This window comes from Cynocephalus volans, chromosome 8, assembly GCF_027409185.1.
Source record: "Cynocephalus volans isolate mCynVol1 chromosome 8, mCynVol1.pri, whole genome shotgun sequence".
Classification (NCBI taxonomy): Eukaryota; Metazoa; Chordata; class Mammalia; order Dermoptera; family Cynocephalidae; genus Cynocephalus; species Cynocephalus volans.
Genome location: NC_084467.1, coordinates 135,161,741 through 135,436,342, shown reverse-complemented (window position 1 = coordinate 135,436,342; position 274,602 = coordinate 135,161,741). Strand labels below are relative to the sequence as shown.

Below are 274,602 nucleotides of genomic sequence, written 5' to 3'. Positions count from 1 at the left end.
CATGCAATAATCAGGTTTAGAGAGTAAAAAATTATTTAAATTACTTTATTACTAAACTTTGAATTATTTTATTCCCAATGGCTTGACCCGGAACACACAGAAGAAAGTAGTGGCATAGTTTTTCCAGACCCACTTGAGTTACCTCAGGTCCTCATTATTTAATAAGATTTTTGAGAGGTAGAAAAACAAAAAACTATCACTGTGTGAACTTAACACATATTGAAAAATTAAAACTAAGTTAATATTATTTCTATCATCATGTGATCTGAGCTATTTGAGTAGAATCATAAATCTTGTTTGAAGGGTTATCTTGACCAACTTCCCATTCAGTGAGAAAAAAATTAACAGGAGTAAAAGAGTAATAAATCTACTCAATGTTTCAAATTCCTCAGAAGCTGGTGGGCCAGCTCCCTAGTCTGCTTCTGGATCCAGCCTGGCCGGTGAACCTTGAAAAAGCTCCAGCCTTCATCAAGGAAGAATGGGAACAGGGTGTATGGCAGGCACAAAAGTGTCTTTTTCCTAAAAATAGAAGTTAAACCAGAACCCTTCCATTCTATGATTCTTTTTTTTTTTTTTTTTTTTGTCTTTTTCGTGACCCGCACTCAGCCAGTGAGTGCACCGGCCATTCCTATATAGGATCTGAACCCGCGGCAGGAGCGTCGCACTCTCCCGAGTGCGCCACGGGCTCGGTCCCCATTCTATGATTCTTCAAGAAGCATTTCATCATCAACGGCTTAAGCATTAATAAAAACAAAGAAACCTGAATAGTAACGGTGGAGTTTTTTTCTCCCCTTTAAAAATATTAATATCAGCCAACGTCATTATTATTTAATGTCTTAGCAGAAACCCCATAGGGCCAGAATATGAAGAAATAATTAGGGAGAGGGGAAAGGCATCCCTGAGAAAACTCCAAGGGGGGCAGGGAGGGCTGCAGGAAAAGCTTCTACCTTAAAGTTACCCTAATTCTATGACCTTTTGCATCCCCTTAAGCTCTCTAGCGTTACACTAGGACCACATACTCTATTTCCTACAATTTTTACAAATCACAAAGCAAAGCGCCATCACCCGGCAGCGATGTGCGGGCCTCCGTGGTATTTCAGGCAAGCGAGCTTTCTCTACAGCTCAGATTTTCACTTACAGACCACTTTTAAACGCCAAGCCCTGGCACACGGGCTCTCCCACCAAACTCTCGTTGCGTGAGCGTCGCACCCAGTCTTGGGGGTTGGCGGGCACTGTCGTCAGCTCCCCTGAGAAACAGCTGTCCAGTTTCACGGTGAGCAGAGCCACTGCCCAGGGGCCCCGCCCCGCCCCCGCCCCGCCCCGCCCCTAACGGTTCTTCTGCCCCCCACCCCCACCCCCCGGGGCGCGCCTCTCAGACGCGAGGGCGACTCTGCAGGGCCCGCGCTTGCTGCTCCGGCTGCCCGGGAGTTCGGAGGATGGAGGGGAGGGCCCGGAGCTCCTCGGCCCACGGGCGAGGCGGCGGGTCCCCCCACAAGCAGAACAAGCGGGCGAAGGCCGAGAGGGGCGGCGGAGGCCGCGGGAGCCGGGGTGCTGGGCCCGAGCGGTCGGGCTCCGGGCGGGCAGCGAGCCCGGGGGAGCCCCGAGCGCCTGCCGCCACCGTGGTGGACGTGGATGAGGTCCGGGGCTCCGGCGAGGACGGCACCGACGTGGTGGCGCTGCTGGAGAGCGAGCGGCCGGAGGAAGGTACTCAAGGGATGTCAGATAAAGTGGAATGTGTCATCCCACCGAGATCCACCCAAGCCAGAGCAGATTGCCAGAGCAGAAATGACAGGCACGAGTTAGGAACCCAGCAGTCCCCGAGTGAGGTAGACCAAAGAGCATCGAAAGAAATACAGATAACAACGTCAACTAAATACCTTTGGTCTCAGGGGCCAGACATGTATGGGAGTGGGAGAGGGTGTGGCCCAAGATGGGGACCAATTGACATGGCAAAGGAACCATGAAGTTGGTTTTTGTGTCTGGAAGGGCATATGGGCACCTAATTTAAGTAACGACGAGCATGAGCTGGTGGCTCTGGGCAACCATGTGTCTTATTCTTCTCCCCTCATCCCCACCTCTCAGCCTTCCCTAAAGGCATTTTAAATTTTCTTTGGGGTAATCATTCTTTCTAAAAAGCCCAAGTTTAAATCTAGGCTCAGCAACTTTCTAGCCATGGGATCATAGGAATGGCCTTAACTGCCTATGAAATAACAGCAGTACCTGCCTCAGAGGATAGTTGTGAGGATAAAACGAGGTAAGGCACCCAAAACACTGCACAAAGCCTGGAGCAAAGAACTGATCAATTATAGCAGAATCCTTGCAAGCTGAAAGGGAGGAAAGTTAGATCAAAAGACGGAATGCAAAGAAAGGTGTCTCTTTTGCTTCTGTAGGTGAAGCAACTCTTAGGAACAAATTTACCTATCTCCAGTCTTTCTTATAATGAATGGGGGAAAAATTTCATTACACCTTGAGTAGCAAGACGAGATGTTTAAAGGAAAATAAATAAGGAATAGCATGTTATTGTATTGCTTTCTGCTGGCTAAGTTTTAAAATTTCCTGGTTACCAGCAATGCAGTACATGCTGGACCATTGAAAGTTACAATTTGAAGAAGATTCCTGCAGTTGGGATGTAGCCAGAAGTGGAGAAGCCAGATTTCCAGAGTAAGACAGTCTGACTGAGGTGCCCACCCTTGCATGGTGCTGGCCCTTAATTTCTGGTCATGGTCCCAGCCCTACTACCAAATTTAGCTGTGGCCTTGGGCAAGTAGCTTCATCTTTGTGGGCCTTAGTCTGACCAGCTACAAAGTGACTAGAACAGGAGACCCTGAGCAATGGGTGAGAAGTCCCACTAAGAATGAGGTGGTGTCTGCTGAGCCCTTGTCTGGGAGGTTTCTATGGCTCCCAGAGAACAAGGAGCAACATCTCTTCCTCTTTTTCACTTAGCATCACACTCCCAAAGGCAGGCTACTTAAGATGGGAAACAAAAGGAGCTGCACGTTACCAAAATGTAGGGTATTCTCGAATAATGTCTAAAGGCCCTTCCTGCCTTAACATTTTTCACTATTCACTTAAACCAAACAAATTGGATATTCAAGAAACTCATTCTAAGAGAATAATATTTTGTGAGTAAAACTTCAAGTTAGGTTTGAGTATAGAAATTAGTTTTTTATTCTTATCTCTATGGTATGAAGGAATTTTTGAAGCATTTCTTCACTTATAAAATGTAATTTTGTCTGTACGTGCACTTATTTATTTTTACTTGCCATGGCTAACACTGGCAACTGAAATACATTTATAAACTGGTTAAAAATGGCACTGATACTGTTAAGTCATTGCCCTTGAAGAAGAATATTATAAAAATTGACATGATGTTCATAGAGCAGCATTTCCCAAAGTAGGTTCCATGAGAAACAAGTTCCATAGAACATCAATGAGTGTTCCCTGGACAAAACATCACCTGGTCAAATGTTTGGAAAACACTAGTGTAAAACAAAGTTAAGAATGCTTCTTTACTTCAGGATTCTCATAGCTTCAATATGCTGGTGGACATTGGGAACTCCTGGAATAGGATAAAGTGACCAGTATTTTCTAAACTCGTTTGTCCAGGGAACTCTTCTTTTGTGGAGCACCCTATGGAATTAGTATTCTGTGGGACAGCCTTTGGGAACTGCCATAATATGGCATTTAGTGATGGTTTTGGTTTGTGCTGGTGCAACTTGCATATCTGTCCTTTTCAAGTGATCTGAACATCAATATGGCAATGACCTTTCCAGGCATAATAATCAAATTTTCAGGCCTACCAATTAGTCGTTCTCTTCCTTCCCATCCCTTAAAAATAGGCTTTTTACCATTTCCTAATCTTAGTCACTTTCTAGTTTGCTATGAGATTTTTAAACCGGCACATAGTATCCCTTTGGCCAGTTTTCTAGTACCTGGAGATTAAAATTATTGAGATGTTGGGCCGGCCCGTGGCTCACTCGGGAGAGTGCGGTGCTCATAACACCAAGGCCCCGGGTTCGGATCCCATATACGGATGGCCAGTTCGCTCACTGGCTGAGCGTGGTGCTGACAACACCAAGTCAAGGGTTAAGATCCCCTTACCGGTCATCTTTTAAAAAAATAAAAATAAATAAAATAAAATAAAATTATTGAGATGTCCATAACTATTAAATTTAAATCATTTTCACTATCCAATTTGTCCTTCCTACATTCAACATTCTTCAGGTTGACTTTCCTTGATACTATTTCATTTATCCCCAAGCGTCCTGGATGTTCTGCATCCCAGTTCCTTATCACTTTTTTATGGACAGTAGTAGGTTAATATTACCCCATATAGGTGATTTTCAAAGAGTGGGGCTCTAATGGAGGAATTTCAGATGTTAGGGCAGGTAGTGAATGGGGAAGTTTTTTCACGGAAGATGAGCCTCTGGAAACCTGTGGTTCAAATCACTTCAAATAGTGAAACCTGACATATGTAAAGCACAGTTCAGTGTTTTTATATGTGTATATGTCATTTCATGCTTATGCGAGAAATAGGATATATCCCACGAGCTAGTTATTATGAGATAGTTACGAGATAGTTAGTATTCCCATTAAATAGATGAGGAAACTGAGGTTTGAAGACATCATGTGCCTTGCTCAAGGTCATCTGAACATAAAATGGTGGAGCCAGAACTGGAACCCAGACCTCCCTCCCAGATTCTGTGGCTGGTCCAGCATACCCCACTGTCTTTCCAGGAGTCTCCACCTTTGATAGCTCCACACAACTCTTTACACAGGCAACACTCCAGGCCTCATGAACTCTGACTCCTCTGACGTCTGGCTCATTCTAATAGATCCAAGAAAGTCTCCAAGCTGTTCTGACCCCAGTACCAAGGACTGGGGGTCAATAAGTGCTAGTCAGTGAATATGATGAAGTTTCAAGATAATTATTCTTTTGCTTTTTTTTTTTTTTTTTAGGTAACAAGTCCTCTGGTTTAGGGGTCTGTGAGTGGCTTCTTGTCCTCACTTCCCTGGTCTTTATCATCGTGACCTTCCCTTTTTCCATCTGGTTCTGCATAAAGGTGAGATTCCATGATCCAATAGGTAATTTCCTGGTGCCTCTCACCAACCATACCATACCCACTCTCACCTCTGTATTTTGGTATGTGCTGTTGCTCTATGTGGAATGCTCTCACCCCCAACTCACCTTCCAGGAGAGCTCTTAGTCCTTCAAGATCTTGCTCAGAGGTAAATGTGAAGCCTACCCTGACTTCCCCAGACTGTCATTCCTTTCCCTATGCTCTTGTGTCACTCCACTTTCATTTTGTTCTAGCACTTACCACACATATAATATTTGTGGACACCCTATCTCTCTCATTAAACTGAGACCTTTCAGGGCAAGAGCTACATCTACTTATCTGCACTCTGTGACACAAAGACCAACCCAGAGTAGATCACAACAATCACTCCTGACACTTCCAGGAAACTTCTCAGGCAACTTCTATAGACCATGAGTGACAATTATCTTTGGCCTGCAGATGGTTACACATGCCTGTACCTGAAATAAATAAAAAACCTGTGTCAGTTCAGAAAGCACTTGCCAAGATGGAATTAGAAGTACAAGGAATTTATTGGGAGGCACTGCCTGTGGAGATTAAAGAGAGAGAGAACAAGAGTAGGCAGGGGAAGCCTTCAGACAATGATGCAGGTATGACACTTGTGATATGAAAAGGGGAAGAAAAGATTGGGTAGAAAGAGTAGAAAGAACCTCAGACTGTGGTACAGCTCTGAGAAAGTCTTGGCCAGCATGAAAGGGAACTCCAGAGCAAAGTTTGCTTCATAGGAGTCCCATGATGGGCAGAAATGGCCAGGCTGTAGTATCCATCCCATTCTTAGCCATTGGCATATCCTTGGCTAGAACACTACAGATGCTCTAGGGCTGTGGTTGGTCGTGCTCCTCACAGCAGGCAGTGGCTTCTTCTCCTTCCCCTTCTCTGCGCCACCCCTCCCAACTCCTCTTCCTTCTCTTCCTCCATGAAAGGGTGTTGGATTTTGTCAACTGCATTTTCTGCATCTTTCAGGATGATCCCATGGTATTTGGCCTTTATTCTATTGATATGGTATATTATTACATTCATTGATTTTAGGATGTTAAAATCCCACTTGTTCATGGCGTATGACCTTTTTTAACTTGATTCCAGTTGCTAATAGTTTGTTGAGGATTTTTGCAGCTATATCCATAAGGTATTGGTCTATAGTTTTCTTTTTTTTTTTTTTTAAAGATGACTGGTAAGGGGATCTTAACCCTTGACTTGGTGTTGTCAGCACCACGCTCTCCCATGGGCCGGCCCCTATAGTTTTCTTTGCTTGTGATGTTTCTGTCTTGCTTTGGTATCAGGGTATTACTTGCCTCAGAGAATGTGTTGGAAAGATTTCTGTCATGTTCTCTTTTTTGGGAGAATATGTGAAACATTGGTATTAATTCCTCATTAAGTGCTGGGCAGAATTCACCAGTGAAGCCATCTGGTCTTGGACTTTTCTTTGTAAAAAGTTTTAATTTTTTTTAATTAAAATTTTTTCTACCTTTATTGAGGGATACTTGACAAATAAAAATTGTATATATTTAAGGCGTACAACGTAATGTTTTGATATACATATATATTGTGAAATGATTATCACAATGAGCTAATTAGCATATAAATCATTTCATGTAGTTATGATTTGTGTGTGTGTGTGTGTGTGTTGAGAATAGTTAAGAGCAACTCTCTTAACAAATTTCAGGAATATAATATAGTATTAACTATAGTCACCATGCTGTACATTAGATCTCCAGAACTTACTCATCCCACATAACTGAACCTTTACTCTTTGACCAATATCTTCCATTTCCCCGTTTCCCAGCCCCTGGTAACTACCATTCTATTCTTTGCTTCTATGAGTTCAACTTTTTTAGATCTACATACAAGTGAGATCATGTGGTATTTGTCTTTCTGTGTCTGGCTTATTTAACTTAGCATAATGTCCTCCAGATTCATCCATGTTTTTGCAAAAGGCAAGAGTTCCTCTTTTTAGGGCTGAATAATTTTCTACTGTATATAGATGCCACATTTTCTTTATCTATTCGTCTGTTGATGGACACTTAAGTTATTTCTATATCTTGCTATTGTGAATAATGCAGTAATGAACATGGGGCTGTACAATGATACTTCAAAAAGTTTGTGAAAAAATAAGATTGAAAGATGATACAAATCTTTCTGTGAACTTATTAAAGTACCCTCATATATCTGTTCTAAATACTGATTTAATTTCTTTCTTTCTTTTTTTTTTTTTTTTGGTGGTTGGCTGGTACAGGGATCTGAACCCATGACCTTGGTGTTATAAGGCTGCATTCTAACCAACTGAGCTAACCAGCCAGCCCTATTTCCTTTGGATGTATACCCAGAAGTGAGATTTCTGGATCATGTAGTAGTTCTATTTTTAATTTTTTTTTTTTTTTTTTGTCATTTTTTTTTTTTTCGTGACCGGCACTCAGCCAGTGAGTGCACTGGTCAGTCCTATATAGGATCCGAACCCACGGCGGGAGCGTCGCCGCGCTCCCAGCGCAGCACTCTACCGAGTGTGCCACGGGCTCGGCCCCTATTTTTAATTTTTTGAGGAACCTCCATACTGTTTTTCATACAAGTGGCTGCGTCAATTTACATTCTCTCCAACAGTGTACAAGGGTTTCCTTTTCTCCACATTGTGGGCAGTTTTAAAACTACTAATTCAATCTTTTACTTATAGTTCTTTTCGGTTTCTCTTTTTCTTCTTGAGTCAGTTTTGGTAGTTTTTGTCTCTCTAGGAATTTTTCCATTTCATCTGAGCTATCTGATTTGTTGGCATGGAATTGTTCATAGTATTTTCTCATACAATCTTTTTTTTATCTCTGTAAAGATGGTAGTGATGATCTCCTCTTTCTTTCCTGGTTTTGGTCATTTGAGTCTTCTCTTTCTTTTCTTCACCTGTCTAGCGAAATATTTGTCAATTTTGTTTATCTTTTCAAAGAACCAACTTTGGTTCTGTTGATTTTCTCTATTGTTTTCCTATTCTCCATTGCATTTATCTCCACTGTAATCTTCATTATTTTTTTCTTTTTGCTTGCTTTAGGTTGAGTTTGCTCTCTTATTTCCAATGTCTTAAGATGAAAGACTAGGATATTATCTTGAGATGTTTCTTCTTTTTTATTATAGGCTATAAATTTTCCTCTAAGCACTGATTTAGTTGCATCCCATACACTTTGGTATCTTGTTTTTGTTTTCATTTATCTCAAAATATTTTCTAATTTCCCTTGTGATTTCTTATTTAAGTCATTGGTTAGAGAGTGTTGTTTAATTTCTACATATTTGTAAACCTCCCAAACTTTCTTGTTACTGATTTATGATTTAATTACATTGTAATCTGAGAATATTCTTTATATGATTTCAATTCTTTTAAATTTGTTGAGGTTTGTTTTATGGCCTAGCATATTCTCTATCCTGGAGACGTTTCATGTATGCATGAGAAAAATGTGTATTCTCCTGTTGGGTGGAATTATGTGTAGATGTCTGTTAAGTCTACTTGTTTACAATGTTGTTCAAGTCTTTTGTTTCCTTGTAGACATTTTGTCTAGTTGTTCAAGCCATTGTTGAAAGTGTGATATAGAAGTCTCCAACTGTTATTATTGAATTGTCTTTTTATTTTCAGTTCCTTTGGTTTTTGCTTCATGTATTTTGGAGTTCTGTTTTAGGTGTTTATATGCTTATCATTGTTATACTTTCCTAATGCATTGAGCCTTTTATCATTATACAATGTCCTCCTTTATTGCTAGTAACATGTTCACTTATTCATTTTAAAGTCCATTTTGTTTGATATTAGAATAGCCATTCCTGCTCTCCCTTAGTTACTGGTTGTGTAGTCTATCTTTTTATATTCTTTTACTTTCAATCTATTCATAGCTTTGAATATAAAGTGTGTCTCCTATAGACAACATATAGTTAGCATCAGGCTCTTCCTGAAGGGTGATCTGAGCACCTGCATGACTGCCACAAGGTCCAACACTGACTCAGCCATGATTTGTGGAAAAGGCTCTCAGTTCTGGTCACTTAAAATGGTAAACCCTAAAAAGCCAATAAGGTAGAGGACACAAAAGCAGAACCAGGCAGTTACATTTGAGTAAGGAGTAAAACTCCCATTTATCTCTGGGAATAATTTGTTTCTTCGAATAAAAGTAAAAGGAAACTAGTAATGCTAGGTAACCACGCAATTGGGAGTTGCTGGGACATGCTAAAGCAACCAAGCCTAGTCATTTGTTCTCATTCATTGTTTCAACAAGCAAGGCAATGTTTAGCCACTGGAGTTATAAACCTCATAAAGGAACAAGACAAGGTTCCTGATCTCAGGAGACTTACAGTGGTATAGTAGCGCTTGTTACCTTAATAAGCACACTTCAAAATGTGGGGGGTTTGGCATCTTCATTACATTTTTATATTTGGCTAATCATTATTCAATGGATCTTTTTCATTATTTTTATTTATTTTTAATTATTTTTTTTATTGAAACATAATTGATTGTACATATTTGTGGGGTACAGAGTTGAATATAAATACCTGTGTGCAACATGTGATGCTCAAATCAGGATAATTAGTAGATTTGCTGCTATAAAATGTAATCACTTTTTGTGTCCATTAACCACTTTCTTGCTAACCTCCCTCAATGGAGCTTTTTAAAGTGGAGGGAGGATGAGGAAGGAAAACAGATTTGTCTTTAGTCACAAATCATTCCCTCATTCATTCAATAAATAATTATTGAATACTTACTATATGTCAGGCATATTTTAGGCACTGAGAAAAAAGATTAATTCCATCCAATCGAGGAGTTCACAGTCTAGTGGGGCATATATATAAATAAACAGACCAACTAAGTTAATAATAAGCCACAGAACTCAGATTCTGATACTGAGCCAGAAAGTGAAATTTATTTTTAAAGCAGTGTGCAGTAACCTTCCTGTTTCTATTCTAATGGACAGTTCTACACAAAGAATCTCCTTTTTTGTCACTTAAAAATATCTCTACACATTTTCAGGGCACACTCAGTTTTTCTAGATCCATCACAAATGAGAGTTGACAAATTAAAATCCAATTGAATCATTTCTAAGCAGCCTCAGAAGAAATTTCAGTTTGAAACAAAATATCACAAGTGGTACTAAAATATACTCCCTCTTTCTGTTAAATAGCTAATGACTGATACACATAAAAGCTAATAATGCAGAAGTCACAGAAAAATCCAAGATTAAATGTGCTCTGATAAAATTTCTTTGATTTAGGGAATGTTGAACATAGTGGAAGCACTGTTTTTTAGATAATCATGATTCTTTAATCAAAATTCTGTCCAAGGGCTCAAAAATTAACATGGCCAATATACTTTTTCATTGGTTTCTGTAATTCTATACTTACTGAGTGTAGATTTTGAAAACTTAAGTATTAATATAAATTTTTTCTTGGTTATCAAAATGAAATATTTCTGATACCTAGGATCACTCTCATGCCAAGGCCTTTGAAGACTTTTTCTTTCTTGGAGTGATTCGAAAGTATTAAATTTGCCTTTAGGTTGTACAAGAGTATGAGAGAGTAATTATATTCCGACTGGGACATCTGCTTCCTGGAAGAGCCAAAGGCCCTGGTAAGAAACGCTGCTTTTTACTACCACCACCTCCTGATTTGCCAGTTTTTTCAATACATGCATATGTGTAATATGGACCTTAGATTACATGAAGTAACTTGATTCATGATTTCTGCATTTTCCAATCTGTTACTTATAAGACAGATTAAGAAATTCTTCAGAGAGCATTACTACCAGGTCGAAGGTGGCCAAGCAAGAAGATGGGTGCAGAGAGCCCACATGCCAGGGCCGTGCTGGCTGGAATAGCAAGTCAGATTAGGACCCATGACTGTGGCCTGGTTTGAGTACAACATGTGTATGATCAGAGTCCTGTGAATTCTCAAAGAAAAGCTGAGCTAGTTCAGAGTCCATGGGCTCAGATCAAATCATAGGAGACAGGCAAAGATCAACAAATCCATCTTTTGTTGGTGGAATTTAAGAAGCAAAGATTGAGCACTTCCTTTGTTTCAGACACTGTGCTAACTTACCAGAGACATGAACATGGATGAGTAAGACAAGGTCTCTGATCTCCTGGACCTTAAGGTCTAGTGGAGTTGATATCCAGAGGTCCAAGCTGATCATGGGACACAGAACGAAGCACAATTTGTCTGAAAAGTCTAATAGTTGGAGTTTGGATAGCCAAACCAGCCAGAAGGCATGAAAAGGAGCAAAATGCTGCTGTGCATATGTTGGAGAAGGTCTGAGTTCCAAGCCTGGCCTGCAAAAACAGGTAAAAGGCAGACTAGGAGATACAAATCAGAGTTTGATGATTCAGCAACAAAAGATGGGTTTGCATAAAAGTAGAACCACATCTTATAGTTCCAGAACAAGGACCATCTTGCTCTGGCCCTGGTTTTCAAGAACCTTTGTTACTGAGGCCAAGAAGGATTAATAGCTGGGCTGCTCCCCAGATAGATTGTGGGCTCTGTAAGGTGCTGCTGGTTTCAACAAAGCTTTGGCTCTTGCAGGAGCCCATAGCATCCAATGGACTCTCAGAAAATCTCAATAAATTAATCTACAAATGTTTATTGTACATTGAGCCTATGTATTATATTGGGTAGGTAAGGAATAATTAGTCAACCAGAAGGCTGGTATCATGATATTGCTACTCTACATTTCAAGAAATACCAACCATGGAGGTTGCTGGCTGTAAAGTTTGACACCTGTGTACAATCATGGATTCAAAAACAATTTTACAGAGCACCTAAAAGGCACTGAGTCAGACACTAAGGCTAACAATAGTGCATGTAACACTCTATTTAGGGAGCTCAATTCTAGTGAAGGAACAGATGTGTAATTGAGATCTGGAGGGGTCAGCACCATGACTGAAGTGACCATATAGCCCAGTTTGCTGGAGATAATCCCTGTCTACACCTCTTGTCCTGGAGTAAGTTGTAATAGTGCTCTCCTTTTACCCTCAAAAGTGTCCCAGATTGAACAACAAATTTTATTATAACCTTAGCTACAACAGAGACACTATAGGGGTAGTAGGGGGATTGCCCAGTGGTCTGTGTGTAGCTGGAGGCTAAGAGAAGCAATATGTTGTGCAACCTGACCCCCCAAAAAGGTGAACCCCAAACAGCCTCCATGCTACCTATTCACCTGTCACTTTCCTCTTCCCCTCTTCTAGGCCTTTTCTTCTTTTTGCCCTGCCTAGATACCTACCACAAGGTTGACCTTCGTCTCCAGACCTTGGAGATACCCTTTCATGAGGTAAGCCAAATTGTGGTTTTTGCTTTCTCTCTACATTTTCTGTAGTATAGCTACCAACTCAGGCCCAAAGCAAAATGACTATTTATGCTCAAAAGTAGGAAAGAAAAGTAGAGATATAGACTACATCAGAGTTAAATACTTTTTTGCATTAAAGGGCACAATCAACAGAGTGAAAAGGCAACCTATAGAATGGGAGAAAACACTTGTAAATCATATATTTTATAAGGGGTTAATATCCAGGATATATAAAGAACTCATTTCTCAACAACAAAAAAGCAAACAACCCAATTAAAATTTTGACAAAGGACTTTGTGATGGTTAATCTTATATGTCACCTTGGCTAGGCTGTAGTCATTTGGCCTATATTTGGTCAAACACATCTGGATGTTATTGTGAAGGTATTTTTTAGATGAGATTAACTTTTAAATCAGTGGATTTTGAGTAATGCAGATTACTCTCCATATCATGGGTAGGCCTCATCAAATCAGTTGAAGGCCTCAATAAAAAGGCTGACCTCCCTTTGTGGAGGAAATTCTTCCAGTAGACAACATCAACTCCCTGCTTCTTCAGCCTGAAGATTTTTTTCTTTTTTTTCTTTTTTGGTGGCTGGCAGTACAGGGATCCTTGGTATTATAAGGCTGCGTTCTAACCAGCTGAGTTAACTGGCCAGCCCCAGCCTGAAGATTTTAGACTTGTGAGCCTCCACAATCACATAAGCCAATTCCTTAAAATAAATCTCTCTCTCTCTCTCCCTCTCTCTCTCTCTCTCTCTCTCTCTCTGTACACACACACACACACACACACACACACACACACACACACACACACACACACTATTGGTTCTATTTCTCTGGAGAACCCTAACTAATACAGACTTGAATAGACATTTGTCAAAAGAAGACACACAAAGAACATGAAGACATACAAATGGCTAACACATGAAAAGATACTCAACATCACTAATCATTAGAGAAATGCAAATTAAAACTGCAATAAGATACCTCTTCACACCCATTAAGATAGGCTATATTTATACTAAATATAGTATAACTATATCCTATATTTTAAAAAAATCCCACAGAAAATAACAAGTGTTGAAGAGATATAGAGATATTGGGATTGGGAGCATAAAATGATATAGACACTGTAGAAAACAATGTGGAAGCAATTCCAAAAATTAAAAATAGTATGATTATATGATCCAGCAATTGCACTTCTGTGTATATCTAAAAGAATTGAAAGCAGGGTCTTAAAAAAATATTTTTACATCTGTGTTCCTAGGAGCGTTATTCACAATATCCAAAAGGTGGAAGCAACTCAAGTGTCAAGTGATGGCTGGAGAGATAAACAAAATGTGTTATATAACCTACAATAAAATGTTATTCAGCCTTAAAAAGGAAGGAAATTCTGACATATTCTACACCATGGATGAACCTTGAGGACATTATGCTAAATGAAATAAGCCAGTCACACACACACAGAACAAATACTGTATGATTCCACTTATATGAGGTATTTAGAGTAGTCAAATTTATAGAGACAGAAAGAATGGTGGATACCAGGGGCTTGGGGAAATGGGGATCGGGAATTGCTGTCTACGGGTTTCAGTATTGCAAGATGAAAAAGAGTTCTGGAGATTGGTTACACAACAATGTGAATGTACTGAATTGCATGCTTAAGATGGCAGATTTTATGTTATATGTATTTTACCACAATTAAAACTTTTTCAAAAAGAAAACTAGAGATAACATCCAGGTTTTTCTATCAGTGATTCATATTTATGAGCCTTTCCTAAATTGTCTCCCATTTTCAGCCTGGGGTTCTTATTCTTTCTTTTGATAAATAGAAATTATATTTTTTAAAAAAAGGTTTATTTTGGATAATAAAATTAAGCAAAAGGAAGAAATAAAACTTACCTATAATCTCAAAGAGATATTTGTATGCCGATCTTCATAGCAGCATTATTCATGATAGCTAAGACACGGAAGCAACCCAAGTGATCATCGAGGGATAAGTGGATGAACAAAATGTCATTTATACATACAATGGAATATTTTTCAGCCTTGAAAAGGAGATTCTGACATATGCTACAACATGGTTGAACCTTGAGGACATTATGCTAAGTGAAATAAGCAGTCACACACAAAAAAATACTGTATGATTCTGCTTATATGAGGTACTTAGAGTAGAATGAAAGGTGTTTGCCATTGGAGAGGGGAAGATGGGGAGTTATTGTGTGAAGGGTATAGAGTTTCAGTTTTACAAGATGAAAAGAGTTATGGAGATAGATGGTGGTGATAGTTGTACATTACGAATGTGTTCAATACCACTGAACTGTACACTTAAAAATGGTTGAGATGGCAAGTTTTATGTTACATGTATTTTAACACAATAAAAAAAATTGGAGAAAAAAATGTACCCCTAATCCTGCTACTATTATGTATTGAAATGTATCCCCCCAAAATTTCATATGCGGAGGCTTGGTCTCCATTCTGACAATATTGAGGATGGGAAATCCTGTTAAGGTAGTTGAAAGGGGGAGCCTCAAAGAGGTGATTCGATTGTAAAGAACCTGCCCTGGTAAACGGATTAATCCATTGATGGTTTAATGGTGATCACGGGCGTGGTTCTGTTGGCTTTAAAAGGAGGGCAGATGAGAGTCTCTCTCTCTCTCTCTGCGCCGTCATTCTCGCCATGTGACACCCTGCATTGCTGTAGAGTTACCTTACCAGATGTGTTCCCTGGACTTTGGACTTCCCCGCCTCCAAAACTGTAAGCAGTAAATATTCTATTTCTTTATAAATTACCCAGTTCCAGGTATTTTGTTACAAGCAACAGAGATGGACTAATACAAAATTTTGTAGTGTATCCTTTCAGACTTTTCTATATGTGGTTATATTTACAGACAGGTATATATATCATACCATATATACTATTTTATAACATGCTTTTTTTTTTTACCCAAAAGTATATTGTGATCAATTTTTAATACAGTAGTTCTTCTGTATCTGCAGGTTCTTCATCTGTGGATTCAACTAACCATTGATCAAAAATATTCAGGAAAAAAAAAAAAAGAAAAAAATCCAGTACAACAGTAAAAAATACAAATTAAGGAAAATACAATTAACAACTATTTACATACATAGCATTTATATTGTATTAGGTATTTTAAGTAATCTAGAGATGACTTAAAGTATATGGGATGACATGTGTAGGTTATATGCAAATACTATGCCATTTTATATAAAGGACCTGAGCATCTGTGGATTTTGGTATCTGTGGGGAGTTCTGGAACCAATCCTCCATAGATACCAAGGGATGACTGTATTAACTATGCTTCTACCCCTTTATTTTAAATGGATACATAGCATTTCATTGTGTGGCTATACCACAATTAACTCAACCAGTTCCCTATTATTGATGTTAAATTGTCTCCAATTTTTAATTCAAATAAGCAATACTGCAAATAACATCCTTAGAGCAAAATCCTTAAAATATTAAGGATTTTTTAAGGATTAGACATCCTCCTGATAAGCATCTAAAAATGGAAATGTTGAGAACATGCATCTTTTTAGGGCTTTTGATGTGTATCACCAAATTGCCCTCTAATGTACACTCCAGCAAGTAATATGTATGTCAGAATTCTTCTTTCCTGGAACATGCTTCTCTTTTAGCAGATTTTTTGGCATCAATTTAGAAACACCTAGATATAGAATCAACTGAATGTTTTCATACGAGAAAATTATTCCTGATTTTTTTTTACAAAAGTGTTTACAAGAGGATTTCTTTAAATTGTAAGTTCTTTAGTGTATTTAATAAAAATTCCATAATTTTCAAAAACATGTCTATGAGTGGCAAACTACTTTTTCTTTTTTTCTTTCTATAATCTTACTCTAAGAAAATTCTCTTTGAATATATTTAGTTCCTCTATCCTCACGTGGGAAAGGACTCTAAGAATCAAGCCTGTCATCAAAGCTTTTTTCTGCCTAGGTTGTGACCAAAGACATGTTTGTAATGGAGATAGATGCCATCTGCTACTACCGAATGGAAAACGCCTCTCTTCTCCTAAGCAGTCTTGCTCATGTGTCCAAAGCTGTCCAATTCCTTGTGCAGACCACCATGAAGCGTCTCCTAGCACATCGATCACTCACTGAAATTCTTTTAGAGAGGAAGAGCATTGCACAAGATGTAAAGGTAATTAGATAAATTTAATGGTGAATATGTCAAAATATCTCTTTTATTCATTTATTCATTGGCCATTTGTTAAATTTTCCATGTGCCAGGCATTCACTGTTCAAGGTGCCATCCCTAGGGAACTTATAGCTAGTTATGAGGTTACCAAATTGATCCTGAGTCAATTTATAGTCACCAGTATGGTGCTGGTTAGTCAGTCGTTGTCATAGTTTTTGCTCTTAAGACTACCTTGGTGACTAAATTTATTGTGAGGTACTCACGTAGTACAAAGTGTTGGGAGTGGTTGTTGGAAGGAGTGGTAGGAGTGAACAGGAGGGGCTGGTGGTATGCAGAGATGATAAGGCATTGTTCCTGGGAGCTTACAGTCTAGCTGGGGAAATAAGCATTGTATATGCAAAGTTAAATAACAAGTTCAAATAAGACTTTAAGATAAAAAGAGGTAAGATGTCACAGACCCTTACATTATTAATAACCCAATCAATTGTTCAGATTTAATTAATCTGGAATTAAAGGAGGGAGAAGAGAAAGAACTGCCTCACGAGCAGCCTCATCTAGCCCACAGGCAGCAAGCTCAGCAGTCTCATCTATGGACAGGGTAGGCATCTTTGATTCTTACGAGGACAAGTTGGCAAAAGGTATCAAGAAGAGAGGTGAGAACAAAGCAGGATTCCATGTAGCTGGCCAGTCAAGTGGTAACTGCCACCAGCTACAGAGTCTATCATTGAAGCCATGGGGGCACCCAGGTCTAGAACTGGGTTAGGAGGTTGTGAATCATGTCTAGCTGGAAGGAAGACTTCAAATAGAGGGACCCTACGAATCAAAGACATTGATAAAGATTGTGATCATGGGATCTGAGCAGTCACTGAAAAAACAAAGTATCCAAATGTTTTTGACTTTTCTAACTTGTTACTGATAAAACTGGGATAAGTATCCTCATGGAAAAGAGGAGAAATCAGGAAATAAGAAAAGATGGAAAGAGCAAAAGTTAGAACAAGAGGGACATATGGGTGTTGTTGCTTTGGAATTTAAAAGCCACTCAAGTATGCTCCCCGACTGCCCCCCTTTTGCCTCTCTTCCTAGTTCTTCCCTCTCCTCTAAAGGATAAAGGATATAGTCCAGACTCTTGATATGCGAGCTCACCCTTGTAACACTGAATATCATTTATTTATTTACACATTTGTCTTCCCAGATTATGAACTCCATAATGGCAGGGGCCATGTTTTATTCATCTCTTTGGCTTGTCACACAGCAGATAATGTTTTTTGAATGAATGAGTAAATGACTCAAGTTGTAGCCTCATCTCTTGCCATCCTTTCCCCACTGAATCTTACTCCAGCATTCAGCATTTATGCTTCCGTGCTTCCTCTTGAGCAGTTTCTTCTCCATGGAATACTTCTCTTTTCTCCACAGGTAAAATCTTATTTGTTCTTTAAGATGCCACCTCCTCTGTGATGTCTTTATCAATATTCCTTACTCTCATCAACCCCCTCATATTGGTCAGTCTTCTCGGGGTTCTCAATGCACTAAGTTTACTTTTTATCTAGCCAATAAGAAATCATCAGAAAACAAGTTTAAAAAAGGAAAGAGTATAGACCAACACAGTGAGTTCTATGCCTGGCCCCTCCTTTCCAGAGCCCATGGTTCATTTTCTTCCCCCTCCCATTTCCAACTTCAATCACGGAGGGTGGGAAGGACTGGGAAACAGAGGGAAACCGACGCTATCAGTGGTAAAAAAGAGAAAGCACCCTATAAATGAAAGCCACTTGGATGAGAGACTAGAGGTTCTGGGTCTCTAACAAACACAAATTTAAGACAAATTTAATAAATATACCATCTATATTCATTTCCTATTGCTTCTGTAACAAATTACTACAAACTTGGTGGCTTAAAACAACAAATATGTATTCTCTCACAATTTTGAAGACGAGAGTCCAAAATCAGTTTCACTGGGCTAAAGTCAAGGTGTCAAGCAGGGGTGATTCCATTTGAAGGCTCTGAGGGGAGAATCTGCTTCCTTTTCTTTTTCAGCATCTAGTGGCTCCCTGCATTCCTCAGCTTGTGGCCCCTTCCTCCATCTTCAAAGTACATCACTCCAATATATGCTTCCATCATTACATCACCTTCTCCTCTTCTGTAGTCATACCTCCCTTTGCCTCCCTCTTATAAGAACACTTATAATTACATTTAGGGCCCACCTGAGTAATCCAGGATAATCTCCCCATCTCAAGATCCTTTAACTTCATCAATCTCGCAAAGTCCCTCTTGCGGTAACATTTACAGGTTCCAAAGATCAGGACATGGACATCTTTGAAGGCCATTATTCAGCCTACCACTACGTCTTCAATTCCATAAATATTTATTGAGAGGCACTGTGCAAGTTAACTATTTGCAAGGCACTGTGAAGTTAAGCAAAACAAAACAGGCAAGTAATGCCTTTTCAAAGGAAATGTTCTTTCTTTGTACAGAACAGTGGCCATCAGTGCATAGGTGTGCTCCACTCCCACCTGGAAGTTCTCACTGACATCTCAACTCTTCCCTCCACAGGTCGCCTTGGATTCAGTGACCTGTATTTGGGGAATCAAAGTGGAGAGAACAGAAATGTGGGTAGGAAATTATCTGGGAAAAACAATATGATAAAGGGAAATATTTTGGTTTCATTTTAAAATTTTCATTTGAAAAGTATTTTCATTGAGAACTATAACTACATTAGTATAAATTTGGTAAAAAAAAAAAAAAAAAAAATTACCTAATATCTCATAGCTATGAAACAACCACTGTAACATTTGGGCAAGTTACTCTCTCAGTTTTTTCTCTATGTGTTAAAAAAATTTTTTAGATAAAATTCTCATAAAATTTACCATGTTAACCATTTTTAAAGGTACAATTTATTGATTTTAGTATATTTACAAAGGGGTGCAACCATCACTACTAATTTCAGAACACTTCCATTCCCCCCAAAAGGAAACCTGCATTCATCAAGCAGGAAGTCCTCATCCCCGCCCACCACACCCCTCAGCCCCTGGCAACCACTAATTCACTTTCTGTCTCAGTGGATTTGCCCATTCTGGGTATTTCACATAAATGGAATCATACAATATGTGGCCTTTCATGTCAGGCTTGTTTTCACATAGCATCATATTTTCAGCCATGGTTCATCCATGGTGCAGCACATATCACTACTTTATTCCTTTTTATGGTCGAATAATATTCTATTATATGGCTATCCACATTTTATTTATCCATTAGTTGATGGGCATTTGGCTATCATGAATAATGCTACAATGAACATTTATTTGCAAGTTTTTGTGTAAATATGTTTTCTGTTCTCCACCTAGGAGTGGAATTATTGAGTCATATGGTTAACTCTATGTTTAACTTTTTGAGAAACTGCTAAACTTTTTTCCATATATGCATTTTTTATAATTATAATCAGGGTAAAAAGACAGTTTTGTATCTTTTATGCAAATACATTAAGTATCGTTCTTATTTGGTCAGTTCTATCCTTTTCAAAATCAATTCTTCTCTTTCATAAACTTAGATGAAGTCCCCTTATCTTTGTTATTAATAGTATGGTTCTTCAAGGCTGTTTTTAATAGTTGGGGAGTTAGATTACATTTTAAGTGGGAAAAATGATCACAACCTGTCAAAACAAAATTTGCTGTGATGTTAAGAGAAAACCATAGCTCCACTGTAGCATCAGTAATAATGCAAATCTGCATTTGAGGCACCGACCTTTGAGATGCTCTTCTTTGCCTACTTTCCACCTCAGAGGTCTTGGGACAGCACACTCTGTTAAAAGCAGAATCTGCTACCCACCATGAAACAGCAGTAGAGAAGGGTGAAAGTCTATATGAAAGCCCTGGCTATTAAAATCACTGCTGCACACCTATGTGCCCACATTCTTTCTTTTTCAGTAAGGATGTGAGGTTGCCAGCCGGGCTTCAGCACTCACTAGCTGTGGAAGCCGAAGCACAAAGACAGGCCAAAGTGCGGGTGAGCCAGCATTGAGCACTCCATCCTCCCACCGACACTGCTCTTTGAGGAGCACTGGAGAATCCCAAAGAAGGCTTGCTCGTGGAGAACATTTCTCCTTTGCTTCCTTACCTTCCATTCATCCTGGTGCTGGGCAGAATCTGGCTGGTGCCCTTACCACTCTATTAAAATTGTTCTCTTAAAGTATGCTTATAGCCTCCTGATTCATGCAACATCTCTCCCTCTCTCTGAAGCCACTGGTAACAATGACCCCCACCTTCTTGAGTCCTGCTTTCTCTCTCTCCTTAAAGGCATCTCCTCCCTGCATATCATCCTTCTTCTCTCGCGCTGGCATCTTTCCGTGGATAATCTCAGTCACCTGTCACCGCTAGGTTAATGACCCCTAGGTTATCCCAGACCTGTATCCCTAGCTCTGCACAAGTTTTAGAGGAACAACCATGATCAGGGCCCAATTCCCTCAATACCAGAGCTAAGAGAAGGCTGTGCTACTCATAGCCTCTAGTCAAGCATGTCAGTGAGAAGCAAAGATCTGGCTGCAGGGCCGGCCTGTGGCTCACTTGGGAGAGTGCGGTGCTGATAACACCAGGGCCACGGGTTCGGATCCTATATAGGGATGGCCGGTTAGCTCACTGGGTGAGCGTGGTGCTGACAACACCAAGTCAAGGGTTAAGATCCCCTTACCAGTCATCTTTTAAAAAAAAAAAAGATCTGGCTGCAGAGTTTCTGAAGATTGAGGCATGATCTGGGTAAGGCGTTGGGAAGAGGAAAATGGGAAGTGAAGATAGGCAGATTTCTCTCAAAGAACAGGCAGTAGGTGAAGAAAAAACCCTAACCACATAACAGGAACCATAACTGGAGTGCTGAGGGGAAGTAGGGAGGCAGAAGGGGAGAAAGGTGGCCCTGTGGGGAGAATTTCTTCTAGATCTCTGAGCCTCGTCCTCTTTGCCCACTTTCAGGTGGCATTTGGGTGAGCTTGGTGCTTTCTCTTCTGAAAAAAGCCCATTCATTTTGCTTGAGTTGGGAGTTACCCTTTCATAATTCTATGCTTTTTTCTGGGACACTGGCCAACCTTTTTTCTATATAGCAAAATCCTATTAATCTTTCATGGCCCACCAAACATTAACAACTCCCCTAATACTTCACTTATACTTGTCACAGCCCTTAACAAATTCTACCTTAAATTACAATTAGTAGTTGTATTACTCTGTTTCTGTTGCTTATAACAAAATACCCCAAACTGAGTGATTTATAAAGAAAATTAAATTTATTGCTTACAGTTTCAGAGGCTGGGAAGTCCAAAGTCCAGGCAACACTTATCATGAGGGCCTTCTTTGGTGGTGACTTCAGTGATGACAGGGTATCACGTTGCAAAATGAAGGAGCAAAGACAGACTAACCTCTCATGTGCTCTTCTTTTAAAGCCCTTAGAACCATACCCATGATCACCATTATTAATCCATTCACTATGGCATGATCCTACAACCTAATCACCTCTTCAAGGCCCCACCTTTCGATTACTGTAATAAGATTTCTCACCCTCTTTACACCATCACAGTGGGGACTAAGTTTGGTGGGGATATTCAATCCAAGGCAGTAGTTTAATCTGTCTCCCTTAGCTCAAGATCCTTCAGAAAAAAGACTGAATCTGTTCTCCTGTGCTTAACAGTACTTGCCATGTAGGAGATGCTCAGTTCTTATTTGCTGAGTCACACTGAATAGTGATTAAAACCTTCATGGAATGAAGAACAATCACATTGCTTTCTCCACATCTGCTTTCTAGATGATCGCTGCGGAAGGGGAAAAGGCTGCCTCGGAGTCCCTGAGGATGGCAGCTGAAATTCTGTCAGGCACTCCAGCTGCTGTTCAGCTTCGATACCTCCACACCCTTCAGTCTTTGTCCACAGAGAAACCTTCCACTGTGGTTTTACCTTTGCCATTTGACCTGCTAAATTTCCTGTCTTCTCCCAGCAATAGAACTCAGGGAAGCATCCCCTTCCCAAATCCTTCCAAACCTGTTGAGCCACTAAATCCTAATAAGAAAGACTCTCCCATGTTATAAGGTAGATGGAGCAAAGATAGTGTGACCATAACGGGGCCTGCCATATAAAAGCCACATCCCTGAGTGAAGCACTCTGTCCTCATTTCCCACCCTTCCTTTGGTTGCCACATGGAATGCCCTTGGAATGCATGATGTCACATTGCAGCAACATACATAAGAAAACAGTGAAATGATATGATGACAGAGAAGGCATATAACAAGTTTAGGTGGATCATCTAATCAGAATAATTATAGGAAAGAGCTTTAGCCAACATATTTTGGAAACAATTTTGAGTCTAGATGTGGTTAAATTTTGACTTCTGAAGACTCAGTTCAAATGAGTCTTTTTACCGTATGTCCTCTGGCCCCTTGGCAAGGTCTTTGCAGCTCCCGCAGCTCCCATAGCTCCCTTCCTGTGCACCCCTATCATTGTGCTTGTCACATTCTATTGGAATCCTGTACTTAAGATACAGGCTTCTCTCCAACTATACTACCAGTTCTCCAAAGGCACGTCTCCATCATTATCCCCCTACCACACTCGATCTTTTTGCTCCACCCCATAGTTCCTCAAACCTAACCCTGATAGTTGCACCATAGTAACACTTAAATATTCCTGAGTGAATGGAAGAAAAAGAGATGTAATTGGTTTGGATATAAAATTTACATCTAATTAAAGAATTTAAAAGGAATTCTTTTTATGGATAGTCATTCTTTTAAATAGAGAAATAAATAAGAGGACAAAAACATTTATCTGATACATGTTGCTTAAAATCTGAAGAAGAATCACTATAAATAGGGGGCTCAGAATAATGTGTTTTCAGTATAGAATTTACTGTCTTACTAATGGATTCTGGATGAGACCAGTGCCATTGTGCACACAATGAGCACAGGATGGCCATCGGCCTTGTCTTCCACTCCAGCACCCGGCTCCTCCCCGCTTCCTTTTACAAGAAGGCTGAAGCCTCCTGACTTAAACAGAAACATCTTTTGCTTCCGCAAGGACACAGTTCTCCATTCTGATCCACATTAGCATAATGCCCCTCCTTGATGGTATCAGCCAGCCCTTGGCGCACTATGTAAGTTCTACCACCCCCACACCTGGTGCTGTCCCCTATTTTCAGGGCAGCCCTGGGCTGCCTGCCACTTTGAGCACAGCCCGGCAGATTGCTTTCTTTAATAAAGCTTGAATAGTACCTGGCATCACGGCTCAATTTCTTTCACTTACTTAATTCTTCAAACAGTAATAATATAATGTGATCTATACATGCCCTGAAGTATTCTTTTCTTGTACAGATATTTCTTATTTTTTTATTTATTTACTTATTTTATTTTTTTAAATTTTATTTTGTCGATATATATTGTGGCTGATTATTGCTCCCCATCACCAAAACCTCCCTCCCTTCTCCCTCCCCCCTCCCCCCCAACACTGTCCTTTCTGTTTGCTTGTCATATCAACTTCAAGTAATTGTGGTTGTTATATCTTCTTCGCCCCCCCGTTTTTTTTTTTTTTGTGTGTGTGTGTGTGTGTGTGTGTGAATTTATATATTAATTTTTAGCTCCCACCAATAAGTGAGAACATGTGGTATTTCTCTTTCTGTGCCTGACTTATTTCACTTAATATAATTCTCTCAAGGTCCATCCATGTTGTTGCAAATGGCAGTATTTCATTCGTTTTTATAGCTGAGTAGTATTCCATTGTGTAGATGTACCACATTTTCCGTATCCACTCATCTGATGATGGACATTTGGGCTGGTTCCAACTCTTGGCTATTGTAAAGAGTGCTGCGATGAACATTGGGGAACAGGTATACCTTCGACTTGATGATTTCCATTCCTCTGGGTATATTCCCAACAGTTGGATAGCTGGGTCATATGGTAGATCTATCTGCAATTGTTTGAGGAACCTCCATACCATTTTCCATAGAGGCTGCACCATTTTGCAGTCCCACCAACAATGTATGAGAGTTCCTTTTTCTCCGCAACCTCACCAGCATTTATCGTTCAGAGTCTTTTGGATTTTAGCCATCCTAACTGGGATAAGATGGTATCTCAATGTGGTTTTGATTTGCATTTCCCGGATGCTGAGTGATGTTGAGCATTTTTTCATATGTCTGTTGGCCATTTGTATATCTTCCTTAGAGAAATGCCTACTTAGCTCTTTTGCCCATTTTTTAATTGGGTTGCTTGTTTTCTTCTTGTAAAGTTTTTTGAGTTCCTTATATATTCTGGATATTAATCCTTTGTCAGATGTATATTTTGCAAATATTTTCTCCCACTCTGTTGGTTGTCTTTTAACTCTGTTAATTGTTTCTTTTGCTGTGCAGAAGCTTTTTAGTTTGATATAATCCCATTTGTTTACTTTTCCTTTGGTTGCCCGTGCTTTTGGGGTCGTATTCATGAAGTCTGTGCCCAGTCCTATTTCCTAAAGTGTTTCTCCTATGTTTTCTTTAAGAAGTTTTATTGTTTCAGGGTGTATATTTAAATCCTTAATCCATTTTGAGTTGATTTTAGTATACAGTGAGAGGTATGGGTCTAGTTTCATTCTCCTGCATATGGATATCCAGTTATCCCAGCACCATTTGCTGAAGAGGCAGGCCCTTCCCCAGTGAATAGGCTTGGTGCCTTTGTCAAAGATCAGATGGAAGTAAGTGTGTGGGTTGATTTCTGGATTCTCTATTCTATTCCATTGGTCAGTGTGTCTGTTTTTATGCCAGTACCATACTGTTTTGGTTATTATAGCTTTGTAGTATATAGCTTGAAGTCAGGTAGTGTTATGCCTCCAGCTTTATTTTTTTTGCTCAGCATTGCTTTGGCTATGCGTGGTCTTTTATTGTTCCATATAAATGTCTGGATAGTTTTTTCCATTTCTGAGAAAAATGTCTTTGGAATTTTGATGGGGATTGCATTGAATTTGTATATCACTTTGGGTAGTATGGACATTTTCACTATGTTGATTCTTCCAATCCAAGAGCATGGGATATCTTTCCATCTTCTTGTATCCTCTCTAATTTCTCTCAGAGGTGGTTTGTAGTTCTCATTATAGAGATTTTTCACCTCCTTGGTTAACTCAATTCCTAAGTATTTTATTTTTTTGGTGGCTATTGTAAATGGGCAGGCTTTCTTGATTTCTCGTTCTGCATGTTCACTATTGGAGAAAAGAAATGCTACTGATTTTTGTGTGTTGATTTTGTATCCTGCTACTGTGCTGAAATCATTTATTAACTCCAAGAGTTTTTTTGTAGAGGCTTTAGGCTGTTCAATATATAGGATCATGTCATCTGCAAACAGGGACAGTTTGACTTCATCTTTTCCGATCTGGATGCCCTTTATTTCCTTCTCTTCTCTGATTGCTCTGGCTAGTACTTCCAACACTATGTTGAATAGGAGTGGTGAGAGTGGGCATCCTTGTCTAGTTCCTGTTCTTAAAGGAAAAGCTTTCAGCTTTTCCCCATTCAGGATGATATTGGCAGTGGGTTTGGCATATATGGCTTTAATTATGTTGAGATACTTTCCCTCTATACCTAACTTATAGAGGGTCTTTGTCATGAATGAGTGCTGAACTTTATCAAATGCTTTTTCAGCATCTATAGAGATGATCATATGGTCCTTGTGTTTGAGTTTGTTAATATGGTGTATCACATTTATTGATTTGCGTATGTTGAACCAACCTTGCATCCCTGGGATGAATCCCACTTGATCGTGATGAATAATTTTACGTATGTGTTGCTGTATTCTGTTTGCTAGTATTTTAGTGAGGATTTTTGCATCTATATTCATCAAGGATATCGGCCTGTAGTTTTCTTTTTTGGTTATATCTTTACCTGGTTTTGGTATCAGGATGATGTTTGCATCATAGAATGAGTTTGGGAGATTTGTGTCCATTTCAATCTTTTGGAATAGTTTGTAAAGAATTGGTGTCAATTCCTCTTTGAATGTTTGGTAAAATTCTGCTGTGAATCCATGTGGTCCTGGGCTTTTCTTTGTTGGGAGCCTTCTGATAACAGCTTCAATCTCCTTTATTGTTATTGGTCTGTTCAAATTTTCTACGTCTTCTTGGTTCAGTTTTGGGAGCTTGTGTGTGTCCAGAAATTTATCCATTTCCTCCAGATTTTCAAATTTGTTGGCGTATAGTTGTTTATAGTAGTCTCGAATGATTCCTTGTATTTCAGATGAATCAGTTGTAATATCGCCTTTTTCATTTCTAATTTTTGTTATTTGAGTCTTCTCTCTTCTTTTTTTTGTTAGCCATGCTAATGGTTTGTCAATTTTATTTATCTTTTCAAAAAACCAACTTTTTGATTCGTTGATCTTTTGAATTGTTTTTTGGTTTTCAATTTCATTCAGTTCTGCTCTAATCTTAATGATTTCTTTCTGTCTGCTAACTTTAGGTTTGGATTGTTCTTGTTTTTCTAGTTCTTTAAGGTGAAGTGTTAGGTTGTTCACTTGCCATCTTTCCATTCTTCTGAAGTGAGCGTTTAATGCAATAAATTTTCCCCTCAATACTGCTTTTGCAGTATCCCACAGGTTTTGGTATGATGTATCATTGTTTTCATTAGTTTCAATAAACTTTTTGATTTCCTGCTTGATTTCTTCTTGGACCCATATGTCATTAAGTAGAATGCTGTTTAATTTCCATGTGTTTGTATAGTTTCCAGAGTTTCATTTGTTATTAATTTCTAGTTTTAATCCATTGTGGTCTGAGAAGATACATGGGATAATTCCAATTTTTTTGAATTTATTGAGACTTGATTTGTGACTTAATATGTGATTTATCCTGGAGAATGATCCATGTGCTGATGAGAAGAATGAATATTCTGAGGTTGTTGGGTGGAATGTTCTGTAGATATCTGCCAATTCCAATTGGTCTAGAGTCTTGTTTAGATCTTGTGTTTCTCTACTGATTCTTTGCCTAGATGATCTGTCTAATATTGACAGTGGGGTGTTCAGGTCCCCTGCTATTATGGTATTAGTGTCTATTTCCTTCTTTAGGTCTAATAGAGTTTGTTTTATAAATCTGGCTGCTCCAACATTGGGTGCGTACATATTTATGATTGTTATGTCTTCTTGATGGATCAGTCCTTTTTTCATTAAGTAGTGTCCCTCATTGTCTCTTTTAATGGTTTTTAGTTTAAAGTCTATTTTGTCAGATATAAGAATAGCTACTCCAGCTCGTTTTTCTTTTCTGTTTGCATGGTAAATCTTTTTCCATCCTTTCACTCTTAGTCTATGTGAATCTTTATGGGTGAGGTGGGTCTCTTGTAGGCAGCATATAGTTGGGTCCTCCTTTTTGATCCAGTCAGCCAGTCTGTGTCTTTTGATTGGCGAATTTAAGCCTTTTACATTAAGAGTTGTTATTGAAAGGTGTTGATTTATTCCTAGCATTTTATTGGTTGTTTGGTTGTCTTAGGTGTCTTTTGTTCCTTGCTTTCTGATTTACTGTTTGGTTTCTGTGTTTGTTGGTTCCTTAGGTTGTAGATAGCATTTTTGTTTGCTTGTTTTCTCTTCATGAATGCCATTTTTAATATACTAGTGAGTATTGGTTTTTGTTGGGTTTTTATGGCAGTGGTAGTTATTTTTCAGGAACCAAACCCAGTACTCCCTTGAGGATTTCCTGTAAGGGTGGTCGTGCGGTAGTGAACTCCCACAGTTTTTGTTTGTCTGAGAAATATACTATTTGCCCTTCATTTCGGAAGGATAGACTTGCAGGGTAGAGTATTCTTGGCTGGCAATCTGTGTCTTTTAGTATTTTGAAAATATCATCCCATTCCTTTCTAGCTTTTAGGGTTTGTGATGAAAAGTCTGATGTTAGCCTGATTGGGGCTCCCTTATAGGTGATTTTACACTTCTCTCTTGCAGCTTTTAAGATTCTCTCTTTGTCTCTGAGTTTTGCCAATTTGACTATGACATGTCTTGGAGAAGGCCTTTTTGGGTTGAATACATTTGGAGATCGTTGAGCTTCCTGGATCTGAAGATCTGTGATTTTTCCTATACCTGGGAAGTTTTCTGCCACTATTTTGTTGAATATGTTTTCAATGGAATCTCCATTTTCCTCCCCTTCTGGAATACCCATGACTCGGATATTTGAGCGCTTGAGGTTGTCTGATATCTCTCTCAGATTTTCTTCAATGTCCTTGATTCTTTTTTTTTTCCTTTTGTCTGCTGTGTTATTTCAAACAGCCCATCTTCAAGTTCAGAGGTTCTCTCTTCAACTTCGACAAGCCTGCTGGTTAAACTCTCCATTGTGTTTTTTATTTCGCTGAATAACTTCTTCAGTTCAGCAAGTTCTGCTACATTTTTTTTCAGGACATTGATTTCCTTGTACATTTCCTCTTTCAGATCCTGTATACTTTTCCTCATTTCATCATGATGTCTAGCTGAGTTTTCTTGTATCTCATTCAGTTTCCTTAGAATTATCACTTGAAATTCCTTGTCAGTTATTTCAAGGGCTTCTTGTTCTATAGGATCTAGAGTTTGAGATTTATTAACTTTTGGTGGTGTACTTTCTTGATTTTTTGTATTTCTGGTATCTTTTTTTTTGGTGTTTATTCATTGTGGCAGGGGGTTTCACAGTCCACAGGTTTGAGACTAATGACTAACTAGGATGTTGCTGTGGTTGCCAATTTCGTATGGCTCCCTCCGTGACTGCTCAGTTGGCCTCTAGTGCCTTGTGTGTGTGGTTGCCTTGGGTCTTTGGCTTCTCCAGGGAGCCACTTTTCTGTTCAGCTTGGACTCTGCTGGGCTGGTGGATCACGTACCACAGGGTGTGTGATCTCTGTTGAGCTTTCACTTCCTGTGCAGGACTTCTCCCTGTTCCGTGTGCTCTGGCCCAGGCTGTTGGATCGTGCAGTGGCGACCCCACCGGGTGTGTGGTTTCTGTCAAGTCTCTGCCTCCCTGGCCGCACGTCTCCCCACTCTGTGCACACTGTGCTGGGCTGGGGCGTGTCTTCTGCACCCCTCGTCTATCAGCTGGGCCTTCAAGTCCCTGCTCGACACCGCCTCGCCCAGGAAGTCTACCAGGTTTCTGCTAGGCACAGACGACCGGTCTCTCTGGGTGCCTTTGTAGCACTGTGTAGATCTTTCTCGGGTCTTGTTCACCTTTGTATCCCCCCGGCATAGACCAAATCTAGCGCCCACCTGCAGCCTCCTCTCCGGCAGGTTCAAGTGGACCTGGGAACTCTCCTACCACACTATTCCCAACCAGAAATTGGTTAGGCTTTTTTCCGAACTGGTGGCTGCAGAGATGGTATCTGCCTCCCAGTAACAGGAAGTTTACCAGGGGCCGGAGTCCAGGGTGTGGTGGAGTGACAGTCAGCCCGCCTGTACTTCCTTGCCCTCCCTACTCTGGCTGGGGACACCCCATGCCCTCAGCCCCGCCAGAGAACCGTGGAGGGAGTGGGAGGGGAGGCTGGCCCGCAGGCTCCGAAAAGCCCCGCGCCAGGCCAAGCAAGTGGGAAGGCTCAGTGACGGCCAAGCCGGGCGGAGCTGCCAGCACCTGGGCAAATGGAGGCAGCCCCGGGGCGGCGAGTGTACCGGTGATGCAGGTGGGAGCCGGGTGGGCGTCAGCCCCCCAAACAGAGCTGGGCCAGGGGTCACTCACAGGGCTGTGCCAGGTCGGGTGCTCACTCTCTGCCTCTGGTTTGTTGCCTGCCCCGTTCTCGGCCGCTGCCGCCTCGGGCTGTTCAGTTCCGGCGCGGCTCGGGCGCTCCCAGGAATCTTCTTTAATGCTGGCCTGAAACCTCGAATCCTGAATAGGGCAGCTGGCCGCCTTCAGCGCGGCCCCGGCCTCCGGGATCCTGTCTGCATCCACAGCAGCCCTGGCGCCGTGTTCCCTGTTTCGAGTCTCGCTTTTGCAGCTAAGAAACAGTTCTTTACCTGCTCCACACTTCAAAGCTGTTGCCTGTAAATGAGGCAGCCTCTCCTGCCGGGGGCAAAGTGGCGGTCAGCCCCCACGACCGGCCAGCAGCTGCAGTCCTCCCTTAAGAGATGGCAAGAGGAAGGTCCACAAGTTTCCCGGCTGCCTGAGGCCCAGTGGCCGCCTTTTCCACCTCAGCTACTCCGCGCCAACCGCCGCAGCCACCGCCATCTTGAAAACCCCTTAGTTATTTCTTAATATAAACACATTCCTATAATGTCTTATTTTCCATTAATTTACCTTATACAATCAGAAATGTATATCTACAGGAGAAAAAAATCAGCCAAGAAAGAAAGCATACTTAAGTACAATGCAAATTCTCTATCAAATTTTTTAAAAAATTATAAAACATTACTAACGTTACTGTTAGCATTATATGCCTAAAATAATATTAGTAAAATGCTATTTATAATGGGAATTTCCATGTTGCTGACACAAAGAGAGGCGGTGGTAATTATCCCAAGTGCCTTACTATTTAGTTCTCTCCCCTTCATACTGCCTCTTTATTCTTCGGGTTATCTGATGTTGTTATTTTATCCTGGAGATATGTTCCTGCTATCCCCAGGGATAAACTTAAAATATTTTGCATAAAAACACCCATTAAGGGTTTTTGTTTATGAATGTTAACCCATAAAACCCTGGATATTATTTCAGTAAGAAAATGCATCTGAGCTAACAATAGACCTAGAAACTATTGTAGCATTTCGTCTGTTGGAGACGGTTTTCTACTATGTTTAAGTAACAGAAACAAGGCCCAAGGTAAGGACGCTTTGCCTGTGCTATTCTCTCTCAACCCCCTTGACATTCCTTCCCTCAATGCCATATCCTCTTCCCTCCCTCTAAAAAAAAAAGAATGAAAATCCCTAGCAGTATCTTGTGAAATGATGGCAATCTCAGGGTCATCTCTGTCATATGTCTCTAAGCCAACTCCTTATGTCCACTCACAACTGGGAAAACCACACATTCTAGTCTGCCTCTGGAAGCTGTTCTTAGCCCAAACTTGTATGTGCTGGGAATTTAGCCATGCAGTGCATCTTCCCAAGATTATGCGGGACTATCAGATAATTTCAAAACCTACACTTTCATATAACCATGCCAAATTCACTTAGTAACCTGCTAAGATTACTATGTACTGAGATGATAACTTTCAATTTTGTTTCAAAAGGCTATTTCATCCAGTCCTGAAAAATATTTTCATATCTTATGAAAAGTCTTCCCAGTTCCTATTCTTAAGGACCATACTTGATTGTGGGGGTGTGGGAATGCTGAAAACCACAGATTGAGTAGTCTATGTTGGAGGCAGTGGAAGATTCTGAAGCCAAAGGAAGCAGGGAAAGCTCTTAACTGTGCAGAAGCTCCAAAATACAAAATGGGGAATTCAAAAGGCCGTCACATCCAAGTAAGCCAAAGGCAGGTAACAAAACCTGCCAGAGCCAGGAGTATGGTGTCAGAAAGAGGAAATCAAGCAGTGATGAGGCAGGAATAGATAGGATGTGGGCTGGGGAACTCCTGGGTGATTTCCTAGAATGTCTGATCTGTTAGGGTTTGCAGCTTGCTTTTGTGGACTAGCCAGAGCACGGTTGTAGATGGTTCAGCCCATTTAAAGGCAATTAGAGCATTTCTAAAGTGGGAAATGTTTCTCATTACCACTGTGTTGGCCCATACCCATCCCAGTGTATTGGTTATTGGAGTTAAGATGGCACCAAGGGTTGTTGGTCACTTTTCACCCCATATGTAATGGTTTCTTATTCCAGGTTAGCAAATTTTGGCATGACTAATTAATAAGGAGGTAGGATCATGCTGGGTCAGGCATAACAGAAGCCAGAAACAGACATAGAACAATTGGAAGTGAATGCCAGGGTAATAATGGCTTTTAGGACTCTGTGTTTCCTTATTGCCCTGTTCTTTTTGTTAAAGGCAGATTTTGCTTATATATCTGGGGAGTGTCTATGGCACCTCCCACTCATTGGTCTCCTCTGATGTCTAGCACTGGTCAACATTTAAATTCCTCATTGGCATACTCAGGGCACCTTTCAGGTTTGCTTGAGTGGCCTGTGGTGTATTTCAAGTTAATGAGATGTTAGGGTAGGTGGGTATGATGGGAGGGAAATAATGGGGATAAGTTGCTATGAAACTCTGTCCTGGGTGAAAAGGTATAATGAATAGTCAAAGGCAAATTCTTCACAGACTAGATAGGTGAGCTGATAGTGCTCATGCAAGGTCTCAGCAGCACAAGTCTTTTAAGACCCAGGTGCTGCATTCCAGCTGGTTACTAATCTTGAAATGATGGGTGGAGGACAAGCTGGACAATACAATTCAAAATTATTATGTTCTGGGGAACACTTTTTCTCTGGGAATTTAATATTAATAGAGTGGTAGTAAGCTGGTAAAAGAGGATAAGATGTTCCAATTTGATGTTGGAGTCTACCATGACCAAAAAGACATGGCCATGAGAGTGGGACAAGTCTATGGCACACTCTATGACAATGGTGTTCCAGGGCATTTGGGGATTAACAGTGATGTGGTAACTCATTGGTCTGTCTAGACCTGTATTTATTGTGCAGGCAGGTGGCTTAAGGGCTGGTGTATTGCAGGTTGTTAGGCTTGAAATCTCCAGAAAATTACCATAAGGAGGCTTTGAAGGCCCTCCTTAGAATTTTGAGGGCTGCCCTGGCTTACCAGTAGCATCAGGGTAGAGCTGGGGCTTTTCGATTTGGACTCCCCTGTTTGAAGGCCTCAGCAGGCCATTCTGCCAATGCTTCTGCATTCCACATCCATGAGGGTCTGTCTGGATTGCTCTAAATCTGCGCCTCTTTGCTAGATTGCTCCTGGCCACTACAATGTTCTTTGGCAGAGGGTCTACTGGGACTGTGAGGGCTCCTCTAGAATTCTGACTTGTGTGTCAGTGCATTTGCTAAGTAATTGGGCATTAAGTAGAGGATGTGGAAGTCAAATCCTTTGAAAAACGGATCATTAATTATACTAGATTTTTCTGAGCTTGGAGAGGCATTATAGCACTATACCTGAGAGTTTGGGCTCTGCTGTCAGACATACTGTATTTGATTCGGGCTCTATCACAAAATAGCTGTTTAACCTTGGGCGTGCTACTTATCTTGAGTATGAATTGGGATAAAAGTAGAACCCACCTCACAGAATTGTGATTAAACGAGATAATGTGTGTGAAATGCTTAGCACAATGCTTGCACAAGGTAAATGCTCAATAAATAATGACTGTTACTATTATTCTATTTTTACCCCAGTAATCATAAATGACAGCAATCAGGCTATATCCAAATAGGAGCCTGGCCCCCTTCCACATGCTGCCTCCTTGCTTTAAAGGTAGTCCTGATGGCCAGTAGTGTCTGCTCCCAGGGTGGTTCTTCTAGAACAAAACACACTTCAGAACTTGCACGTGTTGTCTCCTGTGTTTGAATCCCACCATGATATTTATAGGAATTTGTTTCAAAGTGCACAACTGTTCAGGATCATAGGAGAACAAAAGCAGGACAGAAGAAAAGAGAGTTTCTCCTCTTGGTGGACCATAGTTTGAGCTACAAATCAGACAATCTCCTTCTCTTGTTTCCTACCAGGATTCACTATTTGGATGGCCAGAGTGGAAAATGGGAGACAGTGTTTTAGTCTGTTTTGTGTTGCTATAACAGAAATACCTGAGACTGGGTAATTTATAAGGAAAAGAGGTTTAATTGGCTTATGATTCTGGGACAGCTGCCTCTGGCATGGGCCTCAGACTGCTTCTTCTCATGGAGAAAAGTGGCAGGCAGATGGCAGGTACAAGCAGATCACATGGCGAGAGGAAGCAAGAGAGAGAAGGTGCCAGGGTCTTTTTAAGCAACGAGCTCTCTCGCAGGAACTAATAGAGTGAGAGCTCACTCATTAATCCCCCCTCCCCCAGGGAGAGCATTAATCCATTCATGAGGGATCCGCCCCCATGACTCAGTCAGTTTCCAACACTGCCACATTGGAGATCAAATGTCCACATGAGTTTTGGAGGGGACAACACATCCAAACTCCATCAGACAGATTACCAGTAGTACCTGTGAACTCCATAATCTGTTGGACATCTGCTTTGAGGGTGGAGGTGGGGATATCTTGCCTGCCAAAAAGCAGTTTGCCTTAGCAAGACAGATCATGGGAACTGTTAATCTTATCTTCAAACTTTTGAAAGTATTTCTCACTACTGGCTACAGGAAGTCTGAAGTATGCCTCTGCCAGATCAGACTCATGGGAGCAAAGACAAGAGAGTACCCTAGAAACAGAAGCCACTGCAGACATGCAGGAGCCCCTTTGTCAGCTATTCAAGAACAGAAGCACTGTTCAGGCCAAATGGCACTTCTGTACACTGGGATTGTTTAGGGAGCCTCTGGAATGCTGCCTTCCATTGGTCATATTCTTAGACATACCATTTTAAACAAGATGCACTTCTTGAAAATCTGCACTCTGCAGAGTTAATCTTTGAAGACAGGGGGATTAGTGGACTTGCTTAGCAATCCTGAATGGGAGATTGTCTTGAAGCTGTAGCAGACCTGGATAGAATGAGCTCTCCACTTTTCTGAGGCAGAGATGCAAGTCCTGATGAACTCTAGGCACTGCTTCATATCAATATAGCTACAGAGGGCCTCAGCCTCAGGCTCAGATTGAAAGCACTTTTGCAGGCATGCATGCCCTTGGCAGCAGGGCAGCAGGTATGTTCCTAATTTTAGAAAAATCCTCTGCTTTCTGTGGGAAAATACTTGATGGCAGGTAGGACACTTATGTGGGACCCCAGAAATGAGCAGACAGTACTCTAGAGCTTTGGAGCCAGCAAGCAGAATTTCCAGCAGTCTCTGAATGTGAAATTCAAGATGTAGGTTTCCCAGGTAATATTTGGGTCATCAATCGCCAGCTAGGAAAGGCCAAGAACAAGGGGAAAGTGCAGTCAGTGTGTGCTACGAAGTATACCAGACAAGTAACCTGACCATGGTCAAGTCAGTGAGACCAATGTGTGAGTAGGACCAGATCTCTCAGGGAGAATTGCATGGTGCCTATGTGCATGGGAGTAGGTGTGGGTGTGGGGTGAGGAGCCAGGCCTGTTGAATGAAGGGCTTGCTCACTAAACTTTCTAAGGTCCCTACGTACACAATGGTATGCACTATCAAACACTACCACCTCAGCTCCACAGGGACATAGAACATGTAGCCACTGAATTTGGGGGCTGTGATGAGGCCCCCAATTACAGAGGAGTGTGATGAGACCAACCAATTACTTTTCCACTGGAGGACCAGGTAAGTTTTCCAGAGATGCGTTCGGCATGGTTGTCTGGACATCTGAGTATAGAGTTTACAGTAACAGAAGCACAACAGCTTCATCTGACAGCCTGACTGCCAGGGACGAGCAGCAAGAGTTCCTCCCTCCACTCTGCTTGGGAGACCACCTCAAGGTCACCCTGAGAAGGTGTGGCAGGGTCTCAAGGACTATCTAAAAATTCCCACAAATCAGTTATTTGGGAGAGTAGAACTGCCCTGGCTAACTTGCAGAGAGCAGCAGTGCAGATGCCTTCCCTGTAGCACACTTTTAACCACTAACATTCGTTATGCCTTCCTAACACTACCCTCATTTGGAGGGGGCAGCATTTACTTTCCCCATATTGTATTCCATGTTAGTAGACCAGTACAGCAAGATGTCCTTCCTTCCCCTTAAGAAAGTTAGGGAGATCTCTGAAGTCTTCTCACCATCCATGGTACATCCGTGGGTGTCTTGTGACCACAAGGTGGCCTTTCTTTCTCTTGAGACATTGAGACTTTGGAAGAATAATGAAACAATGGAAGAAATTACTGTAGTTTGTTTGGTGGTAGCACTGGAGTGAGATGGTGAAGCAATTACTGCCCCTGAAATCTTCTAAAACTATTCAGTTCCTGTCTGTTCCCAGCCCAGTTCTTCAAGACTTCCCTTCAATCTTCTGAGCTCACCAACATTCTTTCAATAGATTATCCTTTTACTTGGGTTTGCAAAAATGGGTTTCAGTGGCTCCCAACGAAACACCACCAACTAACATAGGCCTATGATGCCAAGCATCTCATTCTAATTGTGGTGGCAGCAGATACAGTTAGAGACTGAGCCTTCCACCTGATGGAGCTGATATACTGTGGGACACATTTTGAGGGAAAAGGCTCTCATTTTCAGGGATGGGGGCTACTTATTTGTATAGAAATGACCACTCATTTCTGCAAAGTAGGAAATTAATAAAAATTATTCTGCAACCTCACCCCCCAAAAAGCCCCTAAATTTGCTAGAATCATCCAGAAATCTCTTTGGGAAGAAGCAAAGGTAGGGCTGGCTATGCTCCATTAAGTGTGGGCATGAGCCAATAGCTTCAGCTTTGGCTGTCGGTTGGGCCATGAGTATACCTGAATTTCAAGTTTTATTCTCCCAGAGGTAAAGAGTGGAATTGACCAGACTTCATCTGGTAGGCTTAAGTATATCCTAAGCAATGTTGAAACCCATCCCTCACACACTTTAATGATGGCCAGGGCAGGCCTGGTCAGGGGTTCACTTAAATAAGGCTATGGGCTCTGGAGTCAAAAGGTTTCTGAGGCTGAAAGAGCAGGCAAAGGTCTAAAATTCCAGGAGATAAATCCAAAGGAACAGCAAATATGTGGAGCCCCAGTAAGTGCAGAAATCTCACCACAGGTGTTTGGAGACAGAGAGATAACAGCAAATGCAAGTGAGCCAGGAGCAATGAAATAGAAGGAAGCCCTTGCTGAGTGACTGCCCAGAACATCCATTTGTTATTTACAACTTATTTTTGCAGGTTAGTCCATCTCTCATGCCTAGATGGATTCAGGGTCATAAACACAGCAAACAAATGAGGCAATAAATGAAAAAATGGAGGTTCTGGGTGAATCTTTAGCAACACAGGGCCCTGTGAAGGAAACCATCTGAGCAATGGCCTGCTGCCCTTTGTCATTGACAAACGGTCTAGACACAAGTCCAGAGAGTTGGGGGCTTGACACTGATCAGCTGTGTGACCTCAGAAGTCTTATAATCATTCTAGACCTCAGTTTCATCTTCTGAGAAAAGGGGATAACAATATCTCCCACACATATTTTGTAGGTTTACTGTGAAGATCAAATAAATCCTAAGTGCCTGAAATAGTAAGAAATCTGAAAATGCTGCAGAAATCTAAGGCTGTTATTAGGAACCTTTTTTCTAAATTGAAAAAATAATGTTTTTTATTTGCCAATCTCTCTGCAGAGTTCAAAGTCTTCAAAAAGCATTGTTTCTTGACAGAAACTGACACTTTTCACAGACTTCCTTTAGGAAATCAATTGAAGAGGCCAGCAAACTTTTGCACAAGCTGTTTTTAATCTAGGAAGTAAGCTAATGCACTGACTCCCTACAGCCATCACTGTGACTTTTAAAGAGAAAATGCTCTTGGGTTGTATGTTGTGGCTTTTCTAGTAGCTGTTGCAAAGGGAGTCCTTCCATTTGAGCCATGTTGTCACTTCTATTGCACAGAGATATCTGGGGTGTTCTCAGTTGATGTAGCCACTGTGAACCCCAGTGCTCTATGGATGCTACTTGCGTTTCATCTTGTGACTGGATTTAGTCTGGATTCTGGATTTAACGTTGAGAGCACTCTCCTTGCGTGGTATCACTAAAAAGACAAAAACAATTAGAATATCGTAGTAATATCTGATATTTATTAAGTGCTTTTAACTTTACAAAGAACTTTTAAAATTCCATTCTGCCTGAGCTACAAACAAGCTATGTGCCAGAAATTTGAGTCTAAATTGTTAATTGGGATTCAGAATACTTTTCCTGGAGTTTAAGTGTGGTCAGTTAACAGCCTGAGTTCTGAGTCATGGAGCAGGGGACTATGCAGTCAAGGAGCAAAAAGAGAAAGAGGAAGGACATTTCCTCTTTCCTTCTTATACATATCCCAAGCTTGGTAGAAAAAAAAATTCAAATAGAGTTAGTCTTCGGAATCCTCCTTTATCCATTCCTACACCCCTCTGCTATCTCCAAGTCCCTCTCTCTCCCATCTCCTGTGTACAGACCCTACAGAAGCCTCACCTCTGGAATGGGTACAGGCGGCCTCTGGCCATTAAGCTCGCTCTCTCTGGCATGCCCATGAAAAGTGGCTCCATGACACCCAGCTTCCCAATTTAAATCCTTCAGATAGGCCTCTGTCACCTCCATCCCACATTTGGTTGCCTTTGTTCAAACCCTGTGTTGCTTTTAGTGTACCTTCCCCACACCCAATTGTGGGCCCCACTGAGATTCGAGACCAATCCATATTTGTCTTTGTAAACTTCCCTCTCTATTTCTTTCTTCACTTACAGCTCAGAGCATAGTGATTTGCTAATTATTTAAAATACTGACATAAAAACAAAAATAAATATGTCCCCCTACTCTGTCTAGGTCTTCTCTTTATTAAACATTCAAAAGCCTCCTTCCTTTGCCATAATATAATTTTCCATTCCTTCACTGTACAACTCTCAGAAAAAAAGTGATTTCTCTGCACTAAATCATACAAGTACAGAAGTGTCAGATTGTGCCATAAGTTTTCTGTATTTTTCTCAAGGGGCTACCTGCTAACCCTATGGGATGTCTAACTTATAGATTTTCTGGAGACTCTGTTCAGGTCACCTGCAAGGCATGTGGATTGCCTTGCTTGGGAGCCAGCTCTCCTAAGCTTTTCAAAAATCTTCTATTTTTGAGCCTTCTGGCAATGAATTTGATGGTGGTGTCTGGAGGGAGGGGGAAGAGTGGCTACGTGTTTGTGTAGGTTGGTGTTGACAGGTTGGGGATAACAACATATAGTTATGGGCCGAGCCCGTGGCGCACTCGGGTGAGTGCGGCGCTGGGAGTGCGGCGACGCTCCTGCTGCGGGTTCGGATCCTATATAGGAATGGCCGGTGCACTCACTGGCTGAGTGCCGGTCATGAAAAAGACAAAAAAAAAAAACAAAAAAAAAACATATAGTTATTCTTTACCTTAAATCATTAAAACTTCTCAGTTATGGATTACTCCTAATCCTCAAGACCTTTATAGGAATGGACAAACCTAAAGTCCCTCATTCCACATTGAGGTAATCTCTCCAGGTTAACATGTAGACCTTTTGCATGATTCCCATAATTATCATTCTAAATCTGGAAAAGGTCTAGTTTTCAAATTATCAGGATAAAACTGCATCCAGACTATGAGAGGATAAATTTTTTAAAAATTCATGGCAACTATCTCACATATATTCAAACATAAAACTAAAGAACTGTTACACTTAGTATAAATAACATTTTCACCAGTTCAGAGTTAAAAGAAGTTGAGAAAATGAGCTCAGACTCTTCCTCCAAACAGTGTTGATGCCCCTATACCTGAGGCTGGGGTCTGTGAGGGGTTGGCTAACCTCACTGCTGTCACTGGAGGAGAAGCAGATATAGGGTGACAGAGGAAAACAGAAAGTAGGTCTCTTCCCAATACTATCCCCTGCACCAGGAGTTGTCCTAAGAACAGACCACAGGTTGGAGATGAAAGTGAACATCAAAAAATAGCCTCCAATATTGGGCCGACCCCATGGCTCACTCAGGAGAGTGCGGCGCTGGGAGCGCAGCAGCGCTCCTGCTGTGGGTTCGGATCCTATATAGGAAAGGCCAGTTCGCTCACTGGCTGAGTGCGGTCACAAAACAGGACAAAAAAAATAAAAATAAAAGAAGTAGCCTCCAATATTGGGAATATTGAGAACTGCTTGTGGGCAGATAGCACTAGTTAGAGATAAGAAAATGAAAAGTTAAATTACTTTTCCTATAGAATAACGTAGATTTTTTAAATCATAGAAAATACAACAGCTCTTTCTCTGCTCTGCAATTTTTGCAATGTGATACCCTGCATTGCTGAAATCACCACCAAGGAAAATCCTCACCAGATGTGTTCCCTGGACTTTGGGCTTCCCTGTCTCCAAAACTTGGCTCTGGTGACTAAAGAATGCACAGAGAGGAAAAACTGTACTGAATCTCAGAAAAATGACACTCAGTGGGAAATGAACCTGAGTATATTTGAGGATCCAACAGAGACAGAGGGGTTTCTAAGGCACTGGTGGTACTCAGGACAGAAAACAGATGGCCAAAGTGGACTAGTGATTTGCTCAAAGTCCCACAGCTTTTGGAGGAGCCTGGGGCAGCCCTTCCTCCCAGAAGCAGGCAAGAGAGCATGCCTAGGGTCCTAGGCAGGAGCCAAGGGCTGCCTCCTCCACCAGGAAGCAGAAAAGAGAGCACACCTGGGGTCCTAGGCAGGAGCCAAGGGCAGCCCACTCTGCCCAGAAGCAGGCAAGAGAGCATGCCTGGGGTCCTAAGAAGGAGCCAAGGTCAGCACCCCCTCCCAGGAGCAGGCAAGAAAGCAGGCCAAAAACACCACTTCCATGTCAGTGGCTGACCACAGACACCACCACAGCCATAGCTGCTGCAAAAGTGGCTGGATGCCACATCAGTAGCCACGGCCACCACGCAGGTGGCCCACCAGACATTCAACTGCATTGACACAAGTAGAGTCACCAGAGGAGACCGGAAAAAAAAGAGAACTTCTCTATCCTCAAAGCCTAGTACAGTCTTCCAGTCAAGATGGAGGAATAGATGGTCCCCAGAGACACTCTATCCTACAAATCAACCAATTTACAACTATAAAAAAAAAAAAAATGACAGCCAAGCTGGGGCCACTAGAGCTCAGGGGAAGAGGAGGAGAGACCAACAGAGTGCATGAAGGCAGGAGAAGCCAGGATGAGAGAAAGAAAAAAACCACTCTGACCATTTCGAGTCCCGGCTGCTTCCAGGCTGGAGCTGCTGAGTGCACAGAGCAGGAGCTGGCAAAAGCCACAGCTGTACCTTTCGGATGAAATTGCTTGGAGGCAGCAGGGGGGAAGAGGGCCATGGTGGGCCCCAGGCCAGCAAGACCACTAATAGGGTTCCCTTGGACCCATATAGGACTGAGGAGCCACAACAACTAAAACAAGGAGCCACTCAGATACCAGTGAGTCATTGCAAGGGACCAGTGCATGGCCCATCTCATGGGAAGTGTTTGCAGCACAGGTGGTGAGGGAGATGGGCCCACCAGGAGAACACTGGGGCACAGCAAGGACAGCTGAACTACAACCCAATCAGCATAGCACAACTCAGAGGAGACTGGTCAGGAATACAGAATTGCATGGGGTGCAGTTTGATGAAAAGACTCAGGCCCAGAACAGAGTTTCTACACAATCCAGGTGCACCGGGTTTCACTAGACCCAGAAGTACCTGTAAAGTCAACCATTAAAAACTGAGCTGCACAAAAAGCCTTCCCTAGGGAATCAGCAGCAAAGCAGAAATTTAGCCCAACCACACAGTTCAAGTACTGGTCCCCACAGGAATTTCCCACATTTTAGAAGTAAGCAAAGGACAAAAAGTTAGTTCCAAAGCAGAGTTTAAGTGATAGGAACAGCAAATAATCAAACACAGAACTGAAAGAAAAAACAAAGTACACACAACCAGAGACAAAATTTGATATCAACTAGTAAAAGCCTCATTTTACCAAAGAACACCTATAATACCTAGAAGGACCAGAAGTCCCCTGGGCTACCAAGCCAGATGGGGGGAGGGTTGGGGCCCTCAGCAATGCCCCCCGACACCCACAACCAGTCCCCAAGGGTGGGGGATGAGGGTCTTGGCCACACACCCCCAACATGTGCAACCACCTCAGCTATGACCACCGAGCCACTGCAGGAAGCTCCCTGGGCTCTCCTGAGCTGGGGCAGTGGGGGGCCTCAGGCCTCAGCCACAACCCCCTGACATGTCCAACCAGCCCAGTGATGACCACCGAGCCACAGCAAGAAAGGCCCTGTGTTCCTGAGCTGGGGTGCTGGGGGGCAAGGGCTTTTACCATGCCCCCTGACATCTGTATCCAGCCTGGCAATGACCAAGCCACGACTGGAATCCCCTGGTCTCCCCTGTGGGAATAAGGGGGGTTCCACAGGCTTCAATCCTGCCCCTCTTTCCTCCTTCTTCAATCACATTTCCTTCCCATTTCCCCTCACCCCACCCTCCTAATTGCTCTACAACATCCTAGAACATAAAAAAAAATATATTAATAAAATTACATTTTCAAAAAAAAAAAAAAAGGAGAAACCCCAGTGAAAAATACCAGTTTTGCAAGTGCTGCTGAAAATGTGCTCTTTTTTCTACACAAGTTAATTCTTACTGCCATGTGGGTTGAGATGGGATATTTTTGTTGCACATTTAGAGAATGTTACTCTAACCTTTCTGCTCAGTATGACTGAAAGACACTTAGTATGTAAAATGTATCAGAAGGTTAAAGTCACGGCTTCAATTTCAAAAACAAGACACTTGTACATTAAGAGGCATCGCTGTTTTCTTAATGGATTAATCAGGTGAATATAAAATAGATAAAGCATCAAGTTGTTTTTGCATTAGTTGGTTGTAGAAATAAAATAAATTGCTGCATTAAAAAATTTTAAAAACAAGCTCAGTCCAGAGTAATAGAAGAAGCAACTGCTCTACCAGATGACCAGACATCAATGTAGAGATACTGGAAATACAAAAACCCAAGAAAATATGACACCACCAAAACAATACAGTAATTCTGAAACACCAGACTATATAGAGCAGGAAACCCTTGAAATGACCAAAAAGGAATTCCAAGCAACAATCTTAAGTAAACTCACTGAGATACAAGGATACTCAGACAACATAATGAAACGAGAAAAAAAAGTCTTGGATATGAAGGAGGAATTTACATAGAGATTAATATCTTTTTAAAAATGTAGCTGAACTCATGGAACTGAAAGATTCACTCAACAAAATAAAAAAACACAACCAATAGCTTAAGCAGCAGGCTAGAACAAGCAGAAGGAAGAATTTCTGATCTTGAAGATAGTCTTTTCAAAATACCTAGGTGGACCAAAAAAAAAAAAAAAAGGAAAAAAAATTTTTTTAATGAAGAAAATCTAAAAGAACTAGCAGACAACCTTAAGTGCACAAACATTTGAATCATGGGTGTTCCAGAAGGGGAGAAGAAAAGAAAAGGCATGGAAAACCTATTCAATTAAATAACAATGGAAAACTTCCCAGGCATAGGGAGATGCATGGAACTTCGGATCCAGGAAGCTCAAAGATCCCCAAACAGATTCAACCCAAAAAGATCCTCTCCAAGACACATTATAGTCAATTTGGAAAAGCCCAAAGACAAAGACAGAATCTTAAAAGAAGCAAAAGAAAAGTGTCAAGTCACCTATAAGGGAGCCTCTATCAGACTAACAGCAGACTTCTCAACAGAAACTCTACAGACCAGAAGAAAATGGGATAATATACTAGAAATACTGAAAGAAAAAAACTGCCAGCCAAGAATACCCAACAAGGATATCCTTCAGAAATGAGGGAGAAATTGTGTATTTTCCAGACAAATAAAAACTGCAGGAGTTCATCACCACACAACCAACCCTACAAGAAATCCTTGAGGAAGTCCTGCATCTGGAATTTGAAAAATGATAATCACTGCCATGAATACACAAAAAAGAACAAAACCCACTGATAGAACAAAAATGCAAATGAGAAAGAGAAAGAAACTAAGTCTTACTACCACAAAAAGCCATAGTAACAATGTAACAATGCCCCTACTTTATTTCTGATTTTAGTAATTTCAGTCCTCTCTTTTTTTCTTCTCTTTTCTTTTCAGTCAGTCTAGATAAAGGTTTGCAAATTTTGTTGATCTTTTTATTTTATTTATTTTTATTGGTTATGAATACTTATGGATACAAAGCAAATTGTCACCATTCATGCCTAAGAAGTGATGGCCAGATCCATACTGGCAGCATGCCCATTACCACAAACTGTGATTATATCCCGTGTCCCACACCCAATTATCCCCCCAAATATCCCTGACCTCCCTCCTCATCCCCCATTACCCACTCCCCTTTTATCCCTAGGTATATTCTCTCCCTCTGCAAGTCCAATGCACCACTGTGGTCTTTCTTTCCTTCCTTCTTTCTCTCAGCTCCCACTTATGAGTGATTACACACAGTACTTATCCCTCTATGATTTGCTTATTTAATTCAAAATAAGTTTCTCCAAGCTCATCCATGTTGTTGCAAATGGGAGAATTTCATTCTTTTTTTTTTTTTTTTTTTTTGTGGCAGAGTAGTTTTCCCCATGGTGTATACATACTACTCTTCCTTATCCAATCGTCCATCAATGGACATTGAGGTTGGTTCCATATCTTGGCTATTGCGAACAGAGCTGCAATGAACATGGGAGTGCAGGTATCCCTTCAATATGATGATTTCCATTCCTTTGGGTCTATACCCAGAAGTGGGATTTCTGGATCATATGGAGGATCTATCTGTAGTTGTTTGATGAACCTCCATACTGTTTTCCACAGTGGTTGTACTAATTTACAGTCCCACCAACAGTGTAGGAGCATTCCCTTCTCTCCACATCCTTGCTAGCATTTGTTATTTTCATTCTTTTTGATTATAACCAGTCTAACTGGAGTGAGATAATATCTCGATGTGGTTTTAATTTGCATTTCCCTGATGACTAGTGATGTTGAGCATTTTTTCATGTACATGTTAGCCATTTGTATGTCTTCCTTTGAAAAATGTCTATTCAGTTCCTTTGCCCATTTTTTAATTGGGTTATTTGTTTTCTTGCTGTGTAATTGCTTGAATTCCTTGTATATTATGGATATTAATCCCTTGCTTGATGCATAGTTAGCAAAAATTTTCTACCACTCTGTCGGTTGTTGTTTCACTATGTCAATTGTTTTCTTTGCTGTGCAGAAGCTTTTTAGTTTGATATAGTCCCATTTGTTTATTTTTTCTTTTGTTGCTTCTGCTTTCAGGTTCATGTTCATAAAGTCTGTGCCCAGACCTAGTTCCTGAAGTATTTCACCTATATTTTCCCTTAGTAATATTAGTTTCAGGTCTTATACTTAAGTCTTTAATCCATTTTGAGTTGATTTTAGTATATGGTGAGAGATGCATGTCTAGTTTCATTCTTCTGCATATGGATATCCAATTTTCCCAGCACCACTTATTGAAGAGGCAGTCTTTTCCCCAGCTATGCTTTTGTTCCCTTTGTCAAATATCAGATGGCTGTAAGCCTGAGAGGTGATTTCTGGCTTCTCTATTCTACTCCACTAGTCCGAGTGTCTATTTTTATGCCAGTGACATGCTGTTTTGGTTACTATAGCTTTGTAGTATAATTTGAAGTCACGTAGTGTTATGCCTCCAGCTTTATTATTATTATTATTATTATTTGCTCAGAATTGCTTTGGCTATTTGGGGTCTTTTGTTGTTCCATATGAATGTTGAGATTGTTTTTCCGATTTCTGTGAAAAAAGTCATTGGTATTTTGATAAGGATTGCTTTGAATCTGTAGATTGCTTTGGGTAGTATAGACATTTTCACAATGTTAATTCTTCCAATCCAGGAACATGGAATGTCTTTTCATCTTTTTGTTGCTTCTTTAATTTCTTTCAATAGTGGTTTGTAGTTCTCATTGTAGAGTTCTTTCACCTCCTTGGTTAAATAAATTCATAGGTATTTTGTGTGTGTGTGTGTGACTGTTGTAAATGGGCTTACTTTCTTGATTTCTCTTTCTGTTAGCTCATTACTGGAGAATAAAAATGGGACTGATTTTTGGCATTTGTTTTGTATCCTGCAATGTTACTGAAATTATTAACCAGCTCTAGGAGTTTTTTGATAGAGTCTTTAGGTTTTTCTATATAGTATCATGTCATCTGCAAATAGGGACAGTTTGACTTCATATTTTCCAAACTGGATGCCCTTTATTTCTTTCTCTTGCTTGATTGCTCTGTCTAGTACCTCCAGTACTATGTTGAATAGAAGTGGTGAGAGTGGGTGTCCTTGTCTTGTTTCTGTTCTTAAAGGAAAAGCCTTCAGTTTTTCCCCATTCAGAATGATACTGATGGTGGACATGTCATAGATAGCTTTTATTGTGTTGAGATACTTTCCTTCTATACCTAATTTGTTGAGAGTCTTTATCATGAAGAGATGGTGAATTTTGTCAAATGTTTTTTCAGCATCTATTTAGATAATCATATGGTTTTTTCTTTGAGTTTATTGATGTGATGTATCACATTTATTGACTTTTGTATGTTGAACCATCCTTGCATCCTGGGATGAATCCCGCTTGATCATGGTTAATAATTTTTTTGATGTGTTGTTATGTTCTAATTGCTCATATTTTGTTGAGGATTTCTGCATCTATGTTCATCAAGGATACTGGCCTGTAATTTTCTTTTTTTGTTGTATCTTTATCTGGTTTTGTTATCAGAGTTATGTTGGCTTCATAGAATGAGTTTGGAAGAATGGCTTGTGTTTCAATTTTTTGGAACAGTTTGAGGAGAACTGGTATTAATTCCTCTTCAAAGGTTTGGTAGAAATCAGCTGTAAAGTCATCCAGAGGGCTTTTCTTTGTTGGAAGATTGCTGATTACTGCTTCAATCTCATTGCTTGTTATTGATCTATTCAGGTTTTCTATCTCCTCTTGGTTCAGTCTGGGTAGTTTGTATGTGTCCAGAAACTTATCCATGTTTTCCAGGTTTTCATATTTGTTGTCAGACAGTTGTTTATAATAGTCTCTAATAATGCTTCATATTTCTGTGGTATCAGTTGTAATGTCTCCCTTTTCATTTCTGATTTTTATTTGGGTCTTTTCTCTTCTTCTCCTTCTTTTTTTTTTTTTTTTTGTTAACCTAGCTAATGGTTTGTCTATTTTATTTATCTTCTCAAAAAAAAAACCTTTTGTTTCATTGACCTTTTCTATTGTTTTTTGGGTCTCTATTTCATTTAGTTCTGCTCTAATCTTAATTATTTCTTTCCATCTACTACCTTTAGGATTGGATTGTTGCTGTTTTTCAAGTTCTTTGAGGCATAGTGTTAGGTCGTTTATTTGAAGTCTTTCCATTCTTTTGATGTAAGCATTTATTGCAATAAATTTGTCTCTTAGTACTGCTTTTGTAGTATCATGCAGGTTTGGGTATGAGGTATCTTTATTTTCATCAGTTTCAAAAATTTTTTGATTTTCTGTTTAATTTCTTCTTGGACCCATAGGTCATTCAGGGGCCTATTGTTTAGTTTCCATGTATTTGTATAGTTTCCAGGGTTTTGCTTCTTATTGATTTACAGTTTTAGTCCATTGTGGCCTAAAAAGATACTTGGAATGATTTCAATTTTTTAAAATTTGCTGAGACTAGATTTGTGACCTAATATGTGGTCTATCCTGGAGAATGTTCCATGTGCTGATGAGAAGAAAGTACATTCTTCAGTTATTGGGTGAAATGTTCTGTATATATCTGCCAGGTCCAGTTGGTCTAAGGTGTAGATTAAATCCTGTGCCTCTTGGTTGATTTGTTGCCTGGAAGTCCTGTCCCATACTGAGAGAGGGGTGTTCAGATCACCCACTATTAATGTATTAGGGCCTATTACTTTCTTTAAGTCTAAGAATATTTGCTTTATATATCTGGGTGCTCCAGTATTGGGTGTATACATATTTATGATTATTATGTCTTCTAGCTGGATAAATCCTTTTATTATTATGCAGTAGCCTTCTTTGTCTCTTTTTATTTTATTTTATTTTATTTTTGGTTTAAAGTCTATTTTATCTGATATAAGAATAGCTACTCCTGCTCGTTTGGGGTTTCCATTTGCATGGTATATCTTTTTCCATCCCTTCACTTTTAGTCTATGTGTGTCTCTATAGGTGAGATGGGTCTCTTGAAGACAGCATATACTCAGGTCTAGCTTTTTAGTCCAATCAGTCAATCTGTGCCTTTTGAATGAGGCATTTAATCCATTCACATTTAGGGTAGTTGTTGACAGGTATTCCTGTCATTTAATTGCTTTTTGTTTAGATGTTTTAGGTATATTTTGATCATTACTTCCCCTTTTATTTCTCTTCTTCAACATTAGTTGGAAATTTCAGGTGGTATGATTTAGCTTCTTACTCTTTCACACTGGCATTTTTGCTTTAACAGTAGGTTTTGCTCTTTCTTGTGTATCCATGATAGTGATCATCATTATCCAGGATGCAGGACTCCCTTGAGAATTTCTTGCAGGGCTGGTTGTGTGGTGGTGAACTCCCACAACTTTTATTTGTCTGGGAAATACACTATTTCTCTCTCATTTCTGAAGGAGAGCCTTGCTGGGTAAAGAATTCTTGGCTGGCAATTTTTTTCTTTTAGTGTTTTGAATATATCATTCCAGTTTCTTCTGGACCATACGGTTTCAGTTGAGAAGTCTGCATTAGTCTGATGGGGGTTCCCTTATAGGTGACTTGACGCTTTTCTCTTGCTGCTTTTAGAATTCTCTCTTTGTCTTTGTGCTTTGCAAATTTAACTATAATGTTATTCAGTCTTTTTGGATTGAATCTCTTTGGGGACCTGTGAGCTTCCTGGATATGAAGATCTGCATCTCTCTGCACACCTGGGAAGTTTTCTGTTATTATTTCCTTGAATAGGTTTTTCAATATCTTTTCCTTTCTCCTTCCCTTCTGTAATATCCACAATTTGGATGTTAGAGTGCTTGAGGTTGTATGCTATCTCTTAGATTTCTTCATTATTTTTAATTCTTTTTTCTGTCTGCCTGGGTTATTTCACAAAGACCATCTTCAAGATCTGAAATTCTTTCTTCTGCTTGCCCTAGTCTGCTGCTCAAACTCTCTGTTGTGTTTTTTATTTCATTGAGTGAATCTTTCATTTCTAGGGGTTCTGCTACACTTTTTTAAGGTATTAATCTCTTTGTAAATTTCCTCCTTCATATTCTGGATATTTTTTTCCTGTTTCCTTGTGTTCTCTAATTGAGTCTTCTTTTATTTCTTCAAGCCTTCTTAAGATCATTGCTCAGAATTCCTTTTCAGACATTTCAAGGATTCCTTGTTCTATGGGGTCTGGAATTTGAGCATTACTGTATTCCTTTGGTGGTGTCATATTTTCTTGTTTGTTTGTAGTTCTATTATTTTTTCATTGATGTTTAGTCATCTGGTAGAGGATTTGCTGCTTCTGTTACTCTGGGGATGGCTATGAGGATAAAGATTTCCTCCTCTATTTGCAGGATCTACTGGTGACTCTTCTTATATCAATGTAGTCAAGTAAGTGGAAGGTTGCCTGTGGTGTGGCCCTGGCTGCTACTGTGGTGGTCAACTGTCCTTGTGGTGACAGAAGGTGTGGTGGTATCTATATTACACTACCTTGGCTCCTGTTCCAGCTTTCCATGGCCGTAGACTGAGCCCCTGGTGCTGTGCAGGTCTCAGCTCACCTCAGCAGCTGCTGGGCAGTGTGCACTTCCCTTCCTCCTGGGGCCTTAGACTGGGCTCTGGTGCAGTGCCACAAGGGTCTTGGCTCACCTTGGCAACTGCTGGGCTGTGGGCACTTCTCTCCGGGCCTTAGACTGAGCCCTGGTGCCACGCGGGTCTCAGCTCACCTCCTGTTGATCTTTTTAAAGAATCAACTTTTGGTTTTGTTGATTTTCTCTATGTTTTTTTAATATCCTATTTCGTATATTTCTGGTATAATCTTTATTATTTCCTACTTATATTTGCTGTTGGTTTAGTTTGCTCATTTTTCTATTTTCTTAAGGTAGAAGTTTACATTACTGATTTGAGATTTTTCTTACTCTTAATATAGGTGTTTACAAGTATAAATTTTCCTCTCAGCACTGCATGAGCCCTGTCTCCTATACATTTTGATATGGTGCACTTTGATTGTTATCTCAAAGTACTCTCTAATTTCTCCATGGTTTTTCTTTTTACTCACTGTTTATTTAGGAGAGTGGTGTATAATTTACACACATTTGTGAATTTTCTAAATTTCCTTCTGTTATTGTAGTCAGAGAACATATGTCTATGATCTTAGTCTTTTTAAATGTATTAAGGCTTGTTTTGTGGCAAGAGAGAGAGAGAGAGAAATAGAGAGCAGAATAGTGTTTGCCAGAGATTGAGAAGGGGAGGAGGAAGGAGAAGGGAGAGAGAAAATTGAGTCACTGGGTTGGACAATCACCTAAGAGGTTGGTTAATGGGTACAAAGTCACAGTTAGATAGGAAGAATAAGTTGAGTAAGTTCTGGTACTCTAGGCCAACTGACTATAGCTAATAATATTGTATTGTATATTTCAAGATAGGCAGAAAAGAGGATCTTGAATGTAATAATTACAACGAAATGATAAATGTTTATGTGATAGATATACTAACTATTCTCATTGGATCATATACAATATATGCATGTATTGAAACACCAATTGTACCCCATAAAGATGTAAAATTAAAATAAATAAATTTTTAAAAAAGAAAATACAACAAATACCAAAAACTAAAATAAAGACAAAATTCTCTACATACCTCCATCACCCAGAGATGATGTCTGTCAAATATTTGGGCATATTTCTTTCTGGTCTTTTTTCTAACTTAAAAAAAATTGTGTCATATCCTGTTTCTTGCATTTGATATTTTAAATTTGATATTTTAAGTTGTACAATATTCAGATATATTAATACAGCATAATTCATTTAATCTTTCTTCCATGACTGAACAGACAGTTTGTTTCTACTTTTTCTGTTATATACAGTGATACACCAAATATCTTTGTGCATTAACTTTTTTCTGGTATTTGGGATTATTTCTCAGATTCTCATGAGTGAAATTATTAGGTCAAAGTATACGCATATTTTTAAGGAATATCCACAATACTATTAAATTATTTTCTAAAAAGGTTATATCTTTAGTCTCCCCTTAAGTTACTATCTGTAAAACTAACTACATTGCCACCTCTGATTGGCATTGTGTTTTCTTTCATTTTAAAATATCTTTGCCAGTATTGTAAGCAAAAATTGTATCTAATGTTAGTTCATTAGTCCACAATTGTTGGTCACTTGGCTTTCCTTTTTGTTAGTTGTCTAAATAAGATAGTTATATCATTAAATGTATGTTCATTCCTATGAGAAGTATAAATTAGTAGGTCAGCATTTAAGATATTGTTGCTCTTCTAAAATATTTCTGGCCCAGTCAAGTTTTCTTTCATAAATATAACCTAAATAAAGCAAAATGAGACAGCAAGCCTTACCTTTCCTTAGAGATTTTGAGGAACTTTCTGCTGGCCTTACTTCTTCCTCTCTTTCCTCTTCTTCCTCTTCTTTTTTTCCTTCTTCTCTTTCATTTTCTTCTACTTCTCTTTCAGAATCCTCCTTTATAGACGTCATGTGTATTACCTCTAGTTCCTTTTCCAGATCTTTATTTTTTATAAGAGTATAATGAAGTTTCTCATTTACATCCTCAAACTTCTCCTCTGCCTCTCTGGCTCTGCTTTCAACCTCTCTGATATGGACAAAGTCCAGAGAAACACAACAAAATGGAAAGGTCAAAAAAGTATCTTTGCTGTAGTAACACGTTATCTTAAAAGGGCAGTGGGATTAAATGAATGTGTCTGAAGTGAACAAACAAGGGAAGCAGTAGCACCAATGTTTAGTTAACCAAGAATTGGGGACCTAGGAATTACTCTGGATGCAAATGTCAGAGTAGCAGTCATGCTGTGATTTAAAAACACAACACATTTATCAAAGTGAAATCTGACTTTTGGGTATTTGGAATTCTCCATCAATAGCTAGGACCCCCCACCCAACCCCTACCCCACCAGGAGTTAATTTTGGCTTCCTTTAATTGATGTGATTCAACAAACTAAATCCAGTTGTATTCCTCCTTTTCTTGCACCTCTAAAATCAGATTTTACAATCAAGAAAACTAGTCTGCGATGTGCTTCTTGATTACTAGAGTACACATTATATGTTTATATGGTGCTTTTCTCTTGGCATCCTCAGCCACCTTAACTATATTGCCCTTCCTACTCTTCAGGTTATGTAACATTCCTTCTCAAACACAATAGTTTCTTCCAGTTCCATTAATTTCCCTAACTTACCTCTTAGTAACATACTGAATTGGATCACCCCTTGTGCCCTCTTCTTCCACATATGCTTTGTTTTCCTTCATTTCTACTGTAGGTAAGGGTGAATGTTCCTACTACAGTAGTGTAGTTCACTGCCTCTAGCAGAAGATTTGTAAATACCCATCCCCCTCATGAGGAAAAAAGAAAGCAAGAGAGCCAGAGGTAAGACAAGAAGTGTGCATTTCTCAGCCAAACCTCCTGGCCAGCAATCTTCATTTTCTTACCATGTGGTGCTTCATACTTACATTAACTTCTGCTGCATATGTTCAATTACAGCCATTGCTTCAAGACACTTTGGGGCCATTGTACCTTGGCTAGCTAATTCTCTCTGACAAAGAAAATATGCAATATGAATGAACTGAGAGTCTTAACAGTTAATACTCTGCTTCTTCAGGATGTTCTGAGTCAAGACTTCCAGAATATTCTTTTTTTTTTTTTACTATCTATATTTATCTAGTAGATGATTAAGCACTCCTTTAACACCAAAAAAGAACAGGGATTGCTTGTGGCCAAACAGCACAGTAGCTTTCAAATGATTCATGCTACAAATGGACATGAATTTGATTAAGAGCCATAAAGAAGAGGCAGGGAAAACAATAACAGAAAGAAACAGAAAAAGAAAAAAAGATTTAAAAAATAAGAAGGGTCAACATATTTTCCCAATAAAGTTAAATATCAAGGAAATTAACAATATCCATGTTATAATAATTTACTTCATTAAGCATACAAACCCAATGATATTTAAATTCCTTAGAAAGCTTCATAAATATCAGTTAAAGGTACAAATTTCACCAGGAAGAGAAAACATGAAAAAAACCAAAAAACAAAAACCTCTTTAATTTATTTTGAATCTAGATATTGATAACCAAAAGAATCTGCTTTGACCAAGTCAGCTAAATTATAGTGCTTTGGAAGATCTGGGATAAGTCAGTAATCACGTCCACCTGTCCTGGAAAACATTATCATAAGACCATTTTACTTAGAAGTAGCCATAATTGTGCCAGAAAGCCATAAAATAACCTAAGATGCTTCTTTCAAACCTTACCCTAAATCTCTGCATGTAGGATGTAACCTAGTTACAATCCTGAATCTATACATCATGTACAACCAACAGAAAACCTGATGAAGTAATTAGGCAGAGCTGTCTCTCTCTCCTTCCTTTGGTCCTTCCCCCTTCTTGTGATTATAAAATGCTAAGCTCTGCTGGCCTTCTTCAGAATATATTAACAAATTTTTCAGGGCAACCTGATCTATGTGTCTCCCTGGTTGCAATTGTCATATTGGCTCAATAAACCCTTGTTATATGTATTTGGCCTCAGTTTCTTTTTTACGTCAACAATATATTCTTGAAAACAAAATAAGAGGAAGGTGAGAGAGGAAATTTAGAGGATAAAAATTGTAAGCATATTTTTAAATGAACATTGTATTTTCCCAGAACTGTGCACTTTAAAAAATCTCATTTATCTGTGTTTCCCAACCAGAGGCAAGTAAAAGGTAAAACCTACATTGTAGATGGAAAAGGAGATCTAAGATGGTAGGCAGCTTGCTATAATCACAGCATGACCTAGTGGGCTAAAGCAAAATCCTCTGTTAGGCCTTTCATCCTCAATCACATATTCCATCATACTGTGCTACCTTTTTCTAAAAGAAAACCAGAGAAAAGAAGCTGTGTTAAACTTTTTCACTTTTATTCTAGGTACTTTCCTTATTTTCTCTGTCACATATTTTTCTCTTTCTGTTTTACTGTCCCTTCTTGGGTAATTTGTTTGGAAAGCAAACACTATCATTTTTATCTTGAAGTAGCAGCATGTAATATGGCTGTTCCTAAACAGCACATGCTACTAACTTATTTGTTCTTTAACAAAAGAAAGGTTTTTCATAGCAGTGGCTTCTAGAATTGAAATTCCATGCATGGTTTACAGCCCTATGAAACAACTATAACTATGAGTGGAACCTAAGATAAACCAGGATTGTACACTGTTAATTGTGTAAATTTGAGCCTTCTGACTCACTCCTCATTCAGTCAACAGATAAATATTTTGTTACAATGAGCCAGGAATACGTCCCTCTGTTTTGAAGTCGCAAGTATAGATGAACGTTCTGTGGTTAGTTTCAAATCCTTCAATTGGAAATGTGGTCTGAAATGTGGGACACTGGGCTGCTTGCATGCTCTGTGTATACCAAGTGGCAATCACCCACACATCACCCGTATACTGATACAGATGCCTCAAGGCTAATCACAGTTACTATCCTGGGCTCACTTCTCATATTCCTAACCTTCCTCTGGCTTTTATGCTCTTTAACCTGCTGTATGACAGAGACAGAGACAGCATGGTTCTTGGAATCAACTGCATTAGACTTTCCTTGCTTGTATTTACCTGCTGTAACTTCAAGCTAGTTTCCATCTGATTCTAATTCTGCCTTTGGTCTTTTTGGCTTGGTCTTCCTGGGGGTTGACTCTACTAATGGGTGTTGGATTAGACTAACCTTCTGGCTTTGGAGTGCCTCACAGAAGATCTGGCTCCAGACCCAGCTCCTTGGAATCCAGTTCTCAGCACTGAACTCCTAGGTGGACTTAGTGTCCCTATCAGCTTTGGACATATTTTCTGGAGCCACCAATTTCAAGGGCCCTTTCCCGTTACTGTTATAAAATGGGTAAATTAATCATGTCTCTTAATATCTGTGCTTGGGGTCCATGGTATTGTGGTAGGAAAGCACAGACTCTAAGGGCCTCCTTCAGCCCAAATGGCAGAGGTAAGGGAGAATGCTTAATCTTGTGTTGAAAATACTGCTGATCTTCCAAGTCCGGCCCCTGTTCACCCTTCCAAAGTAGTTCATAGGTGATCCAGCAAAATCCCCTATCTCCCTCATACAATTACAACTCTTTTTGGACAGCCAGGACCCATGGTTTTAAGATGAGCTTAAAAGAGATTATTTCCAACGTCTTGCTTGTTAGGGTAGCTAAGCTATAGGTAACCCTAGTGACACAGTCAAGCACCCGTACTTAGGGTCCATTATAGCTCTAAGAATCTTTGGTAAAAATTGGAATTATCCCATGTATCTTCTCAGACCACAATGGATTAAAACTAGAAATTAATAACAAACGAAACTCTGGAAACTATACAAACACATGGAAATTAAACAGCATTCTACTTAATGACATATGGGTCCAAGAAGAAATCAAGCAGGAAATCAAAAAATTTATTGAAACTAATGAAAACCATGATACATCATACCAAAACCTGTGGGATACTGCAAAAGCAGTATTGAGGGGGAAATTTATTGCATTAAACGCTCACTTCAGAAGAATGGAAAGATGGCAAGTGAACAACCTAACACTTCACCTTAAAGAACTAGAAAAACAAGAACAATCCAAACCTAAAGTTAGCAGACAGAAAGAAATCATTAAAATCAGAGCAGAAGCGAATGAAATTGAAAACCAAAAAACAATTCAAAAGAACAACAAATCAAAAAGTTGGTTTTTTGAAAAGATAAATAAAATTGACAAACCATTAGCATGGCTAACAAAAAAAAGAAGAGAGAAGACTCAAATAACAAAAATTAGAAATGAAAAAGGCAATATTACAACTGATTCATCTGAAATACAAGGAATCACTCGAGACTACTATAAACAACTATACGCCAACAAATTTGAAAATCTGGAGGAAATGGATAAATTTCTGGACACACACAAGCTCCCAAAACTGAACCAAGAAGACGTAGAAAATTTGAACAGACCAATAACAATAAAGGAGATTGAAGCTGCTATCAGAAGGCTCCCAACAAAGAAAAGCCCAGGACCACATGGATTCACAGCAGAATTTTACCAAACATTCAAAGAGGAATTGACACCGATTCTTTACAAACTATTCCAAAAGATTGAAACGGATGCAAATCTCCCAAACTCATTCTATGATGCAAACATCATCCTGATACCAAAACCAGGTAAAGATATAACCAAAAAAGAAAACTACAGGCCGATATCCTTGATGAATATAGATGCAAAAATCCTCACTAAAATACTAGCAAACAGAATACAGCAACACATACGTAAAATTATTCATCACGATCAAGTGGGATTCATCCCAGGGATGCAAGGTTGGTTCAACATACGCAAATCAATAAATGTGATACACCATATTAACAAACTCAAACACAAGGACCATATGATCATCTCTATAGATGCTGAAAAAGCATTTGATAAAGTTCAGCACTCATTCATGACAAAGACCCTCTATAAGTTAGGTATAGAGGGAAAGTATCTCAACATAATTAAAGCCATATATGCCAAACCCACTGCCAATATCATCCTGAATGGGGAAAAGCTGAAAGCTTTTCCTTTAAGAACAGGAACTAGACAAGGATGCCCACTCTCACCACTCCTATTCAACATAGTGTTGGAAGTACTAGCCAGAGCAATCAGAGAAGAGAAGGAAATAAAGGGCATCCAGATCGGAAAAGATGAAGTCAAACTGTCCCTGTTTGCAGATGACATGATCCTATATATCGAACAGCCTAAAACCTCTACAAAAAAAACTGTTGGAATTGATAAATGATTTCAGCACAGTAGCAGGATACAAAATCAACACACAAAAATCAGTAGCATTTCTTTTCTCCAATAGTGAACATGCAGAAGGAGAAATCAAGAAAGCCTGCCCATTTACAATAGCCACCAAAAAAATAAAATACTTAGGAATGGAGTTAACCAAGGAGGTGAAAAATCTCTATAATGAGAACTACAAACCACTGCTGAGAGAAATTAGAGAGGATACAAGAAGATGGAAAGATATCCCATGTTCTTGGATTGGAAGAATCAACATAGTGAAAATGTCCATACTACCCAAAGTGATATACAAATTCAATGCAATCCCCATCAAAATTCCAAAGACATTTTTCTCAGAAATGGAAAAAACTATTCAGACATTTATATGGAACAATAAAAGACCACGCATAGCCAAAGCAATGCTGAGCAAAAAAATAAAGCTGGAGGCATAACACTACCTGACTTCAAGTTATACTACAAAGCTATAATAACCAAAACAGTATGGTACTGGCATAAAAACAGACACACTGACCAATGGAATAGAATAGAGAATCCAGAAATCAACCCACACACTTACTGCCATCTGATCTTTGACAAAGGCACCAAGCCTATTCACTGGGGAAGGGACTGCCTCTTCAGCAAATGGTGCTGGGATAACTGGATATCCATATGCAGGAGAATGAAACTAGATCCATACCTCTCACTGTATACTAAAATCAACTCAAAATGGATTAAGGATTTAAATATACACCCTGAAACAATAAAACTTCTTAAAGAAAACATAGGAGAAACACTTCAGGAAATAGAACTGGGCACAGACTTCATGAATACGACCCCAAAAGCACGGGCAACCAAAGGAAAAGTAAACAAATGGGATTATATCAAACTAAAAAGCTTCTGCACAGCAAAAGAAACAATTAACAGAGTTAAAAGACAACCAACAGAGTGGGAGAAAATATTTGCAAAATATACATCTGACAAAGGATTAATATCCAGAATATATAAGGAACTCAAAAAACTTTACAAGAAGAAAACAAGCAACCCAATTAAAAAATGGGCAAAAGAGCTAAGTAGGCATTTCTCTAAGGAAGATATACAAATGGCCAACAGACATATGAAAAAATGCTCAACATCACTCAGCATCCGGGAAATGCAAATCAAAACCACATTGAGATACCATCTTATCCCAGTTAGGATGGCTAAAATCCAAAAGACTCTGAACGATAAATGCTGGTGAGGTTGCGGAGAAAAAGGAACTCTCATACATTGTTGGTGGGACTGCAAAATGGTGCAGCCTCTATGGAAAATGGTATGGAGGTTCCTCAAACAATTGCAGATAGATCTGCCATACGACCCAGCTATCCAACTGTTGGGAATATACCCAGAGGAATGGAAATCATCAAGTCGAAGGTATACCTGTTCCCCAATGTTCATCGCAGCCCTCTTTACAATAGCCAAGAGTTGGAACCAGCCCAAATGTCCATCATCAGATGAGTGGATACGGAAAATGTGGTACATCTACACAATGGAATACTACTCAGCTATAAAAACGAATGAAATACTGCCATTTGCAACAACATGGATGGACCTTGAGAGAATTATATTAAGTGAAACAAATCAGGCACAGAAAGAGAAATACCACATGTTCTCACTTATTGGTGGGAGCTAAAAATTAATATATAAATTCACACACACACACACACACACACACACACAAAAAAGAAAAAAACGGGGGGGGGGAAGAAGATATAACAACCACAATTACTTGAAGTTGATACGACAAGCAAACAGAAAGGACATTGTTGGGGGGGAGGGGGGGAGGGAGAAGGGAGGGAGGTTTTGGTGATGGGGAGCAATAATCAGCCACAATGTATATCGACAAAATAAAATTAAATAAATAAATAAATAAATAAAGTAGGGGAGATTAAAAAAAAGAATCTTTGGTAGCCTCTGGGAGAGCTTGCTGCATTTAGTCATCCCATATCTCCATCAGTCAACTGAAATGTTACAGAATTCAGGCTGGTTGCTCAACACTGATAAAGCTGGAATGATTCTGAGTCAGAGAGGGCCACAGTGTTGCTTGGCAACAAGTTCTGAGAACTGATTAAACTTAACCACACCAGAAGGTAGGGCAGAGGCAAAGTCAATACTGCTTAATGGGATCATTTGGTTCACCAGTGAATCAGGCACAATGACAAATTGGGTAGCTATGCTTGTATACAGCAGGGTAGGCCATGTTTTTGTACATGGATGCCTGCTTTGAATACAATTCCTAGGAATTCCCACAGAGCCCTATCTCCCATCTAACTGAGGAGAGTTTTGAGTAATGGATTGTTCAGACCCTTGCTATGGTGGACACTTGGACAACAAGTAACAATATGAATAAGGCCCTGGTTTATTAGGCCAAGCAATTGGCGTCCCCAACCTGGTGGTGACTTACCACCATTCCTATTCAGATGTCATTCATATCTTAACCCCTAGAAAATCCTACACTGTAGTCATTTGCAGTAGGGGACATTAGGAGTAACTGATATTCTCCATGTCCTGGTCCCCAGCTTCCCAGTGGTCTGGATCCACTTCTCACTAGAAACCCTACACCGATATCAATATCAACCTTGTCCCCATTAGCCTCGCATAGTTAGACCTCTTCTGTTTGAGCACGTGGTGATTCTTTTCTACCCATACAGTGCCCCAGCCACCACTCCACAGGATGAATGTGATTCTTCTTGACTTCCAGGAACTTAGAAGTAATTGTACATCTGGATGGAATTTTGGTCTACTCTCTAGACCTTTTGGTCTATGAGAACCTAGACAGCTTGGTCTTCAGTAGTAGTACAGCAGCAACTTTTCAAAAGCCTGGAGATGGACTTTCTGGGTGATGTCCACCTCAGCTGAGCTGTCCACATGGCACCACATTGTACCACACAGAATGGTGGCATCTGGGAACAGTGAGCCCCACACCATCAAAGACATGCAGTGTCCCTCAGTTTTGCTCCAGGCTCCAGGCTCCTGGTTTCCTGTCTACTTCCTGCCTGATACATAGTTGGGATGGTACAGCAGGGTTCTTGCTTCAGGGGAGCAAGTCTGAGGCAGGAGGGTTTGGGCTGAAATTGATGGGGGTAGCAGATAAAAAGATGCTATCCTTTGTCTCCCTTTTTTGGCATTTTATTCACACTGCTTCCTCCTACATCTTTGCCTCAAAGTCTTAATGACTGACTTATTAATTTTTTTTTTAATTCGTTGAAAGGCACCACTTTGGGAGAATATGCTTGTAACCCCACCATGCACCACCCTCACCCCAATTTTGCCAGCTCCCACATGACTCTCCATATGGTTTCTCCCAGTTCTTCCAATCAGAATTGGATCCTATTTCCTACAACCTCCCCAGATGGCCTCCAACTTAGATGGTTCAATTCATGCATTTTTCGACTTTACGATGGTGGGAAACTGATGTGCATTCAGTGGAAATGGTACTTTGGATTTTTAATTTTGATCTTTTCCTGGGCTAGGGATATGTGGTAAGATATTCTCTGGGCGTTGCAGCTCCCAGTCAGCCACATAATCATAAGGATAAACAACTGATACTTTATAGTGTATTGTGCTGCCAGCACTTTTTGGAAATAATTTGCCCAACTATAGACTAACGAAAGTGTTCTAAGCATATTTAAGGTAGCTTAGGCTAAGGTATGATGTTCCATAGATAAGGTGTACTAAATGCATTTTTGACTTACAATATTTTCAACTTAGGATGGGTTTATTGGGATGCAATCTCATCTTAAGTTGAGGGGCATCTATACATCCCTGCAATTTACCTATACTTTGGGCCATGCCTCTGCCCTAGTGACCTAGCTGCCATCTAGATCTACCTCACCACAGCTCCCCACCACAATACGCACAACTGCTTACTCAGATAGATCAGATCCCTAACAATAAAACAGTTCTTAACTTTAGTGTTGAGAAACTTGATGAAATCTACTGACTTCCCCCAACCCAAGAAAATGCACAATATGAACATACACACACCAAGGGATTAACGGGATTAAGCCCATCCATAGATGCCTGAAGTCACGGTGTTCTGTAGAGAGTGAAATACCAATCTAAAGCTGACTTACATATACCATGGTCCTAGAATGAAATTTCTGTGGAGAAATTTAAAATTTGCTTTCCTGTTGAGTTTCCATAGCCACTGTCTCTTAAATTTCCACTTTTCCAAAAGTTCTATGGTTGAAGTTACGTAGTGCTTATCACAGCTCTCAATAAAGTCCACTGAATAAATGTTTTAAAATTGGTCAATTATTGACCAAGAAATTGTTAAACTAAGGAAAAGGATGAAATACTGATATTAAAATGAGGTTTTAAAGATAAGAATGAGAAGTTTTTGAAAAATTTAGGTGAAAAAAATGAGAGTTTTCCAGGAATTATGCTGGAAGAAAAAAAAAATCTGTAAAATACATTACTTAGAAGCCCCTCCTCTTGGAGGAGCTAAAAGTTATGTTAGAGCCATATCATTTTCACATAATGTTAAATAGTTTTGAATTTCCTAGTTGGGTTTCAGATACATACCCAGGAAGACAATACATCTGTTTCGTATAGAGGTTTAGAATGAACATTTTCATCTTTTCCAATGAATCGAATGAGTTTTTCCTTCTCTGTAGGTGTTGAAGGTTTCTGGAGCACAGAAACACCAAAGACCTGTAAGTGAGCTGGTGTGTAACACAGTGGCACATCAAGTTACCTGGTGCTATGTTGGAAGCTTTAGTTTCCCATTTGCTTTAGTCACTCAACAAGCATTTTTGAAGACTTGTGCTCAGCGAACACTGTGAGAAATTGGTGGGATGGGGGACAAAAGAAGGTAGCTATAGGAAAAACAAAAAGAATTTCTTCCAGACCTCAGGAACTCACAGCATAGTAGGAAAGATAGATAACAGAATGAATAATTATGGTACAACATAATTACTGCATAAGGGTGTGTTGCAAGGGCTGTGCGCACCCAAAGAAGAGCCCTACATTCTGCCTAGAAACTCTGGGAAGTGTTCACAGAGAAAATGATATTTGAAGGCTGATTAGGTGTTTTTAAATTAGAGAAGAAAGGGCATGTACTAAGGCCATAGATGATAATAAGAAGAAAAGTAATAATTACTGTTATGATTCCATTTATTCTGTGCCTTCTATATGCTAGCCTCTTTACCAGAAATAAAATAGAAAATGCTAGTCAAAAGGGGCTTGAGTGTTGTACAATATTTTTGTTCTGTTGTCCTGCCTGTATGGTGAGTAGAAGGCCTAAGACAAAGCCTCAGTCATTTCAACATTTAAACTATATGCAGAGAAGAAACATCAGGGAAGTAAATCAAGACACTGTAGAGAGTGTTAGGAGATCATGAGATCTGGAAGCCAAAGACAGTAGTAGTCAATCTAGGAATTGGCAAGGGCTCTTATACCAGACTCATCTCGGTTTGAATGTTGGTTCTGCCAATTATAGCTATATGATTTTAAACCAGTCAACCTTTCTGAGCTTCAGTTTTCTTATCTGTAAAATGGGGACAATAATACATACCTTGAAATTGTGTTGTGTAGACAAGAGATAACACGTGCAAACTATATAGCTCATGATAGGTACTCAATTATTGGTAGTTATCATTATATTATTATTATTATTATTATTATTATTATTATTATTACAAATGCCCCAGCAGAGCTAGAGACAGGGTAAATATGGGGAGGACAGGTTTGCAGATGGGCCTGAGAGAAGCGGGAAAAGGTAGTTCTGAATAGGAGCTGAAGAAGTGGAGATATGGAGTTTTAACTACTATTTGAAAAATCTGGCAATAAAGGTATAAAGAAATAGCACCAGGGCCGACCCTGTGGCTCACTCGGGAGAGTGTAGCACTGGGAGCGCAGCAGCGCTCCCGCCGCAGGTTCGGATCCTATATAGGGATGGCCGGTGCGCTCACTGGCTGAGCGCGGTGTGGGTGACACCAAGCCAAGGGTTGCGTTCCCCTTACCGGTCACAAAAAAAAGAAAAAAAAAAAGAAAGAAATAGCACCAGAGTGAGAGGCAGATTATATAGTTAATAGGAGTACAGGTATATATAAGGCTAATGGGAAATGGCTCAATTTAGAAAGGAAAAGGGACACCCCTTCCTTGAATATAAAGTGACAAAGATAAGTAGGTCTGCAGGTATAGTTAAATTTATGGGAGGAAAGAAAGGAATTTGAACAGTTCACTCCAGATGAACTACTTCTACTTTCCACACTACCTATACATGTACTATATATGTACCTATATAGGTACTTTCCACAGTACCTATATATGAGTACATGTTGTACATGTTCTTTCTTTCTTTTTTCCTTCCTTCCTTCCTTCTTTATCTCTTTATTTATTTTTTGGCAGCTGGCCAGTATGGGGATCTGAACCCTTGAACTTGTTGTTATAATAAGTACCTATTCTTTAAAAAGATAAAGGCAAAAAATAATGCTAAATAATTATACCTCTTCTGCTTTTTCCTCTTCCTTTTCCTCTTGATATTTCTTATCCTCCTTACTTTCTTCTTCATCATCTTTGAAAGGCTCATCTATTTCAGGCTCAGTGAATTCTCTGTCAGCTTCCTGTGAGATGAAACAATTTTATAATTATAGCTTAGTGTATATAAATATTAGCAATTATTTGTTCAAAAATACTTAATGAGCACTAAACCTACAACTGGGATCTGTGCTAGTGATAAGGCTAAAAAGATTGCTAAGAATGGTCCCTGCCCTTAAGAAGCTTACAATTTCATGGACAAGAAAATGCTATGTATGGATATAGTCATATAGCAGTAACACCTAACCTAGACCAGGTAGTGAACAGGGGTGAAAGAGGGGGTTCGTCAGGAAGGTTTCTTGAAGGAGATAATGTCTGAGCTTCTTTCTTAAAAGATGAGGAAGGGAAAGAAGAAAGCACAAAGGAGTCCTAGGCAGAGGATGTTGTATGTGCACTATTGCCTCTGAGAACAGAAGTACTTCAACAGGACAGATACTTAGAGGAAAATGGACAAGCACAATCATAGAAGGGCTAAGCTGCTATGCCAGGGAGATTGAATTTCATCCTTAAGGCAATGAGGCACAAATAAATGGATTGATCTGCTTTGCATTTTGTTTGTTTGTTTGTTTATTTAGACGCATAATTGATTATACATATTTTGTGGGTTGATCAAATCAATATATTAGCATATACATTATTACAATTGTACTTATTCTTTATGCCCCCTATCAAATCTCTCCTCATCTCCCTCTTCCTCCCCCCTCCTGCCTCGTTAATCCTAGATTTCTTCTTTCCTTCTGAAAGAGTAATGGTTACTCTGTTGATTTGTTGCCTAGATGATCTGTCCAATGCTGAGACAGGTGTGTTCAGTTCCCCCACTATTATCATAGAACGGATGCTTCTCCTATCACTCTGGAATGGGCTTTGTGGAGAGAGACATCCTCTTCTTTGGTCTCTGCTGGTGACTCTCCTTGTGTCGATGCACTCAAGTGGCTGGCGGGCCATCTGCACTGTGGTGGATGTGATGGGCCACTCACAAGGAAGTGGTATTTTTGGAGTGCTCCTTGCCCAGATGTGGGAGGAGGGGCTGGTCCCTGGCTCTATACCTCAGGACCCCGGGACGGCCCCATGGCAGCAGCAGCCTGCCTAGTTGTGGGAGGAGGGGTCAGTCCCTGGCTCTGTTTTTACATTCTAAGATGTTGTTGTGGAGCATTTGGGTAGGAGGGGGACAGGGAAAAGGGGAAGGAAATAGGGTGGGAGAAGGCGGGGGGGTAGATGAGAGGGAGGGGGGATGGATGAGACCTGTGGCATTCCCCTCATTCCTGCAGGGGAGACCAGGGGGCTTCCAGTGGTGGCTTGGTCATTGCTAAGGTGAATGCAGATGTCAGATGTATGAAGCCCTCAGCCCCCCACTGCCCTGGTTCAGGAGCCTGGGGTGCTTCCTGCAGTGGCTCAGTGGTCATCACTGGGCTGGTTGTGGGTATTGGGGGGCATGGCTGAGGCTCCCAGCCCTCCCACCTCCTTGGCTTGGGGGTCAAGGGGGCTTCCAGTCCTAGGTTTTATAGGTGCTCTTTGGTGAAGTGAGACCTTTGCTGGTTAATACCAAACTGTGTCTCTTATCTGTGGGTATTTTGTTTTTTCAGTTCTGTGTTGGATTATTCACTGTTTCCACCACATAAACTCTGCACTGGAACTAATTTGTTGTCTTTTGCCTACTTTTAAAATGCAGGAACTTCCTGTGGGGACCAGCACTCAAGCCCTGTGGTTGAGCTAAATTGCTGCTTTGCTGCTGATTCCCTGGGGAAGGCTTTTTGTGCAGCTCAGGTTTTAATGGTTGACTTTGTAGGTACTTCCAAGTCTCATGAGATCTGGTATACCTGGTTTGTGTAGAAACTCTGGCCCAGACCTGAGTCTTTTCAGCAAACTGCACCCCATGCAGTTCTATATTCCTGACCAGTCTACACAGAGTGGGCCTGTGCTGATTGGAGGACAGATCAGCTGTTCTTGCTGTGCCCCAGTGTTCCCCAGGTGGGCCAGTCTCCCCCACCCCCTGCACTCCAAACACTTCCCATGGTACGGGCCATGTGCCAGTGCCATGCAATGACTCACTGGCCTCTGAGTGGCTTCTTTTTTCAGTTTTTGTGGCTCCTTACTCCTATGTGGGTCCACAGGAACCCTATTAGTGGTCTTGTTGGCCTGGAGGCCACCAAGGCCCTCTTCTCCCCTGCCGCCTCCAAGCAACTTCATAGAAAGGGCACAGCTGTGACTTTTGCCAGCTCTTGCTCTGTGTGCTCACCAGAGCCAGACTTGAAGTGGCCTGGGCTCAAAATGGTGAGAGAAATCCTTTCATTCTCTCATCATGGCTTCTCCTGCCTTCATGCACACCTTAGGTCTCTCCTCTTCCCCTGAGCTCTAGCAGGCCCCAGCTTGGCTGTTGTTGCTTTTTAATAGTTGTAAATTGGTTGATTTGTGGGAGAGAATGACACTGGGGACTGTTTATTCCACCATCTTGACTGGAAGCCTGCTTTGCATTTTAGAACAATCACTCCTGCAACAGGAGAGTAGACTTAAAGAAGAAGAGGGAAGGGAGAAAGGAAGAAGAGAGGGAAAAAAGAAAAGTACAGGAATAGGAAATGAACAACACAGTGGTCACAGGGATGAAGAAGATGAGCGTTCAAGAGATATTTAAGAGGTTAACTCAGAAATCAATCGGATGGGATGGTTGGTGAAAGAGTGCATCTTGAACAATACCTGGTTTATGGTTTAGGCCACTATGTAGATGATGATGACATTAGAGATAATGAACAAAGTTGGATAAGCAGGTCTTGGGAGAGAGATGAGTTCAGATTAGGTTGTGTGAGTTTGAGATACCTCTAAGATATCCAACTGGAAATATCCAGTAAGTAGCTGAATATATGGATCTGGAGTTTAGATGGAAGAATCTGGGCTAAAGAGAGAGATTTCAAAGATAAAGATTTTACAGTTACCTGTATTTAGTTTAAGCCAACAAAGTAAATTATATCCCAAAGGTGAACTTGTGAAGTGGCAAGAGGATGAGGCCTTAGGACAGGAACCTAGTCACTTAAAGCACTAGGGAAGAAAGAGGAGCTTGCAAAGTAAGCCAAAAGAAGCCGTGGAATTATGAAAGGGCCAACAAAAACGACAAATTAGAAGAGCTGCCAGTGTTCTTGGTCAGAACCTAAATTCTCTTCTGATAAAATGAATGAATAAGGATTCAGAACATTCAATGGAGAAAGCAGCTGAACATTATCTATTGAAATACAGGAAGAACCTGAATAATGACAAGAGCCAGCTTGTGCAAAATACCTCCTCTCCAAGTAGATGTTCTATTTCTTTGTATGCCAATAACTTCATTTCTCTGCCTTTGATATCAGAAAGGAGGTGAGAACATGTGTTGATCCACTCATAACATTCTCTCTGAGAAGAGATAAAAGATAATTAATAAGTGGAAAAAATAAGATTACACCGACTCATTCATTCACTCACTCCTATTGAGGACCTGCTAAGACAGGTCCTCTAAATATAATTCCACTCAATTACTTTGTACCAGTTCAGTTCAAAGATTTGTGCAGAAGTGACTTACTATGAACATCAACCTATATCATATTATATCTTATTGGCAGGGTTTGGGATCTGGGTTGTAATGAGACAAGGAATAATTAAGTGCCATAAAACCAGGTGAAGAAAGATTGTTGGGTTTACTAACACCTAAGTGATCATGGTTTGTCTTAATAAATTTTATGGAAATGACCAGGTCACCTGTGATTGCATAATCATAACTATAGAAATACCAAATGCTTACATGTTACTTGATTATATGCCAGACTCTATTCTAAGCATTGTGCATATATTAACTCATTTCATCCTCAATATGAGATATGAACTATTATCCTCATTTTTTTTAGATGAGGAAACTGAGGAATAGAGAAGTTAAATATCTTCCTCAAGGTCATATATATGTAGAGAGAGCATGATGTCTGGATTTTAGTCCAGGTGGTCTATGCTCTTATCACTACAGAAATAGTACTCCCTCCACTCCCAAAAAAGTGAATGAATAAAGATTTGAACACTGTTTTGGAAAAAGTGTTCACCCTTCATTTATTGAGAAACAGGAAGGGTCTACAGCAGGCCTTATCCACCTAAGTAAATAGTAAAACTATATTTAATTTACCAAGAGCTCCTAACAGCTAACAACTGGTCTCGATATTTAAAAGGTAAATTATTCCTTATTAGCAAGTAAAAACAGAATTAGGAAACACTATCTTCTCAGAGAAAGGATATCTGGTCACTCTATCAAAAAACAGTACCATGTGTGAAATAGTGACCCATGTTAAACTCCTGAAATCAACCATAAAGAGTAGTAACATACCTTACATTTCTCTCATTATGAGACTTATTTTTAATTGTGGAATTATTATGAAGTGTCAGAGCCAAAAACTTTTATAAGCCAAATCTAAACCCTTATGTTATAGACAAACTATATAAATAAACTTATATAAACCGAAGCGTATAGCAGTAAAGTAAGTTTACCACAGCCCCATTAGTGTCACTTATGTTTAAATTCTAGATTCAGACAGGATGATGTTTTATTGCACATCAGAAAGAGGACTGGACAAGGCAGATGAAAGTACTGGGTTTTAGTCCTAACTCGCCTAATTAGTTGTAGGTTCTTTTATTTTTTTTATTGGTTATGAATATTCATGAGATACAAAGCTGATTGTCACCCCTCGTGCCCATGATGTGGGGGCCAGATTCATACTGGCTGTATACCCATTACCGCAAATTGCATTTGTACCCCATGTCCCCCACCCAATTATCCCCAACCCCCCTCTCCTTTTCCCCCCACTTCACTTTGTAGCCCAAGGAATGTTCTCTCCCTCTGCAAGTCCAACACACTACTGTGGTCTTTCTTTCCTTCTTTCTTTCTCTCTTAGCTCCCACATATGAGTGAGTACATATGGTATTTATCCCTCTGTGCTTTGCTGATTTCACTCAACATAAGTTTCTCCAGGCTCATCCATGTTTCTGCAAATGGGAGTATTTCATTCTTTTTTATGGCAGAGTAGTATTCCACGGTGTACACATACCACAGTTTCCTTATACAATCATCCATTGATGGACTTTTAGGTTGGTTCCATGTCTTGGCTATTGTAAACAGAGCTGTGATTAACATGTTGTGGGTTCTTAAATAAATGCTTGATAGTCCTCATCTATTTTTTCTTTAAATGACATTGTTGGTTTACTGTAGGTGACCCCTATGCAGTGGTGAGCTAGAAAATGTTTAATAACTATTTCTGTGGGAGTTGAGGGGGAGCCCTGATTTGTAGCATTTACTGATTTCCATGGTATAAATACTCTCACCATGGCAATTTCAATGATATTCACCAATTCAGTATGTTATCAGTAAATGTGGAGTTGGGAAGGGGTGTACACAATCAAGCAACTCTTGTGAACCAGTGTGAGCCTCCATCACACCACTGCCCCTAAGGATACTTCCAGCTATAAAATTTGATGACTATATTGTTTAACCTTCTTTACTGTACCTAACAGAAAGCCTTAGTTAATTTTTTCTAAGTAACGATATTTTAAAAACTTTATTTCTTCAGAGTTAATGTAATTCACCATTCATGAGAAATAATTCAACTATTCTTGAGTTGAATTTACGTACTATGAAACAGATCCTAGTCATTTTCTTATAAATTTCTGATACATTGGGAATACCATCATAAGACTTCTGGTGAGGAAAAAAATCATTAGGAGTCTTTTTATTAAAGTTCTATAGTAGAGTTAAGCAACATTTCCATAGAGTTAAGCAAGTTTACCTTCAAAACCTTTAATATCACCTTTTACCAGCTATAGATCAGGATTGCTTGGTTGCTAATCAATACACATAGATCTCTCTCCATGAATATTCTTCTTATTTAACTCTAATAAAGTATGATTCAGAGCTGTGTTGATAAATGCTCTGGTATGAAGTAAAAGGACTAGAAAAGGATGTTTCACAGTATGTAAATTCAACTAAAAATAAAAGGGTGAAGGGGGATTTAAGAAGAAAGGGATGGTCTAAATGTCAAGCCTATCATAGTGGATCAAAAGAAGGAGAAACAGAAGGCTGTAGGAGATAGCCTTTTATAGGGTACCAGTGAATTAAAAATCCATTACCCACAGATCCTCCCAGAAAGGGCGAAAACTCAACTTCCTTGAGTTTACTTGCTGGCACACCATGAGAGGCAGGTTCCTAGTATCACTCTTCAAAGTCATACTTCTTTTGGAGGACCAAATTCTGGAACAGTGGTATCTTGGGTGACATAAAGGAGGCTACTTCAGCCCAAGGTGGATGGCAGGGTCTTGATAGATTACAAGAGGCAGAAATGTGAAAGAATGATATGGAGGGGACAAATTATAACCACAGTCAGTTTGAAGGGACCCAGCTAGAAGTCATTTCCATCATGGTGGGTATTTCTTTGGGATTGAAAGGAGATATTTCCCTTCCATATGTTCTCAGCACTGTCAGGTGTTGATCAATATGTGTCTTTTTTATCAGTCTTGGCCTGCTGAAGGATATCTCAGGTATATTTCCAGGTAATCTGCTGTTTATTCAGATTATGATTACCCTCCAGGGTATCAGTGACTCTAATTCTAGGTTCCTGGAACATTAGAAATGGTCAACTGAAGCATTTGAAAAGAGACATCTATCCAGCTTATTAGGAGCTAAGTTTCCAGGTTTTCAGCAGCTGCTCTAGGCTGCAGTAGTCCCGATATACTCTTATTGGATGCCAGGAGTCTTTGACATAGCACTTCCAAGCCTCAAATGAAGCTTTAAGGACAAGCAATTCCCATTCCCAAGTGGAGCAGTTGATATACACTGAAACTAGCTTCTTTCAGAAATAGGCACAGGGACAAGGATTCCTGGAACTGAGTGCTCCTAGAAAATGGTCTCCTGCATTTAACTGGTGCTAAGCTGTGTGAGGTCAGAAAGGATCAAGATATGCTGAGATCAGGTGGGAGGGTTATTAGCCACTGGGCTGCTTTAGTGGTCTTGGAGAACTAGATAATCTCCATCTCTTCTTGAAGAAGCAATTAATCTAGGCTGTTATGGTAGAAAAGTAGAGTAAGAACCATCAATAAGAGTGATCAAACTTCAAAAGATGCTTACTTAGGAGGCCTCCTACTTCAGAACCCTGTCCAGCATCATGCAAATCTCCTTTGCTGGAAGGGAGTCCAAGAAACATGAGATTGTGAGAGACTATCACTTAATGTTATCCAAATATCAGTCTGGTAGATTTGCAAGATGTTCTTCTTCAAGTGCAAGAATGCAGCTGTGGCATGGCACAAGCCACACAGCATTATAGTATATTCACATTAGATAAGGCTTCTCTGAAAGACCATCTCCCACTCTTCACATTATGGGATATGAATGAGGCCTTAAGTGTCCCCCAGTCTGATGTCATAAAGATTCATGTACCTTAGAGGTTGCCTAGGAATTCAGGGAAGATGGGAGCTGTCAAGGAAGGTGATAAATTTGAAATTAAGATAACTCTAATGAAGATGGAACTAACCATTATTATTATTATTTTTGTAATAAAGAATACTGAAGCACTCCTAGAAAAATGGGGGGTGGGGGGCCCACTGAGGCTTCTATCATAAACTAGTTTGATATATCCTTGGAAGGTTTCAGCCTCAGGCTTAGCGAGGGGGCATTTACATTTGGTTAGGAAATAAAGGCATGGGATCGGTTACAGTCTTAGTTCTGGTGTAAGGGCAAATTCTAAGCCTCCTCTGATAACATTTCCTTTGTTTATTTATCCGAAATCACTAGTTAGGAGTTAGTAAGTGGAAAAGAGCTTAACAGAGGACCTAAGTAGTACTGGTAGGAAGTGTAGGTCCTCAAAGAGATGGTCAGAACATAGGCATTCAGTTACTTCCACCCATTGCATAGGGTGGAACAGGCAATGAATGAATGGCCCATAGCACAGGGTTTCACAAAATCTCCTGTGAAAGTCCCCAAGGTCCCCTCAGTAAGGGCCCCTCACAGTAGTGTTCCCCATATTGCTATAGCCTTAACTTTAATAGGGAGGTACACCTGTAAGCGTCCCAAATTTCTCATTCTAAGATTGCCTTTACCTGGAAACGTGGTCTCACCACAGAGTTTTTTCCCCTTTTAAGTAAATGAAGACTAAGCGTGTCATGGAGCTGGCCATTGCTTCCCTTCACTATCTGTGACAGGTCCAGCCTTCCAAAATCCAGACCCCCACCACATTTGTGGTGGGTAGCAGCAGGGGCCGGCTGCAGCAGGCCTGATAAGACATGCGCACACTTCTAAATGTACAAGGAGGGCAACAAGCTCCAAGAGACTGTTCCATTCAGAAGCACATCAGTCTGTTGTGAACACCTCTGAAGGCTTCCCAGAACCAAAACTAAAACTGAGACAGTTCCATCAACTGTTAGATGAGAAGTGAAATACATTTACAACACATTTTCACATTTTAACACATTTTCAAATAGTAAAATATTATTTATTCTAATTGTTCTTAGTATTTTTTTAGTCTTTTAATTTTCTATTAAATGAAATTTGCTATTTTAAATTTGAATTTAGCATCTATATTTGTGAGGTTTATTTCCTCTATACTTATTGGGATTTTTTAAAAGAACTTTTCTAGCTATATGAAATAAACTGGGAAAAATTTCAGTCATTGTCTATGCTCTTAAATTGTTTGTATAGCATGGTGATTACCTCCTTATCTGTGGAATCCAGACAAAAGTTTTAGATATTTTTTTTTTTTACTAATGCATCCATTTCTTTCCTGAAAATTGGCCAATTTTCTCCTTCTAGAGTTAATGTTATTTATTTTATATTTTCCTAAAAAAGCCTCCATTTCCTAGAGATTTTTTGATCTTTTAGCAAGATGTTGTATATAAATTTTTTTATAACACCGTTGAAAAACTGTGAGATCTGTCAGGCGTACAGAAGAGCATAAAATACATATGTACAGTTTAATAAGAACACTCATTTAAACATATGAAAGGCTGAAGAATAGAAAATTGCCTGCAACCTAAATGCCAGTTCTTGTATACCATAACATCCATAATATCTATTCCACTGTTTAAGTTTACATTCTTACCAGCAGTATAGAGAATATCTGTTGTTTCCCCATTCTTGTTAGAAGTTGTACTGTCAGACTTTGTAATTTTTGACTATTTGATATGTAAGTAATGACCTTAATCTATATTTCTCTGACCTTTTCTGAAATTGAGCATCTTTTCATATATATGTCAGCCATTTAAATTTTCTCTTTTGTGAAGTACACATTCAAGCCTTTTGCCCATTTTCCATTATGTAGTATATTTTCATAATTTTCATTTGTAGAAGGTCATTTTGTATTCTGGATACTGGTCCTTTGTCAACTATAACTGTTGCAAATATATTCTCCCACTTTGTAGCTTGTTTTTGTTTTTATGGTTTTTTTGTTTTGTTTTGTTTTTTAAAGATAATGTTGTTTAAAAGCTTTGTAATTCCAATTTTCACTTTTAGGTTTCTAATCCACTTGGAATTGATTTTTGTGTGAGGTAAAAGTCTAATTTCATCTTTTCCATGTAGATAACCAATCATCCCAGTATAATTAATTGAAAAATCCATCCTTTCCTCATTAATTTTGCATGCCACCTTTATATAAAAGGCCATACATGCGTGGTTCTGTTTTTTTTATTCCATTGGCATAGTTATCTATCAGTGAATTAACATCACACTGTTTCGTTATAGCTTTACAAGAACTCCTAAAATATGGAAGGATGAGTTCCCTCATCTTGTTAGATACCTGAGATATCTTTCAGATTTTAAAGGGATTGCTTTTAATGTTTCATGTTAAGTATGATATCTACTATATTTTTGCTGATATATTTTATAAGGTTAAAGAAGTTCCCTTGTATTCCTAACTTGCTAAGAATCTTTATAGTAAATAGATCAGGAATTTTATCAGAATAAATTTTCTAGTTGTATCGAGATGATGAAGTAGTTGTTCTTTAACAAATTAATGTGGTAGATTATAATCTTCTAATGTTATACCACTAGTTTTGCATTCCTAGAATAGTCAACATGTTCATAATGTGTTGTCCTTTTTATTCATTGCTGGATTTGGTTTGCCCATATTTTGTTTAGGATTTTCATATTTCATATGAGTAAAACTGGTATATAATTTCTCTTTTCTGTACAGTCCTTTTCAGGTTTTAGTATAAAAAGCATTCCCTTTTTCTATATCCTGGAAGAATTTGTATAGGAATAGAATTATTTATTTCTTAAATGTTTAATAGAACTTGCTGTTGAAGCTGTCTATACCTAAGCGTTATCTTGGGGATAGTTTTTTGATGAATTCTTTTAATGGTTATAGGACTAATTGGGTTTTTAATTTATTCTTAAGTCTTTTTGGTTACATTTAATTGTACATTTCATCTACATTTTCAAATTTTGTTATAAATTCATAATGTGTTCCTATTATCTTTCTAATATCTTCAGCATCTGAGTTATTCATTCCTGATATGACTTTTTTGCATCCTCTTTTTCTCTTCATTAGTCTTGCCAAAAGTTTGTTGATTTTATTGTTTTAGCAGACCAACTTTTGGCTCTATTGATCATCTCTTTTTCAGCCAGGTTTTTGAAAACATCTGATTTTTGAGATATGATTAACATATGACTTATTCATTGAAAGTGTATAATTCAATGGTTTTTAGTTGTTCAGAGTTGTGCAATCATTAGCACAATCTAATGCTAGAATATTTTCATCACCCCCAGAAGAAAGCCTGTACTCATTAGCAGTTATTCATTTCCCATTCCTGCCTACTTCCTTCCCAGCTCCAGACAGCCACTAATTTTTCTGTCTTTACAGATTTGCCTATTCTGGGCATTTCATATAGATAAAATCTAACAGTATGTGGTCTTCTGTGACTGACTTCTTTGCCTTAGCATGTTTTCAAGGTTGTTCCATATTGTAGCATGTATCAGCGCTTCCTTTTTACTGCTGAATAATGTTCTGTTATACAGATATAGTACATTTTGTTTATCTAGTCAGCAATTGATGGACATTTAGGTTGTTTTCAACTTGGGGCTATTATGAATAATACTACTGTGAATATTTGTGTACAAGTTTTTATGTGGAAATATTTTTTTGTTTCTCTTAGCATATTCCTAGGATGATCTTCTCTTTTTATATGACTTTTTCTTTTCATTAAATTTTGGTTTTTATCTTTATCGTGTCCATTCTCCTATATTTTGTAGTTTATTTTGCTGTTATTTTTCTAAAATCTTGAGACTGATGTTTAATCAATTTTCATTTTTTTCCTAATATAATCATTTAAGGCTATAAATTCTGCTTTAGTTGCATTCCTCAAGTTTTGATATGTACTATTTTTGTTATTATTAATTAATTATTAATTAAGTTATTTTCTAACTTACATTGCAATTTATTCTTTGATCCATTGATTATTTAGAAGTGTGTTTCTTAATTTACAAATATAAGAATATCTTCTAGTTATCTGTTATTAATTTCAAGCTTATTTGCACTGTAGTTACAGAACATGCTCTTTATGATTTGATTCCTTTTAGAAAGGAAATTTGTTGATACTTTCATTACAATTTCTTATGGTAAAATATCAATTTTTATATAGTCATGTGTTGCTTGATTTCTTCTGAGAAATGCATCCTTAGGCAATTTTGCTGTGCGAACATCATAGAGTGTACTTGCACAAACTGTGGTGGTATAGCCTACTACACACCTAGGCTATGTGATATAATCTATGGCTCCTAGGCTACAAACATGTAGAGCATGTTACTGTACTGAGTAATGTGGGCAATTGTAACAAAATGACAAGTATTTGCATATCTAAACAGAGAAAAGGTAATGCATTGCACTACAATGTTGCAATGGATACAAAATCACTAGGTGATAGAAAATTTTCAGTTCCATTATAATCTTATGGGATCACTATTGCATATGTAGTCCACTGTTCACCAAAATGTCATTATGCAGTGCATGACTGTATATGGCATATGTGTGCTTAAGAAAATTGTGCATTCTATAGATGTTGGTTATAGTGTTCTATATACATACATACATATATATATATATTAGGTCAATTGTTTTTAATCATGCTGTTCAAGTCTTCTATGTCCATATATTTGTCTACTTATTCTATCATTTACTGAGATGTGTACATAAAAATCTCCTAATATGTTTGTAGATTTATCTATTCCTCCTTGTAGTTCTGTCAGTTTTTGTATTTTCCTTGTATAACTTTATTCCATTATTTTTCTTTCAATATTACTCTTTTTTTTTTTTTTTTTGGTGGCTGGCCAGTACAGAGATACAAACCCTTGACTTTGGTGTTATACCACCACACTCTAACCAACTGAGCTAACCAGCCAGCCCTACTTTCAATATTTCTTTGTCTTCATATTTTAGATGTCACTTATAAACAGTATATAGTGTTTTGTGTTTGTGTGTGGTATTTCTGTTTTTTTGGTTTTTTTTTTTCTGCCTTATCCGTTAGGCAATGTGGTCATATATAGTGTTTTGTTATATAGTCTAACAGTATTTGTCTTTTAACTGGAGTATTAAATCCCTTTACATTAAATGAAATTACTGATATAAATCTACCACCTTATTTTGTGCTTTCTATTCTTCCATGTGTTCTATTTTTCTTTTATCCTTTATTGCTTTGCTTTTGGTTGTTTTATCATTCACTTTTCCCCTTATAATATTAGAAGTTATATATTTTACTTTTATTGTTTTAATGCTTATCTTAGAACTTACAACATACTTATCAACAATCACATTAAATGTAAAAAGCAGAGTTTCTGAGATTGTATAAAAAAGCAAGACCACACTATATACAGCATATAAGTAAGCTACTTCATTATAAAGATACAAATAGGTTAAAAATAGAAAGATGGAAAAGATATACGATGCTAATATTAATTTTTAAAAAGCTGTAGTGGCTAGGACAATATCAAAGTAGATTTTTGAGGAAAGAATAGTAACAGGGATGAAGAGACATTTCATAATGATAAAGAGATCAATTCATCCTAAATATTTATGTATGTAATAACAGAGCTTCAAAATACATGAAGCAAAAACTGTTAGAACTCCAAGGAAAAACAGACAAACCACAATTATAGTCAAGGTTTCAATACCCCTGCCCTAATAATTGATGAATCAAGTAGGCAGAAAATTAAAAAGGACGGAAGACACTTAAACAAGACCATCAACCAATGTGGCCTAATTGACATTTATAGAACACTCCATTCAATAACAGAATATATGCTCTTCTCAATTGTACATGAAACAATCATCAAGGTAGATCAGATTATAGGTTCTAAAACAAGTGTAGATACATTGAAAAGTCTTGCAAAGTATATTCTCTGACAATGGAATCACATTAAAAGTCACTAACAGAAAGAGCTCTGAAAAATACCCAAATACTTAGAAACTAAATACACTTCTAAATAACATATAGGTGAAAAAAGAACTCAAAAGGAAAATTTTAAAGTATTTTGAATTGAATAAAATGAAAACACAATATATCAAAATCTGTGAGAAACAGCTAAAGCAGTACTTAGAAATTTTGTAGTCATAAGATAGGAGATCAAATTATTAAAAGTCCACGGTAATTCTATATATTAGCAATGAATAATAAAAAATTGAAATTACAAAACAGTACCATTTTCAATAGCACAAAGTATAAAATACTCAGAGATAAATATGACAAAAGATGTGTAAAATTTATACATTGAAAACTACAAAACTTTGCTGAACGAAATAGAGAAGACTTAAATAAATAGATATACCATGTTCACAGACCCAAAAACTCAATAGTGTTACAATGCTAATTTCCCACAAAATAATCAATAGATAAAATGACATCCCAACAAAATTCTAGCATGCTTTTTTTGTAGAAATTGATAAGCTATTTATAAAATTTATACAGAAAGCAAAGGACCTAGATAGAATAGCCTGGTCAATCTTGAGAAAGAAGAACAAATTTGGAGGATTTACACTATCTGTTTTCAAACTTATAAAACTACAGTAATCAAAACAGTTTGATAATTGTGACAATGTTGACAAATAGATTAACAGAACACAATAGAATAAACAGAGTACTACTCACACATATGTGGTCAACAGCTTCTCAATAAAGATGCATGCAAAGGCATCTCAATAGAGAAAGGACAGTCTTTTCAACAAATGGTGCTAAGACAATTGGATATCCAAATGCCAAAAAATGAACTTCAATCCATACCTGGTACCATATATATATATGAAAAAAATTAATTCAAAATGGGTCATACACTTGAATATAAAGCCTAAAACTATAAAACTTCTAGAAGAAAACATAGGTGAAAATCTTTGTGTTGTTGTTATGCAAAAATTTCTTTAGATATAATGCCAAAAGCAAGATCCATAAAGAAAAAAAAAAAAAAAAGACAGACTGAACTTCATAAAAATTAAGAACTTTCCCTTTTTAAAAAACACTATTAAGACAAGAAAAGATAAATCACATACTGAGACAAAATATGAGGGTGCTTCATAAAATTTGTGGAAAACTAGATTTAAAAGATAATATGAATTTTTCCATGAACTTTTAAGTAGCCTCATATTTTAAAATCACATATCTGATTAAAGACTTGGTATCCAGAATATATAAAGAATTCTAAAAATTCAACAAAGAAAACAACAAACCAGGAATAAATGAGTCAAAGATTTGAACAGACATTTCACCAAAGAAGACATATGGATGACAAATAAGCACATGTGATAAGAGGATCAACATCATTGGTCATTAAGGAAATGCCAATAAAAACCAAAATGACACATCATGATGACCCACCTATTAGAATTTCTAAAATTAAAAAGACTAACCGTATCAAGTGTCAGTAAGGATGTGAAGCAACTGGAACTCTCACACACTGCTGGCAGAACTGTAAAAATGGCTTAACTACTTTGGAGGATAGTTTGACAGTTTCTTTACAAGTTAAACACACACATTCCACATGACTCAGCCATTCATTCCATTTTTAGATTTTTATCCAACAGAAATGAAAGTATGTGTCCATTCAAAGACTTGTGCAGGGATATGCATTGAAACTTTGCTTGTAATAATAAAAAACTGGAAATCATTCAAATGCCCATCAACAGAGAATGGATAAATTGTGTACATTCATGTAATGAAAGCCTACTCGGCACTAAAAAGCATGAACTTTTGATAAAAGCAATAATATGTGTGAATCTCAAAATAATTCTGCTTAATCAAAGGAATTGGACAAAAAAGAAGTACATTCTGTATGATTCCATTTATACAAATTCTAGAAAATGAAAAATATTCTTTGATGTTAGAAGTGGATCAGACATTGCCTGGGGACAGGATGAAGCTAGAATGAGAGATTACAAAGGGGTATGAGGAAACTTTTGGTGTGTTGGATATGTTCCCTATTTTTATTGTAGTGAATGATTGCTTTTATGAGTGTATGCATATTTTAGAACTTATAAAATTGTAACTTTAAATACGCATAGTTTGCTATAAATCAACTAAGCCTCAGAAATCTGCTAAAAACAAACAAAACTAAACTGAAAGGAAGATAGAGTTATTACCTTCATCCTATTCAGCTCAAGAAGTTCCTTAGTAGGATGTTTCTGTGAGTGAGCTGCTTTACTCAGAGCCATTGCTGTTACCATCCCTTTGCAACAACTGATAAAAAAAAAAAAAAAAGCACACATACACTCAGCATGACTTGTTTATTCTTGGTTCCTCATCGAGGTATTTAAAATCTAGACACAGTGGAAGTTTACCACAATTCAGCTACTGACACACAAAGGACAGTAATTTATCTCTTAGTTCTCACCCATTGTCCTCTTCCTCTCTTCCTTTCCTCTCACTCTTGACCATTGGTAACATTGAATTGAAATGAAGACAAAAATTGACTATAGGCTATTTCCCGAATTTAAAGTAATCATAGTTGAATAAGCTAACTGTTCTGATTTGACCACCACACATTGGTACGCAGCTATTGATAGTCAACTTTGTACCCTACAACTATGTACAATCAATTATCCTTCAATAAGAAATAAATTGGAAAAAAATAATCATAGTGACAATGTGTATGACTTAATAGATACAATTTTTCAGCCCTCATCTTTATTCGGTAGGAATCTTCTAGCTTTTCATTAAATGGCATTTAGTGAAGCACGTAAGTACACATTCAACTTTGCATGGAATTATGAAGGAAACTTCTTAAATGCTCTGCAGTATGTGCAAAAGTGTGAGATGTATCTTATCTACGCAAATCTTTTTTTTTTTTTAACTGATTCTCAACCCCCCCCACAAACACTTCCCATCCTACCTATGCTAACACTGTCTTCAAAACAATTCTAAGGCCATTGGGAGAACACCAAAATTTCATATTCCAACTGGGCACAGTATTTGAAGCTAGTTGAAAAATTGAACTAGTATTTCTTCCAAGGTTTTAAAATAACTCCTTATTGCTGCTAATTCACCACACTTCTCAACTCTGCTTTATGTCACATTTAATCTTCAAAAGGACAGGAATAAAATAACCAGAGAGTTTCACCTGTTCAAGTAGTTGGAGTATTGGAACAACTTTCTTGTCAGCGCAATTGCGTCTAGTTCTAATTTTGCAACTCCTATATCATGTTTCTCAGCATTTTCCTCCTCCAACCGTGGGAGAGTATATTGGTCAGTAAAGTCTGGTATCATTAAAATCAGCAAATTTACCATCCATTGGATCATAGATATATGCAATTCATCCATCTGTTAAAAATGATTATAATACAAACAACCCATTTTAAATAAATCAAGCAGTAAAAACCATACCAAATTTAAAAACAGAAATAATCATATCTGTATCCAACTTTCAGCAACACTATAATTCTTCATGAAATCAAACCATCCCTACTCAGCTAGTATAACCTTATTTTCTTTTGCTCATTCTACATTGAACCACTCTCTTCTTCCTTAGCTTGGACAAGAGTATCAACCCATTAAAGCTGCAGTTCACAAATTGTGCACCAAGGCATTCCAGTGCACTGCAGTGAACTCACAAGGATGCCGTGGAGTTTAAGTTGAGGGAAATAACAGTGATATGCAACATCAGAACTTAACGCAGTTCACCATTTCAACATTATATGCACTATATCACTTTTGATGACATCATATCTTTCTGAAGCTGATTTGATTGGTGGTTGTATGATAAAAACAAGTGCTATGTGAAAATCAGTGTGGAACAAGAAATGAGGGTGACAATGTCCCATCTAATTCCAGGGTTAGAGAAGCTGTATAGTGCCCAAGATGCACATGCATTCCATTAGTAATTTTGATTAAATGGGAATAAAATAAATTTTTTTCTTTCAGTGTTTACTTCTCCAAACAATTACTAAATTGTTAGGACATTAAATAATTATTAAGCTGTTTGAACCTATCTACATAATAAACTTAACTGTGAGGTATCTCATTTGGCTTAGTAGTACAAAAATACTGGAATTCAAAGGGTACTGTGAACAGAGAAAGTTTGGGAACCTCTGCATTACAGTGTTTGCTGAGGCTGGGTCCCAGAAATAAAAGGCAGAAAATTATGAAATGCAAACATCAGACAACCACACTCTTCAAATGCCATATCCCCTTTTTTCTGTTTGGTGAGTTCGTAAATATACCTCCAGGCTTAAAAATGATCTACTCTGACAGCCTTTTTAATTTCCACTGGCTTTAAATTGCTCCCTTTCCCATGTTTCTATAGAATTTAGTACATATCTCTATTATAATCATTTGCACATCTGTCTCCTCAATTAATTTGTGTGACTCTTTAAGGCAGGAGCCATCTTTTTATCCCTCAATACCACACACAGGACTTAGCAGGGAGTGCTTAATAAGTGTTTGTTGAATGAATCAATAAAATAAAACTTGGTAGCCCAAGCTTCCTGCCTCTTACTTGAGAAAGAAAAGTTGTTGATGACCTAAAGCAATGTTGACTATTTTAAACCTGAATTAGAGTATCAGGAAAAGGGGCAACTGCTGTAGATTGGATGCACCTCCCCCCATCTCCCACCTCATTGAAGCTTAAATCTCCACTGTAGCTGTTGAGGGTGGGAAAACCTATTATGGTAATTAAAGGTGGGACCTTGAAGAGGTGATTAGGTTTTGGGAAAAAATAGGAAAATGGTCAGGGCCGCTCAGATGTTCAAAATCTTGCCAAGCATTTGCTGCAAATATCTTCAGGTGTTCCTTGTTAGTACTTACTGTAATTGCGTATGGGCACCCAGGTGTCCAGGGTTATGGACTTAAGTATAAAACACTAACAGCTCTGATTCCTCAGAACTCTCAGAGAAGCCACTAGGACAGTTGCTCCTAGATCTGAATAAAACCCATTCGTTTTTCTACACCCACGGCTCCCAGGACGTTTTTTTCTCTATTTCCTAGCTCACAGACCTGTGTGTGGAGGGTTTGTGACCCAGTCTGTGCAACAGACTCGAAGGGTCTGTAAGCCCCAGCTTTACATTAGGTTGTAGGACCATGCTGTAGTGAATGGATTAAAGACGGTGATCATGGGAATGGTTCTGAGGGCATTAAAAGAAGAGCACATGAGAGGTTAGTCTCTCTCTGCTCTGCCGTTTCCTGCCATGTGAGACCCCTGGGTCACTGTTGCCACCACAAAGACCCTCACCAGATGTGTTTCCTGCACTTTGGACTCCCCAGCCTCTGAAACTGTAAGCAATAAATTTTATTTTTTATAAATTACCCAGTTCTGGGTATTTTGTTATAAACAGCAGAAACAGACTAATATAGAAAATTGGTGATAGAGTTTGGATGTGTTGTCCTCTCCAAAACTCATGTGGAAATTTGATCTCCAATGTGGCAGTGTTGGAAACTGATTGAGTCATGGGGGCGGATCCCTCATGAATGGATTCATGCTCTCCCTGGGGGAGGGGGATTAATGAGTGAGTTCGTGCTCTATTAGTTCCCTCAGAGCTCGTTGCTTAAAAAGACCCTGGCACCTTCTCTCTCTCTTGCTTCCTCTCGCCATGTGATCTGCTTGTACCCGCCGGCTGCCTGCCACTTTTCCGCCATGAGTAGAAGCAGCCTGAGGCCCATGCCAGATGCAGCTGTCCCAGAATTGTAAGCCAAATAAACCTCTTTTCCTTATAAATTACCCAGTCTCAGGTATTTCTGTTATAGCAACACAAAACGGACTAAAACAATTGGTAACAGAGAAGTGAGGTGTTGCTTATAATAAATACTTGAAAATGTGGAAGCGGCTTTGGAATTGGATATTAGGCAAAGACTGGAGGAGTTTGGAGGACTCAGAATATAAAAAGACGAGGGAAAGTTTGGAATGTTGTAGAGACTGGTTACGTGGTGGCGAGCAGAATGCTAATAGAAATATGGACAGTAAATAAAGGCCATTCTGAGAAGATCTCAGATGTAAATGAGAAGGGACTTATTGGAAAGTGGGGCAAAAGTCACCCTTGCTAGGACCCAACAAGAAACTTGGCTGCATTCTGTTCATGCCCAAAAGTTTTTTGGAATGTAGAACTTAAAGGTGTTGACCCAGGGTATTTGGTGGAAGAAATTTCTAAGCAGCAAATTATTAAGGAAGCTGTATGGCTATTTGTAACAGCCTATGCAGCGTTATAGCAGAAAAGGCATGAGATAAATCCAGAATTTATAATTCAAAAGAAAGCAGAGGGCAAAAATTTGGAAAACTTTTATTTTGGCCACAAAAAGCAAGGGTATAGCCCAGGGGCCCTTTGCTAAGGAGATTAGTACAGAAGAAAGGGATTATCAAGAGAAGACAAAAAAGACCTTGAAGGCATTTCAGAGATCTTGGAGGCTGCATCTTCCATTACAGGCCCAGAGGCCTAAGAAGAATGGTCTTGGGGAATAGGCCTGAGGCACACTCCACGGTTTCGCTGCCCTGGGACACCTTGGGATGCTGCTCCCCGCACCAGCGCCCCAGCTGCTTTGGCTACTCCAGCCATGGCTCAGTTGGCCCCAGGTGTAGCTGGACCCACAGCTTTGGAAGATACAAGCCAAAAGCCTTGGCAGCATCCACGTGGTGTTAAGTCTGCAGGCTCACACAATGCCAGAGCTGGGGAGATTTGGGAACCCTTCCTGAGAAAGAGTTAAACAGACAAGAAGTCTTTTTCACAAGTCAAGATTCTAACCCCACACATTCCACTAGCTATGCCCCTGCTGCTTCTCAATTAAAGTAAATAAATTCCTGTTCTTTCATATACCAATGACCTGGATTATACTGTCATTAAAATAACTCATTTTGCTTACATAAAATATTAACCAATCCTTGGACCATCCCTATGAAGTAAACACAAATAGATGTTATTATCTTCATTTCAAAGTTATATTAAAGAGATTAAATGGTAGAATCAAGGTCATGCAATAAGTCAGGTAAATTTAAAATAAAAATCAAATGAAACATGGAAGAGATCTTTTACTTCTACAAAGATATGTAATCATTCTTTTTTAAGGAGATGGAAAGTGAATATGATAATTTTTATACAAAAACAGATTTACTGTGATTCTGATGAAAATTCTTAAAAGAAATTTTTAGATGAATTAACTGGTTTTTTTGTTGGGTTTTTTTTTTTTTTTTTTTTTTTACAAAAAGACTTGTTACTGGTTGGCTGGTTAGCTCAGGTGGTTACAGTGTGGTGCCAGTAACACCAAGGTTCAGAGTTTGATCCCTGTACCGGCCAGCTGCCAAAAAAACCAAAAACAAAAGACCTGCTCTAAATTTACTAATCTTAGGGATGACAAATGACTACTTAGCCACTTCTCAGCTGATATTAAAAAAAAAGAAAGAAAACACTTAATTTGTCCCTTTTACAATGAGTAAAAGAAACCAATGCTATGGAGAGATCATTTTGAAAATGGGTAGTTGGAAATATTTCCATCTTGGTGTGAGTTTTTTGCTGAAAATGGTACATAGCACACTTTTTAAAAGTCTCAAATCTATATACTTAAAAATCTGAAAGTGAGTTTCTGAACTGTTTTAAAATCTTACAAGTAAAGTGTTTCAATAGGCTGGGAACCCTTTGTTAAAATATAGAAATGCCATAGTCTCTAATATTTGCAAAACAACTGACAGAACAATAGACGAAAAATTTCACTAGTCAATTTTTAAAAAACCTTTGCATACTTGGAAAAAACTGCTGGAATTGAAAAATGAGTATTATTTAATAAATACAGTCAACGACGCGCTTCTTCAATTTGGATTTATGTTTCTTTGTGAGAAATCACTGCAACAATGATAGTCATTAACAAGTATCAAAATAAACTGAACTTAGAAGCAGACCTTCAAATAGCTTTTATCACTGTGATTATAAAAAATTATGAAGCTTGTTCAATCATATCAGTTTTTTATACCACTAGTAAAAATTATTTTGAAATATTGTTTATTTTACCCCTTTTGACTTTCTATATATGTTTTATAATGTACAAAATATGTCAGAGTAATTCTTGCATATAAATTAAAAATAGTGAGTTAGATATGACTTAAAGATTTTTTGGTGATAGAGGTACATGATAAAAAATATTCAGAGACCACTGTTTTAGGGAGCCAAGCAGCACAGATTAAATGGAGTACAGGGCAAATGAAAAATGACAAAAACAACAACAAAAACTGGAGGTAAGAAAATGGATAAGGAAAATGAATGTTGGTTGGAAAAAAGATAAACTTTTCCATTTTTCAATACTTATACCAGTTAATATGAATATACATAGTTCCTCAAGGAGTTTACAATCCTGCAAGTTTTCTACACAGATTAATTATAATAATGCAGTGTTTAAAATAGAGGTACATAAAAACTTTCTAAATAATCCTATATTATAAAAATTCTAGAATACAAAAAATTGAGTATGATTCTCTGAAGATAAATCCCTTGGTAAACTGAGTATTTTGCCAAAGAAGGTTTTGATGTGCAGCACCATAAGACACCAGTGTTGGAATGTTCTTCCTGACTTCATTCAACAAACACTTATTGAGTCCCACTATGTTACAGGCACTCTACTGCCCTTTTTCTTCATTTTGGTTGTTTCCCAAATCATAGGAATTTCTCTCAGGCCTGGGTTTCTCCTGGATCCATACTTCCAACATATTTGCTCAACTGTTGGTGTCTGTATGTTAACATAGTAATGTTTCCTCAGTAGCATTCCCATATAACATGTCTCTGCCTTTCAAATTCCCAATTTAAGCAATATTAAAATGAATTAAATTCATGTTATCAATTTGTAAGATCCAACATTTGCATATTAGTTTACTTATAATAAGAGATTCCTGTGTAAATTTAGATTATAAATAAGACTAGGAAGTGGAAATAACACATCCTTCGTAAATTATTGTTTCATGTTGGGCTGGTTAAGAAATCCACAGGTTCAGCTCTTCACAACTCAGGAATCATTCCATTTGTTCTAGTAATTGCAGACCAATTGTATTGTGGCATCTTCTCTTTCCTCCTAGGAACATATTTCTGCCATCCCTTCATCCCATTCAGAGGCTGAAGGGATGGTAGAAACATAAGCCCACATAAATCCCAAAATGGTCACATCCCAGATTAATACCATTGGGAAAATAAAGTTCAGTATACTGAGTAAAGAGTAAGGATAATTACAACCCCCAAAATTTTTTGATCATCTCCAAAACTCCATTCCAAAGACAGGAACACTCTACCTTTAAAAATCCAAGGAAAATCATCTGAGTAATTACTATATAAGTTTCCATTTTGCCCTCCCAAAGGTTTTTCCTTGAAGAAAACCCAAGCCAAGGCAAAATATGAGTATAACCTCACAATCCTTACAAGTACATACCTGGCGCTGAAGTTCAATGTTACTGTTGTTAATTTCATTGCCTGTCTTCAAAAGCCACTGTTGAATCATGTTAAATACGTGTGCTTGAAGTACCCTGAAAGAAAAATCAAGTATAATAAAGATAAGTGACTTAGAATATAAAAGTAACTATCAGCCAAGAGAAAGGGTTTTATCTGGCTGGTTAATATACTTGGGTGTTGACTCTCAGCATTGGACAGATCATCTAGGCAGCAAATCAACAGAGTAACCATTATTCTTTCAGAAGGAGAGAAGAAATCTAGGGTAATTAGAGGGGGGAGGGGGGAGGGAGAGGGGGATGGGGCGAGATTGGACAAGGAGATAAAGAATAATTATGATTTGTAACAATATATATGCTAGTAATATTGATTTGATCAACGTATCTCAATGTTGAACCCCCAAAATATGTATAATCAATTTTGATTCAATAAAAATTAATTTAAAATATATATATGTATGTGTGTATATATATATATGTATGTGTGTGTGTATATATATATATACATACACACACACACACACTTAGGTGTTGAACTCAGGGAAAGTTGAATCAAAGCCCTGAATTATCTGATGTAATGGCTTACTAACTTGACATAGTTTTCCTTACCCCCAGGTAGGGAGCAAATGGCCTGATGTACTTTGGATAAAAGTAGACGTTACCTTCAATATTAGCCCTCTACTGTAAACACATATGAAAGGGACCTCAGCAAGAAAAACAAGCATCTTTGAGGTAATTAAGACCAAGCAGAACATTTCAGTCAGCCCTTAACGTGGGAACTCATAATCATCAATTCCTTGAGGTTAGCAGAAGAATTGAGAGACTGCCCGGAGATGAAATCATCCCCTGTACTGTTGATTTACTTCAGAGATCATGCACCTACAATTAAGGACTGAAACTAAGTTTCTTGTTTTTCTTACCTTTCTAATCGGCTGCAAACAAGAGCAGATATAAGAGAGAGGCAAGACAACTAGCTGGTTGTAAATTCCCCCTCTTAAAGGAAAACTGCATCCATGTTAATTAGAAATCCAAGTCAGGTATTTTTATGATATTTGACTAAGGTTATTATCCTTGAGCTTTCCCTAGGATATAAGGACTCTGACCCCGAGGTAACATCAAGGACTTGAAGCTGACCACAGACTCTGACACTGAAGTTCTCAATCCATCATGGGGCTCTGACATCTGACTCCAACCATCTGCTGCTCCCAGACTCCCCCCTTTTTTCAGAACAAAGACCCTTACTTCATCTTCCTGCCTCTTTCCCTTTATAAGCCCCAGAACAGGCATTGGAAGTTGGGATGATTTTAGCCTGGTCATCCCCCAGATGCTGGTTATCTGAATAAACCTTCCAATCCTTGCACCAACTTCTGGAGTTTCAAGTCATTTGTTTAATGCGAGAGGACAAGCAGGGCTGGGTCTGTCGGTAACAGTTACACCTTTTACATTTACTTCAAGGCCAGTAGAAATGAGAAAAATGAATTTTTAAATTCTCTCAATGATCAGTTTCCAGCATGATAGTGTCAGGAGTGAGGCTGGCCCACTCCCCAGTGAGACTGGTGAAAATCATTTTTTAAATAAACCATTTAAAATCTCTGGAAATAGTGCTAAGGACAAAGAAAAACTGCAGAAAAATCTATTCAAGAAAATCTACAAAGATTCAGTAAGAAATGGAAGAATATGTGGTATTTGAATCAAGATGGCTCCCTCCCTTCCTCAGCTCAGTAAACCAGAAAACCTACTGTAGAGTGCTGCAGTCACAAGAACTGGCCGGGTTTCTTCTCCCTCCAGCTCTCAGTTGTATGGCTTTCATTCCAGGAAGAACCGGGAATCAGGGTTTCTTATCCAGCCCCAGCTATCTGTTGCTGGTCTAGGTACTGGGAAAATGCAGTTTGGAAGTTGGCACTCTCTTCTTCCACCCAGCCCCTACTTATAGAACAGAGATTCCACCTTGGGCATACCATGCTGAGAATACTGAGGCCCCGGTTGCATGGGTTTGTGAGGCAGTGGTTCCACTGCAGGAGAGGCAATCCGGAAGGATCTCAGGCTGTTTTCCTCCCCCGCAAAAAGTGCTCAGCTCCTACAGTGTGGGTGTCACTCAGAGAAAAGCTTGACATTGTTTCCCCCCTGTCCCCAACTTGAGGGAAAGGAAGATTTTTGCCTTGAGGGAAAGGAATTTAAGAAAGCAGCTCCTAATCTCATCCCAAATGAACTAACTTCACTTGCAACAGAGGCTGGATAAATTCAAGTCTAAGAGTAATCTCAAGAACAGTGTAGGTTTGGTGAAATGCAATTCAGTGGAGATTCAAGACAGAGGTTAAATTGTAGGCCAACTAGTTTTCAAGAGAGAACAAGGAAATAAGACAGCTGAGAGGAGGTCACTGGGGATCAGAATAAATACTAAACACTGATCTCAGGAACTGTTTCTTCCAAGGAGCCAGAATTACAGGGAATTTGTAAAGCAATATATACTCCAGAGAATTATTGAAAATAATAGAGCAATCAACTAGAAATTAGTGGAGTTCAAAAGCTGGGTATGGTCAGAGAAATAGAGGAGGAGAACCTTGACAAAACACCACTGTAATTGCAGGGTGACTGCTATGGGTCAAATGTTTCCCCCAAAAGTTTGTGTGTTGAAAACTTGTCCCCACTGTAACAGTATTAAGAGGGTGGGAAATCTGGTTATAATATTTAAAAGTGAAGCCTTTGAGAGGTGATTGGATCACAAGATCAATCCAATCATAGAGTAATGAGTTGATGGTTTAATGGGTTGGTATGGATGTGGTTCTGATGGCTTTATAAGGAAAGCATGAAAAGAAGGTTAGCTCTCTCTCGCTCACGTGATCTTCACCATGTTACACCCTGCATTGTCACCGAGAAGAAGGTCCTTACCAGATGTGACAAGGGGCAGTAAGCAAAGTTGCTACAATATATGATCTAATATGTCTAGTCTCCAACAATAACTTACAAGGTATGCAAAGAAATAGGGAAAATATGACCTATACACCAGAAAAAAGGCAGGCAAGAAAAACTACCTGTGAGAGTACCAGACATCTATTTTTTTTAAAAACAGACTTCAAAGCAGCCATGATAGACAGGGCCACAGAACCAAAGGAAACAATGATTAAAGAAGTAACAGACAGAACGATAACAATGTCATAGCAAATAGTGAATATAAATATAAGCTGAAAAAAACAAATGGAAATTCTAGAGTGGAAAAGTACAATAACTTAAAATTTTAAAAACATCACTAGCAGGGATCAATAGTAAATTTGAACTGGCAGAAGAGAGAATAATTGAAGATAAATGGTGAAAATTATGCAATCAAAGATCAAAGAGGAAAAAGAATAAAGAAAAATGAATACAGCCTCAGACAATTTTAGAACACCGTTAAATGAACCAAGAACACATAATGGGAGTAATGGAAATAAAGAGAAGAAAAAGGAGACTTCAATATCCCACTATCAATAATGGACACAACCACTAGACAGATGAACAAGAAAAAAGGCTTATACAATACTATAAACCAACTAGACCAAAGATATATCTATAGAAGACTCTAACAACAACAGAATACACATTTTTCTCAAGTACACATGAATAATTTTCCAGGATAGACAGGATGCTAGGCCATAAAAGAAACCTTAGTAAATTTAAAGCCTAAAAAAATACAAAGAATATACTCATACCACAATGGAATGAAATTACAAATCAATAACTGGAAAAATTTGGAAACATAAATGTGTGGAAATTAAATAACATACTCCCAAATAACACATGGGACAATGAATAAATCACAAGAGAAATCATAAAATACTTTGATATTGATAAAAATAAAGGTACAGCATACCAAAACTTATAGGATGCAGCTAAAGCAGTCTTAGAGGGAAATTTACAGCTGCAAATACCTATATTGGGAAAGAAGAAAGATGTCAAACCAATAACCTAATAGTCTACCTTAAGACTATGGAAAAAGTAGAGCAAACTAAATTTAAAGACAGCAAAAGGAGGAAATAATAATGATTAGAGTAGAAATTTAAAAAATGGAGAACAGAAAAACACTAGAGATAATCAATGAAATCAAAAGATGTTTCTTTGAATGAATTAACAATATTAAAAAACATTTAGCTAGATTGACCAAGAAAAATAGAAAGAAGGCTCAAATTATTAGAATCAGGCAATGGGAGGGGGACACTAGTACTGATCTTTTAGAAATAAAAATTATAGGGGAATACTATGAACGATTTTCCAAGAAATTAGCTTACATGAAATTGTCAAATTCCTAGAAAGACACACAAAAAAACAAAACTGACTCAAGAAGAAATAGACAATATGGCTAGACCCATAATAAATGAAGAGATTGAATCAGTAATCAAAAACCTACTTGCAGCTGGCTTTACCACTGAATCCTATCAGAGTCAAAGATAAATTAACATCAGTTCTTCACAAAACTTTCCAAAAAACAGAGGAGGAGAGTATGTCCGGTCTGCCGAAGGCCAACCCGAACAGCCCTAGCCTCGTTGCTTTCGGTGGGCGAGCGAATGGCCCGGGATTCCTCTTTCCCTCCTGTCCCCTTTGGAAGGAGACGGGGGAAGGAAGCTGTGAAGAAAGGTGAGCACAGCCACCGGCCCCCCAAAAACAGCCCAGTTAAAGGGCACTCAGATGCGGCGGGGGTTCTGTCAGGCAGTTCCGTTTATTACCACACAAGCACTTGCTTTTAAAGGCAAATGGGGAAGGGAGGTTTTTTACATAATCTTATCAGCTTAAAGGTCAAGAGAGCATGCATCCTGTCTCAATGCCTAGCTATTGCAACCTCGAGTGCAGAAGCGCGTATTTGGCCAATAAGGGCTAAGGCAAGGTTCCCGCAGACACTCCCACCCTACTTCCTCCCGGCGCCGTCTTAGGCTGCCATGTTAATACACCCTTGTGGGCCCATAATGGCGCCGCCTGTAATGTCACTTAAGGTGGCGTTAGGGGCCGGCCCGTGGCTCACTCGGGAGAGTGTGGTGCTGATAACACCAAGGCCATGGGTTCGGATCCCATATAGGGATGGCCGGTTGCTCACTGGCTGAGCGTGGTGCTGACAACACCAAGTCAAGGGTTAAGATCCCCTTACCGGTCATCTTTTTAAAAAAAAAAAAAGAAAAAAAAAAAAAAAAAGGTGGCATTAGTTTTTAAGGCCCAACATCTCCCCCTTTTTCTTTTAATAAGGCAGCTGGAGGCGGCTAACCTTCCCAGCCTCGACTCCATTCCCTCTGGTGGCTGTGCCTGTCTTAGGTTGTTTCCCTCTGGAAATCTTACCCGTCATTGACTATCCAGCCAAGTGTGGGTGGGGCGGAGCCTTACAGATTGGCGTTGATTTTTTAAAGGACCATATTGACCCAAGGGCTGTCAGGGCTTTCATTATGGGCCACCTCCTCTACCACCTGGGTGAGCATTACTAGATAAGTGGTGTTGCGCCTTATAAGGGACACAACCTGGCGAATGGCGTAAGGCCCCAAGATGATTAAAATGGCTAGGGGGCCTGCCAGGGAGGACAGCAGGGTGGTGAGCCATGGGGAACTTGAAAGCCAGCTTTGGAATCAATTACTATTGGCTTCTTGCTCTTTTTTTTTTTTTTTTTTTTTTTTTGCGCTTTTCTAGCCCTTCTCTAAGCTTAGCTAGGGAATCTTTGACCACTCCAGAGTGGTCAGCATAGAAGCAGCACTCTTCTTTGAGGGCAGCGCATAATCCTCCTTGCTGTAAGAACAACAGGTCTAGTCCACGTCGATTCTGTAAAACAGCTTCAGAAAGTGATGTTAGCGATTTTTTTTTTTAATGTGATACAGACACCACCAAGCGGCTTGTATGACCTCTCAGGTTTGGTTGGCTGGCTCCTGGGGACCTTCCCCGGTGGCAGAAGCCCTTGTCCTGTTTGACCCAAGGAGGGTGGCCACTTGGAGCATCCACAAAGGGTTCATAATGCAGTCTGAAACATACAAACAATAAACTCCTCAGGGTCCTCAGTACCCTGGGTGTCTAGCAAGAACTTAAGATTTTTGGCTGGGACCCAAATAGGGGTTGACTCCCTGAGGGAGAAGACAGAACCAAACCCTCGACCCATAGTTAGCAACGGGTCAGGGCCCCTTCACTGGCCTGTTAAGGGGTCTTTCCACCACACTTGGACTTCCGGGCGTGGTGGTTGAGCTGACCAGTGTTTCTGGAAGGCAGATAGGGGTTCATTTTTGGAAAAATTTAGGATGTTTAAAGTTAGGAGTGCCTGTCCCAACTGCTGATGAGGGCTGGTGACTCCCCCTTTTTGTTTTAATAATTGATTTTTTAGGCATTGGTGATGCTGTTCAACAATGGCTTGTCCTTGGGGGTTATAGGGAATTCCTGTAGTATGTTTAATGTTCCACTGTATTGAGAATTCTTGTAAGGCTTTGCTAGAAAAACAAGGCCCATTATCTGTTTTAATTTGTGCTGGCAGCCCTAAGGTGACAAAACACTGCAGCAGGTGATTTTTTGCATGCTTGGCAGCTTCACCTGCATGTGCTGTGGCCCAAAACGCATGTGAATAGGTGTCAACAGACACAAAAACATATTTGAGTTTCCCAAAAGGCGGGAAGTGAGTTACATCAGTTTGCGACAGCACATTAGGCTTGAGTCCCCTACGATTGACCCCTGGCGGTTGTAAGGGGGGTATTTGCAGATAAGGAAGGCATGACTTGCATGTGTGTACAATCCTTTTTAGCTATGAAATACGTATATTTGGAAACCTGGCATGTAGACCTTGCCAGTTTACATGAGTTAAAGTGTGCAGTTAGCTGGCACTATCTGTTGTATATATTTTAGGGCCCTGAGAACGATCTTTGAGCCCGGCACAGGCAAGCTTGTGGTCGGCAGTCATGCCGTCCCACACTAGCATTTTTACAAACTGGTACTGGAGAGGACCTGGGGGAAACTTTCTCTGTATGCTCTGTTGCACCCGAACTATGAAAGAGGGCAGGTCCTCGGAGGGTCGCTGGGTGACCCCGGCCATTGCGAGCTCACTGGGCCCTTCAGCCAACTTTTTCCATGCGGCTAACGCTGTTGCCCTAACCTGGTCCTGGTAGGGGGCTGGGATAGCAGCCTGTTGGATTCCAGTACTAAATTAATCTGCTGTTCCAGACAGCATGCCGAAGCTGATAGGGATGGGTGGGTTGTCTGCTTGGTTTATCTCTGCCTGCACATGGCACTCTTCTTTAAAGAAGGCGCAGAACTTGATAAACAAGTTTGGGGGGAGGACAGCCTTACAGAGCATTTTCCAATCTTGGGTCGTGCAGGGTTGGTGCGCTAAGCCCTGGAGGATGGTTTCTGCCCGTGGGGAATTGGGCCCATCCTCTGCGACAGCCTTTTTCAGCTCTTTAAGGTCATGAGCTTCCCAAGGGTACCAAGCGGCCGGCCTATTTCCACCGGAGACTTTGTCAAATTTGGACATACAGTCCTTTTTCCAATGTAATCCTTTTTTACATAGGGGGCAAGGTGTGGTAAGGGGTTTTTTGCCTTTAGCCTTGGGACACTGGCTTTTAAAATGACCTTGTCTTGGGCCGGCCCGTGGCTCACTCGGGAGAGTGCGGTGCTAATAACACCAAGGCCCCGGGTTCGGATCCCATATACGGATGGCCGGTTCGCTCACTGGGTGAGCGTGGTGCTGACAACACCAAGTCAAGGGTTAAGATCCCCTTACCGGTCATCTTTTAAAAAAAATAAATAAATAAAAAAAAAAATAAAATGACCTTGTCTTCCGCAACCAAAACATTGTCCCTTGAAGGGTGGGGAAGTATTGTTTCCTGAGGGGATCAGGGCGGTAAATGCCTTGAAGGCTTCGGTTAAGTTTTGTGTCTGAGTCTGCAAGGCTGAGGATAAAGTCCTGGCCTCGGCAACAGCCTTTTTTAGTTCTTTTACAACGTTGACCGGATAGGCCCTGAGAAAGTCCTGGCCTCGGCAACAGCCTTTTTTAGTTCTTTTACAACGTTGACCAGATAGGCCTGAGGGGCCGCTTCCCCCCACGGGCTGCAGACAGCTGGGGGTTCCCAGCGAGCCATAACAGGAAAAGCCTGCGGCTCTGCCGGGGATATTTTTAAAGGTTGACTAGCCTCCTCCACTTCTTCAGGTGCCGCTTTCTCTCCTTTGGCTAAATTTTGCTCAGGGCCTTGCATTGGCAGCTTTGTTTCCTTTTTTCTCTCCTCATCGAACTGCGCCCAATCCCTTTCTGCCCCTTCCTGATGCTTGGGACAGAAGCAAAGCTTTAGGGCAGAGATGGTTAGGTAGAACCCTAAGGGGGGGTCTAGCCCATGACTAATCTCATTCTTTCTGGCCAGGGTCTGAACCCGGTCCCAAGTCTCATACGAGAACAAGTTGGACGAAGGTGCCCAAGGGGCCACCTGCACCACATGACGCCAGGCATTGGTGGCCGTGGAGTCAGACTTTAGAGCCTTGCAGGCTATCTCGTCACTCTTTCCACACACACCTCCCATGTTGCCCCGTGAGGAAGGGACAAGGGGAACAACAGGGCAGAGAAGTGCAGGGACTTCCCCCTGTTATGGTACTCACCCTGACACGCAGGCAGATTACTTCACGGCGACTACCACGGTTGCGGGGGCCACTCTGCTGGTTGATCACCCTTCGTCGACTTTCTTTCAGGACCGAGCAGCCGGGGACCTCACTCGCTCGCCTTTCACCCACGAGTTTCATAAACGCCTCACACGGGGCACCACTCTGTCGGGTCCGCTGCCAGCCGACCCGAACAGCCCTAGCCCCGTTCCTTTCGGTGGGCGAGCAAATGGCCCGGGATTCCTCTTTTCCTCCTGTCCCCTTTGGAAGGAGACGGGGGAAGAGAGCCGTGAAGAGAGGTGAGCACACCGCCGGCCCCAAACAGCCCGGTTTAAAGGACACTCAGACGGGCGGGGGTTCTGTGGAGTAGTTCCGTTTATTACCACACAAGCACTTGCTTTTAAAGGAAAATGGGGAAGGGAGGTTTTTTACATAATCTTATCAGCTTAAAGGTCAAGAGAGCATGCATCCTGTCTCAATGCCTAGCTATTGTAACCTCGAGTGTGGAAGCGCGTATTTGGCCAATAAGGGCTAAGGCAAGGTTCCCACAGACACCCCCACCCTACTTCCTCCCAGCGGCACATCTTAGGCTGCCATGTTAATACGCCCTTGTGGGCCCATAATGGTGCCACTTGTAATGTCAGTTAAGGTGGCGTTAGTTTTTAAAGCCCGACAAGGGTACACTTCCCAACCCATTTCATGAAGCCTGTATTACCCTGATACAACACCAAAGACATCACAGGAAAAGAAAACAGACCAAAGTATTTTATGAATATGGATGCAAAAATTCTCAACAAAATACTAGCAAACAGAATCCAGCAACCTATAAAAAGTATTATATACCATAATCAAGTGGGTTTTATCCTAGGCAAGCAAGATTGATTTACTATCAAAAAAACAATAAAAAACAAAAGTCACATGATCATCTCAATAGATGCAGAAAAAACATTTGATATAATCCAACACCTTTTCATGTAAAAGCATTCAACAAACTAGGAGTACAAGAAAACTTCCTAGATCTGATAAAAGGCATCTATGAAAAACCCACAGCTAACATCATACTTAATGGTGAAAGACTGGATGCTTTTCCATGAAGAATAGGAACAAGACAAGGACGTTCACTCTCACATTTTCCATTCAACACTCTGTTGAGGTTCTATCCAGGGGAATTAGGCAAGAGAAAGAAATCAAAGGCATTGAGATTAAAAAGAAACTACTTCTATTCATAGATAACATAATCTTGTTTATAGAAAATACCAAGGAATATCTAAGAAATTATTCAACTAACAAATGAGTTCAGCAAGGTAGAAGGATACAAGATCAATATACAAAAATCAATTGTATTCCTATACACATGCAATAAATTAAAAGTTAAGAAAACAATTCCATCTGCAATAACATAAAAAAATAAAATACTTAGGAATAAATGTAAGAAAAGACATGCATAACTTCTACTCGGAAGACTACAAAACATCATGAAAAGAAATGAAAGAAGGTCCGAATAATTGGAAAGAAATCCCATGTTAATTTATCAAAAAACTTCATATTTTTAAGATGGCAATACTCCCATTCTGGTGTACATATTCAATTTATTTCAGAATACAGCTGACGTCTGCATAAAAATTCACATCCTTATTCTAAAATTCATATAGAATTGCAAGGTACTGAGAAGAGCCAAAACAATCCTGAAAAATAAGACTCAAGTAGGGAGACTAACTCTTCCTAATTTCAAAAATCAAGACAGTGTGGCACTGGCACATAGGTGGACATATAGATCAATGGGATAGAATTGATAGTTCAGAAATAAATCCATGTCTATGGACAACCGATTTTCATCAAAGGTGCAAATACCATTAAATAGAGAAAAGCAGTCTTTTCAACGAATGGTGCTGAGACAACTAGATATTAACATGCAAAAGAACGAAGTTGGACCCTTAACTCACATTATGTATAAAAGTTAATTAAAATAGATCAGAGACCTCAATCGAAGAGCAAATGCTAGGAAACTCTTAGAAGAAAACATAGGGGTCAATCTTCGTTACCTTGGATTTGGCAAAGGATTTTAGATATGACACCAAAAGCTCAAGCAACAACAACAAAAAAAGAAAAATTGGACTTCATCAAAATGAACCACTTTTTGTACTTTTAGAGGAAACCATCGAGAAAGTGAAAAGACAACCTACACATTGGGAGAAAACATTTGCAATTCATATATATGAAAAGGGACTTGTACCTCAGAAAATATAAAGAACTCTTAAAACCCAATAATAAAAAGACAAATGACCCCATTAAAACCAGGGCAAAGGATCTGAATAGACATTTCCCAAAAGAAAATATGCAAATGGCCAATAAGCACATAAAACAATGCTTAATATCATTAGCCATTAGGAAAACGTAAATCAAAACCATAATGAGATAACTACTTCACACCCACTAGTATGGCTAGAATCAAAAAATCAGATAACAAGTGTTGACAAGTATGTAGAGAAGTCAGAACCCTCATACATTGCTGGTGTGAACATAAAATGGTGCAGGTTTTCCAAAAATCCTTTGGAAAACAAGCTGGCATTTCCTTAAATTATTAAACATAGATTTGCTACATGACCCAGCAATTCTACTCCACGGTATACACTCAAAAGAAATGAAAACACACGTCTGTCCACAAAAAAAAAAAAGTGTACATGTATGTTTATAGGAACATTACTCATGAATGCCAGAAGATGGAAACAATCCAAATATCCATCAGTGGACAAATGGATAAAGTGTGGTTTATCCATACATGGAATATTATTCAGTCATAAAAATGAATTATATACTGAAACATGCTACAACACGGATGAACTGTGAAAACATTATGCCAAGTGAAAAAAGCTAGTCACAAAAGACCACATAGTATATGATTCCTTTCATATGAAATGTCAGTACAAGGAAATCAACAGAGACAGAAAGTAGATTAGTGGCTATTTAGGGCTGGGTGTAGGGTGGTGGCAGAGAACGGAGGATAGCAGAATGATAAGTGAAGGATATGGACCTTTATTTGAGGTTATGAAATGCTCTAAAGTTGACTGTGGTGATGGTTGCCCATATCTATGAATACACTGAAAATCACTGAATTGTACACATTAAAATGGTGAATTGTATGATATGTGAGTTATATTGCAATAAAGCTTTAAAAAATTATCTCAAAAGGAAAGGGAGCTATGGGAACTTACGAGCCAGAATCCACATCCATGCACTGTGGAACACCACCTATAATGTCTAACACTGCATCCAACTGAGATGTCATTTCCTTAAGTTTTTCATTAACTATCTCCCATTCTTCAGGAGGTATATCAGGAATCTCCAGAAGGTTTTCCAGCTTGAAAGAACAGAACTCAATAGAACTAATCAAACTTGGAAGAATTTTAGAGGTACCTAAAAAAGTAAGAAAAGCATTAATTCTTAGAAGTATTTGTCTGACTACTACTTCAATAGTAAATTATAAAATCATACTGGGCAAGAGCATATCTTTTTTCATGTTTTTATTATCCTACAAGCTGGCTTAGCAGAGAACCTTGCAGAGAGTAGTTGCTAAATACAAGTGTACCTTAAAAAGTTAATGGGAAGATTATCTTTTAATTCCATTTTTCCACGAACATTTTGAAGTATCCTCAGAAATGTTTAGTGAATAAACACTTGTCATTGGTGCTTTTATGACTAATGTACTATTTCTTCAATGACAGTTTATATTCCAAGTTACTTGACTTCTCAGCTAAGAACCAAATGCATTAATCCCAGAAACTATCAACCACAATTTTCTGTAAAAGGCATTAATTCACTATATCATTAATGATAATGATGAGGATAATGATGATAAACAGCTTTTTCATGATTATAGGATAGTTAATTACAGAAATCAAAATAGATATCATAGTTCTTAAGTCATTTACTAGGTCGTCAATCAGGTTTTTATGAAGTGTACAGTTTTTGATCTGAACAAAGGTCAAGTCTGGATCCTAATGTGGATCCAATGGACTGAGTCGCTGTGAGATCATGGCAAAATACTCTGTCTTTTCTCATTTGCAAAATAAGAAATGAAAATGCTCCATTCAGAGTTCTATAAAGAGAAATAGTTAAAAAGCAAACCGGTTTTCTTTTCCTTGATGAAAATATTTTCATTGCCTTCATCAGTAAACTTTGATCTTTCCGGCACTCAGCCAGTGAGTGCACCGGTCAGTCCTATATAGGATCCGAACCCACGGCGGGAGCGTCGCCGCGCTCCCAGCGCAACACTCTACCAAGTGCGCCACGGGCTCGGCCCAAACTTTGATCTTTTATAAGTATTCACCACTAATCATTTTGACTTCCTCCTTTATTTTAAACCATTTACTACCTCATTTTTCTCTGCTTTCTACATATTCTCATAGGTAAGCACTGCCATTTTATCTGTAACTATATTATTGCTGCTACAGAAAATTAAGATTGTGATTCCCCATGTAGAGTAGTTTTATACTGAACAACAGTGTCAGTCAGTGGGTCAGGGTTACCTGGGATACTTTACTGGGAAAGAATCTTAAGGAATTCATGATACAGTGAATAAAAGTACTTTGATGGATTTTTAATTCCTCTCATAGGTTTGGGAGGATATATTTTCAATATCTCTCATGGAAAACCAGGATAGGCCGCTACTGGGGAGATACAAAATTGAAGCTCAGAACCTGCTAAGGAGCAGAGGCCCTGGTAAACACATCAAGCTTTCTATTGGGACCCCTGAATCCCTGAAGCTCTACACCTTAAAAATAAGGGTAGAACAGAAATAGACGAGCTCTGACAAAGCCTGAAGCCAGACTTCATTTTAGTTCAGTCCCTGCTTAGAATAAGGTGACCTGCCCCTCTCTAAATGACCTGCCAGAAGAAGTAAAAATCATTCTCGTGGAATTACAGCATCATCTAGAGTCTCAAATTATCACTAGAACCTTTCACACACAATGTCCAACATTTAATCAGAAATAGGCATATGAAAAGAACTGACTCAAACCAATTATCAGACATGGACTTTAAAATTAACTGTGATTAAAAATTTTAAGTTATTAAATGACAAGATGGAAAATTTCAGCAGAGAACTAGAAATTCTAAAAGTTAATACATTCTAGGACTAAAAAATAATTAAAATTAAGAATTCAGTGGATGTTTAACAGCAGATTAGATAAAGCACTGGGAAACAAAGTTGCTGCCAAATTAGAATTCATATACACAGATAAAATAGCCTTTAAACAAAAAAGGAAAATAAAAACTGAGGAAATCATCAACAAACCCATCACTATAGGAAATGCCAAAGAGAGTTCTTCAGGGAAAAAGAAAATTATATCACATAGACACAGGCAAATGGAAGAAGGCAGCAATATGGGAATAAATAATTATTCTCCAAATCTACAAATGGTAAAGACTGGTTATCCTTTTACCACAGACTCAAGCCATGAACAATTAATCACAAAAATAATTTTAAACCCCACTCAATTAATCATGGACAGCTTCTCATGAGGACTCATGCCTCTGAGAATCAGCCCATCTAAGTGAGTCACTTTCAAATCTCATGTATTTTCTTTTGACTGTCCCTTGAGTGACAATTTTATGATTTTACAGCTGCAGATAATACTTTGTTGTTATTAAGTCCTAATTTTATTTATTTTTCTATGTATACACACATTTGATTTTACACGAAGGCATGAATTCATTGGATTATATAAATTTCCTTCAGAGCTTTTTCCCCCTTTTCCTTGTTGGTGCAGCTTCCTCTCTAAGTTTATCCTAAGTTTACCCCTTCCCAGCCCTGACCCCAGCCCCACTTGCTTCACCAGGAAACACAAATAAGAAATGTGATGTACCCTTTCTCTATTTTGTCTCTAAGCCTGTGAGGGTGTATAGGTAATACATAATATAATATTACATAGTATAAGTAGATGTATATGCATGTATGATATGGATAGTCATGATTTCTTTTAAAAGAACACAGATTATCTCAACATCACTAATCATCAAAAAAATACAAGTCAAAACCATAGTGGGATATCACTTCACACCCATTTGGATGACTACTATCAAAGAAACAAGAAATGGCTAGTGTTGGCGAGAATGTGGAGAGGTGGAGGCCTTATACGCTATTGGTAAGAAAGTGAAGAGGTGCCTCGAAGGTGGTTCCAGGCAGTGGTGCCTAGAAGGCAGTGTGGCAGTTCCTCAAAAAATTAAAAATAGATGTGATCCAGCAATCCCACTTCTGAGTATATGGCCAAAAGAATTGAAAGCAATATTTGTACACCCATATTCATATTGTGCAATCATGATTTTAAAAAATTTTCAACTGTGGTATTATATTTAGGCTTTTTCTTCAGAAACTGCTATATGTTTCTTCAGAAACAAAACAATTTCAGTATCTCTTATATGACCATATAGTATTTTTCTCTTTGAATATTCTCATGAAATATGTTAATCAATTTCCTTTTTTTTTTTTTTTTTTTGTCTTTTTCGTGACCGGCACTCAGCCAGTGAGTGCACCAGCCATTCCTATATAGGATCCGAACCCGCGGCGGGAGCGTCGCTGCACTCCCAGTGCCACACTCTCCCGAGTGCGCCACGGGCTCAGCCCTGTTAATCAATTTCCTAATGGTGAATCACTCATGTGTTCCTGGAATATAATCTACTTGGTTAAAGTGTTTTGTTTCGCTTTGAATCTTTGATACATTATACTTACTATTATTTTATTTAGAATTTTTGTACCCACAGTCATAAATGAGAGAGAATCTGTGGGTTTATTTGTACTATATTAGTTTTGATATTATAGTTACTCTGGGATCATAAAACAAATTGGAGAGGTTTTCATATTGTTCTAAGGCCTTGAGTTGTTTCAGAAACTCGAAATTATATACTTTTTAAAGGTTAAATGAAATTTAGCTGTAACACTGGGGAAAAAAAATAAAAGAAAAGCAAATCAGCCCATGATAGTTCCTCACTTCAGGATGTCAGCCACTTAGCAGCAATCTTACCCTAGTGACCACACTACCGAAAGTTAGCCAGTTAACAACAGTATCTCCAAAAACAAGTCTTCAATGGCTGAAAGTAAACCAATCTCTAGATATTCTTGTTTCTTAGTTTTTCAGTCTCTAAACTCAATGCTTCCAAAAACCCTATATGTAAATATGTCTTAATTTGTTCAGAGAAGGTGTGCTTTCTTTTACAGCTCTCCCCTCCTTAGCAAACAAAAATTCAGCTTTCTTACAGTTATTGTATTTGAATAGCTGTGTTTTTCCTTAGACAAGTAGAAAATGTGAATATAGGGTTAATCTAAATGAATATTGACTATAAAATAATAATCATGTCTTTTGAGATTTAAATACATGGAAACAATCAAACAGAATACACAAATACACAAACAAAAATAATACAAAAGACAAGAGGAAGGCAAACTAAGAACAAAATAAAGTTTGAACTGTTTGGAAAGTAAGTAATATATCTTCTAAATAATCCTGAGTCAAAGGAGAAACCACAATGGAAATTTTAAAATGTATTTTAAATTTAATAATAAAAATAGTACATACCAAAACAGGTGGAATGCAGCCAAAGCTGGCCTCTTGTGACCCCATTCTGTTGGGTTTCCTTCTACCTCTGCTGTTCCTCTATATCTAGTCACCCTTTAAAATGCTGGAGAGACATTTTTAGCCCTCAGCTAATCCCATTCTATACATTTTCCAAGGTGACATCATCAAAATTCATGGCCGTAACTAACACGTGTACTAATGTCTCTCAAATTTTTATCCAAGATTTCTTCTCCCCCACATTCCTGACATGCCTGCTGAACAAGTCTACTTAATTGTTCCACAGCTACTTCAAAGTCAATATGTCTAATACTGAATATATAATCTTCTCCTCCCCACAATTTGTCCTCCTCTTATATTCCTTAATCTCAATGAATTGAATGATCCATTTACAGTGCAAATCAGGAACATGGTCATCCTGCATTCTCTCTTTATCTCATACATCCTCCAAGCAGTGGATTGAATGTCCCCACCCAAACTCATCAAACCTTAATCCCCATTGTAACTGTTGAGAGTGGAAAATCCTATTATGGTAGTTGAAAGGTGGGGCTTTGGAGAGGCGATTGGATTGTGAGGACTGTACCCTCTTGAATGGACTGATCCACCCTTGGAATAGCAGGCATGGTTCTGAGGACTTTAAAAGGAGAATGCATGAGGATCTCTCTCTCTCTTCTCTTCTCTCTCTCTCTCTCTCTCTCTCTGCTCTGCCATTTTCTTCTATGTGAGACCCCTGCATTGCTGTAAAGCCACCACCAAAGAAGACCCTCACAAGATGTATTACCTGGACTTTGGACTTCCCAACTTCTGAAACTGCAAGCAATAAATTTCATTTTCTTATAAATCACCCAGTTCCAGGTATTCTTATAAGCAACAGACATGAACTAATACACTCCACATCATTAAATTTGTATAGCACACATTTTCAAAACCTGTTATTTTTGTTTCCTCCTATCCATTCCCATGCTTTAGGTTAGGGCCTCATCATTTTTCAACTAGGTTCCTGCAGTAGGTCCCTAAGTGGTTTCAATATACCACTCCTCCAGTAGATCTTCCACTCTCTTGTCAGAGTGATTGTTCTAAAATTCAATTTTAGGCCAGTTTACTACCTAAAACTTTTCAACAGCTATCTATAGCCTTAAGAGTACAAGCTCCTTAGGTTCCGCATAGAAATCCTGCCCACTTCTACATAATCATTCTCACCCACATACTTTGTTCCAGTCATACCAATCAACTTCAGGGCTCAAAAGTATATGATCCCTTGCCTCCATATTATTTAGATGTTGTTCTCTCTGCCTCTAATTTCTTCCCAAACTTTGCCCGGTACCAAACTCATACTTCCTCAGAAAGTCAGCTTAAGCCTCATTTCCTCCAAAAAGCCTTTTCCAACCCCTGACTTTATACTGATGTAGTTGCTCCTATACTGTACTTCCATAGGATCTTATGTATACATAGGATACATAAAATACTACAAATCATTTTTTTACTTGTCTTTCTCTCCAAACTGTCAATTTCTTGAAAACAATAACAATGTTTCATGTATCTTTTTATATCTAGGGCTTAATATATAAAACATCGACAATAAAAATGAACTAAATGGGAGAAGCACTTCAGAAAGGAGTAAAAAGCTTTGAACATCTGCTCTTCCATAAAACAAAAACACTGGCAAAAGTCATCAAATTCTCTTTTCTAGAACTCTGGAAATTAGCCAAAGTCTACAACAATCTGAAGAGCATTTACTCATGGATCTCAGTAAAACAATGGGCTTTGTAGTGATTTATCTCTTCTTACGCCTATTCCCCTATCCCCATTACTTCAATAGCCTGCAAAAAAACAAAAAAAAACCAGCCAAATTTCTATTTTTAAAAAAACCAAACAGATATTCTGAAGCTGATAAGTGCAACAACTAAATGGAGAATTCACTGGAGCTGTTCAACAGTGCACCTTGAACTGGCAGAAAAAAAGATTCAGCAGACTTTAAGATATGCTAGTTGAGATTATCCAATCTGAGGAACACAAAGAAAAAGAATGAAGAAAATGAAAGGAACAAAAAGAATAAAAGAATTAAGAAAATGAAAAGAGCCTCAGACACCTATGAGACACCATCAATCACAGCAACATATGCTTCTGTAGGGGCCAAAGGGAAGACATCCCCTTCAGCCCCCTGAAGTTTCTCTGAAAAACCACCTGATAAACACAGATTAATATGAAGAAAAGGCATAGCAAATTTTATTTGATCATAGTTTTATGTGATACAGGAGCCTTTAGAATGAAGATCCAAAGAGATAGGGAAAATTTTCCATATTTATGCTTAGGTTCTATGAAGCAGGCATGTGTAGAAATATAATTGAACAAGAAAAGTATGCTGTAATGCTAGTAGATTCAGTGAGGAAACCCAGCAAGGCCTTTCTGTTCAGATTCTTCTTGGCCTGTCAGTGTAACATTCATTCCTCCAAGTATGGGGCAGGACTCTTTCTGGAATGGACGACTTACAATCAGACAAAGTAGGCCAGAGAATTTCTTTATGGCCCACTCCAAGACAGAAAGGCAGGAGGGAAGATTAGAGTATATCTATGACCTGCCTTGGGGAAGAGGGATTCTAGTTTCTATGGTTTGCCTCAAGGGAGAATGAGGCTGAGAGACAGGAGGGCAGGAGAAGGTCAGAGGAAAATTTCGCTTTTGAGGCTGCTTCCAAGGCCTTCATTTTGGGGTATCGCTTTCTGGGCCCCAACACTTCACAGGAGTCCCTAAAGGAGAGGAAAGAAAAAAAGAGGGAGAAAGAATATTTGAAGAAAAAATGACCAAAAACTTCTCAAAATCTAGTGAAAAATATGCATCTTCATTTCCAAAAAGTTCAACAAACTCAAAGTAGAATAAACTCAAGAGATTCTCACTAGTGACCTTACAAAAATAAGAGGATTGTAGGAGTATACTATGTACAATTATATACCAACAAATTAGACAGCCTAGATGAAATGGACAAATTCTTCTAGATAACCTAGATGAAATAAAAAGACATAAACTACTAAAACTGACTAAAGAAGAAATAGAAATAGAAAATCTAAATAGATTTATGGTAAGATATTGAATTGATAATTTTAAAACTTCCCACAATGAAAAGCCTAGGAGCAGACAGAGTATTATTGAATTCTACGAAAAAGTTTAAGAATTATCATCTGTTCTTCACAAATGCTTCCAAAAACAAAAAGAGGAGGAATACCTCTCAACTAATTATGAGACTAGCATTACCCTATATCAAAACCAGACAAAGACATCACAAGAAAACTACAGACCAATATCCCTTATAAAATACATACAAAAGTTCTCAACAAACTACTAGTAAACCAAATCCATTAACATATAAAAAGAATTATACATCATGACCTACTGAAATTTATCCCAGAAATGCCAGGTTGGTTTAACAAATGAAAATCAATGTATGTAATATACCATATTAATAGAATAAAGAGCCAAAACCACATGATCATCTCGATAGATGCACTTCACAAAAATCCAACAATCTTTCATGATAGAAAAATATTCAGCAAACCAGGATTAAAAGTGAACTCCCTCAACCTGATAAAGGCCTATTCTGTGTTTTCTTAGATTCTGTACTTGTCTATTTACCATCCATTCATCACAGGCCCAATTGTATTAACTATATAGTTTCTTATTTTATGTATTCTTGATGCTCTGGCATTTGTGACCTCCTTGACAGGGAGAGACTGCCTCTCCTAGTGTTAGCCAATTCTTAGAGATAGCAAAGGGCTCTCCCAGGAGTATGCTGCCTTTTATATGGAAACTAACCATACCCGCAACCATCAGCTTTATCAAACTCTCACATACCAAGCCAATATTCCTCCTGCCCTAAATCAACCCAGGGCCAGTTACCAAAAAACTAGGGACAACCCCTATACCCCAGAGCATACTAGAATTATTCAAACTAACCAATCCTAAACTATTTACCTGCCCTGACTTGCCTTTCCCTCAGAAACCTCAGTAAAGGCTCTGACTTAAGTTTTCCTCTCACCCCTTCTGCCTCCTGAAGTGAACTTGGGGCTTCTGTATGTGGCCCTGAATGCCCTGACGTGCCATGTCTCCTGTTTCTAGGGAGCTGTGAGTATAATTCTCTTCCTTCATAACAATGATTTCCATGTCTGTGTGTCTTACTGGGTACAAATTTTAGAACAAGGCCATCTACAAAAATATCCAATGCTAAATTATACTTAATGGTGAAAGACAGAGCATTTCCCTCTAAAATCAGCAACAAATATAGGATGCTTGTTCTCATTACTTCTATTCAATGCTGTACTAGAGTTCTAGTTAGGCCAATAGGGCAAGAAAATGAAATAAAAGGCATCCAGATGGGAAAGGAAGAACTAGATATCTACATGCAAAAGCATAAAACTGGACGCTGTACCTTACATCATATATAAAAATTAACTCAAAAGATCGAAGACCTACACATATGAGCAAAAATTACAAAAGTCTCAGAAGAAATTAGACAGCCGTTGCACTACATTGAACTCCATAGAGGCAGTGCCAGGGCAAGTGAGAGCCAGACAGGCACTGGTGACTCTGTGACTTGGGGAGGAATAATAACTAAACATGGGCAAAGGAGACCTTAAGAAACCAAGAGGCAAAATGTCATCATATGCGTTCTTTGTGCAAACTTGTCAGGAGGAGCACAAGAAGAAGCACCCAGATGCTTCAGTCAAGTTCTCAGAGTTTTCTAAGAAGTTCTCAGAGAGGTAGAAGGCCATGTGTGCTAAAGAGAAAGGAAAATTTGAAGACATGGCAAAGGTAGACAAGCCCCATTATGAAAGAGAAAAGAAAACTTATATCCCTCCTATAGGGGAAACAAAAAAGAAGTTCAAGGATCCCAGTGCACCCAAGAGGCCTCCTTCAGCCTTTTTCTTGTTCTGTTCTGAGTATGGCCCCAAAAATCAAAGGAGAACATCCCAGACTATCCACTGGCGATGTAAAGAAACTGGGAGAGATGTGGAACCGCACTGCTGCAGATAATAAGCAGCCTTATGAAAAGAAGGCTGCTCAGCTGAAGGATAAATATGAAAAGGATACTGCCACATACTGAGCTGAAAGAAAGCCTGATGCAGCATAAAAGGGAGTTGTCAAGGCTGAAAAAAGCAAGAAAAAGAAGGGAGAGGAGGACAAAGAGGATGAGGATGAGGAGGAAGACGACGACGAAGAGGAAGATGATGATGATGAATAAGTTGGTTCTAGCGCAGTTTTTTTTTTCTCTATAAAGTATTTAACACCTCTGTACACAACTCACTCCTTTTAAAGAAAAAAACTGAAATGTAAGGCTGTGTAAGATTTGTTTTTAAACTGAATAGTGTTTGTTTTTTTTTTTTTTGTATAGTTAACACACTACCGAATGTGTCTTTAGCTAGCCCTGTCCTGGTGGTATGTTTAATAGTCACTAACCTTGCCTGGTACAGTATGGGTGCTGTAACTTGTGATGGAAATTTAAAGCAGGTTCTTGTTGGTGCACAGCACAAATTAGTTATATATGGGGATGGTAGTTTTTCATCTTCAGTTGTCTCTGATGCAGCTTACATGAAATAATTGTTGTTCTGTTAACTGAATACCACTCTGTAATTGCGAAAAAAAAAAGTTGCAGCTGTTTTGTTGACATTCTGAATGCTTCTAAGTAAACACAATTTTTTTATTAAAAAAAAAAAGAAATTAGAGGCATAAATCTCTATGGCCTTGAATTAAGCAATAGTTTCTTAGATATGACACCAAAATTACAGCAATAAAAGAAAAAATTAAGATTAATGGGATCTCATCAAAATGTAAACCTTTTGTGCTTCAAAAGACATCATCAAGAAAGACATCCTACAGAATCAGAGGAAATATGTGTAATCATGTATCTGGCAAGTGTTTTGCATCCAGAAAATATAAAGAATCCATACAACTCAACAATAAAATGACAAACCAAATAAGATAGGGCAAAGAATTTGAATAGACATATCTCCAAAGAAGATACACAAAATGCCAATAAGCACATTAAAAGATGCTGAACATGATGGGCCGGCCTGTGGCTCACTCGGGAGAGTGCGGTGCTGGTAACACCAAGGCCACGGGTTTGGATCCCATATAGGGATGGCCGACTTGCTCACTGGGTGAGTGTGGTGCTGACAACACCAAGTCAAGGGTTAAGATCCCCTTACTGGTCATCTTTAAAAAAAAAAAAAAAAAAAGTGATGCTGAACATGATTAGTCATAAGGGAAATGTAAATCAAAACCACAATGAGATACTATTTCAGACCACTTGATGGCTATAATAAAATGAAGACAAAAATTAAAAACACCAGCCTGAAAATAATAAGTATTGGTGAGGATGTGAAGAAGTTGGACCCTCTTAAATTGCTGATGGGAATGTAAAATGATGTAGCCACTTTGGAAAACAGTTTAGCAGTTCTTTAAATGATTGGACATAGAGTTACTATATAGCCAAGCAACTCCATTTCTAGGTATATACCCAACTGAAAATATATTGCCACATAAAAACAAATGTTCATAGCAGCATTATTCATAATGGCCATCAGGGGAAACAACCCAAATGTCCATTAAGTGAGAAATGAATCAAATATGGATATCATTTTGCCATATAAAGCAAGAAGTCCCAACACATACTACAACATGGGTAAGACTTAAAAATATGTTAACTGAAAGGAGCCAGACATAAAAGGCCACATATTGTACAATTCCATTTATATAAAATGTCCAGAATAGTCAAACTCATAGTGGCAGAAAGTAATTTAGTGTTTGCCAGCAGCTGGGGTGAAGAGGAAACAGGCAGTGACTGCTCATGGATAGGGAGTTCCTTCAGGGGATGGTGAAAATATTGTGGAAGGGGACTTCCGGTCAAGATGGCAGAATAGACAGTCCCCAGAGTCAGTCTCTCCCACAAATCAACAGATTTACAGCTATTAAAAGGCAATGACAGCCAAGCTGGGGCCATTTGAGCTCAGGGGAAGAGGAGGAGAGACCTACTGAGTACATGAAAGCAGGAGAAGCCACAATGAGAGAAAGAAAAAACTGCTCTGACCATTTTGAATCTCAGTGGTTTCCAGGCTGGAGCTGCTGAGAGTGCAGAGCAGGAGCTGGCAAAAGATGCAGCTGTGTTCTTTGGATGAAGCCCTTTGGATGAAGTTGCTTGGAGCGGCAGAGGGGAAGAGGGCCTTGGTGGCCCCCAGGCTAGCAAGACCACTAATAGGGTTCCCATGGACTGACACAGAACTGAGGAGCCACAACAAATGAAAAAAAGGAGCCACTCAGAGGCTGGTGAGTCATCGCAAGGGACCAGAGCACAGCTCGTCCCATGGGAAGTGTTTGGAACACAGGCGGTGGGGGAGACAGGCCCACAGGGAGAACACTGGGGCACAGCAAGGACAGCTGATCTGCCTCCCAATCAGTGTAGAACCACTCAGAGGAGACTGGTCAGGAATATAGAATTGCAAGGGGTGCAGTTTGATGAAAAGACTCAGGCCCAGACCAGTGTTTCTACACAACCCAGGTGCATCAGACTTTACCAGATCCGTACCTATAAAGCCAACCATTAAAACCAATGCTACACAAAAAGCCTTCCCCAGGGAATCAGCAGCAAAGCAGGAATTTAGCTCAACCATATAGCTCAAGTAATGGTCCTCACAGGAAGTTCCCCCACTTTAGAAGTAAGCAAAGGACAACAAATTAGTTCCAGTGCAGAGGTTAAGTGGTAGAAACAGCAAATAATCCAACACAGAACGGAAGGGAAAAAAAGAGTACTCACTGAGGCCCAACTAGGGTCCTGAGGCATTGAGCCAGAGACCGAACCCTCTTCCCACAACCTGGCACACCGCCAGCACCATGAGGCTCACCAGGGGCCCTGAGGCTGGAGTTGGGGACCAGACCCTCCCCCCACAACCAGGCACACTGCCAGTACCATGGGGCCTGCCTGGGATCCTGAGGTATGGATCCGGGAGCATCCAGCAACTAGGTAAGGAGCACACCAAAACATCACCTCCATGTGGGTGGCCCACCACAGCCACCACAATAACCACGGCTGCTGCAAAAGTAGCTAGACACCAAAACCACTGTGCAGATGGCCTGCCAGCCACTGGAGTGCATTAACACAAGGAGAGTCACCAGCAGAGACCAAAAAAGAAGAAGAGGATGTCTCTCTCCACAAAGCCCATTCCAGAGTGACAGAAAAAGCATCTGCTCTATGATAATACTGGGGGACCTGATCACACCTCTCAGCCCTGGACAGATCATCTAGGCAACACATCAACAGAGTAACCTCTGTTCAGAAGGAAAGAAGAAATCTAGGGTTATCAGAGGTGGGAGAGGGGAGGGAGAGGAGGATGGAGGGAGATTGGACAAGGGGCATAAAGAATAAGCATGATTTGTAACAATATATATCCAAGTGATATTGATTTAATTAACATATGTCAATGTTGAACCCCCAAAATATGTATAATCAATTATGATTCAATAAAAATTTTTTAAAAATAAAAATAATAACAAAAAGAAAATATTCAGGAAGGAATTAGTACTGATGTTACACAATTCCACAAATATTAAAAAACAAAACACTGAATTGCACACTTTAAAAGGTTGAAGTTTATGATATATGGATTATACCTCAACAAATCTGTTAATTTTTTAAATATATTGAATAAATGAATGAAGACAATAAAGCAGTATCTTCAGAACTTTCAAGGGAAAAGGCTTTAGTTTAAGGATTTTTTTTTAATCTAAGTCAAGATATTCTTATATACTCAGCAACAGAAAATATTCGCAGGTCATTATTAGAGATCTATCTATAAATTTGTAGTGGTATCAATGTAAAGAGTTGTGTAAGGTTTTTTTCTACTTGTATCCAGAATAAGAAAATCCTAAAAACTTAAAGAAAGAAAAAAATACTACCTATAAGGACATGAGAGCAGGCTGACAAAACACTTCACAACAGCATCACTGGAGAAGTTTTTACTTTCAACCTAGGGAGCTATACCAAGTTAAACTGTCAATTAGATGAAATGATTAAATAAAGACAATTTCAGACACATAAGGACTGAGAAACTTCGCCCTCCCACAACTTTGGTAGGAGATTGCCTGAGGATGTAGTTTAGCAAAATGAGGTAATCAAACATGATAGAGAAAGACATGGGATGCTGAAGGGAATGTAAAATGATGATAATATGTATGTGTGATATATTTGCTAAAAAAAAAAAAGAGTATGGAGGAGGTAGATGGGAGCTCTAACAGGCTAAAGAAATAGTAACAGATAGTAAGGTAATAATTATAACAATGTATTCTAAGGTTTATAACATTATAAGATGTAATATATATAGCAATAATACCACAAAAGGTGGGAAATGGAATACATCTACATAGGAGTAGGGTTTTTATATAGTACTGGAATTAAGTTATTATGAATCTGAGCTGATTCTGATAAATTAAGATGTACATGGTAAACTCTAAAGAAACCACTAAAAAAAACTTTGAAAATGAGTGAGGGATGGCCAGTTAGCTCAGTTTATTAGAGCATGGTGTTGCTTAATGCCAAGGTCCAGGATTCAATCACTGTCACTGGCCAGCCACCCCCACCCATGCCCCCAAAAATGGAGTGAAAAAAATCATTAAGGAAAATAAATTCTATATTAGAAAATTTTCACTCAATGCAAAATACAAGAAGCACATGTAAAATAAAGTAAAATGGCAGATATAAATCCAATTATGTCAATAAAACATTAAATGAAAATGGATTAAATAAACAGGAGAGACTGTTGGATTCGATTTTTTTAAAATACAGACTAAAAGTGAAAGGATGGCAAAAGATATACCATGTGAACAGAAACCAAAAATGAGCAGGAGTAGCTATTCTTATATTGGATAAAACAGACTTCAAACCAAAAACCATAAAAAGAGATAAAGAAGGCCATTATATAACGATAAAGGGATCTATCCAGTTAAAGGACATAACAATCTTATGGGGTGCATATGTATGCACCCAAAAGTGGATCACCCAGATATGTAAAGCAAACACTCTTAGACCTAAAAAAAGAGATAGACCTAAATACAATAATACCAGGCAACCTGAACACTCCTCTCTCAGTATTAAGACAAATCTTTCAGGCAACAAATCAACAAAGAAACACAGGATTTAAACTATACCTTAGACCAACGGGACCTGGCAACATTTCACCCAACAACTAGAGAGTATACATTCTTCTCATCAGCACATGGAACATTCTCCAGGATAGACCACATACTAGGTCACAAATCAAGTATTAGCAAATTTTAAAAAACTGAAATCATCCCAAGTATCTTTTCAGACCACAGTGGATTAAAACTGGAAATCAATAACAAGCAAAATTCTGGAAACTACTCAAGTGCATGGAAACTGAAAGACTGACTCCTGAATGACCTATGGGTCCAAGAAGAAATTAAACAGGAAATCAAATAATTTCTTGTAACTAATGAAAATAAAAATGCATCATAATAAAACCTTTGGGCTACTGCAAAAGCAGTACTAAGAGGGAAGTTTATTTCTATATACACTTACATCAAAAGAATGGAAAGAGGAAGCTGGTGGGTTAGCTTAGTTGTTTAGAGCGCAGCCTTACAACACCAAGGTTATGGGTTCAGATCCCTGTACTGGCCAGCCACCAAAAAAAAAGGAAAGATGTCAAATAAATGATGTAACTCTATGTCTCAAATGACTGGAAAAAGAACAACAATCCAATCCCAAAAGTAATAGACAGAAATAATCAAGATCAGGGCTGAACTAAATGAAGAAGAGACCCAAAAAAACAATACAAAAGATCAATGAAACAAAAAGTTGGTTTTTTGATCAGATAAATCAAATAAACAAACCATTAGCTAGTTTCACAAAAAAAAAAAAAAAAAAAAAGAGAGAGAGAAGATCCAAATAACAAAAATCAGGAATGAAAAGGGAGACATTACAATCAATACCACAGAAATATGAAGAATCATTAGAAATTATTATAAATAACTGTACACCAACAAATATGAAAACCTGGAGGAAATAGATAAATTTTTGGACACATACAAATGACCAAGACTGAACCAAGAAGAAATAGAGACCCTAAACAGACCAATAACAAGCAACGCAATTGAAGCAGTAATCAGAAATCTTCAAGCAAAGAAAATCCCATGACTGGATGGCTTTACAGCTGAATTCTATCAAACCTTTAAAGAAGAATTAGCACCATTTCTCTACAAACTTTTCCCCAAAATTGAAACAGAAGCCATTCTCCCAAACTCATTCTATGAGGCCAGCATCACCTTGACACCAAAACCAGATATACAACAAAAAAGAAAACTACATGCAAATATTCTTGATGAACATAGATGCAAAAAACCTCAACAAGCAACCAGTACAGCAACACATCAAAAAAAATTATACACCAGGATCAAGTAGGATTCATCCCAGGGATGCAAGGTTGGTTCAACATATGCAAGTCAATAAGTGTGATATACCACATCAACAAAACCAAGGACAAAAACTATATGATTATCTCAATTGATGTAGAAAAGGCATTCAGCAAAATTCAATGTCCTTTCATGATTAAGACTCTCAGCAAATTACATACAGAAGGAAATTATCTCAATACAATAAAAGCCATTTACAACAATCCAATCACCAATATCATCCCTTAAGAACAGGAACAAGGATGTCCACTCTCACCACTCCTATTTAACATAGTATTGGAAGTACTAGCCAGAGCAATCCTGCAAGAGAAAAAAATAAAGAGCATCAAGATTAGAGAGGACTAGTAAAACTGTCCGTTTGCTGATGACATGATCTTATATACAGAAAAACCTAAAGATTCTACCAAAAAGCTCTTAGAGCTGATTAACAAATTCAGTAACATTGCAGAATACAAAATCAGTATATAAAAATCAATAGTGTTTTTATACTCCAACAATGAACTGGCAGAAAAAGAAATCAAGAAAGTAAGCCCATTTGTGATAATGACCAAAAAAATAAAATAAAATAAAATACCAAGGAATCAATTTAACCAAGGAGGTGAAAGATCTCTACAATGAAAACTACAAATCACTTTTGAAATAAATTAAAGAGGACACTAAAACATGGAAAGACATTCCATTTTCATAGACTGGAAGAATCAATGTAGTGAAAATGTCCATACTACCCAAAGCCATCTACAGGTTTGATGCAATTCCCATCAAAATACCAATGACTTTCTTCACAGAAATTGAAAAAACAATCCTAACATTCATACAGCCCAACAAAGACGTCAAATAGCAAAAGCAATCCTGAGAAAAAAAATAAATAAAGTCAGAGGTATTACACTTCCTGGCTTCAAATTATATTACAAAGCTTTTGTAACCAAAACAGTGTGGTACTGGCATAAACACAGAATCATGGCCCAATGAGACAGAATAGAGAACCCAGAATTCAATTCACATACTTACAGCCAACTGATCTTCAGTAAAGGCATGAAGAACATACATTGGGGAAAGGAAAGCCTCTTCAATAAATGGTGCTGGGAAAACTGGATATCCAAATGCAGAAGAATGAAACTAGACCTGTACCTCTTGCCATATGCTAAAATCAACTCAAAGAAGACATACAAATGGCTAACAAGCCTTTTAAAAATGACGTCATTGACTACTGGTCAAGATGCAGAATAGACAGTTCCCAGGGTCACTCTCTCCCCAAAATCAACTAATTTACAACTATTAAAAAGCAACAACAGCCAAGCTGGGGCTGTTAGAGCTCAGGGGAAGAGGAGGAGAGACCTGAGGAGTTCATGAAAGCAGGAGAAGCCATGGTGACATAAAGAAAGGATTGCTCTCACCATTTTGAGCACCGGCTGCTTCCAGGCTGGAGCTGGTGAGCACATGGAGCAAGAGCTGACAAAAGCCACAGCTGTGCCCTTCATATAAAATTGCTTGGAGGCTGTCAGGGGAGCATGGCTGAGGCCCTGGTCCCCCACTACTCTGGCTCAGGAGCCCGGGTTGCTTCCTGTGGCAGCTTGGTGGTTGTCGCTGGGCTGGTTGCAGATGTCGGGGTGGCGTGGCTGAGGCCCTTGGCACCCCACTGCCCCAGCTCAGGAGCCCAGGGCATTTGCTGCAGTGGCTCAGTGGTTGTAGCTGGGCAGAGTATGGTCATTGGGGGGGCATGACTGAGGCCCACGGCCCTCCGCTGTCCCTGGCTTGGGAGCCCAGGGGCTTCAAGTCTATCTAGGTTTTATAGGTGTTCTTTGGTGGTATTAGACCTTTACTAGTTGATATCAAACTTTGTCTCTGATCTGTGCATATTTTGTTTTTTTTGAGTTCTGTGTTGGATTATTTGCTGTTCCCACCACTTAAACTCTGCACTGGAACTAATTTGTTGTCCTTTTCTTAGTTCTAAAATTGGGGATCTTCCTGTGGGGACCAGCATTTGAGCCCAATAGTTGAGCTAAATTGCTGCTTTGCTGCTGATTCCCTGGGGAAGGCTTTTTGTGTGGCTCAGGTTTTAATTGTTAACCTTGTATGTATTTCTGGGTCTTTTGAGGTCTGGTACACCTGGGTTGTGTGGAAACTCTGGTCTGGGCCTGAGTCTTTTCAGCAAACTGCACCCCCTGCAGCTCTATATTCCTGACCAGTCTCCACTGAGTGGTTCTGTGCTGATTGGGGGGCAGATCACCTGTCCATGCTGTGCCCCAGTGTTCCCCTCGAACCAGCCCAGAGATGACCACTGAGCTGCCACAGGAAGCAACCCAGGCTCCCAAGCCAGAGCAGTGGGGGACCAGGGCCTCAGCCATGCTCCCCTGACATTCACAACCAGCCCAGCGACAACCACCAAGCCACCACAGGAAGCACACTGGGTCCCAGCTGGGGAGGTGGGGGGCCAAGGGCCTAAGCCACGCTCTCCCAACATCCGCAACCAGCCCAGGAATGACCACCAAGCCCTGCCAGAATGAGACGGGTGCCTTGGACCTCAACAAAGTCCCCACTCTATTTTCGTCCCTCTTCCCCTCTCGCTCTCCCCGCCAACTGCTCCACAATAACATCTTAGATTGTAAAAAAATTAATAAATAAAATTTTAAAAATGAAACAAAAATGACATCATTAATCATCAGAAAAACACAAATAAAAATCACAATGAGATATTATTTCGCACCCACTAGTATGGCTAGAATTAAAAAGTGAGACAAGTGTTAGCAAGGATGTAAAAAAATTGGAACACTCATACACTGCTGGTGGGAATATAAAATGATGCAGCCTCTTTGGAAACAGTGTGGCAGTCATCAAAAGTTAAAGATAGAGTTACCAAATGACCAGGAATTTCACTCTTAGGTATATACCCAGGAGAAATGAAAACATACACCCACACAGAAATATGTACATGAATGCTGATATCAGCATTATTCAAATAAAGCCAAAGAGTGGATAAGAGGTTGAGAGCTAAAGGGTACATGGTTTCTTTTGAAGAAAACGTTCTAAAATTGACTGTGGTAATGGATGCACACATCTGTGAATATACTTAAAATCACTGAATTACACACTTTAAACAGGTGAATTGTATATAAATTATATATCAACAAAGCCATGCTTAATGCTTTTTTATTTTACTTGATTTAAAAACTATATGCATATATTAATTTTATTTTAAATATTAATTGTATCAAAAATAATTTCTGTTGTAATGTTTTATAATGCCATGAAACCTAATTATCATTGTTTTTTTTTCTTACCATTGTCCCCATTTATTCTTATTTCATATTCTTTGTAGAGTCTTCTTATGCTTTTGATAATTTCCTCCATGTATTGGTGCTCTGTTGGCATCTTCCCCTCTATACTTTTATGGCGAACAAACATCCCAAGTCCAATATCTAGCCAGTTTTCCTGTAAATGTTTCATAATCTTGAGAGCATCATATTTTGATAATAGAGCATCCCCAGTAAACTTTTCATTTTCCTCTTGCAGTATCTAGAGAGTAAAATGGGGGTGAGGGGTGAAAGTAGCACATTATTCACTAATTATTTCATCAGTCTACCTCCAAAGAAATATGAGATAGACATTTTATTTTTAAAATTAAAGTGAATTTAAATTAATTTTGATCCCCTGTAAAATAACCCATGATTTACCAGGGTGAAAATCCTTACATTAAATCCTGTGTGGGTAAAAAACCAGTGACAAGCAATTAAGTCCTAGAGAGCTGAGCATGTTTAACTATTATTTACTTCAGTAAGGTTGTAATATATGTGTTTACATGATCCCCACTAGACTGGGACAGTTCCAGAATGTACAAGTTGTGTTTTATTCATGCTGTATTTACCTGTCTACCCCCAAGTCCAAGTCCTGAACATGACATAACAAAAATGTTTGTGGAAGAAATAAAATGCAATTTATATATTAAAGTTTGCCATTATTTGTGACTCAGATTATGGAAACATCACCCAGCCTTCAATAAGTGTAATCAGTTTAAGGAGGCAGTGTACCAGAGCAATTAAGAGGAAAGTTGGTGTTGTAAAGATGTGGATTCAAATTCTGACTCTGCTAATTACCATTTATAGATAACTTAGGTAAATTTCTTAACCTTCCTAAACTTCAATTTTTGCATCTTTAAAATGGGGATTATATGACCTGCATCATGTGGCTGCCATATACAGTAAGTAAGATAATGTATGTTCAGCTCCTGACAAAGAGTGTTTAATAAATAAGTTATTATTAGTCCTAATAAATAAAGAATGAGTTTTAAAAATTTGTATTTATGCATGCCGAAACTGCCAGATAAACAGTAAAAAAAAGTCACTAAACTAGATATATTGTACATAGGATGTACAATATGAATTCTGCTCAAGTCATTCCAAAAGAAAAGGGATCTGGATGACATTTCATTAGGTCATGAGTTTCATATTTACTTTGGAAGTATTTCAATGTCATATTTATTTTCCTTTGTCAGACTACTATAACATGATAGTAATTTGACTAATAAAACCTATTTTCAAAGCTCAAGCCCTTTTTAAAAGATGTTATTAATGGATAAACAAAACGTAGTAAAAACTCAATGAAATATTACTCAGCCTTAAAAAGGAAGAAAATTTGGACACATGCTATAACATGGATGAACCTTGAAGACATTATGCTGAGAGAAATAAGCCAGTTATGAAAGGACAAATACTATACGATTCCACTTATATAAGGTACCTAAAGTAGTCAAATTCATAGAAAATAGAATGGTGGTTGTCAGGGGCTGGGGCAAGGTGGAAATAAGGAGTTAACTGTTTAATGTGTACATAATTTCAGTTTGGGGAAATAAAAAAGTGCTGGAGTTGAATGGTAGTAACGGTTGTACAACAATGTGAATGTACTGATGCCACAGGACCATCCACTTAAAAATGGTTAAAATGGGCTGGCTAGTTAGCTCAGTTAGAGCGTGGTGCTGATAATACCAAGGTACAGAGGTCAATCCCTGTACTGGCTAGCTGCTCAAAAAATATAAATAAATGAATGAATGAATGAATAAATAAATAAATAAATAACTGGAAGAGAGACATGGTTAAAATGGTAAATTTCATTTTATGCATATTTTACCAGAATGAAAAAAAATGTTAATTTTAAAACAAAAGTCAGGCAGACGAGAGGCACAAATGTTACATATGTCTGACAATTAGGTAAGAGAATCAGAACTACACTCATTGCCACCTAAGTATCTTTTCCCAGTTGTTTGTTTGTTTGTTTTTACTAGCAGTCTAACTCCATTTGACCCAAAAATCTGAAATAAAACTAAAAATATATAAGTGTATTTCAAAAAGTCCCTGTAGTCATGCTATTTTCCTTGTTTTTCATAAAACTCAGTAAGGCGTTTTTAAAAGATGAGATGTGGCTCAGTTCCAGGTGAGGCATGTCAAGTTTACAACCAGTACTATGATTACCAGGCTGTTTATTAGAAAGTCTTACCTTCTGCCACTGCTTGAAATCTGAAAAAATTGAAGTGAATATATTTCCTTTATTAGAGGATAAAATGTCTCTTTCACTGAAAGAAGAAAAACAAGCAAGAGAAAGGTCTCAGAACAAGGTACAAACAAAAATCATCCTATATAACAATTGGTATTATGTTTCTCCTCAATGATTTTCAAGCATGCTTTCCAGGTCCAGCCTCTCTCCCCATAGGCATTTATCTTTAAATTGATAAATATAAATATACATTCAGATTCTAATCAGATCTGAGCAACCAAGTTACAGGGTCATGGGCTACATAGTATTTTTTTAAAGGTGGTCTCTGGGTCTTCGGAATTCAAAATTAGACCATCATGGGCTGGCCCCGTGGCGCACTCAGGAGAGTGCAGCGCTTGGGAGCGCAGTGGCGCTCCCGTCGCGGGTTCGGATCCTATATAGGAATGGCCGGTGCGCTCACTGGCTGAGCACGGTGCGGGCGACACCAAGCCAAGGGTTGCGATCCCCTTACCGGTCACAAAAAGACAAAAAAAAAATAAAAAATTAGACCATCATAAGAAGAATTCCTGTAAATACAGCTGCCAAAACAATATATAAATAGAAAGGAAGCCTAACGAATAATTAAGACTCAACATTTAGTCACGAGTCCCAACTTCTAGTAAGAGTTTCCTTTGATTTCTCTGAAGTCTCACAAAAAGAAAGCTATTGATAAAGAAGTTCCTGAACAGAAAGGGAGAACAGAACCACAGCCACCTGTGCACCCCTCTCAGAGTCACCAAACAATAGAAATGGGCAATGGTAGCCAACAAGCTTGGAGATGTACCAGCTTCAGGTTCCCAAACTTCCAAATCTACCAAATGGGAAACCATTGTTTCAGTTTGAAATGGAAATGGTAACTAAATACCTCTCAACAGACAACACATCTTAAAAATTTTAAAAACCTTAGAAATCATCTGGTCCAGGCTGCATCCAAAGTGTAAATTCCCACTGAACTTGGCTGTGATTCAACCATCCAGCCTTAATTTAACTACTTTATTAGCAGCTTCTTCCATTGTCGGATTTCTCTAATCATTACAAAGTATGATATCTAAACAAAATCAATCTCTCGTCTCCATATAACTACCACTCATTGATTCTACTTCTTTGCACAAGCCCTATGCTACAGCATTTGCAGATGTATCCAGACACTCAAGTTTGCCAGTAGTAATGACATAAGTTAACTTTATTTTTAAAAGGGAGAAAAGAAAAAGAGTTGGACTTAAATGGAAGCAGATGCAGTTGGGGCGGGGGATCAGGAGAACAACTGAGATAAACACCAGAAACCACAAGGTCCTTAGCAGAATTGTGCCCTTGTAAGGGCAGCTCATTACCTCCTCAAAATCAATGTTAAGAGTAATTACAAGGTAAGAGAGAGAGCAAGAGAGAGAAAATTGGACTGAGTTAGCAGACATGATAAAGTGTAATCAGAAAAACCAGATTCTTGGTGACTCACTTATTATTTCTGAAGAACTGCTGCCATTTAATAAGTCCATCCTTTACAATTTGCAATTTCTCCATCATAAACTCTTCAGTTTGTTCTACCTCCTGCTTAAATTTATTCACTAAGTTTCTCCATTTCTCTGTCAACTTCTGTAACAGTGTAAGGTCTGCAGTGTCCTAGATAGAATGCATGGAATCAAACAACTTATTCATTCATTCATGTAAGAAATATTTATTAACATACACCAGGCCATTGTAAATATTGTAATACTAGAGAAATCCATAGGAAATGGATCAGAAAATTGAAAAGATATTCTTCTTTCAAAATATTATCAGTCCGGCCAGCCCGTGGCTCACTTGGGAGAGTGTGGTGTTAATAACACCAAGGCCATGGGTTCGGATCCCTATATAGGGATGGCCAGTTCGCTCACTTGGGAGAGCATGGTGCTGACAACACCAAGTCAAGGGTCAAGATCCCCTTACTGGTCATCTTAAAAAAAAAAAAAAAAAAAAAAAAAAAAATATATATATATATATATATATATATATATATATATATATATATATATATAGTCAGTGATATTACCACACAGTTTGTTTGGTGATGGATTTTCCACGGTATTACGGACAAGATTTTTTTCCTTTGCGATATAAGCCTAATTTTCCCATAGGACTTTCACAGGGGCAGTGTGGTGCACTAGAAAGAATAGGAACCAGGAAGCCAGACAGAACCAAATATTGGGGGATGTTATATAATCTATATGAGATTTTTATTATCTATAAATTAAAGACCTAATACATATCTCACAGTATTGTTTTAAGAGTTAAATGAAATGACTGGTATACATGGATACACAGTTTGATTTAGTAGAAACACACTGAATACCAGTTTCCTCCTTTTCTCCCTAGTGTGCTCACTGAATTTTCCCATAAAATTGCATAGAATGCATCAATAATGCAACTATTTTAATAAACACAGCTACTTCCTTTTTTTGAGTTCAAGTACTAATAAATAGAATCATAATTTTATGAATAACTTTATAGTATTAAACAGATAAATTGCTTAAATTGCTTTAATTAGGATAAAAAGAAAAATATAAGGAAGAGCCTTTATTCACCTTCCTTAGATTTTTCATTCCTCCCACAATAAAACACAAACATAAAACTATATTTAAAAATTTACAAATTTAGCAAAGATTTCTTATAGTATCAACCTTCAACACTTGGAGTTTTTTCCCCCCATAATGTAAGAGAATTGAGCTTTACCTTAGTTGATAGCAGTATAATGAAATACTTAGTATATTTACTCCAGCCTTTTTCACTGATATAAAGTCTTTTAGCCAGTATGACTCTGTTTCTTTCAATTAGCTGTAAAAATAATGTACTATAATCAGGAACCCAAAACATTAACAAATCACTATCATTTATTACAGTGTTTTCACATATCAATTTTTCATTGACTCATTAACTTAACCAAATTTTCTTGTTTAAATCATTAACTAATTTGAATCACAAATTCATTTTTTCTAAAACTACTGAACTGGAACCAAATTAAAGTATAGTTTATAGCAGAGGTTCTCAAACAATTTGATCTAAGACTGCTTTACACTAAAAAATTATTGGGGATTCCAAAGTGCTTTTATTTATGTGGATTGTATCTATCAGTATTTTCTGGACTGAAAATTAAACTAACATTTAAAAAATATATATTTATTGATTCACTTACACATAACATTAATAAACCCATTATGTAAACATAAATAACATTTTTATGAAAAAATATTTTTCAAAAAAATGAGTGAAAAGAATGCCATTGTTTTATACTTTTACAAATATCTTTAATGTCTGCCTTAAACGAATAGAGCTGGATTCTTATATTTGCTTCTGCATTCAATCTGTTGAAAAATCCCATGTCATGTAGCTTCTAGAAAAAGCTACCACATACTCAAGAGAATGAGAGTGAAAAAAACTAATATATTAGTTTTTGTTTTTGTTTTCTCCCCTGGTGGCTGGCTAGTATGAGAATCCAAATCCTACATCTTAGTGTTTTGATGAAATTAGTTTTGACCTCATAGAACTCCTGAAAGGATATCAATTGTATAATCATTTAATAATTGACTGTTCTAGACACTGTGAATATAGCCATGAACGAAAGAGACAAAGTCCTTATTTTCAGGGAGTTGTCGCTTCTGGTTGAAAGGGACTTTAATCTCACACAAAGTCCCATCAATGCAAGGTACTCTTTTATAGAAACCTCTACCAGGAGTCAGTTCTCTACTGTTTATTTTTTATACATTATTATTATTGTTGTTATTATTATTATTGGTGGCTGATGGGTACTGGGATCCAAACCCTTGACCTTACTGTTATAACACCATTCTCTAATGAACTGAGCTAATAGGCTAGCCCCTGTCTACTGTTTAAATACTTTTACTGTGAGGGAGCTGACTTTTCTTTTTTTTCCTACTGAACATGCCTTGCTAGATTTGTTTCTTATATATTTACTGTCATGATTGTTTCCTCTGACTATGTTAATGTCCCTTTTAAAATTCTGCATCAGGATGGAACATTGTGCCCTAGACAAGGTCTGACCATCCCAGAGGAAAATGGAACTATTATCTCCTATTTTCTTTACTTCTTTACTCCTAATCTTGTAAGAGTCTAGTATTATTTTAAGAACTATCTCATGCAGTCACCTTATAGCCAATTCACAGTCATTTCAATGTCACAGATCTTTTTTTCATTTACACTATTCTTACACTGGGTCCCCCCCCCCCTTTAGGTGGTTGCCCTGAATTTTGTCTACTTGTCCTTGAAGACAGTGTAGCATGGTAATTGGGAGTTCAAGCTCTAGAATTAGACTTGCTAGGTTAACCATTTATTAGCCGTGTGAGGTTGCGCAAATTACTTCTTTGAGTCCCAGTTTCCTCATCTGAAAAATGTGGGTAATGATAGTCCTACTTCATGGCATTATTACAAAAACTATGGTAATTATTCCCTTAGCAAAATATCTGACACACAGTAATAACTGAATAAATGATAGTTGCTGCTGTTTTATAACAACATTAATCATGGCAATTATTAATAATAACCATATTAATAAGAGTAATCTATTCATTTATCCCTACTAACATTTCGTTTGTCTGAATAAGCCCATCATTCTAGATTGCTGAGATAATTTGAATCTCTTAAGTTTTTAAGGGCAGGAACTTTGTCTTATTTTTGTTTCACCAACTGTATATAGCATAATGTATGATACATAATAGGTGCACAAAGTTTGCTTAAGGAAAAGCAGATCCTCAAAACTTACCTTTCTTAGACAAAAAACAATACGTAATTGTTAAAATAAAGTCAAACAATACAGAAGCACAAAGTAAAAATTTAAAATTTCCACCACTCTCCTCGCCCTAAAATTCAACTCACCAAAGATAATCAGTGTTATTAATTTGATGTTCAACAGTAAAATCTTTTTGTGTTTGCATACACAAACTACACATGTATAGTTTTTTATATACTTGTGATAGCTTTAACTAAATGTATGTAGACTTTTATAATATCCTATTCTAAAACTTGCTGCTTCTTTCACTTACAGATATTTTTCCAAGTACATACATGTCTACAACATTCTTTTAAAGGACTGCTTAGTATTCCATCATTTGGATAACTATAACTTATTTCCTTACTGATGGATATTTAGATTATCTGAGTATTTTTTTTGTAATCATATGCAATGCTGAACATTCATATCCTTATTCACTTGTACCAGTTTTTCTCAGGAATGGATTCTTGCCAGTGGGATTGCTTGGTCAAAGGGGTACAAATTTAAAATATTGTTAGCTCTTATAAAAATCTCCAAAAAGGCTATACCAATTTATAGCTCCGTCAACAGTACATGAAAGTGTCCTGTTTATCATTTAATATTTGCTAATCTGCTAAGCTAAAAATGGTATCTAATTATTCTTTATTTTCCATTTTAATGATTATTGGTAAGGTTGTTATTTTTATATTAGACCGTTGAATTTCTTGCTCTGCATTATCTACTCATATTCTTTGCCTATTGTTTTACTGGATTATTTTTACTTTTAAAATTTATTTAGTAGATAACTTTAATAATATTAACTGCTTGTTATATGAGGTACCAACATATTCTTGGAGTCTATTATTTGCTTTATTTCTGGTGACTGTCACTACATGAAAGTTTTTAACTTCAAGGTTTCATGTTATGCTTAGAAAGAGTTTCCTCATTTCAATATTTTAAAAATATTCTCATATAATTTACTCTAATATATTTATAGTTTCATTGTTTTCACATTTAAATATTTAATCCATTCTGAGTTTTACTTCTTATGTAACCTTTTTCATGATGTAGCGATCTAAATTTTTTAACAATTAGATAATCACTTGTGCCAGTCCAATTTGAATATCCCATGAGTCTATTTCTCAACTTTCTATTCTGTCCTTTCATCAATTCTTTATTTATCTGTTTATTCTGTATTTATCTATTCTTACCAAGTTACCACATCCTTAGTAACTTTTACTTTATAATACATTTTGAAATCTAGAAGGACAAATTATTTCTTATTAATCTTCTTTTAAATTGTTTTATTATTTTCATGTTCAGATTTTTCAAGATGGACTTTATAATCAACTTGCCAAATTCCTAAAAATAAGATAGTTATTGACATTTTTAACAGAATTATATTGAACTTACAGATTAATTTGGAGAGACCTAATATCTATACGATATTGATTATTCTCAACCAGCAATATATAATATAGCTCTTCTTTTATTGTTTTCTTTTAAGTTCTTTAGCAAAGTTTTAGAGTTTTCAACATATAGTATTTCTTCCTTTCTTGTTAAGTTTATTCCCTCTTTGCATTTCTAATTGTTTACTATTGGTATAGAGAGTATCTGTTAGTTTTTGTATATTCATCTAATATCCAGCTGCCTTATCAGAGGCTAATTATTTAAATAGACTTTTTCCAGTTTTCTGGGTAGATAATTGCATCATCAACAAATAGTAATTTTAAAGCTTTTTCAGTACTTATACCTCTTGATTTTATTTGCATTTTATTATCTGAATTAGGACCTCTGGGAATAGCTGAAATCCTTTCACTTCTCCTGAATAGCAATGTTTCTAGCATGCCCCCATTAATAATCTAGATTTCTAATAAGTAAATATTTTCCTAAAAAAAGTCTTGTTTTCTCTATCCAGCTTTCTCTCTAGTTTTGCAACATCTGCACATGTTGACAGGGATGTCTTCCACATTTCCATCCAAATAATTGACAAGCTACTTAGACAGGGCAGAGTCTAATACAGAACTCTAATGTAGATATATTAATGCAGGATAGCTCCATGGAGAACCCTGTGATCTGCCACCAGTGGACCATTGAATCAATCCAATTGAACCAATTTTTTAATCTGTTGAGGGTCATAATTCACTATAAGTCCCAGATGTTAGAATAGCCAATAAACAAGTAAACATTTTAGAAATATAGAATAATGCGAAACTTTGCTATTTCCCGAAAGCATTGCTATAATGGTCCACAGGCTACCATATTTTAATTCACTTGTCATCTTGTATACCAAGAAAACAGAACCAGAGTGTGATGTCTGGTGATTCTAATACAATTACATAATGTGAAAAAACAAGGATCACCTTTCCTAGCTTATTATTAGTATAAATTTAAGTTGAAATTTTTAAAATGTTCCCAAACAACAGAAAAAGAATTCTTGTTCATATTTCATAGTTTCTGGTGGGAAAAAAAAAAAAAGCCCTTAATTGTGTAATAGCTAGGCACTCAACAGAGAAAAGAAAAGAAAAAAATTTAACTTTCCCTTTTGAAGGCCAACAAAAGCCATATTATTCATCAATAAATACACATCTTCATTTTTTTGGAATTTTTGTTTAGATTATTGAAAATTATAAAATAAAAATTTAGCCAAAAAAAAGTTTGAGTTGTAAATCCAGATGAACCAACCTTTAGGGCCAATTCATATGTGGCTGAGCTCCAGATATCTCTTTCTGCCATTAACTGTTTAATATCATTCTCCATCCTTCCTCTTTGTAATGTGTATAAGTCATGGTATTCTTCTACAATTCTAAAAGAAAAATCAAGCAACAGTTATATAGACACATTTTTTAAAAAGAACTTAGTTCTAAGATAGGCAATCTGTTCCTTTAAAACTTATCATAATGTAATTATGGTATAATTTCTGGATATGTTGATAATACTCATGTACAGTAAAATAGAAGAAAAAAATTTACATTTCATTTATAAATCTTACAAAAGTCTTAGTGAAAGTAAAAAGTTCAACATAATTTCTCTGCTCTAAACATTTTTCATCTTATTCACTAGAATTTTCATAGTATGATATTCCAATGATATAATAGCACCATATCTAATGAAAATTCAGAATACAAGTACCAGTAATATAGTAATTTTATTGTTAAGCTTCTTTGTTTATAGACCTAGGATTTTTCATTAGAGGCATTAAGCTCAATAATTGTAATCCACTAAATTTTTAAAGTATATATAATTAGTATGAGATTAAAGAAAAATTTTTCCCAACCCCCAAAAGCTTAAGTATAATTAAGTACCTTTTTCTTAACTATTGTTTCTTCATGTCTACCAAAACATATCTTTTCCTTCTGAAGCTTCTAGAATTAAAAGCCCTTCTGAGATTAGAGACAAACACAAATGTTGTAAACTGACAAGCAGCATTTCACAAATCTTTTGAAACACTTCCTCCTGTGGGATTGTAACTTTGCTGTAAGAATTAAAGACCAGTGATGTAGAATTCTTCTAGTTTTAGTGAAAGTCAGGAACAACCACATCAGTTCTTGAAGCCTCATCCTATTTGGAAGTTTCCATTTGTTCAAAATAACTAAGAAGAAATTTATACAGGTGAATACATATACAAATATTCACTGAGCTATACTCAAGGTTTGGGCAACTTACTGTCTGAAAAATAGACCTCAATTTTTAAAAAAGGAATTAATGACCCTAATTTATAACAGCAAAAGCACAAAATTCAGAGATAATCTCAATGTCCAACAACAAGAGATTGGCCATATAAAATATGATGTAGTTCTATGATGAAAACACTCTGCAGCTAATTAAAGATTATGTTCTTAATACTTTGGCACATGGAAAATTTTTTTATGTTATAATATAAAATGAAAATATCAAAAAAAAATAAAATTATGCATTCAGCTTGATCTCATTTTTATTAAAAAAAATACATAGAAGGGTGAACGAAATATATCAAAATACTAATAGCAGCTAACTCTAAAAGAATTATGACTTTTTTATTTTCTATTTGTGTTTCCATGTTTTCCAAATTTTCAATTAAATCATCAGTTATTTTGAGAAAAAAGTATTACTAAAAATTTCTAATTACAAAAAAATAAATAAACCATCCCATGTCAGAAATACCAACTTCAAAGAAAACAAGATTTCTTTTTCCCTTTCCATCACTTCTTCACTGGTTTTAGAAAATGTTTTGTTCTTACAATGGTCATTAGCACAAAAGGAGTTCTACTTTGTTTTTTTAATTCATTCAACAAATATCTGTTTAGTGCACACTCTATGGCAGGTACTGTTCAAAACAAAACAAAACAAAACAAAAAAATCCTTGCCCTTACAAAGTTTAGTGGGAAAGATGATAAACAAATAAATAGTCAAACATAACATATTAAGTAGTGATATGGTTATGGATAAAAATAAGTCAGGGGAAAGGGATTGAGAGTATGAGGTATATTACAATTTTAAATAGGGGTATCAGGAAAGATCTTATTGAGAAAATGGCATTTGAGCAAAGATCTGAAGGAGGGAGGGAGGAAACTACACAGCTCTCTGGGGGAAGAGGATTCTCATGTAATCAAGAAATAGTACAAAGGCCAGTATGTCTAAAATAAAGAATCCGAGAAATTCTAAAATGATGTGCCTTGTAAGCCATTTTATTCTATTTTATTTTAATTTAATTTAATTTTACTTCTCAAAATACATTGTACTTGATTTGCATGCCTGTTAAGCCATTTAAAAAAAAAAAACATTGCTTTTTACTCTGAGATGGCAAGTACTGTACAATTTTGAGCAGAAAGATGGCATTTTCTCAGTTAAAGTAGATCATGTTGGCTGGTGTGTTTTGAATAAAGTAGCATAAAGGCAAAAGTAAAAAGGCCATCCAGAGCTTATTGAAGTAGCCCAGAGAAGAGATGAAAATGATAGTAGTTAAGATTCCGGATATATTATGAAAGGAGAGTGTATGAAATTTGCTGATGAAGAGATGTAAAAGAAAGGGATCAAGGATGACTCCAAGATTTTTGTTAGTTTCTGAGAAACTAAAAGGATGGAGTCGTCATTAGCTGAGACATGAAAGAGTATGGATGTGGGGAAAATAGGATAATTTAGTCAGGCTTCCTCAACATTTCTAATTAACAAGTGGTGTGTGGGTGGAGTTAGTGCACATGAGTGCCAATGTATCTTTTTAGTTCATTGCTATTGTGTGTTCTTGAGTTAGTGAAGCAGAGCTGGGCGCAGATCTCATGTCTAAAAATAGAGCATGTTGGGCCGACCTGTGGCTCACTCAGGAGAGTGCGGTGCTGATAACACCAAGGCCCTGGGTTCGGACCCCATATACGGATGGCCAGTTCACTCACTGGCTGAGCGTGGTGCTGACAACACCAAATCAAGGGTTAAGATCCCCTTACCGGTCATCTTTTAAAATAAATAAATAAATAAATAAATAAATAAAAATAAAAATAAAAATAAAAATAGAGCATGTTTACTCTGCTGGCAGGTGCTCAGTGTCGGTTTTTCTTTAGACTTTGCCTGTAGCAGTCTAGCAGTTGAGTTTCTCTGTGGACTGCTTAGCTCATAGTGTTGTGTGTGCTGAATAAAGACTATTCCTTCTTCAACCAAGGTTCCAAGGACCTTTTTGCCAGTTACCTAGCTTGTAGACCTGCCTGTGAATGGGCTCGAGGGGTCTGTGAGGTCCAGACCCTAGCCCTAGCTCTACAATGGGGAAGCAGGTTTGGATGGTAAGAGCAGATATTCAGTTTGGGCATGTTAGGCATCTAATTAGAAATATTAAGACGGGCTGGCCCCATGGCTCACTCGGGAGAGTGCGGTGCTAGTAGCGCCAAGGCCGCGGGTTCAGATCCTATACAGGGATGGCCGGTGCGCTCACTGGCTGAGCGTGGTGCAGGCAACACTGTGCTGAGGGTTGCGATCCCTTACTGGTCACAAAAAAAAAAAAAAAAAAAAGAAATATTAAGACTGTTGACAATATGAATCTGGAATGAAGGTAGAAGATTGAAGCTGGCAATACAAATTTGTGAGCTGAGAGTGTACAGATGATGGCATTTAATTCCAGAACACTGAATGGATTCATCTAGGGAGCATAAATACAGAAAAGGTCCAAGGAATGTGCACGCCAATATTTAGAAATTGGTAAGATGAAAAGGAACTTGCAAGGGCTATCGGTAAGAAGGTAGAACCAGTAAAGTAGAAGGCAAACCAGGCGAGTATAATACACCCAAAGACATTGCTTCAAGTAAGAGCAACTGATCAATTGTGACAAATGCTGCTGGTAAATCAAGTTAAACAAGAATTGAGAATTGACCACTAGATTGGCAATATGAAGGTCACTGGTGACTTTGACAAATGCAGTTTAGTGGAATGATGCAAATGAAAGACTGATTGGAGTGGGTTCAAGAGATAATGGGAGGAGAGAAAACAAAGAAGACAATGAGTATCACAACTTTTTGAATTAGTTTTCTGTAAGGTGAACAGAGAAATGACGCTATACCTGTAAGGGGATGTGCACTTCTAAGAGATTTGGGGATATTTTTGTTTGTTGTTTTGTTTTTAAGAAGGAGGTAGTTATAGCATATTTGTATACTGATGGGACTAATCAGTTGAAGATGGGAAAATTGATGCAAAAGGAACAAAAAAATATTTGCTGAAAATATCTCAAGTAAGAGGGGATATGATAGTAGACAAATGGAGAGATTGGCCTTAGAAAGGAGCAGTTTATAATAACAGAAGGGAGAATAGAATGTATGGGCACAAAGGCAGGTGGGTGGGTAAGTGTGAGGATGAGAGCTTGAGTTCTCTTCTGTTTGCTGCTTCCTTTTAGAAAGCAAGATCATCAGCTAAGAAAGAGAATGGAGAGACAGGTGGTATGAGGATAGGGGACTAAGTATAGAATAGTTATCTGGGAAGGCAAGAAATGTAAATCAGCTACAGGAAACAACAGTATATACAAGCATAACAGGGAAAAAATGAATAAAGTATCCCCTGTCTCTCATTCTAGTAAAGAATAAAACAGAATAAAAGTAAGAATACATTTTTGAATTTAGATTCTGTATACATTTGTTTTTTCTTGACATTTAAAAAACATAGTCAATCTTCAATGAGTGAAAAAAAAAAACAGGAATAGACTGGATTAAAAGAGATACAAAACAAGATGCAAGGTGTGGTCCTAGAGTGGGAACTAGATTGGACAACCCAACAATAAAAGACATTTATGAACAATTGGGAAAATTTGAATATGACCTGGGTAATTCATGAAGTGAAAATTTACTGAAATAGAGATTCTTGACTAAAAAAAACATGGCTGTAAAACAGTGTTACTATATAACTTTGATTTAACAAATACATATACATCAGAGCACATGTACATAGAAACAAGATCACAAAAATATACACTAAGGTATTTACAGTAGTAGTCTATCGGTGGTAACATTGTGATTTTTTTTCTTCATTTTTGCTTGTTTGTATTTTTAATTTTTTTACAAGGTACATGTATAACTTCTGTAATAATATTATTTTAATTAACTGAATAAAAAATTAAAATGTAATCAGATATATATATAAGAGCCTCTAGCAATCAGAAACCATATCTCACTATCTGGCCCTTTACAGAAAAAGTTTGCTAACCCCTGAGATAGAATAAAAACATTAAGACCATAATAAAGTCGCTAAAATCTAAAAAAGAACCAGACTCACCTACACCACTAATTAGGAAGATGCCAACAAAAACCAGATGCCCGTTCCTACCCAGCAGATTGATAAAAGATATGGGCAAGTGGGAGCTCTCATGCACTGATACACTGGTACAATCACTTTGAGGAACATTTTGGCAACGCCTAGCAAGGACAACACTATGCATATTCTACCACCCAGTAATTCCACTTCAAGGTATACATCCATGGAAAACCCTCACATGTGAAGACATTTACAAAATGTATATTACAACAGTGCCTAGAGGAGTTAATATATGTAAAGTACTTAACATACTGACTGGAATATTGTTAAGTGCTCAATAAATGTTAGGTATTATTATTTTAGTATTACTAATTGAAAAATCTATTCCTATTGAGGAATGGATGTATAAATTGTAATTTAGTCATATGATTTAATATTTTACAGCAGTAAAGATAAATTAATTTATTCTATATGCATTATAATGGAAAGATCTCAAAACATAGTACATGGTAAAGCAAATTTTAAAAATATATGAAAAAACTATTGTTTTTTGATACATAAGTTGTGGTGAAATACAAAAAAGTTACGTAACAACTGCTAACTAGTGATTAACTCTGGAGAGGGAAGGAGAATGGAGAGAGATATTAAAAAAAAAAAACCTTCAAATGTTTCTATAAGATTTTGTTTCCTAAGAAAAGGGGTGAAGCAAGTATGACATAATAACTAACATTTAGTAATTCAGGATGGAGGGTATATGAGTGTTCATTATAATGTTTTATCTTTTTGAATGTTTGAAATATTTCATATGTATAAAACTTCATAAAAAGGAACTAGAATAAGAATAATATCTCATACTGTCATAGCACTGACTAGGTGCCAGGCACCATTCTAAGTGCTTATATTAACTCCTTTAATCCTCATAATAACCCTATGAGGTAGGAAACATTATAATCCCAATTTTACAAATGATTAATGCTGAAACCAACAATCTGTCTCCAAGAGAAAGACCATGTTTTATTTTCTTTCCACCCAGAATGAGAAATCAACTAAATTCAGATAAAATAAGCTATATGTGTTTCTAAAATTCAAGAAGTTAGTATCATATACATTATTTAAGACGTAATATAAGCTTTTCCTCTTTCCCCTATATAAACTACACGAACTTTAAACAACTCACTTGGCATTCTTTTCTGCATCTAAAAGAGCTTGTGCCAAATCCTTGTGGGCCTTCTCTGCTTCCTTTGTTAATTTCACGTCATGTGCCTGAACCAAACACAGTTCCCTGAAATTAAAAGAAATGTAAAACTCATAGCTGATGTCTTCTAAAAAGTTTCTATACGGGAACTCAGGCATCTTCTCAGTTATTATGTGTACTTCCTGTCTTAGTTTTTCCACCTTATCAATAAATCTAGTGTATATTCTGAATGGAATCTTTCCAAGTTTGACAATGAAATCGGGTTGGCAAGAAAAGACAGAAAGAAGATATAGAGGTAGGAGGGATCCTCTAGAGTAGAGTGGAGGCAGATGCTGACAGGCAAGCCCTCCATGCTGCTCTACTCCACTTTCTGATATGCCTATCTTGTCCTCTTTCTTCTTATTACTAATCATCTTGCCACAAGGTAAGATGATCACTAATCTTGATTGCTGTATAACAGTTATTTCTCTTTAGGATTTAAAACTTAACATCTATAATCATGACACTGCTCTCTAAACCTGAATAAGATAAGAATCTGTATCGTAGAAGGAAGAGTAAGAATTTTTTCCTTCGCACATATATAGAGAGCCTTAGATTTGTGTTAACCTGTGTAACCCATTTATTTACATCCAAATCTACAACTATATCCAGTTCTTTTTGTTCTCTTGCTAAATATGAAAAGGCAAAAGAGTCTTCACGTTTAACCATTACGCTTTCCCTGAATATTTTTTACTATTTTAGAGACATAACTTTGACTTTTACTTTCTGTTTAGGATAATCACAGTGTTTACCTAGTCAGTTCTTCAATAACATGCTTGAAATTATACAATTCTTCTAAAATCCGCTGGTCAATCATTCGCTGAGTTACCAAGTCCTTGTAGAAGTCAATCATCTGCCGGGCAATCTGGTCAATCATTTGTACATACCTCTCTCTGCATGAAAAAGAAGGAAAGCAAGACATCATACAGAAGGAAAGCAAAGGGAGCCAGGAAATATGCAAGACAGCAAGTATGTCAGGGAAAGAAATAGTAAACTAATATTCACAAAAGATATGTGGGAAGAACAAGATAGAAAAAGAAAGGGATCTAGGCTATGTTTTCCTATCATGCTCATACAAGTGAATGAACAATTGTGGAGAATTGTAAACAGAGCTATAATTATTTGGAATATAATATCTGAGATGTAAAACAAAAATAAGGGCTTGTTTTATTTCTTTGTCTGTATTATAAGCTCTGTAAGGATAGGAACCTCGTCTTACATATTTGTATCTTTATAACGTCTAACAGAGTGCCATGAATATAGTGAGATTTTTATAAATAGTTGAATTCATGAATAAAATCACTTTTTTCAAATTGATCAAATGTAAAATGATGCCAACTTTTTAAAAATAAAGACCTTAAATACAAAAAAAGTCATTTATTTTGCTTCTGAATAAAAGTAAATAAAATATTTGGGAATAATCAAAATATTTTATAAATAATAATTTATAATTATAAATACCAAACTGAGTAATCTTCATTTATATTGAGAGTGATCTAGGTTTTATAATATCATAACCCTGAGGCCCTAAAATTGTAGTGTCTTTGAGTTGAACTGATCATTTAGTCTAATCTCTTACCCACTAACAGAAAGAATTGTCCAGCCCTTGCTTAAACACTAAGGTAACTTTTAAGTAAACACTTGAAGAATCAGTTCAATATTCAGTTCATACATTGGAAAGTATCAATTTAAAAAACATCTTCTTTTGGACTTCTCCTCCTGGCAATATAGGGACTAGATACTCTGAAGGGTCTTTCCATTACAATACAACTAAATCTTTAGATGAGCATACTTTTTCAAAGCATTATTGGGTGTGTAGGAAGAAATAGAAGTCTCCAGGAATGAAAAACAAACAAACAAACAAAAAACAGTCAGCTAAGAATGGATTGGGAATTGTATGCAGCATTCAGTAAACAAAGTCAAGGTCAGGGTTTCCCCAAGGAAAAATAACAACACTAGGACCCAGAGATGAGACCTTGACCCACTTCAAAGTGGGAGACCTGGGCAAGCATAGGACTACTGCATGAAGCCTGGATTCTAGAAGGAAGCAAATGCAATTTTAAAATAGTCAAAAAGATTTGAAGAGACAATTCTCACACACACACACACACACACACACACACACACACACACACACACACACACACACACACACAATATGGCCAATAAACTCATGGGAAAGTGCTCAACATCATTAATTGGCAGGGAAATACAAGTTAAAACCATAATGACATACTAGTACTCACTCATTGGAATGGCTAGAATTAAAAAGATTTACAATACCAAATGTTGACAAAAATGTAGAACAACCAGAACTCTAATACATTGTTAGTGGGACTACATAATGATACAACCACTTTGGGACAAGGTATGACAATTTCTTATAAAATAAACTTACACCTACCCTATGAACCAGCAATCCCACTCCTAGGTATTTATCTTAGAAATGAAAACATATTGTCATGAAAAGACTCATACAAGAACATTTATGGTAGCTTTATCTACAGTAGCCCCAAACTGGAAATAGCCCAGTATCCATAAAAAGGAAAACAGATTAGGGCAGAGCAAGATGGCCAACCCTACCTCTCATCTCTCCCACAAAGACAAACAAACCAATGAACAAACAACTACATTTTGACAAAAATAACTAAAGGAGAGCACTGAAGCATCAGAGGAATAACAGAAATGCTAGTGAGCACAGAAACTCAGGATAGCCACAGAGAATGGAAGGAAACACCAGGCCTCCACCACCCCTCCCTCAGCCAGGAGCAGCTTGGAACAAGGAGCAACTTCTTCCTTCAGGGAAAAGGTGATCAAGAAAACTTCAGTAGTCCTCATGAATACCTTGGAAACCCACAGGCCTCACCACTGGGAACCGTGGCAGTCCTCAAAGGCACTAAGCCAAGCTGAAGGAGCTATCTGGAGTCCACACAGTTTTGCTCCCCTAGAGGAGCTGACACTCTGCCCCACCCTCTGTGGTCTGTGCAGCTACTGCACTATGCCACCTTGGAACTGGAACTGCTGGTGGAGGGTGTCTTACTCTGGGGGTGAGTGACACCCCTTCATCCCAGAGATGAAGCTGCCATTGAATCAACATCCCCAACCTGAGCTGTGAGAAGCTGTTATACCCCTTCCCAAGTGCAGCTATGCCCCTTCCCCTTGGGCAGGAGCTGAAGCTATGCACTCTGGACATACAGCTCCAGGAAGCTCAAAGATCCCCACATAGATTCAACCCAAAAAGGTCTTCTCCAAGGCACATTATAGTCAAAATGTCAAAAGTAAAAGACAAAGAGAATTTGGAAAACAGCGAGAGAAAAGCATCAGGTCACATATAAAGGAATTCCCATTAGACTAACAGCAGATTTCTTAGCAGAAACCTTACAGGCCAGGAGAGAATGGGATGATATATTCAAAGTGCTCAAAGGAAAAAATTGCCAGCCAAGAATACTGAACCCAGCAAAGCTATCCTTGAGGAATAAAGGAGAAATAAAATTTTTCACAAACAAGCAAAAACTGAGAGAATTCATCACCACTTGCCTGGCCTTACAAGAAATGCTCCAGGAAGTCCTACAACTGAAAGTGAAAGGAAGAAAAACTACCATCACAAAAACATGTAAGATAATAAAATTCACTAGTAAAGCAAGTATACAAATGGGAAAGACAAAGGAATCAACATTTATCGCTACAGAAAATCAACAAACTATAATGATAAACAATGAGAGGAAGAAAGGAACAAAAGATATACAAAACAACCAGAAAACTATCAACAAAATGACAGGAATAAGTCCTCATCTATCAATAATAACCTTGAATGTAAACAGACTAAATTCCACAATTAGAAGATATAGACTGGCTGAATGCAATAAAAGAACCAACACCCAGCTATATGCTGCCTTCAAGAAACCCATTTCACCTATAAAGACACACATAGACTGAAAGTGAAGAGATAGAAAAACATATTCCATGAAAACAGAAACCAAAATCAAACAGGAGTAGCTGTACTTATATAAGATAAAACAGACTTCAAGTCAATAACTGTAAAAAGAGACAAAGAAGGTCATTATATAATGTTAAAGAGCTCAATTCAGCAAGAGGATATAACAATTATAAATATATATGCACCCAACATTGGAGCATCCAGATACATATAGAAATATTATTAGATTTAAAGGGAGAGATACACTCTAATTCAATAATAGCAGAGGACTTCAACACCCCACTCTCAGCATTGGACAGATCATCTGGACAGAAAATCAGCAGACATTTGATTTAAACTGCATTATAGACCAAATGGACCTTACAGACATTTACAAAACATTTCATCCAATAGCTGCAGAATACACATTCCTCTCATCAGCACATGAAACATTCTCCAGGACTGGCCATATGTTAGTCCAAAAAACAAGTCTCAACAAATTTTGAAATACTGAAATCATATCAAGTATCTTCTCTGACCACAATGAAATAAAACTAGAAATCAATAACAAGAGAAATCTTTGAAATTGTACAAATACATGGAGATTAAAGAACATACTCCTGAATGACCAATGGGTTAAAGAAAAATATGAGAAGGAAATTTAAAAATTTCTTGAAACAAATGAAATAAGAAACACAACACACCAAAACCTATGGGACACAGCAAAAGCAGTACTAAGAGAGAAGTTTATAGCAAAAAGCACCTGTATCAACAAATAGAAAGATTTCAAATAAACAACTTAACAATTCATCTTGAGGAACTAGAAAATCAATAAAAGACTTAATCCCAAATTAGTAGAGGGTAAGATATAATGAAGATTAAAGCAGAAATAAACAAAATTGAGACTCCCCCCTCAAAAAAAATACAAAAAAATCAACAGAACAAAATATTGGGTTTTTTTGAAAAGATAAACAAAATTGACAAACCATTAGCTACACTAACCAGGAAAAAAAGAGAAAAGACTCAAATAAATAAAATCAGAAATAAGAAAGGAGACATTACAGCTGATACCACAGAAATGCAATGGATCATCAGAGATTAGTATGGACAACTACATGCCAACAAATTGAAAAACATAGAGGAAATGATAAATTCCTAAACACATACAATCTACTAAGATTGAACGAAGAAGAAAGAGAAAACCTGAACAGACAAATTACACATAATGAGATTTAAACAGTAATAAAAAAGTCTCCCGCTAAAGAAAAGCCCAGGACTGAGTGGCTAAATTCTCCTATTTAAAGAAGAATTAATACCAATTCTTCTTAAACTCTTTCAAAAAAATTAAAGAGCTAGGAAACTCTTCCAAATTCATTCTATGAAGCAGCATTACCCTGATATCAAAACCAGACAAGGACAAACAGGAAAAGAACTCTATATAACAATATCCCTGATGAACATGGATGCAAAAATCCTCAACAAAATACTAGCAAACCTAATCTATCAGCATATTAAAAAGATCACTCACTATGATTAAGTGGGGTTTATCCCAGGGATGCAAGGTTGGTTCAACAGACACATACCAATAAACATGATACAAGAGTACTTCAAAAGGTACATGGAAAAACAGAATTAAAAGATATACAAGGGCTTCTGGTCAAGATAGGGGAATGGATGGTCCCCAGCATCACTGTCTCCCCCAAATCAACAAATTTACAACCATTAAAAAACAATAACAGTCAAGGTGGGGCCACAAGAGCCCAAGTAGAGGAGGAGAGACTTAAGGAGTTCACGAAGGCAGGAGAAGCCACGATGAAAAAAAGAAAGGATAGCTCCCATCATTTCGAGCCCTGGCCACTTCAAGGCTGGTGCTGGTGAGCACATGGAATAGAAGCTGGCAAAAGCCACAGCTGTGTCTTTCCTATGAAGTTGATTGGAGACGGCATGGGAAAAGAGGGCCTTGGCCCCCTGGCCAGCAAGACCACTAACAGGGTTCCTGTGGATATACACAGGAGCAAGACACCACAAACAACAGAAAAAAGGAGCCACTCAGAAGCTGGTGAGTCATCGCAAGGGACCAGCCCATGGTGTGTCCCATAGGAAGTGTTTGGAGTGCAAGCAGTGGGGGAGACAGGCCCACCAGGGGCACATTGGGGCACAGCATGGATACCTGATTTTCCCCCCAGTAAGCAGAGGACCACTCAGTGGAGACTGGTCAGGAATACTGAACAGCAGGGGGTGCAGTTTGCTGAAAAGACTCAGGCCCAGACCAGAGTTTCGATGCAACCCAAGTGTACCAGACCTCATCAGACCCAGAAGAACATACAAGGTCAACCACTAAAACGAGAGCTGCACAAAAAGCCTTCCCCAGGGAATCAGCAGCAAAGCAGCAATTTAGCTTAGCTCAACTACAGGGCTCAGGTGCTCATCCCCACAGGAAGATCCCTGATTTTAGAAGTAAGCAAAGGACAACAAATTAGCTCTAGTGCAGAGTTTAAGTGGTGGGAACAGCAAATAATCCAACACAGAACTGAAAGAAAAAAAACCAAAATACCCACAGATCAGAGACAAAGTTTAATATTAACTAGTAAAAGTCTAACACCACCAAAGAACACCTATAAAACCTAGAAGGACCAGAAGCCCCCTGGGATCCTAAGCCAGGGAGGCGGGAGGGCCATGGGCCTCAGCCACACCCCCACAACAACCACACCCAGCCCAGCTATGCACTGAACTGCAGGAAAAGCTCCAGGCTCCCAAGCCAGGGCAGCGGGGGGCCTAGCACCTCAGCCATGCCTCCCTGACATCTGCAACCAGCCGGTACAGGAAGCAGCCCAGGCTCCTGAACTGGCGCAGTTGGGAGCCAAAGGCTTCAGCCACACCCCTCTCACATCTGCATCCAGCCTAGCGACAACCCAGCTACCGCTGGAAGTCTCCTGGTCTCCCCTGCCAGAATGAGGGGAGTGACACGGGCCTCAATCCTGCTCTCCCTTCTTCTCCCTCTTCCCACACTATCTCCCCTCCCCCTTCTCTTCTCCTTTTCACCCCAAACTATTCCATAACAACATCTTAGAATGAGGCATGGAGCTGGGGGAAGCCGAACCCAGCCACTATCAAGTAAAGGGCACACCAAAAACATCATTTTCACATGGGTATCCCTCATACCCACCACAATTGCCATGGCTGCTGCAAAAGCAGCTAGTCTCTATGGCAGCAGTCACAGCCACCATGCAGATGGCACACCAGACTCTCAACTTCATTGACACAGGAGAGGCACCAGCAGAGATAAAAAAAAAAAAAAAAAAAAAAAATCCTCTCTGTCCACAAAGCACACTCCAGAGTAACAGAAGAAGCATCTGATTTATGATAATAGGGAAGGACTTGATCACACCTGTCTCAGTACTGGTCAGATTATCTAGGCAACAAATCAACAGAGGAACAGTTAATCTATCAGATGGAGAGAACAAGTCTATGGTTATTAGAGGGGAGGGGGAGGAAAAGGGGAAAGGAAGAGACTGAATAAGGGGCATGAAGAATAAGTATGATTTGTAACAATGAATATGCTAATAAAAAATATAAATAAATAAAAATCTTTCTTAGCATTAAAAAAAAAGATATACAAATATTTCCACAAACATTTTGAAGTACTCCGGTACATCACATCAACAGAATGAAGGACAAAAACCATATGATCATCTCAATGGATGCAGAAAAAGCACTTGACAAAATTCAACATCCCTTCATGATAAAAACCCTCAACAAATTATGCATAGAAGGAACATACCTGAACACAATAAAAGACATATATAACAAACCCACAGCTAGTATCATACTGAATGTGGAAAAGCTGAAAACTTTTCCTTTAAAAACTGAAACAAGACAAGGATACCCACTCTATCCATTTTCATTCAACATAGTACTGGAAGTCCTACCCAGAGCAATCAGGCAAGAGATAGAAATAAAGGGCATCCAAATTGGAAAGGAAGAAGTGAAACTGTCCCTGTTTGCAGATGATATGGTCTTATATATAGAAAAGCCTAAAAGCTCCACCAAAAACTCTTAGAACCGATAAAGTCAGTAAAATTGCAGGCTACAAAATTAACATACAATGAAGCAGCAATGCTTCTATACACTAATAATAAACAAAATGAATAAGAAATAAAGACAGCAATCCCATTTACAATAGCTACAAAAAGCAAAATACCTAGGAATTAATTTAACCAAGGAGGTGAAAGATCGCTACAAGGAAAACAATATAACATTGGTCAAAGAAATCGAAGAGGATGCAAAGAAATGGAAAGACACCTCATGTTCCTGGATTAGAAGAATTAATATTGTGAAAATGACCATACTACCAAAAGTAATCTAGAGATTCAATGCAATCCCTATCAAAATACCAAGGACATTCTTTACAGAAATAGGAAAAACAATGCCCAAAATTTTATGGAACCACAAAAGACACCAAATAGGCAATCCTGAGAAAAATGAACAAAGCCAGAGGCATTACACTACCTGACTTCAAAAAATACTATAAAGCTATAGTAACCAAACAACAGTGTACTGGCATAAAAATAGACCAACTGAACAAAATAGAGAACCCCAAAATAAAGCCATGTATTCACAGCCAACTGATTTTTGACAAAAGTGCCAAGAATATTCATTGGAAAAAGGACAGTCTTGTCAATAAATGGTGCTGGGAAAACTGGATATCCATTTGCATAGGAATGAAACTAAACCACTACCTCTCACCATATACAAAAATCAACTCAAAATAGATTAAAGACGTAAATGTAAGACCCCAAACCATGAAACTGTTAGAAGAGAATACAGAAGAAATGTCAGGACATTGGGCTAGACAAAGACCTTACAAAGAGGATCTCAAAAACATAGGCAACAAAAGCAAAAGTAGACCAATGGGACCATACCAAACTAAAAAGCTTCTAAACAGCAAAGGAAATAATCAACAGAGTGAAGAGACAACCTACAGAATGGGAGAAAATATTTACAAACTATGCATCTGACAAGGGATTAATATCCAGAATATACAAAAAACTCAAACAACTCAACAGCAAAATAATAATAATAATAATCTGACCCAAAAAATGGGCAAATGAACTGAATAGACATTTCTCAAAATAAGACATAAAAATACCTAATAGATATATGAAAAAATGCTCAACATCACTAATCATCAGGGAAATGCAAAACCACAATGAGATACTCATCTCACTCCAGTTAGAATGGCTTTTATTAAAAGAAAATAACAAATGCTGACGAGGATATGGAGAAAGGGGAACTCATACACTGTTGGTGAGAATGTGAAGTAGTATAGTCATTATGGAAAACAGTATGGAGGTTTCTCATACAACTACAGATAGAGCTACCATAGAATCCATCAATCCCACTACTGCGTATATATCCATAGGAAAGGAGATCAGTATATCAAAGAAATATTTGCACTCTCCTGTTCATTGCTGCACTATTTGCAACAGCCAAGATATGGAATCAACCCAAGTGTCCATCAACATATGAATGGATAAATAAAATATGGTGTGTATATATATATATATATATATATATATAAAGAACGGAATACTATTTAGCCATTAAAAAGAATGAAATCCTGCCATTCACGGCAACATGAATGAGCTTTGAGGACATTATGTTAAATGAAGTAACCCAGGAACAGAAAGAGAAATACTGCATGTTCTCACTCATATGTGGAAGCTAAGAAAGATCATCACATAGAAGCAGAGTAGAATGGCATTTACCAGAGGCTGGAAAGGGTAGAGGGGAGGAGAGATAGTGAGACGTTAGTTAATGGATACAAAAATACAGCCAGATAGGAGGAATAGTATCTATTATTCTATAGCACTGTAAGGTGACTATAATTAACGACAACTTATTGCATAGTTCCGCTTAGCTAGAAGAGAGGATCTTTAAAGTTCACAACACAAAGAAACGACAGATTTCTTTGTTTGAAGTAATGGAAAAAAAATCAGTGGTCGCCAGGGTTTCAGAGGAAGAGGCAAGGAGGAAGAGGAGGGATGAATGGGCCAAACACAGAGGATTTTTAGGGTAGCAAAACTATTCCGTATGATACTGTAATGGTGAATACACGACATTATGCATCTGGCAAAACCCATAGAACTGTACAACACAAAGAGGGAACTCTAATGTAAAACTGAGTTAATAATAATATATCAATATTGGTTCATAATTGTAATAAATGTACCACACTAATGTAACATGCTAATAATAGAAGAAACTGTATGTGTGGAGTGGGAGGATATGGGAACTATCTGTACTTTCTACTCGGTTTCTCTGTAAACCTAAAACTGCTATGAAAATAAAGTTTACGGGCCAACCCCATGGCTCACTCGAGAGAGTGCAGCGCTGGGAGCACAGCAACGCTGGGAGCGCTGAGGCCGCAGGTTCGGATAGGGATGGCTGGTGCGTTCACTGGCTGAGCGTGGTGCGGATGACACCAAGCCAAGGGTTACTTACGATCCCCTTACCGGTCACAAAAAAAAAAAAAAGAAAAGAAAGTTTATTACATAGGAACAAAAAAAAAATAAAAAAGAAAGGGAGAACAGATAAACTTTTTTGTTCCATTCATATAATGGAATACTACTTGACAATAAAAAACAAGCCACCAATAAATGTAACAATGTGAATGAATCTCAAAACATTATACTACATGAAAGAAGCCTTACATCAAAGAGTACATATTATATGATCCATTTATATGAACTTCCTAGATAGGCAAAAGTAATCTAAGATGGAAAGAAGTCAGAACTTCTGGGAAGAGTGGGGTGGAGATTTACTGGGAAAGAGCATGAGAGAACTTTCTGGGGTGATGATAATACTCTATATCTTGATCAGTGTTTGAGTTGCACAGATGTATGTATTTATCAAAAGCCAACACACAGGGGCCAGCCCGTGGCTCACTCGGGAGAGTGCGGTGCTGATAACACCAAGGCCCCGGGTTCGGATCCCATATATGGATGGCCGGTTCACTCACTGGCTGAGTGTGGTGCTGACAACACCAAGTCAAGGGTTAAGATCCCCTTACCGGTCATCTTTTAAAAAAAAAAAAAAAAAAAAGCCAACACACATATAGAAGATTTATGCATTTCAGTATAAAGGGAAAAAAGGTTTAACAACTTGCTATTTGGCCTCATCTATGTTTACAAGAGCTCCTGGCTTCCGAGATACCATTTTCATCATGTGACGAAGCATATCTTCAATTAAGAGAGAGAAGAAAAGAACACGAAATAGAACATTTTTGTTAATACTTTCAAGGACAACACTAAAGAAACAGACTCTTCTACTTAATTAGCCAACTGGTGCCATTGAATACATAGGGTCTCACTGACTTTAGAACACAGAAGTGCTGAGAGCCTTTTCAGGTACCTTTTGAACCAGCAGAGGATATTAAACACTTGACTACGGTATTAGTCCCTTTCTGTTGCTTATAACAAAATACCTGAAACTCAGAACCATGCCCCTGACCACCATTTTTAACCCATTCATTATGACATGGTCCTACAATCTAATCACCTCTTCAAGCCTCTACCTTTCAATTACCAAAATAGAATTTCCCACCCTCTTAGCAGTCACAGTGGAGCCAAGTTTCTAATACATAAAACTTGGGGGACACAATTCAAGCTTCAGTGAGTTTTGGGGGGACATAACTCAATCCACTACAGCAAGAGAGCTGGGACACTTAGAGACGTTCCTACCTGGGAACAGACTGGAATGTCTTTGGGCCCTAGGGAAGGTTTTTAGGACAGGGAAGTACCTCTTAGTAAACTCACTAGTGCAGTAACAGATTTAATTTTGATTTATACCAATACAAAGATGATCTGTCCAATTCTGAGAGAGGGGTGTTCAGGTCCCTCACTATTATTGTGTTGGAGTCTTCTGCACAGCAAATGAAACAACAACAGAGTGGAAAGACAACCTACAGAATGGGAGAAAATATTTGCAAACTACATATCTGACAAGGGATTAATATCCAGAATATACAAGGAACTTGAACAACTTCATAGTAAAAAAACAAATAATCCAATTTTTAAAAAAAGGGCAAAGGAGGTAATAAACATGTTTCAAAGGAAGACATACAAATGGCCAACAGGTACATGAAAAAATGCTCAACATCACTAGTCATCAGGGAAATGCAAATCAAAACCATGCTGAGATATCATCTCACTCCAGACTGGCCATTATGAAAAACTCTGAGAGTAACAAATGCTGGGGAGGATGTGGAAAAAGAGGAACTCTTCTGCACTGTTGGTGGAACTGTAATTGGTACAGCCATTATGGAAAATGGTATGGACATTTCTTAAACAACTATACATAGAACTGCCATATGATCCAGCAATCCCACTTCTCAGTATATACACAAAGAAATGGAAATCATCATGTCAAAGGGATACCTGAACTCCAATGTTCATCACAGCTCTATTTACAATAGCCAAGATATGGAACCAACCTAAATGTCCATCAATGGGCGACTGGGTAAGGAAAATGTGGTATATATATATATACACAATGGAATACTACTCAGCTGTAAAAAAGAATAAAATTCTGCCATTCGCAGCAACATGAATGAGCTTGGAGAAAATTATGTTAAGTGAAGTAAGTCAGTCACAGAAAGAGAAATACCACATGTCCTCACTCATAAAAGTGGGTGCTGAGAAGGCAGGAAGGAAGGAAAGAAGGAAGGAAGGAAGGAAAGAAGGAAGGAAGGAAAGAAGGAAGGAAGGAAGGAAGGAAGGAAGGAAGGAAAGAAGAATAAAAGGAAAATAAATATTGAACTCTGGTTAATGATAAAAACGTTGAGTTATTTAGGGTGAACTACACTGATGTCTACAATTTACTTTGAAATACATGAAATTGATGCATAGATAGATATTATTTCTAATAAAATATTAGAAAAAAATTTACCAAAAAAAAAAGGGCTGGCTGGTTAGATCAGATGGTTACATCGTGGTCCTGATAACACCACCATCCAGGGTTTAATCCCTGTACCAGCTAGCAGATTAAAAAAACATGAAAGGTACCTGCATCCAAAGATATTTACATTGTCAACCAAAAGGAATTATAGCAGCATCCCTATCTCTGTAATGTGAAAGTTTTGTTCAGCTCATACCCAATCTGGCAATTACTCTTCCCACTACAAAAACAGATATTATAAAACTTTCCTGCAGCAATGGGCCTCAGAGGAGAGATACAGTCCTGCATGAGGAGAGATACAGACAAGCTGATCAGAAAGCATTCAGTAAGAGACAGAGAAGAAAGCTGCAGTAACATGCAAACACAGAGAGAGTGTTAGAGGCTGATAGCAAGTATTTTCCAGGACCTAGTGCTACCATTTACTAGGGACTTCTACTGGATCTTCACAACAATCTTGTGAAGCAGGGAGGACTCTGTAACATGCCAGGCTCAGGACAGTAGAAGTCCTCCCATTGAAAGTAGTCCCTAGGCCTTCAAAAGAGCTCCTACCACAACAAAATGCTGGTCACCAGATTATGCTGGATCTGTTGAGTATTTCACCGTTCCACAAACCCATCATGAATGTTGGCAACAATTGCCCTGAAACCACACTGCTTATTCTCACCTACTTTGTACTCTTAACTCCATCTTTACCCTATTATTATAAATCCTTGGCTTTGAAGCCCTACTCGGCTCCTATCTCTGGCACTTTGGATTTAGTATTTTTATTGGTCTCTCTGGTGTCTGACTAAACTTTTCCTAAAGGACTTTGGCTTTGACTTGCCTGCCTGTTGCTTTCTGTTGAGACTTCCTGGGATATAACCCTATCTTGGCCCCTAGAATCTTACTCCTGAAACCAGCTAGAACATTCCTTACCACACCTACTCCTCATTAGCCATCTAGTTCTTTTGCATTAATTCCTCATCTTCCCATCTTAGCTTTGTACTTAGATTGACAACTCAGACCTCAGTTGTCCCTATCCTCATTCTGATTTTGCATTCTCCAGCTCTTCCTGGTATTCTAACTACTATTCCTTTTTATCTAATCTTAGCAAGTCTCTTATTGATGGCTTTGCTCCTAGTTTCTCAGCACTGCCAAACAGGGGAAACTCAGCTTCCACAAATCAGGCAGTGGACAAATAGGGAAAATTGATACTATCAATTCCCATTTAGAAGAAACTGATATTCAGAGAGATCTAATAATTTGCCTATGTTTCCATAGCGAGTGAGCTGCAAATTTGTAATCTGAACCCAGGTACCATGATTCTACTATCCCTTTCAGCTTTTGGGGAAGTACCATAGTCATAAGAAGAATTATAGTAACAATAGTATTTATTATCATCATCAATAATAGTTATATTTATATAGCACCTACTTCTGCATTCTCATTTAAACCTCACCACAACCCTATGAAGCATCTCAATGCTTGTAACAGAGCAGATACTTAGAAGCATTGTTGATTCATGAACAAACAAATCAACAAAAACTTTCACTATTTTCTTCATTTACAGATGAAAAACCTAAGGCTCATACTTTTACCAAGGTTAAGCACCTAGGTAAAGATTTGGAACCAGATTGGTCTGACTCCAAAATCTATACTTTTTCCACTATTTCACACAGCACTTCACTCCCAATCATAAAAGAATATGGTGTCACACATCCCAATAGAAATCACTTTAAGGGAATTCTCGACTACTATATTTTTAATACAATAAAATAGAATATAATAAAAATGCAATTAGGTTCCTTATTATCAATAGAATATAGAAGTGTAATTTCATGACTTTCTCAAAAGTCGATATAAATGCAATTCTAATATGAAATTCAAAAGGAAACTGGGCTGCTCCAGTGACAGCTGTAACCTGATTTTGGACAGTAGTTCTCCTCTCTCTGCACAGTCCACACTGACTTGTCGGATCAGTTCATGAAATACGGTATTGTAAATGGTCTGTTCTTTCTTCAATATATGCAGTAGTTTGTGCATCTGTCAGAAGATAAGTAACATGATCAGACTTATACAGTCTTAACAATCAAAGCCATTTTAGGAGGCAAGCACTCTGAATGTGAATAAGTTTTAGAGACACCTTGATTAATTTCTTTCACTTACATTTTCATATATATGTAAAAGTGAGATATAATTTTTAAAAATCTGTCTAATCTTGTGCCTCTTTAAATGACATGCTGAGAAGGTCATAATATCACTTTCATGTCATACCTACCAAAAATACAAAACCTTAATCTGATCATGAGCACTAAACCTTAATCTAATCATCAAACAGACCGAAAATGAGGAACATTCTACAGAATAACTGGCCTGTGCTCTTCAAAATATCAAGGTCAAGAAAAACAAAGAAAGGCTAATGAACTGTTCCAGATTAAAGCTATCTAAAGGAACATGACAACTAAAAGCACCACGTGATCCTGGGATCCTGGAGTAGGGGGAAAAATAGTATAATAGCTATTGGGACAATTGATAAAATATGAAATTTGAATACGGACTATGTTAGATAATACTATCATGTCAATGTTAAATTTCCTGATAAAATGTTAATTTTCCTGAACTATATTATGGATATGTAAGAAGATTTCCTTGTTTGTAGGAAACATACTCTGAAATATTTGGTGTTAAAGAGGCATATTGTCTCCAACTTACTCTAAAATGGTTTAGAAGAACTATGCGTATACATATAGATAGAGAGGGAAAGAGAATGATAAAGCAAATAGGGCACAATGTAAACCATTGGACGGAGAATCTGGGTAAAGATACATAGGAGTGCCTTGGACTGAACATTTTCTTTCTTTTTTTTTTTTTTTAAAAGATGACCGGTAAGGGGATCTTAACCCTTGACTTGGTGTTGTCAGCACCACGCTCACCCAGTGAGCAAACCAGCCATCCCTATATGGGATCCGAACCCGTGGCCTTGGTGTTATCAGCACCACACTCTCCTGAGTGAGCCGCAGGCCGGCCCCGGACTGAACATTTTCTGTAAAATTCTATACAAATAAAAATTTACAAAAGAAGAAATAGCTCTTATAAAGAAAAAAGTCTACATCTATGTAAGACTGAAAGAGTACAAAAGAAAAATTACAAATGGTAAAGCATAGTTTAATTGGCAGGTTTTTTTGTAGTGGTACAAAAAATAATAAAGCTCTTACAACCAATGCTGTCTTATGGTCAATGAAATACAGTAATAATAGAACAAATAATTAATTATACGGTGTTCACCACATGCCAGGCACTGTTCTAAGCACTTTCCATTTATTGTATCATTTAATCTCCACAACAACCCTAGGAAGTAGGTACTATTGTTATCTTTAAATTACAGATGAAAAAATTGAGGCACAAATACATTAAATGACTTGCCCAAAGTCACCAGCTCATAAATGGTAGGGTCAGGATTCCAGCCCAGGTATCTTGTCTCCAGTGTGCATTCTGTTAACCACTAGGTTACATTGATCTTTGCAATTACCTTGGTTGGTCCTGCATATTCCTGATTTTCCACACCAGCCCTCTCTAGCATAGTCTCCATCACATCATTCAGCTGGACCACTTCTACTCTTTTATTAGGCTTCCTAAAAGATTAAGGTGGCAGACTTACATAATTAATGTAACAACAGGTCAACCTCAATTGGCAAAAAGAATATAATATGTGTAAAGAAAATGTGTATACTATGGAACATTAACAATATTTTAAAGCATTGGACCTGTACCTATTGATGTAGTGGGATATCAGTAACACAGTAAACAAAAAGCACAAGGAAAATGCAGTTTGAGCCTCTTTTTTGTAAAAGAAAATAATGCTCCCCCCCCTAAAAATTCTACCTAACTATTGTGTAGGATTGCAAGAATATAGAAAAATGTGTAAAGATAAACATCAAGCTGTTAACATTGGTTACCTTACAACGTGAGAGAAGAAAAGGGACAAAGGACAAAGGAGAGATTTAGAAAAAAAAAAAGAAAAAAGAGTGTAGCGAAATGGAGAAATACTAATGGTTAAATGTAGAATATAAAAGCATCTTATAGTACTTAAATATTGTGCTATGTTTTGTACATATATAAATATATAAAATTGAATATACAATAGGACAAATAAAAACACTGATTAGATGATGGAATTGTAAGCAATTATTGTCTTAGGTTTCTGCTATAATTTTAATATTTTTTGTCTAATAAAGTACAAAGAAAAGGGAATATATATGAGGGGTCTTCAAGTTCATGGAAAATGCATATCATGAAAAAACTATGCATCAATTGCAAAAATTTTTTGCAACAAAATAAACTCATACTAACTTATTAAAACACGTTTTAACGGGGACCATTTTGAGGCACTAAGAAGGATAAGAAAAGAGCCCCTATCAGAGCAACATGAATTCTGCTAAAATTGAAGAAAACAAACATGAAATTTATGTTGTGAAACTTGGGTGGGAGAACAGTGAAATCACTGATGCTTTACAAAAAGTTCATGGGGAGAATGCCCCAAAGGAATCAGGAGTTTACAAATGGATAACTCATCTTAAAAGGGACCAAATGATATTGAAGATGAAGCCCACAGCAGCAGACCATCCACACCAATTTGTGGGAAAAAAAACCATCTTGTTTGTGCCCTACATGAAGAAGACTGATAATTAACAGCAGAAATAATAGCCAACACCATAGACATCTCAATTGATTCAGCTTACACAAGTCTGACTGAAAAATTAAAGTAGAGCAAACTTTCTATTTGACCGGTGCCAAAACTATCGCGCCCAGATCAGCTACATACAAGAGCAGAGCTTTCAATGGAAATTTTACATTTTTAATTTTACGTTTTTGGCAGCTGGCCAGTACAGGGATTGAACCCTGGACCTTGATGTTATCAGCACTATGCTCTAACTAACTGAGCTAACTGGCCAGGCTTCAATGGAAATTTTAAACAAGTGGGATTAAGATCCTGAGCATTTCTTCAAAGAATTATAATAGGAGATAACACATGGCTTTACCAGTATTATCCTAAAGACAAAGCACTATCAAAGCAATGGCTACCAGGAGGTGGAAGTGGTCCAGTCAAAGCAAAAGCAAACCAGACAAGGCAAAGGTCATGGCAACAATTTGGGGGGATGCTCAAGGCATTTTGCTTGTTTACTTTCTGGAGGCCAAAGAATGATAATATTTGCTTGTTATGAAAGTGTTTGAGAAAGTTAGCCAAAGCTTCAGCAAAAAACATCTGAGAAAGATTCATCAGAGAGTCCCTCTAAACCAAACAATCCTCTTGCTCATTCCTCTTATCAAACAAGGGCAATTCTGGAAGAGTTTCAATGAGAAATCATTAGGCAAACACCTTACAGTCTTTTTTTTTTTTTTTTAATTTTATTTTGTCAATATACAATGAGGTTGATTATTGTGGCCCATCACCGAAACCTCCCTCCCTCCTCCCTCTCCCCCCTCCCACCCAACAATGTCCTTTCTGTATGCTTGTCATGTCAACTTCAAGGAATTGTAATTGTTGTGTCTTCTTCCCCCCCCCCAGTTTTTTCTTTTGTGTGTGTGTGTCTGTGTGTGTGTGTGTGAATTTATTAATTTATTTTTTGCTCCCACCAATAAGTGAGAACATGTGGTATTTCTCTTTCTGTGCCTGACTTGTTTCACTTAAAATAATTCTCTCTAGGTCCATCCATGTCATTGCAAACGGCAGTATTTCATTCTTTTTTATAGCTGAGTAGTATTCCATTGTGTAGATATACCACATTTTCTGTATCCACCCATCCGATGATGGACATTTGAGCTGGTTCCAACTCTTAGCTATGGTAAAGAGTGCTGTGATGAACATTGGGGAACAGGTATACCTTCGACTTGATGATTTCCATTCCTCTGGGTATATTCCCAGCAGTGGGATAGCTGGATCATATGGTAGATCTATCTGCAATTGTTTGAGGAACCTCCATACCATTTTCCATAGAGGCTGCATCATTTTGCAGTCCCACCAACAATGTAGGAGGTTTCCTCTTTCTCCACAACCTCGCCAGCATTTATTGTTCAGAGTCTTCTGGATTTTAGCCATCCTCACTGGGGTGAGATGGTATCTCAGTGTGGTTTTGATTAGCATTTCCCAAATGCTATGTGATGTTGAGCATTTTTTCATGTCTGTTGGCCATTTGTATATCTTCCTTAGAGAAATACCTACGTAGCTCTTTTGCCATTTTTTAATTGGGTTGTTTGTTTTTTTTCTTGTAAAGTTGAGTTCCTTGTATATTCTGGAAATTAATCCTTTGTCAAATGTATATTTTGCAAATATTTTCTCCCACTCTGTTAGTTGTCTTTTAACTCTGTTAATTGTTTCTTTTGCTGTGCAGAAGCTCTTTGCTTTGATATAATCCCATTTGTTTATTTTTCCTTTGGTTGTCCATGCTTTTGAGGTCATATTCATGAAGTCTGTGTCCAGTCCTATTTCCTGAAGTGTATCTCCTATGTATTCTTTAAGAAGTTTTACTGTTTCAGAGTGTATATTTAATTCTTTAACCCATTTTGATTTGACTTTAGTGTATGGTGAAAGATATGGGTCTAGTTTCATTCTCCTGCATGTTGATATCCAGTTCTCCCAGCACCATTTGCTAAAGATGCAGTCTCTTCCCCCGTGTATAGCTTTGGTGCCTTTGTCAAAGATCAGAGGGCTGTAGGTGTGTGGGTTGATTTCTGGATTCTCTATTCTATTCCATTGATCAGTGTGTCTGTTTTTATGCCAGTACCATACTGTTTTGGTTATTATAGCTTTGTAGTATAGTTTAAAGTCAGGTAGTGTTATGCCTACAGCTTTATTTGTTTTGCTTGGCATTGCTTTGGCTATGCGTGGTCTTTTGTTATTCCATATAAATGTCTGGATAGTTCTTTCCATTTCTGAGAAAAATGTCATTGGAATTTTGATGGGGATTGCATTGAATTTGTATATCACTTTGGGTAGTATGGACATTTTCACTATGTTCATTCTTCCAAACCAAGAGCATGGGATATCTTTCCATCTTCTTGTATCCTCTCTAATTTCTCTCAGCAGTGGTTTGTAGTTCTCGTTATAGAGATTGTTCACCTCCTTGGTTAACTCAATTCCTAAGTATTTTATTTTTTTGGTGGCTATTGTAAATGGGCAGGCTTTCTTGATTTCTCTTTCTGCGTGTTCACTATTGGAGAATAGAAATGCTACTGATTTTTGTGTGTTCATTTTGTATCCTGCTACTGTGCTGAAATCATTTATTAACTCCAAGAGTTTTTTTGTAGAGGCTTTAGGCTGTTCGATATATAGGATCATGTCATCTGCAAACAGGGACAGTTTGACTTCATCTTTTCCAATCTGGATGCCCTTTATTTCCTTCTCTTCTCTGATTGCTCTGGCTAGTACTTCCAACACTATGTTGAATAGGAGTGGTGAGAGTGGGCATCCTTGTCTAGTTCCTGTTCTTAAAGGAAAAGCTTGCAGCTTTTCCCCATTCAGGATGATATTGGCAGTGGGTTTGGCATATATGGCTTTAATTATGTTGAGATACTTTCCCTCTATACCTAACTTATAGAGGGTCTTTGTCATGAATGAATGTTGAATTTTATCAAATGCTTTTTCAGCATCTATAGAGATGATCATATGGGCCTTGTGTTTGAGTTTATTAATATGGTGTATCACATTTATTGATTTGCGTATGTTGAACCAACCTTGCATCCCTGGGATGAATCCCACTTGATCATGGTGAATAATTTTTCGTATGTGTTGCTGTATTCTGTTTGCTAGTATTTTATTGAGGATTTTTGCATCTGTATTCATCAAGGATATTGGCCTGTAGTTTTCTTTTTTAGTTATATCTTTACCTGGTTTTGATATCAGGATGATGTTTGCTTCATAGAATGAGTCTGGGAGATTTGCGTCTGTTTCAACCTTTTGGAATAGTTTGTAAAGAATCGGTGTCAATTCCTCTTTGAATGTTTGGTAAAATTCTGCTGTGAATGCATCTGGTCCTGGGCTTTTCTTTGTTGGGAGCCTTCTGATAACAGCTTCAGTCTCCTTTATTGTTATTGGTCTGTTCAGATTTTCTACGTCTTCATGGCTCAGTTTTGGGAGCTTGTGTGTGTCCAGAAATTTATCCATTTCCTCCAGATTTTCAAATTTGTTGGCGTATAGTTGTTTATAGTAGTCTCAAATGATTCCTTGTATTTCAGATGAATGAGTTGTAATATCACCTTTTTCATTTCTAATTTTTGTTATTTGAATCTTCTCTCTTCTTTTTTTGGTTAGCCATGCTAATGGTTTGTCAATTTTATTTATCTTTACAAAAACCAACTTTTTGATTCATTGAACTTTTGTATTGTTTTTTGGGTTTCAATTTCATTCAGTTCTGCTCTGATTTTAATGATTTCTTTCCATCTGCTAACTTTAGGTTTGGATTGTTCTTGTTTTTCTAGATCTTTAAGGTGAAGTGTTAGGTTGTTCACTTGCCATCTTTCCATTCTTCTGAGGTGAGCATTTAATGCAATAAATTTCCCCTTTAATACTGCTTTTGCAGTATCCCACAGGTTTTGGTATGATGTATCATTATTTTCATTAGTTTCAATAAATTTTTTGATTTCCTGCTTGATTTCTTCTTGGACCCATATCTCATTAAGTAGAATGCTGTTTAATTTCCATATGTTTGTACAGTTTCCAGAATGTCATTTCTTATTGATTTCTAATTTTAATCCATTGTGGTCTGAGAAAATACATGGGATAATTCCGATTTTTTTGAATTTGTTGAGACTTGATTTGTGACCTAATATGTGATCTATCCTGGAGAATGATCCATGTGCTGATGAGAAGAATGACTATTCTGAGGTTGTTGGATGGAATGTTCTGTAGATATCTGCCAAGTCCAATTGGTCTAGAGTCTTGTTTAGATCTTGTGTTTCTCTGCTGATTCTTTGCCTCGATGATCTGTCCAATATTGACAGTGGAGTGTTCAGGTCCCCTGCTATTATGGTATTAGTATCTATTTCCTTCTTTAGGTCTAATAGAGTTTGTTTTATAAATCTGACTGCTCCAACATTGGGTGCATATATATTTATGATTGTTATGTCTTCTTGATGGACCAATCCTTTTATCATTACGTAGTGTCCCTCATTGTCTCTTTTTATGGTTTTTAGTTTAAAGTCTATTTTGTCAGATATAAGAATAGCTACTCCAGCTCTTTTTTCTTTTCTGTTTGCATGTTAAATCTTTTTCCATCCTTTCACTCTTAGTCTATGTGAGTCTTTTTGGATGAGGTGGGTCTCTTGAAGGCAGCATATAGTTGGGTCCTCCTTTTTAATGCAGTCAGCCAGTCAGTGTCTTTTGATGTGGGAATTTAAGCCTTTTACATTAAGAGTTGTTATTGAAAAGTGTTGATTTATTCCTAGCATTTTATTGATTATTGTTTGGTCGTCTTAGGTGTCTTTTGTTCCTTGATTTCTGGTTTACTGTTTGTTTTCTGTATTTGTTGGTTCCTTGGGTTGCAGATAGCCTTTTTGTTTGTTTGTTTTCTCTTCATAAATGCCATTTTTATTATACTAGTGGGTTTTGATTTTTCTTGGGTTTTTATGGCAGTGGTAGTTTTTTTCAGGAACCAAACCCAGTACTCCCTTGAGAATTTCTTGTAAGGGTGGTCGTGTGGTGGTGAACTCCTGCAGTTTTTGTTTGTCTGAGAAATATACTATTTGCCCTTCACTTCAGAAGGATAGCCTTGCCGGGTAGAGTATTCTTGGCTGGCAATCTCTGTCTTTTAGTATTTTGAATATACCATCCCATTCCTTTCTGCCTTTTAGGGTTTGTGATGAAAAGTCTGATGTTAGTCTGATTGGAGCTCCCTTATAGGTGATTTGACGCTTCTCTCTTGCAGCTTTTAAGATTCTCTCTTTGTCTTTGAGTTTTGCCAATTTGACTATAAAATGTCTTGGAGAAGACTTTTTTGGGTTGAATACATTTGGAGATCGTTGAGCTTCCTGGATCTGAAGATCTGTGATTTTTCCTATACCTGGGAAGTTTTCTGCCACTATTTTATTGAATATGTTTTCAATGCAATCTCCTTTTTCCTCCCCTTCTGGAATACCCATGACTTGGATATTTAAGCGCTTGAGGTTGTCTGATATCTCTCTCAGATTTTCTTCAATGCCTTTGATTCTTTTTTCTTTTTTCTTTTTTTTTTTTTGGTCTGCTTGTGTTATTTCAGACAGCCCATCTTCAAGTTCAGAGGTTCTCTCTTCAACTTCCACAAGCCTGCTGGTTAAACTCTCCGTTGTGTTTTTTATTTCGCTGAATAAATTCTTAAGTTTGGCAAGTTCTGCTACATTTTTTTTCAGGGCATTGATTTCCTTGTACATTTCTTCTTTCAGGTCCTGTATACTTTTCCTCATTTCATCATGATATCTAGCTGAGTTTTCTTGTATCTCATTCAGTTTCCTCAGAATTATCACTCAGAATTCCTTATCAGTCATTTCAAGGGCTTCTTGTTCTATAGGATCTAGAGCTTGAGAGTTATTACCCTTTGGTGGTGTACTTTCTTGATTTTTCATATTTCTGGTATCTTTTCTTTGATGTTTATTCATTGTCGCAGGGGGTTTCACAGTCCACAGGTTTGACAGTATTGTCTGACTAAGATGTTGCTGGGGTTGCCAATTTGGTATGACTTCCTCAGTGACTGCTCAGTTGGCCACTAGTGCCTTGCGTGTGTGGTTGCCTTAGGTCTTGGGCCTCTCCGGGGAGCCACCTCTCTGGTCAGCTTGGACTCGGCCGGGCTGCTGGGTCACGGGGTGGTACTGCAGGGTGTGTGCTCTCTGCTGAGCTTCCACCTCCCATGCTGGATGTCTCCCTGATCCACACACACTGGGCTGGGCTGCTGGGATGTGCGGAGGCACCGCAGTGCGTGTGGTCTCTGCGGACCTTCCCCTTCCCGTGCTGGATGTCTCCCTGCTCCGTGCAAGCTGGGGAGGGCTTGGGATGGAGCCAGGTGGTGGCGGTGAATCCTGCCTGCTGCTGGATCACACGGTGGCGGCCCCCCCACAGGGTGTCTGGTCTCTGCAGAGCTTCTGCCTCCCCCACTGGATGTCTCCCCGTTCCATATGCACTTGATGTTATGTTTTTATAGTTGTAAATCGGTTGATTTGTGGGAGAGAGTGACGCTACGCTAGGGACCGTCTATTCCGCCATCTGTCCTGCACATGGCGGAGAGAGGTGATGCAGCTGTATCAATCCTCGCTGCGTGCACGCCTCATGTCGCCTCACTACTTACGTCCCAGGACAAAAGGGGTCGGTCTTCTCTAGGAAACACCTTACAGTCTTGATTTGGCTCCTTTTGACTTCTTTTTGTTTCCCAATCTTAAAAAAAATCTTTAAAGGGTACCCATTTTTCGTCAGTTAATAACATAAAAAAGACTGCATTGACATGGTTCAATTCCTAGGACTCTCAGTTCTTTAGGGATGGACTAAATGGCTGGTATCATCACTTACAAAAGTGTCTTGAACTTGATGGAGCTTATGCTGAGAAATAAAGCTTATATTTTTTATCTTTATCTTTTAGTTTCATTTTTCCATGAACTTTATGAAGTACCCTCATATGTACATAGTTATTCTTCCTAAGGAACACTTTAGAAAATAAACTGTACTTACATGGATGGGAAGAGCAATAGCCTGTTTTCACTATCTGTGAGGAGAGTAGTATACTTGCTACAATAAATAAGACAGGTAAATGTTAATGTAAGAAAATTTTCTGGCCTGTTTATCAATTAGCATACCTAGCACCCAGAATCTTGGTTTCCAAGTACCATTCTCTATTAAAAGGAATCAGTACTCCCTGAAAAGTGACTCATGGCTCATTCCAGGGCTGGAGTTGGAAAATATAACAAAATGATGAACATAAGACTTCATGGAATTAAAAAGCATGGAAGCAATCAAAAAGGTCCATCATTTGCACACAAGATCATACCTAAATATCTATAGACATCTACAGATACAGATATAATGACATTTATCATATTTGGAACATTTCTTAGTAAAGGAGATTTAATTACATTTCTCACTATGTCAGAGTATAAAAATTTCCTTGATTCATTTTTTAAAAAATGCCTTTTCAAAGGTGTAAGGGTGTTATAAGAACACTGACGTCAACAAAGTTAAGTGACTAAACAGGTTATGAAATGTATAGAAGCAGAGATGAAACTAGAACCCAGGTTTCCTAACTCTCAGCCATGTTTGTCTTCTGAAAGTGCTTGTTCACATGAGTATCACAATGAAACTTTTCCAAGAACCAAATGGTAATCCTTTAAATTCATTATTATTTATAGAACTTTTTTCTTCACCTAGTTAATAATCATTTCCCTTGGTTTTTCCCTCTACTGAAATATATAAATACTCAAAATACAGCTTCAAAAACGACTGTATGAGAGGGACTAGAAGCAATAATTTCCCAGGAGCAATTAGCACACCTGGCACTCAGAATCTTGATTTCTTCACTAAAAGGAATCAGTACTCCCTGAGAAGTGACTCATGGCTCATTCCAGGGCTGAAGTTGGGAAATACAAGATGAACTTAGAAATCTTGAGCCAGAAAATGGGGAAGAGTTCAAATAGTGATGGGGACAAAGCTAAAGAACACAAGAGCCAACTCAAAGGAGCTGCCATTGACCAAATCTAGAAAAATTTGAGCATCAAAATAAATAACGATAGTGAAGAATTAAAATCCATCAAATAAAACAGAAATACATGAGTCCATATGGTAAAGTGCTAGCTAATAAATATAAAAGAAATTATAGAGCTAAAAAAAAAAAAAATTCATCAAAAGATCTATAACTGGGCCGAGCCCGTGGCGCACTTGGTAGAGTGCTGCGCCGGCAGCGCAGCGACGCTCCCGCCGCGGGTTCGGATCCTATATAAGACTGACCAGTGCACTCACTGGCTGAGTGCCGGTCACAAAAAAAAAAAAAAAAAAAGAAAAGAAAAAAAAAAAAAAAGATCTATAACTAATGGGTTGTTAGGAAATATACACCAAAGTATTTGGTGGTAGAGGGCCATAATGTCTCAAACTTACTTTTGAATAGTTTTAAAATATGTGTGTGGGTGTGTGTGCACGTGCATAAAGGCAAATGAAGCAAAATGCAAACACCTAGTGTAACAAGATAGAGGGTATATGGGAGTTCCTTGTCCTATTTTTGCAAACTTTTTTGAAATTATACCAAAATTTGTAACAATTTACTAAAAAAATGAGTTCCATTTAGTTCTCATTGGCAAAATACTGTTCTGAAACCCACCATCATAAAGAAATGTCATGTAGCATACATATTGAACAAGGTCAAAAGAGTGACAGCCTTTGGATATTTTGTTTTAAAACCTAGTCCAAAGTTCTAGGATTGTTTGTTTGTTTTAAACTGTGAAAAATTCAAGTGTTGTTTCAGAAAATAGAAGCAAGATCCCATTTTCAATCACATAAACAGGAATCAAAGAAAATGAGATGACTAGTCTACAGTCTGGAGCAAAGCCCTGAAGCATGCATTATGAGATTCTGGCTTAGAGGGCTACTTTCCTTTGTCTCCATGATTATTGCTAAAAACTATTCCTAAAGGGCATAATCAAGCATTCAGAATAAAGTTCCACTTTTTTTTCCTCTTTTTGGTGGCTGGCTGGTACGGGAATCCGAACCCTTGACCTTGGTGTTATAACACCACACCAACCAACTGAGTTAACTGGCCAAACTTCCATTTAAAAAAAAAAAAAAAATTCAAAATTAAATGGGAGGGAAAGACAGAAAACAATTTAATCACTAAAATTCCAAAGTTTTTTGTTAGTTATTTTATATCTTTCTTAATTGTATTAGGGTGGCTAGCTCAAATATTTTCCTCATTTCAGTGCAGATACATGAGTGTACTTTCTCATGTTCTTCTATGTCAGAGAAGAAGAAAACAGTTCAATTTGTCATGTATTCAATGTATATCATAGTACTCACTCATCATAATACTCTAAACCTGTAACTCCTGTACTTGACACAATATGAAATTCTTCAGGAATCAAAGTATCCGTTAGGGTCTTTGGCTTAAAAAGAAAAAAGAAAAGAATATACTAATAGATGAAAAAAATTGAGTTGCACAAATCCTAACTCCTGTCCCAAAGGGATACTACTTATTAAGTTGGGAGATTTGTTTAGAGAAATAACAATATTAGTGATGTAGTTTACACCAAATGGCAAAAAAACTTTAGCAGAGCACACATTATAAAAATAACCATGAATTAGAGAATAAATTTGGTCCTAGTATTAGCTATGCATGTCCCATATATTCATCAATTCATTGACTCTTTTCTTTTAAACTCAGTATAAAATTTAAAATTTAACCTAGCAAGATACCAACAATAAGAATTCTACAAGTTTATAGGTAAATTTCTGGGGAAAGAAGAATCTAGTCTCCTGTACCATATTTTCTAGATTAAACTGTGGTTTGGAAAATGGCTTGATAAGATATCTTTGATCTTTTCCCATTATATGCCTTTTTGAAGAAATAATTAGAAAGTGCTATGAAAACTGACAAGAAATGCAGGCTGTTTTTATGTATGACACAGCTTTATATTTTGGGGAAATGATTTTTTTAAAAAAAATACTGACAGGGAGAGAAGATTATTTGTCAAATACTTTACTTACCTTATGAGGCACAATGACACCATCATGTGGCTGTAATGAATGGTCAGAATATGGGGGACAAACTGTATTCTCCCTAGTCTCCCCTTTTACATATTTAACATCATACAGGAAAGAAATATCCCTAAAAATGAGAAAAATACAATTACAAAATGAGTTTTCTGTCTGGCTACTAAATAAGTCCGAGTAAGGTCCACACATATCCTTCTAGTGAGTAGAATGGGCATTTGTGTCAGCAAAACTGATCTTACCTTATACTTTACCAAGAAGACTGAGGCATTAGATGTGTTTCCTCAACATTCTTCCTCTTCTCCACCTGAAATTTCTCATGCACAGCACAAGTTCTTTCCTTTCCTTTAACCTCAGTTAAGATATGTTCTCTTTCCCGTGGTTGTTCCCTTCACTTATGTCCTTGATTCCATTTTTGCTGACCTCCTCAAGGATCTCACTCCATCAATCATAACTTCTGTGTATCTCCCACTCTACTGGAACATTCCCCTTGGTCTATAACAAATCTTTTTCCCTCCTAAAGATCTTTCCTTGACCAGCGTTACTATCATGTTATCATGATCTATCTTTCTATCTATCTGTCTATCATCTGTCATCTCTCACTTTCTGCAAAACATCAAACTTCCTGAAATTTCCCTGCTATCTAATGTCCACCTACACCTCTGTCCTGAAACCAGTCTCCTGAAAGCTGCTGATGACTTCTTACTCTTATCAGTTATCTTCTACTACATTTCCCTGGAAAATATTCCGGGAAATATTGATCATTTCTTTTTAAAAAACACTCTCCTCCTCTATCTCTAAGTTACTGGACTTTGCTGGTTCTTTTGTCCTCTTTAACTACACTTTCTTGGACTTTTCTCTGTCTTCCTGCTACTAAATGGAAATGCTCCACGAAGTTCTGTTCGCATCCCTCTACTTTTCTTTCCCTAGTTTTTTGTTTTGTTTTGTTTTTTTCCCCTTGGCAATGTTGTAAATCTCAGCTTATCACAGTTGGTACCTCTGGGCACAACTGAATTCTTCTTCCATTCTATCTTTTCGCCATCTTGTATTCACTAATTCTGTCAGTGAAAAGCACCACTCATCAAAATCTCAACATCCATAATCGATCTCTTCCCATCCTTTGCTTTCAATATCCAATCTATCATTAGGACTTATCAATTTTACAGTCTCCCTCATATCATTATGGTGGTTGGTCATCTTGTCTTTTGCCAATGTCAAATCACTAGTCAAAGTTGTCATTACTATTCTGTGGATTCTCAAGTCTCTCTAATATATTCTATTCACCTTTGACAGATTTATATCCCTATAGCACAGTTTTAATCATACTGTACAAAATTTCAAGATGTCTCTGTCCCTCCACCCAATTTTAAGGTCAACTTTGGTCTGATTCAGGCTCTCTTTCCATTTTTATTCTGGAGTATTTTCTTTTCTATACACTATTACTATCTACTTATAGTGGACATTTGTTGGTTTTATTGTCCAGGTATCCATATCCTCCTAATAACCCTGATTTCCCCTTCAGGAATTACCTTGCTCCCTTGTTAAAGACAGACTGTCAAAAAAGGTTCTCTATCAATAAGATTTATTTAACAGCATTGAATCAACATTAATTTCCTAGTTTTTGTAAATGAACCATGATTACTTAAGATGTTAATATTGGGTAAAATTGGGTGATGGGCACTATTTTTGCAACTTTTCTGTAAGTCTAAAATTATTTCAAAATAAGAAGTTTAACAAAACAAAATAAGAAAGTTAAAAAAAATTATGTGTCATTTAAAAGTAATAATAATAAATTCTTTTCAAGTGAAACATTCCAAGGTCCTCCAGCAGCCAAGGCATGAGCAAGTAGTCTAAGCTAGGCCAAAACATTCTCCCAGGAGACTGAATCTTGAGTAATTGAATCTTGAAGATTTCCAAGACAGAAAACAATAGGCACTGATTCATTATCACAATGATGCCCTGAAATGGCTGCCCATTCGATCCTTTTACCATATTCCCCAAAGCTGCCTTAGATTCCTGTATTTCTGAACCCTGATTCTTCAAGCTTTTCCTTAAATTCTGAGATCTACATTCAACTTTCCTATAGTATATATTGTTTTCATAAACTAGATGGCTTCTTACTCAAGCATTAAACACCACTTAGAAGCCCCTCATCACCAGACCTACGTGTCCAAATCCTCAATGTCCAATTCGTGTTACCTTCATGAAAACAGTCTTGCCATTCTCAGTCAAAACAAGTCTCTTCTACCTTTGAACTCCCTTTATTTAGTATTGGGGTTTCCCAGCATACCCAAAGCGATATGAAAAAAGACACAATTATGTATTTGTGGATAAATTTGTTTAATATTCACAATTTATCACCCAGATTTTAAAATTTCTGTAATAGCTATAGTCATTTTGTTTCTTAAGTCACAACAATGACCTGGGTCGTTTACATTGAAAAAATTTCATGTACAAAGGCCATAACAGAAAAGATTGCTAAAACTGACCACACACATTTTTTGACTTTAGTGACAAAAAACAAAAGAAAACTCAAAAGGCAAACTCACAAACTGAGAAGATACATTTTCAGGTCATATGACTGACAAAGAGACAATTTCCTATAAATTCTTCACATAAATGAGAAAAAGAACATCAATTCAATAGAAAACTAAGCAATTCCCAGAAAAGGAAATACAAATAGCTCTTAAGCATATGAAAACCTATTAACAGAAAAACAAATGCAAATAGATCTTAAACAAATGAGAACATGGTCAATTTTGTACATGGTAAGAGAAACGTAAATTAAAACCATCCAGAGATACCATTTGTCACCCATGAAATTGGCAAAGATAAAAAAATATTTGATCAAACACTTTGGCAAGGAGCAACAAGCAGTTAACTTCACCTTTTATATACCAGTATTTTTTTCTTCCTTTTAATGTAATTATATATTGGTATACAACCATCTTAGAGATCCTCCCATAGCAGTACATAATAAGCTTTTTTTTAAAACTGGCCACATAGTATTCCATTGTATGGATATATCATTAATTCCCTATTGCTAGACATTTAGGTTGTTTCCAATGTTTTGCTATTACAAACAACTCTGCAAAGAATTTTTCTGCCAGTATGCCATTTCTCATGTGAGTGTGTATGTAGAGTAAATTTCTAGTTGTGGAACTGCTAATTCAAAAGGTATGCATTTGTAATTTTGATAGATATAACCAAATAACTTCAGATTAAAAAATCTCTATCCTTCCCTCCCTCTCTTGAATTTGGAATTTATCATTACCATGCATGGTTTTATCTATGCTTACTACATAGATATATTCATAAATAATATGTAATACAATTTTGAATGTATTAATATTTTATTTAAGTGGGATTATATTGTATTAATTACCTGCAAAATGCTTTGTTTGCTCAAAATTGCCTAACTCTCCTTGGTCCTTTTCTCTTCCATGTGCATTTGAGAATTAGGTGTCAAATCCCATGAGAAACCTGATTGGGATTTTAATTGAAATTGCATTGAATTCATAGATTGATTTGGGGATAATTTCCAACTTTATGTAACTGATACTTCCTACTCATGACTGTGGCACACCTTTGTATTTACTCATGTCTTAAGTCTTTCAATAAAGTTATATAATTTTCTCCATAAAGGTCTTGTAGCTTTCTGATAGATTTATTCCTATATACCTTTGAGGGTATCTAAGTGTTTCTGTTCTTGCTATTGTGAATGAGACCTTTTATTCTGACTGATGATTACCAGTGTATAGGAATGTTAATGAATTTTATATGTTGATCATATATCTAGCAGTTGTTAAGCTCTCTTTTCAATTACTTTTAAATGTTTTTGTTTTATTTGACAAAAAAAATTCAAAATCTGCATAAAATAAATGCATAACTTAAAGATTTATTATGAGATGAATGAGTATCCATGTAATTACCAACCGTATCAGGAGATAAAACTTTACCAGTTACCCCAGAAGCCTTCCATATGCTCCTTCTATAAGCCCTTTAATCCCCTAAGAGTAACTGCTATCTTTACTTATGCTAATTCCTTCCTTAGTTTTCTTTGTAGTTTTATCACCAATTTCCAATAGAGTATAAAAGTGGGAAAAAAGAAAGAAAACTCTATTAAGCTAGCAAAAAATAAGACTAAAAAGGACACACACACAAAAAAACACAGTAAAATGGCACAGACAAATCAAAATGTATCAATAATTGCAATAAATGTAAATGTATCAAACACCCCTTTTAAAAGGCATACTGTTCAATTGGATTTTTTTTTTTTTTTTTGGCAGCTGACCAGTATGGGGATCCAAGCCCTTTACTTTGGTGCTCCCAGCACCATGCTATTCCAAGTGAGTTAACCAGCCAGCCCTATTCAACTGGATTTTAAAAATCAAAATGCAGGCATATGTTGCTAACAAGAAATATGTATAAGCCAAAAACAAAAAATAAACAAACAAAAACCCCATAATGAAATTGCTATGCAACAGAGTCCTTTAATATAAACTCCTGCCCTGTACTCAATTCTATAAATCCTAAATGTACTTTCTGGTTCATACGGTAAAGAGTTATTGAGCATCTACTACATACCAGGCACTATTCTGGGTACAGGAATACAAACAGTAAAAAAAGAAAAAACAAAACAAAAAACAGATGAAAATTTCCTACCTTCACAGAACCAAGATTCTAGTTGTGGAGAATGACAAATAAAGAACTATTACAATTTCAGGTACTATTTATACTATGAGAAAAAATAAAGCAAGTAAAAGGCTAGAAAGTAATGTGGGTGTGGATGGGGAGTCATTTTATATTGGGTTATAAGAGAAAGCTCTCTGACTAAGTGAAATTATAGCAAAACTCTTGCTATAGTCTGAATGTTTGGATTCCCCCAAAGTTCTTATGTTAAAAGCTAATCCCCAATGTGACAGTATTTGGCAGTGGGGCCTTTGATTAGGTCATGAGGTTCGTTTCCCATATAAAAAAGGCCCAAGGGAGCTGTTTGCCCTTCTGCCACATGTAGACACAGCAAAGACAGAACCTTCTATGAACCAGAAAGTGGGCCCTCACCAGACGCCAAATTTGCTGGCAATTCATCTTGGACTTTCCATCCTTCAGACTGTGAGAAATAAATTTCTGTTGTTTATAAACCACCGGTCTATGGTATTTTTGTTATAACAGCCCAAACAGACTAAGAAGGCCCTACAAGGCATTAAGGAATCAGCAATAAAAAGATCTGGAGTGAAGAACTCCAAGCAGAGGTAACAAAAGATATAAAATCTCTGAGGCTAAAATGATGTTGGCTTGTTCAAAGTTCAGCAAGTAGGCAGGTGTGGCTGGAGCAGAGTGTGTTGGAGGTAAGATAATTAGAAAATGAGTATTGAGAGGTACACAGGTGCCAAACAGTTAAGGACATGTGGGCTAATAAGGAATTTGGATTTTTTTTCCATTGGAGAGACTGGAAAAAGAAGAGACAAGTTCTCATTCATAATCCTACCCCCTGAAATACAGATTCATAAATGCAACTGCTCATCTATTACATCCACTTAGATATCTAAAAGGCACTTTAAAGTCCAAGACAGAATTCTTGCTTTTCTGTATCCTGACACCCCTGTATCTATTTGGCTATGATTAACAAATAAGCAAATTAAAAAGGCTTTAAAAAAAAACCAGCAAAACATCTAGAGGTATACAACTGCTGGTATTGGTTAGAGAGCAAGCATCAATGTATCTCTTAGCACTTCCTTCCTAATCACAAAATGGCTGCTGCAGTTCTATATATCACATCTATGTGGAAGGCAAGATGAAGCAGAAAGGGCAAAGTCAGCCATATCTATTCCCTTTGTCGGGGAAGCAACATGTTTCATAGAAACTCCTGAGAACACTGGCCACATCTGTGTCACATGGTCACCCCTAGCCAGGTAATATATGGGGTTCCTAACCAAGGTCAGCCTCACAGTAGGTATACTGAGTCCACAGTCCCACCTACTGGCCATTTCTCCAGTCTCTGAATGGATAATTATAATAAAAATATTTAGAATTTGGCACAACCCCCAACTGGATCCTTGGCCTGTGAGGTAAGAGGTACCATAGTGTGGAGAGCCAAGTGGAAGCCTCAGAAATTCCTCCTGCCACCCTGGCCTAGATAGTAAATTTTTAAAAATAATAATATAACATGCCTCACCGCAGGGATAGGGAGTGGGGAGGAAATGGCAGAAATTTGGAATCTAAAGAATGTACAGGCAATGGTCCTTGTTATATCTCCATTCAATGCACCAGTATGACTCCTGCAGAAAACAAACAGACCTGAGAAAATGACAATAGACTTAGCCAAATCCAACCAAGTTGTTGTCCTAATTGCAGACACCATTCCAAGTGTGGAATGTTTGCAAGAGCAGATTAAAATGACCTTGTGTATGCAGCCACTGATTTGGTGAATGTGTTCTTTTCTACCCTATTGGAAAAGAGGCTCAGAAATGGTTCATATTCATATGGAATAAATAAAAGTAAAATAGTCCCACCTTATCCACAGGGGATACAATCCAAGACGCCCAGTGGATGCCTGAAACCACAGAGTATTGAACCCAATTCCCTTCAATCAGAACATGTTTCTGTTCATGTCTTCCACCCACAAATTTAATCTTCCATCTTACCTAAGCAGTTATCCACACTGTGGCTGTAACTTTTGCAGTTTGAGGTGTGAGAGCGAAACTAGCACAAATTTCTTTCTCCTTCTTCACAATTTCATGGTGATGGAGTTTGGATGTGTTGTCCCCTCCAAAACTCATGTGGATATTTGATCTCCAATGTGTCAGTGCTGGAAACTGATTGAGTCATGGGGGCAGATCCCTCATGAATGGATTAATACTCTCCCTGGAGGAGGGGGGATTAATGAATGAGTTCTCACTCTATTAGTTCCCATGAGAGCTTGTTGTTTAAAAAGACTCTGGCACCTTCGCTCTCCTCTCTCTTGCTTCCTGTCACCATGTGATCTGCTTGTACCTGCTGGCTGCCTGCCACTTTCCACCATGAGTAGAAGCAGCCTGAGGCCTGTGCCAGATGCAGCTGTCCCAGAATCATAAGCCAAATAAACCTCTTTTCCTTATAAATTACCCAGTTTCAGGTATTTTGTTATAGCAACACAAAACAGACTAAAACAGAAAATTGGTACGGAGGAGTGGGGTGTTGCTAAACAGATACCTGAAAATGTGGATGCAGCTTTGGAACTGGGTAATGAGCAATGGTTGGAGGAGTTTGGAGGACTCAGAAGAACAGAAAAAGATGAAGGATAGATTGGAATGCCTTAGAGACTTATGTAGTGGCAAGCAGAATGCTGATAGAAATGTGGACAGTAAAGGCCATGCGGATGATGAGGTCTCAGATAGGAAAGAGGAACTTATTGGGAACTGGACAAAAGATCACCGTTGCTACACCATAGCAAGGAATTTGGCTGCATTGTGTCCATGCCCTTGGATTTGTGGAAGTTGGAACTTAAGAGTTATGAACCAGAGCATTTGGCCAAAGAAATTTCTAAGCAGCAAAGCATTAAGGAAGCTGCATGGATGCTTTTAAGAGCCTACTCTGACTTAGGGCAGCAAAATCATGATGTAAAGCCAGAATTTAAAAGGGAAGCAGAGTGTAAAGGTTTGGAAAATTGCAGCCTTGCCATGTGGTAAAGAAGCAGAGAGCCGGCGAACAATGCAAGGGTGAAGCACATAAACTGGATGCTAAAGACATTATCTTGGCATGAGGCAGCCAGATGCTAAGAACCAGGACAATGGAAAAAATGCCCTGCAGGCATTTCCAAAGTCTGGAAGGGTGCCCCACTCATCACAGACCCTGAGGCCTAGAAGGACTCAGTTACCCTGGAGGACAGACCTGGGGCGCACCTGCCCACAGGAACCTGCTCCCTGCATCCCAGCTGCTACAGCTGGAGTGGCCCCAAGTGTGGTTTGTGCAACAGTTCTGGAGAGTAGAGGCCTGAAACCTCGGTGGCGTCCATGTTGTGTTAAGTCTGCAGGCCAGCAGGACATGAGAGCAGTGAAGGCGTGGTGGCCTCCACCCAAATTCCAGAGGATGTATGGAAAAGCCTGGGGACCCAGGCAGAGACCTGCTGAGGGGGCAGAGCCACTGCAGAGGATGTCTACTAGAGCAGTGCCGAGCAGGAAAGTGGGGTCAGAGCCCCCACAGGGAGCCCCTACCAGGGAAAAGTCTAATAGAGCCAAGGCAGCGGGACCACCATGGAGACCCCAGACTTATGGAGCTACCAGAGTGGAACACCGACCTGGAAAAGCCACAGGCACCAGCGCAGCCCACTGGGCTGCACCTGGCAGAACTGTGGGAATGAGGCTGCCTGATGCTTTGGGGGCCCAGATGCCCAATTGTGCCCAGGATGTAGGACTTGGACTCAAAGAACATTATTTTGGAGCTTTAAGACATAATGTCTGCCCTGCTGGGTTTTGGACTTGTTTGGGGCCTGTTTCTCCTTTCTTCTGGTCTATTCCTCCCTTTTGGAATGGGAATGTATACCCAATGTCTATTCCACCATTGTATCTTGGCAGTAGATAAATTTGGTTTTGTTTTTCACATTCACAGCTGGAAGGACTTTTGCTTTTTGTCTCAGATGAGACTTTAGACTTTTAAGCTAGTACTGGAGGAAGCTAAGACTTTTGGGAATGTTGGGATAGAATGATTGTATTTTGTATGTGAGAGTGACATGAGTTTTGCGGGGCCAGGGGTGGAATGATGGAGTTTGGATGTGCTGTCCCCTCCAAATCTCATGTGGAAATTTGATCCCCAATGTGGCAGTGTTGGAAACTGATTGAGTTATGGGGGCAGATCCCTCATGAATGGATTAATGCTTTCCCTGGGGGGGGGGGATTAATGAGTGAGTTCTCGCTCTATTAGTTCCCGTGAGAGCTCGTTGCTTAAAAGATCCCTGGCACCTTCTCTCTCTCTCTCTCTTGCTTCCTCTCTCTCGCTTCCTGTCACTATGTGTTCTGCTTGTACATGCCAGCTGCCTGCCATATTCCGCCATGAGTAGAAGCAGCCTGAGGCCCATGCCAGATGCAGCTGTCCCAGAATCGTAAGCCAAATAAACCTTTTTTCCCTATAAATTACCCAGTCTCAGGTATTTCTGTTATAGCAATACAAAATGGACTAAAACACATGGACAGAAGATTCGTTTATACCACAGATCTTATGAACTTCAACACACAATTCTTTTCTTTCCTTAAGTCAAGAACTTCTACATTTCCACTTAAAGGAAGCGTTTTATGGTTTCTCTTTGGTATATCCGAATTGCCAGCACCACTGCTCTTATGCTTTGGGGTCATTATAAGTAAAATAAAGGTTACTTGAACACAACTGTGATACCTTGACAAATAATGTGATAACCGAAAGGGTTACTAAGTGACTAAAGGGCAGGTAGTAGTGTGTACAAACCATGGAAAGCAAAACCATGGGGTTGGGGTGGGAGGAGCTAATGTATTCATTTACAGTTTTTCTCCAGGGCTATGTTAATTTTCCTACACTCTGTCTATAATATACCTTGAAGAGATCTGGTAGATCTGAACGTTCCAAAGAAAATCTCATTGATTCACTGCCTCAGTGACACCATGATGATCAATGACACAGGGCTAGGATGAGGGCTTAGTAAGACATGTGATTGAAAGGGTGAGAGATAAACCCTACAAAGATTTAGGGGCCCATCACATCAAAATGTTCAGGGGTCTTGTGGTCAAGGTCATGTCAGAGAATTTCATCCAAAGTAAAAGCCAAATGACTGCATCTTGCAGTTCCCACCTTGAAGAAGTAAACACACATCTGAATGGCAGCACTTTTCACACCTGGGAATATGGCTCCAGCCCAAATACTGGGCGATATGAAGGATCATCAGTTTTAAGGGGTCCAGGACAGGAAAAGGATCTGCAACAAGTACAGGCCACAAGACCAGCTGCAGCAGTGAGGTCCCACTAACCTTCTCTTCTAAGTTTCTTCTAGAAGGAGAAGCCCACCACAATCCCAGAGGAATTGCTCCCAGAAGATACATGAAGAAGTCAGATAATCAGTGTAAGGGGTGTTGCAGACTGAAGATATGCCACCCAGAACACCCTTCAAAGAACGACCAGTTGGCCTAGCTTTTGGAACCCCCGTCAATAGACAGCTTTTGGCTGTCAGCACCTCCAGAGATCACCTCGGCTGTAGAGAACTGCATCACCCATGTTTGCATCCTTCCTATGTCAGCCATTTTGGCCCAAGGTAGGACAACTCTGATGAACCATTTTTGTTGCAGCTCTACTTTTTTCTGCCCAATCCCTCTTCTTCCCCCTCTTTTCCACAGGTGTTGATTCCAGTGGCACTCCCTAATAAATATCCTGCACACTAACCTCCATTTCAGAGTCTGCTTCCTTGAGAAACCAAACTGTGATAGGTACATAGAGTAGGGGAAAATAACAGCTTCTACTTGAGAGGGTTGCAAGGAAACCAGTATATTCAGAGGACAGGCAGAGTTTTAGTTAAAGCAGAAGGTGAAGGGAATGTTGAGAGAAGGAGTTGAGTATATAGGGAGTTTTGCTGATGTAAACTGAGTTCCAGAGGTCACAGTGAAGGAGTTTGGAAAAGTGGAGGAGGGGAAGTCTGGATTTAATTAGAGGATGTATATGGCTATGTGGGGCCATCAGCATCTTAATAGTGATGAACGGTTTGGGAGGCATAAACGTGTGGTAGTGACTTAGATAAATAAGAAATGTAAGGCAAGCAGATATCTGGTGTTGGGTGGAATAATGGGATCTGAAGCCATCTGCTGTGGCTTGAATGTTCCCCTCCCTCCCCCAAGTTCATGTTGGAACTTAACCCCAATATGGTATTTGAAATGTGGGGCCTTCAAGAGGTGATTGAATCATGAAGACTAGGCCCCCATGAATGGATTCATCTCTTCATGGATTAATGGGCTAATGATTTAATGAGTTATCAGGGAGGAGACTAATGGCTTTATAAGGGGATCAAGTGAACATGTAAATAACTCTTGCCCAGCCCTCGTTATGTGATACCCTATGTCACCACAGGACTGTGTAGAGTCCACACCAAGAAGGCCCTCATCAGATGTGCCCTCTGGACCTTGGACTTCCCAGCCTCAAAATCTTTAAGAAATAAATTTCATTTTCTTATAAATTACCCAGATTCAGGTATTCTGTTATCAGTGAAAGAAAACTGACTAATACACATCCCAAAGGGTCTGCTTGGTTACAATCTAGAGAGTCTGGAGGGTGAGTTGCAGACCTTCCATGGAATATCATTCATTTGAGGAAATTATACTCAATCTTGATCTGAACTGAAATCTGATAGAAAGGACCCAAACTTACCCACAAATCTAGAGAAACTAAGTTTTTGAGTACATATTTGGCATGAGCTACAATCCAAGATTATTCCAAATAAGAGGGTGTTTCTAATGTCCACAATAAGAGCAAAATTACACCATTAGATATGGGTGCCCTAGGTCCTAGGATTATACATGAAAATGTCTAAAATTCATTAATTTGTTCAAAAATAGACACAGTCCCCACCACTTTGGAGCTTTCAATATGCAGGGGAAGACTCACAAACAACAAAAAAGTATAATATGATGACTATTATTTTGGAGAATAGGATGTTATGGGAACAACTAGTAATAACACCACCTACATATGGTCTAGACTGACTCAGAAATACTCTTAGGATGAATGACAATTAATGGGAACAAAAAAACTAATTTGGATTTAGGTATGCAACAAAAAAACACACATAGTTCAGGTAGAGAGAATAGCATATGCATAGGCCCTGAGACAAGACAGCACAGGGTGACTTAAGTGAACTAAAAGAAGTTTAGTATGTATAGCTGAAGTATGAAGAATAAAGGCATTGAAGTTAGAGAACTAAACAAAGGCCAGATGATGGGAAGCCTTCATGCTAAAAAGTTGGGCTTTATTCTAAGACAAGCTAGGAAAGTCTTAGAAACAGAGTGACATTGAAGTTTATCTTTTAGAATTATTATAACGGTTGCAATATGGTGAAATGGTGAGAGAGGCTATGCTTTGAGGGCAACGTTATCTGGCAGCTGATATGGCATATAAGGCTCTTGCCAACAGGCCAAATCTAGTGACTCAGGAAGATCCCAAAACATGAAGGTATTTCAAAAGTTTGTTGAAAAATAGAACTGAAAGATATTATGAATCTTTCCATGAACTTTTTGAAGTACCCCTGTATGCAACTTTGACCATCATTTAAAAATGCATACATTGCTAGTAAAAACCATCTCTTTGCTGTTGATGTGCTGTGCAGTGATATTCTGGCTCTTTTGGATATATCCAGGGGACAAATGTTAGATCTTTACTTCCCAATCCTTTCAATTCTTTCCCTCTTCCACCCTCTTACAGGCTGAGACAGTCACAAAGATGTTAAAACACTGCTCTCAGGTTGATGGGTTATCAGTTTCTATCACACCAATAAATGCTGGAGAAGTTGGCCAATATAACTTTGTTAGCTAAAAATCATGAATGCTTCAGACACACACATATACATACACTCACATACTTTCTAAAGGATATGTTGGTTTGGTAACTATCACTGAAATTTTCTCAGACAGTCATTTTAGGAGCCTTTTGCATTTCTATACATTATTGAATGAGTATATTTATTTTTAGAGAAAACATGTTTTATTTGTTAGAATATAATTTTTCATTTATAATAATTAGAGATATGTTTTATTTCTTAATAAAACTCTTGCAGTAAATTACCAGCTTCCACTTTCCTGGAAAATCTATTTTTATTTAAAAAAACAAAAACAAAAAAAACTTTGATTCTTAGCCATAACATAAAAACTGGATTTCATCAGACTTTAAGAAATTCTCCATCCCTTTCTCCAGTCTCCAGATTATCAAACTGAATTCATGAATTAAATTTTTCTCCAAATCATTACTGGTTGAGGTATGTATGCAAATAAGCATGTCTTTTACCTGAAGTTGTCACGGAATAAGGTATTTCAAAGATACTGATTTTCCAAATAAATGAGGTATGCTTTTAAAGCAATAAACATTGTCCTTTCTAAAATGTACCTAAAATTTTGCAGCCTTCATATATATATATATATATATATATATATATATAATAACAATACTTTTTCTTGCTAATTCAGGTAATATGACTTATGAAACTAGAAGTTTCTTAAGGACTATCTGGTTATATTTCTAAAACCTAATAGAGTGCTGTACATTCAGTAGACTCTTGGGTGTGTTGGACACCTTCTTTGGATTGGACAGATTGGAAAGCACTTTCCCAGATATCCTTGCAGCTAGGGTTCTTGGGTGTGAATTAAGCTCCACAAATTAGATGCACTCCTGTGGGATTTTTCCTGCCATGTTTTAGCTGATTCGACTAACAACATTTGTAAAAGTGATTTTTTTTTTTTTTTTTTTTTTTTAAAAGATGACCGGTAAGGGGATCTCAACCCTTGGCTTGGTGTTGTCAGCACCACGCTCAGCCAGTGAGCCAACCGGCCATCCCTATTAGGATCCGAACCCGTGGCCTTGGTGTTATCAGCACCACACTCTCCTGAGTGAGCCACGGGCGGCCCAAAATTAGCCCTTTTAAAGGGCGCAATTTACAAGTTTTTAGTATATTTACAAATTACAAGTGTTTAATATATTCAAAGTTTGTACAACCATCACCAGTATCTTATTCCAGAATATTCCCACCACCCCAAAAAGGTACCCCATATGCATTAGCAGTTCTTCATTACTCTCCCCTCCCCTCAGTCCTTGGCAACCAGTAGTCTACATTTTGTGTCTATGGATTTGCCTATTCTGAACATTTCACGTAAACAGAAACATACAAGATGTGCTCTTTTGTGACTGGCTTCTTTCACTTAGCATAATGTTTTCAAGGTTCATCCTTGCTGTGGTTTGAGTGTGTCCCCCAAAGTTCATGTGTTGAAAACTTGGCACCCAATAGCAGCAGTGTTGACAGGTGGCACCTTTGGGAGGTGATTGGGTCACCATTCATGGATTAATGGATTAACAGGTTATTGAAAGAATGAGTTAGTTACCACGAGAAAGCCAGTTTGGCTGTCTCTCAAGCCATCCCTCCCCCTACCACGTGATGCTCTGCCCTGCCTCAGGATTCCACAGTGAGTTCCCCACTAGCAAGAAAGCCCTCACCACCAATGCAGCCCCTCAATCTTAGACAACCCAGCCTCTAGAACTGTAAGAAATAAATTTCTTTTCTTTATAAATTGTCCAATCTTAGGTACTCAGTTGTAGCGACAGAAGATGGACTGATAAAATCCATGTTGTAGCGTGCATCAGTACTTCACTCCACTTTTTTTTTTTTTGGTGGCTGGCCAGTGTGGGGATCTGAAACCTTGACCTTGGTGTTATAACACCAAGCTCTAACCAACTGAGCTAACTAGCCAGGCTATTCACTCCTTTTTTATGTCTGAATAATATTCCATTGTATGGATATACTATATTTTGTGTATTCATTCATCAATTGATAGAGAGTTGGGTTGTTTCCACTTTTTGGCTGTATGAGTAATGCTGCTATGAATATTCATGTACAAGTTTTTGTACAGACATGTTTGTAATTCTCTTGGGTACATACTTAGGAGTGGAATTACTGGGTCATATGATAACTCTATGTTTAATTTTTTGAGAAGCTGCCAAACTGTTTTCCAATGGGACTGCACTATTTTATGTTCCCACCAGCAATGTATGACACTTCCAATTTCTCTACATTCTCACTTATACTTACTATTGTCTACCGTTTGTATTATGGCCATCCTAGTGGGTATGAAATAATATCTCATGATTTGAATTTGCCTTTGCTTAATCACTAATTATGTTGGTCATCTTTTCATGTGCTTATTGACCATTTTAATATTTTTTGGACAAATGTCTATTCAAAGGGGTAAACTCTTGAACTTGTAGCTCTTCTGGCAGCCGTAGAGGTTGTATTAGTCAGTTTCTGTTGATTATAACAGAAATACCTGAAACCAGATAAATTGTAAGAAAGTGAAATTTATTGCTTACAGTTTCAGCGGCTGCAAAGTCCAAAGTCCAAGCAACACATCTGGTGAAAGGCTTGGTGGTGACAGTACCACAGGGATCTCTCATGGCAGAAGATGGTGGAGAAGAAAGAGGGATAGTTCCTCATGCATTCTCCTTTTAAAGCCCTCAGAATATGCCCATGACCACCATTTTTAATCCATTCACTAGGCATGGTCCGACAATCTAATCGCCTCTTCTAGGCCCCACCTTTCAATTACCATAACCATATTTCCTGCCCTCAACAGTTACAGTGGGGGATTAAGTTTTGAGGGGATATGCAACCCAAGGCAAAGGTAGTAGCTTCCTTGAGATGTCAATTCCACCCTGTTCTGGAAGTTATTCCCATAGACACTGCTTTACACCAACTCCTTTAGCCCTTCAAACAGATTTGTAACTACCCAATTTTCTGCATTCAACTCTTTCCCACATAAAATATCTAGGGTGATTTATTTTCTACACTGAACTCTGACTGATAGAGCCACTGAAAAATATTACTCAGAGGATATTTACTTTAGTGTTTTGGATTTTACGGCTGTGCTCTGGATATTTGAGAATGTTGAACAAATTATCTTTTGTTATGAATACTATTAGTTGTACATACATATATTTGTTTTCTATGAGTACGGTAACAAATTACCACAAACTTAGCAGCTTAAACAATGCAGATTTATTATCTTAAAAGTTCTGTAGGTCAGAAGTCCAACACAGGTCTCACAGGGCTAAAATCAAGGTGTTGACAGGTCTGTGTTTCTTTCTAGATGCTGCAGGGGAAGATCCATTTCTGTGCTCATTTGGGTTGTTAACAGAATTCCTTTCCTTGAGGTTGTAGGATTGAGATCCCTGTTTCCTTGATAGTTGTTAGCTGAGTTGTCACTAGGAGTCCCATCTTCTAGTAGCCAATTTCTTGGCTTTTGTCCCCCCCACCTATCATCTTCAGAGCCAGGTTGAACCCCTTTCATGCTTCAGATATGTACTACTTCTTCTGTCTCATCTCTCTGACCTACTCAACTGCTTTCCCATTCCACTATTAAAGATTCTTGTGATTATGCTGGGCCCACCCTGGCAACCCAGGATAATCTCTCCACCCCAGGGTCCTTAATCTTTATCACATCTGCAAAATCCCTTTTGCCACATAAGGTATGTATTCATAGGTTCCAGAATTACAGTGAGGACATTTGAATGGGAGGGAAGTGGGGAATATTTTCTATCTATCTGATCTTCATATTTAAAAAATTCCAGCTCAGAAGTCTTTTTGGCAGCTGGCGGGTAAGGGGATCTAAAACCTTGACCTTGGTGTTATCAACACTGCACTCTAACCAACTGAGCGAACAAGTCAGGCCCAGAAGTCATTTGACATTAAAACTTTCATGTCAGCTTATTGCCACATTCAGATACAGCTAATTAATTTTTCAAAGTACTTCAAACATCTCATAGCTACTAATTATTATTAATAGTAATTATAACCATGATCTGAAGGCACAAAGTACAGATATTTTATGACACAAAAGCCTCAGGTCACAAAAGCCAATAAATAGTCCAAGTTTCTGCCACTTTTTCTAGCGCTGAGCATACCTGAGTAATAATATCTTCTATTTAAATAGCACTTTATAGTTTTACAAGTCCTCTTGCATCCATTATCTCATTTATAATGTCCCTGGGAGGCACACAAAATTGAGCAAGTCTATTATTCCCTTTTTACTGATGAGAAAATGGAACTTCTAGAAAGACTAAATAACTTACCCAAGTATGGTAAGTTTAAACATTTCTTTCAGTTGAAGTGAGAGTTAAACAACGGGCATACAGGGAATAAATGGACAAATGGAAAATATGTAGAAAATGAGCAGGTCACAATCTTCAGAGGGAAAATTTGACAGAATATTTTTAGTCGTGACACAAAAACAACAAATAGAATTCACTGATTTGATTTGAAACAGTGTAAATGTTAAGGGTCCTTTTGAAAAGAACCCAAAATTAAGCACTTGTTCTTCAGGGTTTTCCACATAATGAAGCTATATTACCTAGCTCTTTCCTCTAAAATGTACATAAAAAGATACACATACAGACAAAAGAGGCACTAAAGACATTTTGTATGTAAGATCTTGTACCTTTCAGTAGGTTATAATTCCAAGGAATAGGGGAGTATAGGGACAAGTACACAAACGCATGAAAAAACAAATTTAAACAAAGCATATAGAGCCAGCACCTATCACCATCTTACTGATAATAATAAAAAACAAAAAGGGAGTCCTTTGCCCTTTTAGATTGCATTCTAATTCACCAAAGATACTGCAAGTTTTATAATCTGTGATTCCATGATTTTTTCCAATTCAGCCCCTCCCAAGGCAATCATACAAAAATGAGAAAATGACTCTACTTATCTGCATCTACCCAACTATCTTCCTCCTTTACCTTCCAGCTCCAGTTAGGGAGACAGGATGGTCAATCAGGTACTGGAATTTATTCCTTCGTGTAGGGTGATGCCAGACATGGTCTACAGGGCGTGGAAGAGTACCCTAGGAAAAAGCAAAAACACATCAATACCCAGCAGGGGGCGCTCCGATCAAATGAAATCTATTCTTACTAGTTTTGAGTACAAGAGGGATCTTCAAAAAGTTCACTGAAAGATTCACATTATTTTCTAATTCCATTTTTCCATAAATTTTTTGAAGTACCCTTGTACTTACATTAACAGCATATGGATACTCTAGAATAAAGAGCTGAATACTTTTTCAATAACATTAAGAAAGACTGAAACTAGAACAATCTACAGTGAATGAAAAATATTAAGACTAAGAGTAGTAATGATCATTTTGGTAAATCTACATAAAAACAGGTTAATGGAAATACTCAAGCTTTGAAACATTCATGCAAAAGATTCGAGCTTTCAATCTAGGAAATTACTTTAAAAAATTGTTTTAAGGCTATCTGGAATATATAACATATACTCAATAAATACTTTATGAACTGGATTACCAGAAAATAATGTTCCCAAGTACTCTACGTGTTTATACGCACCTTTGGAGTTTTAATTTTCTTAGGAGGCAGTAAGTTTTCAGGACAAGGACCAGTATTGGCTGCATAGGTCAAAGAAAGAAGAACTTCCTCAGGTATGAACTCATTCTGAAGGGAAGTAGGAAGGGGTTTTGAACGATCCATCATATTTTTTTTCTCCCTTAGCTCAGGAAGTCCTAAGAAAGTAATGAGAAAGAAAACTCTTACTGTAGTATTTTTGGAGAGTTAGACAGAGCTTCCTATACTGCCTCATAAGTCCCACCTATGTGTTTCTAACAGAGAAAAACATTGCTTCCAGTTGACAAGAATAGTTAACAACTAGTATTTAAAACATCATTTAGTCAAGGGAAATACACTCATATGGACTGCCCTACTCACATTACATCAGACACAGGTTCAAAAATTCAGGTTCAAAGAGGAACCTGCATTATTCCAAACTGAAAGGTGAAAATTAAACTCACCTCACATACTCCATTAACTATGATAACCTTAAGATGATGGGAATGAACGCCTATTTACCCTTTCATGTGAAAATGACAAGAGAAATCTTCTACTCCTCAAAACTGTCAAATTAGTCATTTTTTGTTATATAAATTTAAAGGTAAGAATAATTGCATCAAATTGACGGATTTATAGGGTAGAAGGGATCTCAGTTGGGTTTAAAAGTAAAAAAAGAACTGGAATTGTTGGAAATAAAGAGTGGAACTGTTGGGCTAGGGCTCACAGACCCTTTACACCCATTGTAAAGGCTGGGTCACAGACCCTTCAAACCTATTGTGCACAGACTGGGTCATAGACCCCTCAAACCTGTTCTGTGCAGGCTGGGTTACAGACCCCTCATACGCAGGTTGTGAAGTAGGTAATTGGAAAGATCCTGGGAGCTGCTGGCATGGTTGACATGCTTCATTTGGATGCAAGTTCAGCCCCCGCCCCAGTAGCAGCTGCTTACAGCAGGTCCAGCAGTGGCCTGGTGACCTGATGTGGGGTGGGGGGGAAGGGGACGTCCTGGGGGCACTGTGAACCAGAGTCGTTGGTCCTTTATACTTAAGTCAGATAATCGAGGGACACCTGGGTGCAAGTAGATAACCAAGCAACACCTGGGCACACATGAGCAATTACATCAGACAATAACCAAGGAACACTGGGTGCACATGTGCAATTAACATATTTACATTAAACAGGCTAGGTCATGCTCGGCAAGATTCCGAACATCTGAGAGAGCCTGAACATTTGTCCATTTTCCTTACAGGAACAATCTGAGCAAATCAGAGGAATAAGAACAGTAAACAGCTTTCCACTTGACTAGGGCAGAGAAGTTATAAAAATGGGTAGTAGGGCTAATATAGGAAAAGGTCCCCTATGAAGTTAGGTAGAGTTGGGTTGGCACTGTTCTTAATCTATGCCCCTCACATAGTATGGTTTACATTTTCTGTAAGGAGGCAACATGGTTTGATCACCATCAAAACTTCTAAGGTTTACATTACCAATTCTCAAGAGACAGCTTGAGATGGAATCAAAATATCAGAAGAAATAGAAGAAAAAAAAGGTTGGATGGGGCTTTGGCAAAATCTCCTTAAATTCTAGTACAGATCTGCATTTTTCTGTACATGAATTAAAATCTTAAGGAATTACTCTCATTCAGAAAAATTACTAAAACCTGATGCAAATTAACATGTTGTGCTAAATTGCATGTGTTTCTTATCTTCACTATTATTTTTTTAAAGTTTCTTGAAGCCATAGACCAGGTAGCAAAAAAGGGCTTTCACACAACTTTGGTATCTAAAATACGGTGAATTTAAAATAATATAAAACTCATTAGCATTTGAAATAAAATTATAAACACAGTCTTTAGGTGGAGCAGTGAAACAGGACCCTGACTCAAAAATACTGTAAGAGGAATGGCTTTTGGTTTTATTTAAACAAGTGTGTTAGAAAAGCGTAGCTAATTATGGCACTAAGAAAAACGGTGAATGGACCGTGACTTCTGTCTATGGCCATCATTGTTTATTTCTGCAGAATCCTTTAAGTTTACCTCTTGTCTCTTCCTTGGCTACAGACACTTTTAACTTTTTGCCCTCAGATGTTGACGCGGAGTTTAGCGATGTGGAGGACGTTTTCGGAAGAGACATAATAAACAATGTCTCCTATCTCTTTAGTAATTTGAAATATTCCTTCGGAAAGCTAACTTAGAAACAAATCAGCACCGTAGTGGGACTTGCAGGCTGCCACATTGTCCTACAGGCAAGAAAACGAGACCCGTTAAGTGCTTATGTTCAGATCGGAGATTCGAATTCATCTAACATGGTTTACCCGCTTTGCAGGGAGACCTCTTGTGCTCTCAGGTCGTCGGACGTGACTAAGAAACCTGTGGGTGCGTCAGGGTCAGGGCGCAGGCCGTGAGGACTCGCTCGGCCCACCACATTCCGCGGGCACCCCTGGCGGGCGCCGCTCAGCCTAGCAGGTCGCCTCGGGTCCCCTGCCTCCCCCACAGGCAGCACCCTCGCACACGCAAGCTCTACGGACTAGGGCTGGACAGGACTCGCACCGTTTCAGTAAAAGTGACGGGAAACGGACACCTGCAACCGGTACTCGCAAACTGTTTCCCGCCAGGCGTCTGATCAGTCCTTTTCTCCGCCCGCCAGTGCGTCGTCATAGAAACCCAGGACCCCGAGTCGCGGCAACCCTCCACAGGGGCTGCCTTCGGCGGTGCCTTCGGCGGAGGAGGCGGACAGCTACGAAACAATCCCTCCACTCTGAGTTTCGATGTTCGTAGCAATAGAGAAAAGCGTTCAATCGGGCCGCAGTGCCGCGATCCGAGAGCGTCCCGATCGCGGGGCTTCCGGCTGCGGGCCGGGCGGCGCGCAGGCGCCAGCTGGCCGGGCTTTGCCCGGGACGAGCTCCGTGGGCAAGGCGCCGCCCGCTAGGAGCAAGGGGGGGTCTGTAAATCGTTTCCATCTCTCTAGGCTCCGCACCTCCAACCCCCTCCCCTTTTTTCCCGCTTATGTTTCTAAAAGCTAAACTCAGGGCGAAATGAGAACTCATGATTTTTGATTACCTCATCAGGTGAGGCTTTAAGCTGCCCGTTTCTTGGCATTTCGATTACGACTTCTTAGACACAAGGAAGGCAATCCTGGGTACACGTTCTTTGTGTTTTTTGTTTGTTTTGGTTTTTCCTGGAGGCAGGAAAGAAGGGTTGCACTTTAGGCGGAGCCATCCCACGTAAAATCAAGGGGTCTTCCCGCTTGAAAACCTGCTCTCAGGAAAGAAGGCGACCAGCTCGTTCACACCGAGCTGAGCCCCGCTCGCATCTGCTACCAGAGATCATTTCGTATTAATGCGGACATTTAATGCCAAATGAATGCCGGTGGAATCTCAGAATCTAGATTAGATGCCTTCACTCTGGAAAATAAATTTCAAAAGGTAAGAAGTCTTCTTCAGTCGTCATCTTCTCAGTAACAAGTACAGTGGCTAGACAAACGCCTTCAGTATGACGTTTGACAGTCAGGTAGTACTGGTGTGTTGACAGAATTAAGGCTCTGGATTCTGGTTTCCAGGGTAATAGCAAAGAGAAATATGGGCAAAGAGTTCAAAATAAAAACTGTATGGTCTCTTTTAACTCTTCTAGTGAAACATCTTGGGTGTCTGAGAACTTTAGCATTTAGCCATATCTCCCCTGTCACCCTAATTTTTTTTTCAGTATTATCTCAGAAGAAAGCCAGTGTAATCACCAAACATGCCCTGAACTGGGGGGAAAAAACTGAGTGTGCTTTTGCACCAGATCTCTTACCAACTCATTTTCTGAGTGTGTGGGCAGGATTATACACATATTTGCAGGCACTTAAATAGAGCATACAAAGGCTCCCTGAAGGAGTCTGAATGGGAAGTAGACCAGTATTTGTATCTAATATAGCTAAAAAATGAAGGTATCAATTAGAAACTTTTAAAAAGAGACACTGAGGGGGATATCTAGGCACTGCTCAGCCAAACACTTCCCAGGGGAAAGAGTAACTAGTATTGCTTCTACACAAGAACGGCATCCCTAAAACTGAAATGGTGCCTCAGATTGTCTGTTTTATGTCATTCAGTTTAGCACTGGTGTGCCTTTAGGAAGAAATATGCTTTTGCCTTGTTCACATGTGTATCTTCAGTGTACCTGGCACATGACGATGATGCAGTCTGATAATAAATTCATCTTTCTCATCATACAATAAGCTGGGCTCCTAAAGAGCACATTCAGTGATTATGCCAATCTTGAGTATGACACTCCATGAGTGATTGATTTCTCATGGTAACTTTACAAACTACTATACTAGTTTTATAAATCAGATGCATGAACGTGGTTGAGTCCAAGTGCAAGCTATCTGAGCCTAAAAGGACTGGACCTTAAACTTTCATAAATTCATCAAGAAAAATTGCCACACTATGGCTTTGCCCATAGTGGACTCAGTCCAAGAAACAGGAACATTTAATTTCTGAAGGGACTTCCCCCTTCCCACTCCTCTTGCACTACAGAGACAGGTGGGCATAGCTAAGCCATCAAGGTAACTACGTAGTACTTCTTGACTGTTGCTGATGTGTGCTTCTATACAGCGTTGTGACATCAAGTACTAATCATAATAGTTTCCTGTTATGAGTAGATTTTTTGGAGAAAGCTGTCTTTGTCCATCTGTGGTGCTATAACAGATTACCTTAGACTGGATAATTTAGAAAGAAATTTATTTTTCACAGTTCTGGAGGCTGGGAAGTCCAAGGTCAAGGTGCCAGAGGTTCGTTGTGTGTTGAGGGGAGAAAGGCTGTGTCCTCACATGGCAGGAGGAAGGGCAGGAGAGCCAATGGCTGCATGAAGCCTCTTTTATAAGAATCTTAATCCCATTCATGAAGAAGGAGTCTTCATGGCCTAATCACCTCTTAAAAGCCCCACCTCAATACTACACTGGCAACGCTTGCATTTTGGAGGGAATACATTCAAACCATAGCAGAGGGGAAGCAATCTGTCTTGCTTCAATACTGATTTTCCCTAGTCTTATCTTAAAAGGCATACTTCCTGGTCCAACATATTTTCACCTTTCACTAGAAACCTGAAGTCCATTTCTACCTATTGGAGGCAGGGAGTGGCACTGTATTAGAAAGACTCATTCACAGGTTTTAAATAGACAAGAGAAAAAGAATTAAGCAACAAATAATGTCCACAATAGAGAGGAGGCTGAAGAGTCAGTGTTACCACTTTTCTGGATACAAATTCAAAGTCACAATTGGGTCCCACTATTTATTACTTTGTAATCTATAACATGGCTCCTCACATTAGCCTGGACAAGAAAGTCCTGTTCAGTTATGTGCCTTCTCTTTTGGCTATATTCAGCATATAAAGCTGCCTGATATTAAGAGGAAAAGCATTTATGAATATAAAATACAAGTATAGAGTTAATACTGAATACACTTGAAATTACTTTTAAGACAGAAACTAGGCTTTTTCCAAATATATTTATTTACCACATTCTTCACATATGCACTATTGTGCCTTTTTTGTGTGTATGCATATTTTTTCTTAAGTTAAAAAATGTTTAAGTTAATGCTAATACAATGCACATTAAAGTCATGGTACCAGTGATTAGACAAACCAGGATTTGCAGGGGGAGGAGAAAACAGAAATTCAGGAAAACAGCAAACAAGAATAAATTAGAAAAGACACCTTTAATTATAGAAAACCTTAAAAAACAACTTCAAATTTACATGACACTTCTGCTGCTTTCAGAACACTATGGATTAACACACAAGCTGGAAAGGCGTAGACACAGGAAGCTGCTGCATTGGCCCAAATGATAGAGCCTTGACTGAGGCTTAGCTCTCTTCCCACCCAAGAAGTAGCACATTTGCAAATGGGAATTCAAACTGTATCTCTAAATGACTGAGCGCATGACTGGGCACATGAGTTGCCTGTTTCAAAGGTATTTAAAACAAAGTACAGCTCCGATCTCATTAGGACGACACCCCAAAGCATGGTGCAGGATTTAGTGGCTTAAAGTTTAGCACTCTGTTGAGAACGGCATATTGACAGCAGAAATGTGAATGCAACAATGCAGAAATAAGAAAGAGAGCACTTAGAAAAAAGGACAGCGGCAGTTTTAGATTTTTTAAACTGTCACTTCTGAAATTAACCCATTCTTTTCCTGAACTCCAAATTAGCTATTAACGTCTTTTATTTTATAAAAACAAAAAAGGTCGGGGGGACTTTATTAAGGATTTAGTAGACTATATAGATTACACAGCTTTCCCACTAACCTAATCAACTTTATTATTGTTATTGTCTACTGATTTTCAAACTGGTCATCAAGTTTAGGGTAGGGAAGAAGGGTTCCCCTCCCCCTTCCTAAACAGCTTTCTCTTTAAACAGCTTATATGTAACATTTTATTTCAACAAAGGGTTTCAACACTCTATTACCTGATAGAAACTTGAGTGATGTCAAAAACTACTCAAATCCTTACATAAGCTTCACTAATAGTATTTGTTTTATTTTTCAAAATATTTATGTCCCAGTTCCTTCCATTTTGGAGCCATAACAATAAAGCCTAGAGATAAGACAAATGAAACAATGTCCAAGACAGATCTGAGAGAGAGAGAGAGAGAGAGAGAGAGAGAGAGAGAGGAGAGAGAGAGTGTGTGTGTGTGTGTACACACACAAGGGCACTTCAAAAAGTTTGTGGGAAAATGGAATTAAGATAATACGAATCCTTCCACGAACTCTTTGAAGACCCCTCATATATATGTGTGTTTATATATCTATATAGAGAATATTACATAAGTTACATGAAATTTTGCACCAAAATAGTAAGCAAGTCGCTTAAACTTTATTTAGTATGAGCTATCTTCCATTAAGAAATTTATTCTGCCTTCCAAGCCTATAAGTATTCTTTACACTGGCAGAAATAAGGCCTGTTTCCTTCCCCTCCATAAATTCTAAAACGTACATATAAACATTTAAATACCGAGGTAATAGCAGAAATGTACCTTTTTAGAAGCTTGCCACTCTATTCTAATGCTAAAGCAGATAAACCTGAAAATAATTAAGGAAACATGGAAAACATGAGTGAGTGCTTTAGCAATCTTGTTTAAAGTGACCAGGTAAATTCCATTATGGGAGAGCCTGTTATATAAAGGGCAGTACTGATTCACGTCATCTTGAGAGTGTTTAAAAGAAAAGCATATATTCTTGGGAGTGTGCAGCATTTAAAACATTCACATTTTTAAAAGCCACCAATGAGATAGATAATAGGATTTAGGTTTAGAATTTATGGGGGTAAGAAAATAATGAGGCCCTATTTCTTCCAGGGCTAGTACTTTGCAACAATCTTATAAGGTAATTACTATCCCCATTTCACAGATGGGGAAAACTGTGGCTCTGGTAAATTAAGCAACTTTGCTCAAGGTCACCTTGTAAGTAAATATGGGGCTACCTTAATCAAAATCCCATGCTCTTTTTTCACGGCACCAGTGGTTTTCAAACTGGTTATTTTGTGGAATGAGAGAATGATGTACCATGCGGGCTAGCCCGTGACTCACTCGGGAGAGTGCGGTGCTGATAACACCAAGGCCACGGGTTCGGATCCTATATAGGGATGGCTGGTTAGCTCACTGGCTGAGCGTAGTGTTGACAACACCAAGCCAAGGGTTGAGATCCCCTTACCGGTCATCTTTAAAAAAAAAAAAAAAAAAAAGATGTACCATGCAAGAAAGGCTCTAGGCCCACTATCATTATCTCAACTAGAAGTAGCTATAGTTTATATGTTTTATGTACTGGGCCTAAGTGTAACAATTTACTTTTTAAAATGATTCAATACAAAAATAAATCTTGAACTACTGCACTATATCAGACCACTTTGTTGCGATGGTTATATTAGTTTACCTCATTATTATTTTTACCCCCCAAGACAAAGTTACTTGTAACCATACAAAACAAAAACAAAGACATTGTTGCACAAAAGACCTCAACAGTTAAAAAGTTACCTTTTTACACTATGTAGACCAAATGAGCAACTTTTACACACACAATGTTTTTAAATTTTCTATAAAAACTTCAAGATTCAATTTTTTCAGGCAAGTATAATTTTAAAACTATAAAAATTGCCTATACTAAATGAATTAATTCTACAACATAATCTGTTTGCCAATATAGATTATTTATATATTGTACTTTCTTTCCTGCCAGTATCACTCACCTTTACCTTGCAACTGTTGAAAAAGGACAAAACTTTTTCTCCATTCCTTTTGCTTCCAAATGTTGTAGTTACTGACATGTAAAAGCAGTCTCAGTTTTCTAATTAAATTCTAATGTAAAGTGCACAACCTTACCTAAGCAATTGCAGTACATTAATCTACCTACAAAACAAAACCTTTTGCTTCATTATCCAGGATTGAGAATAAAAGCGTCTAACAAATTTATCCCACACATGTAGGTACTAGAAGACCAAGTTAGAGATCTAATTAGAAAATGAAATACATACTACCTAGTTGTTCCCTTGGAAAATATGCCCAAAATAATGATTACTATCATTAATACTCCTTATAGGAAAGAAATTCTAAGCTCATTACTTTTCCGAAAGAAAAAGTATCATCCTGTAACTGAATATAGTTTTCATTCTATTAGCAAAATAAGAAAAATACAAAAAGTTCCTGAAACACATTAGCAAGATGTTTAGTTTTTATTTGTTCAAAGAGTGTAGGTGACGATTCAAAGAAGACTTTTGCTAAAAGCAGCTAGCAATAAGAATGTTCCTATCAAACCAGTTTCTTTCACAGAAAGTGGCCAATCCTTTAAGAGTTGTGTATCTGAAAGATTCTTAGGACAGTCTTTGCATTCTAAACAGTCTATAGTTCTACACATATTAATTGCTGTCACTTAAAATCTCAGGCAGAAAATTATTTTAAAAGAAAAGGAAGATGAGAGCTTTTTAAAAAATAGCCTTGATCAGTCCAACAAATACAGTATTCAGAATCACTAAAGAGCAACAAAGTCCTGTCATGAGATTGCACATTTACAGTACTTCTTAACAGAAATATAGACCTAAGAATTCCATTCTCTTGCTTCAAAAGATTGGCTTATTAGAAACCAAGTCTTATATTTAAAATGTAGCTATAAATTCAAGTGCCTGACTCATTTTAATTTTTAAGAAAAATGCCAGAAATTACAAATTATATTAAAGCAGTCTTGTTAGAAGGTCATGGTCGCATTACATTTACAGTACTACTGTGCTTGGGAACATGCAAAATACCTTTTTAAAAATAACATCCTTCGAGGTGCACTTGTGTCTGTTGAAGTTGGATGGTGATGCTTGAAAACTGCCTAAACTCATCAGGACCAAAGGATAACTGAGTAAAATAGGTGATTAAGCTGGATACTGTAGTCCAAATTAAGTTGTGACTATTAAGAAATTTTATTATCTTCTTGTGAGACTTAAACAGACTTTTGAACTACATGGTCTCTGATGACCCTTCCAATGTTCAATCTTTACAAACACAATCATACATGATATATACAAACAAAGTAATTCTTACACACCACATTATATTAGGGCCAGGCATCTTAAAACCTGGAAATATCACATAATAAAGAATTTGAAAACAATCACGTATTAATTTGTTTCACCCAAAAATATACTACCATTAAAAGTGTAATAGTTGAACAAATGCAAAAGCCAGCTTCTGGAGCCTTAATGATCACTTTAATATTAATGGAGGTGATTAATACTTATGTTAGAGACTCACTAGTCTGCAAAATAATTCAAGATAATTCAATATTAGGCAATAAAACAACTGTACCAAAGAATACTTGTAAATTGATTTAAAGAAGTTATTATCCTAAAGTTAAAAAAAATTATCTTCCATATAAGTTCAATGATAAACAAAATAATTTAAGCACACGATTGACTTGGCAAATCTTTTTGAAAAATTACTCTGGGGCTGGCCAGATAGCTCACTTGATTAGAGAGTAGTGCTGGTAACACCAAGGTCAGGGGTTTGGATCCCAATACCAGCCAGCTGCCAAGGGAAAAATAATAATAATAATAAAAAAATATATAAAAATTGTTTTGGAAGTGATAAGAGGAAACATTTTTGTTTCCTGTGCTATTTCTTTCTTTTCCCCTTCTTACTTCTGATCCCTGCAATAGATATTATTGATGCAAACTCAAGAATTCAAGGTGAAAGGCATCTTTTTGCTTCGTAGAAATCATGACACATATTATACAGAGAAAACAAGGTAAAAATTGAGTAGAACTAATTTTTTTAAAAAGGAGGTATAACAAGATTCTTTGGAAAATAGATATTTTCTCTCTTTCTACTAGAAATAGCAAAAATCATTCCACATTATTTTATTTTCTTTCCCAATTGCATGTTTAATTAGCATACATTCCAACGGTGTGCATGAAAAACATTATAAGCCAGATGTACTTATTTCTTTGTAAGTGTTTTGGCTAATTCAGTGGCCAAGCAAATATGTTTAGTCTCTGATTGGATGGAGTCAAGAAACAAAACAGATAAAATTACTGAGGCTTAAGCTAATATGGCCTAGCAAAAATCTGTCAGTACCTCAGCTATAAGTCTCCCTTCTCCCAAAAAGGATAAAAAAGTTCTTCTTGAGTATACACGATTCCAGTGAACTTCCAAAAGCTCAGCTTCAGGTGAGCTAGGAGTAGAGTGAGCCATCTGTAAATCCTGGAGTAGTCCAAATAACACAGATAACTTCAGCAAGAACTGGAAACAGCTGGCCCCAATCTTCAGTGACAAAGAAGAAAAAGTCCAAGCTTCTAAAACACATAATGACAAGTCCAGGAACGTGGATGGACATAATCCAGAAATGTGGGCTACAATGGGGAATAAAAGAATGGATTGATAGTTTATTTGTGTACAGTGTGTGTATGAGGTGTGGGGGTAGGTAAGAAGTATTAATGTTATATATTGTACATCTCTAAAATGCCTCCCACCATTTTAGTAACCTTTAAGTTATAAGCAGCTTACTAAGTCAAAAGATATTCAGTACTTTTATCTATAGCAAGGTTTATTCAATTTAGAAGCTTCACAAGAAGCTTTTGAAGTCCAGTAAACATAACACAATTGCATGGACTTCTGAACAAATTCCAAATAGGCACTATCTTTGTATCTTGCCTTTTTATTTTAGTATACCCCTACTTTTAGTGGCCTAAATCTAAATGATGGTAGGTTAAGGATGATAAAATATATACATGAATGGCTAAAATATAAGGTTTAAAATCAGTGAACTGTCTAGAAGAGGAGCAGGTGAAGTACTATGAAAGTTCACGAATAGCAAAGAGAGGGGAGCAAGAATTTGAAAAAGCTTCATGAAAGATATAACATCCAAATTGGATTTTGAGGGCTGGCTGGTTAGCTCAGTCAGAGCACAGCCTTGTAGCCCTTGTCAGGTCAAGGGTTCAGATCTCTATATCAGCCAGCTGCCAAAAAAAAAAAAAAAAAAAAATTGGATTTTGATAGGAAAATAAAATCCAAAATGTGGAATCTGAGTATAAAGAGCAACGTGACAAGGGACAGAGTCCAGAGCAATTAGTTCAGATGTGTAAAGGGGATTAGTAGGAAACAAGGAGGGAAAGTTGAGGCAGCATTTAAAAAAAAACAAAAAAACCCCAGGGTACATAGAGGAGATGCTTTAAGAAAGAAACTAATTAATCTGATTGTGAACATCTTCAGTTATAGATGCTTGTGAGAAATACCCAGGCAGATATATCAAGAAAGCACTCCCTCCCCCCAAATTGGGAGTCATTCATATACAGCTAAAAACTAAAGCCCTAAGAATAAATGAAACCTGAACATAATTACCAAAAACAAACAAAAAAAGTGAATCAAGAGAAATGGAATTTGAGATAATAAGAAGTGATATCTGACATTTTTACAAGAGTTTATTATTTAGGGAAGAAAAAGGTAAAGACATATGTTTAGATGGTGGTGGTAGAGACATACATATATGCAACTGGGAAAACCCCAGGAACTACCTACATTTTCAGGAGACAGGAAGAAAATTAGATGGGGCTAAAGAAAAGGCAGTAGAAGGGGAGGAGGGAGAAAAAAAAGAAAAATGAAAACCAAGAACTAGGATAGTTCAATGTGAAAAAAACCAAAGGAAAAATTTCAAAGATTGTACAGAAAGATCAGATAATAAACTAATGCTTTTACTCCATCTTTCCTTCCTTTTAACAGTCATTCATCATAATCCACTATTTTCCTTCTTAATATTCCCCACCAACCCTCACAATCAGGGAACCAACATTACTTTTGCACTCCTGCCAGACTGGTGACTCACATTTTTCAGAGGACAGTGCTGACGTGCATACCATTCTTGAGAATAAAAGCACAGAACAAGTCCATGACCCAAGAAGAGTGAAGCCCACATCAGAACATTCCAAATTGGCCTTTTCCGGCTATCATTGACAATGAAGTTAAAAGCCACTAAAGTTAGGAAGAGAACAAAAAAATATATAGTTATCAACACATAATCTTCCAAGAGATGAGGGGTCTGAGATACCTGCTGTCATCTTAATAATCACAGTGAGCATCAACTGTTCATATACATGTTTTATTGTGGTCATTGGTCCTATAAAAAAAAAATGAAGCTCCTGTGTTGAAATTTATTAATCAATAATTAATAGGAAATCAACAATATTCAGAACAGGAATTTGTCCCTCTCCACCCACTCAAAAAAAAAAAAAAAGTTTTCTAGGGTGTGCACACTGACAGTGTCTATGAAAGGGGAAGTTGTTTATACAGTTTTCATGACCTACCAAATCAGTGTTATCAATGGTCTTCAAGAGGCTACCTAATTCATTTCCCTACTTCAAAGTGTAAACATCTTGACAAAGAGTTCTGTGTAATTATTCAGTCAATATTCTGACCAACTGATAAACACTTGAAATGGTATTACAACTCTCTAGTTTTTCTACATTGATTTTATAGTTTCTTTTCTAATTTTCTTTTAGCATAATACCCAGGATGCCAAGACACTTACTTCCAAAGAACATGAAGAGCACGAAGAGCACTGGATAGAAAAAGTTCAAGCTAACAGCCAAGGCATATTCGTGCACTATAGCAGACACAGCAAAGACAGCTAACATGGCAGCAGATTTGAACCTCTTAGAGAAAAACTAAGGTAAAAGGAAAATATTAAAAAGTAATTTTAAAAAATTTTAAAGTAAGGATGAACTGTATAAGACTTACAATTGTAACATGCTAAAGGTACCTATTTAATTATGTTTATGTTTGATTTTCCAAGTCTACTCCTTGGATTAATCCAAATCTAATAAAATATTACAGATAACACATTTATAAACCCTATTTTACTAAAATGAGGCATTTTCCAAAATATTAATATTTAAAGATCTGGAAATATTTTCAACAACATTAATAGCTTACATTTGTAAGTTACTATGGTTACCAAAATATAGTTTTTACTTATAAACCAGACACATAGAACTTCAATCTTTACAGTAATGATATATGGTAGATAAGCAGGGGTCCTCTCCATTTTTACAGGTAACAAAACTAAGATTTAGAAAGGAGAAGAGACTTGCCTCATCCACATATGAAACTACACTTTTCACTCAAATACAGCTCTATTTCCACACAAGATGCTGTCACTAAGCCAAAAGTGCCCTTAACAAAAACTGTAATCCAGAGATACCAATGTTAAACAACCAGGAGATTCAAGTTTATATTTTATCAGTCTAAATACTGCTTTAAAGAATGTCTCAAAGACATGTGTCAGTATTTGGAGAGATGTAAATCCACACGTGGGTGTTTCTCCACTTTTATCAAAGAAACAAAAACAAATGAAAAAAAGCTAGAGGGAGATTATTTGTTGGCAACAAGATTCATAACAAAAGATCCATTATTGGTGGATCTTTTCAACTCCTCCAAAAACCTCCATGCATTCTTACTTTGTAATCATGTAAAATGAAATCCAAAGCAAAAACATGGTATTAGATCTAGAACTGTACATACTGTTTTCTAAGCAGTACTATTAAAAGTAGACAGGTTCTTAAACATCTCACAAGAAAACTGATGACAAGATACTATCACCCTTTCTTCATAAGCATTTAAGTGTAACTTCTTCCAGCCGCACAATACTAATACTTTCTGGAAAATAATCTCCATTTCTTAAGTAATATCAACTAAATCTTGCTGCTTACCCAAAGAAAGTCCTTGTATGCATAGTAATATAGCCAGTCATGGACCACCACATTCCAGGTCCTGTAATAGTTAGAGTAGGACGTGGAGTTCCACCAATCCTGACAGAAAAAGTTAAAGATATAAAACTACACACATACACACACAGACCCAAAGCAGAAACCCCTGAATATTCCCAAAGAACATGTATACATAACATAGAACCCAGAGTGTATTGTGATAAATTGTTAGTCCATACACTGATGTCAGAAAAATATTGAAAAGCAATCTGGTTATTAGTGTTCAATATGACACTAATTCCAATGCTATCTATGATTAAGTTCCTAGGTTCATTATGTCTTTTTATCAAACTAGTTATGATGAAAGATTCAGAACATATCAATTAAATTTAATATTCATTTAAACAGCAAATCAGTAAACCCCCCCTTACCTTGCTAGAACATAATGAGAGCATTATAAGGTCCTCAAGACTAGATAGAGCACTAACACTAAAGAACTGGGTGGTATCAGAAACAGTAAAATTTAAGTTACTCAAGGATGAGATGGTAGCTACTTCCAAGTCCTGGTGTCCTTTTATATATTTCTTGCACCCAGTTTTAAAATCAGACTAATTAAATCAGATATCTAAAATTGCAGCCCACACTTAGTGAAAGGAGTGGTAGACTTGGAGTGTTCCCAAAGCAACAAACAAAACTCAAGAGGGCTTTAGGTAGGTGCATAGAACACTATGAACCACTCTGCCTCGTCTAGAGAGCAATTCCAATTTTAAAAGTACAAGAATACTATTTTAAGCAGAATTAATACCTTTCAAAATAAAGGTGGGAAAAGTTATTTCCCTCATGAACTGCTCAACAGTCTTACAAAGAATAATTTGTTGAGATCACTCCTACAAAACTAGATGGCCAATTTCAAATGAATAAAAACTCGGGAAAGTCTCTGGACAAATGCTTTCCTACCGTAATAACCAATGTATCCTTACAGGATCCAGCAGAAACCATATGCTGTATTAAGGGAGTAGATATTAGAGGCAGAAGAAAAGATGAGGCTATGCTAATTATATGTATATCAGAATTTCAGACTTAATTGGTAAAAATTGTAGAAAAGAAAATTTCACAACATCTGTGTCAAAAATCTGGTAACATTAGCCAACAATGCTCAAATATTTAACAATGAGGAAATAAAATGAGAAAAGAAAGATGAGTCCAAGCATATATTACCTTATAAAACATTCGGTCACCAAAGCGTAACATCTCAGCAAAGGCATTGAGCCAGCAGTGCAAAAAGGCAAAAAAGGTAAGGAACAGAATCAGCACACCTAAAAATAAGATGAACAATATTAAGAGTCTTTCCAAATAGCTTCCATACCAAGCAGTCAATAATATTCATCATTTGTTTAGCTGGGATTATTTTGTAAAATATAAGTTATTATTCTAGTTTACTCGTTCTACAGATGATACAGTTAATTATTGAAATTATTTGTAAGTTAATTATTTTAATTTTAAAAAGCAATAATTTATTTCCTTCCAAGTGGGTTTAACAGATGATAGATGACTCAGTCTGTTTTTTTAAAATGTCTAGATATATGGCTTAGCTTGGTACCCAGGACCCTTTAAAATCTGACCCCCAAACATCTCTCTAAACCAACTGTTTAAAACTGGAAGAGATTTTGTCCACCCCTCGCCCCCACCCCCTGCCCTGGGACATTTAGCAATTCTGGAGACATGTTTGGAGACATGTTTGGTTGTCACAACTGGAAGAGTGGGGGTTGTACCACAGGTATATAGTTGTTAGAGGCCAGGATGCTACTAAACATCCTACCATGCATAAGACAGCCACCCCAGACAAAGAATTATCCAGTCCAAAATGTTAATAGTGACATGGTTAACATACCCTGGTCTAAACTTATATCCAACAACTCTACCCCCAGTGTTGTAAATATCATCCATAAATGGACTTCTGCCATTCCACTGCATGCCTTTGCATCCATCCCACTACCTGGAAGGACCTTTCCACCACTTCTCGACCAGGCAAACACCTATTGTTCAATAACCAATGTTAAATGTCATCTCTGATACAAAATAAAGTCCATAAACACTTTGTTTATCCTACTTATGTGGTACATATTACACTATATTGTAAAATATCCATTTTCATGTCCACGTCTTTTTTTATTCACTTATTCAAAAAATATTTATAGACCATCTGCTATGTACTAGATAATATGGAAGAGACTGTGACTGGCTATAAGACACAATCCTTGATCTCAAGGAATTTGTAGCCTAGAAAGGAAGACACTCAAGTATGTAACACATATCTGATTATAGGGACATATATAAAATTTATTGGAATAAGTATTGAGGACAGTTAGGAAGAGTTACAGGAGGAAGTCTGGGAGAGACAGAAAGGAAGACAGAAGGTAATGACAGAAAACACTACCAACATTTAACGAGTAGAGAGAAGAAGAAGGGTAAGTAAAGGAAACTAAAGTGCAAGCTCCCAGAAGATAAAGATTATGTATGTCTTGTTTACTGCTGAGTCCTCAGCACCTGGGACATAATAAGTACTTATGTATCCCTAGGAAAAAATAAGTGGAGTGAATGAAAGTAAGATATGAAATTAATGAAAGTAGGTAAGTATAGCTGGAAAGATAGTTGGAGACTGAGAATAAGAAATGTGGCAAGAAAGATTTCAAAATATGTGGTCAGCAATATTCAGTGCTTCATGAAGGTCAAATTGGATAGGGGCTGAACTGTCTACTGGATTTAGAATCAGGAAGTTACTAGTGATTTTAACAAAGAGCGTTTCCATGGCCTGGTGGGAATAGGAGCAAGATTACAGTGAACTGAATGATGAACAAAAAGATAAAGCATAACTACGGACTATCTTCTATCAGAGAAAACAAAACTTGAATGAAAGCCAGAAGATGAATGGAAAGACTGGCATGAGAATGGAAGAAGGACATTTCATTTCTAAAATAGATGGAAAAGAGGTCAAGATAGATATTGATGTGTAGACAAGTTTAGAAGAAAAAGCAGGTAAATCAAAGGTGCTCTTAAGTAATAGCTTTCTATTATCCTGTGAATTTATGAAGGACCAAATTAACAAGTACCCACGTTACCTGGCAAGATGGAGTTAAATACACATAGGACCAGAACACGAGCGCTGAAGGGCTCTTGTTTGATATTCCGAAACAAGGGAGCACAGAGCCTTTCAAAGATGTAGTACACATAACAAACGCAACCAAAAACCTGTAAAAAAAAAAAAAAAAAAGAAAGAAAGAAAGAAAGAAATAATAAAGATGGCTTGATAAGGAAAGATGGAAGGTGATTTTTTTCTTCCAAAAGAAAGTACCTGTGTGACCCTTAAACTAATGTTTTCTACATGTATTCCATTTAACACTAATATGTGACTGCTATAATCCTTCAAAGAGATTGCTCAAGCCTATTTTCTACCATATCTCTTCCTAACCCCTTACAAATGACGTTTTTAAAAGATCTTACTCTTGGGGACTGTTTTTCCTGCTACATGAAACCCATGACAAAAACTTTTATTTCATAAATGGGAATTTGATTGAGACAAGAATTTACAATGGGATCTTCTGGGATTTATTATTCTGATAAGGGGATGGGGAGGAGTGGGGGAAGAGTCAGACCACATCCACACACATATCTCTCCCTCACGCCCAGAAAAAGCAGGAGGGGAGGGAGAAATTAATGTAGATGCTTACTGAAATAACTAAATAGAATTACTTTAATTAAAATAATACATTCTTTTACTAAAGAAAATTACTTTTGACATTGGCAAAACAAACACCGTTTACTGTACTAGGAATAGTTTAGAAGACTTCATGGTCTCAACAGAAAGTGTTCTTGAGCTCCCAGTAGACTTAAATAGATGAAATTGATATTATAAATATAAATCCCAAACTCCCACCAATAAACACACCCTAGGCAATTGAAAAAAAAGTTACCTGTGCAAATTGCATAGCAACATAACCCCATCTTACAGTAGGAGTCCTAAAAAAGGAAGAAATAAAATAAGTTTTCTAAATAAATACTTAACCTGAATAAAGACCTGCACAATTAGTATTTTCCCACACAGAACATCATTTATGGCCATATGAAATACTTACATAATTCTGTCAAGAATTATTATAATCAAATTAGATTGCTAAAATCACCATTTGCGGCTTCCCACGCCTGACAGAAAATGAAAGCTCATTCTAAAGTATCTGTAGCACTACATGAACTGGCCCATGCCTACCTATCCCACCTCACTCATGCCACACTTCTGGTGCTCACCACATTTCTACTGCATAGTGCCATTACCTGGGATAGCTGTCACGATAGATAAGGGTAGGAGCAAACAAGAAGTACAAGTATTGGTTGACTGTGGGTATTGGAACAGTGCCTAGAAAAGGAAAACTATATTTAGACCAAAGGCTCTTTGATTTCTGTCAGTGGAAGTAAAAGGGGAAAATAAAGAAGCAAAGAACAGGGAAAAATAAAATGACCTCTCTTAGCTTATGTTGTTTTTCCTTGATCTATTAAAATGACTTATTCTTAAATTAATTGAAAATTACCGATCTCTAAACTAGGTTATTCCTGTGACTGAGATAACTTCTAGAGTGTAAAGCAACAATCTGCAAAAGAGTAAGCAGGCACATGTGTAATGAGGCTATTAACATTCCATAAAAATAATGCAAAATTACAAAAGAGTCTAATAATTGATTTTTTTCAAATTGTATGTACAAGGGCAAAACAGGAATAATCAGGAAACAGTGAGATAGTCTTCCAAATCAACATGGATCCTATATATTTAAAATCAGATATAATCTCTATGGAATGTAATGTGCCATCCCAGTGAACACCAAAGGTTGAAATATCCTGTCAATAATCTTTAGCCTAAAGAAATTACATACTTGATTTCTCCTTAGCTGAGTGTAGTACCCGAGGAACATTTTCTCTGACAAATGAATGGGCCTTCATTACAAAACGAACCTACAAAAGGAGTAGGAAAAAAAAAAAAAGTAAATTTCCTATCATTGTCTTGTCTCCTATAAGCAATCCCAAAACAGCACTAGATTCTACTTATACAGAAGAACTTAATTTTCCATGTACCAACTCAAGTTCACTTTTATAGAACAAAGAAAGAAAAAAACAAACCTCCAAAAGAGGACATGATTTTACTCAAATTATTCTGTATCTTAACAGCATTACCTATTACAGGTATATTACAAATTAAGAAATTAAAATCCTGTTCAAAGGAAGTCTCCCGAAATGGTCCTTTCCATTAGTCAAACAGAGCATTACAGACAGCCAATATAAATCAGAAAATTCTGAAGGATGTATAAATAAATTAAAATAAATCCTTTAGAAGGGAATAATTATATGACAAAACAATGAAACCAACACTTCAAAAGTGGAGTTTTTAATTACAAAAATATTTTATAATTTAGTTGACTTTTACAATAAGTATTCAGGAAAAAAATTTTAATTCATCCAGAGCAGTTTGGTATTATTTATTTCAATTATGAAGACTCAGAACACTGAAGCTAGAATAAATCTTAAGAGATGAGATGATTTAGTTTAACATTTTAATTTTATAGATAATGGCACAAGGAGCCATATATGAAAATTTATCCAAGCTAGTACAGATAAAAATAACAGTATCAATATTATATCATTATTGTTGTTGTTGTTGTTGTTATTTTAACTAAGCATAGCATTGTGTTGGATAACACTCAAAACCTTACCTGTTCGAGTATAACAATTAACCGGGAAGCTGGTGGCAGTGTATATGCTAATACAATATATGTTGGTCCAAAACCTAGAACTCCAATCTGGAATACTATGAAAAGAAAGCCATGGAAGAGAGAATGGATCAGTGGATGAGAACTCTTTCTGTAGCCACTGGCCCAATGTTGAAACAGGAAATAGGGAACTGAAAGTGTAGATAGGAACATGATCCACCAGGTCCAAACAACAGTAGGCAATTTGCCAAAAGCATACGATAGGAGACCGAACTCAAGCACCAGCCTGGGGAGAAAAAGCACAGAGACAGAATGTACAAGTGAATTTTTAATATGCATTAAGTTCAAAGAATTCAAAACTTCCAGACCCAAAACTTTCAACCTTAGGAAACACTACAACATTAATACATTGAAGTCATGGGCATTAATAGTTCTGCTAGACAGAGATCTGCCTGTAACCCTCTAATTCACAGTATATCTGAACAACAAATTTTCTGAAAGCCCTAAGATGATATGGTCTTTGAACTTAAAATACCTAAGATAACAAAGCTTTGAACTTCTGAAAGATTAGATTCTCACATTAATATTTTTAAACTCTGAAATATTCCATGGCAAAATATAGTATTCAAATAGCAATCATTTTTATGTATAAGAGATGATTTTTCAGATTGAAAATAAGTACAATTAAAAAATCTATCACTACACTATTTTACCATTATCTCAAAATTAAACTTTCAAAAAAAGGACATAATTCAACCTATGATTACCACACTGTCATTTTTAAAATTACAACTTGATTTTTATATTAAAAAGAAACATTTTTTCAATCTTAAATTCCAATGAGCTACTTAAGTAGCAATCTAAATGTATACCATAGAAAAACTGATAAATCATATATACAAAATTCTATTCAGGAAAATTACTAGAAACTACTGATTATGGTCTATTAAAACTGATCATTTTAAAAATAAAAGTAATGAAACTTCTACTTTTTAGTTTTACTTTTCAGGGGAGAGAAATATCACTCTCAAACCAGCTGCTTTGGGATTTTCTGAAGCAAATTTAATCAAATTACCCTTTACTAAAATTTAGTAAAAACTCCCAACTTCTCAAGCATCAACTAGCCAACCGTCCTTTATATGGTCTTACCTTCCTTCATCAATGTAATCTACTACGATTGTGCTGAGGATAAAGAGAATGAGCAGGGCAATAAACATGTGATAGATTGTTCTGATGTGGTCCACTTCAAACAGCTCACTGTAAATATAGTTCAAACAAATAATCTATATTTAATTTTAAAACACCATATACCAAAGACTTTTCTTTAAAGCAGTTTAGAAGATGCTAATCCACCCTCCAAAAACATCTCAAAAACAAACAAAAAAACCCAGTAAACACACAATATAAAACCTGAAGTACAGAGACATTAAATGACATGACAAAGGTAAAAACTTAATGGAAGAGCTTAGGATATGTTTCTTTCCAATAAAATGATACTGCCTCCTAGACAACAGCATGGATACCAGAAACATATAAACGAATGGTCTGCAATCTTGAAAGCCTACTAGAAATGGTTAGTTTTTGAGAAATGAAGAGAGAACACATTATTTCAAGTGCTAAAAGGGTTTTTTGAAAAATTCTATGCTTACATTCTACTCCCTACCCTTAACTAATATATATTAAATGCTATCTATTTCCAAGATGTTAAGATTGACACATATGAGTTTCTATGATATTGATCATGACAACTAACTACCAGCCTACATATCTGTAAAACTTAACCATTAACAAATGGTTTCACTTTCTCCTCATTGACTTTTACATTTAAGACTGGGCTACTTTTCTTTTAAAACATAGCAGTGACCTTCTAGATGACTTTTTTTTTTTAATCTCTGAAGTAAGGATCTTCAAATTCTGATAAAAACCTACCTGAGCCATAAAAAATGTGTTCTATTTCCTTGGATAAAAATTTTTTTTTAATGTAAGTGTATTTTAATTTTATTTTTCATGTAGTACAGTTCTATCATTAAAATCTTCAAGATAATTGCTTTATTTTCCTTTTTATATTTATATTTATTTATATTTATTTATATTCACAAATGAAATCACCACAATTAATTTATATTGTGTGGATTTTATAAAAAAAAACAGGCAATTAGGGTTTTAAAGTAAGTAACTAAGAAAACCATCAAGTTTCTAAATATATATATATTTAATTCTAAATATATATAATATATATTACATATAATATAATATATAATTAAATATACATTTAATTTCTCCTTTGATATATATATATATATACATCAAAAAGGCAGCAACTCAAAAAAAAAAAAAAAAAAAAAGGCAGCAACTGCAAAACTCTCTCAAAGTGGTTTACCTAATTAGAAAACATTTGTTCTAGCTCTTTGGTTAACCAATTCTCTGCAGCACAACTTCAAGGAATTTATCAGAGGACAGATAACTGTTCTTATCCCTAACTTCTCCATTGAAACAAGACACGAAAACCAGAAGACCAAAAAGAAGGAGCAAGAAACAGCAAATGAACAAAAAGAAATATCAGAAGTAATGATTTATATGGATACAGAACAAACTTGTTAAATATTCATAGTTTTTTTGTTTTTTGGTTTTTTTTTTGGCGCTGGCTGGTATAGAGAAATAAACCCTTGACCTTAGTGTTATAAGGCCATGCTATAACCAACTGAGCTAACCTGCCTGCCAATATTCATAGACTAAGCAATGATTATAACAACAAGAATAGCTTTTTAAAAAAAATTCAAACTAATAATTAACTAAAGCAACTAAAAGTACTCACTCTAAGAGAGATCGCCTTGCAGTAAAAATCTTTCCTTGTTCTGGAGGTGCTCTCAGATCTCTAAGAAGAGCAAAAAATTAAAATATAAGTACTTCAAGTATCAGAAGAAATTTAATCCCATGGACAAAAGAAAATTATTACCAAGTATAACATCTAACATTAACTACCTTTTCACTGTGATCCGGTTACTGTGTTAAGGGTTTTATACATATTATCTCATTTACCCCTGAACAATGCTGTGAGGTAAGTACATGCATGCCTATTTAGGACAGAAAAGACGTTAGACACACCTAACTGGAGCAGCACTCAAAACAGTCCCCATATCCAGTGCCTTTGGAAAAGCACTCCCTGAATCACACATTGGCAACCACTCTTCCTATTCCTAGAGATCCCCTAAGGTCATGGACAAGCCTCCAGCCATACTTTACTCCAGGTCATAAACTGTTACTGGTTTGTCCTCTAAAACTGCACTGATGTTTATGATAACCCTCCTGATGTCAAAGAATTTCCAGAACTCCCATCAGCCTTCTAATCTTAATGGCTGCCTCCAGTTACTAAAAACCCATATTTTACCATCTAGCATTATTATCTTCTTTAGGGCTTTTTGTAGTACCACCAGCACTTCTGTCAATTGTTCTGGTCAAAACTGTTCTCCAGAACAGGAAAGACTAACAAAGAGACCACAGGGGCATAAAACTGAGGAAAGCACAAAATGGCAAATGAGCACACTTGTGGATGACTGATCAATTAGAGAAATATATACTAATCATGCTATACTTTATTATTAGAATTGTATAAAGTACAATAGAGAGGCATATAATGATGTGGTTAAGAGCAAGGACACTGGAGCAGACTCTGAGTTCAAATCCCTGCTGTGTAATCCCGGACAAATTTAAGTGCTTTGTGCTTCAGTTTTCTAATCTGTAATATGTGGATAGTTATAGTATCTACCTCGTAGGATGACTGTTTGGTTTAAATGAGTTAACCCATACATAGCACTCAACAAGTGTTGGCTGTATTATTTTATCAGTCAGCAGTCTCAAAAGAGGTATGCATGTATGTTATAATCCACATATTAAGACAAAAAAATTCACCCTTCGAGTGGTTAAATAACTTTCTCAACACAACACACAGCCAATAAAAAGTCGTGCCAGGTTGTGAGCTCAGGCATTTTTACTGTACTCCACATTCTGGCCACTGAGCTATACGAGAGTAGAAGTTTACATTTAAAGAAAATAACACACATACTTACTTAGCTCTGTGGTTGTTTTTCTCTCCTTCAAGAACAGAAAAGGTTGTGAGAGCACACCCACCAGTGTCTAATGATGCTGACTTTTCAATGAGATTGGTCACAAAATCATCAAAGTGACTGCCAACTTCCTTCATAAAAAATGGCTTCAATTCCTGCAATTTTAAAACAAAGGAAAACAAGGAAATTAACACATGCTTGTGGGTCATTAAGATTTTTCTAAAGGGCTCTCTTAAACAGAGCTGGATTAAATGAAAGCCATACTAAATGAGTTCATAGGAATAAAAGCAGAAAAATAATTTCTATAGCTGACTTGTACTTACAGAGATGGCTACTGAAAAAGTGATTTATACCCTTTTAAAAATTTATACCCTTTTTAAGCATATATCAAGTTACTAAAGTAATCACCTACTTAATGAACTCCTACAAATGATATACAAAATAACAATTACAGAAATGATCAAAATGGCAGACCATTCTTTTCACGTTTAGAAAACAAAGTTTTAAAAAATCAGAATTGTATCTCTATTATATAATTATCATTATATTAAGTTCCCTTTTTTCTAAAGCAATCCCTTTATCCCAAGTACCCTCCCTTTATATTTCAGTATGTCATTTCTATATCATGCCTACATTTATACAGTGTTTATTACTACCTCCATACCTATATATTTAATCTAATCGTAAAACATGTTTATTTATCTAACCATAAAACACTTTCATAAGAAAACTATTTTATGTGTGTATATATATATAATCTTATTGGGCAAATATGTGTGTAAATATGTTAAATTTTTATACATTTTCATCCGATTATTCTTAAGCTTCCACAGTTTTTGAAAAGTTGAGGCAAAAAAATATTTCTTCAGCTTATAATAGGCCACCTACTGTGGATGCCCAAATTGTAAATTTGGGTATTTGTAAACTGGCAGGACTTACCTACATAAAGAGCAAAAAGTGTTATTTACTAATTCTTCAAGAAAAAAATTCTTTTTTCCTCTCACTAAATTATTTAAATTGAACTTAAAAGATCTGAAATACCATTTTTCTACGTTCTGTTACACCAAAAAGAGCTTGACCAAGTCCTATAAATGTAAAGCCTGAAAATATCAATGCACATAATGGAACTATAAGAAGACTTTTCAAACTGTTTTGTCTTCTACAGTTCCAGAATGCCTTTTGGGTGTTGGGTAGTGAGAACAGACTAAGGTCCCAGCTCTCACAGGACAGCTGATGATATTGGAAAACATAAGACAAACACCTATAAACAATTCATAGTGAACTACCCAAGTGTTATCTGAGCAGTATAATCACCAATATAGACTTAAAGAACATACTGGAGTTTAGCAAACAAAACAAGAATGGATTGATAGGCAATGTGGTTTTTCTTTTTAAGCTGAAACCCCACATCTAAGTAGGACTAAGATTAAGTGAAAAGTGGCAGAAGGAAACAGCAGAGAGATAGGAAAGTATGAGGAGTTTTAACCACAACAAAAAAATGCAAATGAAAAGGTGGGTTTTAGGGACAAAATATGGAGGGTCTATGTTTCCTGGAAGCAAGAATAAAAAGTTGGCTGGTTAGCTCAGTTGGTTAGACCATGGGGCTGATAACACCAAGGTCCAGGGTTCAATCCCTGTACTGGCCAGCCACCAAAAAGAACAAAAGAAAAGAGAAAAAATAAATGAATAAATAAAGAACAAAGAGTTTTTATAAAATTATTTTTTCATATTAAGTTTATCTAATAGTATTTTATATTAGTTCCCTTGTTCCATTTCCATTACATGCCCATCTTCATTTTGAAATTTGTTTTCAAAAGGAAGCAAGTGCCCCCACCAACCAAACACAAATTTTTTTTTTAAAAAGTGACACAAAAAAAGATTTGTCATTTAATCTCTAGAATTAGACTAATTAATAAAGGATTTTTTCAAAATTATTATTTGTCAATTAAAAATGAATAAAAATAAAAAACAAAAAAAGTGGTAACACCAGGGGTAAGGGTTCAGACCCTGAACTGGCCAGCCACTAAAAAAAAAAAAGAGAGAACAAAGGGTTTTTTCCCAGCTACAAAAATGTTATCCCATGTAGAAATACACTAAAAGAAAATTAGAGAAAGGATTCATTCATTCATTCCACTAAGTGATAGGTACCAGTTCTGGCACTCTCCTAGGCACTGGAAATACAACAATGCACAAAACCAAGTCTCTGTCCTCAGTAAATTTATAATCCAGTGGAAGAAGACAGGATATATAATATGACCAACGGTGTTATGAAACTAAATAAAGTAGAGGGATGGAGGGGGTGGTTCTTTTTCATAGAGAGGTCAGAGAAAACCTCAATGATAAGATCATTTTTTTTTTTTTTTTTGTCTTTTTCGTGACCGGCACTCAGCCAGTGAGTGCACCGGCCAGTCCTATATAGGATCCGAACCCGCGGCCGGAGCGTCGCTGCGCTCCCAGCGCCGCACTCTCCCGAGTGCGCCACGGGCTCGGCCCGATAAGATCATATTTGAGAAGATTTGAAGAAGGTAAGAGGACTAGTTAGTGGATATCTGTAGGGAAAATACCAGGAAAAGTTAAGCATGAGTGTAAAAAGTCCCTGAAGCAGGAATGCCTTGGTGTGTTAGAGAAATAAGGAGAGAAGACGTCATACTTGAGGTCAGAAAAGAAGGGGCAGAGGTGTGGGAGGAGGACTAAACCATGTAAGGTCTCAGCACTTTACCTGTACTCATATCTCGGTCCATTAAATTTTACTCAACATTAAAATAGAAGCCTGGTATCTCGAGATACGGCAAAGAAAATCAAGCCATTTCTGTCAGCTAGGATTCCTCATACTCTGGCAAAATTAGAAGCATGAAAAAAATGTAATGAGTGTTATACAAAGGTCAGTAAAACCTGCTGAAATCAAGTCCTAATCCACCCAACCAAAATTGAAGAGAGTAGTCAACTTCTATGATACAAAATCTTTTGCCTTCCTCATTACTCATGCACAGCTGAGCCTCTGCTATATATTCAACTTCCAGTCATGTGAGTAAGAAGTCCTACAGCAGTCTACATACTCTGCTTATTAATCATACCCTTTTCTTTTCCTCTTCCTTTTCTCCATATACCCCAGAACTACTACCTTTTTACTTCTTTCCCAGTCTACAAGTAAGAGTATCCCTTGTTATCCGATCTCAGGGTCCAAACAGATTTGGATAACAGGAGTATTTCTATTATTCAGCACCTAAAGTGGGGAACAAGATACACAAGCACCACTCTTATGAGCTCACTGTCTATCAATGAAGAGAGGCACTAAATAAATTACTGATGCAGTGAATGCCACAAAGGACAGTTCAGGGTGATAGGAGAACAGAGAAAGAGAAGAAAGTAAAAGAGTAGAAACCACAGGCATCTCAATAGAGTGAGGGTTAGTATAAATAAGGTGGTGGTAGGTTTCCAGTATTGTCATAAATTTCTTTTTACACTCTCCCTCCTTCACCTATGACCCTAACCTCTGACACCTCTGACAGTGCAGAACATTGCTTGGGTATGTTCAGTTTATAAGGTTCCTATTTTAATGTGATTAGTTCATGTCTTTTTTTACTGAAGCAAAATGCACGTGGGTAGTTCAGGAATCCATACCAGAGCTACACTAAGGAAAAAGATGTCTTAGTATTAACAGTATAATCTAGTAAAAAATATATTAGCTTTCAGCCAGGCAGACTGGGTTCAGATTCTAGCTCCACCACTTGAATGCGGTCTCAGGCAAGCTATTTCACTTTTCTGAGCAGTTACTTATGTACAAAATAGAGATGAATGACACCTAACACTAAATTGTTGTGTGAACAAAAACTTGCAAAACTTGCACAGTACCTAACATAGCTATTACTCTAAAGATTTTTGTTGTTCCAATCCTTCCCTCCGCCAGTCTGAGTTAACCTTTGAAGAAAAAAACAATAAAACGATGTACAATAATAACTGCAATTTAAGCAAGTCCTACCAGTTAGTGTTGTTATTGTTAAAAGGTAATTACTTAAATCTACCACGTTCCTATACATAGCATTATAATTAGATGCCTAAGATTCGTTTCATAAGGTCTTTCTCCTCTTTCTCTGAGGAATTAAAGTTGATAGAAGATGCTGCCACTGGGACACAAGGAAGAACTCTGTGTTATGGCCTCCATTAAAGTCTCCTTAAATTCCTTCTTTCATGGATCCTAGTACAGATGACAATAAAGAGTGACTGCTTATTACTGAGGAAATAGAGAAAAATATGGTACAAGAAGTGGTCCACTTCTGCCTTCTTCCGAGTTCTTTCACATGAAACTGTTGTTAATTAGAACTTCAAAATGTGATCACAATAAATCTGAATAGTGTCCAATATCAGTAACCTGAAAAGAATGTTAATGTTATAGCACTTTTGATTTGCTTATCTTCTCAACCTCATATCTATTCACATTAATTTCATTCAGCCAACAGATTATGGATGGAGAGAAAGAAGGAAGGGACAGAGGGAAGAGGCAGTAAACTAGAAACTAGAAAAGGAACATGTTTAGCTAATCTAGTAAACAGAATCACTATGTTTTAGAGCTTAAAGAAATCTCTTGTTTAAAATAAGCAGCTGAATTAGATAACCTCTAAGATTCTAAGAATGAGTAACAACAACCATGAAGCAAAGACCCTGTGGTTGGAACAGATAGTTAAGGCACAAGTGATCAGGAATAAGACTAGAAAAACAAGTAGGGACTAGATCATAATGGACCTTCAAGCCATTTTAAGAATTTTTTATTTTATCTTAAGGACAACTGAAAGCTAATGACATTTTAAGCCCAAGATTTATAAACATGTTCAGATTTGCATTTGAGAAAGATAACTCTTCTAAAGACTTTCAAGCAGAGGTTACTTTGAACGTAGTATGAACTGAGAAAAGGGCAGGGTCATTTATGGATAAATAAAATAACCCTTTTAAAGGTACAGAAGCATGAAAAAATTGAAAAGGAGGCAGAGGAAAAAAATATACAATGTAAACCAATCTGTATATAATAGCATTTTCAGCTTCTCAAAACTCCATGTTACTTGATCACAATTTCCTCAAAAATGGCTTTAAAGAATATTATCCTCTGACTACACAAGATCATATCGTTAGTCTATGAATTATTTATTTCTCTGATTCACTGCCTGGCTTTGAAACGAGAATCTTTTAACCTCAGAGTGGCATGGAACCTGAACTTTCTGGGCAAAACAAGTTAACACAATGGAACAGGTAATACAGTGTTTAGGTTTTATACTAAGCTGACTCCTCACAAAGGTCTTCCCTGACAATACACTCTGAAGTTCTTCCTGTTCTCTTATTGCATCTAATACTTTTCCTTCATTGCACTTAATACAATTTGAAATTCTATGTATTTCTACTGTTTGGCATCTTACTATCTGCCTCCCCAAGTGACTTTAACACTATGTCTTTTTGTTAACTGTACATCCAGAATTCAGCAAAGTAATGACAAGACTTTAGGTGTTAGATATATTTCCAAACAGCTTTTGAAACCAACCTGGCACCAAAACTCCTACTCATACTACTGTTGGCTTAATTCATTCTCTATTATACTTATCAAAAAAACTATCTGGCCTTGATTTCTTTCTAGAAGTTATGAAGGGAAAGTGACTAGAAATCATGATTTTTATTGTTGGTAATGTCTGTTATTTATCAAATGATGGCTGTATGCTGAATCTCTATTAGGGGCTTTTATATATTATTTCTAGTCTTGAAACAATCTTTGAAATAGGCATTATAATTCATATTTTACATATGGGAGACCCAGGCTTAATGAAATCAAATAATTTGATTTGCCCAGAGTCACATAACGTGGAAGCTGTAGAAATGGGATCAGAACCCAAAGATCACATTATACTAATATTGCTTTCCACTGTACTTTATCTGAAATATTTTGAATATAATTAGCACCATTAGCCAAAAAAGCAAAACCTAAAGGAGGAAGAAAAAAAGAAAAGGTCAGTGATATACATAAAAGGTCAGTGATATAGCTTGAAAATGGTAGGTATGACATCTAATAAAAAGTAAGGTCTTTCCCTATACCAGCCAGCTGCCAAAAAGCAAAAAAGCAACAAAAAAAAGGTATTATTTAGCTTAGTTCAATTGCAAACATATCATTTGAAGACGTCAATGTAGAAGAGGTTTAAAGACCTAAATAGTGCATTGTAATAAACTCCTCCTCCATATTAAAAAAAAAAAAAAAAACTTGTCGGGAAATAGGTCTTGAACATAACTATTACAGAACCCTTGATACAGGAGGCCAAAGGCATGAGATAAACCAGCAATAAAATGAAATCTGTGAACTATAATTCCTTTGTATTTAAAATAAAATTCACCCTGGGCTGTTACCCAATTTAGACTACAATATTCTTGATAAGATATTACTTTTTTAATCAGTCTAAACTAAGCCAAAACACATTTATCTACCTTAATCTTACACTTAAGTAACTCCCTCATCTTTATCTTCCAACTAGTATATTTTATGGTTTCTCATCATCTCCACTTACCTGCTTTACTTCTTCATTAGCCATTGTTGAAATGCTAGAAAATCAGAAAGTAGTAAAAATACATTCCTAGTAATTAACAAATAATATATCCATACAAACTACAATCATGAAATAATTTTTTTGTTTGTTTGGTGGCTGGCCAGTATGGGGATCCAAACCCTTGACCTTAACCTCACAGTGGCATGGAACCTGACCTTTCTGGGCAAAACAAGCAACACAATGAACAGGTAATATAGGTAACCAGCCAGCCCTAAATCATTTTTTTAGTAATTACATTTTCATTTCATTTCATTTATTTATTTATTTTTACAACTGAGGGGGGAAAAAATCACATTTTCAAAAAATGTACAACACACAAACGTCCCTGCAAGTGTCTACGTGGATCTGTGTGTATGATGGAAAAGAGAAAACAAATTAGTGGGAGGAAAGAAACCAAAATGTTATCTCCAGGTGGCGGGTATATGGGTGTTGACTGTTTCCTTTTTACGTTTTTTCTCTTATGAGTTTTCTGCAATGCACTCATACTACTTCTATAATCAGAAAAAAGAAACTATGTAAAAAAAATATATTCCTCCTGTTCTTAAAGCAATTCTATGTGGTAGACAACACTAAAATAAAATCTTAATAAATACACCCTTTTAAAAAAATGGGCATTTTTTTTTTTTAAGGATGTATTTTATCTAAGATGCCACTGATTTTTGTGTGGCACTAAGAAAAAAGCTGCCAACTGAACTACACTACATAGAATAGTGTTTTAGTACAGTGTGTAATATATATCCTAATTTCAGAGATATCAAAATATTTGAAAAAAGTGTTCTTCAATCAGTGATATACAGATTACCATTTGACTAGTTTGAAGTTGTGGATTCTCATTAACTATAAAATGTAGTAAATATCACCTGTAAGGTCTACAATAGCTCTAAAATTATGTAATTCATTATCATGAATACCAACCTATATTGATATCACTTTACAACTTCTAAAGAACATGTTTAAAGGTATCTAATTCAGTCACTGTACCTCTTGCTCATCCATTTTATAGTATTCTCAGCTAGCATGAGGACAGAAAACACAACTTCTTTAGAATCCCAGCACCTAACTTAGTGCCTGACAGATGAAGGAACCAAGTAGGTATTTGTGAAAGTGAATTACTGAACATTCCTAAGAGGGCAGTAGAGTGGTAACTTTCTACCTTTTTTAAGTGATCATGAAATCATAAAGAAAAATGAACCAACTTTCCCAAAATTCTTCAAAGTAGACTAGATACTCAAAATTAAGCATTTAAGTAAAATGAGAAATGCAGAAGAATGTAGTCACACTTGCATTGCCAAAAGAAGGTAAGATTTGACCAGAAAGTCAGGGGAAACAAAGTAAAATGGACTGCCATAGTAATCAATGTTAGTTATCAATCCTATCATTCTTTGCCTCCTTCCTTCTTACTAGAATCCCTGATTTTTACCTGGGTACATTACTGCCCACAATAAATAAATTTCCCAGTCTCTTTTTGCACCTAGGTTGCCAATGAGATATAGGCAGAATTGGTTTTTCAGAATCTCCAGAAAAATTCCTTAAAAGATAGCTGCTACCTGTTGGTACCCGCTTCTTTCCCCACCTCAGTTCTGCTGCTTGGAACCCAGATAAAAGGACTGGAGCCATATGTATAATGAAAAGGAAGATCACAGCCCACCATAGTGAGGCAAAGAGCTGGAAGGAACAGTGTCCCTGAGGACCATGGAGACACTATACCAGCTCTAGACTTCCTACCTCTGGATCATTAACATGAGAGGGAAATATATTTCTATCTTGTGTAAGCCACTACTTTTTCTGTGTTTACTATTACAGCAAAACCTAATAATAATTTATATAATAATGAAAGAATTCCTAAGAAAATACTTAGATTTGTCTCTCCAGCAGTCTACTAATAAATTAAATAGATCATCACTATCCAAAAACTTTCATAGAAGGGGTTACTTGAACAAGAAATGAAACATGGAGAGTAACCTTCATTTGCAGACATAGCATCTGGGTCTTACTCATTACAGTTTGCTTATTTAATGGCTGGGCAATGGCATAAGATACTGATGTGAAAAACAATACTTCAAATGCTATTTAAGAAACAATCTGTAGCAACAAATATGTGTAATTTTATGAAGTAGAAATAGGAAGTAATTTTTTCATCCCTTCAATTTTCACATTAGGCCTAACATTCCCTCTATAAAATTATGTACATTAATAAAAGTTCTACAAATATTGATAGTAAAGACACTTTCTTAGCCCTTCTCAACATATTCACTTTTCTCTGGAAGCTGTACTCAGAGGTAAGGACAGGCACTCAGTGACCAGGCCAGGGCTGTACTATATGGCTTTGCCCTTCTGGCCAAAATTCAATTCTCTCTTCCATAAATCTGAAGCTCTGAGCTTTGAAAGAGTGTGACTGGAAACCTTATTAAATAAACTATCCAGAAATATCTAATCTCTTCCTATTAAAAATCCCTATTTCTTTCCAGAGCTTAAGTATTCAACTTCTCCTAGAATTTTATGATACATTAATATCTTTCAAATACATTTCCTTTTATGCCTAAATAAGCCAAAGTAGTTTTCTGGTATTTGCAACCAAAAGAAACAGTTTAATACAATGTTAAAACAACGCTAATTTATCTATTGATGTAAATTCGTTGAAATTTAATCATTTGAATCTCACTTGGACTTTTCCAAGTTCTTTTTAAGTCTTGTTGCAACACAATTCTAAGAATTACAAAAGGTCATGACTCAGCATTACACAATTTGGTATGACTACACTAGCACTAGATAAAAAGTAAGTACTTAAAACTTTTTTATGACAAGCATTTTAGACCTGGAAGTGACCGTGAAAGATTCAGTCAGTTCAACCCACTAAGTCATCACCTCCCTCACTCTTCCTGTCAGACTAAAGAACTTGCTCTGTACTTGACAACCTTCTGCACACCTTTCCTTAATACAGGGGTACTTCTAAAATTTGTGGAAAAATAGAATTAAAATATAATATGAATCTTTCCATGAACTTTTTGAAGTAACTTCATATGACCTCTTCTATCTACGTATCTAAAATTTCATAGAGTTCTTTGTAGGCTGCCAGATTGAGCAAATAAAAATATAGGACCCTCAGATAAACAAATGACTTTTAGTCTAAGTATGTCTTAAATATTGCATGATAACTAAAAAAGTATTCACTGTTTATCTGAAATTCAAGTTCGACTAAACACACTGTATTTTCTCCCCCCCCCCGCCCCCACCTTTCCACACCACAGTCCCTTTCCCCTTTGGGTTTGTGATTCTGTATAGAAATAGACTCCCCTCCCACTTTCAATTTCTAAAATATGTAGCAATGATAGCAGGGACAGACTGACCTTTCGGCTATTTGAAACCTTCCCTCACAAATAGAGCATAATAAGGCTTAGAGTTCTTACTAGGAAAGGAAGAAGAAGGAACAGAAGACAGGAGAGGAATTGGAAAAGGAATGGAAGACAAACCTAGGTATCCTGCCTGTCTAGAGGAATAAGACAGGTCAGAAGCACACTAGTAAACCGTAGAAACAAAAATTCTTTTAAACACTGAATTTGCAAGAATGGCCATTAAAAATAGCACATGTGCCAATATATGAAAAGTTTTTATTAGCCAAAATTGTAAATTATCATAAAAAAAGAAAAAAAACTAAGTTATCACTCGAAGAAGTTGCCTAATAATCAAGTCTTTATACAGTCTCTTGTAATGAAGCAACAAAGTACTAACTGGAAAAGATATTCACCAGAAATGACCTTGATCACTATATTTTTGGAGGCTTACACGTATAACTAATGGAATCAGGAAAAATAAAATTTAACACCCTATTAACTAGGAGTCTGGACTCACAGTTTCAAGTATAGTAAATATATCTTTTCAATACCACTTTATAAAGCAATACAATAAGTGATTACATTGTAGACATCACAAATATACCTACAGAATGATTGAGTTGGGGAGAAGAAGAAGAATGTTTTAATGTTAAGTAAATAGGTTCTTATAACAAAATTTCTGGTGACAGCATCATCCCCGGACTCAAAAGTACTGTGTTTCCAGCAAATTAAAAGAAAGAGAAAAGGATATGCCCCAGGCCTTGGAAGATAGTTGAAAAACTAGCTCTGATTATAACAAAGACACTGATATCAAAGTGAATGTAAATAATCTGACATACATTATTTTATGAAATATAATTATAAAAAATATTTCTATGAGACTCACAGAGAAATAAGAAAAAATATTTCCAAATTTAAATTATTCTAAATAAATGCTTATGTATGTACGTGCACATATACATGTAACTAAATAAATAAAAACAGGGTTATTTCATCTACATCATTGGATGTTTATATATTCAAGTTGGCCAATAAATTTTGGAAGTGACCTTCTCATTGGGAAAATGGGAGGTTGACTTGGATTTGAAGTCAACTTAAATTTAGGCACAGATAATATTATATATATATATATATATTTTTTTTTTTTTTAAGTGTTCTTTATCATCTTGAATTTCCTAAGGGTATTGCTGAATTTGGACCTGTAGAACTATTTGTCCCTACTTGAAGTGGCTCCACATTGTTTTTGGTTTTGTTTTGTTTTGTTTTGAGTTATTTCTACTTCCCTGACAGAGAATCTACCTCTAGGTTCAAATTCAACCTTTATTGGAGGTCTTTTATTCACTATGAACCATGACAGGTATTTTGATAAAGCATTCATACAGACATTCAACTACTGTATATCAACTATTAACATGGTTCACTAAATCCAAGATTTGCTAGTAAGAGCGAAAAAATGACAATGATGGATGGGATAGGAGAAAAAAGGGCAATCTGGTTCTTATGCAGGATGACAAAGTGGCAGATCTTATTTTCCTGTTCCATCGCAGGATAATGTCAACTGATGAGAAAGGTAAATAATTCTTCAAGCAATTTAGAATTAAAATGTTACTGGGCTGGTCAGTTGGTTAGCTTAGCTGGTTAGGGCACAGCCTTATAACACCAAGGACATAGGTTCAGATCCCCATACCAGCCAGCCACCAAAAATAAATAAATAAATAAAAATGTATCATTTAAAAAAAAATTGTTACTGAACAAAACTATTTAAAACTCTAGATTTTTGTTTCTGGAAGAGAAAGTTACTTACCTCTGCCTCTGCTATCAACTGTATCTTCTTTGCTATCAAGAATTTTATGTCAATTTGACCTAAGGGAAGGGAAAAAAAGTGACTTTAAGTTGATGAATATAGCTAACTAGCGACACTATTTAAATCATGAAATTGAAAACCAAACAAACACAAAGATAACTGTACAAACTATGGTATAACCACAAAACATTTACCACAGCTCTTAAAAATGAACCAAGGGCAATATAAATAGAAGGAAATTTATACACAAAAATACTAAGTAGGGGAAAAAAACCACTAAATGTACACACAGTAATTTAAATCATGTGATGTTGTAGATCCAATTCTGGCAGTATGGAAAATTAGATTCTTTGAATAGATCCTGCAATGGAGACTACTAAGATGCTGGGTAAAACATTAAAAACTAAACAACTTTAAAACTTATTGCCAACTTAGTACAAATCCACAGGCAAAAAAGTAAAATGAAACTAGAACCCTAGGGGATATGTGAGAAACACCAGGATTCTTGCCAAACTCTAGAAACCTTGAGCTTCTACACTGGCAGCAATACACGGTACAGTGTTTTTACAGGACAATACAGAGTACAGTACTTTACAGAATGGTAAAGATCTAACAGGACACTACCACATAAAGCTAGAGACAATCTAAACTTGCACCGTGTGGTCTCAAAAACCTGAATTTATTTTAAAACAAAACTAAGTTGTGTCCCCAGGCTACTGGCAAATGCAAATGCAGTTCCTTCCAGGAAGATTAGAATATCAACTAGGGCCTTAAAGAATTCCAGTAAAGTTCCAAGAAAAAGAAGACGCTCATAGTCAAAGATCACAAAACACACCAGGAGAAACAGCAGAAACAAAAACCAAGGGGCTCAGATCTGAAAAACTAAATATATTAGAATTGTCAGTTACAGGATAGGATATAAAATAAGAATGTTTAATATTTTAAAGGAAATAAAAGTGAAACTTGAAAACATAAACAAGAAACTAACCAAGCAGATCTGAAAAAGAACAAACTAGATTTCTCAAAATGAAAGTAAAAACAGTTGAAATTTCAAATTCGATGGATGGATTAAACAGCAGATTAAACATGTCTGAAGAGAGTACTAGTAAATGGGAACATAGATCAAAAGAAATTATCCAGAATACAGCCTAGAGAAATAGTGATGAAAAATACTAGAGAGGTTAGAGAGGTTAAAAGACATGGAAGAGGTCCAACCACAACCGACTGGAGATGGGACCAACTAAGGCTACACTGGAGATGGAGGGTGATAGTTCCACAACAGGTGTTTCTGACTTGAAATTTCTGCAGGCCATATTGGAGGAAGTCATTATGTTATACAGTTTTATGATGAACATGAATGATCATGAAGACATAGTGATTCAAAAGAAAGTTTAGGAGAACAAGATATATAATTGCCAATGTGGCAAGAATAATGAAAAATGCCGTATCTCAAACAGGAAAGATTGCAATAGATGCCAAAGGTTATGTCCAAGAATGTTAGTTCATCAGCTTTATAATATTTGAGGCAAATGAAAGATGCCATAAAGAAAATGGAATAAATAAATGGAAAGATCCCATATTCGTTGAGTGGAAGACTTAATATTGTTAAGATGGCAATACACCCCAATTTTTCTACAGAATCAAAGCAATCCTCATCAAAACTTCAGCTGGCTTCTTTGTAGAAATTGACAAACTGATCTTAAAATTCATATAGAAATTCAAGGGACATAAAATAGCCAGAAAAATCTTGAAAAAGGAAAACAAAGTTGGAAGACTCACACTACCCAATTTTAAAGATAGACAACATAGAACAATGGAATAGAACTGAGAGTTCAGAAACACATTTACAATCAATTGACTTTCAACAAAGGAAACACATTTACAATCAATTGACTTTCAACAAAGGTGCCAGAACAACTGATTGTAGAAAGCAGAGTCTTTTCAACAAATGGTGCTGGGACAACTGGATAGCCACATGCAAAGAATGAAGATGGACCCTGAACTCAGACATTATATAGAAATTAAATCAAAAAAGTTCAAATACCTAAAAACATAAAAGCTTAAAACTATAAGACTCTGAAAAGAAAAGAAAGGCATAATCTTCATGGCCTTGGACTAGGCAATGGCTTTGCAGATAAAACACCAAAAGTACAAGCAACAGTACAAAAAAATTGTTAAAACTGGATTCCATCAAAATTTAAAAGTCACTTTTTTTGCTGCAAAGGACACCATCAAGAAAGTAAAAAGATAACCCACATAATGGAGAAAAACACTTGCAAATCTTATCAGGTACTTGTATCCAGAACATATTAAGAACTCTTACAACTCAACAATAAAAAGATAAATAATCCAATTAAAACATAGGCAAAGTATTTGAATAGATATTTCTCTAAAAAAGATATAAAATGGCCAATAATCACATGAAAAGATACTGAATATCACTGGCCATCAGGAACATAAAAATCAAAACCACAATGAGATATCACTTCACACGCATATGGATGGCCACAATCAAAAAGAGAAATAACAAGTGTTGGCCAGGATGTGGAGAAATTAAAACCATCTTATATTGCTGGTGGGAATATAAAATGGTTCACTGCCTTGGAAAACAGTCTGGAAGCTCCTCAAGATATTAAATGTAGAGCTGCCATATGACCCAGCCATTCTACTCTTAGGTGTACACATGAGGGAAATAAAAGCATGACCACCCAAAAGCTTACACACAAATGCTTATAGCAGCATTATTCATAACAAAAAGTAGAAACAATCCAAATACCCATCAACTGATAAATAGATTAATAAAGTGTAGTCTATCCATATAAAGGAATATTATTCAACAATAAAAGGAAAGAAAAACTGATACATGCTATAATATGAGTGAAATTTGAAAACATTTTGCTAAATGAAAAAAGTCATTCACAAAAAACTATGTATTGTATGATCAATTCCATTTACATGAAATGTCCAGAATAGATAACCCTGTAGAAACAGACAGAATGATGGAAGTTGCCTAGAGACTGGAAGTGGGGGTGGGCAAAAAGGGTGTAACTGCTAATAGGTACAGGGTTTTTGGAGGAAGATGATAAAAATATTACAAAATTCATTTCATTCTAATTTATCTGTTCTGAAAGATTCCTTTCTATATCTTAAATCACAGGTGTAGCTTTCTGGTGTTTAACTTGACTAATTGAGGTATTAATTCTAACTTGAGAATCTTTTTCATGATTTTAAAGAAAAATCAGATTTTAAAGGTATTAAATTTTTATGAGAATTTGTTGCTCTGTATAACTCCCATACACATTGCATCTGTGATTTATTATTGTCACATATTTGCAGACAGTTTCTTATTTTCATACTGAATCATAGTGCTATTATAATTTAGGATAAGCTGCTGAATTAAGTAATGCCTGCCCTTTTAATAAATTATGGGCAGAGTTCATTTAGAATGTAATTTGCCATTATTCATAAATGAGTCTGTCTTTGTATATAATATCTTGTATAAAAACCTGGCTAGGTTTTAGCTTTTGATGTATTTATTAAAAATTTTTAAAGTTTTTCTTTGGTAAAACATCATCACTTAAGCAACAATGTATTTAATATAATTGAAATATTAAGTGTTAATGCAAAAGTAAATGTTCACCCTATTAAACTCAGTGCCCATTAACTGTTTACACTGTTCATTTTGCTTGCTAAAGTAGTATTAATTATTGGAACTTCTTGTTAAGGTTAGTGAATTACAGAGTGCTGTTGTAATTCATTTAAGTTTAACAAAGACTTAGTGATCTTAAAATGGTACCTCTTTCACTTTTATACTATTTTTTTTCAAAGCACACCTTCAAATACTATAGTATTTCTTCCAGAAAAGGAATTTTATAATTTGATACTAAAAGTCCTTATTTTACCTTTTTAATAGTAATATCAAGTTACATATTATATTATGGGAACCAAGAACAGATCTCATCATGTATATAGACTTTCTACATAGATGAATGAGTGAAACAGAACAGAATGAGTGCTGCGTGTGTGAAACAGAAGACTGTATCTTCTAGTTTACTGTCTTCATCTTTGTAAAAAAATATGGTAATGTAACTTTGTATCATTTTAGCAGAATGATTTTTAAAATGAGAATCTGTATTTTCTATTCTACTTGGTTATAACTTATTTTTATTACTGTATCAACAGTTGCTATTGTGTTTTGTGTAAAAGGAAGATTGAAAGATACTCAAATTTATAAGACAGAAGTAGTAATTACCCAGAAATAATATGCTGAACAGAAATATTTACTTTGGAGGCATATTTGGGCTAATGTAAGCTTAATAACCCCACACCCCTTATTTTAAAAATAACCACCCACAGAAAATTCAAAAACCCAAGCCACTCTACCAAAAAGTTCAAACAAAACCACTTATTATCGTATAATGTTGAAGTAACTAACACTAATATTTTGGGAAGTATCATTTGTCCATTTATTTTGGCAAATATGCATATTTTATAAGAACAGACTCATGCAGACTTTGGTAAGCTGTTTTTTTCACTCAATATATTGTGAATATCTTTCAATGTCATTATATATTATTCTGTTTTATGGCTTAAATATAACTAATCTTCTCTTGGACATTTAGACTATATCTTTTCACAATCTGTCACTTGGAAAAAAGAGAATGAGTTCCAGCCAAGATGGCAGAATGTACGGTCCCCAGCATCACTCTCCCCCACAAATCAACCAATTTACAACTATAAAAATGTAACATCAGCCAAGCTTGGGCCGCTGGAGCTCAGGGGAAGAGGAGGAGAGACCTATGGAGTTCATGAAGGTGGGAGAAACCACGATAAGAGAAAGAAAAAACTGCTCTGAGCATTTGGGGCTGTGGCTGCTTTAAGGCTCAAGCTGCTGAGCACATGGAGCAGGAGCCGGCAGAAGCCTCAGCTGTGCCCTTCAGATGGAGTTACTTGGAGGCAGCAGGGGAGAAGAGGGCCTTGGCAGCTCCCAGGACAGCAAGACCACTAATAGGGTTCCCATGGACCCATGCAGGAGCAAGGAGCCAGAACAACTGAAAAAAAGGAGACACTCAGAGGCTGGTGTGTCATCACAAGTGATCTGCACAGGGCCTGTCCCATAGGAAGTGTTTGCAGCATGGGCGGTTGGGGAGACAGGCCCACCAGGAGAACACTGGGGCACAGCAAGGACATCCGATCCGCCTCCAGTCAGAACAGGACCACTCAGACAAGACTGGTCGGGAATGCAGAATTGCATGGGGTGCAGTTTGATGAAAAAACTCAGGCCCAGATCAGAGTTTCTACACAACCCAGGTGCACCAGGTCTGTAGAGAGCCAGAAGTACCTATAAGGTCAACCATTAAACCCTGAGCTACACAAAAAGCCTTCCCTAGGGAAACAGCAGCAAAGCAGCAATTTAGCTCAACCACAGAGTTCAAGTACTGGTTCCCACAGGAAGCTCCCCCGTTTTAGAAGTAAGCAAAGGACAAAAAATTAGTTCCAGCCCAGGCACACCACCAGCACCTTGGGGCCCACCAGGGGACGTGAGACATGGAGCCGGTGACCAAACCCCCCTCCCACAACCAGGCACACCACACCAGCACCTCAGGGCCTGCCTGAGGACCTGAGGCAAGGAGAAGGGGACCACACCCCCCCTCCCACATCCAGGCACACCGCACCAGCACCTCAAGGGTCTGCTTGGGGACCTGAGGCGTGGATCCGGGGACCAGTCACTCCCTACAACCAGGCATACTGCCAGCACCAAGGAGCATGCCATAAACATCACCTCCATGTTGGTGGCCCACCACAGCTACCATGATAACCATCGCTGCCACAAAAGCGGCTAGACGACACAACCACCATGCAGACGGTCCACCAGCCACTGGAATCCATTGACACAAGGAGAGTAACCAGCAGAGATAAAGAAAAGAAGAGGATGTCTCTCTCCACAAAGCCCATTCCAGAGTGACAGAAGAAGTATCTGCTCTATGATAATATTGGGGGAACTGATTACACCTCTCAGCATTGGACAGATCATCTAGGCAACAGATCAACAGAGTAAGCATTATTCTTTCAGAAGGAGAGAAGAAATCTAGGGTAATTAGAGAGGGCAAGGGGCAGGGAGAGGGGGAGGGGGTGAGATTGGACAAGGGGCATAAAAAATAATTAAGATTTGTAACAATATATGTACTAGTAATATTGATTTGATCAACATATTTCAATGTTGAACCCCAAAAATATGTATAATCAATTTTGATTCAATAAAAATTTTAAAAACTAAAGAAAAAAAAGAGAATGAGAAGGTCTAAAATGCATCTAATCAGAGCTCTGCAAGGAGAGACAATATTTGAAGTAGTAATGGCTGAGAACTTTCCAGAATTATTGAAAGATACCAATCTTCAGATGAAGTAAGGCCAAGAATTCCAAGCAGAATAAAAAAATCTATTTATATAAATTATAGTGAAACACAGATGTTTAAAAAGAAAATCTTAAAAGTAGCCAGAAAGAAACAAGTGGAAGCCAGGAGACAGTGGAAAATCTTCAAGAATTGTCAACAGTGGCAAAGTCTATGGCTGGGAAGGAAGGAGGCTAGAAATAGAGGCATATCATAAAAGGCTCATGTATCAAAACAAGGGCTTTGAGTAAACTAAGAATTTTAAGCAGGAAAATAACTGATCTGATATTGGAGGGTAGAAAGGATCATATAAAAGAGAGAAATTAAATAAATCCAGACAAGAAATGATGTCCTAAACCAAAACAATGACAATGAGAATGAACAGCAAACGATGAATTTTGAAGATACTGTATTCACAGATTGGTAACTGATTTGATTATTCTATAAATTGGAAGAATATACTTTTTATTTAGTTCTACGACCAAACCACATTTCATAAATAAGCTGTGCACTTCACAAATAAATGCATATAGAAGCTTCTTCTCTTCAACTAATTCAACTACCATGGGGCGATGGGAAAGGAGACACTGAAGAAGATTAATTCTGGGCCGAGCCCGTGGTGCACTCGGTAGCGTGCTGCGCTGGCAGCGCGGCGACGCTCCCGCCGTGGGTTCGGATCCTATATAGGAATGGCCGGTGCACTCACTGGCTGAGTGCCGGTCACGAAAAAGACAAAAAAAAAAAAAAAAAAAGATTAATTCTCACTACTTCTGCATTACTTCCAAAAAGAATGACTATCCATAAATAACATGATAATTGTCATTACTAACTGTCTTTGAGAGGCAGGGACTAGGAAGTAAGGAAAGACATTTTGCTCACACTTAAGAGTATCTGAAGACCTCACTAAAAATGACATTAAAGTTGAATAAGTGGAAAAAATTTTATTAAAAAGCTAATTCAATTCATTTTCCTTCATCTTAAAAATAACTCTTCATACAATATTCAATAGAAAAAGCCTTTACTTCCTGGCTACGTAAAAATTTTAAAATTAAATGTCATAAAAGCCAAAAGAAAAATGCTTAAAAGCTAACATCCAATGATTTAAAGAACCATGTGTGGGGCCTGCTCGTGGCACACTCGGGAGAGTGTGGTGCTGATAACACCAAGGCCATGGGTTCAGATCCCATATAGGGATGGCCGGTTGCTCACTTCTGAGAGTGTGGTGCTGACAACACCAAGTCAAGGGTTAAGATCCCCTTACCAGTCATCTTTAAAAAAAATAAAAAAATAAAAAAATAAAAATAAAGAACCATGTGTGAACACCCAACCATGTAAGTCAATTATAGGCTTCTAAATTTCTAAAACATTGATCCTGAAACAGCGATAAGCCAAGGCTGATGGTCATGCAATTTCTGAAATACCTGCCTAGGTCTACTAATACCACTAACCGGTAACACTAAGAGTCGATTATTTTCTAACTGAAACTTAACAGAACCCAACAATAAATCCTTAAAGAAAGCTACTAAAGATTTTGTTTTTCCTAACTCTCTGATATCCAAGAAATCAGGCTTCCAACTCTTATCTTCATGAATAAATGTTACCTAATACTTGTAAAGCTTACTACATTTAACTTGAGTGCTTAAAATTTATTCCTTGAAGTGTCAAAAATCTTATTTTAGCCAGTTTTGATGAAAATCTTTTTAAAAGTATCACATGTGTTAATATCTTAAGAAAAACTGACTGTACCATGCATACATAATCTTTAGGACAAGTAAGAGTGATAATTTATTGTACTATACTATTATAGTGATATCTCTAGTAAAAACTGAAATATGCAGAGCAATCGGGCCTACACTAAACAATCCCAGGGAGTTGTGCCTTTCTACTTAGGCTGCTTCTTCACTGCTTTTCACCAAATCTGCTCCCTTGTAGCAATCCTTTGCTCCCTATTACTATACCAATTACTATATCTACTGCCACAGTTCCCCAGAAGAGACAAATAACCAAGCTCATTAAATTGGTAACTCATTTGTTCTTTATTTATATACTTTATATTTTTATATACTTTATATTCTTTATTTATATACTTATTCATTAAAAAAAAAAACCACTGAGGACCTAATATATACAGGGCACTAAGTATGTATTCCAAACACTTTCTTTAGGATCTTAGGAAAATACAATATAATACATGATACACAATAGGGTTGTGGGAAAACGGGGGTGTTGAGGGAGCTTTTACAGAGAAAGTCAGTATTTAAGCCAAGTCTCCTGATAAGGAAAAATTATGGTGAACAAATGCTAGAAAGATTATTCCAACCAAAGGAAATAGCATAAAGACTTGTTGGGTTTTTGGGGACTTGAACCTGGATCAAATACCTCTTAAATGCCAAGCTCTCTTTGCTTTATGATATTGTATTGAATAGGTTTTTGCCTAATGGCAGCTTTTATCTACTTACTTTCTAGACTACCAGTTACCTAGATCAGTGCTGTCCTGTGAAAATATAACGTGAATCACGTGTGTAATTTAAAACTTTCTAGGAGCCACATTAACAGTAAAAAGAAACAGGTGCAAGTAAGTGAAATCTGATGTGTATTTACAATTATATTGTGTCTCGATTCTGACTAGCCACATTTCAAGTACTCAACCAAACCACAATGAACACTACATTTCCAGTGGCTACCATATTGAACAATGTAGTTCTAGATAAAGGTCAACAAATTTTTTCTGTAATGGGCCAGAAAGTATTTTAGGCTTTGCAGACCATGTAGTCCACAATTACTTGACTCTACTGTTGTAGTGCTAGAAAGCCTATAAATATAAACAAATGAATGTGGCTGTGTTTGCCAACACTGTTCCAGATGGCTGAGTTTACTGTAAATATAGCTGGCAAATAAAACTGACAGGTATCTACACGTTATTTTTTTATAGCTATGGTGAACACTGTTGGTTGCTTCCCCAACAAGGGCATGTGTTTCATTGCCCTTGTCAGAAAGTGATTTAAGAATTGACATGAGTATCAGTGAGTGTATGGACAATATAAAGATGATGCACTCAAGCTTGTTCACCAAGAAGAATTTAAAGAAGGCCTTTTTATAAATGTGTGGGCAGTGTTTAAGAAAAGCAACAAATGGGCCAGCCCATGGCTCACTTGGTAGAGTGTGGTGCTGATAACACCAAGGCCACAGGTTCGGATACCTATATAGGGATGGCCAATTAGCTCACTTGGGAGAGCATGGTGGTGACAACACCAAGTCCTAGTAACAAACATCAGGAAAGCTGTTACCATCCTAAGACATGAAAGGGCAAAGGAAGGGAACGGTTACTGGAACCCAGAGAGAACTCCTTAGAGAAATATTAAACAGGAGTAATTATTACTCCGCAGGGAAGGAACCTAAATTATAAACACACCCACTTTACTTTCTGCCCTTGGATCTCCTGCCAGTGCCCCACTCTGACCAAACCCTACCAGAATCCACAGAGGGTGTGGGAGCCTATTCATATAGTCCATAAAGTCAGCCTCCTGGGGCACGAAGTAGGGTAGAAAAGAGAGGAGAGGCAAAAGGAAGATAGCTAGTATAACCTATAATTTAATTCTGATCAGTGGGACATGAGAAGTCTGTTGGGGAATTTCTAGGAAAGGTTTCATTGCTCTAAAGAAAGAAACAGTTTCTCTTCTTATGGAAATTGTTGTTTTGGTTTACCTGTTTTCTTACCCAGCCTAGACTCACTATCCTCATTATCACCAGCAATTTCCTGGACCTAACATGTCACACACCAACCCCAGACATTGCCTATCTGCTTTCTCTAATTTCAAATTGCCATGCACTGTAGAAATAATTTAGAAAATGGGCTTACTCTAAACCAATGTTGTCAATTCTCAACCAGGCCTGAAATGAAAAAATGCAATCTTTTGTTTTTGCCTCTTGATGAGTTTCTGTAACATTCCTCTCAGCAGTAGTTCAAAACCTTTTCCATTTTCAAGTCCCAGCCTTACCAAGCAACCTTTGGTTGTTCATTTTTGGAACCAAATCCTTAAATGTCTTCTGTCGTTCTTAATTTTTTAAAATTATCTTTAGTTCTCTTTTCCAGCATTCTTGCGTCAGAGGAAAGGACAGCCCATCTTTTTCAATACTAAACCTTCATCCTTCCCATATCCTTTAAGAAATCATTCAGAATGTTCTCAACCCATTGAGTCAGTTACATTTTTCACATTTATATTCAGAGCTTTTTTTTTTTTTTTTTCATGGCTGGCCAGTACAGGGATCCAAACCTGTGACCTTGGTTTTATAAGGCTGCACTCTAAGAAACTGGGCTGTTATGATATGGTTCAAAAGCGATTCTCAAAATCTGTGGTTCTAACATTTGTCACATGTTATAAATCTCTTTGATAATTTAGAAAAATATGCAATTAAACATCAAAATATGATTTAACAGAATTTATGGCCTAGGATGAGAATAAGTTTTAAGTAAAAATTTTTTACGTTATAGAATAATATATGGTATAAGAGATACTGGGAGAATTACAAATAACTGAAATTGGGAAATAATATTTAAAAATAACAACAGCCCCTTCCACTGATCCACTCAACCCTCATAACCCAATCAGGCTGTACTTTTCTTTCTAATATAAAATGTCCTGCAGAAGTGGTTTACACTTCCTATCTTCACTTTCTCACTTGCCATTAGTTCCCAACCTATTTCTGAAACTCTTTTCTCTCTGGGGTCACTATGGCCTCCAAATTTATAAATTCTCATCCTCGGAAAAGACTATTTTTTCTTCATTGTGTTGGCTTTGCTCCTTTGTCAGAGGGGTACTTCAAAAAGTTCGGGGGAAACTTCCGGTCAAGATGGTGGAATAGACGGTCCCTAGCATCTCTCTCTCCCACAAATCAACTGATTTACAACTATAAAAACGTAACATCAACTGCATACGGAACAGGGAGACATCCAGTAGAGGAGGCCGAAGCTCCACGGAGACCACATGCCCTGCAGGGCCGCTGTTGCGTGATCCAGCAGATAGGCTTCACCGCCGCCACCTGGCTCCATTCCCAACCCAGCGCAGTGCGCACAGAGTGGGGAGACGTCCGGCAGGGGAGGCAGAGGCTCCGCAGAAACCACACACCCTGTGGGGCCGCCACTGCGTGATCCAGCAGGTAGGCTTCACCGCAGGTACATGGCTCCATTCCCAGCCAGGCCTAATGCACACGGAGCAGGGTGACGTCCAGCAGGGGAGGCAGGAACTCCGCGGGGACGACACCGCTCCCACGGGATCCAGCATCCTGGCCCAGTGCACACAGAACAGGGAGACGTCCAGCAGGGGAGGCAGAAGCTCCGCAGAGACTACACCACTGCCGCGTGATCCAGCAGCCCAGCCCAGTGCATACGGAGCAGAGAGACATCCAGTAGGGGAGGCAGAAGCTCCGTAGAGACCACAGACCCTGTGGGGGGGCCGCTGCCATATGATCCAGCAGCAGGTAGGCTTTACCGCCACCACCAGGCTCAATCCCAAGCCCAGCCAAGCACGCACGGAGCAGGGAGACATCCAGCAGGGGAAGGGGAAGCTCCGCAAAGACCACACGCTCTGCCTCTACGGTGCCTCTGCACATCCCAGCAGGCTGGCCCAGTGCGTGCAGAACAGGGAGATGTCCAGCATGGGAGGTGGAAGCTCAGCAGACACCATACACCCTGCAGTACTGCCTCGTGACCCAGCAGCCCAGCCAAGTCCAAGCTGACCAGAAAGGTGGCTCCCTGGAGATGCCCAAGACCCGAGGCAACCACACACACAAGGCACTAGTGGCCAACTGAGCAGTCACTGAGGTAGCCATACCAAATTGGCAACAACAGTAACATCTTAGTCAGTCAATAGTGTCAAACCTGTGGACTGTAAAACCCCCTGCCACAATGAATAAACATCAAAGAAAAGATACCAGAAATACGAAAAATCAAGAAAGTACAACACCCAAAGATAACAAATCTCAAGCTCTAGATCCTATAGAACAAGAAGCCCTTGAAATGACTGACAAGGAATTTTGAGTGATACTTCGAAGGAAACTGAATGAGATACAAGAAAACTCAGCTAGACATCATGATGAAACGAGGAAAAGTATGCAGGACCTGAAAGAGGAAATGTACAAGGAAATCAATGCCCTGAAAAAAAAAATGTAGCAGAACTTGCTGAACTGAAGAATTTATTCAGCGAAATAAAAAACACAATGGAGAGTTTAACCAGCAGGCTTGCGAATGTTGAAGAGAGAACCTCTGAACTTGAAGATGGACTGTTTGAAATAACACAAGAAGACAAAAAAAAAAGAAAAAAGAATCAAAGGCATTGAAGAAAATATAGAGAGATATCAGACAACCTTAAGCGCTCAAATATCTGAGTCACGGGTATTCCAGAAGGGGAGGAAAAAGGGGATTGCATTGAAAACATATTCAACAAAATAATGGCAGGAAACTTCCCAGGTATAGGAAAAATCACAGATCTTCAGATCCAGGAAGCTCAACGATCTCCAAACGTATTCAACCCAAAAAGGTCTTCTCCAAGATATGTTATAGTCAAATTGGCAACACCCAAAGACAAAGAGAGAATCTTAAAAGCTGCAAGAGAGAAGCATCAAATCACCTATAAGGGAGCTCCAATCAGACTAACATCAGACTTTTCATCACAAACCCTAAAAGCCAGAAAGGAATGGGATGATATACTCAAAATACTAAAAGACAGAGATTGCCAGCCAAGAATACTCTACCCGGCAAGGATATCCTTCCGAAATGAAGGGCAAATAGTATATTTTTAAGACAAACAAAAACTGCGGGAGTTCACCACCACATGACCACCCCTACAAGAAACTCTCAAGGGAGTATTGGGTTTGGTTCCTGAAAAAAACTACCACTGCCATAAAAACCCAAGAAAAAACCCACTAGTATAATAAAAATGGCATTCAAGAAGAGAAAACAAACAAACAAAAAGTCTATCTACAACCCAAGGAACCAACAAATACAGAAAACAAACAGTAAATCAGAAAGCAAGGAACAAAAGACACCTAAGACAACCAAACAATAATCAATAAAATGCTAGGAATATATCAACACTTTTCAATAACAACTCTTAATGTAAAAGGCTTAAATCCCCCATCAAAAGACACAGACTGGCTGACTGGATTAAAAAGGAGGACCCAACTATATGCTGCCTTCAAGAGACCCACCTCATCCAAAAAGACTCACATAGACTAAGAGTGAAAGGATGGAAAAAGATTTACCATGCAAACAGAAAAGAAAAAAGAGCTGGAGTAGCTATTCTTATATCTGACAAAATAGACTTTAAACTAAAAACCATAAAGAGAGACAATGAGGGACACTACGTAATGATAAAAGGATTGATCCATCAAGAAGACATAACAATCATAAATAAATACGCACCCAATGTTGGAGGAGCCAGATTTATAAAACAAACTCTATTAGACCTAAAGAAGGAAATAGACACTAATACCATAATAGCAGGGGACCTGAACACCCCACTGTCAATATTAGACAGATCATCTAGGCAAAGAATCAGTAGAGAAACACAAGATCTAAACAATACTCTAGACCAATTGGAATTGGCAGATATCTACAGAACATTCCACCCAACAACCTCAGAATATTCATTCTTCTCATCAGCACATGGATCATTCTCCAGGATAGATCACATATTAGGTGACAAATCAAGTTTCAAAAAATTCAAAAAAATTGGAATTATCCCATGTATTTTCTCAGACAGCAATGTATTAAAATTAGAAATCAATAACAAACGAAATTCTGGAAAATATACAAACACATGGAAATTAAACAGCATTCTACTTAATGACATATGAGTCCAAGAAGAAATCAAGCAGGAAATCAAAATATTTATGGAAACTAATGAAAATAATGATACATCATACCAAAACCTATGGGATACTGCAAAAGCAATACTAAGGGGGAAATTTATTGCATTAAATGCTCACCTCAGAAGAATGGAAAGATGGCAAGTGAACAACCTAACACTTCACTTTAAAGAACTAGAAAAACAAGAACAATACATACCTAAAGTTAGCAGACGGAAAGAAATCATTAAAATCAGAGCAGAAGTTAATGAAATTGAAACCCAAAAAACAATACAAAAGATCAATGAATCAAAAAGTTGGTTTTTTGAAAAGATAAATAAAATTGACAAACCATTAGCATGGCTAACAAAAAAAAGAAGAGAGAAGATTCAAATAACAAAAATTAGCAATGAAAAAGGCGATATTACAACTGATTCATCTGAAATACAAGGAATCATTCGAGACTACTATAAACAACTATACGCCAACAAATTTGAAAATCTGGAGGAAATGGATAAATTTCTAGACACACATAAGCTCCCAAAACTGAACCATGAAGACGTAGAAAATTTGAACAGACCAATAACAATAAAGGAGATTGAAGCTGTTATCAGAAGGCTCCCAACAAAGAAAAGCCCAGGACCACATGGATTCACAGCAGAATTTTACCAAACATTCAAAGAGGAATTGACACCGATTCTTTACAAACTATTCCAAAAGATTGAAACAGATGCAAATCTCCCAAACTCATTCTATGAAGCAAACATCATCCTGATACCAAAACCAGGTAAAGATATAACTAAAAAAGAAAACTACAGGCCGATATCCTTGATAAGTATAGTTGCAAAAATCCTCACTAAAATACTAGCAAACAGAATACAGCAACACATACGTAAAATTATTCACCATGATCAAGTGGGATTCATCCCAGGGATGCAAGGTTGGTTCAACATACGCAAATCAATAAATGTGATACACCATATTAATAAAATCAAACACAAGGACCATATGTTCATCTCTATAGATGCTGAAAAAGCATTTGATAAAATTCAACATTCATTCATGACAAAGACCCTCTATAAGTTAGGTATAGATGGAAAGTATCTCAACATAATTAAAGCCATATATGATAAACCACTGCCAATAATCATCGTGAATGCGGAAAAGCTGAAAGCTTTTCCTTTAAGAACAGGAACTAGACAAGGATGCCCACTCTCACCACTCCTATTCAACATAGTGTTGGAAGGACTAGCCAGAGCAATCAGAGAAGAGAAGGAAATAAAGGGCATCCAGATTGGAAAAGATGAAGTCAAACTGTCCCTGTTTGCAGATGACATGATCCTATATATCGAACAGCCTAAAACCTCTACAAAAAAAACTCTTGGAGTTGATAAATGATTTCAGCACAGGAGCAGGATACAAAATCAACACACAAAAATCAGTAGCATTTCTATTCTCCAATAGTGAACACGCAGAAAGAGAAATCAAGAAAGCCTGCCCATTTACAATAGCCACCAAAAAAATAAAATACTTAGGAATTGAGTTAACCAAGGATGTGAAAAATCTCTATAACGAGAACTACAAACCACTGCTGAGAGAAATTAGAGAGGATACAAGAAGATGGAAAGATATCCCATGCTCTTGGATTGGAAGAATGAACATAGTGAAAATGTCCATACTACCCAAAGTGATATACAAATTCAATGCAATCCCCATCAAAATTCCAAAGACATTTTTCCCAGAAATGGAAAGAACTATCCAGACATTTATATGGAATAACAAAAAACCATGTATAGCCAAAGCAATGCTGAGCAAAAAAGATAAAGCTGGAGGCATAACAATAGCCAAGAGTTGGAACCAGCCCAAATGTCCATCATCGGATGAGTGGATTGCAAAATGTGGTATATCTACACAATGGAATACTACTCAGCTATAAAAAAGAATGAATATACTGCCATTTGCAATGACATGGATGGACCTAGAGAGAACTATATTAAGTGAAACAAGTCAGGCACAGAAATAGAAATACCACATGTTCTCACTTATCGGTGGGAGCTAAAAATAAATAAATAAATTCACACACACATACAAAAAAACCGGGGGTGGGGGGGAAGAAGACATAACAATTACAGTTCCTTGAAGTTGACATTACAAGCGAACAGAAAGGACATTGTTGGGTGGGAGTGGAAAGAGGGAGGAGGGAGGGAGATTTCAGTAATGGGCCACAATAATCAACCACATTGTATATCGACAAAATAAAATTAAAACAAACAAACTAAATAAATAAATAAATAAATAAATAAATAATAAAAATAAATAAATCCTCATCCTTATTAAACTTGCTACAAAAAATTTAACATATATAAAGTATATATCATACGTCTTCATAACAACCCAGTGAGAAAAGCAAGATAGTTGGTATAATTTCAACTTTAAAGGTAAAAAAACTAAGATTCAAAGAAATTAAACATCTTGCGCACTGTCACATGGCCAGCAACTGAACCTGAAGAAACAGACCCATGTGTTCTGATTCCTAGTCATGCAGCATTAAAAAAAAAAGAAGGAAAAAAAAATCAAGGCTGGCCAACTTATAGTGATTACATTTCTAAAAATGACTAAGGAGTACGAGGTAGTGACTATTAATCATTTCTTCAAGTTTCACTTCTTTTAACAAATGTTTTCTTTGTCTACTTGTGGCAAGTACAGAATTAGCTAATGCAAAGGCACTGACTAGCAGGTTTTCACTGCCTAGAGAATTTCAAACTCATTTAAAAATCCTGGGCTAGCTAGTTAATTCACTTGGGAGAGCATGGTGCTAGGAACACCAAGGTCACAGGTTCGGATCCCCATACTGGCCAGCCACCAAAAAACCAAAACCAAACCAAAACAAAAAAATAATAAACAAAATCTTGATTATTTTCTTAAAAACTCTCACTGACCATTGCTCCAGTGACTTCAAATAACTTACGAAATTCTCAACTAATCGCATGTTTATAGTAATGTAGAAAAATGGAATCTGAACTAGAAATGAGGGTTAGTATATAAATATTCATACAGAAATGAAGATTTTAATAATGTTGAAACAACTGGTTAGCCATTTTAGAAACTATAAAATTAGATCCTTAAGTCACTCATCATTCAGAATCAATTTCAGATGAATCAAATATTTGAATATAAAACATCATAAAAGTAAGTTAAAAACCTATCTGTTTTCCTTTTTCATAACCTTAGATGATTTCTAAGCATAACAAAAAACCCAGAAGCAATAATGTCCAGTTACATAAAACCTAGACATGGCAGGGCATACATACGTAAACACAATCAAAGACAGATTGGTAGCTAGAAAATATTCACAGTACCTGATAGCCAAATGATTAATTTCTCTAACATAGAAAAAGCTCTTTTAAAAAATAAAAGAGGGCTGACCAGTTAGCTCAGTTGGCTAAAGCGCAGTGTTATTTTTTTTATTTATTTATTTTTTTAAAGATGACCGGTAAGGGGATCTTAACCCTTGACTTGGTGTTGTCAGCACCACGCTCAGCCAGTGAGCGAACCGGCCATCCGTATATGGGATCCGAACCCGGGGCCTTGGTGTTATCAGCACCGCACTCTCCCGAGTGAGCCACGGGCCGGCCCAAAAGCGCAGTGTTATAATACCAAGGTCAAGGGTTCGGATTCCTGTACCAGCCAGCCAAAAAAAGGAAGAAAAATAACAGCCACCAGATAGAAAACAAAAATGATCAAGAGATATGAACAGGGCTTTTAGAGGAAAAACATAGTCAATAAATATATATAAAAAGTTCCCCAACTCAAAATTTATGCTACATGCTATACTGTTTTTCACTCATCAAATTAGCAAAGTTTTTAAAAAGTTTGGTAAAACACATTGCCAAAAGTGTGAGGAAACAGTACTGATAATAGTATAAACTGGTATAACATTTTTGAAAGGAAATTTGGTAATATCTCAATTTTAAATGCAAAAGCCCTTTGATCCAGCAATTCTCCCCCACCTTTTTTGGAGGCAGCTGGTCAGTACAGGGATAACAAACCCTTGACGTTGGTGTTATAACATCCTGCTCTAGCCAGCTAAGCTAACCAGCCAAGTAATTTCACTTTTATGAATGTATCCAACAGGTACACTCGCAAAAGTAAGCAATGATATTGTTTCAAGGATGTGCTCTGTAGCACTGTCTATAATACTGCAACCCTGGCAACAACCTAAATGTCCATCAATAAGGGAAAAGTTAAATAAATTACCAAGCATCAGTGCAACAGATGTACTACATAGATATTTAAAAGAATTACACTTTCATATACTAAATGAAATGACATCCAAGACCTTAAAAGTATAGAAAAAGGACTTCTGGTCAATATAGCGGAATAGACAGGTGGTCCCCAGCATCGCTCTCTCCCACAAATCAACTAATTTACAACTATTAAAAAGCAACGACAGCCAAGCTGGGGCTGCTAGACCTCAGGGGAAGAGGAGGAGAGACCTACAGAGTTCATGAAGGCGAGAGACGCCATGATGAGAGAAAGAAAAACCACTCCAACCATTTCAAATCCCAGCCATTTCCAGGCTAGAGGTGCTGAGTATGTGAAGCAGGAGCCAACAAAAGCTGCAGCTGTGCCCTTCCAATAAAGTTGCTTGCAGACAACAGGGGAGTGGAGGGCCTTGGTGGCCCCCAGGCCAGCAAGACCAATAATAGGGGTCTCAAGGAGCCACAACAAATGAAAAAGCACTCAGAGGCTGGTGAGTCAGCACAAGGGACTGGAGCACAGCCTGTCCCATGGGAAGTGTTTGGAGCACAGGCAGTGGGGGAGACAGGCCCACCGGGAGAACACTGGGGCACAGCAAGGACAGCTGATCTGCCTCCCAATCAGCATAGGACCACTCAGAGGAGACTGGTCAGGAATACAGAATTTCACGGGGTGCAGTTTGATGAAAAGACTCAGGCCCAGACCAGAGTTTCTATACAACCCAGGTGCAGCAGATTTCACTAAACTTGGCAGTACCTGTAAAGTCAACCATTAAAACCTGAGCTGCACAAAAAGCTTTCCTGAGGGACTCAGCAGCAGAGCAGCAATTTAGCTCAAGTACTGGTCCCCACAGGAAGTTCTCCAACTTTAGAAGTAAGCAAAGGACAACAAATTAGTTCCAGCACAGAGTTTAAGTGGTGGAAACAGCAAATAATCCAACACAGAACTAAAAGAAAAAACAGTTTTCCTCTGTTTTTGCCCAGGGTCCTAAAGCATGGATCTGAGGACCAGATCCTCTGCCCACAACCAGGCACACTGCCCATACCACAGGGCCTGCCTGGGATCCTGAGGCATGGATCTGAGGACCGGACTGCCTCCCACAACGAGGCACACCACCAGCGCCATGGGGCCCACCCCAGATCCTGAGGCATGGAGCCAGGAGACACCAGCAACTAGGTAAGAAGCATGCCAAAAATATCACCTCTATGTGGGTGGCCCGCCACAGCCACCTCAAAACCACAGCTGCTGCAAAAGCAGCTAGACACCACAACCACTGTGCAGATGGTCCACCAGCCACTGGAGTGAATTGACAAAGGAGAGTCACCAGCAGAGACCAAAGAAAAGAGGATGTCTCTCTCCACAAAGCCCATTCCGGAGAGACAGAAGAAGCATCTGCTCTATGATAATATCAGGGGACCTGAACACATCTCTCAGCATTGGACAGATCATCTAGGCAACAAATCAACAGAGTAAGCATTATTCTTTCAGAAGGAGAGAAGAAATCTAGGGTTATCAGAGGTGGGAGGGGAGAGAGAGGGGGATGGGGAGAGATTGGACAAGGGGCATAAAGAATAAGTACAATTTGTAACAATATACATACTAGTAATATTGATTTGATCAACATATGTCAATATTGAACACCAAAAATATGTATAATCAATTATGATTCAATAAAAATTAAAAATAAAAATAAAATAAAATGGTTATAGACCAATTGTGATTTATATGTCCATCTATTGCTTTTGTAGATTACCCATGATAACTTTAAAGATATCAATTTGTTGTCCTCATGCTACATAAATTTTAGCTACTCCCTCTTTCCTTAGTCCTTGTTCAAGAAATACAAGATGGTTTGTTTTCAGTAAGAAACAAATTACTGAACCATGTGTATAATTTTTTAAATCTGAAATAATATGTACTCACTGAAAAAATTGAAACACTATGAGAATGTCATAAAATAATACTTCCCTCAAGTAATCATGTTATTCTTTTTTTCTACATGTTGGATCAGATTTAGGATCTTGTCTGCAATTTGCTTTTTCTATACTTTAAAAAAAATTTTTTTATTGAATCAAAATCGATTATACATATTTTTGAGGTTCAGCATTGACATATGTTGATCAAATCAATATTACTTGCATTTACTGTTACAAATTGTACTTATTCTTTATGCCCCTTGTCCAGTCTCTCCCTGTCCCCCCCTCTCTCCCCACTACCACCTCTGATAACCCTCAATTTCTTCTTTCCTCCTGAAAGAGTAATGGTTACTCTGTTGCTTTGTTGCCTATGCCTCCTTGTGTCAATGAACTCCAGTGGCTGGTGGACTATCTCCATGGTGGTTGTGACATCTAGCCGCTTTTGCAGCAGCCGTGGTTATTGTGGTGGCTGTGGTGGGCCACCCACATGGAGGTGATTTTTTAGCATGCTCCTTGGTGCTGGCAGTATGCCGTGTTGTGGGAGGGGGTCTGGTCCCTGGTTGATGCCTCAGGACCCCAGTCAGGCCCCGAGGCACTGACAGTGTGCCTGGTTCTGGGAGGCAGTCCAGTCCTCGACTCCATACCTCAGGTCCCCTGGCGGGCCCCAAGGTACTGGCAGTGCACCTGGTTGAGGGAGGGGGGTCCAGTCCCTGGCTCAATGGCTCATGTCCCCGGGTGGGCCCCAAGTTGCTGGTGGTGTGCCTGGGCAAGAACTAATTTTTTATCCTTTGCTTACTTCTAAAATAGGGGAACTTCCTGTGGGAACCAGTACTTGAGCTGTGTGGTTGAGCTAAATTGTTGTTTTGCTGCTGATTCCCTAGGGAAAGCTTTTTGTGCAGCTCAGGTTTTAATGGTTGACTTTATACATACTTCCAGCTCTCCAGAGACCGCTGCCCCTGGGTTGTATAGAAACTAGTCTGGGCCTGAGTCTTTTCATCAAATTGCACCCCATGCAATTCTATATTCCTGACCAGTCTCCTCTGAGTGGTCCTGCACTGATTGGGGGGTGGACTGGCTGTCCCTGCTGTGCCCCAGTGTTCTCCCAGTGGGCCTGTCTCCCCCACCACCTGTGCTCCAAACACTTCCCATGGGATGGGCTGTATTCTGGTCCCTTGCACTGACTCATCAGCCTCTGAGTGGCTCCTGTTTTTCAATTGCTGAGGCTCCTCAGTTCTATGTGGGTCCACAGGACCCCTTTTAGTGGTCTTGCTGGCCTGGGGGCCACCAAGTCCCCCTTCTTCCCTGCTGCCTCCAAGCAACTCCATCCGAAGGGGCACAGCTGCGGCTTTTGCTGGCTCCTGCTCCATGCACTCCGCAGCTCCAGCCTTAAAGCAGCCACAGTCCAAAACACTCTGAGCAGTTTTTTCTTTCTCTCATCGTGGCTTCTCCCACCTTCATGAACTCCGTACGTCTCTCCTCCTCTTCCCCTGAGCTCTAGCAGCCCCAGCTTGGCTGTTGTTGCTTTTTTATAGTTGTAAATTGGTTGATTTGTGGGAGAGAGTGACACTGGGGACCATCTATTCTGCCTTCTTGACCAGAAGCCACTCTATAACCATTTTAAAGCTATAAACAGATTTCTATTCTATAATCACAATAATCCAGTTGAATAATATTATTCAACTAAAGTTAACTTTGGTTTATTTTTCTTTAATCACTACACCTGTATCATCTGTGTGGGCTGCCCATATGCATATGCAGTAAGAGAATTAGCCTTACTACCATTAAACTTTTACAACAAGATATGATCTTGTTGTAAATCAAGAGACAATTTCTGGTAGAAATACTAGAGGATTTCATGTAGACTATAATTCTCAGTTGATATAGAGCAGAGAGCTATAAAGCCACCTTGGGATCTGGAGTCAGAAGAGTTGGCAGCACCATCAATGAGAAGATAATACCTTAATGAACATAGTTCTATTTACTCATAAAAGGGCTTTCATATTTGCTATCCTTGACTTTGGATAAGAGGAAATCTAAGCACTGATGAGCTATAAAATTTGCCCAAAGTCATCCACATAGGTAGGTAGGCTGTCAATGCCTACATAAAACTTAAAGCCCTGTCTTCTGACTTCCTCCTGCCTTTCCAATTTTCTCTGAGTCTTCACATCCATGAAAACAAACCACAAATCCATCTGCACTACCCACCCCTCATGCTCTCTAAAAGCAGACAAAACACCACACACATAACACTATACTGTCTTAAACTCAATGCCTCTACAAACTCAAAGCCCTGGCTTGAGAGTCCTCTCCCAGTCTCTTCCTATCATCAGTGGCCAAACTCAAAATCTACTTCTGTGAGACTTTCCTCCATTCTTTTTTTTTTTTTTTTTAAAGATGACTGGTAAGGGGATCTTAACCCTTGACCTGGTGTTGTCAGCACCACGCTCTCCCAAGTGAGCTAATCGGCCATCCCTATATAGGGATCCGAACCCGTGGCCTTGATGTTATCAGCACCGCACTCTCCCAAGTGAGCTACAGGGCGACCCTAGACTTTCCTCCATTCTAAAGCAAGGATTTTTTCCCCTTCCAGTGGCCTCCTATGGTATTTGGTTACTATAACTCACTTAACTCCTTTTTATAACAAAGGATTATTTTTTGTTTCAGTATCTTATTCAACCCAACCTCAAGCTCCCTACTAACAAACCTAGTATGAAAGGTCCTTAACTGACACTAAATTAACCTGTTGGTTGGAAGGCAGTACATTACACTTTAATCTTTGATGCAAGTATTGCAGAGAAGGGCATAATTACATGACTACTAAGAACAATGCTTATTCTAAGAGCCCAGAATTTCAAGATTTAACTTTTTATAAAGTTATTAAGAATATCCAGATTCCAGAATGTTCCTGGTAGAACAAAGAAAAGACATAAAATACAAGCTCTTCCCTCACACTTCTCATCCTTACATATTTCTAGAAACTACACCTTAAAAACTGTCATAAAATTGATTGTATATTTTCCCTAATAGGACATTGTTACAATTTGTGGTTATATTCCTGCTCCAGGGCTTAGTAATATATGGAAATAAGAACAAGAATATATCCTCAGAAGCAAAAGACACAATTACAGGCCCCCTTTTCTTTCAAAATCATCAAGTCCTACCAATTAAAAATGAATGTATCTGGGCCAGCCCTGTGGCTCACTCAGGAGAGTGCAGCACTGGTTGCGCCAAGGCTGCGGGTTCGGATCCTATATAGGGATGGCTGGTGCGCTCACTGGCTGAGCGTGGTGCAGACAACACTGAGCCAGGGGTTGCGATCCCCTTACCAGTCACAAAAAAAAAAAAAAAGAATGTATCTATTATAGTTAGGCGAAATTATACTCAAATGATTTTTAGTAAATCTCCTAAAACATAAATTTGCCTTAAATATGTTACACTCCAGAAAAAAAAAATCATTAACATTCACTTTGCCCTCTTAAATTTTAAAAATCTTTTCAGGATTACTTTTTAGCTCAACTCTTTTTTTAAAAAGTTTAAAAGTTGTCATATAAAGTCTTAGCTAGTATCTTCTATTTCTTTTGACTAATCTTCCTATAATGAACTAAGATATTCAAACTCATTATTTTAATATCAAATCTATAAAAGTACTAAATTAATATTCAGTAACTTATTACTGCTGGTAATTATGTTATTTCTCATCATACAAGGCATTTTTGAAGTAGGTGAAATTTCTCACCTATCAAAATGCCATATATTTTATTTAAAAGGTCACATCTTCCATGACTGGAAAAAGTTTGGAAAAACAGGCACTTTCATATTGCTACTGGGAGTGCAGTTATTTCCAGAAGGCAATTTGGCAATACCTACCAAAATCTCATAAATATGCATTGTATTTGACCTAAAAACAATTTCCAGGAATGTATCCAAAAAAAATCATAAACACTTGAACTTTTGCTTAGCTGCACTTTCTAAAATAAATATGCATTGCTTTTACCCCAAGGTGGGGAAAATGTACTCTCAAGCTACTCAGCTAATGTGTATATATACCACAATTTTCTTATACAGTCATCCATCAATGGACATTTAGATTGGTTCCATCACGGGGCTATTGTAAATAGAGCTGCAATAAACATGGGAGTGCAGGAGGGTTCCTCTTTCTCCACATCCTCACCAGCATTTGTTATTCTCTGTCTTTTTTATAATAGCCAGTCTGATTGAGGTGAGGTGATATCTCAATGTGGTTTTGATTTGCATTTCCCTGATGATTAGTGATGTTCAGCATTTTTTCATATACCTGTTGGCCTAAAATGGTGAATTTTCTAGAATGTGAACTATATCAATAAAAAGTTAGGAAGAATGGAAGGGAAAAAGGAAAAGAGAAGGGGACAGAGGAGGAAAAGGGAGAAAAAGATGAAGGAAGAAAGAAAAAGAAAAAAAAGGACACCTAGATCAATCTCTATTCAAAACATATTTCCACATTTTGAATAAAGACAGAACCAGTTAATGGCAGAACTAATACTGGGTCTAAATGAGACTCCAAATTTTAACATTTCCTATTAATTTATGCAGGGCCCTCATTTCTATTTACTTCTCCTAGAAGTAAACAATTCCATGGTATACAAGTTGAGTATCCCTTATCCTAAATGCTTGGAACCAGAAGTGTTTTAGATTTCAGATTTTTTTCAGATCCTGAAATATTTGCACATACATAATGAGATGTTAGGGATGGAATCTAAGTCTAGTCACAAAATTCATTTATGTTTCATATATACTTTATACAAATAGCCTGAAGGTAATTTTATGCAATATTTTCAATAATTTTGTGCGTAAAACAAAGTTCTCTGACTGTGAAATTTTCCACTTGTGGTGTCATGTTGGCACTCAAAAAATTTTGGATTTTGAAGCATTTCAGAGTTTTGGATTAGGTATGTTCAATCTGTATTAGCAGAGATGCAAATCAGAAAGTAAAAGCAGAAATAACATCAAGGTACACTAACAGTCATAAAAAGAGGTAGTAACACCAAGGTCAAGGGTTCTTCTGATCCCCATACCCACCACTCACCCAAAAAAAAAAAAAAAAAAAAAAAAAACTAAAGGTAGTAAGAAACAAAGGTTTTAAAAATTTAAACAGGCATAAGAAACATCAAAAACAGCAGGATAGGTTTATAGAATGTAAAGGTAAATGTTGCAATCTGGCACTGTATATTAAAATAAATATTTAAAAATATAACATTCTTTGACCCTGCAATTCCCCTTTAGGCATCTGACAGATACGTAAAGATGTTCACTACAGTTTGTTTTCAGTAGAAAAAACAGAAATAACAAATATTCAGAGACACAAGTAAATTTCATATGACATACAAAAATGCAGTACTTTGCAGCCACTCATGATTTCACAATGGAAAGATGTCTACAATGTATTGTTGAGACCCAAAATACTAAACAACAGTAAAACAGCCTATGTAAAATGTTACATATTTATGGGAATGAAATATATCCATAAAGATTTATAACTCATTACTGAATGATAGAATTTTGGGTCATTTTTACTTTATTCTTTTCTGTATACTTTGAATTAATTGAGCACCTTATATATATCACACCACAATAAAAACTTTAAGATAAGTATTTATCACTTTTAAAATCAAGTAATGATAACATTTTCAACTTGGACAGAAATTAGTTATCTTCACAACTGGAATTATTTCAAACAAATACTACAAAAATACAAGAAAGTTAATGGTTCATAATTTCACCTGGATAAACTAGAGATACTTTTGTGGAAATGTGAACTAAATACTGCACCAGTCACTATGATGGTCACAATTAATTCAATAACCCAAAAGGGGGGTACTGTATAATTTAAAGAAACCAGGATACTTCTAAAAATGAAAGGAGGCACTACAAAGAATTACACTGGACATATGTTAAAAACTAGGACTAAACTGGGCAAGTTAGGACATAAGGTCATCCTAACAATAAATTACTACAATTAAAACCACAGAACAAGAATCCAAGAATTATGCAGGTTGAGTTTAATGAAAAAGTTGGGTCTGAAAGTTCTTGCTAGTGTTTTTGACCACCAATGCCAGTCAGTATTATCCAGCAAGCTTTTCCAAACCTAACATTCCTGGACCCTCCCCCAGGATATTCTGACTCAGTAAATCCATAATGTGGTCCAAGAAGTTGTTTTTTTTCTTTTCACTGGTGATTCTCATGCACACCCCAATTGAGAAGTGACACACTAAGACCTGACTCAAACTTCAACCTGGATATGAATCACCTGGGGATCTTATTAAAATGAAATTTTCATTCAGGGCCGGCCCGTGGCTCACTTGGGAGAGTGTGGTGCTGATAACACCAAGGCCACGGGTTTGGATCCTATATAGGGACGGCCGGTTAGCTTACTGGCTGAGCGTGGTGCTGACAACACCAAGCCAAGAGTTAAGGTCCCCTTACCGGTCATCTTTAAAAAAAAAAAAAAAAAATGAAATTTCCATTCAATAAATGTGAGGTGAGGCATTTCTAACAAGCTCCAAGGTGGTTCTGATTGGAAGGCCACACTGACTGGCCTGTCATTCTTTAAGCCCTTGCTCTCAAAAACCACATTTTATCCATCCACTAACTCCCCAAGGTGAACAAATGTTAAAATAGATGGAGAAACAAATATTCAGATAAGCATTACCGAGAAGACTGTCATACTTCTTGATTTAGGGTTAACAATTCAGTTTTTAACACCTGCACTAAAACTGGAATGATTAAAACTTAATGAACTAAGACAATAAGGAGTATTGAAAATATGTAGAAATTAGACTAATTTGGAAAGCTTTTTTAAAATTGGGACATAAGGAGAACAATAGTATCTGGGGACAAAGAGTTTCAATACAAATTTTTCCATCTCCAGGAACTGGAAGGAAAAACAAATTTATGTGAAGCTTCTAACATGTGCGAATGCAGGCAAGGGAAACAACCTGGGTTATCACTAAGTCCCTACATCATGGAAAACGACTGTTTCTCCCCAATGTTGGCTCATCCTCCTAGGCATAGATTTCACATTTTATATCACATTAAAACTAGCCCATATGCAATATAAATATGTCATATATAAAGCTAATTAAAAGTCTAACAGTCAGTACACTTCATTATGCCAACATAAGCATCAAGATTTACAATTCCTTGTGGGATCCAGCTGCTGATATTTACAATTAAATTTAAGTAGGAAGGGCAAAAGAATGTTTCTTTATGAAAGAAGTCTCAGAATGCCAAAGACAATATATCTCAAAGTTCCACCCCTATTTGTTAACTAAACAAGCCTCAAATTTCATATCCTTGTTAAAAATCAAACCTATACAAATGCCATCTCAAAAATAAATACTGATGCAATAGATGACCTCAATCTGAGTTTCATTTACAAATCCATCATTCTTGATCGTAAACCATGACCTTAACAAGCACTGTCATAGTCTTCTTTTTATTCATGCAGTAAGCAAACTTGGATACAAGAACTAATAAAACTCCCTAATCTCTCCCTCTCCCCCAAGATTTATAGCTCAGTATTGAAATAGGTTAGATACCCTGCTAATTGCTTGCATTTTACTCATTATAACAGTAATTAGTAAATATATTGTAAGAGTATTGCACTTACTTGTAATAATCTAATTATATGTGTAATTTGGGGGGTTTTGTCATTCACTTACCTTGAAGATCCATATGGCAAACATGTCTGTATTGATTACTGCTATAGCCCCAGCACCTGGCAGGGCACCTCAATAATTACTGGTAAGTTAGGTGGTTGAATGAGTGAATGATGTCTAAAACACAGTAGATACCCAATAGATGTTCACTGAATTAACAAGAAAGGACTTGTTTTCTAATTTCTTTGTTACCAGATATATAAAACTCTATCAATACCCATTCCTAATAAAGAGAACTAGAGATGGCAATTCCTATTCTAGAACATTAAATTCGTTCTCTATTTCATTAATTTGCCTCAAAAACTTAAAAGCCTCACCATTACTAGGTGTCTCTGGGGATTCCTTCGTAGGGTTTCTCTGGTCTTCATCTTCCTCAGTATTTTCACTGGATTTTGACCTCCTGTTTCTTAGAGACATCTTCTCTTCACCCACCATTGTGTTGTCTAGGAAAAAATATATAAAAAGCTTTGAACTAAATATCTGACAGGTGAATTTCATAATACCACCATATTTATGGGAGGTGAAAACTGGTGATATATTATCTTCCTTTTGTTTTACTTTAATCATGTTTAAGCATTTTCTGAGTACAAGATACTATACCAAATCTGAAGAAATTAGCTCCTATGAAGTAACTGGCTGGTTTCAAAGATCCTTTTTAAACATAGCCCACATTCTTAAAAACAATTTAGTTGAACTACAAAGCAAAAGTACATGAAAAATTAAGAATAGCAAAAGCATGTAATTACAAAGATGCCACAAGGTAGAGTACAACAATAACCAAGTCAAAGGTAAAAACAATAAATACCTTAAGTTCAGAGACAGAAGAGATCAGTAAAACATATAAAGGTTTCACAGAAAAGAAGGTATTTTGGAGTGAGTCTTGAAAGTTGAGAACAGTGCACTCCATGTATGAGAAAGTATTAAAACAAAGAACTTATAAGCCCTGTTCAGGGGACCATGACTGAATCAGACTACTAGAGAACAAAAAACAAGATTTTGTGGAGTATCTGCTCTGTGCAAGGACCCTGCTGAGTACTCTACATTTTCTCATTTAATCTTCTTAACAATTCTGCAAAAAAGATGTTGTTACCCCCAGTTCTCATATGAGAAGACAAAGGCTCAGAGCAGTTACTATCAATGCCCTCCACCCACGTACCAGGAACACACCTATAGTTGAACAAGTTGAGTTTATTAAGAACACACACCAGGGGAAATTAAAGATATTAGAAATGGGATTTGGCTAGGTGATTTTTGAAAAGTGTCCTAGGAAGGAGGAGTTTACTCTGGCTTGGGAACTGTCAGAAAGCAGATATCATTATATGATTGGGTATAACAATAAATCTTCTCTATAAGGGGCAGACTAGAAGAAAACTAAAGCTGTAATTGGTAAAGCAAGAAGCACTTATATTAGCCTGGAGAGGAGAATGTTTGGTATTTTGTGGCTTGGACGATGTTCATTTCTCATCTGTGTTCAAACATGATTATGGATGGTCTTGTTTTTATCTTCATACACCATGGTCACAGAATGGCCTTGCCTGACGCTGATGTTCAATGAAGTTGTTTGTGTTCAACAGAACATCAAAAAGCCCTACCTGTTAAGTGCCAGGCTGGCTTGTAGCAACACCAGGGCCTGGCTGATAGTACCAGGGCAGCTTCAGGATGCTAGGGGCTGCTTTTCTTCTCATTACAGTAACTTGCCGGAGACCACACAGCTAATGACAGAGTCAGATCTGAACTTCCATTAGTCAGATCCAAACTACAAACACAACTATTTAAAAAAAAAAAAGTTGGTAACAGAAATGTGATGAGGGAAAAGACTGGAAAAAAAAAAACAACAGTCAAATTCTACAGGCCTAAAAATTAAAACTTTTTTCAGGCAGGCAGTGGTGAGCCATTTTAAGCACTGAATAATACGATCAGCATTAAATTTTAGGGAGATGAATATCAAGATAGTAAAAAGCTAGGCTGGCCAGTTAGCTCTCTTCACTAGTGCAGTGCTGAGGACACCGAGGTCACAGATTTGGATCCCTTTACTGGCCGGCCACCAAAAAAAAAAAAACACCAAAAGATAGTACAAAGCTTACTCTAAAGCAGTGTTTCACTATGTAATGACATTTTCATTAGCCTAAAGCAAGAAAAGAAAAATAAAGTACTTTTTACATTATTTTTAAAGCTACATATATTTCAATTCTAAGATTATGGTCTTCCTAAGCTATTATGTTAAAATGTCCTTTTCTGAATGAAATATGGCTTATGGTGAGTTTGCTTGCTTTTTCAATTAATCACTGCTTGGAAATTAAAACTGACAAATCTAGATCAGTTCCCTTCTAATTTTTTTCTGAAATCATACAAATGAAACATAATTGAGGAATAGGAGATAAATATATCAAGCAGAAATTTTAGGAAACCAATAAGATCTAAATTAAGAGGAATCTAGGAAAGATGTCAGGGCTACTGATAAAGATTTTAAAGTTATCTGTGTAAGAGTGACAGAGGAAGCCACAAGAGCATCTAATTCTCCAACAGAAATGATAAGAGAAGTGAGAACTGAAAACTAAACTTTGAGGGGTGCCCTTAAAGGAAGTAGAATAGAAATCAGGGAAGAAAACAGTGACAGAAAGTTGCAAAAGGCACTGAGATGTTTCAAAAAGGAAGGAATTTTATAAGGGATAATGTGGAATTTATTTATTTATTTAAAAGATGACTGGTAAGGGGATCTTAACCCTTGACTTGGTGTTGTCAGCACCACGCTCAGCCAGCGAGCTAACCAGCCATCCCTATATGGGATCCGAACCCGGGGCCTTGGTGTTATCAGCACCACACTCTCCCGAGTGAGCCACGGGCCGGCCCGATAATGTGGAATTTAAAACAGACACTTATTTTAAAGAGCATATAACAAAAATTTAAAAGATAAAGGACAGCAAAATAAGAAAATTGAAAATTACTGGAATACTTCAAAAAGTTCTGGAAAGACTGGTATTATCTTTTAATTCTATTGTCACACGAACTTTTTGATTTACCCTTATAAATGCCAGATTAAAGTTTATTACCAAAGCCCTATGAGACAGTATATAGCACAGTGTAATGTATCTCACCCAGAATAATAACAGCTAACTTTTGAGTGCTAATGTGCTTTATGTGTATTAAGTATTTAAATCTCAATATTAAGCAGCATCAGTAGTAACAGGAGTAATAACATCAACAGCTTTGATTTAATGAGCAATTATTACACACTTCCCAAGCACTGTTCTGCTAAGTTCTTTACTTTTTGTTTGTTTTTGCATCTCAACCCTTGACCTTGGTGTTATCAAGCACCATGCTCTACCAAGTGAGCTAACCAGCCAGGCTTACATTTTCTTATTTAAACTTTACAACTTTAGATAGGTATTTTACAGATGAGAAGTATATAGTGTAGGGAGGTGATTTAACATGTCTCAAATCATATAATTCTCCAACAGCAGAACTGGAATTCAAAACAAGGATTATTGGATCCTACAACCTACTGTCTAATCACTAGGTTGCCTCTAACTCACTTCTGCTAAGGTTCCCTTGACCACCATCTCTCATCTTACCCTATCTGCAGTCCCACTGCACACTGCACCTCATCTCACGTTATTTCATCCTATAATCAGAGAATGATACTATCAGCCTCTTACACTAAGCCTAAGCTTCTCAAAGACAGAGAAACTATGTAGCATTTTCTCCTTGAATCCCCAAAATCTAGTGGGGAATACCTGGAGCACAATAGGCATGCATTAGGAGAGAGACTGAATGTATTGGTTAATACCATAACCAAATAGTCTAAGTAACAGTGCTCTAAACTTACAGAATCCAGAGGAAGATATATGCTGGGAGGATGCCAATGAACATCATCTTTACCGTTAACAGCCTTATACTGTACATCCTACACAACAATTAGATCTACAACTGTTCTTTTTTTTTTTTTTTTTAAAGATGACTGGTAAGGGGATCTTAACCCTTCACTTGGTGGTGTCAGCACCACGCTCGCCCAAGAAGGCTAACCGACCATCCCTATATAGGGATCTGAATCTGCGGCCTTGGTGTTATCAGCACCACACTCTCCCAAGAAGGCTAACGGACCATCCCTATATAGGGATCTGAACCTCTGGCCTTGGTGTTATCAGCACCACACTCTCCCAAGTGAGCCACGGGCTGGCCCTACAACTGTTCTTAATTGGGGGTGGGGGGGGGTCCCCTAGACTCTTAAGGGTATGCACAAACTACTTTAAATAGTTATCTCATGTCGATTAGAGGCACTAATTAAAAGGTGAAAAAAATACTTAATAAACTAAGTTTGACAGACAGATAAATGCTATTTAACAGGTAAAAGAAAAAAAATTAAACGGGGGTACACTATAAAAAAGTTAAAAATTAAAGGAATCCTTGGTGATGAGATTAGGAACCATCAGCCTAGTCTAGAGAAAACCTTAATCAAAAGCTAAAACATACAGTTTTTTGTATGACCAATCATACCTCAATAAAGCAATTTTAAAAAGAAGAGAAGCGGGGAGGCACAAGCATGGAAATGGGGTAGGGGGGAGATGGCTAAAATACAGGTACTGAGTTTATACAAGCACTGCCATAGGAATTTAATCTACTTATTTCAGAAGTGAGCCAAAGGAAAAAAGGTTCTCTCTTCATAACAAAATCTTTATCATTATATCATAGTTTATGTTAATAACTTTAGCCCTGATTTTCTCTACCTAACAGGAAATGAGAAATGTAATACGGTGGAAAAACATCAAAACAACGATGTTCAAGAGGTTTAAATCCCTGCTCTGTCATACCATTGTGTCCTTGGGTAAATCCTCCAATCTCTCTAAATCTGTCTCTATCTAGAAAATGGAGATAAATACTACTGCTCAGGGTTATCATAGCAAAAAAAGATACTAAAGTGCCAGTGTTTTACTTTCAATAACTAAGTTTTAAAAACTAAGTGATCCGACAGTTACATGTCCACTTCCTGCAGGCTAAATGATAACCGAACATTAAGTTTGCATCATCCCTCAAATTCATGTTTGTTTTTAAGATGTAGTAGATGAGAGTAAATAAAATGCCATAATTATATACTTTCTCAAATGTGGCTTAAATACCATGTGGCTTCCAAGAAAATATTGACAAATTTTACTACTGTCATATATACAGATGTTAGAAAGGAGAACTATTACTTAAAACGGCTCACCTCAATTTTGACCAAATCCTCAAATCATGTAAAACATAAGATTATGAGACTATCTCTGAATTGAGCTCTTCCTGCCATGCATGTCAGTGTATGGCTGTGTATGCAGGAAATGAAGGCAAATTATAGTAACGCTCAGCTCAATTGTTCCTTCTTTAGACAAAAGAATCATTTTGGCCTCTGAGTGGAAAGCAGACCACAAGGGCAAGAGTGTAAGCAAAGGGCCAGTTTGCAGACTACTGCAATCATCCAGGTGAGAGGTGAAGATAGGATGAAATTTTCAACCACCATCTAAAATAGGACCTCTGTGAATCTATCACCTTACCAACCAAGACACTAGCTAGGCAAACTACTTTAGCTGTTGCAAAGACAAAAACTCAAACTGTAATTAATGCTAAATGGTTTCTAAGTGCTAACATGGATCATTGACCTTTTATGCGAGGTTTGCCAGTTTCTTCTTGTCCTCCCATTAAGATAGGACCTGAAGGGTGTGTAGTCCCCGTGTTTACTATTACTTCCAGGTTACCACTGTTTTTTTCTTTCCTTCCTTAAATATCTCAACCAGATTACCACACCTGATACCTTTCCTTGTTGCAGGTATGCACTGTTTTCCTGGGCACTCACATCATTCACAGGATTTAAACACCTCACTCACTCTCTATGCACCCTCTATCCCCCACTTTCCCTACCACTAATTCTTCCACACCTTTACTTCAACATCCATGTACCCAGATCCATCAGATACCTAGCTCTAAGCTCTTTGACTTCTTCCTGTCTCCAACAAGCCATTTTTAAGTCCCAGTCACATCTTCCATAGAATTTACTGTTACCAATAACTATACCATGTCCATAATTGATTTTCATCATCTAACCCTCTGGCCACCACCAGTTCACTTACTCTGATACCTTCACACTGCTTCTTTGATAACTCTCTCCCACTACCAGGGCGACTTCTCAGAGTTCCAGACTCACATTCAGTGGTCTACTTGACACCTTCATGTGGATGTCTTATAGGCATCTCAAGCTTAACGTGGCCCAAACTGAACAACTGACATTCCCTCCAATTCTACTCATCTTCCCCATCTTAGTTAATGGGACTACCTGTCACTCTCTGCTCAGATTTTTTCTTTTTCAAAAACCTAGGAGTCTTCCTTGATTCTTTACTTTCCCTTATCCAGTCCAATGGCAAGTCCATTTGTAACCTCTTACCACTCTCAGTGCATTCTATACCATTATCACCTCTTACTGTAGTAGCCTCCTAACTGGTCTAATTTTTTATTTTTATTTTTTCTGGTTTTCTTTCCCTTTAATCATTTTTTGTTTTCTTTTTTTCTTTTTGTTTTAACTGGTCTATTTTTAAAACCCAGTGCCCAAAGTAATCCTTTAAAAAAGTAAATCAGATCTAGTCACTCCTCTACTCAAAACCTTTCAAAACACTGGATTTTGTTCTAAGTCCTCACCACGGTCTAGTAACTCCTTCATTACCTACCACTCATGGCTTACCCCCTAACACCTTCAACCTCATCTCCTACAATTCTCTCACTCTAGTTACTTTGGCCTTGTTTCCTGAACAAGCCAAGCTCATTCCCACCTAAAGGACTTTGCTACTCCCTCTGCCTGGAACATCTACCCCCAGATACCCTCAAGGCATTCTCCTCTACTTCATTCAAGTTCTCTACTCAAATGCCCCCTCCTCAGGAACTTCCTTGTCAATGCTATCTAAAACATTGTGGAAACCCTACTCCCCTTCTCTCCCCTTACCCTGATTTATTTTTCTTCAGAGCACTTATTATCGCCCAATATATTACATTGTTTATTTTCTATCTACCCCACATGACTGTAATCCCCATGAATAGTAGAATTTTTTCTTGTTCACCATTTTCATCCAAGTATCTAGAACTGTGTCTGAACATGTTCTACACTTAATACAATTTGTTGAATGAATTAATAGGTAGTTACCAAGTATTTTCACATACATTAAGGATGTAAAACAAGATTGCTCATCACATGTTCATGATGCAATCATTAACAGGCTAGTATGAGAGGTGACACTGAAGAATCACTTTTATTCCTAACTTTATCTGTTAATACTAAAAGATAAATATAAAACAATTAATGAGAATATTTACCTAGTTTGGGATTTTAATTGTCTACACAATATTAACATGATCTGTTCTAGAGCTTAGATTTTTTATTAAATCAGCCATTTAGGACCCAATTCTAAACATAGGTTGCCTAAAAGATTCTGAAAAACAATTTGCTGACAAGTGCCATGCCCTTTACTACAATGGAAAAGCTCTCAACCTTGAGATTGTTCTCCTGAAACAATTCAAATAATTAGAATGATAACCGTTATTAGAATTATTAACAGTAGCATTATTAGTAGTAGTAAGTTCTCTTTAGTGGGTACTTACTATTTGCTAAATTCTCTAAGATCTTTATACACTTTATCTCTTATTTCTAACAATAACCCCACAAGGTGGGTAATCCCAACCCCATTTTTAAATAGGAAAAAGTAGTGACTGCCAGAAGTATAACTACAGATGACAGTAAAGGAGGAAAGAATTTTTTGTAAATAGAAACCAATATTTAAAAGAAAAAGGGCTGGCTGGTTAGCTCAGTCAGTTAGAGCACAGTGTTATAACACAAAGGTCAAGGGTTTGGATCCCTGTACCAGCCAGATGCAAAAAAAAAAAAAAAAAAAGAGGATAGGTCTTTTAGTATAGGACCAAAAGTATCATGTTTCTTATCAGTTCCTCAACATATCAGTGTGTCAAAGCAGATCTTAGCTGAAGTTCATGCTTTAATGACCCTGGCACATATTTTTTTTAAAAAAAGAAAAAAAGCTGTAGTAGTTTAAACACCGAATTCAAGAAAAAAATTTTTAATTTGCGGTGAAATGATTTTTTTTAAAGTTCTGACACTTAAAAGGTATGTGCCAATTATCTGAAAATTCACACACATTAAGTACCTCATCCTTCAATATTGTAATACAGAGGTCAACCCCATTGTATTATTTATACGTACACACAGAATGCCTCAAAGAGTCATAATTAACAACTTAAAGAAGTCAAGAGTCCTCATGGAGAAAGTGACATTAGAACCAGGGTTCAGAGAAGGAATATAAGTTTGCTAGGCACAAATAAGGATGCGAGGAAGGGTGCACTCTATGAAGAACATATGTAAAAGTACAGACCTTGGTGACAGATTCACTAATTCAGACATTTTATGGACATCTACTCTATGCCAGGCTCTAGGGATATGAAGATGACTACAACAATCTGTGCTCTCAAAGAGTGAAAATCTAGTGGGAGAAAGACACAAAAACATAATTATAACACCTACAGATATTATGGAACAGTGATTGAGATGTAAATAGAATATGAAGGGAACACAAGCCTAGTGTCCAAAGAGCTTAGGGGCAATTAGGAAAGGTCTTCTGGAAGAAACTAAAATGTAGGTTAAATCTTAGATGAAGGGAAGGAATAAGGATGGAGCTCAGGGTACATGGAAGGGCAAGAACAAAAGGTCAAGGGGCTTTAGGGGCCATTCTAAGGAGTCTGGAACTTATCACATAAACAAGAAGCTAATTTTTTAAACAGAGGGTGACTTGATATTTGTCTTTAGGAAAACAACTCAGGAAACAATGGGGAGGGTGTGCTAGGGAGTTTACACACAAAAAGGCAAAGGCCTTAAGTAAGGCTCAAATAATATGTGTTTATTAAATGAAGAAATGAATTAATGAAGAGGGAAGAGACAAGGGAGATGAGATAAATTTACAAACATTAAGCTGACGAGTCTTTGAGATATCCAGCTGGCTACATAGAAGACAGTTGGAAATACAGACCCCAAGTGAGTTCTAACTCACTAAGGTCATATATAGGCTACAGGTGTGCCATTATGCCAAGTAAGTAAAGGTGGAAGAGAAAGAGTAGATAAACTCCACATGATGTGCCTATGGGTCAGCCATGTGATTATGATGAATATAGGCAGCTGAATATACAAGTCTTGGCTGAAGATAGAGATCTGAGACTCATCAGTGTACAGGTGGTGGCCAAGGCACATGAAGGAAGTCTCCCAGGGAGGTGACCTAGGAAACAATAAAGCAAACATTTACATAGTACTTACTATGGCTCATTTAATCATCATAACAACTATGCAGTCGATACTATTATCCCATTTTACAGATAGGTAAGTAATTTCCCCCAATATTATGGGGCATTTAAAGAACAGTAAAAAAGAAAGACCTAGGAGAGATCAGAGGAGAACCAGAAGCAAGCAATGTTGACAATCAAGTTAGAGGACTCAAGAAGAGGTAATCTGGGCCAGCAGATTAGCTCAGTTGGTTAAAGTGTGGTGCTGATAACACCAAGGTACAGGGTTTGTTCCCTTTATCAGCCTGCTGCCAAAAAAAAAAAAGAAAGAAAGAAAGAAAGAAAAGGTAATCTGTGTTCATATTCCACAGAAAATTCAAGACCGGAAAAAAAAAAAGGTAGGAAAAAAAGGGGAGTGAGACACAAGATATTTCACAACTATATACAGTTTCAGAAAGGACAAAGAGTGGGTTGCAAAATGAGCTGAGGAAGTGAAAACAGTGATCATAAGACTAGTCTCTCAAGAAGTCCAGCAGTGAAGGAACCAGGCAGTAGAGTTTACTATGCCAGTAACACTTATAGTGCTCAAGCAGCCACAATAGATGTACCACATACCTCATTTAAGTTTTAAAATTTCCATTAAAAATTTTTTTTCCATTCTTAAATATGCAGGAGATTCGGAAATGCTAAGAAACTGTTCAAAGTCACTCAGCCAGTAAGTGTCAGTGGAAATATTTTCCCCCTAGGTGACATAAAGCTATTTAAAAATACAACGCACTGACCAAGAATTGCTTAAGAATCTAATCTGCACATTGCAATTATGTAATGCTCAGTGTGATAAGTATCTAATTTGCCTTAAGAAAGCAAAAGAAAAGCAATTGGTTTGAGAAACAAATGAACCGTGTTGGAAAGAAGTGTCAACTTTAGCCTAAAAATTTGAAAAGAACATATAAATCTGTATCACAAATAAATACTGAGTGACTACTCCAGGTGAAGAACTTGGCTACATCATCCTGAGATTCAGTGAGGGAAAAGAGAAATTGGGGTAGAATTTACAATCCAAAACATAAGATTTCTCCCACTTCCTTCAAACAGAGGTTTGCCCTAGTACAACCCTACAGCTTTTATGCATCACAGAACTGGGTTATTAAGTCAATTAGCAAAACTGAAGAACACGAACAAATTCTCATTTACATCAGTATAGTTAGTAGAATCATTTATCCAATGTGGCAAATTCCAAAACAAAGGCCTCCCCTTTGACCAATGGAATTTGACTGGCCTTTGTAAAAAACTTTTCCATTTCTTTCCCATAGGAAATAGGCACTCTTCCCTAGCTAATATTTCATCAAAAGTCCCTTCCTCTGTTCTCCAATGCATCCCTTCTTTCACTGTGCCACATATTGGGCTAGACCCTGAGAATTAAGACATAACATAGACTAGCCCAGCCTTCGTTAAATTAAAGCATCTAATTAATTAGCACAACACATTATAATTGATGATTAACTGCTGTTAAGGAGAATACAGAGTGCTAAGACCGCTTAACCAGGATGGGGTGGTTTCCAGAGGAAGTGACATTTGGGCTGATATTTGAGGAATGTATAGGAGTAGGGAGAAGGGAGAGGATTAGAGAATTAGAAGGTGGAGGAAACCTCTAAAGGCCAGGAGATAGGAAAGAGAAAGAGGCTTTCCAGGAACAAAAATAAAGCCAGAGTGGTTTAAGCTTGCAAAGCCAGGAGGAAAGTGGCCCAAAGGAGTTGGAGATAGGAAGAGTGGTATTTTGGTCTTTGTTTGTCCTGAAGAATGTGAAACCTCGGAGGAGTTCTAAACGCGTGATGCACTGAGACACGTGCATTTCTAAATGATTTCTCTTCAGTGCATCAGAGTTCCTCCCAAAACCCATCCTCATGCCTTGACAACACATAGACTTCCCTAACAAGTCACTCATCGATACCGCCCAACTCGAAGCAAGAAAAAGAACGAAACAGATGCAGCCACTTAACTATTAAAAAGTGACCAATGAACTTAACCTGTATATAAATATAGAGAATAAGTTTATAGCGGTTTCTCACAAATAACTTCTAAATATACATATCACTTAGATTACATGGCTATTAACATTTAAGGACAACGACAGAAACTACACCCTAACATTTTAAAATGAAACATGAGCTTGATTAAAGGTTTTGGTGGCCACATAGACGTCGATGTCTTGTAGTGCCGTCCTTCCCTTCACACAGTTTTCCTAAATCAATCAGAGGCTGACTTCCTAGGTGCATTTTTTTAGTTTCGCTTTTTAAAGAATAAAAAGTCTTCTAATTCTTAACTTTCCTTACTATCGGCTTGAAAGATGCCACGGGATTTGGGGCACCAAACAAGCGTGCGAGGTTTCAAAGGCGGCCAGCAATCCGGGTGCCCGACGGTAACTTTCCTGCCCGCTCCTCCTGAACTCCCGGGACTCGCGGAGCCTTCCCCGCCCCCGGCCGCGGGCCTCGCCCGCCTCAGGACAGCCCAGGACGAGGCCAGGCCCGCCGGCCCGCGGTCGCTGCCGCCGCCACGTCTCCCCTTCCTCTAGGAAGCGGATGGCCCTGGGCGGGAAGTGAGGAGGGGAGCGGGAGCCTGGCATTACCTGAGGCCCGAGCCCGGCTGCCGCGACCTCGGCAAAGAGGTCGGAGCCGGGAAGCCGTCGCAGTGTGGCCGGCGGCAAGATCTGCTCCGGGAAGCTCGCCGGACACCCAGGACCCGCAACGCCGCCAGCCTAGCGGCCGCCGAAGATAAACCGCCGGCTCCCCGGCCCCCGCCCCCAACCTGCCAGTCAGCTCCGCCGCGTCACGCGCAAGACCGGCGCTGGCTCAACATGTTATTGGTGGTCCCGGCGGCCGCTAGGCTCCGCCCACCGTCACAGCGCCCCGCCCCTTGTCGGGCGCACCGGTACCCAGCGTGGGAGCCCTCGGATGGCCCTGGCTCCCTGTGAGGGAGGCTTCACGCTGGCAGATCGTGACACCGGCGACAACTGCCTGCTTTCCACTTCCACCCCCCGGCGATCGCATATACGGCAGAAAGGGGAGCGAGACAACTTCCTGCAAGTCCGAAAGGGCACCCTGCGTGGTAGCGTGGGCCTGGGGAGTCTGGAGCTTGTTCTGTAGACTCGCAGGAGCCCCGTCTGGTACTGTGTGAATCATTGCAAGTTTACAGTGACCATCGAGGAACAGAATAGAAGTACTAGCCAGAAGCCAGAATCACTAGCTTGTATGCACACCATGCCTTTGTCATGGGATGCTTTATGCTTTGTAAACCGTACTTGTCAGTGTCCGTCAACAATAGTTGAACTAGATAAAGAGACATAAGTAAGGCTTGAAACAATGGGACAATTAAGTAGTTTGAAAGGTCCTTGGGACTTCATAATCAAAGAAAAAATGATGCAGACAGATTTAGGACATAGATAAGATACTACAGTTAATCGCTTAGATTTTGCAAGGCAAAAGTGTATGTGAATTTAGGTTAAAGATAGGTGAAAGGGGAATGATGAGAGGAGCAGACGCTTGAAGACTAGCACTCAGCCAGCAAACCAGTATCAGCTAACCAGGCCGCGCTCATCCCTCTGTCCCTACTCCAAACTGCTTGGTACGGCCACTTTTCTACAAGTCAGGATGCCCTGAACAAATGGACCAGTTTTACCAAAACAGACTGCTTCATGTGGACTTCTGTTTGGTTTTTGGTGGCTGATAGGTAAGTGGATCTGAACCCTTGATGTTACAACACGGTACTCTAATGAACTGAGCTAACTGGCCAGCCCTCTGTGGACCTTTTTACAAAGTGGATTTGTGGAAGTTCCCATGGCCACCCAGAGCAGGCAGCACTGTTCAACCAAAACAGAACTGGCCTCAGCATTCAGTTGAGTTCAGCACTAGCCATCATTGGCAGACCTACCAGTTTGCTTCTTATGCAGCTATTTTGATTACCGCTTCTACCAACTGTATAGTGATAGCATCTGATAGATCCCAACTGCTTTTGTGCCTCAACTCTCCCTTCCCAGCAGTTAAAGAATAGTAGGAACACAGGGATTAATTTCTGTTGGGAGTCTTCTGGCCATCTTATATACACACCAGAAGAGTCTTGCCTTTTCATTATTTCATTTATTTGTTCAAAAAATATTAGGCTGGCCGGTTAGCTCAGTTGGTTAGAGCGCAGCCTTATAACACCAGGGTCATGGGTTTGGTTCCCCATACCGGCCAGCTGCCCGCCCCCTCCCACCCCCTGCAAAAAAAAAAAAATATATATATATATATATATATATATATATATATATATATATATATATATATATATGGTGCTAGGGATACAGCAGTGAATAAAACAGAAGATGCCCCTGCACTTAGAAGCTTATGTTTCTAGTGAAAAATATAAATAATAAAACATGTTAAGATAATTGCAGGTGGTGATATGTGTTGAGAAGAAAACAAAACGGAGTGGTCAGGGAAGAACTTTCTGAGGAAGTGATCTGAGCTAAGACCTAGATGATGAGGAGCCAGCCATACCAACCATGGGGAGGAAGAGCATTCCAAACAGAAGACAATGGGTGTGAAGGTCCTTATGTTGAACAACTTTGACTTCTTTGAGGAACAGGAGGCCAGGAGGCTTGAGCACAGTGAGTGGGGGTATAAGATTGAGGTTGGAGCATTAAGCAGGAGCCTAGTCATGTTGTTTGGATTTTTTTTGTTGCTGAGTGCAAAGGAAAGATAATTAAGGGCTTTGGATTTTTTTAATCAACCTATTTTATAGGTTGACGTGGAGGGGAGCAGAAATGGAATGAAGAGAAGCTAGAGAACAAAAGGAAGTTATTGGGCAAGTCCATGGGATAGATGACAGTTATCTGGATTAGGGTGGTTGCTGTGGAAATAGAAGTTGGAAGATTTCATATTTTCTTGAGGTTCAGGTGTGAAGAAAGGTAGCAAACAAGGTAACTTGTTTCCTCAAACAACTGGAAGGATGGCCATGCCAGTTAGTGCAAAGGCAATACCATATAATATGATTGGAGGAACTCTGAAAGCCGCTGCCCAGACTCCCAATCTCTCCCACTATGGTCCTGAAAAATCTCACATCACTCAATCCTTGGGATCAAGGCTTGGTTAAATGCTAATGCTGGCTTCATCATATTCCAAAAAACACATGTATTGAACTTGTACTAGTTGCTAGGGATAGAAAGATGAATAAGATGTCTATTAGGGAGACAGATAACTAAGCCACTTCAAAACAATGGGATAAGTATTAAATAAAAAGGGGTTTTAAAAAATGCCTACCTAGCAGCATCATTAAGAGGACTAAATGAGATAATGCCTACAATGCTTCATGTACAGACATCGGCATATAGAAGTGCTCAATCAGTATTACAGTTATTATCATTATTGTTGATGTTATTATCTTCTGGACACAGTGGGAGCAGATGGAATTATTACCATGGCTGGCAGCTGGAGGAGAGAGAAGAGAGAATGGAGAAAAGGTAACTCAGCCTACCTTTCTGAACCAGTAGGAGGAGTTAGTTGTCAAGGAAACGAGGAGGGACATTCTAAGCAAAGGAAAACAAGGTTGAAGTCCACAAGGCAAGAAGGAGCTAGAACCATCTAGGGGATATGAAGATAGCTGAGTACTGGAAAGTGTAGGGTGCTTCCCAAGAAGTGGCAAGAGGTAAAAGTGGTATCAGGACTTAATGAGTTTTTAGGCCTTGCTGAGACATTCTGATTCAGACCCTTGTAAGAGTGGGGATCCAGTGAAGGATGTTAGGTAAGGGGGGTGAGGGGCATGGTTTAGGAGACCATACTGGAGGGAGATGCAACTGAGATGCAATAGAAGGGTGATGTGGTAATACAGGTGAGAGATGATAAAGGTCTAAACTAAGGCAGTAGCAAGTGGGTTACAAAGAAGGCATATTTGAGAGATATTCAAAGAACAATTGACAGAATTAGATAATGTTTGGATGTGGAGGGTAAGAAAGTATCCAAGATTTATGACTTAGCAGGCTGGGTAGCTGGAGTTAATGCTGACTGAGGTAAGAAAATACATCCCAGAAGGGGCAAGAATAAGCTTTACTTGGGTTAATATTTAAGCTGCATTGGTCTGCCTCCTACTGAGACCTGAAGGAATTGAACAAGAAGCAATCAAGTTTTGTTTTTACCATGAAATAGTGTTTACGTTATTTTCTGGTCATGTCAATAATGCATACTTATTGCAGAAAATAAAATCAAATACAGAAAAGTACAAAGATAAAAGCCATCTAACATCCTACGCAGAGATGCAGCTGTATTTTGATGAGGAAAAGGGAAAGAAAAATGGCTTGAGCCTGGGGACTTAACCCCACTGCCAGGAGGCACTGGGTTTTACAGGAGATCCAAAAGGGAAAATGAAAAGGAACCAAACAAGGTTTTAAAACACAAACATCTCAGTTCTCTGAAGGGCCACATCTCCCTTAATAACACCAAACAGGGGCCGGCCCCATGGCTCACTCGGGAGAGTGCGGCACTGGTAGCGCCGCGGCCACAGGTTCGAATCCTATGTAGGGATGGCCGGTGCACTCACTGGCTGAGCATGGTGCAGACCACACCATGCCAAGGGTTGCGATCCCCTTACCAGTCAAAAACAAAAAAACACCAAACAGGCAATAAAGCTTTATCCCATCCCAAATATGTATAATTTTGCCATTGGCACTCAGGCATAGGGAAAACACATAGACTAATCTGGAATGAAGGTTTTGTGATTGAGTAAGACAATGATGCAAGGGTGTATACCAGGGCATAGACCTTGATTGGTATGTTCCCGAAAACTCTTGGAGAACTATAATCCTGTCTTGTTTATGCATTCCAGAAGCACCTAAAACAATACTCCTACCAATGGGTCAGCTGATGGATGTACTGAATGAATTAACAAAACTAACTAAAGGCATGAAGTCCAAGGTGTGGGTCAATCTCAAAGACAAAAGGAGTCAGACACAATTTCATTCCTTCTTTTAGTGATTCTGCTTGCAAGCTATGTCACCACTGGTTTTTCTACAAACAGAAGGTTTTATATACAAGGGAGAGAGTGATCTATCCCAGTTAACAGCTTGACTCCACTGATTCTCCCTAGCTGTAAATAGCAAACAAAGTACATTCTAGGCACCACCATAAATATGATATAATAGTTCAAGAGATGTACATACACAAGGAAACAGCATCAAGCTTTTCTGAATCACTGCTGGTGAAAGGGTACTACCATCTGACTGCCCCGTGTAAGAATGGAAAAGCTTCTGCACAGCTGTACTAATGACCCAGTTCATCTTTTCTGACGTATCTACTAGAAGTTGTTTCCCATAACCCTTTCTCTGAAAGGAAGGGGCTAGTTTCCTTTAATTGCCTAATGTGGATTTTTTTAATTCCACAAGTAATATAGACTTATTCCTTATTATATAAATAACACAAGCTTGTTGAAAAATTCAGAGGAGTATATAAAATTATAAAGAAAGAAAATAAAAATCACCAGAAATTCTACCACCCTGAAGTAATCACCTTTAACATTTTGGTGCCCACTTTTTTTATACAATTCTTTATGAATATAGACACACACAATATTGAATTTTTTTCACTGTGGACTTTGCATTTGTGTATGTTTCTTATAGGCTTTTTTTTTTTTTTTTTTTTGGCAGCTGGCCAGTACAGAGATCAAACCCTGGGCCTTGATCAGCACTCTAACCAAATGAGCGAACCAGCCAGCCCTAGACTTTTTTTTTTTTTTTTTTTAAAGATGACTGGTAAGGGGATCTCAACCCTTGGCTTGGTGTTGTCAGCACCACGCTCAGCCAGTGAGCGAACCGGCCATCCCTATATAGGATCTGAACCCACGGCCTTGGTGTTATCAGCACTGCACTCTCCCGAGTGAGCCATAGGCCGGCCCCCTAGACTTTATTTTTTACAGTAGTTTTAGGTACACAGGAAAGTTAAGCAGAAGGTACAGAGATTTCCCACAAACCTCCCCCATTATCAACATCTCCCACCAGAGTGGTACATTTGTTACAATTGATGCACATCATTATCACACAACCTCCATAGTTTGCATTAGAGTTCATTCTTTGTACTGATGTTATTTTTTTAAAGGACTTTTTTTTTTTTTTTTGGTGACCTATAGCTCTTCTTGAGGTAATTACTTTATTATCTGGTAAGCAAATAGAACTTGATTTTGTTTGGTCCAAGTATATCCCTCTTTCTGAGTTGAGAGTTTATACCTTAACCAATTTTCCATATTTAGTAAACTTTTGTTATCATTTTATACTCTTTAATTATATTCCTTCTAAACCTTCATTTTTTTCAATATTGAAAATTCCCAGTCTTTCTAGATTATCATACTACAGCTTCTCTTTTGGCCTCCATGATCAATAAATACCTTTTTGACTGTCTCCATATCTTTAAGTAACTACATTTTCCTTAAGGTTCAGATGGTTTGATGCACCATAGTATAATGTAATAGTAGGATTGGATTTTGTTTGGTTGGTTTTCATGGCTTTCCAATATTGCTTAGCTTCAGGGTCTTTGAGGCCACAGGAAAACACTGAGCTAGTTCACAGTGACTTCAAGGCATCTTTGTAGGATTATATATTATATGTGAGAGCCCAAGTATATTATGAATGTAGTTTTTCCCCAAGTCTAACTCACCTACACTTCTCTATATTGGGTTCATTTTTTACTTACTAACTCAGCCTCTTGAGATTTTTTTCCTTTTTAAAAAAAAAATTCCGTCAGATTGATATTTCTCTACAAGGAAAACAAAGTGATGGGTAAACCCCAACTTTTTCCTTATGAATGTCTTTTTTTTTTTTAAATTTTTTAATATTTTGGCAGCTGGCCAGTATGGGGATCCAAATCTGTGACCTTGGGGTTATAAGGCTGCGCTCTAACCAACTGAGCCTAAACAGCCAGCCCCCCTGTGAGTTTCTTATGTCTACATTATATGTTAAAATGTTAGATGAGGGCTGGCCAATTAGTTCAGTTGGTTAAAGCATGGTGTTATAACACCAAGGTCAAGGGCTCAGCTCAGATTCCCTTACTGGCCAGTGACAAAAAAAAAAAAAAAAAAGAAAAGAAAGAAAAATTTTAGATGAAACTCAAGCCCAGGGATCCTAACCTTTTGTTTCTACTTCTAACATTTTTTCTGACCTGGGGAAAATGAATTTTAGTAGCTTTTCCTGCAGAAGTCTCTCAAGGACTTTTTGAAAAACAAGTTTTTATCTGTGTGTGATGTCCTCTTTCCCAGACATTTATTTCAGGACATCTTTTCCATTCCACTTGCCACTGTCCCAATTAAGGTCATCCTTACCTCTCACCTGTAATTGCAGGTGTAACTGTATCCTAACAAGTATCCACACCTCTATTGTTTCCTCTGCAACCAGACCAGTCTTCATAGAGTGATGCTATAATTATGTTATCACAGTATTCAAAAATCCTCTAGGCTGCCCAATTAGCTCAGCTAGTTAGAGTGTGGTGCTGATAACACCAAGATCCAGAGTTCAATCACTGTACCAGCCAGCCAACAAGAAAAAAATAAATAAAACCTGCTATAGCTCCCTGTGCTAGAGATTGCTAGTTTCCTTCTCAATATCTATATCCCCTTTTTCTTTAGTAACAGAATCCTGATTTTATTATGGACAGTAGTGAGTGTGCCTGGCTAAAAGACCATAGTTTCCAGCTTTCCCTGCAGCTTGAGGTATCCAATGAAATGTAAGCAGAATTCATTGGATGGGCTTCCAGAAAAACTCCTTAAAGAGATGATGACTCATTTCGGAATTGCACATATTTGCTTCTCTACCCCATTTTCTTTATTCCTTTCTAGAAAATTAACATAATATTTGGAGCCCCAGACACCACTTCAAACCATGAGGAAACTGAGGATGAAAGTCAAGACAAAGAAGAGTGGAACAGAAAGATGAAATGAGCGTAATGGCTGTGGAGCCTTCATAGTAGTCCTAGACTGTCTCTCTCCAGACTGCTTTATGTGAGAGAGAAATAAATTATAATTTTGTTACCCATTTATATGGATCTCCTGCTGCTAAACCTAGTTCTAATGAACACACTAGCCATTACCTACTAAACTAGGTACAAATTTTTGAAAATAGCATTCAAGACCCTCCACAGTATGGTTCTAAAATCAAAAAAAGATTTAAATTATTATGCAAAATTTTTTCACATATCATCTACTCTCCCCACACTCATATCCAGTCAGAATGAGAATACCATTATTTCTCTGCTCTGTGTCTTGGATAATTCTATTCCCTCATCTGCAGTTCACCTATAGCTTCACATCTCTGCCTGTTGAAATCCAATTCATTCTTACAGACATATTTCAAATGCCACCTCCTTCTCAAAGCCTTTATATTTTCACAAAGCCCATCATTAGTTATAACAGCTAAGAAAATCCCACCTGGGATCAGAACAAACCAAAAAGACTGGCTTTAAAATCTATCCCTGCCTGAATTTAATTAGATCTGGCTGTAAAGCAATTTATGTCCCAGGGCATCTGTTGAAAACAACAGAGCAATTAGTGGAAAACAGCAGGCAATTAATGTAGTCTAACAGCTGGATGTGATACCAAATGGGGCAACCAGCAAACAGACAAATCACGAAAGAGACAGGCTGAGAGCTCTGCTAAAACCACTGTTATCCCAGGACAGTCTTCCAAGGAGTAAAACAAAAAACTTCACACTGCAGGGGAAATAGACTTTGCTAAAATAGTTTAGCCACCTCCCTAAAAAAAATTAGAAACAATAAAAACAAGCCCTAGAGAAAGGAGGAAGAGAATCATCCAGATTTGCTACTAAACTAAATGTCCAGTTTTCAACAAAAAAATTGAGACATGGGAAAAAAGAAAAAGTAAAGTAAGTGCTGATAACACCAATGTCAAGGGTTCAGATCCCTGTACTGACCAGTTGTCAAAAGAAAAAGAAAAAAAAAAAAGCAAAGGAGAGTCTGGCCAGTAGCTCAGTTGTTAGAGTGTGTTGCTGATAATACCAAGGTCTAGGGATCAATCCTTTTAACAGCCAGCCACCAAAAAACAAACAAACAAAACTGGTGGGAAAAAGTAAATGAAGCTATGAGGGCAATGTATCATCAAATAGAGACTATCAATAAAAAGATACAAAATATTTTTTAAAAGAGCCAAAAATAAAGTCAAAAGTTGAAAAGTATACCTCAAATGAAAAATTCACTAGAGAGCCTCAACTGTAGATTTTTAATAGGCAGAAGAATCAGCAAACTTGAAGGTAGATCAATAGAAATTATGCAATGTGAAGAACAGAGAGAAAAAAGAATGAAGAAAAATGAACAGAGAAATATGGGCCATCATTAAGTGCACCAATACACACATAATGAGAGTAACCACAAGGAAAGGAGAGAGGGAAAGGAAGAAAAAAAAATATTTATTCAAAGAAATAGGGGCATTTAGCTCAGTTGGTTATAGTGCAGCCTTATAACACAAAGATCACAGGTTCAGATCCCCATATAGGCCAGCTGCCAAAAAAAAAAAAAAAAAAAAGAAAGAAAGAAAGAATGGCTGGAAACTCCCAGGTTTATGAAAAATGTGAATCTAAACATCCAAGAAGCTCAACCAACTTCAAGTATGATAAACTCAAAGAAACTCACCTAGACACATCATAGTAAATATGTTGAAAGCCTGAGACAAAGAGAAAATCTTTTTTTTTTTTTTTTTTCCTAAAAGATGACCGGTAAGGGGATCTTAACCCTTGACTTGGTGTTGTAAGCACCACGCTCTCCCAAGTGAGCCAACCAGCCATCCCTATATGGGATCCGAACCTGCGGCCTTGGTGTTATCAGCACCACACTCTCCTGAGTGAGCCACTGGTCGGCCCCCAAAGAGAAAATCTTGAACACAGCAACTAATTAAGAACCACAATAACATCAAGGGTTCAGATCTCCAAAACAAAACAAAACAAAAAAAAAGTGAACTGCAATAAGATTAACGGCTAACTTCACATCAGGAACAATGAAGACCAGAAAGCAATGGGATGACATACTTAAAGAGCTGAAAGAAAAAACTGTCAACCAAGAATCTTATAGTCAGAAAGACTATCTTTCAAATACAAATACAAAATAAAGATATTCTCAGATTAACAAAAGCTGAGAATTCCTGTGAGAATTCTGCTATCAGATCCACCTTATAAGAAGCAATAAAAGGGACTGAAAGCAAGAGACCCCAGCTGGTAATTTGAATCCACATGAAAAAACAAAGAGTACTAATAGAGGTAACTATGCAATTACAAAATACACTATAGAGTAGTTTTCCCTTATCTATGGGGGATACATTCCAAGACCCCCACTGGATACCTGAAACCACAGATACTACTGAACCCTATATACACTATGTTTTTTCCTATACATAAATACCTATGATAAAGCTTAATTTATAAATTAGGCATAGTAAGATATTAACAGTAATAACTAATAATAGAACAATTATAACAATATGAGGGTACTTCAAAAAGTTCATGGAAAAATAGATTTAAAAATAATACAAATCTTTTTATGAACTTTTTGAAGACCCCTCATATAGTGCAATAAAAGTTATATGAATAACTCTCTCTCTCTCTCAAAATATCTCATTGTGCTCTACCACAAGTAACTGGTACTACTGAAAGTGAAACAGTGAATAAGAGGGAACCTCTGTATTTTTTCTCCTTTCTTCTCTTATCTGATTTAAAAGGCAATGATATAAACAAAATATATGTATCGTGTTAGGACTAAAACATAGAGAAATGTAATATGTTTGACAATAACAGCACAAAGTAGGAAGGTGGGAGTAAGATGGTGATTCTGGAATCCACAGGGACAAATGAAGAGAACCAGAAATGGTGAATAGAAAGATTAATATAACAAACTCTGAAAATGTATACTTGCTGTCCTTTCTTTTCTCAGCTTTTTTAATGGACATATAATTACATAATTTGTTGTAATTATAACAAAGTATTGTTGAGTTTGTAACATATATAGATGCAATTTGTATAATAATACTATCCATATAATAAAATTTGCATGGAGGGGAGAAGGAATAGAACTATATGGCAGTAATGTTTCTTTACCTCACTGGAATTAAGTTGACAGAAATCTGAACAAGATTCTGATAAGTTAAGATGATATGGTAAGCCCTAAAGCAACCTCTAAGAAAATAACTAAAAAATAGATAATAAAAAAAATTTTTTTAATCATTAAGGGATTTAAAATGTTACACTAAAAATATTCTCTTGTTTTTAAAAATAAAATAGAAAAGGAAAAAGAGAACAAAAAAGACATGAGACAAGACAAAAAATTAAATAGCTGACATAAATCCAACTATATCACTTATAATAACATCATGTCAATGAATTGACAATCCAATCAAAAGGTAGAGATTGTTAGATTACATTAATAAACAAGATCCAACTATATGCTGTCTACAGGAGACACAGTTTAGGTTCGAAGATACACACAGGTTGAAAGTAAAAGGATGGAAAAAGATATACAAAAAGCCTCCATAAGAAACGTGGAGCAGCTATACTCATACAGACAAAATGGACTTGAAGGCAAAAAATGTAAAAATGGTACACTACTTTGCAAAACAGTCTGGCAGATAAATATGGAGTTACCATATGACCCAGCAATTTTACTCTTAGAGAAATAAAAACATAAGGCCACACAAAAACTTGTACAAGAATGTTCATAACAACAGACCAAAACACTCTGAGCAGTTTTTTCTTTCTCTCATCGTGGCTTCTCCCACCTTCATGAACTCCGTACGTCTCTCCTCCTCTTCCCCTGAGCTCTAGCAGCCCCAGCTTGGCTGTTGTTGCTTTTTTATAGTTGTAAATTGGTTGATTTGTGGGAGAGAGTGACACTGGGGACCATCTATTCTGCCTTCTTGACCAGAAGCCACTCTATAACCATTTTAAAGCTATAAACAGATTTCTATTCTATAATCACAATAATCCAGTTGAATAATATTATTCAACTAAAGTTAACTTTGGTTTATTTTTCTTTAATCACTACACCTGTATCATCTGTGTGGGCTGCCCATATGCATATGCAGTAAGAGAATTAGCCTTACTACCATTAAACTTTTACAACAAGATATGATCTTGTTGTAAATCAAGAGACAATTTCTGGTAGAAATACTAGAGGATTTCATGTAGACTATAATTCTCAGTTGATATAGAGCAGAGAGCTATAAAGCCACCTTGGGATCTGGAGTCAGAAGAGTTGGCAGCACCATCAATGAGAAGATAATACCTTAATGAACATAGTTCTATTTACTCATAAAAGGGCTTTCATATTTGCTATCCTTGACTTTGGATAAGAGGAAATCTAAGCACTGATGAGCTATAAAATTTGCCCAAAGTCATCCACATAGGTAGGTAGGCTGTCAATGCCTACATAAGACTTAAAGCCCTGTCTTCTGACTTCCTCCTGCCTTTCCAATTTTCTCTGAGTCTTCACATCCATGAAAACAAACCACAAATCCATCTGCACTACCCACCCCTCATGCTCTCTAAAAGCAGACAAAACACCACACACATAACCCTATACTGTCTTAAACTCAATGCCTCTACAAACTCAAAGCCCTGGCTTGAGAGTCCTCTCCCAGTCTCTTCCTATCATCAGTGGCCAAACTCAAAATCTACTTCTGTGAGACTTTCCTCCATTCTTTTTTTCTTTTTTTTAAAAGATGACTGGTAAGGGGATCTTAACCCTTGACCTGGTGTTGTCAGCACCACCCTCTCCCAAGTGAGGTAACCGGCCATCCCTATATGGGATCTGAACCCGTGGCCTTGGTGCCATCAGCACCATACTCTCCCAAGTGAGCCACAGGCTGGCCCTGAAAACAAGTTTCTTATTCCTATTCTTGGCTTTCTTGACTTCCTTGGAAAAATAGGTTCCTGCTGGCTTTACTCATTCATACATATGACCAAGCCTTTTATGTAAATGCATGTTTTTCAAATTTTGTAAAAATTATCATAAATACATAAGTATGCAACATACTCATATATTTTGAAGATTAATAATAAACTGGGGCTGGCCAGTTAGATCAGCTGGTTAGAGTATGGTGCTGATAATGCTAAGGTCCAGGGTTCAATCCTTGTACTGGCCAGCCATCCCAAAAACCCACAAAAAAACAAAAAATTGAACACTAACTACCACTCAACTTCAGAAAGAGAACATCCCAGACAGAACCTTTAAAGCTCCCAGTATACCCTCCTCCCAGATTGCTTCTCCTGCCTGTTCTCCCTTCCTGAAACCCCCAACTCAAATTTTATGTTAATCATTCCTTTATTTTTCCCTAGTTAACTAGCTTACTGCAAATGTAGATATCCCTAAACAGTATAACATGAAGTAGTATAAATAGCTTTGCTGATTTATGATCTTGATATCAATGATATATTGTATTAGTCCATTTCTTTTGCTTATAACAAAATACCTGGAACTGGGTGATTTGTAAGAAAAAAATTTATTGGGCCGGCCCGTGGCTCACTCGGGAGAGTGCGGTGCTGATAACACCAAGGCCCCGGGTTCGGATCCCATATACGGATGGCCGGTTCGCTCACTGGCTGAGCGTGGTGCTGCCAACACCAAGTCAAGGGTTAAGATCCCCTTACCGGTCATCTTTTAAAAAAAAAAAGAAAAGAAAAGAAAAAAATTTATTGCTTACAGTTTCTGAGGCTGGGAAGTCCAAAGTCCAGGGAACACAGCTGATGAGTCTTCTTTGGTTGTGGCTTTACAGCAATGTGGGGGTCTCACATGGAAGCAAATGCAGAGAGAGACAGTTCCTCATTCACTCTCCTTTTAAGGCCCTCAGAACCACACCCATGACCACCATTATGAATCCATTCACTAGAGCACAGCCCGACAATCTAATCACCTCTTTAAGGCCCCACTTTTCAATTACCATAACAGGATTTCCCACCCTCAACAGTTACAGTGGGGATTAAGCCTCAGTGAGGTTGGGGGGAGAGGGGTCATCCAATCTACAGCATATATGTATTCTATAATTTGTTTTTTCAGCTTCACATTGTTTTTGTGATTTATCCATGTTAATGTATATAGCTGAAGTTTGTTCATTTTTACTTATAAATAATTTTTTTTGTATTTATCCATTTCAATGTTGCTGGACATCTTGGTTGTTTTCAGTTTTCTATGATTATGAAGTGTCATGTCTCCAGGTGCACATGGGAAAGAATTTCACTAGGGCAAATACCAAGGTGTGGAACTACATGTCATATGGTACATAAACCTTCAACTTTATTAGATAGTTCATGTGTCAGACTGTATTTCCTAAAGATGGCCACAAAGATATCTTCCATCTCACGTGTACTTTTTACAATGTAGCTTTGACACACTTCCCATTAAGAGATGGAATCTATGTCTCCCTTTCCTTTGATAGTAGGTGGACTTTTGCAACTGTTTCATCCAATAGAGTATGGCAGAAGTAATGTCATATGACTTTCAAAGCTAGTCCATAAAGAGACATGCAGATTCTACTTTGTTAGCTCAAATACTTTCTCTTAGAAAACTTTAGCTCCCGGGCCGGCCCGTGGTTCACTCGGGAGAGTACAGTGCTGATAACACCAAGGCCCCGGGTTCGGATCCCATATAGGGATGGCCGGTTCGCTCACTGGCTGAGCGTGGTGCTGACAACACCAAGTCAAGGGTTAAGATCCCCTTACTGGTCATCTTTTAAAAAAAAAAAAAAAGAAAAGAAAACTTTAGCTCCCTTGTAGGAACAATGTTTTGGGGAGGGTTTTGGGTGGCTGGCCAGTAAGGGGATCCAAAACCTTGACCTTGGTGTTATAACACCACGCTCTAACCAACTGAGCTATCCAGCCTTCCCTTCTTGTAAGAACTCCAACTGAAACCAAGGAGGAACCCCATTTGGATAAAGCCTCCCCCAAAATTTTAATGGAAGCGAACTATGGCCTTGGTCCTTCAAGTTAAAAATGATTTAGGATCTGGGAACTGGACTGTCCAATTAAGAAGGTTAGAATTTACAACTAGCAATTGAGAAAGGGAGTACAAAGGAGGCCACTAGGCAAGACAGAATGTTACCTAAGTGATAAGAAGGACCATAAAATAGAGTCACTAAGTTCCCAGGATAAAAGATATTATCTTAGCTGGCTGGTTAGCTTACTCAGTAGAGTGAGGTGCTAATAACACCAAGGTCAAGGGTTCAGGTCCCTGTACTGGCCAGCTGTCCCCCAGATTCCCAAAAAAGACATTGTCTTGACACATATGCTTGAGATGTCTTTACAGGGACAGAAATCAGAATTTTTCCAGCCCTTGGAATGTGTTGATCACAGGTAGATTGTCAGGAACCCAGACTGATAGGAGCTGGATGAGTGATAAGCAGAGACAAAAAGTTGCTTCTTTGTTCCCATAGATTCTGCTCTTTTGTTCTTGCAGACTAGCCAATCAGAAATATCCACCTACCAGCACAGCCCCTACCTCAACCCCCAACATTTTCAATTAAAATCCCTTGCCTGCAAGTTTTCAGGGAGATTGGGATTTTTCTCAGCATTAGCTGCCCAACCTCCATGATGCAGTTTGGCTGTGTTGTCCCCTCCAAAACTCATGTGGAAATTTGATCTCCAATGTGGCAGTGTTGGAAACTGATTGAGTCATGGGGGTGGATCCCTCATGAATGGATTAATGCTCTCCCTGGGGGAGGGTGGATTAATGAGTGAGTTCTCGCTCTATTACCTCTCCGTCTCTCTCTCTCTCTCTCTCTCTCTCTCTCTCCCTCCCTCCCTCCCTCCCTCCTCTCCTCTTTGGAACTGGGTAATAGGCAAAAGTTGGAGGAGTGTGGAGGAGATAAAAATAAAAAGATGGAACATTTTAGAGATTGGTTAAATGGTGGTGGAGAGCAGAATGTTGATAGAAATGTGAACAGTGAAGACCATGAGGATGATGAGGTCTCAGATAGAAATGAGGAACTTATTGGGAATTGGACAGAAGATCACCCTTGCTACACCATAGCAAGGAACTTGGCTGTATTGTGTCCATGCCCTTGGACTTTGTGGAAGTTGGAACTTAGGAGTTGTGAACCAGAGTATCTGGCAGAAGAAATTTCAAAGCAGCAAAGCATTAAGGATGCTGCATGGCTACTGCTAACAGCCTACTCTGAGTTATGGCAGCAAAGGCATGATGTAAAGCCAGAATTTAAAAGGGAATCAGAGTGTAAAGATTTGGAAAATTTGCAGCCTGACCATGTGGTAAAGAAGCGGAGAGCAGGAGAACACAAGGGTGAAGCAGATAAACTGGTTGCTAAAGACATTATCTTGGCAGTGAGGCAGCCAGACGCTAAGAACTAGGACAATGGAAAAAATGCCCTAAAGGCATTTGAAAATTCTGGATGGGTGCCCCACCCATCACAGACCCTGAGGCCTAGAAGGACTGAGTTATCCTGGAGGGCAGACCTTGGGCACAGCTGCCCTTGGGATCCTGCTCCCTGCATCCCAGCTGCTCTGGCTGGAGCAGCCCCAAGTGTGGTTTGTGCAGCAGCCCTGGAGAGTAGAGGCCCAAAACCTTGGTGGTGTCCACATTGTGTTAAGTCTGCATGCCAACAGGACATGAGAGCAGTGGAGGCGTGGCAGCCTCCACCCAGATTCCAGAGGATGTATGGAAAAGCCTGGGGACCCAGGCAGAGACCTGCTGCAGGGGCAGAGCCACTGCAGAGGACATCTACTAGAGCAATGCTGAGCAGGAAAGTGAGGTCAGAGCCCCCACAGGGAGCCCCTACCAGGGAAATGTCTAGTAGAGCCAAGGCAGCAGGACCACCATGGAGACCCCAGACTTATGGAGCTACCAGAGTGGAACACTGGCCTGGGAAAGCCACAGGCACCAGCACAGCCCACTGGGCTGCACCTGGCAGAGCTGTGGGAATGAGGCTGCCTGATGCTTTGGGGGCCCAGAGGCCCAATTGTGCCCAGGATGTAGGACTTGGACTCAAAGAACATTATTTTGGAGCTTTAAGGCAGAATGTCTGCCCTGCTGGGTTTCGGACTTCTTTGGGGCCTGTTTCTCCTTTCTTCTGGTCTATTCCTCCCTTTTGGAATGGGAATATATACCCAATGTCTATTCCACCATTGTATCTTGGCAGTAGATAAATTTGGTTTTGTTTTTCACGTTCACAGCTGAAAGGACTTTAGCTTTTGGTCTCAGATGAGACTTTGGACTTTTAAGTTGGTGCTGGCGGAAGCTAAGACTTTTGGGAATGTTGGGATAGAATGATTGCATTTTGTATGTGAGAGTGACATGAGTTTTGGGGGGCCAGGTGTGGAATGATGGAGTTTGGATGTGTTGTTCCCTCCAAAACTCATGTGGAAATTTGATCCCCAATGTGGCAGTGTTGGAAACTGATTGAGTTATGGGGGCAGATCCCTCATGAATGGATTAATGCTTTCCCTGGGGGGGGGGATTAATGAGTGAGTTCTCGCTCTATTAGTTCCCGTGAGAGCTTGTTGCCTAAAAAGTCCCTGGCACCTTCTCTCTCTCTCTCTCTCTCTTGCTTCCTCTCTCTCGCTTCCTGTCACTATGTGATCTGCTTGTACATGCCAGCTGCCTGCCATATTCCGCCATGAGTAGAAGCAGTCTGAGGCCCATGCCAGATGCAGCTGTCCCAGAATACTAAGCCAAACAAACCTCTTTTCCCTATAAATTACCCAGTCTCAGGTATTTCTGTTATAGCAACACAAAACGGACTAAAACACATGGACAGAAGATTCGTTTATACCACAGATCTTAGGAACTTCAACACACAATTTTTTTCTTTCCTTAAGTCAAGAACTTCTACATTTCCACTTAAAGGAAGCGTTTTATGGTTTCTCTTTGGTATATCCGAATTGCCAGCACCACTGCTCTTATGCTTTGGGGTCATTATAAGTAAAATAAACTTTACTTGAACACAACTGTGATACCTTGACAAATAATGTGATAACCGAGAGGGTTACTAAGTGACTAAAGGGCAGGTAGTAGTGTGTACAAACCATGGAAAGCAAAACCATGGGGTTGGGGTGGGAGGAGCTAATGTATTCATTTACAGTTTTTCTCCAGGGCTATGTTAATTTTCCTACACTCTGTCTATAATATACCCTGAAGAGATCTGGGAGATCTGAACGTTCCAAAGAAAATCTCATTGATTCACCGCCTCAGTGACACCATGATGATCAATGACACAGGGCTAGGATGAGGGCTTAGTAAGACATGTGATTGAAAGGGTGAGAGATAAACCCTACAAAGATTTAGGGGCCCATCACATCAAAATGTTCAGGGGTCTTGTGGTCAAGGTCATGTCAGAGAATTTCATCCAAAGTAAAAGCCAAATGACTGCATCTTGCAGTTCCCACCATGAAGAAGTAAACACACATCTGAATGGCAGCACTTTTCACACCTGGGAATATGGCTCCAGCCCAAATACTGGGCGATATGAAGGATCATCAGTTTTAAGGGGTCCAGGACAGGAAAAGGATCTGCAACAAGTACAGGCCACAAGACCAGCTGCAGCAGTGAGGTCCCACTAACCTTCTCTTCTAAGTTTCTTCTAGAAGGAGAAGCCCACCACAATCCCAGAGGAATTGCTCCCAGAAGGTACATGAAGAAGTCAGATAATCAGTGTAAGGGGTGTTGCAGACTGAAGATATGCCACCCAGAACACCCTTCAAAGAACGACCAGTTGGCCTAGCTTTTGGAATCCCCGTCAATAGACAGCTTTTGGCTGTCAGCACCTCCAGAGATCACCTCGGCTGTAGAGAACTGCATCACCCATGTTTGCATCTTTCCTATGTCAGCCATTTTGGCCCAAGGTAGGACAACTCTGATGAACCATTTTTGTTGCAGCTCTACTTTTTTCTGCCCAATCCCTCTTCTTCCCCCTCTTTTCCACAGGTGTTGATTCCAGTGGCACTCCCTAATAAATATCCTGCACACTAACCTCCATTTCAGAGTCTGCTTCCTTGAGAAACCAAACTGTGATAGGTACATAGAGTAGGGGAAAATAACAGCTTCTATTTGAGAGGGTTGCAAGGAAACCAGTATATTCAGAGGACAGGCGGAGTTTTAGTTAAAGCAGAAGGTGAAGGGAATGTTGAGAGAAGGAGTTGAGTATATAGGGAGTTTTGCTGATGTAAACTGAGTTCCAGAGGTCACAGTGAAGGAGTTTGGAAAAGTGGAGGAGGGGAAGTCTGGATTTAATTAGAGGATGTATATGGCTATGTGGGGCCATCAGCATCTTAATAGTGATGAACGGTTTGGGAGGCATAAACGTGTGGTAGTGACTTAGATAAATAAGAAATGTAAGGCAAGCAGATATCTGGTGTTGGGTGGAATAATGGGATCTGAAGCCATCTGCTGTGGCTTGAATGTTCCCCTCCCTCCCCCAAGTTCATGTTGGAACTTAACCCCAATATGGTATTTGAAATGTGGGGCCTTCAAGAGGTGATTGAATCATGAAGACTAGGCCCCCATGAATGGATTCATCTCTTCATGGATTAATGGGCTAATGATTTAATGAGTTATCAGGGAGGAGACTAATGGCTTTATAAGGGGATCAGGTGAACATGTAAATAACTCTTGCCCAGCCCTCGTTATGTGATACCCTATGTTACCACAGGACTGTGTAGAGTCCACACCAAGAAGGCCTTCTTCAGATGTGCCCTCTGGACCTTGGACTTCCCAGCCTCAAAATCTTTAAGAAATTAATTTCATTTTCTTATAAATTACCCAGATTCAGGTATTCTGTTATCAGTGAAAGAAAACTGACTAATACACATCCCAAAGAGTCTACTTGGTTACAAATCTAGAGAGTCTGGAGGGTGAGTTGCAGACCTTCCATGGAATATCATTCATTTGAGGAAATTATACTCAATCTTGATCTGAACTGAAATCTGTTAGAAAGGAGCCAAACTTACCCACAAATCTAGAGAAACTAAGTTTTTGAGTACATATTTGGCATGAGCTATAATCCAAGATTATTCCAAATAAGAGGGTGTTTCTAATGTCCACAATAAGGGCAAAATTACACCATTAGATATGGGTGCCCTAGGTCCTAGGATTATACATGAAAATGTCTAAAATTCATTAATTTGTTCAAAAATAGACACAGTCCCCACCACTTTGGAGCTTTCAATATGCAGGGGAAGACTCACAAACAACAAAAAAGTATAATATGATGACTATTATTTTGGAGAATAGGATGTTATGGGAACAACTAGTAATAACACCACCTAAATATGGTCTAGACTGACTCAGAAATACTCTTAGAATGAATGACAATTAATGGGAACAAAAAACCTAATTTGTCCTGAATACTTTAAATTTTTGTTTCTACAATAAGGCATCATTTTAAAGTAAATTTTCTTATTTTTTGCTGGAATAATCTTACATCCAGAAACTTTCCTAATTACCCTTTTTAATTTGTTTAAAGATCCTTTTTCAGGGCTGGCAGATTAGCTCAGTTGGTTAGAACATGCTGCTGATAACACCGACATCCAGGGT

General features: G+C 38.0%; 3 protein-coding genes and 1 pseudogene across 4 annotated transcripts; 2 read left to right on the top strand and 2 right to left on the bottom strand.

Moving 5' to 3' along the window:
• The first annotated feature begins 1,436 nt into the window (after positions 1 to 1,436).
• Positions 1,437 to 22,614, top strand: NPHS2 (NPHS2 stomatin family member, podocin). Of its 2 annotated transcripts, XM_063107165.1 has the most exons (8): positions 1,437 to 1,704; positions 4,960 to 5,063; positions 10,605 to 10,677; positions 12,287 to 12,369; positions 16,360 to 16,563; positions 19,108 to 19,163; positions 20,478 to 20,556; positions 22,336 to 22,614. In XM_063107165.1, exons 1-8 carry the CDS (start codon positions 1,437 to 1,439, stop codon positions 22,612 to 22,614), a joined length of 1,146 nt encoding a protein of 381 aa, XP_062963235.1. The 2 variants fall into 2 exon arrangements, with proteins under 2 accessions (XP_062963235.1, XP_062963236.1); XM_063107166.1 differs by lacking the exon at positions 16,360 to 16,563.
• A 15,465-nt stretch (positions 22,615 to 38,079) lies between these two features.
• On the bottom strand, positions 38,080 to 181,054 carry AXDND1 (axonemal dynein light chain domain containing 1). The gene is made up of 25 exons (XM_063105917.1): positions 180,958 to 181,054; positions 178,929 to 179,101; positions 178,323 to 178,426; positions 160,834 to 160,954; positions 160,147 to 160,232; positions 157,819 to 157,875; positions 149,662 to 149,764; positions 148,054 to 148,175; positions 134,032 to 134,172; positions 133,223 to 133,327; positions 127,030 to 127,150; positions 122,313 to 122,414; positions 121,060 to 121,223; positions 119,571 to 119,646; positions 117,362 to 117,596; positions 98,262 to 98,463; positions 86,463 to 86,556; positions 80,197 to 80,396; positions 79,220 to 79,316; positions 66,888 to 66,998; positions 63,530 to 63,646; positions 61,605 to 61,709; positions 52,744 to 52,826; positions 51,623 to 51,873; positions 38,080 to 38,159 (listed from the first exon to the last, which is right to left on the bottom strand). The coding sequence occupies exons 1-25, from the start codon at positions 181,052 to 181,054 to the stop codon at positions 38,080 to 38,082; spliced, it is 3,147 nt and encodes a 1,048-aa protein (XP_062961987.1).
• LOC134384827 (high mobility group protein B1-like) lies at positions 107,223 to 107,847 on the top strand (annotated as a pseudogene).
• A 7,276-nt stretch (positions 181,055 to 188,330) lies between the features above and the next one.
• On the bottom strand, positions 188,331 to 254,848 carry SOAT1 (sterol O-acyltransferase 1). The gene is made up of 16 exons (XM_063104724.1): positions 254,685 to 254,848; positions 243,082 to 243,207; positions 214,659 to 214,717; positions 202,951 to 203,102; positions 201,699 to 201,758; positions 200,033 to 200,140; positions 198,887 to 199,169; positions 198,053 to 198,131; positions 197,460 to 197,541; positions 197,102 to 197,147; positions 196,250 to 196,379; positions 194,349 to 194,446; positions 193,134 to 193,232; positions 191,954 to 192,089; positions 191,252 to 191,397; positions 188,331 to 189,782 (listed from the first exon to the last, which is right to left on the bottom strand). The coding sequence occupies exons 2-16, from the start codon at positions 243,197 to 243,199 to the stop codon at positions 189,726 to 189,728; spliced, it is 1,653 nt and encodes a 550-aa protein (XP_062960794.1). The 5' UTR covers positions 243,200 to 243,207; positions 254,685 to 254,848; the 3' UTR covers positions 188,331 to 189,725.
• Positions 254,849 to 274,602: the final 19,754 nt, after the last annotated feature.

Bases quoted from the DNA above. Each gene is read 5' to 3' on its own strand.
- NPHS2 (XM_063107165.1), top strand. From the start codon at position 1,437: ATGGAGGGGAGGGCCCGGAGCTCCTCGGCCCACGGGCGAGGCGGCGGG. The intron at 10,678-12,286 runs GTAAGAAACGCT...CCCCTCTTCTAG, and splicing joins TGGAAGAGCCAAAGGCCCTG to GCCTTTTCTTCTTTTTGCCC. The intron at 16,564-19,107 runs GTAATTAGATAA...TTCCCTCCACAG, and splicing joins GCATTGCACAAGATGTAAAG to GTCGCCTTGGATTCAGTGAC.
- AXDND1 (XM_063105917.1), bottom strand. From the start codon at position 181,054: ATGTCTCTTCCGAAAACGTCCTCCACATCGCTAAACTCCGCGTCAACA. The intron at 160,233-160,833 runs GTAAGTAAAGTA...TTTCTTTTTAAG, and splicing joins GTGTCATTGTGCCTCATAAG to CCAAAGACCCTAACGGATAC. The intron at 51,874-52,743 runs GTAAGTATGAAG...TGTCCATATCAG, and splicing joins CATATGCAGCAGAAGTTAAT to AGAGGTTGAAAGCAGAGCCA.
- SOAT1 (XM_063104724.1), bottom strand. From the start codon at position 243,199: ATGGTGGGTGAAGAGAAGATGTCTCTAAGAAACAGGAGGTCAAAATCC. The intron at 198,132-198,886 runs GTAAGGTTTTGA...CTCCTTTTGTAG, and splicing joins TAATTGTTATACTCGAACAG to GTTCGTTTTGTAATGAAGGC. The intron at 192,090-193,133 runs GTAAGCAGCAAG...CTTTTACCTTAG, and splicing joins CATACAAGGACTTTCTTTGG to TTTTTCTCTAAGAGGTTCAA.